At 43.3% G+C, this 288358-nt stretch overlaps 5 protein-coding genes and 1 non-coding gene across 25 annotated transcripts in view; 2 read left to right on the forward strand and 4 right to left on the reverse strand.

Moving 5' to 3' along the window:
* The window catches only part of LOC121571715 (girdin), an 88610-nt gene extending 86496 nt beyond the window's left edge, over positions 1-2114 (forward strand). For all 7 annotated transcript variants that reach the window (XM_041883359.2, XM_041883366.2, XM_041883383.2 and 4 more), the window contains 2 exons: positions 635-731; positions 1270-2114. In XM_041883359.2, the coding sequence (XP_041739293.1) occupies positions 635-696 (62 nt within the window). In that variant the 3' untranslated portion in view covers positions 697-731; positions 1270-2114. The remainder of the gene's footprint in view (positions 1-634; positions 732-1269) is intronic.
* A 12548-nt stretch (positions 2115-14662) lies between these two features.
* Positions 14663-17225, reverse strand: LOC121571755 (ubiquitin-40S ribosomal protein S27a). The gene is made up of 6 exons (XM_041883418.2): positions 17185-17225; positions 17012-17076; positions 16448-16502; positions 16251-16336; positions 15469-15600; positions 14663-14848 (listed from the first exon to the last, which is right to left on the reverse strand). The coding sequence occupies exons 2-6, from the start codon at positions 17057-17059 to the stop codon at positions 14699-14701; spliced, it is 471 nt and encodes a 156-aa protein (XP_041739352.1). The 5' UTR covers positions 17060-17076; positions 17185-17225; the 3' UTR covers positions 14663-14698.
* A 59235-nt stretch (positions 17226-76460) lies between these two features.
* Positions 76461-128708, forward strand: LOC121571763 (reticulon-4). Of its 10 annotated transcripts, XM_041883441.2 has the most exons (10): positions 76463-77166; positions 86211-86264; positions 87045-87233; positions 87498-88847; positions 98548-98755; positions 107515-107653; positions 109201-109270; positions 117023-117069; positions 117237-117295; positions 127741-128708. In XM_041883441.2, the coding sequence occupies exons 1-10, from the start codon at positions 76662-76664 to the stop codon at positions 127784-127786; spliced, it is 2667 nt and encodes an 888-aa protein (XP_041739375.1). In that variant the 5' UTR covers positions 76463-76661; the 3' UTR covers positions 127787-128708. The 10 variants fall into 10 exon arrangements, with proteins under 10 accessions (XP_041739365.1, XP_041739375.1, XP_041739382.1 ...); XM_041883431.2 differs by having other exon boundaries at positions 76461-77166; positions 87045-88847; XM_041883448.2 differs by lacking the exon at positions 87045-87233.
* Positions 128709-132898: 4190 nt separating this feature from the next.
* Positions 132899-132974, reverse strand: trnat-ugu. The gene has a single exon. It is a non-coding gene; the product is annotated as a tRNA-Thr (tRNA).
* LOC121571813 (echinoderm microtubule-associated protein-like 6) lies at positions 132909-221218 on the reverse strand. 5 transcript variants are annotated; one of them, XM_045222263.1, is made up of 43 exons: positions 220741-221218; positions 189000-189159; positions 186933-187031; positions 186699-186767; positions 183881-184066; positions 183439-183574; positions 178995-179196; positions 177873-178010; positions 175233-175489; positions 171670-171882; positions 171321-171491; positions 170953-171059; positions 169546-169664; positions 168424-168610; positions 168174-168279; positions 167934-168027; positions 165852-165952; positions 164895-165097; positions 157955-158066; positions 157477-157604; positions 152565-152706; positions 152247-152399; positions 151548-151679; positions 151354-151442; positions 151031-151207; positions 150678-150882; positions 150339-150465; positions 148406-148420; positions 144692-144770; positions 144397-144526; positions 144182-144280; positions 143807-143827; positions 143351-143524; positions 142966-143174; positions 142634-142791; positions 142174-142288; positions 141295-141483; positions 140894-141066; positions 140078-140240; positions 137998-138101; positions 137034-137187; positions 133612-133712; positions 132909-133456 (listed from the first exon to the last, which is right to left on the reverse strand). In XM_045222263.1, exons 1-43 carry the CDS (start codon positions 220935-220937, stop codon positions 133432-133434), a joined length of 5919 nt encoding a protein of 1972 aa, XP_045078198.1. In that variant the 5' UTR covers positions 220938-221218; the 3' UTR covers positions 132909-133431. The 5 variants fall into 5 exon arrangements, with proteins under 5 accessions (XP_045078198.1, XP_045078205.1, XP_045078211.1 ...); XM_045222270.1 differs by lacking the exon at positions 148406-148420; XM_045222276.1 differs by lacking the exon at positions 143807-143827.
* A 6242-nt stretch (positions 221219-227460) lies between these two features.
* On the reverse strand, positions 227461-283785 carry LOC121571818 (spectrin beta chain, non-erythrocytic 1). Its single transcript, XM_045222295.1, has 32 exons — positions 283617-283785; positions 272888-272979; positions 263558-263754; positions 262663-262775; positions 262286-262473; positions 261488-261605; positions 260920-261078; positions 260286-260588; positions 259915-260068; positions 258779-259649; positions 257757-257894; positions 256887-257643; positions 247728-247930; positions 247252-247342; positions 246828-246974; positions 246034-246297; positions 244256-244480; positions 243451-243540; positions 242991-243275; positions 241916-242046; positions 241062-241266; positions 240593-240967; positions 238621-238865; positions 237301-237439; positions 237028-237112; positions 236667-236863; positions 235920-236020; positions 235622-235676; positions 230465-230667; positions 229221-229394; positions 229058-229100; positions 227461-228872 (listed from the first exon to the last, which is right to left on the reverse strand). The coding sequence occupies exons 1-32, from the start codon at positions 283767-283769 to the stop codon at positions 228669-228671; spliced, it is 6705 nt and encodes a 2234-aa protein (XP_045078230.1). The 5' UTR covers positions 283770-283785; the 3' UTR covers positions 227461-228668.
* Positions 283786-288358: the final 4573 nt, after the last annotated feature.

Here is a 288358-nt window from a genome sequence, read left to right on the forward strand (position 1 = left end):
TGTTGTTTTTCTGTTTTGTGCATATGACAAATTTTTCTGTTCCATTTCTTTGTCTGACCAAATCACTCAATGTGGTGATTCTGAATTGGTGTATGGGTGAATTGGGGATAAGGGATTGTTTTGGAAGAAACGTCATTCACAAAATGATCTGAGAGGAATGTTAAGCGTTTGAGAGAGAATGTTTTAAAGATAGTTGAGTCTTGTGTTTTTGTTGCTCTAATACAGTGTTAGTAGTGGTGAGAGAAATTTGCATGTGAGACAAATATGATGGGCAGATTATTTTGTGAATGAAAGTTCTTCTACTCTTGGTTGTATTGGATCTGGGTAAAGTCTCGAATGCTCATGGCCACAATACAAATTCCAATTGCACAATAACACATTTTAGGTTATGTATTATTGTAGACTGACTGAGTACAACTTGTACAAACATATTTTTAACCATATTAAGTTATATTCAAGGACAGAAAGCACTCCTGTATGCACCAGCAGTAGGAGTAGTAATGTCGTTGTTAGTTAGATTTTTATTTCTGCTTTATGCATTTGCCATTTGAAATTGTTTTATTGTATTTATCTTGTGTATGAACTTAACTTCGGCCTTAATTCTGATGTAATATGACATGCCTTTGTTCTGCAGATGTGGAAGTGTTACAAGAGCGCAGAAAGTCAAAAAGCAGTGGGGAGCAACAAAGCTCCTAAACATTACTCATCGGCTACCATTATGAGCTCAAGTGGTGAGTGCTGCTCTCTGAGACCAGTGGTGGGGGGTCTCCATGGTAACCCAAAGTGGCATAACAGATGTACCATCCTGTTCGTGCTTGCTTATGCTATGCTGGTGTCCCCCCCCCCCCCCAGTCTGGGTGGAACCCAGTAAAGGGCACATGAATTGAGCCTGGTCTGCATGGCGTCTGGTGGAACACACGTTGCCCTTTTTTTATGCCCAACCCCTAATAACAGGAAGTCCTGACCTGCTACCCCCCCGTTCCTCAGTGTAACGTGTCCATAGCTGGCTTTTCTTTTACTTTTCTCTGTTGGAATTCAGGAAGAAACACTGCTGGCTCTATATGAGGTTGTGATCCCTTTGTGAGCTTATCTGCAGTGCTGCATGGATTTTGTCTCACGCAGCTGAAACCCCTCCCCTGTCAATGCATGTAGACTGCTTTCTGGTGCGTCCATATATGTGCATCCTCTTCTCTGATGTCATCTGCCTCTAACCTCTTTTTCTGTCCTCTTCTCCTTCTCTCTTCACTCTTCTGTCTGCCTCCTACTCAGAGAGAAAAGTGACCTTCAAGCTGTCTGGCTGACTCTGAAGCCGTTAAAAGTTGGTCTTCAGTGAGAAAAAAAGATTGTGAAAAGCAAAAATATAAAAATACATTTTTTTAAAAACAAAAAATCAACAATGCTTCAATAAAGAAAGTAAAGGTAATCTTTTTTTGTATCCTTGAATCAAGGAAATAAAACTCTAAGACATACAGTATGTGGCGACAGTAGTTTTTCTATAACTGACTTTCTGGCAAATTGCACTGCTATGGTGTGACAGACTGCTAACATGCACCATACACAGACATACTGTTGGTGCCAATGTTCACGCAAAGCCAAATGGGTGAGCTTAAACTAGACCCTGAAGACTCCTTGTTGTCCTCTGTGTGACTTTGAATCAGCTGGATATTTGCTCTCTGCCAATTGATGCTAATGATACTCTTTGTAAATGAGCATGCACATGCAACGTCTTTCTACTGTGGAACAACAGATGTCTACATTCAACAATCTGCACAGAACAAAAAATCTGCATGTGGGCACAGAACAAGGTCAACCACAATGTGCATGGAGCAATCAACACACTTTTCTTCCAATCAGAATGGACGATGTTTTAAGTTGTTCCTCTGAAATGCCAAAATGACTATCGTGGGAAGCCATGCCAACTGTGATTGACAGAGAATCTAATCAAGACGAAGGTTGTGTGAGCTGAATGGCACAGCTTTGTATATGTGTGTACAGTATGTATGTGCCCACTATCAGATATCTGTCTGTGATGACCTAGTGTTCATTTCCTTTTCCACTTTTACATAAATCCATTTGATGTGATTAAAATTCCAGGTAATCTATTCTTCCTCTGATGAATGATTGATTTGTCTTCATTTACATCATTTATATAATACAAATCTCACCAGCTAAAGTTGTTGGGATATTGGACCAAAGTAATGTCATGATTTCTATGGACAGATTAATGTAAGGCTCTTTTAAGATAATCTCTAAATTAATATTGTATTGCTATTATATAGAGAAAGGATACAAATATTCCAGTCAAAGCTTTTATAGGACACAAGTGATGAATGGGGGTTGTGCAGATTACATCCATTTACTGGATAGACAAAGCTTGAGTTAACTATTAGCCTACATCTAACGTATACTATGGCCACTCTCTCTCAGTGGTGTAGTCTGGGCGATAAGGAGGTATAAGCCAGCATATACCCACTACATTTTTTGGGGAGATAGCGTATACTCCCAGAAGATAGTAGTGGATAATCAATGTTCCATGATCTGCATTATTACACAGCAGTAATAGTGTCAGAACGGTGTAAATTACTAGATCTTGCCGAGGGAGATACGAGGATGCAACCACCATAATTACTACTACATTGTCTATCAACCATGCACATATAACCAACAATCAAGACTGCTCTCTTGCCCATTGAAAATAAGGGCTCTCCAGACCTTATTCCGTACCAAAAGTAAACAGAAAATGTTATGGTAAAAAGGCACAAAGGTAAATAACTTAGAAATAAATCATTGCACCAAGCCAAAACACAGTCTGACAGGATATTATATTAATTTCAAGGTATTTACTAGTCAAAGCTCTGAAGAACTGGTTCATGTCCTTTCTCCTTTAAAAATGTCATGTGATCCTCTGGCTTTAGTGCCATAATGGCAGCATTTGTAATGGGATAGAAGTACACGCTCATGGCCTACGTTGACCAGGTCGCTGTCCAGGACAATTTGATGCTCTGGTCCTTGTCACAGAATAGTGCCAGGGCAGTGGCACAGCCTTGGCCCACCTTTTAGTTTCTCCATCATGGGTGCCTCCTCAGCATAGCGCAGGTTGCCACTGCCCAAGCCTAGATTCTTAGCCAGGCCGTTGAGGTTGACTGGATGATCATCAGGAGGACAGAGACTAGCTACAGGCCCTTCTTGTCTATCAGGAAGAGGTTCCTGGCGACTTCTCCACTCTTGAGGTCTTGCAGGTGAGGCATCATCTCTTTCACGGTGAATACTTAAGGGAGAAAAATAAATTACACCAGGTCAGAGTACATCACGTTACTCTGGTATCTCAAGTCTAAAATGGCTTCATAGCCTTGTCTCATTTCATCTGCACTGAAACATCTGGACATGTAAAATAATATTCCCAGTTGGCATCTATCCTACTGCTTTCACCTAGACCGTTGTGGCGAGTGGCGCAGTGGTCTAAGGCACTGCATCACAGTGCTAGCTGTGCCACTAGAGATCCTGGTTCGAATCCAGGCTCTGTCGTAGCCGGCCGCGACCGGGAGACCCATGGGGCGGCGCACAATTGGCCCAGCGTCGTCTAGGGTATGGGAGGGAATGGCCGGCAGGGATGTAGCTCAGTTGGTAGAGCATGGCGTTTGCAACGCCAGGGTTGTGGGTTTGATTCCCACAGGGAGCCAATATAAAAAATAAAAAAATAATAATAATGTATGCACTCACTAACTGTAAGTCGCTCTGGATAAGAGCGTCTGCTAAATGACGTAAATGTAAAAAATTTAACCGTTTATAGATCAGCACAGGAGAGGCCACTTTAGACTAAAAAAATGTAATGCAACCCTAGCAGAAATCAGAGGGAACAATGAACTGAAGCCTAATATAAGAGATATGAGAGAACATATGATAACTGTATGAAGTTGAAGAGCTGATTCTCTGTCATGCAGGATAATTGTTATATTTTCTACCTTAAACCCAGGGCCGGTTCCAGGCATAAGCAGTCACTTAAGGCCCCCAACCATTTTGTATTTATTTTTAGGGGAACTCAGTCTGGGTCTCAAAATGTGGTTTTGCATCAGCAGTTCTCTCTTGTTATGTCAGTCACTGACAGTCACTCAATTAGCCATGCCAGCTAACAATTGTTTGATTGGTAGTTCGTCTAGCCCAGGGGACCTCCAGGGGGAACCCATTGATTTTGTTAGTTATTCTCATATCATATTAACATGGCATAAGTCACTACAAAATGGGTAGAATTGCAAGAAGTTAGCTGGAAAACTGGCCAAAAAATATCTGTCCCATGGCAAATTGTGTAGAATTGCAGGAAATATACTGGGGGGGAGGGGGGACATGTTTTTTGCCCCGAGGTGGGGGCCCCCCAACCAAATCTTGCTTAGGGCCCCAAAAGGCTGGAGCCGGCCCTGCTGAAAGATTCTACACATTGAAAAAAGCGGTCCTTAGGTACCTCAAGCACTGTGAAAACCTGACAACATGTAATGGTATTCTCTATCGAGTGTCAAAAGATCAAATCTCGAAGAAGAAGAGACACCAGTTTGTCATCCCTAACTCCTTCAAGTCTGAGGTCTTACAAGGCATCCATGACAGTGCAGGTCATCAAGGGCAGTTAAGGAGCTTGAGTCTGGCCCGTCAACGACAGAGATCAAGGACTATGTGCGTCAGTGTCCCCTACGTGTCATCAGTAAAACAGCTGATCCTGAAGGAAGAGCCCCTCTAGAGAGTATCAACACCTCTGCGCCTTTAGAGATTATGTGCATTGACTTCTGGTCTGCAGAAGATTCTAACAACAAGTCAGTTGATGTACTAGTTGTCACAGATAATTTCACCAGGTTAGCCCAAGCATTCCCTTGCTGTGATCAGTCTGCAAAACAAGTGGCAAAGCAACTTTGGGACAAGTACTTCTGCATTTATGGGTTCCCTAAGATAATTCATTCTGACCAAGGCGCTTCGTTTGAGGTTTAGTTGATAAGTCAGCTCTTGAAAGTGGCTGGTGTCAAGAAGTCCCACACAACGCCTTATCACCCCATGGGTAACTGCAGCATCGAGCGTTTTAACAGAACGCTGGGAAACATGATCTGTGCTCTCTGTCTAATGCGAAGCACAACTGGCAACAACACCTTCAGAACTTGACGTTCATGTATAACTGTACAGTACACGAGACCACTGGTTATCCTCCATTTTATTTGATGTATGGTAGGATCCCACGTCTCCCTGTTGATGTGTTGTTCAAAAACATCCTGAATGACCCAGAGATTAGTACTTATGAAAGCTACGTAGTTTTTCTGACCAAAGTCCTTCAGGAGGTCATGGTTGTTGCTGAGGACCATGTCTACAAAGAGCAGAGTCGTCAAGCAAATGTATATAACCGCCGAGTCAAAGGGAAGTCAAATAACTAATTTCCACTACTCCAGGGTCCAATGGCGGCAAGCTTTACACCACTCCAGCCGACGCTTGGCATTGCGCATGGTGATCTTAGGCGTGTGTGCGGCTGCTCGGCCATGGAAACCCATTTCATGAAGCTCCCGACTAAATGTTATTGTGCTGACGTTGCTTCCAGAGGCAATTTGGAACTCTGTAGTGAGTGTTGCAACCGAGGCCTACGATTTTTACGCGCTACAGCAATCAGCGGTCCCATTCTGTGAGCGTGTGAGGCCTACCACTCCGTGGCTGAACAGTTGTTGCTCCTAGACATTTCCACTTCACAATAACTGCACTTACAGTTGACCAGGGCAGCTCTAGCAGAGCAGAAATTTGACGAACTTTTGTTGGAAAAGTGGCATCCTATGACAGTGCCACGTTGAAAGTCACTGAGCTCTTCAGTAAGGCCATTCTACTGCCAATGTTTGTCTATGGAGATTGCATGGCTGTGTGCTCAATTTTATACACCTGTCAGCAGCGGGTGTGGCTGAAATAGCCAAATCCACTAATTTGAAGGGGTGTCCACATACTTGACTTTTGTAAATATATATACATTTACATTTTACATTTGACATTTTAGTCATTTAGCAGACACTCTTATCCAGAGCAACTTACAGTTAGTGAGTGCATTTTTTTTTTTTTATACTGGTCCCCCGTGGGAATCGAACCCACAACCCTGGCGTTGCAAGCGCCATGCTCTACCAACTGAGCTACAGTTGAAGTCGGAAGTTTACATACACCTTAGCCAAATACATTTAAACTCAGTTTTTCACAATTCCTGACATTTAATCCTAGTAAAAATTCCCTGTCTTAGGTCAGTTAGGATCACCACTTTATTTTAAGAATGTGAAATGTCAGAATAATAGTAGAGAGATTTATTTCAGCTTTTATTTATTTCATCACATTCCCAGTGGGTCAGAAGTTTACATACACTCAATTAGTATTTGGTAGCATTGTCTTTAAATTGTTTAACTTGGGTCAAATGTTTCGGGTAGCCTTCCACAAGCTTCCCACAATAAGTTGGGTGAATTGTGGCCCATTCCTCCTGACAGTGCTGGTGTAACTGAGTCAGGTTTGTAGGCCTCCTTGCTCGCACACGCTTTTTCAGTTCTGCCCACAAATGTTCTATAGGATTGAGGTCAGGGCTTTGTGATGGCCACTCCAATACCTTGACTTTGTTGTCCTTAAGCCATTTTGCCACAACTTTGGAAGTATGCTTGGGGTCATTGTCCATTTGGAAGACCCATTTGCGACCAAGCTTTAACTTCCTGACTGATGTCTTGAGATGTTGCTTCAATATATCCACACAATTTTCCTTCCTCATGATGCCATCTATTTTGTGAAGTGCACCAGTCCCTCCTGCAGCAAAGCATCCCAACAGCATGATGCTGCCACCCCCGTGCTTCATGGTTGGGATGGTGTTCTTCGGCTTGCAAGTGACACCCTTTTTCCTCCAAACATAACGATGGTCATTATGGCCAAACAGTTATATTTTTGTTTCAACAGACCAGAGGACATTTCTCCAAAAAGTACGATTTTTGTCCCCATGTGCAGTTGCAAACCGTAGTCTGGCTTTTTTATGGCGGTTTTGGAGCAGTGGCTTCTTCCTTGCTGAGCGGCCTTTCAGGTTATGTCGATATAGGACTTATTTTACTGTGGATATAGATACTTGTGTACCTGTTTCCTCCAGCATCTTCACAAGGTCCTTTGCTGTTCTGGGATTGATTTGCACTTTTCGCACCAAAGTACGTTCATCTCTAGGAGACAGAACGCATCTCCTTCCTGAGCGGTATGGCGGCTGCGTGGTCCCATGGTGTTTATCCTTGCATACTATTGTTTGTACAGATGAACGTGGTACCTTCAGGCGTTTGGAAATTGCTCCCAAGGATGAACCAGACTTGTGGAGGTCTACAATTCTTTTTCTGAGGTCTTGGCTGATGTCTTTTGATTTTCCCATGATGTCAAGTAAAGAGGCACTGCATTTGAAGGTAGGCCTTGAAATACATCCACAGGTACACCTCCAATTGACTCAAATTATGTCAATTAGCCTATCAGAAGCTTCTAAAGCCATAGCATCATTTTCTGGAATTGTCCAAGCTGTTTAAAGATACAGTCAACTTAGTGTATGTGAACTTCTGACCCACTGGAATTGTGATACAGTGAATTATATGTGAAATAATCTGTCTGTAAACAATTGTTGGAAGAATTACTTGTGTCATGCACAAAGTAGATGTCCTAACCGACTTGCCAAAACTATAGTTTGTTAACAAGAAATTTGTGGAGTGGTTGAAAAACGAGTTTTAATGACTCCAACATAAGTGCATGTAAACTTCCGACTTCAAGTGTATATGTATACACACACACACACACACTACAGGGTCAAAAGTTTGGACACACCTACTCATTTCAAGGGTTTTTCTTTTTTTACACAATTTTTTACATGGTAGAATAAAACTATGAAATAACACATGGAATCATGTAGTAACCAAAAAAGTGTTAAACAAATCAAAATAATTTAAAATATAATAAATTAAATTTGAGAATCTTAAAATAGCCACCCTTTCCCTTGATGACAGCTTTGCACACTCTTGGCATTCTCTCAACCAGCTTCATGAGGTAGTCACCTGGAATGCATTTCAATTAACAGGTGTGCCTTCTTAAAAGTTAATTTATGGAATTTATTTAGTTATTAATGTGTTTAAGCCAATCAGTTGTGTTGTGACAAGGTAGGGGGGTATACAGGGGGCGGCGCACAATTGGCCCATCCAGGGTAGGGGAGAGAATGGCCGGCAGGGATGTAGCTCAGTTGGTAGAGCATGGAGTTTGCAACGCCAGGGTTGTGGGTTCGATTCCCAAGGGGGGCCAGTATGAAAAATAAAAATAATGTATGCACTCACTAACTGTAAGTCGCTCTGGATAAGAGCGTCTGCTAAATGACAAAAAAAAAAAAAGGAAAAGCAGCCAACAAGTGCTCCGCATATGTGGGAACTCCTTCAAGACTGTTGGAATAGCATTCCAGGTGAAGCTGGTTGAGAGAATGCCAAGAGTGTGCAAATATATTTTAATTTGTTTAACACTTTGTTCGTTACTACATGATTCTATTTCATAGTTTTGATGTCTTCACTATTATTCTACAATGTAGAAAATAGTAAAAAAATTAAGAAAAATCCTTGAATGAGTAGGTGTGTCCAAACTTTTGACTGGTACTTATATACACTGCTCAAAAAAATAAAGGGAACACTTAAACAACACAATGTAACTCCAAGTCAATCACACTTCTGTGAAATCAAACTGTCCACTTAGGAAGCAACACTGATTGACAATACATTTCACATGCTGTTGTGCAAATGGAATAGACAACAGGTGGAAATTATAGGCAATTAGCAAGACACCCCCAATAAAGGACTGGTTTTGCAGGTGGTGACCACAGACCACTTCTCAGTTCCTATGCTTCCTGGCTGATGTTTTGGTCACTTTTGAATGCTGGCGGTGCTTTCACTCTAGTGGTAGCATGAGACGGAGTCTACAACCCACACAAGTGGCTCAGGTAGTGCAGCTCATCCAGGATGGCACATCAATGCGAGCTGTGGCAAGAAGGTTTGCTGTGTCTGTCAGCGTAGTGTCCAGAGCATGGAGGCGCTACCAGGAGACAGGCCAGTACATCAGGAGACGTGGAGGAGGCCCTAGGAGGGCAACAACCCAGCAGCAGGACTGCTACCTCCGCCTTTGTGCAAGGAGGAGCAGGAGGAGCACTGCCAGAGCCCTGCAAAATGACCTCCAGCAGGCCACAAATGTGCATGTGTCTGCTCAAACGGTCAGAAACAGACTCCATGAGGGTGGTATGTGGGCCCGACGTCCACAGGTGGGGGTTGTGCTTACAGCCCAACACCGTGCAGGACGTTTGGCATTTGCCAGAGAACACCAAGATTGGCAAATTCGCCACTGGCGCCCTGTGCTCTTCACAGATGAAAGCAGGTTCACACTGAGCACGTGACAGATGACAGCATGACCGGTTTGGCGGTGGGTCAGTCATGGTGTGGGGTGGCATTTCTTTGGGGGGCCGCACAGCCCTCCATGTGCTCGCCAGAGGTAGCCTGACTGCCATTAGGTACCGAGATGAGATCCTCAGACCCCTTGTGAGACCATATGCTGGTGCGGTTGGCCCTGGGTTCCTCCTAATGCAAGACAATGCTAGACCTCATGTGGCAGGAGTGTGTCAGCAGTTCCTGCAAGAGGAAGGCATTGATGCTATGGACTGGCCCGCCCGTTCCCCAGACCTGAATCCAATTGAGCACATCTGGGACATCATGTCTCGCTCCATCCACCAACGCCACGTTGCACCACAGACTGTCCAGGAGTTGGCGGAGACATACATACATACATACATACATACATATACACACACACACACTGTATTCGGAAAGTATTCAGACCCCTTGACTTTTTCCACATTTTGTTACGTTACAGCCTTATTCTAAAATTGATTACATTATTTTTTCCCTCATCAATCTACACACAATACCCCATAATGACAAAGAGAAAACAGGTTCGAGACATTTTAGCAAATGTGTTCAAAATAAATAAATATGGAAATATCATATTTACATAAGTATTCAGACCCTTTGCTTAGTACTTTGTTGAAGCACCTTTGGCAGCGATTACAGCCTCGAGTCTTCTTGGGTATGATGCTACAGGCTTGGCACACCTGTATTTGGGGAGTTTCTCCCATTTTTCTCTGAAGATCCTCTCAAGCGCTGTCAGGTTGGATGGGTAGTGTCGCTGCACAGCTATTTTCAGATCTCTCGAGAGATGTTCGATCGGGTCAAGTCCGGGCTCTGGCTGGGCCACTCAAGGACATTCAGAGACTTGTCCCGAAGCCACTCCTACGTTGTCTTGGCTGTGTGCTTAGGGTCGTTGTCCTGTTGGAAGGTGAACCTTCGCCCTAGTCTGAGGCTGTTATAGTATCAAAGGGGGGACCAATTCCATATTAATGCACATGATTTTGTAATGAGATGTTCGATGAGCAGGTGTCCACATACTTTTGGTCATGTAGTGTGTGTGTGATGGGATGTATAGACAATATGGACAGTATATGGAGATTGGGACACACAAGTGATGCTTTCTGATAATCATAAATTAATTTAACGTGAGCATTTTTGCCCAATAAACAAATTACTTGCACAAAATGTTTGTTAGTTGGCAATGTGAAACCAACCCACTAACATATGTAGCTTAAGAAACAAGGATCATGAAAATAATTTGCTAGTAACAGATTACATTCATATGCTGACTATCTCTGAAACTCACTTAGATAATACCTTTGATGATACAGTGGTAGCAATACAAGGATATAACATTTACAGAAAATATAGAAATGCCAATGGTGGAGGTGTTGCTGTTTATATTCAGAACCACATTCCTGTGAAGATTAGAGAGGATCTCATGTTAAATACTGTTGAAGTAAAATGGCTACAGGTTCATCTGCCTCACCTAAAGCCCATTCTGGTGGGAAGCTGCTATAGACCACCAAGTGCTAACAGTCAGTATCTGGATAACGTGTGAAATGCATGATAATGTATGTGATATCAACAGAGAGGTATATTTTCTGAGTGATATAAATATTGACTGGCTTTCAGCAGGCTGCCCACTCAAGAGAAAGCTTCAAACTGTAACCAGTGCCTGCAACCTGGTTCAGGTTATCAGTCAACCTACCAGGGTAGTTACAAACAGTACAGGAATTAAATCATCAACATGTATTGATCATATCTTTACTAATGCTGCAGAGATTTGTTTGAAAGCAGTATCCAAATCCATTGGATGTAGTGATCACAATATTGTAGCCATATCTAGGAAAACCAAAGTTCCTAAGGCTGGGCCTAATATTGTGTATAAGAGGTCATACAATACGTTTTGTAGTGATTCCTATGTTGTTGATGTAAAGAATATATGTTGGTCCGTGTGTGTAATGAGGAGAAAACAGACACTGCACATGAAATTGCTTATTCCAGTTACTAATAAGAATGCACCCATTAAGAAAATGATTGTAAAAACGGTTAAATCCCAGTGGATTGATGAGGAATTTAAAAATGTTATGGTTGAGAGGGATGAGGCAAAAGGAATGGCAAATAAGTCTGGCTGCACAACCGATTGGCAAACATATTGCAAATTGAGAAATCATGTGACTAAACTGAAGAAACTACACTATGAAACAAAGATAAATGACATAAAGAATGATAGTAAAAAGCTTGGAAGCCTCTCCAACATAATCCAGGTAGAATCAGGAATTCCCCAGGGCAGCTGTCTAGGCCCATTTACTTTTTTCAATCTTTACTAATGACATGCTACTGGCTTTGAGTAAAGCCAGTGTGTCTATGTATGCGGATGACTCAACACTATACATGTCAGCTACTACAGCGACTGAAATGCCTGCAACACATAAAGAGTTGCAGTTAGTTTCAGAGTGGGTGTCAAGGAATAAGTTATAAATATTTAGGACTAAAACTAAAAGCATTGTATTTGAGACAAATCATTCACTAAACCCTAAACCTCAACTAAATATTGTACTAAATAATGTGGAAATTGAGCAAGTTGAGGTGACTAAACTGCTTGGAGTAACCCTGGATTGTAAACGGTAAATGTCAAAACATATTGATACAACAGTAGCTAAGATGGGGAGAAGTATGTCCATAATAAAGCGCTGCTCTACCTTCTTAACAGCACTATCAACAATGCAGGTCCTACAGGCCCTAGTTTTGTCACACCTGGACTACTGTTCAGTCGTGTGGTCAGGTGCCACAAAAAAGGACTTAGGAAAATTGCAATTAGCTCAGAACAGGGCAGCACGGCTGGCCCTTGGATGTACACAGAGAGCTAATATTAATAATATGCATGACAATCTCTCCTGGCTCAAAGTGGAGGAGAGATTGACTTCATCACTACTTGTATTTATGAGAGGTATTGACATGTTGAATGCACCGAGCTGTCTGTTTGAACTACTGGCGCACAGCTCGGACACCCATGCATACCCCACAAGACATGCCACCAGAGGTCTCTTCACAGTCCCCAAGTCCAGAACAGACTATGGGAGGCACACAGTACTACATAGAGCCATGACTACATGGAACTCTATTCCACATCAAGTAACTGATGCAAGTAGTACAATTAGATTTAAAAAAAAACAGATTAAAAAAACACCTTATTGAACAGAGGGGACTGTGAAGCAAGACAAACATAGGCACAGACACATGCATACACACAATAACATATGCACTATACACACACGTACACATGGATCTTGTACTATAGATATGTGGTGGTGTAGGGGCCTGAGGGCACACAGCGTGTTGTGAAATCTGTGAATGTATTGTAATGTTTTTAAAATTGTATGAACTGCCTTAATTTTGCTGGACCCCAGGAAGAGTAGTAATGAGCTGGACCTCCTTAACAAATATTATAACCCTTATTGTGCTAGCTAGCTATAGCTAATGGGGATCCATAATAAATACAAATACAACCGGACCAAATGAAAAGAATACAACAAATAGTCTTACTCTGATTCGAACTCTAGCTCAAAACGTCTTATCCCCATCCCTTGATGGGACGATCATCAGGCGACACCTAGTGGTTGTTCAAAACAGCAAACAATACACTCGGTAACATTCTTATTCTAGAAGGGGTCGTGGAGCTATGCACTGGCTCTTCAATCTAGTGCATTGGAGTATTGTCCAATATTAATAAACAACTCAAACGAGCTGGACCTCCTTAACAAATAGTATAACCCTTATTGTGCTAGCTAGCTATAGCTAGATAGCTAAATGGCTAGCGAAGCTGACTATTGCTTCTTACCGGTGGATGGTCCACGCAGACTGTCTGGATATTCAGACTCTCCAAATACTTATCCAACTCAGGCTGGAGCTCAGGTGTTGCAGTCGTTTGTTTTTGGAAAGGAAAGAGGACAAATCGGAACACTTCCACGTAGCATACGCCTCTGTGCATTCCAAAACCGGTGTTTACATGACTGGGCAAGCGCAGTGTAGGAACAAACAAACCAGAGACAGTCCACCAAGGATTCACTTTTTTGGTCTGACAACCCCCTAGTAAACGTGAGTGGGCAAACAATATCTGATGTGTGGGCAAGGTGGAGATTAGAAATACCTAAGCCCTAGGAGTAAAAGCTAGAATGGGGTTGGTCAGTCATGGTGTGTAGACCACATTCTGTAAGTATATTTGTCAACTATTAGTGACTTGCTATAGATGCACATCAATTCTCACATTGCATTAATATAAGGCCGCCCAGGGGTAAATTAATTATTTCCCTGAAGTGATAGACATGAGTGATAATTAGAACAGAATCAATCCAAACCTCCTTAGACGTCTTAATGCCAAAACATACAGTGCATTCAGAAAGTATTCATAACCCTTGACTTATTCCACATTTTGTTGTGTTGCATACAGGCTGGTTTCAAAATGGATAAAATGTTTTTTTCCCCAATGATGGAGACCACTGTACTATTGGAAACTTTCACTCTAGAAATTGTTTTATACCCTTCCCCAGATATGCCTCATCACAGTTCTCTCATATCTACTCCAGAAATTGTTTTATACCCTTCCCCAGATATGCCTCATCACAATTCTCTCAAATCTACACAGTTCCGTCGACTTCATTGTAGTTTCTGCTCTGACATGCACTGTCAACTGTGGGACCTTATATAGACAGGTTTCTTTTTAAATCATGTCAAAACAATTGAATTGGCCACAGATGGACTCCAATCATGTTGTAGCGACATCAAGGACAATTAAATGAAATTGGATGCACCAGAGCTCAATTTGGAATGTCATAGCAAAGGGATGTGAATACTTATGTAAATTGGATCTATTTAATACATTTGCAAACATTTTCACCTTTTCATTATGGGGTACTACAGTGTGTAGATGGGTGAAGAAAAAAACAATCAATTTTGAATTCAGACTAACAAATTGTGGAATAAGTCAAGGGGTATGAATACTTTCTGAAGGCACTGTCAGTATGAGCAGTAGTTTGAAGTGTATTTACTTTCTACCTTACAAGATTCTGTAAAAAACAAAAACAGGACCACACCAAGCCCATTTTTAGAAGACGTTTAAGCCTAAAAAGCCAGAACTACATGTAGCCCTGCTAATAATAATCCTCCGGAAATGTCAGATTGGTAAACCAATCTCATATTGTGTGAAACTATAGGAATCAAGAAATCAGTGATTGGTGAAAACATTTTATTTAGTCCAGTCCATTAGTTTACTTGTCCTCGGGCTTGTTGAAGCAGTAAGTGAGGCAGCACTTGCCACAGTAGTGCCTATCGAAGTGGCTGGCCATGAACACGCCAGCGCCACACTCTTCAGCTGGACACTCACGACGCAGACGGTGGATCTTGCCGTTTTCATCAACCTGAAACAACCCCATGGAAGCCATAAGTATAGCAACGGAACACACACGACAGTGGCTGCATTCAGTAGAGCGAAACAGAAAACAAATTCCCTCTTATGACAGGCCTCATTGACATGGAATTCTTGACACCACAGGAGGTCTCAATATTAATTTAAAATCAGCCAAAAATTAGCTTTGTTTGTGCCTAATAAACATGGCCTATGTACAGCAGATATTTTTGCAACAGTCAGATTTCATGGACTTCTGGATCCAGTAACATGTCTACAAAACAAATGCTGGCTCCATTCACTAGACCGTGGATTTTTAAACAATGGGTCAGGACCCAAAGTGTGCCCTGGGCATGCGAGGTGGGTCGTGAGTTATGAGAATACATATTTTAACATTACTTCTTAATTTAGGTAGTTGAAGGAAAATATGGGTTACGGAAGGCCGGTCAATTTCTATTTTGGGTCTTGAGCTGAAAAAGTTTAAGATCCACTGCACTAGAGCCTAGAGGCAGTAGACAGCAAATTGGCATACTACCAGACATATAATTTTTTTTTTTTTTTTTTTTTACATCTATTAGACTAGCTGTTATCTGCAATCAAGGAATGGGTCAAGTTGTGATCCAGTGCGTTTACCTTGTAGTACTTGAGCACTGCGAGCTTGACCTTCTTCCTCTTGTGCTTGTTCTTTTTGGGAGTGGTGTAGGACTTCTTCTTCCTCTTCTTGGCACCCCCACGCAGTCTCAGCACCAAGTGCAGAGTAGACTCCTGCAGGACAACAATTCAGTTCAACCAGAAAGACCAACAAATGGCTATAGCTTCAGTGGTCAATGCTGCATATGACAGTAAGAATAAATACTTATTTGGGCTGTATGATTGTAGTGAGAAATTCAAATAAAAACCTAAGGATTATTCACAGCTGTCCCAGAATTAACTCAAATACAGAGAAAAATAGCAATACAATGAGTCGGCAGGTAACCTAGTTGTTAAGAGCGGTGGCCCAGTAACCGAAAGGTCGCTGGTTTGAATCACTTAGTCAACTAGGCGAAAAATGTTGATGTGCCCTTGAGTAAGGCACAACCATAATTGCTCCTGTATATCACTCTGGATAAGAGCATCTGCCAAATTTAAATTAATCACTGCTGAGAAACAACGATGGCTTCATTATCTAATCTACCACCAACAATTCCTGATGGCAATAAATGTTACATTAAAACATTCTGAAATGTCATACTTAGAATATTCAGCACGCATTACTATTAGATCTGATACATTTTAACAAAAAAGCAAGGCTGAGAACACCTGGTCTAAGGGAATGTGTTGTGCACTTCAGTGATGTAATGTAATCTACCTCCTGCAACACCTTTACCAAAGTGTAGTATTGTCAATCGTTTACCAAGGTGAAAATGTCAGCTCACCTTCTGAATGTTGTAGTCGGACAGTGTGCGTCCATCCTCCAGCTGCTTACCAGCGAAGATCAACCTCTGCTGATCAGGAGGGATACCTGGAGAGAGACAGGGGGCAATGAGTTCAATCTTTCTGGCAGCCACTTCATGCAACAATGCAATCTTATGCAATTCAAAGGATGACAAGGATTACAAATGTGTGCAATTACCTTCTTTGTCTTGGATTTTGGCCTTGACATTTTCAATGGTATCTGAAGGCTCAACCTGGAAATAACAGAACCTGTCAGTCTTCAAACAGTAGCTAACGTGGCTAGCAAAAAGACTAAACAGTTCCAAGACAACTCATTCCCAAGGTATTGGTTAACTAACTACCAGCCAAAATGGCAATAACAAATATTACTCATAACTTAATCTACATTAAAGCAGAAGGATGTTATTATATAGCTAAGATAAGTAGCCGAGCTGTTCCGGTCATTTACACGTGTATACGCGGGCCATGCTACTAAAATGTAGTTAGCTACTGGTAGCCAACTAGCTAGCAGTTCAGCATTAAAAACCGGTAACGAAGTCGGCAAGTACTGGCAGGCTATTAACAACTACTGTCCAATAAAGATGAGTGAACTTGCAAAAGTGTTTATGGCTGATTAATTGTTATAACGCACTCTATGCTCATTTAACCGTGTTAGCTAGCTAGTTACCTAGCCAGCTAGTTTGCTAAAGAATGCATGCGCCGCTATTAGAGGCAGGAAGCCCTTCAAGTCCGAAGTACCCACCTCGAGGGTTATAGTCTTCCCCGTGAGGGTTTTGACGAAAATCTGCATCTTGGCGTTCAATCCACCTGCACACAAGAACGACAGTGTTGTATGTACAACTATATTAGCTCAAACACGATCTACAATTCGTTATTATGGTAAATAATTGCATAAAATAGAGAGCACGATCTTACCACAGGTCTCCAACTAATGGCGGATCATGAGAAGAGGGCTTTCCAAGCGTGCGACGGGGTTTTCTGGCCTCGTCTGCAGGGAGTAGGCGTCAAATAAAATGCCTGTTCAAAAACACCTCTCTCAGAAGAATTCATAAGACATCATGCTTTGCGAGGTATTTTCCCAAAACCAGATTTGGTTTAGTTTTTTTTCTGAAAATATAAGATATTGTGAGAGAAATTCCACCCCAAAATAAGGGGAGAAACATACGATTTTAAAACTACCCAACGTACCCTTATGTCCATAGCAACCTTCCCGTTTACCTTTTGGGCACATTGGAGACACTTCGCTGCAAAATGTCTCGTGTTGGATTAATTAAACCATGTCCAAGAAAGGAGAGTGAAAAAACATAAGAAAATCATGTTTGGAGCTGGAAACTTCCATCACTCAACAGAAGAATTTGGAAGAAGAACTTTGCCACCTATCAAATCTGCCAGTGACAATAATTTCCTAGAATCTCTTGGTACATGTGAGAAGGAACATCTGATGTGTCCAGATGAGGGACTGATGAGCAACGTTACATCATTTACAGTTCTGCATTTGTGGTCCTCTGTAGCTCAGCTGGTAGAGCACGGCGCTTGTAACGCCAAGGTAGTGGGTTCGATCCCCGGGACCACCCATACACAAAAAAATGTATGCACGCATGACTGTAATAATTGGTCATTTAGCAGACGCTCTTATCCAGAGCGACTTACAGGAGCAATTAGGGTTAAGTGCCTTGCTCAAGGGCACATCGACAGATTTTTCACCTAGTGGGCTCGTGGATTAGAACCAGCGACCTTTCGGTTACTGGCACAACGCTCTTAACCACTAAGCTACCTGCCGCCCTTTGTAAAAACTGTAAGTCGCTTTGGATAAAAGCGTCTGCTAAATGGCATATTATTATTATTATTTATTATTATAAGGTATCAAAATGAAGCACCATACCCTTTCGCCTTGTTTCAGCATCATCACTCAAGCATTTATGTAGGCCTATACACCTGACCTGTTTAGAATGCCTGGGCTTGTTGCATAACTAGCTATGCCTATCTCTTGCTTGTTTGATTTTCTCAGATAATTGAGTATGCAACTGCATACAAAACAGTTCTCACCACCATCAAGAAAGAGTTTGATGAGTTAATCTGTGCCATAAATAAGAGTGACCATGATGCCAAGCTGGCGCATGGGAAACTGAAGGGGGTGGTGGCCCAGCCCACCTCCCTTATGTACTGTCAGAGAAAAGCTGTGCAGCTTCAGGAAATGCAAGCGAGTCACTTCAATCTTCTACCATAGACACAATGTGGCCCCAGAGTACAGGCTTAAACATTGTTTTTTCCCCCCTTCCAGGATTGCCATCATTCAGAGAGACACTGCAGAGCTGCAGGCTGAGCTAAAGAGTACAGGAGTGGAGGAGCAACAAGAGACCCTCGTTGCATCAGAAGACCTTGGAGAGCAAGACACTATGGCCCGTTGGGCAAATTCCAGGCATGTCCCTACATTGCTGAACTAATTTGTGCCTGTTTGTTTTGACTTAACGGTATAATGGCTGTATGTACTGTATACCCAAGTACATATTGTCATGTCAATATGTCATTCATGAGCAGTGCTTACAGTATAGTTTTTCCCAGTTCTGACATTTGATGAGTCGATGAACCCAGCAGTTCTTGCAAAGCATTTGGAGTACCTTGAGTGAAAGCGAGACAACCTGCAGATTAAGAGGAAGAGCCTGTATGTGTCTGTTTCCGTCAAGGCTGACCTGGACAATAAAATGCGGTCTGCCCTGGACCAGAGCGATGAGCTGGCAGTAGAGAATGAGAGACTCCAACTCCGGTGAGACTGTCTCACTTGTCTCAATACTCACTAGCATGAGTGTTAATAGAATACCATTGAAAAGGCCTATGTTGTTATCAGTTCTTCTGGTTTTCTACATACAAACAGAGGAAGTTTCTGAATGACTCCCTCATTAACTGGGAAAAGACAGGAAGAGAAGTCCCTTTGCTGGAGTTCCTCACCTCATAACTGGAGAATATATTTGATCTGAAAAGTATTTTACACTTCCACTTTAGCATACAGTGTATGTTAGTATTAGTGACACTGACAGTGAATACAGTTATTCTACTTATGATATGGGAGGCCTATAAACCTCGAGAGCTTTTGTATGTTTTGTAACTATGAGAAGGATTATGATACAGCAGCAATAAAGTACTATTATTTCCATGCTAGTGAGCGACACTGAAATCCCCTGGCATCAGTGCAGTAGTGTTTGAAGATGATGATCCCAGCAAGGTCAATGAATCGGAGCTCTTGGTGGATTACATTGAAAGGTACTATAGTTTTTTCTGAGTTCTAGTGCTATGCTTTCAACCAATGCATATGTATAGATCAGTGGTCACCAACCGGTTGATCGACTGGTCGATCTTCAAGGCATTCCTAGTCGATCACCAAACATTTATGTAGAAAAGCCTATAATAAAAGTCATAAAGATGCTACTTTATTTAATTTTTCGTGTTGCGCTGTTGGCGGTCGGTGCACTTGATTCAGAAGCCCAGCCCATCGGGTAGGCAAAGTGTTCCCATTTTGAACAATTTCATTTGTCTGAAAATACAAACTCCGCCTACCTGGCAGACCAGGAGATCTGTGGCTAAATAGAGTGACAATCGGATATCTCAAATCACCATGGCTACAGCTTCCACAACGCCGGCTACAGCAAAGTTTGATGCTAGCCTACCTGAGATTTCATAACTTTTAAAACCATGATCAGAGAGAGACACATTGAATACAGCAAAGAGCTGCTGTTTTTATCAGTGAGTTCTTGTTTAAGTTTTTATTCAACACTATTACAAAACATAATGTGCTTCTCCCTACTTCCACTCACGCGGCTGCAATGAATGAAAGTGTATCGATAGCCCTGTGTTCTTCTTCTTATTATTATTATTAGCAGCTCGTGTCTATTTTAATATTGAGGAATATTTCACATTCTCTGGTCATTGGAACAACATTAATTTGTGCACGAGGCAGATGTGGTGCGACTCGAGTTTCGCCATCAGGTGGAAGACGGTGTTGCCTCTCTGGTCAGTCGGAGGAAAGGAGAGAGCATTGACGTCATGATTTGACCTTGTTTTATTTCCAGAGTTCCCAGTTGTATTGACCATCAGATGCAGGTACCATCAGTCCAGTAAAATATTTGCAAATTATTTCAGTTTTTGCTCAGCTGGCCTCGCAAGTGCTACACCAACTGATCTACTGTATATTGTTATCAAAGCTCGAGTTTTGAAATATAAAATGGTCTGAGAAGAACAATCTTGGCAGACAAGGCATATAGCCAATATGCTGTGATAATGTATTAGGCCTATTGCACAAACCACATTCCTACAAAAAAATTCTGAGTGGTAGATCTCGGCTTGCTTTTTGATTGCGAAAGTGATCTTGACTCAGAAAAGGTTGGTGACCACTGGTATAGATAATTGTTCTATGTGTTTTGACTTCCTGCAGGTTCATTGACCTATGACGGGGTGAATATGAGGCAGCTGCTTTCCATGCTGCCAAATCCCATCATAGAGTCTTGGGAAACAGTGACACAAGCCTACCAGACGAGCTAAACCACTTCTATGCTCGCTTCGAGGCAAGCAACACTGAAGCATGCATGAGAGCACCAGCTGTTCCGGACGACTATGTGATCACGCTCTCCGTAGCCGATGTGAGTAAGACTTTTAAGCAGGTCAACATTCACAAGGCCGCAGGGCCAGACGGATTACCAGGACGTGTACTCCGAGCATGTGCTGACCAACTGGCAAGTGTCTTCACTGACATTTTCAACATGTCCCTGACTGAGTCTGTAATACCAACATGTTTCAAGCAGACCACCATAGTCCCCGTGCCCAATAACTCTAAGATAACCTGCCTAAATGACTACCGACCCGTAGCACTGACGTCTGTAGCCATGAAGTGCTTTGAAAGACTGGTCATGGCTCACATCTACAGCATAATCCCAGAAACCCTAGACCCACTCCAATTTGCATACCGCCCCAACAGATCCACAGATGATGCAATCTCTATCGCACTCCACACTGCCCTTTCCCACCTGGACAAGAGGAACACCTACGTGAGAATGCTATTCATTGACTACAGCTCAGCATTCAACACCATAGTGCCCTCTAAGCTCATCACTAAGCTAAGGATCCTGGGACTAAACACCTCCCTCTGCAACTGGATCCTGGACTTCCTGACGGGCCGCCCCCAGGTGGTAAGGGTAGGTAACAACACATCTGCCACACTGATCCTCAACACGGGGGCCCCTCAGGGGTGCGTGCTCAGTCCCCTCCTGTACTCTCTGTTCACCCATGACTGCATGGCCAGGCACGACTCCAACACCATCATTAAGTTTGCCGACGACACAACAGTGGTAGGCCTGATCACCGACAACGATGAGACAGCCTATAGGGAGGAGGTCAGAGATTTGGCCGTGTGGTGCCAGGACAACAACCTCTCCCTCAACGTGACTAAGACAAAGGAGATGATTGTGGACTACAGGAAAAAAAAGAGGACTGAGCACGCCCCCATTCTCATCGACGGGGCTGTAGTGGAACAGGTTGAGAGCTTCAAGTTCCTTGGTGTCCACATCACCAACGAACTATCATGGTCCAAACACACCAAGACAGTCGTGAAGAGGGCACGACAAAGCCTATTCCCCCTCAGGAGACTAAAAAGATTTGGCATTGGTCCTCAGATCCTCAAAAAATTCTACAGCTGCACCATCGAGAGCATCCTGACTGGTTGCATCACCGCCTGGTATGGCAACTGCTTGGCCTCTGACCGCAAGGCACTACAGAGGGTAGTGCGTACGGCCCAGTACATCACTGGGGCAAAGCCCCCTGCCATCCAGGACCTCTATACCAGGCGGTGTCAGAGGAAGGCCCTCAAAATTGTCAAAGACTCCAGCCACCCTAGTCATAGACTGTTCTCTCTGCTACCGCACGGCAAGCGGTACCGGAGTGCCAAGTCTAGGTCCAAAAGACTTCTCAACAGCTTCTACCCCCAAGCCATAAGACTCCTGAACAGCTAATCATGGCTACCCGGACTATTTGCACTGCCCCCCCACCCCATCCTTTTTACGCTGCTGCTACTCTGTTAAGTATTTATGCATAGTCACTTTAACTCTACCCACATGTACATATTACCTCAACTACCTCAACTAGCCGGTGCCCCCGCACATTGACTCTGCAACGGTACCCCCTGTATATATAGCCTCCCTACTGTCACTTTATTTTACTGTATATATAGCCTCCCTACTGTCACTTTATTTTACTTCTGCTCTTTTTTTCTCAACACTTTTTTGTTGTTGTTGTTTTATTCTTACTTTTTTTGTTTAAAATAAATGCACTGTTGGTTAAGGGCTGTAAGTAAGCATTTCACTGCAATGTCTGCACCTGTTGTATTCGGCGCATGTGACCAATAAAATTTGATTTGATTTGATTTTGATTTGACAATGGAAAGGTTAAAAGGTGGATCTCTTTATTGTCTATCTTACACAGAGGTCATATAGTGTTGTGATCCCTATACACACATAATGTGGGTTATTGTGAAGTCTCAACCATAAAGTAACTCTGCATCTTGTACAGGCACACAGCACATATGAGTCTGTATGAACTGTTTGAACTGTTCTCTGTTTCCCCTATAGCAGTCACAGTGTACAGGGGGAGCTGCCCCCTCTGCTCCTTTTCTTCCAGGCCCTCATGATATCAGTGCATGCTGGGAAACATCTGCCCTGGGAGACCCTAGGGGGTCCGGTGTGCCATACAGCACAACTTTGTAGAGCTGGTCACACACTGGGTCACCCAGAAGAGGTTAGCATATAATTGTGTATAATATGAGGGTTAGGGATTATCAGTCTTTTTGGTGTAGGGTTTGAATGGTATAGCTGGGCATTGTTGTAGCAAATATAGAATAATCAAGAGAAATACAGTATTAGTAAACTCTTAGAAAAAAGGTGCTATCTAGAACCTAAAAGTGTTCTCCGACTGTCCCCATAGGACAGGGATCATCAACTAGATTCAGCCGTGGGTCGATATTTTCTTGAGCGGATGGTCGGGGGGCCAGAACATAATTACAAATAATGTGTAGACTGCAAATTGACCACAAGAAGCCCAAACAGATATGTTTGACTAAAACAATCATTTCAAACCTTGCTTACATTTGTATATGATCACGTGTCTCTCTATTATGCGTGGGAATACTTGGGAACAGCTTTCTTAAATTAAAATCACTTGGTGCTGATTTCCTGGTGTTTTTACAGTCTTATATGTACAACAATGAAAATTCAACAACACATAATCAACAATATATATTATTTTTGCTGAGAAAACTTGGGGGGCTTAATAAAACCAGCCCGCGGGCCGCCAGTTGGGGCACCCTGCCATAGGAGAACCCTTTTTGGTTCCAGGTAGAACCCTTTTGGGTTCGACGTTAAACCCTTTCCACAGAGGGTTCTACATGGAACCCAAAAGGGTTCTACCTGGAACCAAAATGATTCTACCTGGAACCCAAAAGGGCTCTCCTATGGGGACAGCCGAAGAACCCTTTTGGAACCCTTTTTTCTAAGAGTGTATGAGAGTATAAGACAAAAGTGTGAGTGTTTAGAGCTCTATGTTATTGAGCTCTATGTTACAGCTTTCTCCATAACCCTCTCAAACATACAGCAAGGCTCTGGGGGATGTGAGCATAGAGACAGGAAGCCGCGAATGGCCAACACATGCCTGGCTCTGGCCGATATAGTCTACAAGGCCTGCGGCGTGCTCAGGAAGGCCACACTGAGCATGTGCAAGAGAGGCATGACCAGCAATGCTATGGAGTTCATCTATCGAAGCAAAGGCTTTACTGCAGGTGGGGAACACACTCTCACTCATTTACAGATACTATTCACACACATCCTATGTAGTGTATGTGTGAGTGAATCAGTGTGTGCAGTGTGTTTTTAAGTAAATGTGTATTGTTCTCTGTGTGTATGTTTGTGTGCAGATTACTGTCTGTTTGGCTGTCCCAGTTTGGCCCTGCTCCAGGCATTGACTCAGGAGTATCAGGGTCAGCCTGGAGTGATTTCTCTGGGCTTTGCCTGCCATGCTCTGCTCAACTCTGATCTGGAGGTCCTGGCACTGCAGATGGTGGGGAAGATATGTAGGCTACACGCACTAATCAGCAGGGCAAGCACATATGTTCGCACACACGGACAAGTTGAACTGACCTGTGCTGCTGTGATTTTCAGGTACTTTGGAGAAGGTGATTCTGGATGATACTAGGTGTTCTGCAGTGGACTGGGGTGAGATAGCGGGTCGCTGTGGCCAGAAGAAAGGGCCCTGCTGGCCCAGGAGATCCTCTTCATCCTGCTGTCTCAGTCAGGGACCATGTACCTCTCCCCTGGCATAGAGAGCTCCAGGCTGATGGCACACGTGTTCATGTAGGGAGACAGCCACCAGAGGGTGCCCATGGGACTGATCTGAACCAATCCAAGAGGCCTCCCAACAAAGCAAGCCCATTTATACCTCTGTGTCATCCTGCTCAGTGCGCACAGAGATATGCACAGTCATCCACACAGGTCCTCCAGAGTCCAGATCATTAAATCATTTGCATGTACAGTACCAGTCAAAAGTTGGACACACATACTCATTCAAGGTTTTTATTTTATTTTTACTATTTTCTACATTGTAGAATAATAGTGAAGACATCAAAACTACGAAATAACACATATGGAATCATGTAGTAATCAAAAAAGTGTTAAACAAATCAAAATATATTTAAATTTGAGATTCTTCAAAGTAGCCACCCTTTGCCTTGATGATAGCTTTGCCCACTCTTGGCATTCTCTCAACCAGCTTCTTGAGGTAGTCACCTGGAATGCATTTCAATTAACAGGTGTGCCTTGTTAAAAGTTAATTTCTGGAATTTCTTTCCTCCTTAATGCGTTTGAGCCAATCAGTTGTGTTGTGACAAGGTAGGGGTGGTATACAGAAGATAGCCTATTTGGTCAAAGACCAAGTCCATATTCTGGCAAGAACAGCTCAAATAAGCAAAGAGAAATGACAGTCCATCATTACTTTAAGACATGAAAGTCAGTCAATATGGAACATTTCAAGAACTTTTAAAGTTTCTTCAAGTGCAGTCGCAAAAACCAAGCGCTATGATGAAACTGGCACTCATGAGGACCGCCACAGGAAAGGAAGACCCAGAGTTACCTCTGCTGCAGAGGATAAGTTCATTAGAGTTACCAGCCTCAGAATTTGCAGCCCAAATAAATGCTTCACAGAGTTCAAGTAACAGACACATCTCAACATCAACTGTTCAGAGGAGACTGCGTGAATCAGGCCTTCATGGTCGAATTGCTGCAAAGAAACCACTACTAAAGGACACCAATAAGAAGAAGAGACTTGCTTGGGCCAAGAAACACGAGCAATGGACATTAAACCGGTGGAAATCTGTCCTTTGGTCCAAATTGGAGATTTTTGGTTCCAACCGCCGTGTCTTTGTGAGACGCAGTGTAGGTGAACGGATGATCTCCGCATGTGTAGTTCCCATCGTGAAGCATGGAGGAGGAGGTGTGATGGTGTGGGGGTGCTTTGCTGGTGACACTGTCTGTGATTTATTTAGAATTCAAGTCACACTTAACCAGCATGGCTACCACAGCATTCTGCAGCGATACGCTATCCCATCTGGTTTGCGCTTATTGGGACTATAATTTGTTATTCAACAGGACAATGACCCAAAACACACCTCCAGGCTGTGTTTTGGGTCATTCTTGCTCTATTTGACCAAGAAGGAGAGTGATGGAGTGCTACATCAGATGACCTGGCCTCCACAATCACCCGACCTCAACCCAATTGAGATGGTTTGGGATGAGTTGGACCGCAAAGTGAAGGAAAAGCAGCCAACAAGTGCTCAGCATATGTGGGAACTCCTTCAAGACTGTTAGAAAAGCATTCCAAGTTCCATCTTTATTAGAAAGCAGTGCCATGTTATTAAATTGACAATACATGAACAGTGTCACCTAATAGTTGGTTTATCAGTTTTAGTTATTCCTCAATATAATTTACTCTTAACTGGACTCAAACAGTAAGATGAAACAACTTAATCTTAGAAAATCATCACTACGTACTATACATTTAGATTTGGATCGATGGGATCTACTACATCCAAAATCATTAATGGTGACAAGCTCTGCAGAATATTGCATTTTCTTTTAATACATTTCCTGTTTACTGTCTCCAGAACACCACTGACCAACCCTTGGTGGTATGAGTCATTGTCCCCACAGAGATGAGAAATGATGGCCAATCCCTGAGTGGCGCACAATTATGTAAACAGAAATACGAAGAGGACACAGTGGCAGATAGCAGGCATCTCAGTGGCCTCCCCCTCACACAGTGGACCCATTGTCCCAGTGCAGGGCCAGTCTCAGTCACCCAGCCATATTAGAGTGAGTGAAGCTTCCACACAGCACAAACAATGCCCACCATCAATAAACACAGTCTCCAGTTTCCTTTGCCTCCGCCTTAGAGACATGAAGCCACACTGAGCTGTGTGTCTATGATCCCCACAGTTAATCAATTCTGCTGATGTTGTTTGGCGCATTGCTTTGTATATCTGTTTGATCCGTTAATGGGTTAGTGAATGGACGTGTGTAGTTGATGGCCTCTAACTGTAAATGACTAAAATGTAAAATATATACCAATTTAAACCTAGAGCGGATCAACTATCAACTAACAAACTGGGCTCTTATATAGACTTTTATTCGTATTTGCTACAAATACCACCCATGCAACATTTCGCATCAGTGTTGTGATTATCAATTGATGCTGGCTGCTCTCCAGGCACCAGAGCAGTTTAGCCCCCACAATATGTGCTGTTAGGTCTTTGAACATCAATACTTGTAGTGTTAGCACAATGACGCTAGCACAGTGTGTTGTCAGACTGCAGATTGTGGGGGCAGCTGGTATCCAAGGGAGGCATTTTGCAGCGGAGATGGAGAGAGGAGAAAAGAGTGGGTTGACAATATGTGAGGCAAAGATGGAGAGAGAGTAAGATCGACATGCTGATATAGCATTTCTATTACAGAGAGTAAGGACCAAAGAGACAGTGTGCTATGAAAAAGAGGAACAAAGAGAGCGAGGGAGACTGTGAAAGGCAGAAATGTTAGCGGGGGAGTGAGAGATGATGCTGAATCAGCGCAGCATGGCTCCACCCCTGCTGCGGTTATTGATCTCCTGCAGTAAGAGGAGCTGGAGCTGGCCTGCTGATGGCCCCAACGCAGCTCCCCAGAGACTCTACCTCCCTGCCCTCTTACTCCACAGCTCAGAGCAGCCCCAGTGCCCTGCCTTGAGGCCTACCTCAGCCCTGGGTATCTGTGTCAAAGGGTGCTGTATAACCTCATGTCTTTGTGTTAATAAAGGGTAAAGGATGAAAAGGGTGTTGAGTTCTGCCTTCTCTCACATCTTTTGTTTCCTATGCTAAAACTATTATCAACAAGAAAAAGCATTGCAATCCATCTTCCCAAAGCGATGCAATCAAGAGTTGTGTTTTGCAAACTGCCTATTAGTCAGTATCCAGTTTATAACAGGATGCATGTAGTGTCCTTGGATAGCACTTTTGGAAGATGTTAAAATATTGATGGTAGTATTTACTAGTACAGAAAAAAACACAAGTGTAGTATCATACTGTCTTGAATGGCCCTTTAAAGAGGAGGTATTTCCCTGCGCCAGCATGCCTGTCAGAACCTGTTTAACAGCTCAGGGTTTTCCCTCTGTATTCCAGCTCCAGCGGGTTTCTCGTCTCCCAGAGTGTGGCACAGATATCGGCCCTCTCCTCAGTCCGGCAGCGTTATGTGAACTGACAGCCGTGTCTAGCACACACAGCCTCTGGTCTAGATAGAGCTCAGTGCAGCAGACCAGCAGAGAAAGAGAGCGAGGGGGGCGTTGGCCCTGACGTCTCACATGCTTTTGTCCAGACAATGTCCACAGAGGTTTGACTTACTTCCAGGCTTTTCTTTGATAGAGCGTTTGACCCTGCTTTAATGCTATCACTTGTGGGATGTGGCTACAGTTTTGGAAGGAACATGGTCCAGAATAAATAGCTTTGTCAAGCCTTCTATTTCTGAGCTGTGAAGCAGATTTATGCACATTTGTACTGGGGTGGGAAGGGGAATCTCTGGATTACACAGCACCTCTCTCGCACTTTGTATTGATGTCTCCTGGTTTGACTGTATATTTAGTCACTGTGGTTGTATCCTGTCCATTTTGTTGAGATTTCCATGGATTAAAGCAGTGCCACATTAGGTTTGCAATGGGAATGGAAAATAGTTCATTGATTTCCAGCATGGCAGATGGGCAGATGGGCAGAGGGAGTGCTTTGTTGTGCAGCTGTCATTATTATATTGGCAGCAAATATCTCCTCTCCAGGGTTAGCTTATGTGACACACTCAGTAAACAGACTGGGGTCGGAGAGGGGACATTCACATAAAAGAAAAACACTGTTTGGCACAGGATCAGGAGGGAATATCTAATTTTGCCGTATCACTGGTGACTCTCTTGGATTGTTAAAAACTGTTGCTAAACCTGATAAACAAACTTTTGTCCGCTGCCAGCTCTGGAACTTTGTGTTCTTTGATCTTCCTCTTAACATAATCTCCTTCTCCCAGTCTGTTTAACAGCTTAAACAATATGGGGGATTTATTATTCTCCTAATTGATGGGATGACTAACTTAGAAAGAATTCATTCTTGACTGGGCTAATGTAGGTTGTGTCACCTGGCAAGCTGTGATTGATGTGAAGAGCTGTTTTAGGGGGTAAAATGAGATAAGGATTTGTGTCTCCAAATGCTAGACTATACTGGTTCTTTGTGATCTGTGAACCATCCTTGGACGTAGGAATGGTGTCTAGGGGAGATGGCTCTTCTCACTATGACAGGTTGTTATGATAAACGTATGCCTGGTAACAGAAGAGGCGGGGAACAGCAGGTGCGCCAACGGATAGGCTGAGTAAGTCTAAACCACGCTCAAGTCTCTACTCTGATTGGCCAGCAGAGAGGTGGGAAACTCTCTCTGTAAGAGTATTTGAAGAACAATCTGAAACAATGGATTTAGTTCTCTGAAGTGCCCTGCGAGGTATTTCAAAGAGCCCGTATATACGAAACATCATATTTACCATTGAAGGTTTTATATTAATTAAAATACTAGTATATCTTAGAAGTCGTGTTGACCTCTTTTGTTCCTAATGCCAGATTTGAATTGACGCAACTTTGACAATTGGTGACTTCCGACGTGATCTGGTAGAAGGGACTTCGCTGGGTATTGTCCGGCCCATTTGGTCACCTCTTTCATTGGACTGTGTGTTTCACAAAAAGTCCGGACTACTTAAAGAAGGTAAGCAGATACCTATTGTTAAATAACTAAAGATCTGCACATTGGCTTTATTCAAATTAATTTTGTGAAACAACTGGTTGATGTAAGTGAACTAAATGATGAAACTATTATGAGTAGATAAGCACAATATTGTGACAAATAAACCTTTGGTAAATGTGATGTTAAACCATGGTACCAGAGAGTATTGGTTCTACCGGCAAGGTCCGTAACTGGGATACGGCTAGGTTCAGGAGACAATACTGACATCTACCGGCAAGGTCCGTAATTGCGACAATACGGCTAAGGTTCGGAGATATAGGGAATAATTGATTTAAGTAATTGCTATCGGCAAGGTTCGTAACTACGACAGTACGACTAGGTTCGAAGAATTACACCGGCAAGGTCCATAACTTTAAGGATATGGCTGGGTTCGGTAAATTTTAGATAATACTGGTGACTGGCAAGGTCCGTAACTAAGGGTTGCGGCTAGGTTCATCAGAGTATTTTGAATAAAATAGACGCGGCTGTGTGCCCAAATAGATTGTGTGTGGAATATAAGTGTGTCATTTATGACTGTGTTACATATTTGACTGTGTGATAGGATTATGACTGTGTATTGTGAGTGAGTGCGATAACTGTGTACTATTTTTGCTGTGTGATAACTGTATACTACGTTTAACTGTGTACCATTTTTGGCTGTGAATACAAAGAATATTTAAAAACAGTAAATAATGAGAATTACAATTAGGAAATAAGGTTTAAATTGTGCAAACGTTAACAAAAGACACCCATAGGAGGTACTATAAAAAGTTAGACAGTGCGAGTGTTGTCGTGTGCATGAGAGTGTGAATGATAAACCTGTATACCTTGATAGAAAACAAATTGGGAATCAAAAGACGTCTGTGGCTGTCCAAACGGTATAATTTGGGAATAAATGTTGGATTTGTGGTTACTCAAACCATATAACCCGTCAGTGACAATCGAAAACATGAAATGAAAAGTGATGAATGAGTGTGACTGAACTAAAACGTTTGAACTGATATATTTGAAATATAACATTTGATGTTTGACATAGCATAATACTGGTTTTAAATAAGTAAATTGAAGTGATATGGTGTGGCGCTTGATTTGATATAACAACCATTGGTTAAATAATTGAAACACTTGGGTTTATTCGTTTGATTTACCATTTGATGTGTAGCGCTTGATTTGAGATAACAACCATTGGTTAAATAATTGAAACACTTGGGTTTATTCGTTTGATTTATCATTTGATGTGTGGCGCTTGATTTGACATAACAACCATTGGTTAAATAATTGAAACACTTTGGTTTATTTGTTTTGATTTACCATTTGATGTGTGGCACTGTAAGAATACTGCTTTCAAACAATTAGACTGAAATAATTCGGTTTATGGTTGAGATATAGATATGCACCGACTTTGACTAATTAGGTGGGAATAATTTGATTTGGATGAATGGACTGGAGTACTTTGAATAACGGCAGAATATTGGAAACGCGCTAAAACGAGAAACAGCTCCTCACAGCTCCTCACAAAGCCTGTTCCCCCTGGACAAGAAAGAGGTAGAGTTGCGAGGGGAGGGGCTGGAGAGAGCGAAAGTGTGGCTTTTGGAGCCAGGAAAGACTGGGAGTTGGCTGGGAACGCCACACAGGGTGATTATTTGAGAGGTGCATGTGGGTTTCTGACGAGAGATGTTCTAAACTTGCTCACCCGAACGTAGACGTACGTCATGGGTGAGAAAGTAGAGAACATTTACATTTGCATTTTTGGTAATTTGGCGGACGCTCTTGTCCAGAGCGATTTATGGGAGCAATTGGGGTTGAGTGCCTTGCTCGAGGGCACATCGGCAGATTTTTCGCCTGGTCGGCTCGGGGATTGGAACCGGCGACCTCTTGGTTGTTGGAGCGGCGCTATTGGTCACTAAGCTGCCTGCCGCCCCATATGAGTTTAAGGTTGTGGCGTTGTTGGATCATGTGATGGTGGAATAAACTGACCATAACTAATGTTGTTTTAGACGTAATGTATAATATAGTACAAAGCAAATAGAGGGTTCAATTGAACTAATTATCATGGTAGAGCTAACGTAGTACAGTGAGGGAACTTCATTTTGTGTCAGAGGGTAAGATGAGAAATCATTAATGGTGCTATTGGTGGAAATCTATTTATCATTTCAAGGCATGGAGTAACAATCTGCATTTATGAGTGTAAATTCCACTGCTGATGTGTTGATTGAATGGGTACGATGGAGTAAACGGTTGGTTAATGCTAAATGGACTATTTGTAGCGTGTTTTGGGGTTAAATAGAAAGACTCACTTATTCAATAGGGAATGGGTAGAGGGAGAGAGAGTTTTTACGTGTATTAAAAGTTGCATAACATAGCTTTAGTAGTATTCTAGATAGGTCTATGAAAATATGTTATAAGTACGAATGACATTATTTCCTAAGAAGGAAGATTGTAGGGACATTTCCCGCGCCTCCCCCATAATGTAGGAAGGAGCAGGAGAGGGGGAGGAGAGGTAAGAGACAGTACATAGTTCAAATGATAGGAACATCATTAAATGTATGCTTATCAACGATAGCAAGTATTTGTTTTATTAATTAGGGCCTAATCAGAGAGAACGGTTAAAGAAATTGAATAGCGAACTGAAATGGGTTAGCGGGAAAATACAAAATTGTTGGTACATTCTAGAACGATAATTTATTTTGGTTACGGGGATGCAAGGATGCATTGGCTGTTGTGCTGGGGGAATAGCGCCAGCCTGTAGTGGGTTATGGATTGGTGAAATTGGGGGGACAGGAACAATAGAAGGGGAGACAGATTTTCCTAGGGGGTTGAACAAATAATTGATAATGGATCATTTGAGATGAGATCACATGTAGCAGAGATAGGGTAATCAATTAAATAATCATTGTATACTCTAGGAATTTTGAGTGGTTTAATGGATTAGTTATGAGGAATTAGATTGATACAAACAATTATTGATGGGTTAAGACTGGGGATATCTGTATCATGTTTTGTGTATCCTACCATCTTTAGATTATAACCAGGAGAAAGAGATTAGCTCATCTCAGTTATTCAGTATTTAGGTCATAAAAGTGAGCTACCAAATTAAGTGAGGCCTGGCTATTTGTGGTTGTTGTTTTTCAAATTGGGTTAAAATGGGTTCACAGAGCCAGAGGCTGTACAGAGAAAGGTGGAGCCCCCATGTTGCCCTAGTGAAAGAACATTCAGAGGAATGGTTATCACTAGGTAAATGGATAAACAGGGGGAAAACATTACTGACTGGCAGAATACACCAAATGGGGATCAGTATGGCCACTCCACTGGGAGATATAGAAGAAAGTTAAATTGGAGAGCAAAAACCCTGCCCGGGGTCCACTTGGAGACAAGTTTTAACGGATGACAGGAAGAGATTTTCTTAACTCAGGAACAGGAGGCTGAGTTAGCAGCAATTCCGTTCAAATTATGGTCACAAGGACCAGCCGATGTAGGACTAATTAAGGGGGTAGCTCCAGTACAAGTGATTCCTCGATCCGATAATAGACCATACCAAAAGCAATACCCTATGAAACCAGAAGCAATAAAAGGGATAACACCTACATTTCAGCATTTACTTAAGGGAGGGGTGATAATTCCTGGAGATGAGGGCACAATGCAACTCTCCAGTATTTCCTGTTAAAAAGGCGGCACATAGCGCAGACTGGAGGATGGTCATGGACTTGCAGGGGGTTAATAGAAATATAATTCCCAGAGCTCCATGTGTACCAGATCCACATACATTGCTGAACCAATTGAAACCAGAGAACTCCTATTTTACAGTGATAGATTTAGCTAATGCTTTCTTTAGTATCCCAGTTCATCCGGATAGTCAGGGGTGGTTTGGCTTTACTTTTCAGGGAAGGAAATGGACTTACGCTAGGATGCCTCAAGGCTACTCGGAAAGTCTTACAATCTTTGCCCAGGCTATAACTAGGAATTTGGGAAAGTTTGAACCTAGGGAAGGAAGCCAAATGTTAGTTTATGTAGATGATATTATATTGTCTAATCCCACTCAGGAGGGATGTAAGAGGGATACAATCCAATTGTTAACCTTCCTGGCAGAACAGGGACACAAAGTGAGCAAAAAGAAACTTCAACTTTGGCAGAGCGAGGTCATTTACCTAGGACACACTATAACTCAGGAGGGGCGAATGTTAAACTCATCCAGGAAAACTGCTATACTTGAAGCGCCAAAACCGTTAAACAAAAAACAAATGATGAGCTTTTTGGTAATGATAAACTGCTGTAAAGCTTGGGTACTCCATTATGTACTGCATACGGGTAAATTAAGTGATCTTAACTATGGGAAGGCAATGGCAGCCCATGGTAAAATAATTTGGAACTCTAAGGAGGCATACATACATCAGGGATGTTATCCAAATGGTAGAGAGTAAAGAGGGATATGACATTGGTCGTGATTTAAAGATGATGAGGTTTTTTGGTGGGCTATTAGATATAACTGGGTTAATCATGAACATAGAGGTTTTTATTATTTGTTGCTAGGCAGAAGACTTAGGTGACCTAAATATGGACTTGTCATGTCCAACAATCAGTCTTCAGGTCAAACCCGGGAGAGCCTGGGTAGAACAGAGTTTGAACTAAACATGAGTGTTTTTACAAGATAAGAGATTGATGATTGGATTACTAATTGATTCTGAACTGGATTAAAGTCGAATTTAGCTGCCATAAAAGACAAAGGAAGTGGGAGGAGCAATAAAGAAGCAAAAGACAATCTCAAAAATGAAAGGCATGGCAATTGGATGATAAATTACCTAAGGGATGGTTTAGGAAGGTGGTAATATTGACACATGGGCAAATCATGTGTCAAAAAGGGGGAGTGATAGGATTAAATAATAAATATATACGAAGGAGAGGACAAAATACAAAAAATTAATAAATAAAAAAATAGAAATTGAGAGCTCAACATGTATGTGTGAAGATAGTTTATTAACCACACCCGTATGTCAGAGGTTTTGTGCCCCACAGGTGAACTAAAGGAGAGTTCAAATATGTTGTTTGTGTACCTTGGACTTCACGTGTCGTTAGTTTATTGTTTTTGTCGTTGTTTATTCGGTGCAAATAAACATGTATGCATATCACGCTGCGCCTTGGTCTGACCCGTTCATCAACGAACGTGACACAGGTATAGCACACCAACAACGTTTTAGAATAAAGATGTGGGGAATTGGCATATATGAGTCATAACAATCTCCAATTAAGGGGGGGTACTCCCAAATAAACACATAGAAGCCTTTGTTTTATGTCCCAGAAGAGGCGGGGTTTTTTTTCTCGGGAACATATTACATAAGTGTTTCCTCTTTTAATTAATGTTGCTGGGAGGTCCAGTGGTCTGCTCCAGTCAAAACAAGAACAGGATGCTTTTAGGACAGCATATCGATGCACATAAATAAATAAAAAATAAAAATCCTCCTGTATAATGAATAAACATATGTAGGGTGTTGTATGTGAGTTCCGTTTGGCAGAATAGGTGTTGCTCACCCACTATGCCTTGGTCGGTCAGTATAATGACACTCATCAACACAATCTTTAGGTTTTTAAGAATGTATTCCCCAGCAAGCACATATGGTTCCTTGGAAGTTGTGGGAAAGTATGTTTTTGGTTTCACATTGGTTGTAGAAATGAAGCTTTCTGACAGGTAAAACGTTTACTGTTTTGAGAACAGAAGCTAACATTTTTCCTGTTCTGGGAACGTTTCTTTTTTAGGTTGCAGGGAGCTTCTGAGAACGTTTTACTCTGGTTCATTGATAGTTTTCCTGGGAGGTTTTATTAAAGTTCTGAGAATGGAAATTATAGGTTATTGGGAGGTTTTGAATAACTTCCTTAAAACTTTAACTGAATGTTTCAATAAGACACTGCTAGCTTATTTTGGGCTAACTTTCTTGAACTCCAAGCACAGATAGGACACATGGAAATTAATTTCCTTAGCAATTAATCATGCAAATAAATTTATTTTTTATTGTGACACGGCATCAGTGAGATTCAAACCCTTAATCTTCTGTTCTCTATCCATGGAATAAGTCCACTGCGCCACCAGATTGGAGCTAGCATACAAAGCTGTTCATTTTAGTCTATTCACACAGACCCCATTTCAAAGGAAACAAGCACTCATTAAGATCAGGTGTGGTCCAGGTAGAAGATAGAGGATAGAGATAATTTTGTTGAGGCTGAGAACGGAATGTGCAGTGCATTCGGAAAGTATTCAGACCCCTTTACTTTTTCCACATTTGTTAGATTACAGCCTTATTCTAAAATTGATTACATTGTTTTTTTCCCCTCGTCAATCTACACACAATACCCCATAATGACAAAGCAAAAACAGGTTTTTAGAAATGTTTGCAAATGTATTAAAAATAAAAAACGGAAATATCAGTATTCAGACCCTTTACTCAGTACTTTGTTGAAGCACCTTTGGCAACGATTACAGCCTCGAGTCTTCTTGGGTATGACGCTACAAGCTTGGCACACATATATTTCTCCCATTTTTCTCTGCAGATCATCTCAAGCTCTGTCAGGTTGGATGGTGAGTGTTGTTGCACAGTTATTTTCACGTCTCTCCAGAGATGTTCGATCGGGTTAGTCTGGGCTCTGGCTGGGCCACTCAAGGACATTCAGAGACTGTGTGCTTAGGGTCGATGTCCTGTTGGAAGGTGAACCTTTACCCCAGTCTGAGGTCCTGAGCGCTCTGGAGTCAGTTTTCATCAAGGATCTCTCTGTACTTTGCTCCGTTCATCTTTGCATCGATTCTGACTAGTCTCCCAGTCCCTGCCGCTGAAAAACATCCCCACAGCATGATGCTGCCACCACCATGCTTCACCTTAGGGATGGTACCAGGATTCCTCCAGACGTGTGTGGCTTCCGTGAGGCCCCTCTACCATAAAGGCCTGATTGGTGGAGTGCTGCAGAGATGGTTGTCCTTCTGGAAGGTTCTCCCATCTCCACAGAGGAACTCTGGAGCTCTGTCAGAGTGACCATCGGGTTCTTGGTCACCTCCCTGACCAAGGCCCTTCTCCCCTGATTACTCAGTTTGGCTGGGCGGCCAGCTCTAGGAAGAGTCTTGGTGGTTCCAATTTCGTCCATTTAAGAATGATGGAGGCCACTGTGTTCTTGGGGACCTTCAATGCTGCAGAAATGTTTTGGTACCCTTCCCCAGATCTGTGCCTCGACACAATCCTGTCGCTGAGCTCTACGGACAATTCCTTCGACCTCATGGCTTGGTTTTTGCTCTGACATGCACTGTCATCTGTGGGGTCTTATATAGACAGCTGTGTTCCTTTCCAAATCATGTCCCATCAGTTGAATTTACCACAGGTGGACTCCAATCAAGTTGTAGAAACATCTCAAAGATGATCAATGGAAACAGGTTGCACCTGAGCTCAATTTCTAGTCTCATAGCAAAGGGTCTGAATACTTATGTAAATAAGGTATTTGTTTTATATTAATAATACATTTGCAAAAAAAATTCAAAACTTGTTTTCGCTGTGTCATTATGGGGTATTATCTGTAGAGTGCTGAGGAAACGTTTTTTTTTTGTAATCAATTTTAGAATAAGGCTGTAATGTAACGAAATATGGAAAAGTCAAGGGGTCTGAATACTTTCCAAAGGCACTGTATATGTTTTTAAATAATGTTCTTAAAACATTACAAACGTTTTCTTGTGTTTTTTATGGAACGTTAAGAAAACGTTTGTAATTAATAGATTAATTTGTATTTTAAGAATAATGACTAAAGGATTTCACCCCAAATACAGTATAAATGTGTGAACGGTGTTAGAGTTATAATGTAGTGGCAACCCACTAACAGAGGGGGACGGGACTAAACATTCCAGGGTGAAGGGGACTGAGAAAACTGGTTTAAAAAAGCCTCCTAAAGGTGGGCGGAGCAACGTGCCTTTGTGTGTCAAGGGGTATAAAGCTGTATGTATGTTTTTTGGCGCCAGAGCTCTCCATGATTAAAAATACAGATCGTTCTTGCTGGTTGTGGACCTTGAATCATTTATGATTATAACCAGAGCCTTACAACCCCTGGTAATGATTCAAGCTTAGGTTGAATTAGAGATAGAAATTCTCATGACAAGTGGTCCTTCGAGCGGATCTCAAAAAGACGTCTTTGTCGTTCTAAGGACACCGAAACCGTGCACGGGCGGATGATAGCATCCGTGAAGAATAGTCCTGTCCTTCAACGTTAAGGTTATAAACAGGCCGGTGATGAATCTTATGAACGATAAAGACGTTAACGAGATTGAAAAAGTATTTAATCCCGACTGCAAGGAGGAGGTCAGTAATTTTTATTCATGGATTTTGGTGAAATTATTTGAACTTGTATGAGAATAATAATTATTGTGAAGGGCAGAGAATAGTTACCAAAAACTCATAAGAGAATTATAAAGGAAGGAAGGGGGGTCCGGAATTGACCCTAGGTGAATAGCTATTACCAAAATAAACTAGTTAATATTGAGATTGTACGAGATACAGTCTTTACAATATAAACAGGAAGGGGGATAATTATCGTCGTGTGAGATAGATACATTAAACAAGTCGAAAGTCAGAAGCAGCTGGGGATTTGCTCTAACTCTGTCTATTTCATAAAACTGGAGCAGTTACGACCTCTAGGTTACGGATAGTGTTAGCAAAAAATCGTATAAGGTTGTATATGTGAGACCTAATGATCCATCGAAATAAGTGATAATTGTTTCAAGGGAGTGACTAAAATAAGTCGCGTGAGAAAAAATGGTTGTCCCATCCGTTTAAAACTGGGGTCTTAAAAAACTCTGGGTTACGAGTTGAATAATTTAAATGGTTGATTACAAAAGCAGATCATACAATTTTTCAAAAGTCGCACTATAAATAAGTCCCAAAGGAAATAATTATTGATTGAATTATTACTAAAGGGGGGGATTTCTTATTTTGCTACCATGGGGAATAAATATTCTAAAGAGGTCCGAGAATTAACGGGGGATGAAAGATATATGTTAGGGAGGGATCGAAGAAATATGTTTTATGGATCCATTTGGGAGAAGAGGTATGGATTTATTGGGCATCTCGATGTGGAGAAATTAGAGGCTAAACTGTGGAACAGATTTGAAGAATAGGGGAGGAGATAAGAGGAAGTGCTTTAACTGTAACAAAGAGGGACATTTTGCCAGGGAGTGTAAGGCCCCGTGTAAATACTGTAACAAAACAGGTCATAACCATCGCGACTGCAGAGCTAAGCGAAAGGGCAATGTCCGGGAAATGACAGTCTATTTTTTGGTTCCATGGGTAAAATGTTTGAAGAAGTAATTTGTGTCGATTAAGAATTGGCTAGAAACACCACAAAGCGATTATTTGAGAGGTACCTATACATTTCTAACGATATATACGTATGAACTTTCTCACCCAAACGTAGACGTACGTCATGGGTGAGAAAGTAGAGAATATTTACATTTGCATTTTTGGTCATTTAGCTGATGCTCTTGTCCGGAGCGACTTGCAGGAGCAATTGGGGTTGGGTGCCTTGTTCGGGGGCACATCGGCAGATTTTTCGCCTGGTCGGCTCGGGGATTAAAACCGTTGACCTCTCGGTTGCTGACACGGTGCTCTTGGTTACTGGGCTACCAGCCGGCCGATATGAGTTTAAGGTTGTGCCGTTGTTTGATTATGTGATAAGGTTATGTGATAAGGTTTAATGGGTAATCGGACCATAACTAATGTGGTTATAGAAGTAATGTATAAATAGTAGAGAGCCAATAGAGGGTTCCATTGAACTATTATGTTTTGTTGGGCATTTGAATGGCATAAGGTGAAATCCGTGTGTATGAGGGAATTCAACGGCTGGTATGAATGGTAACCGGATACTACTTAGTATTGGGTTTGTTGATGTTGAATGGAAGATTTGAAGCGTAGTTTGGGGTTAAATAGAAAGACTCACTTATTCAATAGGGAATGGGTGTAGGGAGAGAGAGTTTTTACGTGTATTAAAAGTTGCATTAGATAGCTTTAGAAGTATTCTAGATAGGTCTATGAAAATATGTTACAAGTACGAATGACATTATTTCCTAAGAAGGAAGATTATTAGGGAAGGTCCCCGAGCCTCCCCCATTATGTAGGAAGGAGCAGGGGGGTGGGGGGGAGGGGTGAGAGACAGTACATAGTTCAGATGATAGGAATATCATTAAATGTATGCTTATCAACGATATCAACTATTTGTTTTATTAATTAGGGCCGAATCAGAGAGAACAGTTAAAGAAATTGAATAGCGAACTGGAATGGCGATAGAGCTGTGAAAATTATTTAAGTTGAGGACAAAGGAAAATAATTTATGATTCTAGTTCCCGGGTAAAAGGGTTGTACTTGCTTGACTAGATCAAGCAGAAGTTTTAATAGTTGAATGAAAAGCATTTCTTTGACGAAGTCTAATGGTTATTACTTTATTGTATAGGTTGGGTAACACCAGTGGTGTATGAAAATAATTGGTCAATTCTAAAACGATAATTTGGTTTCGTTACGTGAACAATGGGATATCGTTTTTGCTATTAGGATGATGGTTTGAATAAACATTGGTTATAAGTATGAAGTTATTAAACAATAGGTTTATATTTTAAAAACATCAATGCAACAGGTTGCAATGATTAAAGTAATAGTACATTGGGAATATACAGTAATAATAATAATATGCCATTTAGCAGACAGGCCATGAACACAGAGGACGTGGCCAGAGCGGTAGAAGGAATGACCCACCCCAAAACAGGAATAGTAAGATTTGGGCTGCCGTTAGAGGGCAATGGGTTTCAGGGGATGCCCAGAGGACACTTTTGCCATGGGCCGATCACGGAGAGTATGTTGGGAAAATAACTGAATAGCCTCAGAGAGACATGCAATCCATCATGAGCAGAATAACAGACAGGACAGAGCCAGGAAAGAAAGAAAAGAGAGAGAAGCCTAACAGACGCGTATTTCCCAGCTTTGAGCGTGAGGAAGATAAGGCGTGACTAGTCCTTGAGGGAGAAAGAGTAGAACCCTTTGATCCAAATTGTGAGGTGTTTGAATTGGCTAGTATTGACTTAGCACTTCAACAGGAACAATAGAAGGGGAGACAGATTTTCCTAGGGGGTTGATCAAATAATTGATAATGGATCATTTGAGATGAGATCACATGTAGCAGATTTAGGGTAATCAATTAAATAATCATTGTATACTCTAGGAATGTTGAGTGGTTTTATGGATTAGTTATGAGGAATTAGATTGATACAAACAATTATTGATGTGTTAGGACTGGGGATATCTGTATCATGTTTTGTGTGTACTACCATCTTTAGATTACTGATGGTAATTGAAGGTTAACAAAATGTATAACCAGGAGAAAGAGATTAGCTTATCTCATTGGAATGTTGCCCAGGGCGAGGGGGAGCAGTAGTGAAGTTAGGCAGTATTTAGGTCATAAAAGTGAGCTACCAAATTAAGTTGAGCCTGGCTATCTTTGATTGTTGTTTTTCAATTGGGTTTTTCAAATAAAAAACAACACACCCAGTATGATGTTTATAAAGGGTTGCTATGTTGAATTTAGGGATTTTTCAACAGTTCATTGGTGGGGTTTACTATGCTGTGGGATGGAACGGTTTGTTGGGTGATATTTGAAATATTAAAATAACAGAAGAGGGAGAGAGCTTTCCCTGAATGAAAGATACCTGTTGCTAGTCAATTGTACTAATCTTGGATTACTTTTACGGGATAGAAGTAAGTTGAGATATTATCAAATGTTGTCATTTACATTTAATTTTTATTAGGCTTTAATAAACAACAAGTTGGTTTTTGAAACTAAATTAATGCAACGAGCTGCAGTAATCAGAGGAAGGCACAATCTAATGCGAAACAGCTATTGCCTAGATCATTGATTTAGTAATAAGATCAGGAAGATAGTAGTAATAGGAAGCTGGATAGGATAATTTAAAAATAGGGACTAGCTGTCCAGAAATAGATGAAGAATGATGAACTTTTTGGGAATGATAGACTGCTGTAAAGCTTGGGTGATCTTATCTATGGGAAGGCAATGGCAGCCCATGGTAAAATCATTTGGAACTCTGAGGAGGAAGAACAATTTATGTTGTTGCGCACTTCCCAAACAGTCTTAGCTTTTCCTACATATATCAGGGATTTTACCCAAATGGTAGAGAGTAAAGAGGGATATGACATTGGTCGTGATTTAAAGATGGTGATGTTTTTTTTTTTTGGTGGGCTATTAGATATAACTGGGTTAATCACGAACATAGAGTTTTTTATTCTTTGTTGCTAGGCAGAAGACTTAGGTGACCTAGGGTCGAAGTGCTTGCTCTTACTTCAATCCATGGCTGTCTTTTGTCTCTCTTCAAACATTGTGAAGGGAGCGGCACCAGGGTTAAGCAGAGTTCAGGCTAAAACCTGTCTCTCCTTTGCTATCTTCTTGATTGATTACAGCATGAAGGGGGGTTTGTGTTAGGTTTGAAAGATTTAAATATGGACCTGTCATGTCCAACCATCAGTCTTCAGGTCAAGCCCGGGAGAGCCGGGGTAGAACAGAGTTTGAACTAAACATAAGTGTTTTTACAAGATTGATTGATTGGATTACTAATTGATTCTGAACTGAATGAAAGTCGAATTTGGCCGCCATAAAAGACAAAGGAAGTGGGAGGAGCAATAAAGAAGCAAGGGACAGTCTCAAAAATAAATAAGGGATGGCAATTGGATGATAAATTACCTAAGTGATTGTTTAGGTAGGTGGTAGGATTGACACATGAGCAGAACTATGTGTCAAGAGGGGGAAAGAGGCTAATGGTAGGATTAAATAATATACGAAGGAGAGGACGAAATACTTTTAAAAAACAACAACATTTTTTTAGATACAGTCTAGAAAGAGAATGCAGTCAGAAATAGAAATTGAGAGCTGAACATGTGTGAAGATAGTTTATTAACCACACCCGTATGTCAGAGGTTTTGTGCCCCACATGTGAACTAAAGGAGAAGGTGACCCACTCTATCTAACCAGGTGACTGGTGAGCATCCAGTCCCTAAAGAAGAAAAACTGGAAGCAGGCCTGTTGGGAAGGGCCCTATCAGGTTATATTGGTCACTGCCTTTGCCATTAGAATAGCTGAGAGAGCCACTTGGGTCAACGTTACCCACTGCAAAAAGGTAGGCCCACATGCCAACACCGTTGAACACACACAGAGTTAAAGAGAATAACTGGAACCAATAGGGTCTGGGGATCACCTCTGTTAACGAAGATCTCCTACCCCGACCTATCATCACTGTAGTGTGTTCTCAGGGTGTGAGTATGGGGTAGTACCAAGCAGAAAGACTGAGGACAGGAGAGGGTTGGCGGTTTTTGGGAATATGGATAACTTGAGTTGCATCATAGTCTCGGTAATGGTCTTGATATGTCAAGATCCACCACCAATTATGCTATGCCCTTACCATTGTTAAGAAGTAAAAGAGAAGAGAAGCAACCCAACATACTGACCATCAAGGACGGGAGGCCTACAAAATGGGAGTCCGAGAAGGGCAGACTGTAGGATTCAAAATAAAGGTTAGGGACGTAGCCAACAGGTGGGGTACATGTCAATAAGCAAGCAACGTGGGATTATAAAATCCCATTGTATTTATGTTCAGCTCCCTCAGCGGATTGTTCCTGGGCTCAGGTGTTTAGACATACTGGGGGACGGAGAGATGAGACGGGGGGGGGCTGGACGTCCAGATGGAGGATAAGAAGGTATAACGACATCCCCACAGAGATGGTAGTAACAATAGTAAAGGTAACTAAAGAGGCCAATTGAACAGGGATTGGGCTAGCAAAGTTGACTTACTCGGCCAACCCACCTAGGTTCACTTTAACTCCTGGCGAATACCAGTGTTACAGACATAGAAATGGCACCCGTAACTTGGGTGATTTTGTAAGGAGATAATTGACCTTACCATCCCTCTGACTGATGTGTGGTGGGCATATACTAGCAAAGGGAGCATTCGACAGACATTACCAGAAGGATGGGTGGGTACTTGTGCCCCAGTATTGTTGGTCCAAACCTGTAAGAATTAGTCATCAAAGACCCGTGACAGGAAGAATAATCAGGAGGAGAAGAAATATAGGTCAGGAAGGAAATAGCCCAATTTGGATAGATGGTATAGGCATCCCCAGGGGTGTTCCAGACGAATACAAAGCTATGAATCAAATATGGGAGGTTTTTACCACAACATTTTTCTGGTGGGTGACAATAAACAAAATTGTGAATTGGATTAATGATATCTATTACGACCAACAACGATTTATTGGCTGGACTAGGGATGCAACAGAAGGGATCTTTTGAACAATTATCCGCCATCTCACTCTTATGACTTAGTAAGAGGTTGGCTCTAGATCAGGCAGAAAGGGCCGGTGTCTATAGAATGATAAGCCATTGTTGCACATTTATCCCTAACAACACCACACTGGGTGGGACAGTCACCAGAGCTCTTGCAGAATTAACTGTACTAAGTGAAGAATGAACTGAGAACTCAGAAGTTAGTACATCGTGGATAGATAGGGTGGTTTGATGAAATGTTTGGTAAATGGAAAACCATAGCAGCCACCATCTTAAAGGGCGGCCAGTATTTGTATGGGTATTCTTGTATTATGTGGTTGTTGTCCTGTTCCCTGTGTCCGAGGATTGGTGAGTCAGGCGTTGGTGAAATGCAGTATCTCAACAATGATGAGAGATGGACCGACTCCGGACTCTGACCAGGGGAATGTGAAAAACGATCCTCCAGGCTTGGTGGATGACGAGGATTTTGACTCTGAAAGACCGCCATTGAATGAAATGTTTATTAGCTCTGACGTAATCTCTGAGATTAATCATGCTTGTAAAATACATTTATCCTGAATGTGAAAACATTTAGTCAAAGGGGTGGATTGATAGATTAATTTGTATTTTAAGAATAATGACTAAAGGATTTCACCCCAAATACAGTATAAATGTGTGAACGGTGTTAGAGTTATAATGTAGTGGCAACCCACTAACAGAGGGGGGCGGGACTAAACATTCCAGGGTGAAGGGGACTGAGAAAACTGGTTAAAAAAAGCCTCCTAAAGGTGGGCGGAGCAAAGTGCCTTTGTGTGTCAAGGGGTATAAAGCTGTATGTATGTTTTTTGGCGCCAGAGCTCTCCATGATTAAAAATACAGATCATTCTTGCTGGTTGTGGACCTTGAATCATTTATGATTATAACCAGAGCCTTACAACCCCTGGTAATGATTCAAGCTTAGGTTGAATTAGAGATAGAAATTCTCATGACATGTTTTAAGAAGGACTTTAAATCGAACCATGAGGAAACCTGTAGGAAACGTTATGCTGAAGTACTGAAATTCCCAAAGAAGAACATTGTTTCTTAACATTCTCTGAACTATATGAGAACATTCCCAATGTCAAACCAGTTGGAGAACGTTCCTAGAACACTTTTAGGAAACGTTCTGTTAAAGTAATGAAATACCAAGAAGATTGTGTTTTTGTTTAGTTCCTTAAATATTCTGAGAATGTTCCAAAGCCAAGCCACTATCCTGCACCATTCCCAGAAAGTTGTGGCAAGGTTATATGCAAAATAACCATAGGACAACCACACTCTCACTAAGCTCTAAGAAACATATGATTCTCAGAAAGTTGTGCTAGCTGGGTATTCTCTATAGGGATTTAAGATAATCAATGAATAATGTAGAAAGTAGGTTGAGATAACCTTTTCAAAACAAGCAAAAAAATTGTCGCAAACCGTTACCCCTACAGCTTTCACTTTCCACTAGCATCAAATATAGTTTATTTTCTTATTCAGTGATAGGGTTGCAAAATTCCAGTAACTTTTCCAAAATTCCCAGGTTTTCCAGAAATCCTGGATTTTTGCAACCCTATCCAGTGATGATAGTCTTTACAGGCCTTATCACTTTCTCACTTTCCTTCCAGATAAATGAAATAAGGAAGCATGTGATCCGTTTGCTACATTTTATCCTCCCATTGCCAACTACACTGCTCAAAAAAATAAAGGGAACACTAAAATAACACATCCTAGATCTGAATGAATGAAATAATCTTATTAAATACTTTTTTCTTTACATAGTTGAATGTGCTGACAACAAAATTACACAAAAATGATCAATGGAAATCAAATGTATCAACCCATGGAGGTCTGGATTTGGAGTCACCATCAAAATTAAAGTGGAAAACCACACTACAGGCTGATCCAACTTTGATGTAATGTCCTTAAAACAAGTCAAAATGAGTCTCAGTAGTGTGTGTGGCCTCCACGTGCCTGTATGACCTCCCTACAACGCCTGGGCATGCTCCTGATGAGGTGGCGGATGGTCTCCTGAGGGATCTCCTCCCAGACCTGGACTAAAGCATCCGCTAACTCCTGGACAGTCTGTGGTGCAACGTGGCGTTGGTGGATGGAGCGAGACATGATGTCCCAGATGTGCTCAATTGGATTCAGGTCTGGGGAACGGGCGGGCCAGTCCATAGCATCAATGCCTTCCTCTTGCAGGAACTGCTGACACACTCCAGCCACATGAGGTCTAGCATTGTCTTGCATTAGGAGGAACCCAGGGCCAACCGCACCAGCATATGGTCTCACAAGGGGTCTGAGGATCTCATCTCGGTAAATCAAATCAAATCAAATTTTATTGGTCACATGCGCCGAATACAACAGGTGCAGACATTACAGTGAAATGCTTACTTACAGCCCTTAACCAACAGTGCATTTATTTTAAACAAAAAAAGTAAGAATAAAACAACAACAAAAAAAGTGTTGAGAAAAAAAGAGCAGAAGTAAAATAAAGTGACAGTAGGGAGGCTATATATACAGGGGGGTACCATTGCAGAGTCAATGTGCGGGGGCACCGGCTAGTTGAGGTAGTTGAGGTAATATGTACATGTGGGTAGAGTTAAAGTGACTATGCATAAATACTTAACAGAGTAGCAGCAGCGTAAAAAGGATGGGGTGGGGGCAGTGCAAATAGTCCGGGTAGCCATGATTAGCTGTTCAGGAGTCTTATGGCTTGGGGGGTAGAAGCTGTTGAGAAGTCTTTTGGACCTAGACTTGGCACTCCGGTACCGCTTGCCGTGCGGTAGCAGAGAGAACAGTCTATGACTAGGGTGGCTGGAGTCTTTGACAATTTTGAGGGCCTTCCTCTGACACCGCCTGGTATAGAGGTCCTGGATGGCAGGAAGCTTTGCCCCAGTGATGTACTGGGCCGTACGCACTACCCTCTGTAGTGCCTTGCGGTCGGAGGCCAAGCAGTTGCCATACCAGGCGGTGATGCAACCAGTCAGGATGCTCTCGATGGTGCAGCTGTAGAATTTTTTGAGGATCTGAGGACCCATGCCAAATCTTTTTAGTCTCCTGAGGGGGAATAGGCTTTGTCGTGCCCTCTTCACGACTGTCTTGGTGTGTTTGGACCATGATAGTTCGTTGGTGATGTGGACACCAAGGAACTTGAAGCTCTCAACCTGTTCCACTACAGCCCCGACTCAGTCATGGTGGGGGGCCCCGACTACCTAATGGCAGTCAGGCTACCTCTGGCGAGCACATGGAGGGCTGTGCGGCCCCCCAAAGAAATGCCACCCCACACCATGACTGACCCACCGCCAAACCGGTCATGCTGGAGGATGTTGCAGGCAGCAGAACGTTCTCCACGGCGTCTCCAGACTCTGTCACGTCTGTCACATGTGCTCAGTGTGAACCTGCTTTCATCTGTGAAGAGCACAGGGCGCCAGTGGCGAATTTGCCAATCTTGGTGTTCTCTGGCAAATGCCAAACGTCCTGCACGGTGTTGGGCTGTAAGCACAACCCCCACCTGTGGACGTCGGGCCCTCATACCACCCTCATGGAGTCTGTTTCTGACCGTTTGAGCAGACACATGCACATTTGTGGCCTGCTGGAGGTCATTTTGCAGGGCTCTGGTAGTGCTCCTCCTGCTCCTCCTTGCACAAAGGCGGAGGTAGCAGTCCTGCTGCTGGGTTGTTGCCCTCCTACGGCCTCCTCCACGTCTTCTGATGTACTGGCCTGTCTCCTGGTAGTGCCTCCATGCTCTGGACACTACGCTGACAGACACAGCAAACCTTCTTGCCACAGCTCGCATTGATGTGCCATCCTGGATGAGCTGCACTACCTGAGCCACTTGTGTGGGTTGTAGACTCCGTCTCATGCTACCACTAGAGTGAAAGCACTGCCAGCATTCAAAAGTGACCAAAACATCAGCCAGGAAGCATAGGAACTGAGAAGTGGTCTGTGGTCACCACCTGCAAAACCAGTCCTTTATTGGGGGTGTCTTGCTTATTGCCTATAATTTCCACCTGTTGTCTATTCCATTTGCACAACAGCATGTGAAATTTATTGTCAATCAGTGTTGCTTCCGAAGTGGACAGTTTGATTTCACAGAAGTGTGATTGACTTGGAGTTACATTGTGTTGTTTAAGCGTTCCCTTTATTTTTTTGAGCAGTGTATTTTTAAAGCTGAATGTGCATGTGAATCAATTACTATGGCTGACATCATACTTGTAACTATACTATAGATGACATTGTCAATGGTTTTGTGTAATGATTAAAGGTTCATGAAAAGTGCTGGTCACTGGTGCTCATACAGGTTGTTATACTGGTAATGTTACTGATGTATAATCACTGGTCTGTGCGGGGTCTGCCCGGTGGTGCCTCAGGTAGTTGGAAGACTATTTATTGCATCCTATCGCAGGTTTCACTTGGCCAGTAGCCTGCTCAATGCAGCAGCCAGAGTTCATGGAATTACGGGTATTCCGCATTTTGCTTGGAGAGACACAAAGTGTAGGCCAAGAAACATCTGAATTATTGATGAGGCAATTCAAGGCATTCACCACTGACCTTCAGTCCCTTGTTCACACACACACACACACACACACACGCACACAATAGTCAGTCACTTCCTCTGTTATGAACATAGCATTCTGTCATATTTGCTGTCTCATGGGCTCAGCCTTTATTTCACACTTCTAGAAGGACTAATACCACTGCCCCTCTTCTTTGTCTTTCTCTCACTCGCTATCACAAACCTACAGGATGAGGCTGTAGAGTCTCAGTCTCATTGCTGAGAACAGAAATGGAAAACTGTCTAACATGAACTGCAACAGAAAACTGGGTCAAATTCTTGAGTGAAACATTATTCAAGCAAAGCTCTCCTCTTATTGTGTTTGCTTTAAATCATATAATCATACCACATATTGACAAACGCAAAATAAAATCCCTTTGAAATTTCAAAAAGACAACTAACTAACAGATTATTCGAAATGATCAGATGCCATTGAAGCAGCTATAATAGGAGAACATTCCTGGCATTTCTGACGCAGTACCAGTGTACTGTAACTGTGTCTTCAGAGTTATTGTGAGAGTAGAACAGTTGGAGTTATTCCTGGTTCTGAACCAAGGAGCCTTACAATGGGGCGATTCCTGTTCTCCCTCCTGTAGCAAAGCCATGTGATAAGAAATTGAGCTATTCTAATCAGGCCTCTTATGTGAGCCACTTCAGCCGACTCATCAATAAAAAAAACATGGTGGTGTTACTATACCGCGCCAGCTGGAGCAGAGACAGACATTAACACCCTCTGTGCCATGATCCTGTACCAGACCAAAACAACAGTGAAAGTGCTGCACAGTGCCCTTCATTAATCTACTCAAACACTAGTGTCATTTACATTTACATTTACATTTTAGTCATTTAGCAGACGCTCTTATCCAGAGCGACTTACAGTTCATGAGTATACATTATGTATTATATTGAGCTGGTGTCTAATCCCTTACAAAAAAACATTGCAGTTTTGAAACTGCAATAAAAGCGCAATAACTGCAGTCAACTGTGGTATTTTGGATGCAGTAATTGCAGAATAACTGCAGTGTACTGCTGTTGAACTGCAGTTACACTGCAAAAGTACTACAGTAAAAAAAAAAAAATGATATTTTGGACACAGTATTTGTAGCGTACTGCAGTTAAACTGCACTCTAACTGCAGTTATACTGCACTCTGACTAGGGCTGTACCGGTGACCATATTACTGCCACATCGGCAGTCACGAGTCATGAAGGCAGTCAAATTCCACATGACCGTTTAGTCATGTTAATTAGACTTCTCCAAGCTCTGATGCTGCTGCTGGTCATTAGTAGCCTACCAAACTTGATAACTGCCTGGTACTCAGCACTCTATTATCCCTCTAATAACTCTGACATCAATGCAAATGTGTTCAAAAATCAAATCAAACACTTCATGAGAGCCCATGAGCACGTGTGGTAACATTTATATGCAATTGCGTGAAAAAATGGAGTGATGGCAGCTAATAAAAAGACGAGGATCCCATCAGCTTTCTATAGGCTAGGCCTACTATATTTATTTGTCTACTTTCCTAATATTAAGCACATTGCTTATATTTACAACAGGAGTATAGCCTACCTGGCTGGCATGAAAATAAACCACGGGGAAAAGCGTCCTCCATTCGCTATTTAAGTGCATGGATGTATTTTATTCCCCGCTGCCCCTGTTTCGATACAGGTGCATGATAATTGTCCATTCTAAATCAAAACAAATGTCACATATATTATTTAGTATATGTAAAGATAAGATTAAATCAAGAATAGTCTGATGGGTGACAATATTAGCCTATCACTTGTGGGCTCCCGAGTGGCGCAGTGGTCTAAGGCACTGCAGCTCAGTGCTTGAGGCGTCACTACAGACTCCCTGGTTCGTTTCCAGGCTGTATCACAACCGGTCGTGATTGGGAGTCCCATAGGGCAGCGCACAATTGGCCCAGCGTCGTCTGGGTTTGGCTGGTGTAGGCCGTCATTGTAAATAAGAAATAGTTCTTAATTGACTTGCCTAGTAAAATATTTATTTTATATATATTATCACTTTTTTTGTAACTTTTTCGAATCATAGTATCACAACAAAAGTGGCCAAGGTATTAACAAGGTCAAGGTTCACTTAAACAATGACAAAGAGTAATAACAAAGAGAGTACATGACACGAAGCTAAACAATCACACACAACATCATAAGGAACAGTCCAGGGCTAAATAGGGGTGGTGATGAGATGATGAGGTGCAGGTGCGCTGGAGGTGATTAGGGTGCGTTGGGTTTCCATTCCGGTGTTGCCGAGGTGGTGTGTTCAGACCGGTGGCTCAGTAGACCGCCGAATCAGAGCGCCGGAGGGGAACAACGGGAGGAGACGTGACAGTAACCCCCCCCACCCCCCGGACGCGCGGCTCCAGCCGCTGGATGTCGCCGGCCAGGAGGACGACCCCGAGGACGAGGAGCGGGCCGGTCAGGGCGGCGACAGTGGAAGTCCCGAATTAGGTTGGGGTCCAGAACGTCCCCAGCCGGAACCCAGCTCCTCTCCTCAGGACCATACCCCTCCCAGTCCACCAGGTAATGGAGCCGTCCCCCACGGAACCTGGAGTCCAGCAGGTCCCTCACCGCATACGCTGGACTCCCATCAATGTCCAGGGGCGGAGGAGGCGTTCCCCGTGGGACGGCATCTGCCAGAGGACCAGGAACCACCGGTCTGAGGAGAGACACATAAAAAGTGGGTGAGACACTGTAGTGAGGGGGAAGGAGCAGCCGGTATGATACCTCATTTAGCCGCCGGAGGACCTTAAATGGCCCCACAAACCGGGGGCTCAGTTTCTTGCAGGGCAGGTGGAGAGGAAGGTTTTTTGTGGACAGCCAGACACGATCCCCAGGCTGGAATACAGGGGCCTCACTGCGGTGGCGGTCGGCTTGGTCCTTCTGCCAATGAATGGCCCTCTGGAGATGGACATGGGCGGCGTCCCAGACCTGTCTGGCCCTGTGGAACCACTCTTCGACAGCGGGCGCATCGGTCAAGCTGGGTGTCCAAGGGGCCAGGGCCGGCTGGTACCCCAGGACGCTCTGGAAGGGAGTGAGCCCAGTGGAGGAATGAACGAGGGAGTTCTGGGCATATTTTGCCCAGGGAAGAAACTTTGCCCACTCACCCTGCCGGTCCTGACAGTGGCAACGAAGAAACCTTCCCAGCTCCTGGTTCATGCGCCCCACCTGCCCATTCGACTGAGGCCTATACCCAGAAGGGAGGCTGGCCGTGGCCCCTATCTTCTCCAGGAAAGCCTTCCACACTCGGGAGGTGAATTGGGGGCCACAGTCCGAGACGATGTCCTCCGGAAGTCCATAATGCCGGAAGACCTGTTGGTGCAGGACCTCAGCGACCTGGAGAACAGAAGGAAGACCAGTTAGTGGAAAAAAACTGCATGATTTGGAGAACCGATCTACGACCACCATGACTGTGGTGAAGCCATCAGAACGTGGAAGGTTGGTGACAAAGTCTATGGACAGGTGTGACCAAGGTCACTAGAAGACTAGTTTGCCTGCCGGGGCGTTCCGAGGTGTCTTTGTTTGGGCACATATGGAACAGGAGTTGACGTAGCGGGAGACATCAGAAGCCAAGGTGGGCCACCAGTATTTTGGGGTTAGAGAATGCAGGGTGCGCGTAATACCAGAGTGACCTGCCGTAAGGGTAGTGTGTGCCCAGATCAGCAGGCGGTCACGGACACTGGTGGGTACATACACGTGCCCCGGAGGGGCGTTGGCAGGTGCTGGGTCCTCCTGAGCCGGCAGGCGGTTGTCTTCGTCCACATCCCAAACGACAGGTGCAACGATGAGAGACGAGGTCAGGATAGGACCCCCCAGATCATTCCTTTCTCCAGTATGGTGCATCCTGGAGAGTGCGTCGGCCTTTACATTCTGGAATCCTGGTCGGTAAGACAGAATGAATTGGAAGTGAGTGAGAAATTGGGCCCACCTGGCTTGACAAGAGTTAATCCGTTTCGCTGCCCGTATGTGCTCCAAATTCTGGTGGTCAGTAAGAAGCCAGGATTGGATGGACTGCGCCCTCCAGCCAGTGTCTCCATTCCTCCAGAGTGAGGATCACTGCCAACAGCTCCCTGTCTCCAACTCCATAGTTCCTCTCTGTGGGGTTAAGCTTTTTAGAGAAAAAGGCACAGGGATACATTTTATCTGGCTTACCGTGCCGCTGGGAGAGGACCGCACCCACACCCTCCTCCGATGCGTCCACCTCCAGGATGAAAGGACGAGATGGATCTGGGTGTTTTAGGATGGGCGCTGTGGTGAACCTCTCCTTCATCCTCTTGAAGGCAGCATCAGCCTCAGGGTTCCAGGCCAGCTTCTGAGGCCCACCCTTAAGGAGAGAGGTGAGCGGGGCGGCGATGGAGCTGAAGGACCTGATGAAACGCCGGTAGAAATTAGCGAAGCTCAGGAAGCTCTGTAGGTCCTTGATGGTGGTGGGAACTGGCCATGACCTGATGGCGTCCGTCTTCACTCCTTCCATGAACAGATGGCCTGTTAGTGGAATTCGCATTTCTCCCCCTTCACCAACAGGCTGTGTTCCCGGAGGCGGAGTAGGACAGCTCGGACGTCCCTGACGTGCTCCTCAAACGTAGCCGAGTAGATCAGGATATCGTCGATGTACACCACCACCTGTCTACTCAGCATGTCCCAGGACCACGTCATTGATGAAGGACTGGAACACAGAAGGTGCGTTGGCGAGGCCGTAGGGCAAGATGCAGGATTCATAGTGGCCTGAGGTAGTGCTGAATGCCGTCTTCCACTCGTCTCCTTCCCGGATTCGGATCAGGTTGTAGGCACTCCTCAGGTCCAACTTGGTAAAGTACCGGGCCCCTCATAGCTGCTCGATGGCCAACGGATCCAGAGGGAGGGGGTACCGGTACTTGGTGGTGACTGAGTTCAGCCCCCTGTAGTCAATGCATGGTCTCAGTCCTCCATCCTTTTTGGCCACGAAGAAGAAGCTGGCGGAGGCAGGAGAGGTAGAGCGTCTGATGAACCCCTGTTTCAGGGTCTCCGCCACATACTTCTCCATGGCCTCAGTCTCCGCCATGGAAAGGAGGTAAATGCGACTCGTCGGGGGGTGTTGTCCCTCCAGCAGGTCAATGGCGCAGTCCCAGGGCCTGTGAGGAGGGAGACATGTAGCCTTTACTGAAGAGAAGACATCGGAGAGATCTGCGTACTCACGTGGAATGTTGGGCTGGAGGGCGGACTCCGGACTCTCCACTGACATGGAACAACAAACCACCGGCAGGCAGGTCTTCCGGCATGAGGTAGACCAGACTGTGATACTGGGGTTGTGTAGTCTGAGCCAGGGCAATCCCAAGACGATCCGGTGAAGGGGTGACGTGACGATGTGGAATGACAGCTCCTCGTGGTGCTCCGGTAGTGTGGGAATGGTGATAGTGATGGGGAGAGTGACGTGCGTAATGGTGCCTGATCCAAGGGGTTTATTGTCCAGTGAGGTGACATGTAGCGGAGATGGCAGTGGCACGGTGGGCAACCCCCATTCAGAGACCAGCTCCCTATCTATAAGGTTCCCCGCTGTTCCGGAATCTATCATAGCAGTAGAAATGGAAGAGAAGGAATAACCAGACACCGTTATGGGAACTAAAAACAATGGTTTTGTGATAGGAGCTGACGTAACACTCACGGAGCGGTGACGGGAGTCATACCGCCTAGATAGGGAGCCGCCAGGAGATCTGTGGTCCGTGGTGGTGTAGGGGGTGCTGCCCACCTCCATGGGTGAGGACTCGGAAGCAGGGCGGCCCTGAACCGAGCGAGGAAGGTGGGGTAGGGTAGTGTCACTGCCTCCTCTCCTTCCCAGACTGCCGTGGCCAATCCAGCCCCTTCCCTTTAAGTTGTGAAATCACCAGCGCTATCCTGGCTTGGTCAGATGGATATGCCCCAGGCTGACGCGCCAGATACAATTAAACCTGTAGCAGGAAGCCGCTACATTTAGTAGTTTTACCGTCAAAGCGCTCCGGTTGGGCGAGGGTTCCCGCAGAAGTGGGTGATAGCCTGGGAACAGGTGGATTGGGGGCACTCGCCGCTCCCTGAGGTGGAACCGGAGCGCTGGGCAGATGATGCAGAGTTTGGAGCACTTCCTGCATGGCGGCGTTCAACTGGGCAAGCTGCTGCAGGTGCTGGTCGAGGCACTGGGATACTCCTGTTGCATCCATTTTCATTTGGTGTGTGATTCTGTGACGAGTACTGAGTACACGAAGAGGCAGGACGCAGACGCAAGAATTAACAAGGTCAATGTTTACTTAAACAATGACAAAGAGTAATAACAAAGATAGAGTACACGAAGCTAAACAATCACACACAACATAATAAGGAACAGTCCATGGCTAAATAGGGGTGGTGATGAGATGCAGGTGCGTTGGATTTCCATTCCGAGGTGGTGCGCTCAGACCGGTGGCTCAGTAGACCGGCGAATCAGAGCGCAGGAGGGGAGCAACGGGAGGAGATGTGACACACATCAGGACCTAACATAAGGACAACGCAGAGTATGCTATTATTTTCTTCTGAAATATACATTTTCTTCATATCATGCTTCTTTAGACCTGTCTAAAATAAATAATGGATTTATTGTGAAGGTGTAGGCTATATTACATGGATTTATTAGACTTTTTAAAATGGCTTGTAGGCTATGTGTGGATGCCAGGAGATGCTACATGTGTTTATGTTAATTAAAGGTCAATTACCGTGAGACCAACAGTTATTTGCTTGACAATCACCGGCTGATTAAATTTCATGACCGCCACAGCCCTAACTCTGACTGCAATCTTTTTTCGTAAGGGATATTCTCTTATATCCGATTGTGTTACTAATATACTTATTTATTCACCTTGAGCTGTTTAAATGCCATATTATTTCCTCTTTCTGTGTTTCATTTCTGTAATCTTCATGGTCAAGCTTCAAGATGGCTATCTCTATATATCAGGGAGGTATGACTAAGCTGTCTGTGAGTCTGCTGATGACTTCACCTCTAAAGCCGCTTCAGGCCATAGTTTATAACAATGAGGTAAAATTCTGTAACAAAGACATTCACAAGAGATGGAGTCCCACCAGATAAAGGTATTTTGCAACCACAATACACATGTCCAACAAGTTAAGTGGTTACCAGGCAACACAACTAAGCAGAGCAACTGCCATCACCCCTGGCGAGTCCAATGAGAATAACAACCGACCTTTCAGTGCCAGGCACTAACAACAACTGTGACACTGTGTTACCTTTTCTATTTACATTACTTGAATACAGCTATGGATTAAACAAACCTTTTAGTTGTAAATTCTCTCTCATTTTGAATGAAAGTTTGCCACCTTAGTCCTGCATATCCCAGAGTTTGTTGGATGGAATGAGGTGCCACATGCCTGTCCCATTTAATACCAAGACTCAAATCTAGCCATGCCAATGGTGCTGGCACCCTTCTCTTGCACACCTGTTCTATTGAGGATTCATCCTCATGCTGCTATACCAGGTCAATGCCCCTCTTCAGCCTCCATGCTTGCCCTGCCATGACTATACACATTACTAGTTTGGCAAATGGCCATATCACAGGGCAGGGTCATATTCAAGACCCACATGAGTAAATTATTTATGTTTGCCCTGTCTTGAGGTATAATTACATATTCCACATACAGTGCCTTCAGAAAGTATTCACACCCCTTGACTGTTTCCACATTTTGTTTTTACAGCCTGAATTTAAAATGGATTAAATTGAGATGGCCTACACACAATACCCCATAATGTCAAAGTGGAATTATGTTTTTTAGATTTTTTTTCACAAATTAATAAAAATTAAAAGCTGAAATGTCTTCAGTCAATGTTCAACCCCTTCGTTATGGCAAGTTCAGGAGTAAAAATGTGCTTAACAAGTCACATAATAAGTTGCATGGACTCATTCTGTGTGCAATAATAATGTTTAACACATTTCAAACACAGATTCAACCACAAAGACCAGGGAGTTTTTCCAATGCCTCGCAAAGAAGGGCACCTATTTAAATCAAATACATTTTATTTGTCACACGCACTGAATACAACAGGTGAAATGCTCACCTACAAGCCCTTAACCAACAATGCAGTTTTAAGAAAAATAAGTGTTAAGTAAAAAGAAATAGATTAGTAACAAATAATTAAAGAGCAACAGTACAATAACAGCAGCGAGGCTATATACAGGGGGTACCGGTACAGAGTCAATGTGTGGGGGCACAGGTTAGTCGAGGTAATTGAGGTAATATGTACATGTAGGTAGAGTTAATGTGACTATGCATAGATAATAAACAGAGTAGCAGCAGTGTAAAAGGGGGGGGGGGGGGGACAATGCAAATAGTCTGGGTAGCCATTTGATTAGCTGTTCAGGAGTCTTATGGCTTGGGGGTAGAAGCTGTTAAGAAGCCTTTTGGACCTAGACTTGGCGCTCCGGTACCGCATTCCGTGCGGTAGCAGAGTGAACAGTCTATGACAAGGGTGGCTGGAGTCTTTGACAATTTTTAGGGCCTTCCTCTAACACCGCCTGGTATAGAGGTCCTGGATAGAGGTGTCTTACAGTCGGAGGCCGAGCAGTTGCCATACCAGGCAGTGATGCAACCGGTCAGGATGCTCTCGATGGTGCAGCTGTATAACTTTTTGAGGAGGAATAGGCTTTGTCAAGCCCTCTTCACGACTGTCTTGGTGTGTTTGGACCATGATAGTTTGTTGGTGATGTGGACACCAAGGAACTTGAAGCTTGAAGTATACTCTGTAGTGTGTCCGTGTAAATAGCCTGTTTGTGTCTTTTTCGTCTATATTTCCCTATCACACTTTTCATCCTTCTACTTTCCTGCAACCCGCCTCACTCAATGTGGAATGGATTCTATTATTTACTTACCTTTTATCTAGAATCTCCAGTTGAAACTAGCTAGCCAGCTAACTAGCTACTTGCTATTAGCCACCGTTAGCGGTTTTTCACCATTGTCCGTGGCCTGCACTACCTACCAGCCAGCTCTAGCCTGGACTATTATCGGCCAGTCTGCACTGTCTGCACAGCGCGTTATCAACCCAGAACATATCGGATTTTCTGCCGGAATCACTGAATCACTGGACCTTTAACACCGGATCATCGCAACTAGCTAGCTGCAACCGAATGGATGTTGTTGTTGGCTAATCAGCCTTGAGCTAGCCTCGAGTCAGGCCTATCTCCCAGCTATCTACCTCTCTGTCAACCGGACGGGACCTCCTAGTGTCGACACGGAGCCCCGCCGATCCATCACGACTGGTCTGCCGACGTAATCGTCTGTGGTTTCAACAGGCTTCCCGTTGCGACGACCACGAAGATCCATCTGCTAGCCCCGGCCCGCTAGCACACGCAATTCAACAGCCGTGCTTCCTGCTCACCTGTGCTGTAGCACCAATTCGAACTGCTCTCGGACTCACATATTGCTGTTCACTGGACCTTATGATCACTCAGCTGCACAGCTGATGCCTGCTGGACTGTTCCTTTACACGGTACCCTGTCCTGTTTATATGCTTAACACCCCGACCATCCTACAATCCAAACTAGATGCCCTCAATCTCACACAAATTATCAAGGAACCTACCAAGTACAACCCTAAATCCGTAAACATGGGCACCCTCATAGATATCATCCTTACCATCCTTATCATCCTTACCCTCTAAATACACCTCCGCTGTCTTCAACCAGGATCTCAGCGATCACTGCCTTATTGCCTGCGTCCGTAAAGGGTCCGCGGTCAAACGACCACCCCTCATCACTGTCAAACGCTCCCTAAAACACTTTAGCGAGCAGGCCTTCCTAATTGACCTGGCCCAGGTATCCTGGATGAATATCAATCTCATTCCGTCAGTAGAGGATGCCTGGTTGTTCTTTAAAAGTGCTTTCCTCTCAATCTTAAATAAGCATGCCCCATTCAAAAAATGCAGAACTAAGAACAGATATAGCCCCTGGTTCTCCTCAGACTTGACTGCCCTTGACCAGCACAAAAACATCCTGTGGTGTACTACATTAGCATCGAATAGCCCCCGCGATATGCAACTTTTCAGGGAAGTTAGGAACCAATATACACAAGCAGTTAGGAAAGCAAAGGCTAGCTTTTTCAAACAGAAATTTGCATCCTGTAGCACTAACTCCAAAATGTTTTGGGACACTGTAAAGTCCATGGAGAATAAGAGCACCTCCTCCCAGCTGCCCACTGCACTGAGGCTAGGAAACACTATCACCACCGATAAATCTACAATAATCGAGAATTTCAACAAGCATTTTGCTACGGCTGGCCATGCTTTCCACCTGGCTACCACTACCCCGGCCACCAGCTCTGCACCCTCCGCTGCAACTTGCCCATGCCTCCCCCGCTTCTCCTTCACACAAATTCCGACAGCTGATGTTCTGAAAGAGCTGCAAAATCTGGACCCCTACAAATCATCTGGGCTAGACAATCTGGACCCTTTCTTTCTAAAATTAGCCGCCGAAATTGTCGCAACCCCTATTACTAGCCTGTTCAACCTCTCTTTCGTAACGTCTGAGATCCCCAGAGATTGGAAAGCTGCCTCGGTCATCCCCCTCTTCAAAGGGGGTGACACTCTAGATCCAAATTGTTACAGACCTATACCCATCCTGCTCTGCCTTTCGAAAGTTTTTGAAAGCTAAGTTAACAAACAGATCACCGACCATTTCCAATCCCACCGTACCTTCTCCGCTATGCAATCTGGTTTCCGAGCTGGTCATGGGTGGACCTCAGCCACGCTCAAGGTCCTAAACGATATTATAACCGCGATCGATAATAGACAGTACTGTGCAGCCGTCTTCATCGACCTGGCCAAGGCTTTCGACTCTGTCAACCACCGCATTCTTATTGGCAGACTAAATAGCCTTGGTTTCTCAAATGACTGCCTCGCCTGGTTCACCAACTACTTCTCAGATAGAGTTCAATGTGTCAAATCGGAGGGCCTGTTGTCTGGACCTATGGCAGTCTCTATGGGGGTGCCACAGGATTCAATTCTCGGGCCGACTCTTTTCTCTGTGTATATCAATGATGTCGCTCTTGCTGCTAGTGACTCTCAGATCCACCTCTACGCAGACGACACCATTTTGTATACATCTGGCCCTTCATTGGACACTGTGTTAACAAATCTCCAAATGAGCTTCAATGCCATACAACACTCCTTCCGTAGCCACCAACTGCTCTTAAACACTAGTAAAACTAAATGCATGGTCTTCAATCGAACGCTGCTGGCACCCGCCCACCCGACTAGAATCACTACTCTCGGCGGGTCTGACCTAGAGTATGTGGACTACAAATACCTAGGTGTCTGGTTAGACTGTAAACTCTCCTTCCAGACTCACATTAAGCATCTCCAATCCAAAGTTAAATCTAGAATCGGCTTCCTATTTCGCAACAAAGCCTCCTTCACTCATGCTGCCAAACATGCCCTCGTAAAACTGAACATCCTACCGATCCTTGACTTCGGCGATGTCATTTACAAAATAGCCTCCAACACTCTACTCAGCAAATTGGATGTAGTCTATCACAGTGCCATCTGTTTTGTCACCAAAGCCCCATATACTACCCACCACTGTGACCTGTACGCTCTTGTTGGCTGGTCCTCACTACATATTAGTCGCCAAATCCACTGGCTCCAGGTCATCTATAAATCACTACTAGGCAAATCCCCGCCTTATCTTAGCTCATTGGTCACCATAGCAACACCCACCCGTAGTATGCGCTCCAGCAGGTATATCTCACTGGTCATCCCCAAAGACAACACCTCCTTTGGCCGCCATTCCTTCCAGTTCTCTGCTGCCAATGACTGGAACGAACTGCAAAAATCTCTGAAGCTGGAGACTCTTAATCTCCCTCACTAACTTTAAGCATCAGTTGTCAGAGCACCTTACCGATCACTGCACCTGTACACAGCCCATCTGAAATTAGCCCACCCAACTACCTCATCCCCATATTGTTATTTATTTTGCTCATTTGCACCCCAGTATCTCTATTTGCACATCATCTCTTGCACATCTATCATTCCAGTGTTAATACTAAATTCTAATTATTTTGCACTATGGCCTATTTATTGCCTTACCTCCATAACTTGCTACATTTGCACACACTGTATATATATTTTCTGTTGTATTTTTGACTTTATGTTTTGTTTACCCCATATATAACTCTGTGTTGTTGTTTTTATCGCATTGCTTTGCTTTATCTTGGCCAGGTCGCAGTTGTAAATGAGAACTTGTTCTCAACTGGCTTACCTGGTTAAATAAAGGTTAAATAAATACATTTAAAAAAAGCTCTCAACCTGCTCCACTACAGCCCCGTCGATGAGAATGGGGGCGTGCTCGGTCCTCTTCTTTTTCCTGTAGTCCACAATCATCTCCTTTGTCTTGATCATGTTGAGGGAGAGGTTGTTATCCTGGCACCACACGGCCAGGTCTCTGACCTCCTCCCTATAGGCTGTCTTATCGTTGTCGGTGATCAGGTCTACCACTGTTGTGTCGTCGGCAAACTTAATGATGGTTTTGGAGTTGTGCCTGGCCATTCAGTCATGGGTGAACAGGGAGTACAGGAGGGAACTGAGCACGCACCCCTGAGGGGCCCCCGTGTTGAGGATCAGCGTGTCAGATGTGTTGTTACCTACCCTTACCACCTGGGGGCGGCCCGTCAGGAAGTCCAGGGTCCAGTTGCAGAGGGAGGTGTTTAGTCCCAGGGTCCTTAGCTTAGTGATGAGCTTTGAGGGCACTATGGTGTTGAATGCTGAGCTGTAGTCAATGAATAGCATTCTCACGTATGTGTTCCTCTTGTCCAGGTGGGAAAGGGCAGTGTGGAGTGCAATAGAGATTGCATCATCTGTGGATCTGTTGGGGCGGTATGCAAATTGAGTGGGTCTAGGGTTTCTGGGATAATGGTGTTGATGTGAGCCATGACCAGCCTTTCAAAGCACTTCATGGCTACAGACGTCAGCGCTAAGGGTCGGTAGTCATTTAGGCAGGTTATCTTAGTGTCCTTGGGCACGGGGACTATGGTGGTCTGCTTGAAACATGTTGGTATTACAGACTCAGTCAGGGACATGTTGAAAATGTCAGTGAAGACACTTGCCAGTTGGTCAGCGCTTGCTCGGAGTACACGTCCTGGTAATCTGTCTGACTTTTGACCTGTTTAAAAGGTCTTACTCATATCGGCTACAGAGAGCGTGATCACACAGTCGTCCGGAACAGCTGATGCTCTCATGCATGCTTCAGTGTTGCTTGCCTCGAAGCGACCATATAAGTAATTTAGCTAATCTGGTCACTGTGGGGACGACGTCATTGATGCACTTATTGATGAAGCCGTGGTCCTCTGTAGCTCAGCTGGTAGAGCACGGCGCTTGTAACGCCAAGGTAGTGGGTTTGATCCCCGGGACCACCCATACACAAAAAAAAATGTATGCACGCATGACTGTAAGTCGCTTTGGATAAAAGCGTCTGCTAAATGGCATATTATTATTATTATTATTATTATTATAAGCCAGTGACTGATGTGGTGTACTCCTCAATGCCATCGTAAGAATCCCGGAACATATTCCAGTCTGTGCTAGCAAAACAGTCCTGTAGCTTAGCATCTCCGTCATCTCACTACTTTATTGACCGAGTCACTGGTGCTTCCTGCTTTAGTTTTTGCTTGTAATTGGGAATCAGGAGGATAGAGTTATGGTCAGATTTGCCAAATGGAGGGCGAGGGAGAGCTTTGTACGCGTCTCAGTGTGTGGAGTAGTTTTTTTCCCTCTGGTTGCACATTTAACATGCTGGTAGAAATTAGGTAAAACGGATTTAAGTTTCCCTGCATTAAAGTCCCCGGCCACTAGGAGCGCTGCCTCTGGATGAGCGTTTTCCTGTTCACTTATGGTCTTATACAGCTCATTCAGTGCAATCTTAATGCCAGCATTGGTTTGTGGTGGTAAATAGACAGCTATGAAAAATATAGATGAAAACTCTCTTGGTAAATAATGTGGTCTACAGTTTATCATAAAATACTCTACCTCAGGCGAGCAAAACCTCAAGACTTCCTTAGTATTTGATTTTGTGCACCAGCTGTTGTTTACAAATAAACACAGACCGCCACCCCTTGTCTTACCGGAGTCAGCCGTTCTATCCTGCCGATGTAGCGTATAGCCCGCTAGCTGTATGTTGTCCATGTCGTCGTTCAGCCACGACTCTGTGAAACATAAGATATTACAGTTTTTAATGTTCTGTTGGTAGGATAACCGTAATCTTAGGTCATCTAATTTATTCTCAAATGATTTAACATAGGCTAATAGGATTGATGGAAGAGGCAGTTTACTCGCTCACCGTCGGATCCTTACAAGGCACATCACTGAGTGCCACTCTTCAGATTTTCAAGCATGATGTTGGCTGCATCATGTTCTGGGTGTGCTTGTCATGGGCAAGGACTAGGGAGTCTTTAGGATAAAAATAAACGAAATAGAGCTAAGCACAGGCAAAGTCCTAGAGGAAAACCTGGTTCAGTCTGTTTTTCAACGACACTGGTAGACAAATTCAACATTAACCTAAAATACAAGGCCAAATATATACTGGACTTGCTTACCAAGAGGACATTGAATGTTCCTGAGTGGCCTAATTACAGTTTTGACTTAAATCAGCGACGGCTTGAAAATCTATGGCAAGACTTGATTATGGCTGTCTAGCAACGATCAACAACCAACTTGACAGAGCTTGAAGAATTGTAAAAAGAATAATGTGCAAATATTGTACAATCCACGTGTGCAAAGCTCTTTGAGACTTACCCAGAAAGACTCACAGCTGTCATCACTGCCAAAGGGGATTCTAACGTGTATTGACTCAGGGGTGTGAATGAGATATTTCTGTATTTAATTTTCAAAACATTTGCATAAATGTCTAAAAACATGTTTTCACTTTGTCATTATGGGGTATTGTGTGTAGATTGATGAGCAAAAACATTAATCCATTTTAGAATAAGGCTGTAACATAACAAAATGTGGAAAAAGGGAAGAGGTCTGAATAGTATCCGAATGCACTGTATTTAATCCATTTTGAATTTAGGCTGTAACAGAACAAAAATGTGGAATAAGTTGAAGGGTATGAATACTTTCTGAAGGCACTGTACATGCCTGAGCCCTGGCATGGACCGCCACCTATTCACTCTCACCGCCAGACTGGAAAGAGAGGGGATTTATTCTGCCATTGGGGGATTTATTCAGCCATTGTGTGCCAAATTACCCATATGACAGGCTATTACTACATTATTATTGCAGTTTGCTTCACAAGATCGTAGTTTATGTCTGTATTTTAGCACCTCTTGTTGTTTGATGGATTGTCTAATGAAGAAGCTACTTCATCACACTCTATGACTGTGCACAATCTTGCTGGGAAAGTTTTGTCGTTTTTGGGATCTGTCACACAATTAAAGAGATGTCAGAACCTTTTTGAAGCCCAGGACTGTTGTAAATTAATAGGAAGTAGTGGGCAGGGTGGTTTAAAATATTGTAGCATGGGCTATGTTACATGGAAGTTAAAAATTTTTTACAAGTGGGAGTCCCTAGCAACGGTCATTGAAACTGTTAAAAGGTTTTAAAAACAATTTTAATAAATGAAAGTTGGACAATGGATGAAGACACTCCAAACTTTTAGAATTGTTATAATCCATCAGAAGTTGACTGAATTATAGCATATAAAACATTTTACTGGCACAGTTCAGGGGTTCTGGTGGGAATTCAGGTATTACAATTGTCAAATTTCACTATTTTTCTTAGAATGCACACATATATACAGTTTCTTATTGTATCAGCGATTTGTTTATATTTTGTGTTAAAATAAAGACAATATACATATGGTGTATTTATGCAAATTAGGCACATATAATTGTGTATTTGCATATATGAATACATTAACATAAAGGGTTGGGACAGGGCTGCAAGTAGGGATAGGCGATATGGCCCAAATATCATATCAAGGTATAAATAAAAAAAATGGCGGTATGACGGTATTTTATGTTTTTGAATAATAAAAAGTTCAAAATGTGCTTAATGAGTAGTGTGTGACCCTAGGGTGGCAACACATACATTAAGTTATTTCAATGGGTCTTTCTCCATTCTGATTGTTTAAAAAAAAACAAAAAAACATTTGAGTTCATTAACACACTGCCACATATGGCTGCACATAGGCTAACAATCTAGGCCTTCTTTTTACCAAATGTTGCAATTGCGATTTGACTTGCAATTTAGAGCAAAACACTTGGGTAAACTGTTGGAATCATGGAAATAGAATGATTATTCAAATTCTATAGTTAGAATATAATATTGGGCACTCTGAATACAGTGTTGTTAGACATGACAACTAATGAAAATGCCAGGGAGGAGTTAGTGTGTTTCCTGGGGGAACCTATAATCTTTGGCTACATTGAATGTTTCTCTTAGCTACTTCATGTAGCTAACATTCTTGCTTCGAGTATTCCTCTTTGATTTAGAAAATACAGTTGCACAAACAACATGCTGTTTTAGGTCCACACCATCACTGGTATTATCAGGCTGTATAGTGAATTACGTTTGCTCTGACTCAGTACATTTATTAGCTAGCTAGCGATTAGCATTAGCGGCTAACAAGATTCAAACCCAAGTTGCTAAGGAAAGACAAACTAGCTGTTTGCAGATGTAAAAAACACAAACTAATAGTGTAATTATAGAACGCTAGTGGATTTATATTACGAAGCACAGTGAAAACAGCATCCTTGTCAACAACATTATTGCATGTTCTGCATTGACCGTGCAGACTGAACGCAAGTGTCTTGTGGTCAACTTGAGTGACAGGGGCTAGGTCTATGTGGAAAGCGGCATGGAGAGAGAGAGCGGATAGAGATGACTCAAGTAGAAAAGTAAACAATAAAAATGGACGTTACACACGGCGTTTCACGTTTAACAAACCAAACATTCAAATACCGTTATAGAAGGTAAAGTAAAAAAAAAAAAAACGGTCCATTCATCAATACCGGTATATTGTCAAATACGGTACACCGCCCAGCCCTAGCTGCAACCACCAAAAACGTAGCCTGGGCGCGTTTGCGAGGTAAGCCGAAAGTAGCCAACTGTAGATGGCAGCAGTGTTGCCAACTCCTCAGTAAGGAAAGGTTCTATTGGCTGTCCTAAAAGTCGCTGAATGACGTCATCACATAATTTGCATAATTGGCCATGCGCATGTAATAGGCCCTTTTCACGATGACGTCATCTAACTTCCGCCTTTCCGCGTAGCAGGTTAACTTCACTTCCGTTCGCCCGTAACCTGAGACTTCTCAACGAAAATACAACTGTTGACCACTAACTAGCAAGCTAGCTACTTGAAGAAATTCCAAAAGGTACGTTTAAGTTAAATTAGTAAAGTTAAGAGTAATAATGTTTACGTATATGCAATGGTTTGTAACTTGCTAACGTTATTGTTAATTCATAATTGTTCACTGCCTTAGTTACTTAAAAGTGGGCTAATGTTAGCTAACAACAACTTAGTACCAGATACCGATAACGTTAAAAGGTAGCGTTACATTGCTGCCTGGCTGTAATGTAACAAGTTTACTTAGCTAGCTATCTAACCCTTTGTTAGGCAGTTAGTTTATTCATGAATGTATAGTAACTCACCTATTCAAATACTGTTGTGCATGATAGCTAGATAAATATTGATTCCTGGTCAAAGCTGAATGTTAATTTAGCTGTTTCTTTTCTCTCGGTGTCTGTATCGCAACAGTATCCCATCCAACACCGAAGCATGGCACAATCTTCGAGAAGATGCTATTGCAGTGTACCATTTTGTTCAAACAACAAACAGAAATTCCCGTATCTGAGTTTTCACGATTTCCCTGTTGATGGAGAAATACGTGCCCGTTGGGTGAGGGCGATCAGGAGAGATGAGGGACCAAGTTTTAAGATTCTTCGTGGGAGCACCTTTGTTTGCAGTCAGCACTTTCCCCCTGAGGATAGATACACATCGGCCAGTGGACGGATCCGTATTAAACAGGGATCAGTGCCGTCTAGATTCCACTGGAATGATTGGGGTAAGGATAGGTAGACAGCGTTAAACGTAATACTACTGTAATCCAATAATATATTACTTGTACAAAATGTTTAATAATTTAATCCTGATGCAATATAGCTGCTACATTTTGTCATTTTAGGGACTGAAAAGTGATTACCAAAATGTATCATGACAAGCATATGGTTAATTTCACACATATAGGAGGCGGCTCACAAGCTCGGGAGTCAGTTTACCAGCGAGCAAGAAAGCGTCTTGGTGTTGCTGTCCTGGATGATTCTGATCATGAGATGCCTGACAGCACAGAGGGTGCTTTGCCTGCAGTGACAAACGATCACGACTATGCCTGCCGTCCTTCTCCTGGTTAGTATTACAAATAAGAGTAACCATGTATCTGTTTGGCAAAAAAAGTAAAAGTATCAAGCTTCGATCTTGAAGTAAGGGACCACTTGTCAGCAAGTCGTTCTACGTCGTTAAGTCGTATTGGTGGCAGATGTGAAAGGGACTGGGTGAACTCCATAATGATGTGCTACTAGCTAAGCGTTCCTAAGCGACACCGGATGTAAACATAACCTGCATCGCGGCAGAACGGAAGTTGTCTGACGTCACGTGAAAAGGGCCTATTGTGATGGATGCTGTAGGAGAGAGGAATAACGTTGTGGGAGAGACAAAAAGTGAGTAAAAAACACCCTACATTTACATCCCGCCTTGAATGTAAGCCAGGGCGGGATCAGTGTGGGGATCTATTCTCTTATACAGTAATTAGATGTGATGCCTAGCTTAAAAATAATACATTAATGATTAAACATAATAGGTTTGTGCTGTACTGATATAGATTGTTTAACATAACAAGCTGTGATTAATGTGAGGAACCGTTAGGGGGTAGGCTGAGATAAACTTGTGACTCACACACACACACTCACTGCCTCTTTGTTAAACTGCTCAAGGACATGTGTACTGCTACAATGAAGAAGTGCTGACTTTCTAGACAAGTTGCAGAAACAACTAACACCTGGCAACAGGGATGCGCCAAGGGGCTGGGACCAGCCTGAGCGCCAACGATAGGTTGGGTAAGTTTAAACCACACCCAGCCTCTACTCTGACAGGCCCAGCCTGGAGCAGGAACTATCACTGTCAGAGTATTAAAGAAGAACCTTGGGCTGAAAAAGTTAGTTCTCTGTCTGCCCTGCGTGGTGTTTCAGTGAGCCCGTATATACGAACATCATATTTACCATTCAAGTGTTTGCATTAATTAAAATACTAGTCTATTTTAGAAGACGTGTATTGACCTCTTTTGTTCCTATACCAGATTCGAATTGACGCAACTTGACATCAGCCAGTGGCGGCTTCCCGCATGCGTGATTAATTTGCAGTCTGGACGCGGAGGGGTGAACCTCCGCCTCCTGCTCTGACTGCAGTTGGGAGGGACTGCTGCACGAGGACTGGACCACCTGTGAGTGCTTTGGGACGGGGGAAACAAAGCACCCGCTGCTCGTTGAGAAGAGTAAGAATGATACGTGCTTTCACGTCAGAGTCTCCAAAAGTCTCCAATAACACTAGAAAAAGTCGCTAGATTTGTCGCTAGTCGCTTTTTTGACAATGTGTCGCTAGACGGATCTGAAAACTCGCTAAATATAGCGATAAAGTCGCTAAGTTGGCAACACTGGATGGCAGTTGAGGAGTAAAGTCGGGGGAGGTACATACAGTACCTTCAGAAAGTATTCATACCCCTTTACTTATTCCACATTTTGTTGTGTAACAGCCTGAACTCAAAATATATTAAATATATTTAGCTCACCCATCTACACAATAACCCACAATGACAAAGTGAAAACATGTTTTTAGAAATGTTTGCAAATGTATTGAAAATGAACTACAGACATTAACATAAGTATTCACACCCCTGAAGCACCGTTGGCAGTGATTACAGCTGTGAGGCTTCCTGGGTAAGTCTCTAAGAGCTTTCCACACCTGGATTGTGCAACATTTGCCCATTATTATTTTCAAAATTCATAAAGATCTGTCAAATTGGATGTTGATCATTGCTAGACAACAATTTTCTGGTCTTGCCATAGTTTAAGTAGATTTACAGTGCATTCAGAAAGTTCAGACCCCTTGACTTTTTCCACCTTCTGTTACGTTACAGCCTTATTCTAAAATTGATTAAATTGTTTTTTTTTCCCCCATCCTCAATCTACACACAATACCCCATAATGACAAAGCGAAAACAGGTTTTTAGAAATGTTAGCAAATTTATAAAAATAAAAATAAAAAAATACCTTATTTACATAAGTATTCAGACCCTTTGCTATGAGACTCGAAATTGAGCTCAGGTGCATCTTGTTTCCAGTGATCATCCTTGAGATGTTTCTACAACTTGGTTGGAGTCCACCTGTGGTAAATTCAATTGATTGGACATGATTTAGTATGAAAATGTATGCACTTACTAACTTTAAGTCGCTCTGGATAAGAGTGTCTGCTAAAATGACTAAAATGTAAAAATGTAAATGATTTGGAAAGGCACACACCTGTCTATATAAGGTCCCACAGTTGACAGTCCATGTCAGAGCAAAAACCAAGCCATGAGGTCGAAGGAATTGTCCGTAGAGCTCCGAGACAAGATTGTGTCAAGGCACAGATCTGGCGAAGGGTACCAAAACATTTCTGCAGCATTGAAGGTCCCCAAGAACACAGTGGCCTCCATCATTTTTAAATGGAAGAATTTTGGAACTCTTCCTAGAGCTGGCCGCCCGGCCAAACTGAGCAATCGGGGGAGAAGGGCCTTGGTCAGGGAGGTGACCATGAACCCGATGGTCACTCTGACAGAGCTCCAGAGTTCCTCTGTGGAGATGGGAGAACCTTCCAGAAGGACAACCATCTCTGCATCACTCCACCAATCAGGCCTCTATGGTGTAGTGGCCAGACGGAAGCCACTCCTCAGTAAAAGGCACATGACAGCACTCTTGGAGTTTCCCAAGCAGATTATCTGGTCTGATGAAACCAAGATTGAACTCTTTGGCCTGAATGCCAAGCGTCACGTCTGGAGGAAACCTGGCACCATCCCTATGGTGAAACATGGTGGTGGCAGCATCATGCTGTGGGGATGTTTGTCAGCGGCAGGGACTGGGAGACTAGTCAGGATCGAGGGAAAGATGAACGGAGCAAAGTACAGAGAGATCCTTGATGAAAACCTGCTCCAGAGTGCTCAGGACCTCAGACTGGGGCGAAGGTTCACCTTCCAACAGGACAACGACCCTAAACACACAGCCAAGACAACGCAGGAGTGGCTTCGGGACAAGTCTCTGAATGTCCTTGAGTTGCCCAGCCAGATCCCGGACTTGAACCCGATAGAACATCTCTGTAGAGACCTGAAAATAGCTGTGCAGTGATGCTCCCCATCCAACGTGACAGAGCTTGAGAGGATCTGAAGAGAAGAATGGGAGAAACTCCCCAAATACAGGTGTGCCAAGCTTGTAGCGTCATACCCAAGAAGACTCAAGGCTGTAATTGCTGCCAAAGGTGCTTCAACAAAGTACTGAGTAAAGGGTCTGAATACTTATGTAAATGTATAATTTTAATACATTTGCAAAATGTATGAAAACCAGTTTTTGTTTTGTCATTATGGGGTGTTGTGTGTAGATTGATGAGGGAAAAAACAATTTAATACATTTTAGAATAAGGCTGTAACGTAACATAATGTGGAAAAAGTCAAGGGGTCTGAAAACTTTCAGAATGCACTGTAGGTCAAAACTGTAAATCGGCCACTCAAGAACATTCACGGCCTTCTTGTTAAGCAACTCCAGTGTCCCGTGTAGCTCAGTTGATAGAGCATGGCGTTTGCAATGCCATAGTTGTGGGTTTGTTTCCCACGGGGGACCAGTATGAAAAAAAAAAAATGTATGCACTCACTGTAAGTTGCTCTGGATAAGAGCGTCTGCTAAATGACTAAAATGTCAAATGTAAATTTGGCCTTGTGTTTTAGGTTATTGTCTAGCTGAAAGGTGAATTCATCTCCCAGTGTCTGGTGGAAAGCTGACTGAACCAGGTTTTCCTCTAGGATTTTTTCCTTTTTCTTTTTACCAATTTTACCAATAGGTGCCCTTCTTTGCAAGGCATTGGAAAACCTCCCTGGTCTTTGAGGTTGAATCTGTGTTTGAAATTCACTGCTCGACTGAGGGATCTTACAGATAATTGTATGTATGGGGTACAGAGATGAGGTAGTCATTCAAAAATCATGTTAAACACTATTATTGCAGACAGTGAGGCCATACAACTTATTGTGAAGGCACTGTAAAGCCGGGTGTACACTACACGACTTTCAAAATCCTAACATCGCTGAACCTCACATTAAAAGTCTGTCTTTCCTGTCGTTTTTTTTAGTCTTGTGGTGAATTATTATTAATGAACTGTAGAGTTTAATGTACTATGAGGCAGAGCATATGAGCGGAGTGGAGCGGTGAGAATCTCAGCTCCTCGCTCACGGAGCTGTTCACCCCTCCGCTCCCCCGCTCAAAGCCACATCAGGCCAGTCCGCTCATTATCGCTCAGCGCTCAACGCAGTTTGCATCGCGCTCCACTCAAATCGCCCCCCGCTCACTCCAAAAAAGGAACAAAATCTGCATGTATTTCACTTTTAGCTTAAACTACAGCCTTACTTTATCTCCCGAATTTGTTGCATACAGACTCATCTCGGATTATCCATTCTGTCTTGAAACGGGGATCTAACACTGACGCTAAAATGAGATGTTAATCAGTATAGTATATTCCATAGCGAATTGACACGTTGTTTGCCAATGTTTCTGCAAAAGCAGCGATGCCCATTGGAAGTGCAGCGTGAGTGTAATCGGTGAGCAGGGATTTGATTTCTGTGACAGCAGGGAGGATCATCCCCAGGTTCCCCAGCTCCTTCTGCATTTTGTCTGTGAGGTCTGCTAGTGGTGTCAGCACACTGACAAGGTGCGTCAGCTGCCGTACTTGATTCAGGGTGATGTTAGCAACATTAGACTTGAGTTTGTTTTACCATAACGGGTCTTTTTGGAACAACCGGATGAATGACTGAATCATCCGCAGCTGGCTGCTCCATCGAATGGCGCAGGCATTTGTGGGGCGGACACCTAATTGGTCGGTTTCCTCTGTGCTCTTGCATACACTTTTCACCAGGTGCCCGACTTTCACTAACAGCCTATTAATGTTGTCGTGCTTGTTAACAGCGTTTTTGATCGCCAGCTGAAGCATGTGAATGGGGCATCTCAGATGTAAATTTGACAAAGTAAAGTACTGATTTATCATAGTTTCTTGGGGGAGTGTAGCCCGGTTGAGCTGCGCTGGCGAAGTGTGGCATCCCTTCGCGTTCTCCTTAACTCAGCGGTTCATAGTCCATGAAAATCATTTCAAAAAATGCTACATCCAGCTCTCTTTTTCTCTCCCTTGTTATGGTTGGGCCTTTGCGTGCAGTGAATAAACTTTTGAATTCCTCAACCCTTTTCTCTTGTTGCTGCTGCTGCTCCTCTCGCTCTATAAAATACAAATTAATGGACGACACAAATTAAATTAAACAGATGGATTCTGGGTCAGGCTTGAGCATGCTTCAGACTCGTGGTGTGAGCGAGCGAAATTGGAGCGGGACATAGGGCGACGCTCCGTCCTTTTAAAAATGCCGCTCTGCGCTCTGTTCAAAATCCGTCCGCTCACGCTCCACGCTCGCTCCCGCTCCACTCCGCTCATATGCTCTGCTATGAGGTAGAACTGGGTTAATCAAGAGCATAAAGTTAGAATTCTTTGTTACTGGGCCAGGAATTGTATTGGGTCATTTAATTTCACTGTGTGGGTGAGTAGAGAGGGAATCTGCCCTAGGGTCAGATTGCTTGCTCTTACTTAGATCCATGGTTGTCTTATCATATCAAAGACTGAAACTGGCTTGGGCCGTTTGTTTTTGTCTTCAAACACAGTGAAAGAGCCAGGGTTGAACAGAGTTTATAATAAACATGAGTGTTTTTGCAAGATAAGGCTTGATTAATTGTAGTACTCTGAACTTAATGAAAGTTGAGTTTAGCCGCTCTCAGAGACAAAGGAAGTGGGCGGAGCAATAAAAGAGCGGGAAAACTTAAGAGGACTATATAAGATGGAGGGAGACCGTAAGGGGGTGTGCCACTCTGCAGACTGGTATCGGCTTTGTTGAAAACTTTAATAAAGTCATTTCTTGATGCAACAAAAACTCTGTAAGACCTCATTTGTAATAAAGTACAGTGGTTATTTTCCACAACAGTCTTGGCAACGTAGTTGTGCACACACTAAATGGGGGGTCACACACTACAAGATTCTTCACTTGGTCTTGAGGATTCTCGATACCACCTTGTCTCGCGAAAACAATGATGTGAATAGAGGAGGTCAAAGACCTGGCCGTGTGGTGCCAGGATAACAACCTCTACCTCAATGTGATCAAGACAAAGGAGACGATTGTGGACTACAGGGAAAAAAGAGGACTGAGCATGCCCCCATTCTCATCGACGGGGCTGTAGTGTATCAGGTTGAGAGCTTCAAGTTCCTTGGTGTCCACATCACCAACAAACTCTAAGGCCTGAGAGGGTGGTACGGCTTGTGACAATACTCCATCCAACTCCTCTGCTGAGAAGTCTTTCAGTCCCAGGAACCGCTCCACCGCATCCATAATGATATTTATTTTCCTGGACTTCCTCTCCACCTTGGCAGTGCCATTAATACTATAGCTATAAAGGCCACAAAGTCCACATCTGATTGCGTCTCTGAACTGCTCACATTAAGCGATCGTCAGGTGATGGCCGCGCGCCCCGAGTAGGCAAGGACATGGGGATTTTGTCTCCGATCTCATATAAAAGAACCCAGAACTTTTCCATACACACAAAAAGCTTATTTCTCTAAAATGTTGTGCATACATTTGTTTTTAATTCCCTGTTAGTGAGCATTTCTCCTTTGACAAGATAATCCATCCACCTGACAGGTGTGGTATATCAAGAAGCTGATTAAACAGCATGATCATTACACAGGTGCACCTTGTGCTGGGGACAATAAAAGGCCACTCTAAAATGTGCAGTTTTGTCACACAACACAATACCACAGATGTCTCAAGTTTTGAGGGAGTGTGCAATTAGCATTCTGACTACAGGAATGTCCACCAGAGCTGTTGCTAGATAATTAAATCCTAGTTTCGATACCATAATGTCGTTTTAGAGAATTTGTCAGTATGTCCAACTGGCCTCACAACCGCAGACCACAGACCACACAATAACCACATTTCCATCCAGTCATACCTTATTTTAAAAAATCTCGACAGCTATAATGGAAACAGGAAGTTTTGGTACAATTTTATAAATGCTGACAGATAATTTGTTCGTTCGACATGGTGGGATCTTTTTTGTGTCTGTAAAATTATTTATGCGATAAATGGCGGTGGAAATGCCTTTATGTGCAAATATTGATATAATAACCATAATATCAAATTAAACATGGAGTCAGGCGATGATATGGTGTGTCCTCCTCCCACTACATTTTAGGAAACCATGCAGTTTATTAGGCTACAGATTAAATAATTTATGATGAACTTCACAGGGTGGTGAAAGTGCAAGGTGATGAGCTTGATGCTACTTTCTAATAAATATTGAGCGTCTTATTCGGGTGACATAATAATCGATGCTTAACTACTGTTTGACAAGTAAAAATATTATCGCTCTTATCCATAATAATCTCATGTAGACTATCTGTTGTTGGCTAGAGCGCATGTGCCAAGACCAGAGTAGGCACATTTGCTATTTAACGCAACAGTTTTTGTGACAAAACTATCGATAGAGTGGAAAATGTGATGGAAACATATTGATCTTTAGATTTTTATTCGGTACATAAAAAACGTACGCGAAAAATTACTTTTTGTCATCACACACTGATTTTTATCAGCACCAACTCCATTTGGTGGAAACAACTACCAACAACAACCACTGGTGGGAAAATGCCCATTTTCTTTATGCGGATTTTAGAATATTTGCATGAAAATCTGTCGCCAATTGGATGGAAACCTAGCTATTGAGGGCACATTTTCAGTCAATGCTGTAAGCAGGATAAGATGCTGAATTATGTTAAAGCTGCAACATGTACATTTTTGGCCGACCAGACCATATTAACATAGACAATAACATAACATTCTATGTGCCTATTTCTATGCATCCCGTTCTTAAGTTTCGTTTTTGTGTCTTTTACTTTGGGTTTTCTGCTTCAAACAGCAGAAAATAGAATATTTGTGGTTATGTAAAATATATTTCACATCGGTTTAGATTATACAATGATTCTCTGCACTATTCTTGCTTATTTTGTCACATAAACTCGGTTTCCATCCAATTTTCCACAGATTTTCATGCGAATATTTTTAAATTTGCATAAAACAATATGTGCATTTTCCCACCAGAGATGTTTGCATCAAACTGACTTTTTGTGGATATAAAACTGTGCGCGATGACATTGTGCACGTAAAAATAACTTGTACTGATAAATTCCCATGTACCTAATGAAAAATACAAGTTAAATGGGTTTCCATCGCATTTTCAACTTTACTGATGGTTTTGTCACAAAAGCTGTTGGGGTATATAGAAAATGTGCCCAGTCTGGTCTTGGCACATATGTTCTAGCCAAGCCAACAGCTCGCAGATACAGTGCTGGTAGGCTACCTACATGATGAGATTATTATGGATAAGAGCGATATTATTTGTATTTGTCAAACGGCAGCCAAGCATCGAGCATCATGTCACCAGAATAAGACCCTCGATATTTATTGAAAGGAGCATCAAAGTCATCATCACCTTGCACATTCACCACCATGTCAAGTGCATAATTTATTTCATCTGTAGCCTAACAAACTGCATCCTTTCCCGAGTCCTAGTGGTAGGACCACACAACATATCATCGCGTGACTCCAAGTTTACTTCGTTCGATATGATGGTTATTATATCAATATTTGAACATAAAGGTGTTTCCACTGCCATTTTTCGCATTATTAATTTTACCAACACAAAAAGATCCCACCATGTCAAACTAACAAATTGTCTGTTGGCATTTATAAAATTGTACAGGCATTCCATGTTTCCATCAGCCCGGTCGTGACTTTTTTTCATGCGTCAGGTAATTCAACCGCTAGAAATAGTTGGATGGAAACATGGTAAGTACCTGAAATTAAGCGAACTATTAGAATTTTTGCAACCAGGAAATGGCGGACCGATTTCTGCATAGTGCATCTTAAAACCACCATCTAAACCATGGCTTAAAGATGCACAATGCACGCACAGCAAGTATGTTATAGTCCCTTATTCTGTTTTTATACAGCTTCCCATGCTTCATCACACCATAGCCTGCGGGAAGAAGGGGTGCTGAGGGTGCTGCAGCGCCCCCTGAAAAATCAGACAATATATATATATTAATTTAAAAAATTAAAACTTTCTCACAGAAGTAGTGCACTGGCATTTACTAGTCCTATATTAACGGACCAATACAGTTTTCATTGGGAAGGCAGATAAAGCGTTTTTTTTAAATATAATTTTTTAACCAATCTCTTTTGCATGTGAAACCCCAGCATTGTACTCATTACTCCACGTGCTTCACGTCACTTTTGTTTTCGCTGTGGGCTTTAAATGGGGCAAAACGAATGCGATCACTTTGCACCCGGTATAAACTCCTCACACACATAACCCGGTCCAGATAATCGAATCCCTTCACTGTGCCAGGTTTGAGAAAGGGGTGTTAACAAATGCAGAGATTCCCCAACACCTTATTGGTCACAGGTGGCATCGCTCAGGGGGTATTCGGTAGTTATTGGTCACTCAACTCTTGCTTCTCTATTTCAACATTTTGGTGAAGGGGCTAGGCGTAGTAAGCGACGCACGCGAGCTATTTGGTTGTTCGGTGGCAGTGGTCGAGTCGCACTTTTCTAAGGGTAGTTTATTCGGACCCAAACAAAGCCTGAGGGGATTTTGTTTGTTGGAGTTTTTTTGTGTGGATTTTTTGAGTGTTGGGAGTTATTTTGTTAACTTGCTCTCAAGGACTAACTTTATCCGCAGACAACCGGCAGTTAGATGGAAGACTGTGAGCAAGTCGTATCATCCACAACCGAAGACGAAATGAGTAGATACAGTCAATACGGGAATCATTATGACAACGAGGCCACAGCTACATTTGACGACGATGATATTGTAGACTTAGTTGGCGGAGCACATGATGCTATTGAGAGGCACAAGGCTTCGTACCCTGAGGATATAATCGAATTTACGAAGGACGAGGAAGCGCCACTGACCACTACAGATGATGCCACGACACAACTGACACACGAGGTGATTCCAGATTCAACTCTATCAGAGGAAGAGGTGGCTGAAATAATTCCAGCACCAGTGATTCTGAATTGTTTGGATGCAGACTCTTTGCCAGAACTCATCAGACCATATCCCCCGGCAAAAACAGCTCCAGAAGAAGCAGGTCCAGTACTAGTAGAAGCGGCCCCAGTATTGGAAGCAGCTCCAGTGGAAGTGCTCCCCGAAGCGGCTCCAGAGAAAGAAGCGATTGCGGCTCCTCCAGCACCATTCCGTGAGTAGTCAATAATTTAGGTATTTTAAAGATCATCATCTGGTTTTAAAATCTGTCTCTTGGTAAAGCATTATTAAAATAGATGTTTCAGTGTTTGCTTGCTAACTTCATCGCCGTTGACTGGCTAGCCAGCGAACTAATGTGTGGTAACGTTAGTTAGCGTATGTGGGATTGATGCGGCAACCTTCATGAACCATTTTTGGAAAACATGACATTGTTGCGCACGGCTCGGCACTGCATTGGTAGCTAGATATAACCAGATACTCCACACAGGCAGGTAGAGGTGGCAGGCTAGCTAACCTTTCTGAAGCGCCCCCCCTAATTAATTTTTTTTATGGATAACTAGATAGCTGGCTTTGTAAAGATGATGCAGCCCACCAGTTTTGACACAAGTCATCAGCAGGAAGCTAGCTAACGTTAGTTAGCTGATACAATGAACTGGCAGAATTGCACCACCTATTTCAACGACTCCATTTAAAAGGATACATCGGTGCTGTTTGAATACATAACATGCAATGGTTAATCATACTAGATTAATTCTGACTGTCATGCTCCGACCTGGTTTGTGGTTGCGCAAACCAAGCTAGCACGCTCTGTTCTGACTCAGTCAAAATGGCTTGGATTAGTCACAACAAAGGAATCTAATCTAAAATCGTCCACTTCCCTGTTTTAGTTGTTTATCCCAAAATAACATAGTTATTTCCATGAACGGTAACGTTAGCTACCTAATGGAAGCAAACTATTTTTATGATAGCTAAAAAAAAAAATATCCCACGAGGAATTGGTTTCTCACCCCTCAAATCTCCCGTTCTGTCAACCATTCACCTTTTTGGATAATGACGTGTTTTTATTATCTCAATTTCGGGTCAAGTCAGACATTATTTGGGAGCAATGTTATTTTGTAACTTGGTTAACGCACGCGAATTTAATCTCAAATGTTCTTTTCTGTTAGAATAGCTAAGCACTTTCCCAGACATGCGAGGCCAGATGGGCAGGGCGGGGTTGGGAGACTATTACAAAGACCTGGTTGAGTGACATTCCATTTAATCTCTTTAGGACCGACTATTGCCTTCGGACTAATATAGACATGCTTCTCATTTTGGAAGGGCAGACATGCTTTATATTCTACTTCGGTTTCCTGCAATAATTTGGGTTACCACCTTACTGCAGGAGAGATGCTAAAAACGTCCAGGAAATGGGCGTACTAGCTCTGACGGTCCTTGTGGGTTTGCTCCCTCTGTTTTTTCTGTGATGTGTATTTTCGCTATCCTAGGAAGGGCTAGATGAGCATGCTTAAGCGTGTATCAATACCATCACAGCTGGATTTAGCTGCTACTAGGGCACTGAATCACTTCTGACTTTGTAGTGGTCTACTTTTTAAATTGGAACACTAACACGCAGTGCTGTAGTTGCTATGGTGTCCGGTTAACTAGACCTCAGTTTCTCAATCATGTGCCACACTGACTATCATTAATGTTAGGCCTACAATACTGTACCCCACTAGTTAATAACTGCACAACTATAATGTCCTATAATGCCCCCTTCTCATGTCTCATATTGACTTGTGACTAGAGTTAACATGGCTTCCTTGCAGTCTGTGTCCGCCATTAGCTTTCTTTGCCTCCTCTCAGACATATGACATTTAATGTGGCAGCTCTTTCATGGTCAGAGTGGAGCAGGTGTTGGCCTACATTTTTAGGTTCCACAAAACAACAGTATTCAAGTCATTGACTATTAGCCTATGCAGAACAGGTGGATAGAAAATTCAAGCAACTTGGATTTCATTATAGCTAATAATGTTAAATATCTATTGGTTCAATTTTAGATGTACTTCAACGCTGGAACCTAGACTAGAGGTAACCGGTCTTAAACTGGTCTAATCTGAATAATCATTAGATTGGAGTAATCAATGCAAAACAAATTAATTTTGTAATGTGATATTTCTGGCTTTTGGTGAATGGATGCGTGATCTCTTTATTTTTATTTTTATGATTGGACAATTGGTATTCAGAGCCATTGTAAATTGATGGCAACTTGTGATTTTCAATTGTTGCATTCATAATCATTGAAAACACATGTTTTGCTTCTGTCCTATTTAAATATTCCAAGACATCTTAATCTACAGGTTATTGAGAAAATTGTTACATTTTGGTGATTTGGCTAAAATGGAGCTCATAGCATTCAAATTACAAAAAGATTTTTGCTATTAAACATTTCACATTTTGATTAAATGGTCTTCATTTGAATTTGTGCTCTTGCTGTGATTTCGACAACCCTCTCCTAATGCTCTGCTTAGGTGTGTCTGTCAAGGATGTTAGGCATATGTCTCAACCAGTTAGGCCCAAAAGATGGACTCAAGGATTGATAGGGGGAAATACTGTTTTCAAATACAGTGGGGAGAACAAGTATTTGATACACTGCCGATTTTGCAGGTTTTCCTACTTACAAAGCATGTAGAGGTCTGTAATTTTTATCATAGGTACACTTCAACTGTGAGAGACGGAATCTAAAACAAAAATCCAGAAAATCACATTGTATGATTTTTAAGTAGTTCATTTGCATTTTATTGCATGACATAAGTATTTGATCACCTACCAACCAGTAAGAATTCCGGCTCTCACAGACCTGTTAGTTTTTCTTTAAGAAGCCCTCCTGTTCTCCACTCATTACCTGTATTAACTGCACCTGTTTGAACTCGTTACCTGTATAAAAGACACCTGTCCACACACTCAATCAAACAGACTCCAACCTCTCTACAATGGCCAAGACCAGAGAGCTGTGTAAGGACATCAGGGATAAAATTGTAGACCTGCACAAGGCTGGGATGGGCTACAGGACAATAGGCAAGCAGCTTGGTGAGAAGGCAACAACTGTTGGCGCAATTATTAGAAAATGGAAGAAGTTCAAGATGACGGTCAATCACCCTCGGTCTGGGGCTCCATGCAAGATCTCACCTCGTGGGGCATCAATGATCATGAGGAAGGTGAGGGATCAGCCCAGAACTACACGGCAGGACCTGGTCAATGACCTGAAGAGAGCTGTGACCACAGTCTCAAAGAAAACCATTAGTAACACACTACGCCGTCATGGATTAAAATCCTGCAGCGCACGCAAGGTCCCCCTGCTCAAGCCAGCGCATGTCCAGGCCCGTCTGAAGTTTGCCAATGACCATCTGGAAGATCCAGAGGAGGAATGGGAGAAGGTCATGTGGTCTGATGAGACAAAAATAGCTTTTTGGTCTAAACTCCACTCGCCATGTTTGGAGGAAGAAGAAGGATGAGTACAACCCCAAGAACACCATCCCAACCGTGAAGCATGGAGGTGGAAACATCAATTCTTTGGGGATGCTTTTCTGCAAAGGGGACAGGACGACTGCACCGTATTGAGGGGAGGATGGATGGGGCCATGTATCGCGAGATCTTGGCCAACAACCTCCTTCCCTCAGTAAGAGCATTGAAGATGGGTCGTGGCTGGGTCTTCCAGCATGACAACGACCCGAAACACACAGCCAGGGCAACTAAGGAGTGGCTCCGTAAGAAGCATCTCAAGGTCCTGGAGTGGCCTATCCAGTCTCCAGACCTGAACCCAATAGAAAATCTTTGGAGGGAGCTGAAAGTCCGTATTGCCCAGCGACAGCCCAGAAACCTGCAGGATCTGGAGAAGGTCTGTATGGAGGAGTGGGCCAAAATCCCTGCTGCAGTGTGTGCAAACCTGGTCAAGACCTACAGGAAACGTATGATCTCTGTAATTGCAAACAAAAGTTTCTGTACCAAATATTAAAAGTTCTGCTTTTCTGATGTATCAAATACTTATGTCATGCAATAAAATGCACATTAATTACTTTTAAAATCATACAATGTGATTTTCTGGATTTTGTTTTAGATTCCGTCTCTCACAGTTGAAGTGTACCTATGATAAAAATTAGACCTCTACATGCTTTGTAAGTAGGAAAACCTGCAAAATCGGCAGTGTATCAAATACTTGTTCTCCCCACTGTATGTTGTCTAAGATATAATAGCCTAGACAAAAGCCTGAACCAAATTTTTGCTGCTTAATTTAGAAATGCAATAAGATTACTAACCACGTTTTTATGTGAGTAAAGTCATATCGTATAAAAGAAAAAAGATCACGGCAGTTGTGATGGAAACAAGAAGTTTGCGTAGTAAAAAAAATGGGCACAGATCATTTGTTCGTTAGACAATTTTCAATTATGTGGGAAATGGCGGCGGAAACTAATAATATTGGTTATTAAATATTGATTTAATAACCATCATAGTGGAATTACATTTGGAGTGATGTGATAGTGTGTGTGGTCCTCCCACTACGACTCGGGAAACCATGCAGCTTATTAGGCTACAGATGAAATAAGTTATAATGAACTTCACAGGGTGGCGAAAATGCACAGTGGTGCGCTTGATGCTGCTTTCCAATAAATAACAAGGGTCTTAATCTGGTGACGTGCTTGAATGCAGTTTGAAAAAAAATCAAAATAGCCAACCTGCACAGCCTACCCGCACTGTATCTGCAAGCTGTTGGCTAAAGCGCAGGTGCCAAGACCACAGTAGGCACATTTTCTATTTAACACAAGTGTTGTTTTTTTTGACAAGACTATCGGTAGAGTTGAAAATGCGATGGAAACATATTGAACTTTAGATTTTTATTGGGTACATGAACACTGAAGCAAAAAATTATATTTTGTGTGCACTACGTCTTCACACACTGATTTTTTTTTTATCTGCAACAATTTTGGTGGGAAAATTCTGATATTTATTTTTAACGATTCTAGAATATTTGCATGAGAACTTGTCGCCAATCGGAATTATGAGTTTATTTTGGGGGTTTTGTAAAAAAAATAATTGTACTTGGATCAGGAAATGACTACTAGGTCTAATTTGTATCTGTTATTTTGCCTAGTTCCTTTTTTAAGGCTGATCTTCATGCTGCTACATTAAAAAGGAAATTCTTCATTCTGACACTAATGACCTTCTTCCCTGAGTTCTTTGTTGCATGCCTGAAAGTTATTCCCATCTTGAATGCTCTAAGCTGTCAGTCTTTACAGAGGGTGTCCGCAATGTGGCACACTGGGTCGATTTACTTTAGTAGAATATGTCTAGTGAGATCAATCTCTCTTCAATATCAGATTTGCAACTTCAGTTTACACTAGCCTTGGATATGGGTGCAGCTATTAGCATACCATAGTATAATGGTCACCAACCTTTTCAGAGTCAAGATCACTTTTGCAGTCAAAAACAAGCAGAGATCTACCGCTCAATTTTGTTGTTGTTGAAACTTGACTTCAATGAAAATTATCATCAATAAAAACAGTTCTGTAGGAATAAGGTTTGTGCAGTAGGCCTAATACATTATCACAGAATATTGGCAATATGCCTGGTCTGCCAATATTGTTATTCTCAGACCGTATTATATTTAAAGTCATGATGTCAGTGATCTTCAGGTCAGAAAATCTGAGCTCGAGTTCCTTGAATTCAGAAGTTGAAGATTTCAGAGTTCCCAGTTGTTTTGAACACTGCGTTAGTCTCAGCCGAGGGAGAGCGCAGCAGACGGTTCAGTCTCTCACGGACCCTGCTCTCCTTCCTTTCCTCTGGTGAGACTGACCAGAGTGAGGCGACGGTCTTCCACCTGATGGCGAAAAACTCGAGTCGCACCGAACCTGCCTCATGCACAAATTCATGTTGTTCCTTTGACCAGAGAAGGTGAAATATTATTTGATATTAAAATAGACACGACTAGGCGCTAATAATAAAAACTCAGGGCTATTGATACACTTAGCTACTCATTAATTGCAGCATGAGTGGAAGTAGGGAGATGCGCTTTTGTAATAGTGTTGAATAAAAACAGACATGAACTCACTCATAAAAACAGCATCTCTTTGCTGTATTCTTTGAGTCTCACTCTGGTCAAGGTTTTAAAAGTGATGAAATCTCAGGTAGGCTGGTATCGAACTTGCTGTGGAAGCTGTAGGCACAATTTTGAGCTATCCGATTGGCCAGCGCAGTAGGCACACATGATTTAGCCCCAGATCTCCCAGTCCGAAGAGTAGGCGTAGTTTGTCTAGATGTAAAGGTGAGCAAAAATGACTAAAATAAATAATTCAAATAGAGCTATGTTGTATGCTGAAATATTTTTGAAATTACTCTATACAATTGCTCAGAGAATGGGATTTTGTTAAACAAGTAATATTTTTTGCTTCTCAAAGATTGGGCTAAAAATGTACACCCCTGTTTTCAATACCTCACCTTGTGAGGATAACGGCACTGAGGCTTTTTCTAAAACGTTTTATGGAGTTGGAGAACACATTGGAAGGGATCTTAGACCATTCCTCCATACAGAATCCTTTCAGATCCTTGCTATCCCTGGTCTACGCTTATGGACTGCCCTCTTAAATTCTACTAAGCTAACATATGGAATTGTTTTAAGATGGTCATACCAAGGATCATTTAGCTATTAGAATTTTAGGACCCCTTTTTAGGTATCAAATACATTATTGAATAAAATATTTATTTTGGCCTTTACTACTGAAGCCCATAGAAACGGATTGAATAATGCATTCATAAATGGCAAAGGACAGTCAAACATAAATCATAAGAAACAAGGTTTTGAACTGGCCTAAATCTAGGAGATATAAAAAAACGCAGGGGGGAAAAAATGTATATTTATTTTTACACATTTAACCACTTTTGGGGGGGGGGTAAGCACAAAACTACCTACATACATCCATTTGTTTTTTTTGTACCGTTACCTTCAGACGAGTCCCGTGACAGTTGTGGGGGTCGTAGAGCAAATCCTCTTTCTACAGTGGGGTCCCATTAGTTTATAGCCCAAACGGTTAGGACACTACCAAACAGAAGTTGGCACATTGACAGTACCGATTTTAGCCGAGTCTCCTGACACTTGTGGGGGTCGTAGAGCAAAACGGAGAACACATCATGTTCATGAGTCTCCCCTTTCCATATAGTTTATCGGTCAAACCGTTCGGAAGCTACAGACGTTTACGCGAGAAGACCAATTTTTTTTTTTTTCGGGATGTCTCATGAGCTGACAAACACCGCTATAGCTCTTTCACCGGAGATGCGGAAGTGCGACACTGGTGGATGTGGTGGCTTGAGATGTAGCCCATGCAACTAAATAACATGTCTAGTTTAAATTGACAGTTTTTTAAAATTTATTTAGATTAAAGCAACGGTGCATCAATCGACTCTAGGGGGTTAACCCACATCCGGCAGTGTCGTACTTCCGCGTCTGTGGTGAAAGGTGGCAGAGCTAGAGCAGTTTTTGTCAGACCGTGAGACATCCTGAAAATCGGTCTTCTCATGAAACGGAAATGTCTGTAGCGTCCGAACGGTTTGGCCTACAAACTATTATGACCCCTCTATGGAAAGAACTCTCACGAACACTATGGTGTTCTCTGTTTTGCTCGTCTGAAGTCGGTACAGCCGATCTGCAAACTTCTGTCTAGCGTCCGAAAAGTTTGGGCTACACACTAATATGACCCCTGTATGGAAAGGTGAGTCTCTCACGAACACGTACATGTCGGTTGTTTTGCTCTAGGACGCCCACAGGTCTAGTCTGAAGGTAGCTGGGTACCCATTTTAAAAAACGAACGTTTGGACGCATCTCATTCCAGGGTTTTTCTTTATTTGTACTATTTTCTACATTGTAGAATAATAGTGAAGACATGAGGTGACTACCTCATGAAGCTGGTTGAGAGAATGCCAAGAGTGTGCAAAGCTGTTATCAAGGCAAAGGGTGGCTGATTTTGAAAAATATATTTTGATTTGTTTAACACTGTTGGTTACTACATATTCCATTTGTGTTATTTCATAGTTTTGATGTCTTCACTATTATTATGTAGAAAACAGTAAAAATAAAGAAACTCTTGAATGAGTACCTGTGTCAAACTTTTGACTGGTACTGTATATAAGCAGAAAATAACCCCATACCTACTGTCAAATATGGTGGTGGATCTTTCATGATATGGGTCTATTTTGCTTCCACTGGTCCTGGGGCATCCAGGTCAACGGCATCATAAACTTCAAATCCCCCCAAAATTGTCACATGCTTCGTAAACGGGTGTTGGCTAACAACGAAATGCTTACGGGCCCTTCCCAACAATGCAGAGAGACAATAGAAAAGTAAAACACATAATAGATAACTGGCCAATATACAAGGGGTACCGAGTCGATGTGTAGGGGTACAAGGTACTTGAGGTAGATATGTACATATAACTAGGAATAAAGTGACGGATGACACATACGCTGCTGTTTACTGAGTCAAAGTTAGAGCAAAAGGGTAAATGCAGATAGGCCGGGTAGCTATTTGGCTGACTATTTAACTAAAACTATTTAGCAGGCTTGGGGGTAGAAATTGTTCAGGGTCCTGTTGGTTCCAGACTTGGTCCATCGGTACCGCTTGCCATGCAATAGCAGAGAGAAGTCTGACTTGGGTGGTTGGAGTACATTTTTAGGGCCTTCCTTGAATTGAAGACGGCAGTCTAAGCGTAGTCTAAGGATCTCGAAGGGTTCTGTATGGAGGAATGGTCTAAGATCCTTCCCAATGTGTTATCCAACTCCATAAAACATTTTAGAAAGGCTCAGTGCCGTTATCCTCGACAGGGAGGTATTTAAAACAAAACCTCTTTCTCTGTATTAGTATACAAATATAATTTCCCCTTTTTTAGCATACAATATAGCTCAGTATTTGAATTATTTATTTTATAGTCATATTTGTTTAGCTTTATCAAAGGTGTCAATTTCAGACCCCACTGTATGTGGTGTAGATGTCCCCCACACTATCTCCGGAGGTCGTGTGACAGAGCTCTTAAAGAGATTTGAATCTAGATCCATCTCTTACACTACACAAGTATCTCTCCTGGACCTAGTTTGTTGTCAAAGTAGTGTAAAGAGGCCCAATGTTAGGGTCTGTTTCACACCATTGTAGTGTTTCTTGTTTTCTACCCTGGTGTTTTCTGTCCTCTCAGCCACTGGCATTGTCCATTTCACCCTGTGCTACTGTCTCTTTTTCAGATGACAATTTTCTTCCTCCTGCTCCGCTTCAACCTCTGATGCAATTCCCAAAAGGCAAGTTATTTTTCCTGGCTGTCTTTGTCCTCCTGCATCTTCTCTTTTCAGTTCATGCCTTTACACCTTAATTACATTTTGACTGTCTGATATGCATGCCAAGTTTGTTAAAGGTCCAAATGCAGCTGTTTTTATAGTAATGTCAATTTCTTGGTATCAATTATGTACCTCACTGTAATAGTTTTCAATTAAAATGGTAAAAAATAAACAAATAGCTTTTTAGCAACATTTACCTAATTTACTGCATGGGGACGTCACCAGGCAAGCCGAAACTCATCCCATGATTAGAAGGTCCTGTGTAAATTGTATTTTCAACCAGCAACTATCAGAAAATAACACTGATCAAATTTGTTCACACTTTTAGTGTTTTATCAGCTATTGTACAATATGGTATAAAACGCAGGAAAACTGCATTTTGAGTGCACTGGGCCTTTAAGAATATTTTACATAGTATTTGCATTTAAGTAACTAACAAATAAATATAGGCTCTAACATTGTTTGTATGATCCTGTAATGTGAATCCCTGTGACCAAAGTCCACTTACAGTAGATAAGACAGAAGACACTAACTTTATAGTTAAACGTTTGTGATGATTCCCCTCATTGATTGCTCCCATGTAAAAATAAAAAAAAGAGACTATTTCGGTATACCTCTGAGATCACTGATGGGAAACACCACCTCACCTCTGCAGACTGCTGGCAGGGCATGCCAGGCATGGCTTGCTAGCGCTGAAGGAATGGCGTGTGTCTTGATGTATTGCATTTTCCCTCTTTACTCAAGAACTTGGGCAGAAGGGTGAGTCCCCTGCTTCCATCTCCCCTCTCTCTCGTCTTCACTCTCCTGACTCTCTGGAAGACCTCTCTTTGTCAGAGAGTCCAAATCCAACATCTGCTCCATTGGGCTTCTCCTCCTGGCCTTCTACTGAGACTCCCAAAATACTGACCAAGGATATGACTTGGGATGAAGAGGGTAACACCAGATTAGGTTTTTGTAAGAGTGATGAGGCTATTGTGAAAGGGTTAGAAACTGCTACCTACACTGAAAGTAAACATGATACAAAAAAATGCCCCGCGAGCGATGTAGGGTCCAAGTCTCTGTGTGGAGACAGTGGTGTGGTCTCTCCTGAAGAGCAGCTTTGTAGCTCAGTCAGGTCTACTACTCCTTCCCAGTCCCCTAATAATCCCCTGATGACCCCTGAATCTGACATTGCACCTGCCTCCTCTAACCCAACAGAGCACTGGGATTCTCCATTCTTAGCTTCTCAAGACCCCAGGGCCTCCATGGATACGTTCTCCAAGGACTCAGCCTCCAGAGGCTCCTCTGGGTATGAGCCAGATATGCTTGGCCAATCAGATGATGGTGACTTACTGTTTGAGGTGAAGAAGAATCCATTCCAGGGCTTTTCCCCTGTAGCAGATGCTGGGTTCTCCCATTATGGGGATATCACCTCTGACAGCCAGGCAGCTAAAATGTCTGAGAGTCCCACCCCAGACCTGGTCCAGTATGGCCAGGCTGGAGACCCACAAGATGGCAGCCCACCATCCTATTATGATGAAACAAAAATGTATGAGTCTGTCAAGATGGCTGCGGAATCGCTCATGGAGCCATTCAATCAGTTCTCAACCACCCCTAAAGAGAGCGAGGACTCGGCACTTCCACCATCTCTTCCAGATATCTTAAAGCCCTTCCCTTTGAACCCTGACAAAGTGGACTCTGGCTCTTCTGAAGGAAGCACTGAGCCGAGCCCTGCTCCTATCCGGAAGATGGTTGAGTCACCCACTGTCCCCGTCACTCTGTCAGCAACAAATCCCTTTGCTTTCGATTCCAAAGCTTTACTGCTGAAGGAGCTGACTGAGGAGACCGAAGCAAGATTAGCTGTGAAGGTGAAGACTGAAGATAAAGGCTTTAGTGCCTTTGACCTTGTAAAGGAGGCAGAGACTACACCCCAGAGCAAACCACCTGTCCAGATAGAACAAAAAGATTGGATGTTTTCCAGTCAAGATTCACCCAAAATGGTGAACAAATTAGAGCCTCTTAATTTCCAGACTAGAAAGACCCCTGAAGATTCTGATTCTGAGAGTCCTTCAGCAGACTCTCTGTCCCCTGTTCTGGAGGCAATGGCCAAGAATCCAGCAAGTTTCCAGGTGGAGTCTGAGAAGAATGACATGAAAGTGGAAGAGCCAGAGGGAGCAGAGGAGATCTCTGAGCCGGAAGTCTCCTCTGAAGAGTTTGAGTTCATCGAGAGGCCCCCCAGGGGTGTGATCGATGAGTTTCTAGAAGCATTAGATAGCTCCAAGTTTGCTAAGGCAACAGCGCTTAGTATGGATGAAGATGACATGAGCTTTGGGCTGAAGGATGTGGCGTCTGCAAATATAGCCCCAGAAGTTAAAGAAGAATCTCTTAGTCAGAGCTCTTACCTCCTACTCACCCAGAAGGGTAAGGCAGACCTAGAGAAGGATGATATCAAAGGTCCCGCCTCAAAGGCCCCTCTCATCCACTCACCTGTTCGCAAACCGGAGATGCTCGCCAAGGACACAGAGGGCCCCAAAATGGCTCCGATGCCCAACCTGCGCACCGAAGCAGGTAATTTCCACATGGAATTTCACCACCAGTTTTTATTTTTTTTTTATTTATTTATTTATTGGTGCATCATTTTACTCTCCTTGGTTGTCATTTCCCTCCATCACTTTTTTTCTCCCATAAAAGTTTCTCCTCTGTATCATCCCTTTTTTTAAATTAACCATTACAATTGGGTGCGTGTGTTGGCATGATGTTGGTTTCATGATCTTGGTTTTCATATTCAGTCGTTTATCTGCCCCCCCATTTAGATTAGTATATTGTCAGTCTCATAATTGTTGTATTTTGCAATCCATTCTCTTGATGTAGTAAGTACTGAAGGAATTTCTCATGACTTCTCTGTGCAGAAACTGAATAAAAATGTGCGGGGGGGGGTTGTTATGTTCCAAAGAGATTGTTAAAATGACATTGACACCACACAATCCATTTTATAGGAAGATATACAGTGCCATCAAAGTATTCACACCCCTTGACTTTCTCCACATTTTGTTACAGCCTGCATTTAAAATTGATTACATTGAGATTTTCTTTTGTCACTGACCTACACACACAATAACCCAGAATGTCAAAGTGGAATTATGCTTTTTGAAATTTGTACATATTAATACAAAATTAGGCTGAAATGTTGTGAGTCAGTAAGTATTCAACCCCTTTATGGCAAGCCTAAAATAAGTTCAGGAGTACTATTTTGCTTAAGTTGCATGTTTAACATGATTTTTGAATGACTACCTTCTCTCTGTACCCCATACATACAATTATCTGTAAGGTCCCTCTGTTGAGCAGTGAATGTCATCACACAGATTCAACCATAAAGACCAGGGAGGTTTTCCAATGCCTCGCAAAGAAGGGTACCTATTGGTAGATGGGTAAAAAAAAAAGCAGACATTGAATATCCCCTGGAGCATGGTGAAGTTATTAATTACACTTTGGATGGAGTATCAATACACCGTCACTACAAAAATACAGGCGTCTTTCCTAACTGTTGTCGGAGAGGAAGGAAACCACTCAGGGATTTTCCCCATCAGGCCAATGGTGACTTTAACAGTTTTAATGGATATGATAAGATGGAACTGAGGATGGATCAACAACATTGTAGTTACTCCACAATACTAACCTAATTGAAAGAGTGAGAAGAAGGAAGCCTGTACAGAATAAAAATATTCAAAAACATGCATCCTGTTTGCAACAAGGCACTAAAGTAATACTGCAGAAAATGTGGCACAGCAATTAACTTTTTGTTGTGAATACAGTGTGTTATTTAGGGCAATTACTATGCATTACTGAGTACCACTACATATTTTCAAGCATAGTGGTGGCTGCATCATGTTATGGGTATGCTTGTAATTTAAGGACTAGAGTTATTTTCAGGATAAAAAAAAAAACTATGGAGTTAAGCACAGGCAAAATCCTAGCGGTAAACCTAGTTCAGTCTGCTTTCCAGCAGACACTTTCAGCAGGACAATAACCTAAAACACAAAGACAAATCTACTTTTGAGTTGCTTACCAAGAAAACAGTGAATGTTCCTGAGTGGCCAAGTTAGTTTTGACTTAAATCTACTTGAAATCTATGGCAAGACCTGAAAATTGTTCTCGTAATGAACAAGAACCAATTTGACAGAGCTTGAAGAATTTTGAAAAGAATAATGGGCAAATGTTGCACAATACAGGTGTGGAAAGGTCTTAGACTTAGACTGCCAAAGGTGCTTCTACAAAGTATTGACTCTGGGTGTGAATACGTACACTACCGGTCAGAACACCTACTCATTCAATGGTTTTTATTTTATTTTTTACTATTTTCTACATTGTAGAATAATAGTGAAGACATCAAAACTATGAAATAACACATATGGAATCATGTAGTAACCAAAACAAATAAAAAGTGTTAAACAAATCAAAATATATTTTAGATTTTTCAAAATAGCCACCCTTTGCCTTTGTGCAAAACTGTCATCCTCTTGGCATTCTCTCAACCAGCTTCATGAGGTAGTCACCTGGAATGCATTTCAATTAACAGGTGCCTTCTTAAAAGTTCATTTGTGGAATTTCTTTCCTCCTTAATGCGTTTGAGCCAATCAGTTGTGTTGTGACAAGGTGGGGGGGGTGGTAATACAGAAGATGACCCTATTTGGTAAAAGACCAAGTCCGTATGGCAAGAACAGCTCAAATAAGCAGAGAAACGACAGTCCATCATTACTTTAAGACATGAAGGTCAGTCAATACATACAATGTCAAGAACTTTGAAGTTTCTTCAGGTGCAGTTGAAAAAACCATAAAGCGCTATGATGAAACTGGCTCTCATGACCACCACAGGAAGGGAAGACCCAGAGTTATCTCTGCTGCAGAGGATAAGTTCATTAGTTACTAGCCTCAGAAATTGCAGCCCAAATAAATGCTTCAGAGTTCAAGTAACAGACACATCAACATCAACTGTTCAGAGGAGACTGTGAATCAGGCCTTCATGGTCAAATTGCTGCAAAGAAACCACTACTAAAGGACACCAATAAGAAGAGACTTGCTTGGGCCAAGAAACACAAGCAATGGACATTAGACCGGTGGAAATTTGTCCTTTGGTCTGCAGTCCAAATTTGAGATTTTTGGTTCCAACCGCCGTGTCTTTGTGAGATGCGGTGTGGGTGAACGGATGATCTCTGCATGTGTATTTCCCACTGTAAAGCATGGAGGTGGCGTTATGGTGTGGAGGTGCTTTGCTGGTGACACTGTCTGTGATTTATTTAGAATTCAAGGCACACTTAACCAGCATGGCTACCACAGCATTCTGCAGCGATACGCCATCCCATCTGGTTTGGACTTAGTCCCACTATCATTTGTTTTTCAACAGGACAATGACCCAACACACCAACTGGCTGTGTAAGGGCTATTATACCAAGAAAGCGAGTGATTGAGTGCTGCATCAGATGACCTGGCCTCCCCCGACCACAACCAAATTTACATTTTAGTAATTTAGCAGACGCTCTTATCCAGAGCGACTTACAGTTAGTGAGTGCATACATTTTCATACTGGCCCCCCGTGGGAATCGAACCCACAACCCTGGCGTCGCAAACACCATGCTCTACCAACTGAGCTACATGGGACTAATTGAGATGGTTTGGGATGAGTTGGACCGCAGAGTAAAGGAAAAGCAGCCAACAAGTGCTCCACAGATGTGGGAACTCCTTCAAGACTGTTGGAAAAGCATTCCAGGTGCAGCTGGTTGAGAGAATGCCAAGAGTGTGCAAAGGGTGGCTATTTTGAAAAATGTAAAATATATATTTTGATTTGTTTAACACTTCTTTTTTTTCTTTTTCTTTTTTGGTTACTACATGATTCCATATGTGTTATTTCATAGTTTTGATGTCTTCACTATTATTCTACAATGTAGAAAATAGTAAAAATAAAGAAAAACCCTTGAATGAGTAGGTGTTCTAAAACATTTGACCGGTAGTGTATGTAAATGAGATTATTTTCAATACATTTGCTAAAATGTCTAAACATGTTTTCATTATGGGGTATTGTGTGTAGATAGGTGAGAGAATCTATTCAATCAATTTTGAATTCTGGCTGTAACAACTAAATGTGGAGTAAGTCAATGGGTTCTGAAGGCACTGTAGCTTACATTTCAGCCATCTAGTAATATTTGAATGCCTGTCATTACATTCATAGACATGCAGTATCTCTTGTGAACACCCGTTGTTCATAATACACCTGGTTAGAAAATGAGCTGATCTACAATTACATTTTTGCTTCTTGCCAAGTGGTTTGAATGGTACTACATAGGGCCTGGTAAGAACTGCCTCCCATGGGAACAGGTTGTGGCAGTTAGCGGTCCTGACTGTCTTGCCCCCACAGTGGTTTTAGTTTGCCCAGAGCGTTTTTCTCTGTGGAATTAGATTAACTCTGTAAACCGTGGATTGCTGTGTATTGGCCAATGAGAGGCTTTGAAGCCACCGGTCGGCCATATTGGCACTCCCCAGAAGAAACAGTCCTCCATAGGAATGAATGGAATTCTAGTGTTTCAAGGACAAAATTACATGTATTTAAGTGGGGGCAGTAACATTAGAACGTTAAAAAAATTATACTTTAAGGAAAATGTTTAAGTATATTTTTTATGTTTAGTTCACATACTATAATTTACAAGTATGCATTAAGGTGTCTGTAATGGAGTAAATGTGGCAAGAACAAGTGTGTGTATACATTTTCTATAGCTTCCCCTCACCGGGTGCAATTTTTTTCTCCTAGCACTACACAGCTGATTGAATTAATCAGCTCATCAAGCTTTTGATTATTTGAATCAGCTGTGTAGCGCTAGGGCAAATAACAAAACGTGCACCCAGGGAGGGCCCCAGGACAAAGTTAGGGAAATCCTGATTGTGTGTGTCATTGATATCAACCTGCTCTACTCTGTCTGGTTTTAGCCCTTGCTGAAAATAACCAGAGATATGAAACTGTACACCACCTTGTAGGCCCCATGGCCTTTGAGCCCACATGTCCTAATAAACCCTACCCAGCTTAGCAAAAAATGTCCATATGTTTAGGAAGGCTTACTGCATTGGGACAGTGGCCTTCTGATTTTAGTTTTAAAAAATTGTTTTATTCATTTTTTTTTTTTGCATGATTGCCGTTAGGCTAAAGACTTTACATATGAATGGCTCAGTCGTACCTTGCTGGTTAAATAATAATAATAATAATATGCCATTTAGCAGACGCTTTTATCCAAAGCGACTTACAGTCATGCGTGCATACATTTTTGTGTATGGGTGGTCCTGGGGATCGAACCCACTACCTTGGCGTTACAAGCGCCGTGCTCTACCAGCTGAGCTACAGAGGACCATGGGGTTATTCACCCTGTGATTCACACCGATATCAGTAGAGTGCAGATATTTTATTTATTTGATTGGGACATTGCTCTGAGCAAGGCTGGCGGACCCCCAGACAATGTGTGAGGAATCGGCCCGTAAAAAAGGCCCTGCCTGCATTGCGACACCAGCCGATGAAGAATAGAGCTTGTCAGCAAGTGTTCCCTTATTTGTTCGACTGGAAATGCAATACCATCTGAAACATCACCCCTGCCCTCTCATTCGCAAAACCCCCTTAGTGAGATTGCGGGTTGTTTGAATCCACAGAGCTGTAGTAAACGACCACACTATAATTAATGAATTAATCAGTCACCCATAGTCTATCTTCAGTATGACTACACCCTTATGCTAGAAAAAGTTACCTCCCATTTATCTAAGTGACTCCTGCTGTAGTGCTGAGTGTGAATATACTTGGAGCTGACCCATTTTGTCAACTCTCTAAGAGACTTGCTGAAAACACAACGTGATTTATAAATTATTTGAAACAAAGATTAGTAAACCTAGGCAGACTTAAGTGAAATGAGTGAGGTGGACTAATACAACAATCACAATTTTCTTATGTGATTTAAGACTGACTACTGATGAGGGTTGATTTGGTGATGACCAAATCATTGTTTGGCTGATTTGATATGGTACACAGTTTTGAAGATGGACTTTGACTCTGATCAACATAATTGAGTAATATTACATTAATTTAAGTGCAGTAATGGTCTGATTGGATGTCAGATGCTTTCTAGAGCATGAGGTTAGATTTTGGAGTATTTTAATTGTTTAATGTAACTTTCAAACTTTTGGAGGCAATTCAGAGGGCATTAAAAATGAACAGTCACAGTACACACTGTAGTGTAGTTTAAAGGTAGTGGGATAGTCTATCTAATCTATGCACTTGTAGTCCCTACAGAGACCGTTGGGTGGAGTCACCTACTCACTGCTTTGTCATCCATGTGGTGATGAGAGGGAGGGAAAAGCACATGTACATTTGCGCAAGGGGAGGGAGAGTATCTGACTGGGAGATAAGGGGGAGTGAGTTAGATGGGGAGTTTATAGTCGCTGCGTCAGTGCGTTAGACGTGCCAGCAGACAGTCAGCTGACCTCAGTCCTACAGCCTGAGAGGAAGAGAAAAGGGGGGAGGGAGAGCGCAGTAGTACTGCAGTCATCTCACAGGAGGAAGGTTTGGTTGTCCCTCATCTTCCACCTCGGTCCCCGCACCCCACCCGCCTCCAGCCCAACACACCACATGCTGTCTGGAATGCCCTGCTGATACCTACACAGCGGCTCTATCATGGAAAACGGAAAAACTGAAAACGGAGACACCCAGCCTCCGCCACAGTGGAAAGATAAGGGTATCCCTCTTACTTATTTTACTGTTGCGGTAACCATTTCTGAATTTTTTTAGTAGTGATGGCAAATATGTTTTTAATTTGTGAAATTAAAAGTAGTCCATTTGTTTTTAAAGGGTGGTTATTAAACAATGCACAGGTATTGTTGACATTCGTAGTATGTTACTGGTAATGACTTTGGTAGTTTTGAGTGGGTTGCTTGTCCCATTCAGCCATGCATGCCATTTTCTCTATGAATGTAGCTCAGTTGGTAGAGCATGGCGCTTGCAACGCCAGGGTTTTGGGTTTGATTCCCACGGGGGGCCAGTTTGAAAAATAAAAAATATGTATGCACTCACTAACTGTAAGTCGCTCTAGATAAGAGCGTCTGCTAAATGACTAAAATGTAAAATGAATGTGTAGCCATCCGTAAATAAATAACAGATTGTTGGTAACCAGTGGGACTGTTAAAGCCACACACAAAAATCTACAATTTTCTCTGGTTTTCTAATGTGTAATACACTATCCTGGCAGATACCCGTCAGCGTTACTCTGACCAAAGGTTGAAAGTCTTTCCAAAGGTGCATGGTGGGAGGAGGGGTGTTGAGCAAAAGCGACAAGTGTAATAGTTGTTTAATGATTCCTGGAGGTGACTCACCACTGCCTGGTCCGGTGCTCCCAGTGCACCAGGGGTCTCTAACCCCTCTGACAAGTGCTGCTGAGTTCAGGACCAGCCTTCAGCCTTAGTCTTCTGACTAGGATTTATGAAGGTGTATTAGTAAATTGTTCAGCATGTGCAACAACAATAAAAAAGTCTGTGTGCCTAGTGGTTAAGAGTGTTGGGCAAGTAACCGAAAGTTCGCTGGGTCGTATCCCAAAGCAGACTAGGTGAAAAATCGTAACCCTAATTGCTCCTGTAAGTCGCTCTGGATATGAGCGTCTGCTAAATGACTAAAATGTATGTATGGATTCACACTTAGCCTATATGGCAAGCACCAGAGGAGCCATGTGGCTTATGGCAGAAAAGGTCTTCTGGTGTTTTCCAGGCCCAGTTGTAGCCATCCTTTAGCTCAGACGGGGACATTGGTTGCCTGAGCCTCACACTGGTGCTGTGGCTGTGCTCACGTCTGCTGATTTGTCATGTGTGCTACTGCCATTGCATCATTCTGGGATGCAGCATGGCAATTCACACATTGCAACAGAAAGGGCATTGTGCTCAAAGGGCCTCTTTCAACTATTTGACTAAATGGTATGTCATCCATTCTACCATCTGGCTGCGCACTATCAGTTGAGCATGAAAGAGGCACTTGGATAGGGTATGAGTGTAGTAGGCTACTACCAGCCTGAGTCACTCAGTGACTAAGCAGTATTGGGCTGAGATAATTAGTTTTAGCGGGTAAGCATATTGTTTGTTTCTTTGAACTGGGCATGATAGGGTGCATGGATTTCCATTGGACATGTGCTCTGATGTAGGAGTTTGAATAGGACTGTTTCTGGCTAGGGCATTATGGCTATGAACTCACTGCCAGACCATTGTAGTGGTTAAATATTGACCCACTGCTGCAAATGGGCTGTATGCAAGATTTTCAATACATTGCAAATTGCCTGTGGTGGGCAGTTTCTACTTTTGTTGGAATTGGTATTTTATTAAAACATGGCTTTGTAATAAACTTCTGATTTGAGATTTGACCAGTTGTCGGTCACAACTATGCACTGTTGCGTTATCTTGATAAAGCTGGTCAACATTTGCAGTTATGATTTATGTAACATTTTCCACACCACCTACTCCCCCTTTTCCAATATTTTCATTCCGTTTCGAAACCAAATGACTATTCATACAAAGCTCTACCACTCTTCCCTAGAATAAAGCTCATTCACATATTTGCATTGGGCACGTATTGAAACTTCAACATAATTAGAAAGGGCTGAGGCGCTGCAGAGCTGCGCATAATGATCGGACCTCACATCGCTAGCTGAACTAGTTAGGTGCTGAATGCTAGGAGGCTCAAAATGGATGCCGAACGGGGTAAGCGCTGTCATTCTCTTGTGTACGATGCTGCCGTTTCATATCACATTTATATTCGATTGTATCGCCATTTGAATTAACCACTTTGCTTGACCAACGCTAGGCGGGAGGCGGATGGGTAGGAATTGAGCTGTGCATGGCATATGCAGAGGCCCAGCTAGGTCAAACTGGACATTTTATCGTGATGGGGCTACGCTGAGATGACACATGGCGTCATGTACGATTCATAGCCATTTCCCTGTTTATCCATCTCCCCCCGTGGAGATGTATACGGAAGGACTTGATTAAAACATGGCGTGTTTATTAGCTATATATATATATATATATGATGAGATCAGCGCGGTTAATATGCCTGGGCTATTTTAGGTTCCCCCACAGATGCTAGTTCATGCTTACCATATGTACGGTAGACACGCGTTGGGACTGAAATAACCGCTTCACGGTTGCACATGAGCTATTATTGCTAGCAACATTCTAGACAAAGGGTCCTGGTGACGTAAATGTTGGCGCTAGTTACTAGTAACTGGCTAATAGGCTAGCTAGCTATATATTAAACGAGATGTAGCCGAGCTATCTAGCTAAGTTAGCAGCTAACATTGGCGTTTGGGAGAAATTAAAAGCTTAGCGTTACTGCCTAAAAACCGACACCCCACGCGTGGTCCATAAAGGGTCTGACTTGCACCTCTGATTTTGATTCCTCTCGAGAAGCATTCTTGTGATTTTGACAGTGAAGTGTGTCCCTAGGCTGGCTAAAACTGCTGATGCTGCGTATGATTCTGCTCCTGCAGTGCATTTAGGCATTTTACTTGTCTATAATTGTCAGCTATATGATCATCAATTCAATCACATTGATGCATCAGACTTAGCTTTGGTATGAATTACATGATATGATTATCTATTTGACAAACTTGTCAAATGTGATTTGGGTTTTCCACTATAAGCTCATTCATTGCTTGTTAAGCCATTTGAAATCTGGTAGCCTGCCAAGTCATTGCACATTGAAGACTCAAGCAATGTCTGAAATGTGTCTGCCATTAGGAAATCGATGTAAAAGAGACATCTAATATTGTATACTGACCTGCTAGGAATTCCTGGTGAAACACAAGCATGAGTCTGTCCTGCCCCCAGCTGTCTGTTAGCCACCCCACCCCACCACCACCCCCTGGTCACTCAATCTTAAAAAAGAAACAGGTCTTAGGTCTATACCATGGCTATGAATGGACCTGGACTAGCTGCATTACCTGCAGTGGAATACTGGTATTCCAACAGTAAACTAAACATGTCAGCTGCAGGGAACACCAGGGATTCCCTTTTAGTGCAGTGAAGTAGTGTGGCTAGTAGCTAATTATCTGCAGACAAATAATTAAGACGCAAATTCAATTGGGTGTTAATTTTTCATAGAATTCCCCCTTTTCATTCCACCTCCACATCACCACCATGATCTAGCTTATCTGAATTGTTTTTTTGTGTCCTGCAGCTTTCAGACACTGTTCCTTCTCTCATGCAGTGGTAGAGCTCCTGTACTGGCGCGATGTCAAGACCTCTGCCGTGGTGTTTGGCGCTGGCCTCTCCCTGCTGCTCTCCCTGACACTTTGCAGCATCGTCAGCGTCTCATCCTACATCGGTCTGGCGCTCCTCTCCGTCACCATCTGCTTCAGGATATACAAGGGGATCCTGCAGGCCATCCAGAAGTCTGATGAAGGGCACCCATTCAAGTGAGTAACCCACTTCTCAATATTAGTGGTTGAAAAACTACCCAATTGTCACACTAATAGAAAATGACTTAAGTGAAAGTCACCCAGTAAAATACTACTTGAGTAAAAGTATTTGGTTTTAAATATACTTAAGTATTAAATGTAATTGCAAAAATATACTTAAGTATCAAAAGTAAAAGTGTAAATCATTTCAAATTACTTCTATTAGGCAATCCAAACGGCACAATTTTATTTTTATTTCTTATTGACGGCTAGTCAAGGTCACACCAACACTCAGACAGCATTTACAAATGAAGCATTTGTTTTTTTGAGTCTGCCAGATCAGAGGCAGTAGGGATGACCAGGGATGTTCTCTTGATAAGTGTGTGAATTTGACCATTTTCCTGTCCTGTTAAGCATTCAAAATGTAACAAGTACTTTTGGGTGTCAGGGAAAATTATTTTCTTTAGGAATGTAGTAAAGTAAAAGTTCTCAAAAATAAAAATGGTAAAGTACAGATACCCCCAAAAACTACTTAAGTAATACTTTAAAGTATTTTTACTTAAGGACTTTACACCACTGCTCAACATACACCATGATGTATTGCAGAAAACATCTATTACATACATCATGCATGCATTTGCCTCCTCACCTGCTCTCTGGAGTATCTTGGCATCTCACATTTCCAATACCCCAGCCATGTGGGCCAGTAGAAGAATGTAAGACCATGGACCAGTAGAATAATGTAAGATCATGGACCAGTGATCATTATACCAAGGCAGTATTCCTGAAGAGTATCCATTTAGTCAATTCAGGAATTGAATTGCAGCTAATTGACTGAATTGAAACACCACATCTGTTTTAGGAATCAGGCAATTTGAACATGAATCCAGCTACTGGTTAATTGATAAAGTTGGAGTACAATTTTGTCCTGATTTAGATGATTGGGTTACAGAAGTAGATGTATTCCCAGCCAAGGAGCGACATGGCTCTTATTTGAGTAAACATTGTGACTCTGTCACACAGAGAGCTTCTACTCTGGTTATCCCCGTTCCTGGCAGTGGCTCAAAGCCTTCTTATGAGTTCTCACCAACCACACGTTAACATTAAATTATCTTGGTTTAAGATTACAGGGAAAGTGACTAGTGCTCAGAAAAGCATAACTAAGCCGGTCAAGTGTGGTTCTTGGCTTTGCGTTCTTAGAAATCAATCTAACGTGCAAACAGAAGGCCAACCACACTCCTCGACAACCTATGTGCTTAAGAGGTTATTGTAGACCCCTCACCCATGTTTTGTGTTGAGGTTGAAATCTAATTTTATTGGTCGCATACACATTTTGCAGATATTGCAGGTATAGCGAAACACTTATGTTCCTAGCTCTAACAGTGCAGTAATACCTAACAACACATGCAAATAAAAAAAGGAATTAAGAAAAATAGAAATATTAGAACGAGCAATGTCAGTCTGGAAAATATATATATACAGTGGGGAGAACAAGTATTTGATACACTGCCGATTTTGCAGGTTTTCCTACTTACAAAGCATGTAGAGGTCTGTAATTTTTATCATAGGTACACCTCAACTGTGAGAGACGGAATCTAAAACAAAAATCCAGAAAATCACATGGTATGATTTTTAAGTAATTAATTTGCATTTTATTGCATGACATAAGTATTTGATCACCTACCAACCAGTAAGAATTCCGGCTCTCACAGACCTGTTAGTTTTTCTTTAAGAAGCCCTCCTGTTCTCCACTCGTTACCTGTATAAAAGACACCTGTCCACACACTCAATCAAACAGACTCCAACCTCTCCACAATGGCCAAGACCAGAGAGCTGTGTAAGGACATCAGGGATAAAATTGTAGACCTGAACAAGGCTGGGATGGGCTACAGGACAATAGGCAAGCAGCTTGGTGAGAAGGCAACAACTGTTGAAACAATTATTAGAAAATGGAAGAAGTTCAAGATGACGGTCAATCACCCACGGTCTGGGGCTCCATGCAAGATCTCACCTCGTGGGGCATCAATGATCATGAGGAAGGTGAGGGATCAGCCCAGAACTACACGGCAGGACCTGGTCAATGACCTGAAGAGAGCTGGGACCACAGTCTCAAAGAAAACCATTAGTAACACACTACGCCGTCATGGATTAAAATCCTGCAGCGCACGCAAGGTCCCCCTGCTCAAGCCAGCGCATGTCCAGGCCCGTCTGAAGTTTGCCAATGACCATCTGGATGATCCAGAGGAGGAATGGGAGAAGGTCATGTGGTCTGATGAGACAAAAATAGAGCTTTTTGGTCTAAACTCCACTCGCCGTGTTTGGAGGAAGAAGGATGAGTACAACCCCAAGAACACCATCCCAACCGTGAAGCATGGAGGTGGAAACATCATTCTTTGGGGATGCTTTTCTGCAAAGGGGACAGGACGACTGCACCGTATTGAGGGGAGGATGGATGGGGCCATGTATCACGAGATCTTGGCCAACAACCTCCTTCCCTCAATAAGAGCATTGAAGATGGGTCGTGGCTGGGTCTTCCAGCATGACAACGACCCGAAAACACACAGCCAGGGCAACTAAGGAGTGGCTCCGTAAGAAGCATCTCAAGGTCCTGGAGTGGCCTAGCCAGTCTCCAGACCTGAACCCAATAGAAAATCTTTGGAGGGAGCTGAAAGTCCGTATTGCCCAGCGACAGCCCTGAAACCTGAAGGATCTGGAGAAGGTCTGTGTGGAGGAGTGGGCCAAAATCCCTGCTGCAGTGTGTGCAAACCTGGTCAAGACCTACAGGAAACATATGATCTCTGTAATTGCAAACAAAGGTTTCTGTACCAAATATTAAGTTCTGCTTTTCTGATGTATCAAATACTTATGTCATGCAATAAAATGCAAATTAATTACTTAAAAATCATACAATGTGATTTTCTGGATTTTTGTTTTAGATTCCGTCTCTCACAGTTGAAGTGTACCTATGATAAAAATGACAGACCTCTATATGCTTTGTAAGTAGGAAAACCTGCAAAATCGGCAGTGTATCAAATACTTGTTCTCCCCACTGTATGTGTATGTATATTTATTTATTTATTTAGTTATTTATTTATTTATATTACCAGTCAAACGTTTGGAAACCTACTAATTTCAAGGTTTTTTTATTTTTACTCTTTTTTTACATTGTAGAATAATGGTGAGGACATCAACTATGAAATAACACACATGGAATCCTGTAGTAACCAAAAAAGTGTTAAACAAAGGCAAATATATTTTATATTTGAGATTCTTCAAATAGCCACCATTTGCCTTGATGACAGCTTTGCACACTCTTGGCGTTCTCTCAATCAGCTGCACCTGGAATGCTTTTCCAACAGTCTTGAAGGAGGTCCCACATATGCTGAGCATTTGTTGGCTTCTTTTCCTTCACTCTGCCGTCCGACTCATCCCAAACAGTCTCAATTGGGTTGAGGTCGGGGGATTGTGGAGGCCAGTTCATATGATGCAGCACTCATCACTCTCCTTTTTAAAATAGCCCTTACACAGCCTGGAGGTGTGTTGGGTCATTGTCCTGTTGAAAAACAAATGATAGTCCCACTAAGCCCAAACCAGATGGGATGGCGTATCGCTGCAGAATGCTGTGGTAGCCATGCTGGTTAAGTGTGCCTTGAATTCTAAATACATTTACATTTACGTCATTTAGCAGACGCTCTTATCCAGAGCGACTTACAAATTGGTGCATTCACCTTATAGCCAGTGGGATAACCACTTTACAATTTTTTTTGGGGGGGAGTGGTGTAAGGGGGTTAGAAGGATTACTTTATCCTATCCCAGGTATTCCTTAAAGAGGTAGGGTTTCAAGTGTCTCCGGAAGGTGGTGAGTGACTCCGCTGTCCTGGCGTCGTGAGGGAGCTTGTTCCACCATTGGGGTGCCAGAGCAGCGAACAGTTTTGACTGGGCTGAGCGGGAACTGTGCTTCCGCAGAGGTAGGGGGGCCAGCAGGCCAGAGGTGGATGAACGCAATGCCCTCGTTTGGGTGTAGGGACTGATCAGAGCCTGAAGGTACGGAGGTGCCGTTCCCCTCACAGCTCCGTAGGCAAGCACCATGGTCTTGTAGCAGATGCGTGCTTCAACTGGAAGCCAGTGGAGTGTGCGGAGGAGCGGGGTGACGTGAGAGAACTTGGGAAGGTTGAACACCAGACGGGCTGCGCCATTCTGGATGAGATGTAGGGGTCTAATGGCACAGGCAGGGAGCCCAGCCAACAGCGAGTTGCAGTAATCCAGACGGGAGATGACAAGTGCCTGGATTAGGACCTGTGCCGCTTCCTGTGTAAGGCAGGGTCGTACTCTCCGAATGTTGTAGAGCATGAACCTACAGGATCTGTGTCACCAGCAAAGCACCCCCATACCACCACCTCCTCCATGCTTTACAGTGGGAACTACACATGCAGAGATCATCCGTTCACCCACACTGCGTCTCACAAAGACATGGCGGTTTAACCAAAAATCTCCAATTTGGACTCTAGACCAAAGGACACATTTCCACTGGTCTAATGTTCATTGCTCGTGTTTCTTGACCCAAGCAGGTCTCTTCTTCTTATTGGTGTCCTTTTGTAGTGGTTTCTTTGCAGCAATTCGACCATGAAGGCCTGATTCACGAAGTCTCCTCTGAACAGTTGATGTTGAGATGTCTGTTACTTGAACCCTAAAGCATTTATTTGGGCTGCAATTTCTGAGGCTGGTAACTCTAATGAACTTATCCTCTGCAGCAGAGGTAACTCTGGGTCTTCCATTCCTGTGGCGGTCCTCATGAGAGCCAGTTTCATCATAGCGCTTGATGGTTTTTGCATCTGCACTTGAAGAAACCTTCAAAGTTCTTAATTTTCCGTATTGACTGACCTTCATGTCTTAAAGCAATGATGGACTGTCGTTTCACTTTGCTTATTTGAGCTGTTCTTGCCATAATATGGACTTGGTCTTTTACCAAATAGGGCTGTCTTCTGTATACCAGCCCTACCTTGTCACAACACAACTGATTGGCTCAAACGCATTAATTTGTGGAATTTCTTTCCTTAACTTTTAACAAGGCACACCTATTAATTGAAATGCATTCCAGGTGAAGCTGGTTGAGAGAATGCCAAGAGTGTGCAAAGCTGTCATCAAGGCAAAGGGTGGCTATTTGAAGAATGTCAAATATAAAATATATTTTGATTTGGTATGTGTTATTTCATAGTTTTGATGTCTTCACTATTATTGTACAATGTAAAAAAATAATAAAAACCCTTGAATGAGTAGGTGTCCAAACTTTTGACTGTATCCATTGCAAATTTTTGTTAAATCTGCATCTCTACATGTATGACTTCCATTCCAGTGTCTGTTGAATTCCAACACAGGCACACCTCATTCTACTGAATTAGGATTCTACTGAATTAGGTGATCACCTGAACCAAATCTTATTTAATGAGGAAAAGTATAAAAACCACTGCTGTGCTCATCACTATCCTCTTGCAATAGGACCAGCTGGATGGCAAAAACAGTGCTAATAGTACCTCAAAAGTAATATTAATCAAAAAAGAACTGTTGACCATGCCAAAAGAGTTGAAAAGGAAAGTTTTGAGTGAGGAAAAGAAGGGTTCAATTCTGGCTTTACTGGCAGAGGGATACAGTGAGCGTCAGGTTGCTTCCATCCTTTAAATGTCTATGACGGCGGTTCATAGCAAGTTCAAGCAGCAGACATTGGGGACAACAAAGCTACAGACCGGCAGAGGGCGAAAACGACTCTCTACTGACCAGGATGACCGCCAACTCATTCGAATGTCACTCAACAACCGTAGGATGACATCAAGTGACCTACAAAAAGAATGGCAAACGGCAGCTGGGGTGAAGTGCACGGCGAGGACGGTTCGAAACAGGCTCCTAGGGGCAGGGCTGAAGTCGTGCAAAGCTAGAAAAAAGCCCTTCATCAATGAGAAGCAAAGAAGAGCCAGGCTGAGGTTTGCAAAAGACCATAAGGATTGGACCGTAGAGGATTGGAGTAAGGTCATCTTCTCTGATGAGTCCAATTTTCAGCTTTGCCTAACACCTGGTCGTCTAATGGTTAGACGGAGACCTGGAGAGGCCTACAAGCCACAGTGTCTCGCACCCACTGTGAAATTTGGTGGAGGATCGGTGATGATCTGGGGGTGCTTCAGCAAGGCTGGAATCGGGCAGATTTGTCTTTGTGAAGGACGCATGAATCAAGCCATGTACAAGGTTGTCCTGGAAGAAAACTTGCTTCCTTTTGCTCTGACATTGTTCCCCAACTCTGAGGATTGGTTTTTCCAGCAGGACAATGTGCCATGCCACACAGCCAGGTCATTCAAGGTGTGGATGGAGGACCACCAGATCAAAACCCTGTCATGGCCAGCCCAATCTCCAGACCTGAACCCCATTGAAAACTTCTGGAATGTGATCAAGAGGAAGATGGATGGTCACAAGCCATCAAACAAAGCCGAGCTGCTTGAATTTTTGCGCCAGGAGTGGCATAAAGTCACCCAACATCAATGTGAAAGACTGGTGGAGAACATGCCAAGACGCATGAAAGCTGTGATTGAAAATCAGGGTTATTCCACCAAATATTGATTTCTGAACTGAAGTTAAAATATTAGTATTGTGGTGTTTAAAAATGAACATGCACTTATTTTCTTTGCATTATTCGAGGTCTGACAACACTGCATTTTTTTTGTTATTTTGACCAGTTGTCATTTTCTGCAAATAAATGCTCTAAATGACATTTTATTTGGGAGAAATGTTGTCAGTAGTTTATAGAATAAAACAAAAATGTTATTTTTACCCAAACACATACCTATAAATAGTAAAAGCAGAGAAACTGATAATTTTGCAGTGGTCTCTGAATTTTTTTCAGAGATCTCTCTCTATATATATATATATACACACACACACACACACACACACACACACACACACACACACACACACACACACACACACACACACACAGTGAGGAGAACAAGTATTTGATACACTGTCGATTATGCAGGTTATCCTACTTACAAAGCATGTAGAGGTCTGTAATTTTTATCATAGGTACACTTCAACTGTGAGAGACGGAATCTAAAACAAAAATCCAGAAAATCACATTGTATGATTTTTAAGTAATTAATTTGCATTTTATTGCATGACATAAGTATTTGATACATCAGAAAAGCAGAACATAATATTTGGTACAGAAACCTTTGTTTGCAATTACAGAGATCATACGTTTCCTGTAGGTCTTGACCAGGTTTGCACACACTGCAGCAGGGATTTTGGCCCACTCCTTCATACAGACCTTCTCCAGATCCTTCAGGTTTCGGGGCTGTCGCTGGGCAATACAGACTTTCAGCTCCCTCCAAAGATTTTCTATTGGGTTCAGGTCTGGAGACTGGCTAGGCCACTCCAGGACCTTGAGATGCTTCTTACGGAGCCACTCCTTAGTTGCCCTGGCTGTGTGTTTCGGGTCGTTGTCATGCTGGAAGACCCAGCCACGACCCATCTTCAATGCTCTTACTGAGGGAAGGAGGTTGTTGGCCAAGATCTCGCGATACATGGCCCCATCCATCCTCCCCTCAATACGGTGCAGTCGTCCTGTCCCCTTTGCAGAAAAGCATCCCCAAAGAATTGATGTTTCCACCTCCATGCTTCACGGTTGGGATGGTGTTCTTGGGGTTGTACTCATCCTTCTTCTTCCTCCAAACACGGCGAGTGGAGTTTAGACCAAAAACCTCTATTTTTGTCTCATCAGACCACATGACCTTCTCCCATTCCTCCTCTGGATCATCCAGATGGTCATTGGCAAACTTCTGACGGGCCTGGACATGCGCTGGCTTGAGCAGGGGGACCTTGCGTGCGCTGCAGGATTTTAATCCATGACGGCGTAGTGTGTTACTAATGGTTTTCTTTGAGACTGTGGTCACAGCTCTCTTCAGGTCATTGACCAGGTCCTGCTGTGTAGTTCTGGGCTGATCCCTCACCTTCCTCATGATCATTGATGCCCCACGAGGTGAGCTCTTGCATGGAGCCCCAGACCGAGGGTGATTGACCGTCATCTTGAACTTCCATTTTCTAATAATTGCGCCAACAGTTGTTGCCTTCTCACCAAGCTGCTTGCCTATTGTCCTGTAGCCCATCCCAGCCTTGTGCATGTCTACAATTTTATCCCTGATATCCTTACACAGCTCTCTGGTCTTGGCCATTGTAGAGAGGTTGGAGTCTGTTTGATTGTGTGGACAGGTGTCTTTTATACAGGTAACGAGTTCAAACAGGTGCAGTTAATACAGGTAATGAGTGGAGAACAGGAGGGCTTCTTAAAGAAAAACTAACAGGTCTGTGAGAGCCGGAATTCTTACTGGTTGGTAGGTGATCAAATACTTATGTCATGCAATAAAATGCAAATTAATTACTTAAAAATCATACAATGTGATTTTCTGGATTTTTGTTTTTGATTCCGTCTCTCACAGTTGAAGTGTACCTATGATAAAAATTACAGACCTCTACATGCTTTGTAAGTAGGAAAACCTGCAAAATCGGCAGTGTATCAAATACTTGTTCTCCCCACTGTATATATATATGAATAATTATGTGTGGACGCTGAATAGAAAAGGTGTGTACAGCAGTAGTTTAGGATGAGCCTTGACTAGATTACAGTATACATATGAAGTGTGTAAACTCATTGAATGTAAAGACGCCATGTTTACATTCAGGATTTGTCTTGCAATATACGTAGGCCCAGCTCATGTTTTGTTGTGGTGTTGCAGGCTGTACCTGGATCAAGATGTGGGTCTGTCAGAGGAAACTGTCCATAAGTACAGCGACTGCGCTCTGGCACGGTTCAACACTACAGTCATAGAGCTGCGTCGCCTCTTCCTAGTTGAAGACCTGGTGGATTCCCTCAAGGTAAGAATGCAAATGCAACTGAATATTTAAGCATGTAGGCCAGCCTCCTGCATGGAAATATGGTGATTGCTACATATTTTGGTATTAATTTTATTTTTCTGGTTGCTATTACTTAGTCAAAGGGGAATTTGATTGTTAACCTTATGGGAATGTTCATGTTCAACCCCCTAATAGCTACTGAAAACATTTTGCCCTTAAATCTATGGTTGCGTTCACATGTAAAATGAGTGAGTTTGAGCTTTTCCTTTCATTTTGTCCATGTAAAGTCAGGCAGAAGTAGGTGACCCTCAGTGTCTTAAGGGGGAAACAGCCTTGTAGAGAAGAGCAGCTGTTGAGAGCTATGAGGTTTCTACATGTCTGTCAACACCTTCCAGTTCAACCCTTGCCCTGTCCACTGCTAAGGCCACTCCAGACCCCTCCTCCCAGCATGCTATGGCTCCTCTCTCTCCCCTCCCTCTGTGGGTGGGGGTAGCTATGGTTCTAGCCCGGCCTCTTTGTTAGAGGGTACAGTAAATTAGACCTCTGTCCATTCAAGAGCCATCAGCTACATTGATTTAGGATTCTTAAGGTTCATCAAGAGTGTCATCTATTTAGTCTGTACCCTGTGGGCAGATTGAAAGTGTGACCTGGTGAACTTCTGCCAAATGTTGTAAATAAACCAAATCCCTTTGGCTACACCACGGCCTTATTTATACATTTGGGACAAGGCTATAAATGCTTGTTGATATTTTGATTCCAGGTCAGATTCTCAGTTTACTAGTTGATCATTTTAAGTGTGTCTGTCCACCTTGAATATCACCGTATAAGGATGCATGTGATCTTGGATTACAACTGCGGAGTGCCTAACATGTAAACATACCTAAGCTCCGTAGGAATGAATATGCAACATTTTGAGTGAATTTGTCATATAATGGCTTTGCTAATCAATATATGGAAAGATGGCCTCTTCATGGTTGCACCTCCGTCACTCGTTCGCGTTGTTGCCATTGTTATCAACGTTCTACAGATGCCACAGCATATTGATGTCTGACGGATGGTTAATGCCTGTTTCGTCAAATCTACGCTATTGGCCTGTAAATACAATGACATTGTTGAAGTAGACTAATAATTTGTAGAAGACGACATCATGATGGCAAAGTTAAGTTTACGTTAGAGATGGCAATGTTGCCATGAGCTAGCAAAGTTTGTCAGAAATGGCTAGCAATGCTAACGTTAGCTAGCTAAAATGTCAGTGCTCTCCCCTCAATCTTAGCTAGCTAAAGTTAAACTGCATCTAAAGTCAATCTGGAGACATCACAATGATTACCAAAGCTTGTCCTACTAATTATTTGCCTCATTTTGAAATGTCATTGTATTTCCAAGCCACAGTAATGCACTTAAGATAATCTTCATTAGCACCAATTGAGACTTTATTGAGTAGAATGGTCAGCTGGTAATCTGTCTTAAAACGAACGTTCAAACAATATTGTGACGAAACATGCAACCAATGAATAGGCCTAGTGTTTTGAACACACTGAAATAAAACCTGTCATTCTTCTCCCATCCAGTTTGCTGTGTTGATGTGGATTCTCACCTATGTTGGTGCCTTGTTCAACGGACTCACACTCCTTATTCTAGGTAGGATACTTTTTTAAAGTTGATCATTGGAAACTTATGCATAAAGGCTTTTTGTGACATTGCTTTGTTACTATGGTGCCTAGTCAGCATAGGGAAGCAGCATCTTGTGATTATCTCTGTAATACTATCAGGAACAGCCCTAAGCTGGCTTTATTTCAGGATACCGTGTGAGAGTCTGAGAGCATTTGAGCGGTTGGAAATCCCGCTCATCGCTCATGGAGCGGTGCTTGCGCACCACTCCGGAGCTCCATGTCCTTACCAACCGCTCCACTAAAAACCTTTCTGAGCTCACAGGGGGAAAAAACTGCTGTTCCAAATTCGCTCCATTCATTAAAATCACAATTTAACCAACACCCATCTATTTTTGTGACTACCTGAACCTACCATTTGGTTTTGAAGTATTGAAACCAAACTATAAGTATTTGAATAAACATGAGAAGGTAAACATTCAAATAGGCTACATGTCATATTAAACATCATATGAAAACTCTAAATAGGTCAGGAGCCAGACAGGGAGCCTAAGAAGGAATGAAAATTATTTATTTAGGTTATTATTTTAAGGCTTAAGCCTACAAAGAAGTACATTGTGAAACATTTGCGAGTGCTACACATTTTCATTGTATTAAATAATTATAGTCAATAAATTGCGCATATAGGCTGTGATTTACTTAAAATTAAATACAAATTAAACGAAAAATGACTTTGTGCCTTTTGAATTAGTTTTTAGGAACACAGGTTTAGCCAGTCTGTGGCTTCAGGCTCATGCGATGGTGCCTGGAGAGCAGACCAGCAGTGGAGAATATCCTCTCCACACTTGCAGAGCCATGGGGATGCTAAACACCCTTTTGGCCACTCTTGCCTGGCTGGGCAGAGATGTTTTTATTATGTTTTTATACATACATACATACATACATACATACATACATACATACATACATACCACCAGTCAACAGTTAAGAACACCTACTCATTCAAGGGTGTTTCTTTTCTTTTTTACTATTTTCTACATTGTAGAATAATAGTGAAGACATCAAAACTATGAAATAACACACATGGAATCATGTAGTAACCGAAAAAAGTGTTAAACAAATCAAAATATATTTTATATTTGAGATTCTTCAAATAGCCACCCTTTGCCTTGATGACAGTTTTGCACACTCTTCAATCAATCAATCAATTTTATTTTATATAGCCCTTCTTACATCAGCTAATATCTCGAAGTGCTGTACAGAAACCCAGCCTAAAACCCCAAACAGCTAGTAATGCAGGTGTAGAAGCACGGTGGCTAGGAAAAACTCCCTAGAAAGGCGAAAACCTAGGAAGAAACCTAGAGAGGAACCAGGCTATGAGGGGTGGCCAGTCCTCTTCTGGCTGTGCCGGGTGAAGATTATAACAGAACCATGCCAAGATGTTCAAAAATGTTCATAAGTGACAAGCATGGTCAAATAATAATCAGGAATAAATCTGTTGGCTTTTCATAGCCGATCATTAAGAGTTGAAAACAGCAGGTCTGGGACAGGTAGGGGTTCCATAACCGCAGGCAGAACAGTTGAAACTGGAATAGCAGCAAGGCCAGGCGGACTGGGGACAGCAAGGAGTCACCACGGCCGGTAGTCCCGACGTATGGTCCTAGGTGCTCAGGTCTCTCAGTTGGCTTTTCATAGCCGATCATTAAGAGTTGAAAACAGCAGGTCTGGGACAGGTAGGGGTTTCGTAACCGCAGGCAGAACAGTTGAAACTGGAATAGCAGCAAGGCCAGGCGGACTGGGGACAGCAAGGTGTCATCATGCCCGGTAGTCCTGACGTATGGTCCTAGGGGCTCAGGTTCTCAGAGAGAAAGAGAGAACGAGAGAATTAGAGAGAGCATACTTAAATTCACACAGGACACTGGATAAGACAGGAGAAGTACTCCAGGTATAACCAACTAACCCCAGCCCCCGACACATAAACTACTGCAGCATAAATACTGGAGGCTGAGACAGGAGCGGTCCGGAGACACTGTGGCCCCATCCGAAGAAACCCCGGACAGGGCCAAACAGGAAGGATATAACCCCACCCACTCTGCCAAAGCACAGCCCCGCACCACTAGAGGGATATCCTCAACCACCAACTTACAATCCTGAGACAAGGCCGAGTATAGCCCACAGAGGTCTCCACCACAGCACAAACCAAGGGGGGGCGCCAACCCAGACAGGAAGATCACGTCAGTAACTCAACCCACTCAAGTGATGCACCCCTCCCAGGGACGGCATGAAAGAGCACCAGCAAGCCAGTGACTCAGCCCCTGCAACAGGGTTAGAGGCAGAGAACCCCAGTGGAGAGGGGAACCGGCCCGGCAGAGACAGCAAGGGCTGTTCGTTGCTCCAGAGCTTTTCCGTTCACCTTCACACTCCTGGGCCAGACTACACTCAATCATATGACCTACTGAAGAGATAAGTCTTCAGTAAAGACTTAAAGGTTGAGACCGAGTCTGCGTCTCTCTCACATGGGTAGGCAGACTGTTCCATAAAAATGGAGATCTATAGGAGAAAGCCCTGCCTCCCGCTGTTTGCTTAGAAATTCTAGGGACAATTAGGAGGCCTGCGTCTTGTGACCGTAGCGTACGTATTGGTATGTACGGCAGGACCAACTCGGAAAGATAGGTAGGAGCAAGCCCATGTAACGCTTTATAGGTTAACAGTAAAACCTTGAAATCAGCCCTTGCCTTAACAGGAAGCCAGTGTAGGGAAGCTAGCACTGGAGTAATATGATCAAATTTCTTGGTTCTAGTCAGGATTCTAGCAGCCGTATTTAGCACTAACTGAAGTTTATTTAGTGCTTTATCCGGGTAGCCGGAAAATAGAGCATTGCAGTAGTCTAACCTAGAAGTAACAAATGCATGGATTAATTTTTCTGCATCATTTTTGGACAGAACATTTCTGATTTTTGCAATGTTACGTAGATGGAAAAAAGCTGTCCTTGAAACAGTCTTGATATGTTCGTCAAAAGAGAGATCAGGGTCAAGAGTAACGCCGAGGTCCTTCACAGTTTTATTTGAGACGACTTTACAACCACTCTTGGCATTATGTCAACCAGCTTCACCTGGAATGCTTTTCCAACAGTCTTGAAGGAGTTCCCACATATGCTGAGCACTTGTTGGCTGCTTTTCCTTTACTCTGTGGTCCGACTCATCCCAAACCATCTCAATAGGGTTGAGGTTGGGGGATTGTGGAGGCCAGGTCATCTGATGCAGCACTCCACCACTCTCCTTCTTGGTCAAATGACCCAACACACCTCCACGCTGTGTAAGGGCTATTGCCCTTTTGAAAAACAAATTATAGTCCCACTAAGCCCAAACCAGATGGGATGGTGTATCAATGCAGAATGCTGTGGTAGCCATGCTGGTTAAGTGTGCCTTGAATTCTAAATAAATCACAGAAAGTGTCACCAGCAAAGCACCCCCACACCATAACTCCACCTCCTCCATGCTTTACGGTGGGAAATGCACATGCAGAGATCCTCCGTTCACCCACACTGCGTCTCACAAAGACACGGCGGATGGAACCAACATTTCCACCGGTCTAATGTTAATTGCTCTTGTTTCTTGGCCCAAGCAAGTTTCTTCTTATTGGTGTCCTTTAGTAGTGGTTTCTTTGCAGCAATTCGACCATGAAGGCCTGATTCACACATTCTCCTCTGAACAGTTGATGTTGAGATGTCTGTTAATTGAACTCTGAAGCTGTTATTTGGACTGCGATTTCTGAGGCTGTTAAGTCTAATAAACTCTCTGGGTCTTCCATTCCTGTGGCGGTCCTCAAGAGAGCCAGTTTCATCATAGCGCTTGATTGTTTTTGCGACTGCACTTGAAGAAACTTTCAAAGTTCTTAATGTTCCGTATTGACTGACCTTCATGTCTTAAAGTAATGATGGACTGTCATTTTTCTTTGCTTATTTGAGCTGTTCTTGCCATAATATGGACTTGGTCTTTTACCAAATAGGGCCATCTTCTGTATACCCCCCTACCTTGTCACAACACAACTGATTGGCTCAAACGCATTAACAAGGAAATAAATTCCACAAATTAACTTTTTGAAATGTATTCCAGGTGACTACCTCATGAAGCTGGTTGAGAGAATGCCAAGAGTATGCAAAGCTGTCATCAAGGAAAAGGGTGGCTATTTGAAGAATCTCAAATATAAAATATTTTGTTTTGTTAAATACTTTTTTTTGGTACTACATGATTCCATACGTGGTATTTCATAGTTTTGATGTCTTCACTATTATTCTATAATGTAGAAAATAGTAAAAATAAAGAAAACCCCTTGAATGAGTAGGTGTTGTAAAACTTTTGACCGTGTGTGTATGCAGTTGAAGTCGGGAGTTTACATACACTTAAAATTCGTTTTTCAACCACTCCACACATTTCTTGTTAACAAACTATAGTTTTGGCAAGTCGGTTAGGACATCTACTTTGTGCATGACACAAGTAATTTTTCCAACAATTGTTTACAAACAGATTATTTCACTGTATCACAATTCCAGTGGGGCAGAAGTTTACATACACTAAGTTGACTGTGCCTTTTAAACAGCTTGGAAAATTCCAGAAAATTATGTCATGGCTTTAGAAGCTTCTGATAGGCTAATTGACATCATTTGTGTCAATTGGAGGTTTACCTGTGGATATATTTCAAGGCCTACCTTCAAACTCAGTGCCTCTTTGCTTGACATCATGGGAAAATCAAAAGAAATCAGCTCAGAAAAAAATGGAGACCTCCACAAGTCTGGTTCATCCTTGGGAGCAATGTCCAAATGCCTGAAGGTACCACGTTCATCTGTACAAACAATAGTACGCAAGTATAAACACCATGGGACCACGCAGCCGTCATACCGCTCAGGATGGAGACGGGTTCTGTCTCCTAGAGATGAACGTACTTTGGTGCAAAAAGTGCATATCAATCCCAGAACAACAGCAAAGGGCCTTGTGAAGATGCTGGAGGAAACAGGTACAAAAGTATCTATCTATATCCACAGTAAAACGAGTCCTATATCGACATAACCTGAAAGGCGGCTCTGCAAGGAAGAAGCCACTGCTCCAAAACCACCATAAAAAAGCCAGACTACGGTTTGCAACTGCACATGGGGACAAAGATCGTACTTTTTGGAGAAATGTCCTCTGGTCTGATGAAACACAAATATAATGACCATCGTTATGTTTGGAGGAAAAAGGGGGTTACTTGCAAGCCGAAGAACACCATCCCAACCGTGAAGCACAGGGTGGCAGCATCATGCTGTGGGGGTGCTTTGCTGCAGGAGGGAATGGTGCACTTTACAAAATAGATGGCATCATGAGGAAGGAAAATTATGTGGATATATTGATGCAACATTTCAAGACATCAGTCAGGAAGTTAAAGCTTGGTCGCAAATGGGTCTTCCAAATGGACAATGGACCCCAAGCATACTTCCAAAGTTGTGGCAAAATGGTTTAAGGACATCAAGGTCAAGGTATTGGAGTTGCCATTACAAAGCCCTGACCTCAATCCTATAGAAAATTTGTGAGCAGGACTGAAAAAGCGTGTGCGAGCAAGGAGGCCTACAAACCTGACTCAGTTACACCAGCTCTGTCAGGAGGAATGGGCCAAAATTCACCCAACTTATTGTGGAAAGCTTGTGGAAGGCTACCCGAAATGTTTGACCCAAGTTAAACAATTTAAAGGCAATGCTACTAAATACTAATTGCGTGTATGTAAACTTCTGACCCACTGGGAATGTGATGAAAGAAATAAAAGCTGAAATAAATCACTCTACTATTATTCTGACATTTCACATTCTTAAAATAAAGTGGTGATCCCAACTGACCTAAGACTGGGAATATTTACTAGGATTAAATGTCAGTAATTGTGAAACTGATTTTAAATGTATTTGGGTAAGGTGTATGTAAACTTCCGACTTCAACTGTGTGTGTTTTAAATAGGTAGGCCTAAAGGTTATTAGGCAAAATAACCCAATCAAAACGGAATGCTCCTTGAATGTGGGAATATGGCAGGCCTATTGGGCCAAAATAATAGAACACAAATGAACAAAACGTTTTTTAAGAGATCTGATTTTTTATTTTTATAAATGCTTCATTGACAGTTATCTACCCACCTCTTTTTCCTTTCTTTTAGCATGTGCACATAGTGCCTTCGGAAAGTATTCAGACCCCTTGACTGTTTCCACATTTTGTTACGTTACTGCCTTATTCTCAAATGGATGAAAAAAGAAATAAAAAAATCCTGAGCAATCTACACACAATACCTGATAATGACATTGAAAACAGGTTTCTATAGATTTTTGTAAATCTATTACACATTTTTAAAAAACTCAATTGTAACCGATGGTCACTCTGGAGCTCCAGAGTTCCTCTGTGGAGATGGGAGAACCTACCAGAAGGATAACGATCTCTGCAGTACTCCAATCAAGCCTTTTATGGTAGAGTGGCCAGACGGAAGCCACTCCTCAGTAAAAGGCACATGACAGCCCGCTTGCTGTTTGCCAAAAGGCACCTAAAGACTGTCAGACCATGAGAAACAAGATTCTCTGGTTTGATGAAACCAAGATTGAACTCTTTGGCCTGAATGCCAAGCTTCACTTCTAGAGGAAACCTGGCACCATCCCTACGGTGAAGCATGGTGGTGGTGGCAGCATCATGCTGTGGGGCAGGGACTGGGAGACTAGTCAGGATCAAGGGAAAGATTAACGGAGCCAAGTACAGAGAGGTCCTTGATGAAAACCTGCTCCAGAGCGCTCAGGACCTCAGACTGGGGTTAAGGTTCACCTTCCAACAGGACAACGACCCTAAGCTCACAGCCAAGACAACGCAGGAGGGGCTTCGGGACAAGTCTCTGAATGTCCTTGAGTGGCCCAGCCAGAGCCTGGACTTGAACCCGATCTAACATCTCTGGAGAGACCTGAAAATAGTTGTGCAGCAACGCTCCCCATCCAACCTGACAGAGCTTGAGATGATCTGCAGAGAAGAATGGGAGAAACTCCCCAAATACAGGTGTGCCAAGCTTTTAGCGTCATACCCAAGAAGACTTGAGGCTGTAATTGTAAAGGGTCTGAATACTTATGTAAATGTTATTTCTTTTATTTTTAATAAATTAGCAAACGTTTCTAAAGTCATGTTTTTGCTTCGTCATTATGGGGTATTGTGTGTAGATTGATGGGGGAAAAAACAATTTTATCAATTTTATTATAAGGCTGTAATCTAACAAAGTGGAAGAAGTCAAGGGGTCTGAATACTTTCCTAAGGCACTGTAGTAAGTGTACAATCATGCTTTCGGGATACGTGTCTTTTCAGATTCCACAATGATTCTTTAGGTGTTGACACTAAATCACTGCACTCCCTCTCTTGCTCTTGGTCCTCATCTTTTGTAAGTCACCTTGATTTAGCACCCATGTGTTTTATCAGGTTATTTTTATGAAAATATTTTGCGAACATGACAATAGCAAAAGCAAGGGGCTACAGCAGCACACAAGTAGACTACAAATGCATGCTGGGCATGCCCTGACCTTATAAAGTGAGCACTACTGGAGTGAAATTGGAGCGGGCGAGAAGGCAGACGCTCCAGCCTTTGGGAATCTCGCTCCATGCTCCAGTCAAATCGGGCACACTCCAGCGCCGCTCTGCTCACATACTTTGGTCTGTATACGAACGTAGTGGCTGACTGACAGAGGTGTCAATCTGAAACCTATTATTAAAGTCTGACACCCTCCCCCTCTCTCTCTCTCCAGGTCTGGTTGGAATGTTCAGCTTCCCCATCATCTATGAGAAGTACCAGGTATGAGCTGTTATTTGCTGATAAATGTATGAAAATATGTTGATCTGACGAAGGTATCATAGAATATTCACACCTCTACTGAAATCATGATCAGTTGACTTCAAAGCCAAGTGTGAGTTTTAATATTGTGCCTAAGTGTTTCACTAGAATGATTTTGTGTATTTTAGGTACAGATTGATCATTATGTGGGGATGGCCAACAAGCAGGTCAAAGACATTATTGCAACGTAAGTAAATACTGGTTGACAACATTTAAATATCTTGGCAGTGTCGTAATGAGAAGATAAAATGTCTTCCAAGTATAGGAAGTAGGTATCCAAAAAACGTTCTTTCAACAACCAGGTATTTGTGTTTATTATGGATCCCCATTCATTCCTGCGAAGGCAGCAGTTACTCTTCCTGGGGTCCAGCAAAAGTAAGGCAGTTATACATTTAAAAAACATTACAATAAATTCATACAGATTTCACAACATATTAAGTGTGTTTCCTCAGGCCTCTAATACCACATATCTATAACACAATCCATGTGTACGTGTGTGTATAGTGCATATGTTATCGTGTGTTTGTCGAGTCCCAATTGTAGAGTCCCAAAAAGGTGTTTGAAAAGTAAGTAAATTGTGGTGGATGAAATTGAAATATCTTGGCGTTGATGTAATGAGCGAAATATGCATCTTCCAAATATTGAAAGTATGTATGGAAGAAGAATGTGACTAGACATTTTGCCTTTTTATATTAAAAGCACACATGACCAAAAGTATGTGGACACCTGCTTGTGGAACATCTCATTCCAAAATCATGGGCATTGATATGGAGTTGGTCCCCCCGTTGCTACTATAACAGCCTCCACTCTTCTGGGAAGGCTTTCCACTAGATGTTGCAACATTGCTGCGGGGACTTGATTCGGGCACTGATGTTGGACGATTAGGCCTGGCTCGCAGTCAGCGTTTCAATTCATCCCAAAGGTGTTTGATGGGGTTGAGGTCAGGGCTCTGTGCAGGCCAGTCATGTTCTTCTGCACTGATCTTGACAAACCATTTCTGTATGGACCTTGCGTTGTGCACGGGGCCATTGTCATGCTGAAACAGGAAAGGGCCTTCCTCAAACTGTTGACAAAGTTGGAAGCACAGAATCATCTAGAATGTCATTGTATGCTGTAACGTTAAGATTTCCCTTCACTGGAAGTAAGGGGCCTAGACTGAACCATGAAAAACAGCCCCAGACCATTATTCCTCCACCAAACTTTACAGTTGGCACTATGCATTTGGGCAGGTAGCGTTCTGGCATCCGCCAAACCCAGATTTGTCTGTCGGACTGCCAGATAGTGAAGAGTGATTCATCACTCCAAAGAACCCGTTTCCACTTGTCCAATGGCAGCGAGCTTTACACCACTCCAGCCGACGCTTGGCATTTCACATGGTGATCTTAGGCTTGTGTGCTGCTGCTTGGCCATCGAAACCCATTTCATGAAGCTCCCTACGAACAGTTATTGTGCTAACATTGCTTCCAGAGGCGGTTTGGAACTTGGTAGTGAGTGTTTCAACTGAGGACAGACGATTTTTACGCACTTCAGCACTTGGCGGTCCCGTTCTGTAAATTTATGAATTTGCTTTGAATAGTTCATGACCCTAGGGTGGCAAATCAAATCAAATCAAATCAAATTTTATTGGTCACATGCGCCGAATACAACCGGTGCAGACATTGCAGTGAAATGCTTACTTACAGCCCTTAACCAACAGTGCATTTATTTTAAACAAAAAAAGTAAGAATAAACAACAACAAAAAAAGTGTTTGAGAAAAAAAGAGCAGAAGTAAAATAAAGTGACAGTAGGGAGGCTATATATACAGTAAAATAAAGTGACAGTAGGGAGGCTATATATACAGGGGGGTACCGTTGCAGAGTCAATGTCAATGTGCGGGGGCACCGGCTAGTTGAGGTAGTTGAGGTAATATGTACATGTGGGTAGAGTTAAAGTGACTATGCATAAATAGGCAACACATACATTCTAAGTGATTTCAATGGTCTTCCTCCATTCTGATTGTTTTATACTGTTCAATTAAACTCCCCCCCGCAGCTTTATTTAAAAAAAAAAGAATTTAGATCAAAACACTTGGGTGAAGTGTTGGAATCACGATATCAGAATTTACTTCGATACTGATACCAGGTTTAGAGTCACTGTACTCGATACCAAAACAAGACCACCGCAAAAAAAGGTGTATTAGCCAAATCACAGAAGGGCACTTGATCCAGACAGGTCTTTTAAAGTTCAATATGATTACATTTTGACGTTTTTGATTTTAATGTATGCATTAATTAATCCATTATACAATCATACAATCAATTTGACTTGTAAAAAACAATCTATATAACAATGATAATTTATTTGAATGGTAAATCTCTATTGATAAACTGGGTAAATCAATGTAGCCTAGGCCTATTCACAATACAGATGAATGTATATTCAATAGGAGGGTGTGCATGCATTGAGTTATTGCGCTTGACTGATTTCATGGGGCTACAGATAAAAAATGTTTCCGTTCCATTTGGGACTTTTATTATACTCATCAACATTTGCGTAGAACATCATTAGTCTTTTATAAAAGTATATGTTGTCTCTTTAAGACCAATGACATCATTTACACACACCGCTCGAGGAAATATCTTGACTATTAGAGATGTGAGGCGGGGTAGACTAAGTGAATTAGTTTTTGGTGACGATCTGCTTTGAAATCGGCAATATGTTGCGTTATGATTTGCATATGATCACAAACAAGGTACTACCGGTATCTTCTTGCATTGTAAAGTGTTCTAACCTGTAATGGACATTATTTTGCGAATAGTAATTTTAAGTTTCAAAATTTCTAAATGCCGTGTTTCATTATTCAAGTGTGTTAACTTCTGTGCAGCATGAGTGGTGTTGCAGCCCAGACTCCTAGTGAGTGCAGTGGTTCGTCAGGACAGGCTAGAGCTAGCAATGAGTAAGTGGAGCAGGCACAGAGAAAGTTTGGGTTATGGCTAGAAGGGACCCAGCTTGTTTAAGAATATACTTTTCATAGCAGGTTTAGGAGAAATTACGCAGCAGGTTGGGAGAATAAACGTGGCAGGTTGGGATGGTAAAGGTTAGCTAAAATGCAAAAATCTACTTTTGATGGAAATTTGACAAGCTGGATGGGCATGGTGTGCTTGCTCTTAGTAAGGGGACATCGGCTGCGCTGATAGACTTGATCCTTTCTCAATCAGTAGACTACCTAAGACACATTTGACAGAAGTACTGAAAGTAACCTTCTAGTACTGAACCACTTTGTTCTAGAATCTAAAAAGTACTCAAGTTTCGGTATACCGTGCAACACTTCTTTGAATAGTGTTTGACAGGACAACGAATTAAAAAGCCAGGGAGAAGTTATTGTGACAGGGTAGGAACCAAAGTGTTGGTCAGTGTTTCCTAGGGGGCCCTAATCTTCAAATTACATTTTATTTGTCACATACACGTGTTTAGCAGATGTTATTGCCGGTGTAGCGAAATGCTTGTGCTTCTCCGACAGTGCAGTGTAATATCTAACAAGTAATATCTAACAATTTCTCAACATACCCAATACACACATCTAAGTAAGGAATGGAATTAAGAATACATATATGGACGAGCAATGACAGAGCGGCATGGACTAAGATACAGTATATACATATGAGATGAGTAATGCAAGATATGTAAACATTATTAAAGTGACTAGTGTTCAATTTCTTAAAGTGGCCAGTGATTTTCAATAGGCAGCAGCAGTCTCTAATGTGCTAGTGATGGCTATTTAACAGTCTGATGGCCTTGAGATAGAAGCTGTTTTTCATTCTCTCGGTCCCAGCTTTGATGCACCTGTACTGACCTCGCCTTCTGGATGATGGCAGGGTGAACAGGCAGTGGCTCGGGTGGTTGATGTCCTTGATGATCTTTTTGGGCTTCCTGTGACATCGAGTGCTGTAGGTGTCCTGGAGGGCGGGTAGTTTGCCCCCGGTAATGTGTTCGGCTGACCGCACCGCCCTCTGTACAGCCCTGCTGTTGCGGGCAGTGCAGTTGCCGTACCAGGCGGTGATACAGCCCGACAGGATGCTCTCAATTGTGCATCTGTAAAAGTTTTAGGTGCCAAGTCAAATTTCTTCAGCCTCCTGAGATTGAAGAGGCTCTGTTCTTCACCACTGTCTGTGTGGGTGGACCATTTCAGTTTCTCAGTGATGTGTACGCCAAGGAACTTCAAGCTTTCCACCTTCTCCACTGCGGTCCCGTCGATGTGGATGGGGGGTGCACCCTCTGCTGTTTCCTGAAGTCCACAATCATCTACTTTTTGTTGACGTTGAGTGAGGTTATTTTCCTGGCACCACACTCCCAGAGCCCTCACCACCTCCCTGTAGGCTGTCTCGTCATTGTTGGTAATTAAGCCTACTACTGTTGTGTCGTCTGGAAACTTGATGATTGAGTTGGAGGCGTGCTTGGCCACGCAGTCATGGGTGAACAGGGAGTACAGGAGGGGGCTGAGCACGCACCCTTGAGGGGCCCCAGTGTTGAGGATCAGCAAAATTGAGATGTTGTTTCCTACCTTCACCACCTGGGGGCGGCCTGTCAGGAAGTACAGGACCAGTTGCACAGGGCGGGTTCAGACACGGGGCCTCAAGCTTAATGATGAGCTTGGAGGGTACTATGGTGTTGAATGCTGAGCTATAGTCAATGAACAGCATTCTTACATAGGTATTCCTCTTGTCCAGATGGGATAGGGCAGTGTGATGGCGATTGCATCTATTGGGGCGGTAAGCAAATTGAAGTGGGTCTAGGGTGACCGGTAAGGTAGAGGCGATATGATCCTTGACTAGTCTCTCAAAGCACTTCATGATGACAGAGGTGAGTGCTATGGGGCGATAGTCATTTAGTTCAGTTACCTTTGCTTTCTTGGGTACAGGAACAATAGTGGCCAACTTGAAGCATGTGGGGACAGCAGACTGGGATAGGGATTGATTTAATATGTCCGTAAACACCAGCCAGCTGGTCTGCGCATGCTCTGAAGACGCGGCTAGGGATGCTTAAATGTCTTACTCACATCGGTGGCACTGTGTTATCCTCAAAGCGGGTGAAGGTGTTTAGCTTGTCTGGAAGCAAGACGTCGGTGTCGGCGACGTGGCTGGTTTTCCATTTGTAGTCGTCGTTTGTCTGTAGACCCTGCCACAAAGGTCTCCTGTCTGAGCAGTTTAATTGCGACTTTCTCTATACTGACGTTTAGCCTGTTTTAATTGCCTTGCGGAGTGCGTAGCTACACTGTTTGTATTCTGCCATATTCCCAGTCACCTTGCCATGGTTAAATGCGGTGGTTCGCGCTTTCAGTTTTGCGCGTATGCTGCCATCTATCCACGGTTTCTGGTTAGGGTGGGTTTTAATAGTCACAGTGAGCACAACATTTCCTATACACTTCCTGATAAACTCAGTCACAGTTTCAGTGTATTTGTCCAAATTATTTTCGCAAGCTACCCTGAACATATCCCAGTCCGCGTGATCAAAACAATCTTGAAGCATGGATTCCGATTGGTCAGACCAGCATTGGATTGTCCTTAGCACGGGTACTTCCTGTTTGAGTTTCTGCCTATAGGAAGGGAGGAGCAAATTGGAGTCGTGGTCAGATTTGCTGAATGTAGGGCGGGGGAGGGCCTTATAACCATCCCGGAAGTTCGAATAGCAATTGTCAAGAATTTTAGCAGCCCATGTACAACAGTCCATATGTTGATAGAACTTCGGCAGCCTAGTCCTCAAATTTGCTTTGTTAAAAATCCCCGGCTTTCCAGTTTGCATAAAGTCCAGTGAAGTTCTTTGAGGGCCGTCGTGGTATCAGCTTGATGGCGGATATACACGGCCGTGACTATAACCAAATAAAATTATCTTGGGAGATAATACGGTCTGCATTTGATTGAGGTATTCTAGGTCGGGTGAGCAAAAGGTTTCTGTATGTTATCACAATCACACCATGAGTAGTTTATCATGAAACACACACCTCTGCCCTTCTGCTTCCCGGAGGGATATTTATTTCTGTCTGCGCGATGAACTGCGAACCCATCTGGCTGGACCGATTTCGACAGAATATCCCGAGAGAGCCATGTTAAATGTTTTCTCTTAGCTAATCCATGTAGCTCGCTAACATATTCATGCTTTGCCTAGTCGTCTTTGGAGATTTAGGCCTACACATTCACTGATATCAGGCTGTATTAGCTAGCTAAATTTGCTAACTACAAACTGCATCGTTGTAGTCAACATCTTGTTGCATGTGCTGCATTGATAAGGCAGGCTGAACGCCTCTAGTGGTCACGCAACAACTGCACTCCTTGAGTGTGATGGGTGCGCGGCTAGGTCTGTGTGGAAAGCGGCATGGAGAGGGGGAAGACTCAAGTCGCTAGAGCGCGATGGGACAAGGACATCCCGGCCGGCCAAACTCTCCCCTAACCTGGACGACGTTGGGCCAATTGTGCGCCGCCTCATGGTTCTCCCAGTCACGGCCGGCTGCGACACAGCCTGGGATCGAACCCGGGTCTGTAGTCACGCTTCAAGTCGCGCCGTTCATCTTTCCCTCGATTCTGACTAGTCTCCCAGTCCCTGCTGCTGAAAAAGAGCCACACAGCATGATGCTGCCAAAGTCATGCTTCAGCGTAGGGATGGTGCCAGGTTTCCTCCAGACGTGACGCTTGGTATTTAGGCCAAAGAGTTGAATTTTGGTTTCATCAGACCAGAGAATCTCATGGTCTGAGAGTCCTTTAGGTTCCTTTTGGCAGACTCTAAGCGGACTGTCATGTGCCTTTTACTGAGGATTGGCTTCCGTCTGGCCACTCTACCATAAAGGCTTGATTGGTGGAGTGCTGCAGGGATGGTTGTGCTTCTGGAAGGTTCTCACATCTCCGCAGAGCAGCTCTGGAGCTCTGTCAGAGTGACCATCGGGTTCTTGGTCACCTCCCTGACCAAGGCCCTTCCGCTGGGCGGCCAGCTCTAGGAAGAGTCTTGGTGGTTCCAAACTTCTTCAATTTAAGAATGATGGAGGCCGACGTGTTCTTGCCCCTTCAATGCTGCAGATGTTTTTTGGTAGTCTTCCCCAGATCTGTGCCTCGACACAATCCTGTCTTGGAGCTCTACGGACAATTCCTTTGACCTCATGGCTTGGTTTTGCTCTGACATGCACTGTCAACTGTGGGACCTTATATAGACAGGTGTGTGCCTTTCTAAATCATGTCCAATCAATTGAATGTACCACAGGTGGACTCCAAGTTGTAGAAACATCTCAAGGATGATCAATAGAAACAGGATGCACTTGAGCTAAATTTCAAGTCTCATGGCAAATCTGAATACTTATGTAAATAAGGTATTTGTTTTTTTAATGATACATTTGAAAAATTTCTAAACCTGTTTTCGCTTTGTCATTATGGGGTATTGTATGTAGATTGAGGAACAACATAAATGTAACAAAATGTGGAAAAGGGGAAGGTCTGAATACCGTCCAAATGCACTGTATAGCCGACTAATCCGACTTGATCGTTTGAAATCCTGTGGCAACAAAACAAGGAAATTATCTAATAGTTGGGAAAAAAGTGAATCTCTAATTTATGACAAATTAATGAAATCCCTCCATGTTATACCACTGATTTAAACATTTTATCCACATTATGTTAATCTGACATATTGCATAATTTTACCATGAAAAGGTTCTGCAAGAATTCAATTGTATTATAGATATTTTACACAAATGAGACATGCGTACAGCAAGTATTCCACCTGACCGAAGTACTCTGAACAGTGTTTACGTGTTAATTATCTCCCCCTTGATTAGTTTATCACAAGGTATAACCCATCCCTTGTATTCAGAATGAATTTTCATTCAGAACCAGAATGTAATTACCTACATTTTAGTCATTTAGCAGATGCTCTTATCCAGAGCGACTTAGTTAGTGAGTGCATAAATTTTTTCATTCTGGTCCCCCATGGGAAACGACCTACCTAAACACTTTATATACAGTGAGGGGAAAAAAAGTATTTGATCCCCTGCTTATTTTGTACGTTTGTGTTACGAACCCCGTGGCTTTGAACGTCTAGGGTGATGGACATGAGACCCGTAACATAATTCATGTAAATTATAAGTGTGGCATGGAACAGTGAGAACAAATATGACACAACAACCATGAACTACCGTCAAACACAAATGGTTTATTTCTGAACACACGGTAACGGTTTGGGAAAAAGGGCTGAGCAGGACCCAAGAAATGAAACAATAGTGTAAAACACCCCTAAACTGATCTTGCCTGCCTCAAGAACCGCTAAACTACTGCTAATCATACAAAAGTACAGGGGGTGGTCCGCTCAGGTCTAACTAGTGTTTATAGACAGTTCTTTCTACGGGAAATGTATGCCCAAGGGCAGCTAGCTCAAACTCCCCTTTTCCCAGAAACACACAATATAGCCAAACAGAGTAATTAGCAAATTAGTGAGTACACAATACACAGGACACCACCGTATCCGTACTCACATACAAAAAGTAGTCAAACAAAGTTACTAAACAGCGGAACCAGCAACTTAGTGAGTAAACAAAAACAGGACACCACAGTGTCCATACTCGCATACGGAAACATTCTCTCTCACAACAAACACAAGTGACTGGTTTTTATATAATGGGATGTGTGATTGAAAAAACGAGTAACAGGTGGTGCAATGCACAGGAATGTTCACTGATTGGTCCAATCAGCAGACACCTCAACGACCACCAATCAGGAACATACAGGACACCTGTGATTAGGGCAGAAGGAGAGAAATACACAGGACACAGGATACCTGTATCCTTAACAGTTTGCCTACTGACAAAGAAATTATCAGTCTATAATTTTAATGGTAGGTTTATTTGAACAGTGAGAGACAGAATAACAACAATAAAATCCAGAAAAACGCATGTCAAAAATGTTATAAATTGATTAGCATTTTAATGAGGGAAATAAGTATTTGACCCCCATTCAATCAGAAAGATTTCTGGTTCCCAGGTGTCTTTTATACAGGTAACGAGCTGAGATTAGGAGCACACTCTTAAAGGGAGTGCTCCTATTCTCAGCTTGTTACCTGTATAAAAGACACCTGTCCACAGAAGCAATCAATCAATCCGATTCCAAACTCTCCACCATGACCAAGACCAAAGAGCACTCCAAGGATATCAGGGACAAGATTGTAGACCTACAAGGCTGGAATGGGCTACAAGACCATCGCCAAGCAGCTTGGTGAGAAGGTGACAACAGTTGGTGCAATTATTCGCAAATGGAAGAAACACAAAATAACTGTCAATCTCCCTCGGCCTGGGGCTCCATGCAAGATCTCACCTCGTGGAGTTGCAATGATCATTCGAACGGTGAGGAATCAGCCCAGAACTACACGGGAGGATTTTGTCAATGATCTCAAGGCAGCTGGGACCATAGTCCCCAAGAAAACAATTGGTAGCACACTACGCCGTGAAGGACTGAAATCCTGCAGCGCCCGCAAGGTCCCCCTGCTCAAGAAAGCACATATACAGGCCCGTCTGAAGTTTGCCAATGAACATCTGAATGATTCAGAGGAGAACTGGGTGAAAGTGTTGTGGTCAGATGAGACCAAAATGGAGCTCTTTGGCATCAACTCAACTTGCCGTGTTTGGAGGAGGAGGAATGCTGCCTATGACCCCAAGAACACCATCCCCACCATCAAACATGGAGGTGGAAACATTATGCTTTGGGGGTGTTTTTCTGCTAAGGGGACAGGACAACTTCACCGTATCAAAGGGACGATGGACAGGGCCATGTACCATCAAATCTTGGATGAGAACCTCCTTCCCTCAGCCAGGGCATTGAAAATGGGTCATGGATGGGTATTCCAGCATGACAATGACCCAAAACACACGGCCAAGGCAACAAAGGAGTGGCTCAAGAAGAAGCACATTAAGGTCCTGGAGTGGCCTAGCCAGTCTCCAGACCTTAATCCCATAGAAAATATGTGGAGGGAGCTGAAGGTTTGAGTTGCCAAACGTCAGCCTCGAAACCTTAATGACTTGGAGAAGATCTGCAAAGAGGAGTGGGACAAAATCCCTCCTGAGATGTGTGCAAACCTGGTGGCCAACTACAAGAAACGTCTGACCTCTGTGATTGCCAACAAGGGTTTTGCCACCAAGTACTAAGTCATGTTTTGCAGAGGGGTCAAATACTTATTTCCCTCATTAAAATGCAAATCAATTAATAACATTTTTGACATGTGTTTTTCTGGATTTTTTTGCTGTTATTTTGTCTCACTGTTCAAATAAACCTACCATTAAAATTATAGACTGATCATGTCTTTGTCAGTTGGCAAACCTACAAAATCAGCAGGGGATCAAATACTTTTTTCTCTCACTGTATGTATTTATGTACTGTTTGTAGTATCTTCTAGGAACATTTGGCTGGATTAGTATTTATGTAATTTTATTTATAGCTGTTGGTGGTGTGATTATCTGCAGTGCTGTCTACACAATTGACCCTTGTATGTTAAAGTAGGCCCTATGTTGAATTGATGTGTTTATACAAGGTCATTTTACTCAATGAGCTCTTTATTTTTTTATTTATATTATTTTGCTTCATATAAACATTGTTTGACTAATGCTCTGTGGCTCTTTCCACTTTCAGGGTCCAGGCCAAAGTCCCTGGACTGAAGCGTGTGAAGGCTGACTGAAGAAAGAAATGCCGGTCAGTCCCTGAAGTCCTTTGAGAGGGTGGGAGGCACTGGGCGGGGGTGTGTGTAAGGTGGTATGCATCACTGTTATTTTCACAATCTCTTCATTTCAGAATTCCTTGTGTTCCCTGAAAAACACCCTGGATTATCAGTATTCTATAGATTTATTTTCACCAGCTCAAGTATTTCCACCTTTTGATGAACTAATTTGACCGTACCATGCGATCTTGATTAAAATGCTAGTTTGTTTGAATATGTACAAAATAAAAACATTATTTTAATCTTGCACTTGGACATGACCAGTGATGGATTTTGAAAGGAAATTGTGTTCCATGGGCTGGTTCATTTGTTCTCTTTGACGCAGTGTTCAGACAATTGGAATTGCATCGTCTTTCTCGCTCTTTTTTATAAGGGGGAGACCTTTGTGGAAACCGGAGTACATGTCGTTTTTTGGTATGATTAAGTTAGTGGTGTTTGTGATTTTACTGTTTTATTGATCGACTGTGTAGTTTCACAAAGCATCTAGCTCTCCAGTGACTCTTGAGTGTGCTTGACACAACATGTCATTGTGCTTGACGATTGTCTCTAATGCCAGCAGGGCGCTACTCCATAGCACTTCTTGCTTCTGAGTATTTCTAGCTAGAAACATTTAGAACTTTAGAATGAGAACATGTAATGATCATTTCACCTCATGCAGCTGCCTAGTTAAACTCTAAACACGTTTACAAACATCAACTTAAGACGAAAAAAATGAAATGCTGTCTGTGGACCCAATATCTAAAGCTGCAAAATTATGTAACTTGGAAATTTCAAACATTGTTTGTTACGCAAGTTATTGTGAATGTTACTTCATACAATTGTAATGAACTCTTCTGTTTGTGGAATGCATTGTGAAATATAAACAATAAAGCTTCTAGATGAATTACTGTATGTTTATTTCTCATTAGGCCAGATGGAGGGTTTAGAAAATTAATAAAGCATACACTTGCAAACTATAGCTCTGCCTAAAAACATCCCCTTGTTCCTCCTACCCAGGGCATGTTTTAAATGCCAGGAGATCACTCTTAACCTTTTTGTTAAATAGGAGTTCACTGTATACTCAATGCTGTTCCAAATAGCATTTAGGAATGTTAGTACGTTGTAAATACTTACAGTACCTGATGAAGTATAAGAATTCTGTCATTGTCTCAAATAACTATTAGTCTGAAATGAAGTTTTGTACATTTGAGAGATTTAGCAGACGCTCTTATTCAGTGACTTAGTCCATGCATTCATCTTAAGGTAAAAGCGTAAGCGAAATGACTGTTGGAAGTCTGAACCACTACAAAGTTCAGCTGTGGAGGGGAAGCTCAATATACCTTTTGAGTAATACCCACACCTTTTTAGTTTACCATTTGAGGTCCAATTATTAAACTTTAATTGTGGACAAATGACTACAATTTGGTATACATTTTCATTTAATCTTTCCATACACGTAACGTTTGTACATATACGTTGTCACACATTAATCACTTACAATAAATTGGTATAAAACAACCATGATTGTCATTCATACAATAATCTTGCCTCACTCCACAAAGATGTAATTTTGATTAAAAAATAAATTCATGCATTTGAGCATATTTTAATTTACAATATACCAATAATATGAAACAATATCTAGACAATCTCAGTCTTGTACAAAAATGAAATGAACAAAGACTTAACTGGGAACAGGAATCCATACTTTGTAAAGAATGCACATAGTAACAATATTGCTGCCACACTACTAGCTAAATGTTAGTGAGATTGACAGGCTAAAGACAGCAAGGCTAAGAGTTCAACAGCAGACGAACACAGAAGAATGGAAATATGACCAGGGCTTGAGTAAGACTGCATAGTCAGCTTTGGTGTGAGATCTCTCTCCTAGACTGTCTAATTTCACTTCACCTTAAAGCCACCCCTTGAAGTACACATGAAATCCCTTACTGGAAGCGAATCTTGATCAAACAAAACAGTATTGCTTCATCAGTCTATTAGATCTACAGTGAGGGGAAAAAAGTATTTGATCCCCTGCTGATTTTGTACGTTTGCCGACTGACAAAGAAATTATCAATCTATAATTTTAATGGTAGGTTTATTTGAACAGTGAGAGACAGAATAACAACAAAAAAATCCAGGAAAATGCATGTCAAAAATGTTATAAATTGATTTGCATTTTAATGAGGGAAATAAGTATTTGACCCCCTCTCAATCAGAAATATTTCTGGCTCCCAGGTGTCTTTTATACAGGTTACGAGCTGAGATTAGGAGCACCCTCTTAAAGGGAGTGCTCCTAATCTCAGTTTGTTACCTGTATAAAAGACACCTGTCCACAGAAGCAAGCAATCAATCAATCAGATTCCAAACTCTCCACCATGGCCAAGAACAAAGAGCTCTCCAAGGATGTCAGGGACAAGATTGTAGACCTACACAAGGCTGGAATGGGCTGCAAGCAGCTTGGTGAGAAGGTGACAACAGTTGGTGCGATTATTCGCAAATGGAAGAAACCCAAAAAATTGTCAATCTCCCTCGGCCTGGGGCTCCATGCAAGATCTCACCTCGTGGAGTTGCAATGATCATGAGAACGGTGAGGAATCAGCCCAGAACTACACGGGAGGATCTTGTCAATGATCTCAAGGCAGCTGGGACCATAGTCACCAAGAAAACAATTGGTAACACACTATGCCGTGAAGGACTGAAATCCTGCAGCGCCCGCAAGGTCCCCCTGCTCAAGAAAGCACATATACAGGCCCGTCTGAAGTTTGCCAATGAACATCTGAATGATTCAGAGGAGAACTGGGTAAAAGTGGTGTGGTCAGATGAGACCAAAATCGAGCTCTTTGGCATCAACTCGCCGTGTTTGGAGGAGGAGGAGGAATGCTGCCTATGACCCCAAGAACACCATCCCCACCGTCAAACATGGAGGTGGAAACATTATGCTTTGGGGGTGTTTTTCTGCTAAGGGGACAGGACAACTTCACTGCATCAAAGGGACGATGGACGGGGCCATGTACCGTCAAATCTTGGGTGAGAACCTCCTTCCCTCAGCCAGGGCATTGAAAATGGGTCGTGGATGGGTATTCCAGCATGACAATGACCCAAAACACACGGCCAAGGCAACAAAGGAGTGGCTCAAGAAGCAGAACATTAAGGTCCTGGAGAGGCCTAGCCAGTCTCCAGACCTTAATCCCATAGAAAATCTGTGGAGGGAGATGAAGGTTCGAGTTGCCAAACGTCAGCCTCGAAACCTTAATGACTTGGAGAAGATCTGCAAAGAGGAGTGGGACAAAATCCCTCCTGAGATGTGTGCAAACCTGGTGGCCAACTACAAGAAACGTCTGACCTCTGATTGCCAACAAGGGTTTTGCCACCAAGTACTAAGTCATGTTTTGCTGAGGGGTCAAATACTTATTTCCCTCATTAAAATGCAAATCAATTTATAACATTTTTGTTGTTATTCTGTCTCTCACTGTTCAAATAAACCTACCATTAAAATTATAGACTGATCATGTCTTTGTCAGTGGGCAAATGTACAAAATCAGCAGGGGATCAAATACTTTTTTCCCTCACTGTATATGAACATATTATTTTCACTATGGTTACATAGAAGGATGTTTCACCAAGATATTCCACAAAATTTAAGTCATTAACATTTTGACACAATAATTTAAGAATTCTCACTATTTTTGTAATGTTCACAAGCTGAAAATTGATCGTCAGATCACTGAGTAACATTTAAATATTTTCATTAGAGCTATTAACTTACTATGTCATGTTACATCATGTCATCATACTTTGGATGTTTTATGCATTAACAAACAGCAGCAAAGCCATTCCCTTTTCTGCATATTGAATGAGTAAAACTTTACAATCTAATAGCACCAGACGTGTACAAAATTATTTCAACTGAAATTGCAAAAAAATATAAGACCAGTAGAAATATTCATAAAGGCACTTAAGTTTGATTATGTTCAACAATGGAAAAGGCTCTTTCAAATGAATTATGTGAAAACAAATTTTTCTGCTCTAAATTGGCTGGGGTTCAATCCTTGGAGCGCTGTCGACAATGCAACATTTAACACAGCCTACAATTTCAGCGCCCCGTGGAAATCTAATTAACATAAAATAATGTCCATAAAAATCCGTCTGTTTAAACTAGATGTGTTTTTGCCTTCGCTGCGTCTCAATCCACCGCATCCGCCGATATTGCCCTTCCGCATCGGCGGTGAAAGGTGGCAGAGCTAGAGCGGTGTTTGTCAGACCATGAGACATCCCGAAAATCAGTCTTCTCTCAAAACGAAAACGTCTGTAGCGTCCGAACGGTTTGGCATACAAACTATTATGATCACTCTATCGAAAGATGAGACTCACACGAACACAATGGTGTTCTCCGTTTTGCTATAGGATAACCTCTTCTGCCAACTTCTGTCTGTAGCGTCCGAACGGTTTGGGCTACACACTAATATGACCCCTCTGTGGAAAGCTGAGACTCTCACGATGGTATTCTCCGTTTTGCTTTAGGATGCTCACAAGACTCGTCTGAAGGACCCGGTACCAGTTTAAAAAGTGAATGGAAGTATATATGGAGATAGTTTAGTCCCTAAAATAAGGAGATAAATACATGTAAAAAATAATATTTCTTATATTGCTCAGATATAGCACAGACACCTCAAAACAAACTTCCTTTAGATTTTTTGGGGGACTATCTATTGTTCCATGTAGTGAATCTGTTATTCAATGCTTTTTCTATTGTCTAATAGCAGTAATGCCAAATTCATCAATGTGTTTCTATTGGCTAATAGCAGTAATGCCAAATTCAATGTTTCATCCAATCAGTTTTTTGATACCTTAAAATTCAATATCAAATAGCTAAATAATCCTTGGTATGACCATATTAAAACAATTCCATATGTTATCTTAGACCCCCCCGGCTTAGACAGGGCTTAGACTCTTGAGGGTTTTAAAGGTAATTTCAGATTGAGCTCTGACATCTGCAGCGGGAACATTGCCTTTACATTTTTTTACATTTTAGTCATTTAGCAGACTAATCCAGAGCGTCTTACAGTTAGTGAGTGCATACATATTTCATACTGGCCCCCCGTGGGAATCGAACCCACAACACTGGCGTTACAAGCGCCAAGCTCTACCAACTGAGCTACAGGAGGCCTTTAAAAGCTGCATTGTCGACAATACGCAATCTTATCGAATCCCGGCCATTATCAATGGTTTAAATATAAATCAATAGCTGGCGTGCAACCTGTTCATGTGTCCTTCATTGAAAGTAGATGAGAATGTAAACACAAATGGTAATTTCTTGTTAGGCCAGAAAATCTACCATTTTCTAGTGGCAGAAAATCTGCTTCAAAGTGATTTCCTGTTAGAAAAGGAGCTACCTGCTCTGCCTTATGCTTAGACTTGAATTAATAGTACAGTGATCAGCGTATTGCACCCCATACTCCCCCACAGGTGGATGGGGAGACATAGTTGCAGCATGTCAGGCAAAAGGTTGACCGTAGCCAGACACTTGAGGCGTTGGGATCCTGGCTGCATTCTTGTCAGAATCCAAGACTTACTGTGTTAGGCTAAGGAGTCTGGATGCATGGTTGTGGAGAAAATACTCTGGTTTATAGGCATTTCCACACAAAGACACTGAAAAAGAGGAAGACAATACAGCAGTCAGTAAAACAGAAAATCAAAACTCTGAATCAGACCTGTCTGAAATCACTTTTTAATGCTTCTACTCATTGTAGAGTATCTATAACGTAATTAATGTGCTTAAGCCTTGTAACACAAGCTCTGCATACCTGCAGTCATCTCCTCCAGTGCTGATCACATATTTATCATCATAGGAGAAGCGAATATTGGTCACGTGTGCCGAGTGCCCAAAGTAACGCTTGTGTTTGGCCTGCAGAGGATCAAAATAAGTATTCAAAACATTTGGAGCAGCCACAGCCAACAATGTCTGTTCTATGGATTCAGTAACTACATAGAGTGGGGGGAAAAAGTATTTAGTCAGCCACCAATTGTGCAAGTTCTCCCACTTAAAAAGATGAGAGAGGCCTGTAATTTTCATCATAGGTACACGTCAACTATGACAGACAAATTGAGAATTTTTTTTCCAGAAAATCACATTGTAGGATTTTTAATGAATTTATTTGCAAATTATGGTGGAAAATAAGTATTTGGTCACCTACAAACAAGCAAGATTTCTGGCTCTCACAGACCTGTAACTTCTTCTTTAAGAGGCTCCCCTGTCCTCCACTCGTTACCTGTATTAATGGCACCTGTTTGAACTTGTTATCAGTATAAAAGACACCGGTCCACAACCTCAAACAGTCACACTCCAAACTCCACTATGGCCAAGACCAAAGAGCTGTCAAAGGACACCAGAAACAAAATTGTAGACCTGCACCAGGCTGGGAAGACTGAATCTGCAATAGGTAAGCAGATTGGTTTGAAGAAATCAACTGTGGGAGCAATTATTAGGAAATGGAAGACATACAAGACCACTGATAATCTCCCTCGATCTGGGGCTCCATGCAAGATCTCACCCCGTGGGGTCAAAATGATCACAAGAACGTTGAGCAAAAATCCCAGAACCACACGGGGGAACCTAGTGAATGACCTGCAGAGAGCTGGGACCAAAGTAACAAAGCCTACCATCAGTAACACACTACGCCGCCAGGGACTCAAATCCTGCAGTGCCAGACGTGTCCCCCTGCTTAAGCCAGTACATGTCCAGGCCCGTCTGAAGTTTGCTAGAGTGCATTTGGATGATCCAGAAGAGGATTGGGAGAATGTCATATGGTCAGATGAAACCAAAATAGAACTTTTTGGTAAAAACTCAACTCGTCGTGTTTGGAGGACAAAGAATGGTGAGTTGCATCCAAAGAACACCATACCTACTGTGAAGCATGGGGGTGGAAACATCATGCTTTGGGGCTGTTTTTCTGCAAAGGGACCAGGACGACTGATCCGTGTAAAGGAAAGAATGAATGGGGCCATGTATCGTGAGATTTGAGTGAAAACCTCCTTCCATCAGCAAGGGCATTGAAGATGAAACGTGGCTGGGTCTTTCAGCATGACAATGATCCCAAACACACCGCCCGGGCAACAAAGAGTGGCTTCATAAGAAGCATTTCAAGGTCCTGGAGTGGCCTAGCCAGTCTCCAGATCTCAACCCCATAGAAAATCTTTGGAGGGAGTTGAAAGTCCGTGTTGCCCAGCGACAGCCCCAAAACATCACTGCTCTAGAGGAGATCTGCATGGAGGAATGGGCCAAAATACCAGCAACAGTGTGTGAAAACCTTGTGAAGACTTACAGAAAACATTTGACCTGTGTCATTGCCAACAAAGGGTATATAACAAAGTATTGAGAAACTTTTGTTATTGACCAAATACTTATTTTCCACCATAATTTGCAAATAAATTCATTAAAAATCCTACAATGTGATTTTCTGGATATTTCTTCTTCTCATTTTGTCTGTCATAGTTGACGTGTACCTATGATGAAAATTACAGGCCTCTCTCATCTTTTTAAGTGGGAGAACTTGCACAATTGGTGGCTGACTAAATACTTTTTTTCCCCACTGTATCTTTAAAATACACTGCTCAAAAAAATTAAGGGAACACTTAAACAACACAATGTAACTCCAAGTCAATCACACTTCTGTGAAATCAAACTGTCCACTTAGGAAGCAACACTGATTGACAATACATTTCACATGCTGTTGTGCAAATGGAATAGACAACAGGTGGAAATTATAGGCAATTAGCAAGACACCCCCAATAAAGGACTGGTTTTGCAGGTGGTGACCAAAGACCACTTCTCAGTTCCTATGCTTCCTGGCTGATGTTTTGGTCACTTTTGAATGCTGGCGGTGCTTTCAGTCTAGTGGTAGCATGAGACGGAGTCTACAACCCACACAAGTGGCTCAGGTAGTGCAGCTCATCCAGGATGGCACATCAATGCGAGCTGTGGCAAGAAGGTTTGCTGTGTCTGTCAGCGTAGTGTCCAGAGCATGGAGGCGCTACCAGGAGACAGGCCAGTACATCAGGAGACGTGGAGGAGGCCGTGAGAGGGCAACAACCCAGCAGCAGGACCGCTACCTCCGCCTTTGTGCAAGGAGGAGCAGGAGGAGCACTGCCAGAGCCCTGCAAAATGACCTCCAGCAGGCCACAAATGTGCATGTGTCTGCTCAAACGGTCAGAAACAGACTCCATGAGGGTGGTATGAGGGCCCGACGTCCACAGGTGGGGGTTGGGCTTACAGCCCAACACCGTGCAGGACGTTTGGCATTTGCCAGAGAACACCAAGATTGGCAAATTCGCCACTGGCGCCCTGTGCTCTTCACAGATGAAAGCAGGTTCACACTGAGCACGTGACAGACGTGACAGAGTCTGGAGACGCTGTGGAGAACGTTCTGCTGCCTGCAACATCCTCCAGCATGACCAGTTTGGCGGTGGGTCAGTCATGGTGTGGGGTGGCATTTCTTTGGGGGGGCCGCACAGCCCTCCATGTGCTCGCCAGAGGTAGCCTGACTGCCATTAGGTACCGAGATGAGATCCTCAGACCCCTTGTGAGACCATATGCTGGTGCTGTTGGCCCTGGGTTCCTCCTAATGCAAGACAATGCTAGACCTCATGTGGCTGGAGTGTGTCAGAAGTTCCTGCAAGAGGAAGGCATTGATGCTATAGACTGGCCCGCCCGTTCCCCAGACCTGAATCCAATTGAGCACATCTGGGACATCATGTCTCGCTCCATCCACCAACGCCACGTTGCACCACAGACTGTCCAGGAGTTGGCGGATGCTTTAGTCCAGGTCTGGGAGGAGATCCCTCAGGAGACCATCCGCCACCTCATCAGGAGCATGCCCAGGCGTTGTAGGGAGGTCATACAGGCACGTGGAGGCCACACACACTACTGAGCCTCATTTTGACTTGTTTTAAGGACATTACATCAAAGTTGGATCAGCCTGTAGTGTGGTTTTCCACTTTAATTTTGAGGGTGACTCCAAATCCAGACCTCCATGGGTTGATACATTTGATTTCCATTGATACTTTTTGTGTGATTTTGTTGTCAGCACATTCAACTATGTAAAGAAAAAAGTATTTAATAAGATTATTTCATTCATTCAGATCTAGGATGTGTTATTTTAGTGTTCCCTTTATTTTTTTGAGCAGTGTATATCACAGTGATATTGTTGAGAGGAAGTGAAGCACTCACAAATTTCTCAGTGCAGGGGAAGTCAAAGAGCTTGACCAGCCCAAAGTCGTCCCCGGTGACCACATTGAGTCCGGCGTGGGAGACACAGGCACAGTTGACGTCAGCCTTATCAGCATTCCGTGGCCAGATACCCAGCACCTCATCTCCCAGGATACTGAGTAGAAATGAGGGAGTGGAGCAAAGGTTAGGATAATTTCCATAAAATGTTAGAATTTACGTAGCATGTTAGGTGAATTGGGTTAAGTTTAGAATAAGGGTTAGGGGAAGGGTTAACTAAAATGCTACAGTTGTCCCCGACGCGACTCGAACGCATAACCTTTGGATTGCTAGACGGTCACGGATTACTCCCACCCATCCTCTCTGACCAACCTCCCTACTTTTGTTTCTGTCTAAAGTAACTAACCCATTAGTAGATATCATACGTCTTGGAAGTGCTCAGAAATAAGTATGTTTCGTATGGCTCTGAGTCCAGGCTGCCTAATAAGTATGCTACTGCCTATATGCAGAATCTGTGTTTTTAACCCATTAACCTTGGGAAGACTGATGTTAGAGGGAGTTTGGGGTCTATTCATGAGAAGTGGACAGTGACAGCTGTGCTGCAGGAAGTATTGATTGACCTCTATTATTCCATTGATCAATAACAGACACCCAAACACAACTACAAAACAACATGTCTGGGTATGCCCACTAAACATCTGTACACAAACGTGCCAAGATGGCTTCAACTAGCCTAAAGCTCAAACAAATTGAACCAGCAATGTATTTGTATTGCTTTGGCTTGCATTGCCATTTTGCAATGTCCTTACCAGAGTGAGCTGTTATGTGTAGCTCCCGTTGTTGACGCAATATCTCAATAGTGTTACCGTGCAGTGCTTGCATTCTTTACTGAATATTGATCTCAGTTTTGATTTTAGAGAGAATGTGGGTTTGATTGAATTCCAGTGACTACAACTAATCATTCTACCTGGTCCAGGTGGCCCAGGTGATCCTGTCAATCACAGTCTGTTCTGTCACAATTTTCCCAGAAGGCATCTCATGCACCTGGCGCTTATAGTTTCCTGAGGACACCTGTAGACACACAGCCAGTGACACGTCAGAACACACAGTCATGCGTATGCACACAACCTCTATCAGAGGTCATCATATTATAACTGTCTAAAATCCATCAGTCATCTATCTACCAGCACTGTCTGCACAGCTCAGTCTGCACAGCTAGGAATGAAAAAAATGAAATGACAATTTTCCATATACAAATTTGTTCAAGACATAGAAGCCTCATTACTATTTCATGCTTTAGATCAACCAAAACATGGATTTAGGCTGTGATTCAATCAGACGTGGTTTGTCGACAATGCGGCTTTTAAAGGCAATTTACGATTGAGCCGATATATGCAGGGTTTACTGTGAATAAAATCGTTCAGGGACACTGCCACATTGTCGAAAACCAATCAAATCGTAATGAGCTTAGTCCATTATATAACTTCAAATGCACTGGAAGGACCTTGGCCAACTATACTGGTCCCTCCCCTTCTGTGTCCTCCCTCTGTCCCTTCAAGCCACAGACACATTTGTAATTGTACGCTGAGGTCAGGTTAAATTTAGAAGGCCAAGTCACCATCTTACCCTGTTTCTGACCATGTGCCAGTCACATCAACATTTCTGAAAAGGTGCAAGGGTCTCCATAACAGCAAGGAATGGGTCTGAGTCTATAGAAATACCTCAGATAGGGTTACTTTGTAGCATACTGAAGCCTGTGAGGTTACTCTAGAGCAGCTCCAGACTACTGTTAGAGGTGCTACTCACAGGTTTTTGTCTTAAAAAAAAAAAAAACGTTTTTCAGAAAATGTCCATAATATATCTGCTGCTAATAGTTGAATGATAGTGTTTCACAGTATTACTTACTCGCCAGTGTTGTGATTGGCTGTGATATTCGCACATTGATTTATCCCGCCGGAGCGGCATCTAGTGTTAAAGTGGGAAAGCGGTTCTGACTTTGTGGCTGTGTTATCTAGTGGAAATAGCTCTTGTCAATTCCTGGTTGCTAAAATTCTACACTGTTCGCTCAATTTCAGTTTGTATGAGAAAACAAGCACTGAATAGTTTAGGGAATCATCGTACAATCTAAATCGCTGTGAAATATATTTTCAATAACAAAAAATATCGTTTTTACAGCTATTAGAAGCTGGTGAACCAAAACAAAAGTTATTTCCGGTTTTGGTCCACCAGCCTCAAACAGCCGTTTTGGTCCATCAGCTTCAAACAGCTGTAAAAACGATATTCTGTTATTGAAAATATATTTCACAGCGATTTAGATGGTACAATGATTCCCTACACTATTCATGTGAGAAAACAGTAGAATTTTTGCAACCAGGAAATTAGTGATTTCATTAGATAACAAAGCCACAAAGTCAGAACAGCTTTCCGTTTGACAACAGATGCTGCTCTGGCAGGAGAAGTCAATAGGTGAATATCACAGCCAATCTCAACACTAGCGGGTAAGTAATACTGTGAAAACACTATCATTCCACTATTTGCGGCAGATATATAATGGATATTTTCAAAAATTACAATCTAAAAATTCTAAAGAATCCTATGTGTAGCACCTTTAACTAGAAGGGGACTTGGCTATAAATGATTATGACCTTCCTGCCATACATGTGTGTGTCTAAATATAGGTTTTTACACTCTCAGCATGCTTTGAAATGGATATATGCGTGTCCATCATGGTGAGAACACACTGTGCAACATGATCAAATGGTTAAGAGTGCTGTATTAAAAACACAAGCACAGATCTACAATAGGGTTGTAGATTTAGCTCAATTGGTGCCCAAAAAGGTTTCCACAATAATCTAATAAAATATTGTTGTTTTTTACCATTCAAACATAATGACCTTGACAGCAAAATAACATTTACCTCATTCCACTATCTATTTTGTGTGGTTTTAGGAAATATGTAGTGTTTATCGTTTATTTAACAACAACAGCTCTAGAATGAATTCTCATATTCAGCCTGTTTTTAAACCATCACGGTCAGTGTGGCATACCTCAATGAACATGCTGTCTGCAGAGAAGTCCATCTGGATAACAAAGCTGGAGATGTCCTTACAGTAGCCCACACGGTTGAGCGAGGGGCCCAAGGTAAGGTCGTACAGGTCAACCGTACTCTCCACTGAGCCCACTGCCAGGAGGTGTTTGTCTGGACTGAACCTGAGAGGGTCACACAATAGACATAATATATATATATATATGACATTGGACCACACAGACATCCTCAGAGTTCAAAGGTCACTGAACCAATGTAATTTCAAATGAGTTTACTTCCCCTTTTTAGTGAAATCAGAGTTTGAAACATCCCTTTCATTTTGCTTAGTTTTTTTCTTGGTTGTAACCAAGGGTTAAATTGGGAATTCGGAGTTGGGGGTCATATTTGGGTTGAGCCAGGGTTAAACATAAGGCTATGGTTCGAGTTATGCCAAGATTAAGCTTAGGGTTATGCCAAATCAGGGTTGTGGCTGATGCTAGGGTTAAGGTTGAACTGGGATGTGGACATGAAGATAGGGTTAATTAATGTTGTGGTTGAGGTTAGGGTTAAGCATGGTCAGGGTTGTGGTTGAGGCTAGGTTTGAACATGGATGTGGACATTAAGCTAGGGTTAGGATGGAAATGGGATGTCGACATGAAACTAGGGTTAGGGTTACAGTAGGTTTGCCGTTGAGGGTTAGGGTTGAACCGGGATGTGGACATGAAGCTAGGGTTAGGGATTTGGTTGAGGGTTAGGGTTGAGCCAGGAAATAGACATGAGTCTAGGCAAAGTGCAAGAGCCTTGCTCCAGGTAGCTCCTATGTCTCCTCAGTTCTTGCCTGATGTCCTGTATGGCAGCACTGCGGTCTCGTTTCTTGCCCCACATCTTTAGTGAGTTGGTGAGGAGGATGATGAACTCCCCATTCTTCATGCCCACAGACACCATCTCCCCATCAGGACTGTAGCTGGCACACTTGGCTGGGTGGCCCAGGCTCACTTTGTTCAGCAGTTTCTATCAGGGAAACAGACAGCAGGGTTGTAGACAACAAAACATGAGACATAGGATGGTATGTGGCCATTCAAAGGCTAACTAAATACAGGTGCAAAGGAAACCAAGAACACAAATAAACTGTAATTTGAGATTCAAAAAAGTTGTTTCTGCAATAAATGATGAAAGACATTGAATGTAAATGCAAATGCAACTTCACTCAGCAGACCATAGTATTTCTCTGTGCTGTACCTTGTCGGCCAGGTCCCATATGCGGATGGTTCCGTCGTCGCTGGCAGAGATGAACAGGTCTTTAGAGGGGTGGGTGGCCAGGCCCCAGATCTCGCCCTGCATGTGACCGTTGATCAGGATGTTGGACGCAGCGTTCTTCTCCCCCACCTCAATGATTTCACCATCCTTTGTGCCTACCAATATCTTACCCTGGTAGACAGGCACACAAGAAGGTTACTGTTTTTGACCAAAACCCTAGTTGAAGCTAAAGACGTAAAATAAGAGCTATGAACTTAAAAACTTCACGTGAAAGACTGGTTCAAACAACATGTCACATCTCCCATACTACTACTTTAGGTGGCTAAAGCTGCTGGGTAGGCTATGAGCTACTGAAGGTTGCTACACTATGGGAAGAATGCCAACAAATCCATTTCCAAACAAATGACTCAGCTATCTATTTTGGATTGAAAAGTGATTTTATTCGCTGCATCATTACCTTCTCTGACCTTGAATATCCCAACTCTGTAACAAAATGTATGTTCTGTTGCAGTGCAGTGAAAATAAACAAGGAGCAAGAGTGTATGAAAGAGCACCAAATAGATTGTGCAGTTATAAAGGCCAAAAAATTCTGACACAAAACCAAGTGTAATCTAATGTCTAATCATCAGTCTATCCAATGAGAAGATATGTGTAGCTGCAGCAGAGAAGGTACCTAAAATGGTTTATATGATATGAAATGAAAATACAATAAAATTCTGTTTTTTTAAATAATATAGTTAGCTACTGTACAGTATATTTACTAAGGGAACTTCCAGGGAGTTATTTTCAGGTTTAAGATTTGCTGTAGGCTTGCTTATAGTCTTCTCCCACTGGGGTGTGTGCTGGCTATGCTGAACTCACCTTGCCTCGACAGACAGATCTCACACACTCAACGGTCTGTCCCGTCTCTAGCTGGAACGCTCGGCAACGTTTCATCTCCTGGTCCCATAGTTTCACTGCACCGCCCTCCTTTGTACTGTACACACACGTACACGTACACACACACACAGTCTTGTTTTACTAACCTTGTGGGGACACACAATTGATTCCCATTCAATCCCTAAACCTTAAACTGGGTCTGTGCCCCACCTTGGCCACCCCATTCAAAATGTTCTGGACACGCCACTGAATGTATCATCATCATCATCATGGACACAAGAGGATATAGAGTGTTAGCCAGTGGAATTCCAGATGTGATTTTGGGGCTATTGTGTGTTGTTATTTTGGTTTGATAACGAATGGTGTTAGTCTCAGGGAGATGAGTGCTATAAGAGGATCATTGAGTGGATCATCAGTGGTCGTGCAGCAGTGCGCTACTCACGGCCTTTCCTTGCCCCCTGTGACGATGAGGCCGTCTCTCAGTGTGGTGTACATAGTGAACACTGGCCCGGTGTGGGCTTTAGCCACGACACGAAGCAGGAAGTGATCTCTCCACACGTACACATCCCCGTTTATGGCACCTGTGAATGTTAGGTTATTCTGGAGGAAGAGAAACCACACAGGTCAGGATCACGAAACTTAAAATCTACTTTTTAATTGACCTCAAATGAATCACAGAATACATGGTTGATTACATTAGCCAATTAGTCTAGGGTAAATCCAATCCATTAGGGTAGATGAAAGAGTTTAGTCAAAAATTCTGTCAATACTCACAGCACCGAAGGCCACAGACAGCATGGTCTGCATCCTGCCGTCCTCCACTGAGCCCACCACTCCCTTCTTATACATGAGAGAGCCTCCAGCCAGCATCCAGAACTTGATGTGTTTGATCCCAACAGACACAAACTGAGAGTCAGAGTCTGGCCGGAACTCCACTACGAAGATCCTGTCTGGATGGCCTCCTTTACTGGTCACTTTAGCACCTGGACAGGGGAACACACACACAAGCACAATTCTAAGACCTGCTATTTACAGTTACTGAGTGATATCTAACAACATTGTTATGATTAGCTATCACACAAATGCACTTATTACGGACCAATCTAACCTGTAGCCTACCACCATCTCAGTGTATATTACCAGGGTCAGAATGTCTCACCTTCCTGCCAGCGCCACACAGTGATGGTGTGTTCAGGCTCCACCCCCACAGAGAGCAGCAGCTTGCCTGTGGCGCTGAAGTTGACGTAGCCAACCCCCTTAGTGTGAGAGCAGCGCAGGATGGACAGTGTCTGTTTACTCATGGCGTCCCACACGTGGATGGATGGGGTGGTGCCTGCAGTACAGAGAAAAACATCATACTCTGATCAAGTATACAGGGATACAGCATGGAGCAATAAAGGGCAAATAATTGGCTGTAGTAGATAGAATGTCTCGGCAGAGTATAGGTTGAATCAATATGGAACAATACAGAGGGATAATTACTGGACAAGCTAAGGACAGAAAACACAGGACAGGCCACTGGGAAAACTGCAGGAGAACAGCAAGAAGAGGGTAAACCTATAGGGTAAAACTGTAGAACACATCAGTACAAGGGGCAATCTGGAAGGCGTTTTACCTGGTAGGTCTGTCACTTCACCTGTGGTGTGTGAGCGATGGGAAATGAGGCAGCAAAATAACAAATGAAATCTAAAGTGAGTGCCTTTTCAGATGCTGCTGAGGACATTATGATATAAAGCACCAATACAACTAATTCTAGCACCAATCAAAATGAAAATGTGGCAATGCAGACTGAACCGGTCACCAAAAATGGCCCAGAAAAATGCAAAGATGATAAAGCATTCAATATCTAGCCCTTTGTCTCATATGCACACACTCAGCCCATGCACGAATGCTATGAATAAGTACATACAAGTACATGCAAAATACATATAAACACAATCACAATCACAATAAAATTAAACACGTTCATTCACTGCAGTAAAGTACATACCAATCTGTCCTGTAGCGATTACATTTTTGTATTTTGGATGTTGATTGACGGTCAAACAGAGAATGTCATCTGTATGTTCCAAGTAGAAACTCTGAGTCCCTGAGGAGAAATAGCATTAAACACAGAGTTAATCTTATCATGTACATTCCTATATATCACAAGCCCTGAAGTTAATGTTGAGTATGGTATCCAAAAGTGTGAACATGTAGCTGTACCGGTGGTAAGGCTGTGCACCATGGCCGTGGCTGCTGTGTGGAAGACAATGTCGGCGCCGTCGTTGAGGTAGTGAAGGTTGTTGCGACAATCAAAGCCCCTGAACCCAAACACGTGGTCCAGCACCAGGTCCTGAAAGTACACACATCACTGACCAATCACATCCCGCAGCGCACAAAACTGAACCAACACTGGTTCATAACAAACAGTGAAAATGTAACATGAACATGTAAAATAGGGTTGAGTATGACATCATCAGAGTTATTCAGTTGACTTTAACACCACTGTGAGACAAACCTCAACAAGCTTCTTCTTTTTGGTGATGTTGTTCTTCTGCAGCTTCTCTGGTTGGGGAGCAGCTCGGCTAACAGGAGGCCTGCAGAGAGTAAATAGGTACTACTGCCTCACACAGCTGATATATTGGACAGTTTAACACAGAACTTCAAAAAACCAAAGTCATGTTTTCTCAGAATAATTTAATTATAGGACACAGCAATGCCACATAAAGGGTAGATTAGGCCAAGTTATAAAGAGTCTGTCTAGTCTGACATGAGGTAGCTAGAAACAAAGAGAGGAAGAAATATAAAAGAGAGCACGTGAGAAAGAATAGACCTATGGAGTAAACTGCAACTTGAGCAACAGCTGCAATCAGTCATATCACTCTGAATAGAAACATTGTCAAGCCTTTCTACAGTATATCATTGCTTGTTCATTCTCATAATAGGCCTTACTGTTTATAAATACACAAACATTCAGATTGCCTTATGACACTGTACGTCTATAGATACTACACAATTCAGTGCTACATATAATGGAATAAATTGCATACATCAAATGAAATTGTCCCATTACATTTTCCACATTTATGAATGTTGGCCAGCCACTGCGCACACACACATACCATCAAGGTGACACATCACATTCACAACGTCAACAAGCGTCAACTTTCACATAAGGATTACACCAATAATGACACATTACACCAGTTGGCTGAGGTTACATTTAACATGTATGGCAATGAGCCACAGAATGAAATTCCACTCACTCAGTCTAGGAGCTCTACACTGCCGCCTGCAGCACATGTACATCTGCCTCTCAGTGAGGCTTTCCCTGTATTTCCCTCTCTCGGTCTCCCCCCTCATCAAAATCTATCACTATAAAATTAAATAAAACTACTAAAAAGGTCCAATGCAGCCATTTCTATCTCAATATCAAATCATTTCTGGGTAACAATTAAGTACCTTACTGTGATTGTTTTCAATAAAATAATTATAAAAGAAACAAAAATCGCTTCTTAGCAAAGACCAATTTCTCAAGTAAGAATTTTGCTAGGACTGTCTGGGAGTGGTCTGAGCGGGGAGGGGAAAACTAGCTGTTACTGGCAGAGAGGTTTGGAACTCTTTCTTATTGGTCTATGAACTAATTTACCAACTGGTGATGTCACCTGGCAGGCCAAAACAACAGGCTAAAAATTCAGGCGGTCTATTCAAACAGCTCCTACACTAAAATGACTGCACTGGGCCTTTAAGGTGAGTGGAATTCCACTGGATGTGTTGTAAAATTAGATTTCCTAGATGGTGTTGGTTACCACAGTGATGTGGCCTTGCTTAGACCTGAGGTCCATGGTCACACTCAGGGTTTAACAGACTGATCTTGTTAAACATCTGACTTATATCAATACTATTGATAGCTGACACAAAAACACAGGGCCATTAGAGGAAGAATATAAGTTATTGCTCATAAACCTAGGCTGTCAAAGGTTCATGGAAATCTGTACATGCTCCCGTGCGCACACACACACAGACAGAGAGAGTCTACAAGTTAACAGAGAAACACATATTAAAGTAGACCTTGAGGTTAAAATCCCACAGGATATTGAACAGTGCAATGACGAAGCAGAAGGATTAGTTATACAGCACTACCACCATGTGCATTTATTTATTTATTAAGGATCCCCATTAGCTGCTGCCAAGAGGTATTGACATGTTTAAACCACCGAGCTGTCTGTTCAAATGACTAGCACACAGCTCAGACACCCATGCATACCCCACAAGACATGCCACCAGGGGTCTCGTCACGCAATTGCCTTGTATAACTACAACCGTGTCATACGGTTGCGCAAGACAAGGTTCCAGGTCACTGGTAAAGCACTATAGCCCAAAGGTGTTAGCTGTGATCACATACATACATACGTAGTTTACACTCCTTACAGCTGACAGACACTACCGTTCTTCTCTGTTTGTCTGAACAGCACTTTATAAGCATTGTCTGGATGATCTTGCATGGCAGGGAGCTAATATTTCCATCATTTACTTTCTCCTGTTTCATTCTGCAATCAGACTCCCTCTTCCCCATATGTTTTAACAATGTTGTTGGTGACGGTGTCTACGTGCTCTGAAATGAGTTCAATCAGCATATCAGAGTGTAGTGTTGCCACACAACACCACAGATTGAATATCTGTACAAGTGTAGTAACTAACTCCTGCGGACTGATAGCAACATTTTTCATGCTGAGGATTGTATGATCCTACAGTGACATGAACTGGGAGTCTGGGACGTTGTCTAAGTCCATGTCTCTGAACAGGAAAAAGCAGATGAAAAGATGATCCGCCCCCATGGATGGTGACAGGGTGTGAAACTCTGAAGTCTGGATGCAAAGATGCAGTTCTGATCAGATGGGAACGAGATGAGCCGACTGTCACCATGCAGGACAAACATACAGAACAACAGAGCATCACAGAGAAACAGAGACACACTTGGACCTGGAGCCACAGTGTACACACAGTGTGATAGACACAAGTAGCTCACTTTACCTGGATCCCCTTGAGAGCAGTGGACAGAACCAAGTGAGAGGTTTAGAGGACACAGGTCGGAGTCCGAGGGGACTCACTATACTACAGTATAGCTATAAGGCTCATGCAACAAGCAACCTGGAGAGCTATTAGCCCATCATTCCTGCCTGCTGCAAACCATGCTCTGACTGTTAGCATACTGTCAGCATGCCAGAAAGAGAGAGACTGCTCAGAGGAGAGGTGTGGAATGAGAGTGTCCCAGTCTAAAGAGCAATAAGGGGAGGGAGTCATACCCTGGGGTCCCTGTGCAAACTGTACAATAGAGCTCCTATGAGAGGGTGGGAGGAGGAGGGGCACAGGGAGAGAGAAATGTGTCAGTGCCTCTATCTCATCACCCAAGGGGTTATGGGAAAACAAGGTCCTGCGATGTCTGGGGCACCACAAGAGGGAGTGAGGAAAAGAGAGGGGGAGAGACAGAAACAGAAAGAAAGAAAGGTCTCCTCCAGCATCACTTGGTAGATCATTACTGTACTCTGAGTGCTCTCTGCACCCAAATAACAAAATACATTATTGTGATACAAATGACACAAAAATGAGAATCCGAAATAAAATGTGTTACTCATGCAATTCCCATAACTTCATGTTGCTCAGAATTTGAGCAGTTTGAGCATGCTGAGTGATATTAAGACGCATAGGAAATGGGAGATTATGCCCATAGTCCAAATAAATAGATGACTAGAAAATACATTTTTCAGACCTGCCTCCTGTAGTACCATTATAGGACATAAATGAATAAATAAACACATTTGGATAAAATTATAGGTACGTAGGTTAAAAAGGAATAATAAACACAGATTTCTTCCCCCATTCTGTTGAAATCCCTGGATTAAAATAACAACACCATACTCTATTGAATATTAGATATTCTATCTTCTGCCCACTCTACTACTATCCTTGTCCTGCACATCTAAAGCCCTGTTTATAAACCTGCTTCTAACCTGCTTCCTTCGTCCTGCTCTTGTCTGATTGCAATCAGATCACAATGCGTCTTTTAATCGTCTACACCAGTCTAAAAATGTGGGCACAATCAGAATGTGGACAAGATCAGGACAAAGGACACTTGATAGCACCAGGTATAAACAGGGCTTAATGTATGGAAATGCCACCCACATCCACATCCCATAGCTAGCGCAGAATGTTTGCATTAGGTCATACTTACTTGACAATGCCCTGCCTCCAAAGGAATGCAAGTTAAAACACAATAGAGATATTAGGTGTTTCTGCAGACAGAAGTGGGCCCCAGAGTCATGGGGATCAGAGATGGTATGGTTGAGGGTACAAATCAGCATGGTACCATGGAGCTGACTAACCCCAGAGTATACAGTCTGTTACTACATTCATCAAGGACTAGGAGCGCAATACTGAACACTCAACTCTAATGGTGTAGCAACGATTGACCCTGTTAGCTATAATATCAAGGTTTGTAGTAACTGCATATCATTATATGCAGTCACTGTTTATTGGTGGCTATAGAGAGGATATCTAGCTACAGTACTGCTTAATGGGGTTAGTACTGTGCAAACATGCAAATTACTAAATGAGGTGGACACAAATTAAAATAATGATACAATTTAATTGTAAATCATGCAAAGTGTATACTGCATTGGATTTTTCACAACAATACTTCTACTTATTGTACATACCACACACCACACACACACACACACACACACACACACACACACACACACACACACACACACACACACACACACACACACACACACACAGTATATATACTCTACACAGTCTCAAAGCAACTGAGATCATACCAATGATACTGTATAAGTATACACCACATATCAGTTTCATAGCAACAGATATCGCACAGAAGCGCCAGAGAGCACACCTGCTATACATGCACATAACATTTTGCAATACTTAACAAGATTCCTCCACAAGCCACAATTACAAGCACATGCAATCTCATACTGTAACACCACATAGATTACGACCCAAACACGTACATCCAACAATCCACAGATAGATGGACCACACATAAAACATGCACACAGCAAACAATATCAACGGGCTACACCCACAACCCAGGACAAACCATCGTATCATAGCAACTGAGCTGACTAATATAGAGAGAGTATTGGAGAAAGAGGACACACATACACTCATACAGTGCAGAAAGACATAACATGGAAATGGTGATAAAGATCTTTATATGAGCATAGAATAATGTCTCTTTTTGTAATGAATTTTTTGGGCAAGTAGTACAGCTAGGTAAAGAGTAGTCTATAATGTATATCAAATGATTAAATCAGGCCTCATACTCCATTTGAAATAGCCTAACATGAAAAAACACCCCAGCAGCCTTCCCTTACTCTGTAAATGTTGTCAGCTAAGCACTAAAAAGTCAACTCACTCTGTATCATAAAAAGCAAGACCAAACTCTATATCCATGTCAACCCTACAATGACCACCTCTGAGGCTTTACAAAAGGATAAATACAGTAGATGTCAATTATCCTCAAACAACAGATGTGTATTGATAGGTAGGAGGTAACTAAAGTGACAAAAAAGACAGGTGCAGTTTCAGTTTCTGACACCAGAGGGCTCTATAAGCATTCCTTTAAGCAATAAGGCCCGAGGAGGTGTGGTATATGGCCAATATATACGACGCAACGCAGAGTGCCTGGACACAGCCCTTAGCTGTGGTATATTGACCATATACCACAAACCCCCGAGGTGCCTTATTGCTATTATAAACTGGTTACCAATGTAATTAGAGCAGTAAAAACACGTTTCATCATACCCATTGTATACAGTCTGATATACCACAGCTGTCAGCCAATCAGCTTTCAGGGCTCGAACAACCCAGTTTATAATTAGAGATAATCATGGTGTTGGCTGCTGATGGCAGCCTGATTAGGATCAAGACGTTAATACAGTCTTTTGAGGCCTAACACAACAGATAAAACTTGCCTGTTTTTTTAAATTGCCACTGCTTCAGACTTTTTTAATTGTTTTAAATCTACACACTCAACACAACGGTCAGGAGCCAAGACACTCTCTAATGTTTAAGCTCTATCACTTTGAGTGACAACAACCAGTCCAAAAACAGAAGCTGGCATGGGTGTGTACCTTTCCTCTGCCGACACCTCCTTCAGTTGCTGGTGGGGTTTGATGCCACACATGTCTCGGATGCTGACAGCATAGATCTTAGTGGTGTAGTCAATGCTCTTCTCCCTCGCCACATCACTGTCATACCCTACAGACACGCCCACAGGAATAGACTCAGCCAATTAGAGCAGTTTGTGAAAAGTAGGATTTGATCAGGATAGCTTTGTATGTGTTTGTTGAGAATGTTGTATGAGAGTTCTGAGAGAAGATTGTGAGAGAATTGTAAGAATGTTTATAGAGTACTACTGTGTACTACTCTACTGTACTGTATGGATCAGTAGTCTAAAGGCTGGCCTTTACCTCCGTCCTCCTCGATGTCATCGTCTGACTCCTCGCTGTCCACAGGGTTCTCCCTGTGACCCTCTCCGGTTCTCTCCAGGGCCCAGATCATCAGTGCTGTGTCAGCTCCGCCGAGCGTCAGTAGCGTGGCATCATCTTGTCCCCATCGCACATTGGTTACATGGGCACTGTGACCCATGTACTTCTTGAAGCGGGCATACTGACCCTGAGGAGGGAGCAGACAGAGCCAAGGAAAAACCAAGAGACAACAGTCAACTTGAATCAACAACAGAGTCATGTACCAGCATTGGGGTCAATTCCATTTCTGTTCAAGAGAGTAAAATTGAACTGAACATCTAGTGCCTGTGTCTCACCCTGGCTGGATAGCTGAAGAGCTTGAGGAAGCCAAAGTCATCTCCGGTGGCGAGCAGCTTCTTGTCTTTGGTGAGCGAGGCGGCATTGACGTCTGTGATGTCACTGTGGGTGGGCCAGATCCCCTCACAGGTGGGACCCAGGACACACGTCCAGGTAGCCCACTCCATCTTCTCTATCTGACAGGCGGAAACATGAACACACACACACACACACACACACAGTGTGTTAAACACTGCCTCATGCTTTATGGAGTGTCCATTTATATTTGATGGCTAGCTGAGAAATATGACAAGAAAATTGCAATCTCAGTTGGGTCTCTTACCTCAGAATTTCGTATGGTTTGTCTCTTCCCTCTTGGGGCTTCGAAGAATAATTGCTCTTTGTCACCTGAATTTACTTGCAGCAATTTACCTACAAAAAAATAATAATCTCTCAACCAAAAGACAAAATAGAACTTGTATCTACAGACTACTAATGGGAATCCAGGCTCCGCTTCCAATTACACCATAAACTCACCACGAGAGTCCCAGTCTATATGAGTGATATAGCTGGAAGCTCCTTTGCAGATTCCCACCCTCTTGCTGGACAGCACATTGTAGATATCCACAAAGTTATCATGAGAGGCCACAGCGAGGTATTTACCAGCATCTGAGGAGGAAACCATAGAACCAATAATTAACACATTACATTTACATTTACATTTTAGTCATTTAGCAGACGCTCTTTTCCAGAGCGACTTACAGTTAGTGAGTGCATACATTATAAATTGTGTTTTTGTTTGTTTTTATTGTTTTATTTTCATACTAGCCCCCCGTGGGAATCGAACCCACAACCCTGGCGTTGCAAACGCCATGCTCTACCAACTGAGCTACATCCCTGCCGGCCATTCCCTCCCCTACCCTGGACGACGCTGGGCCAATTGTGCGCCGCCCCATGGATCTCCCAGTCGCGGCTGGCTACGACAGAGCCTGGATTCGAACCAGGATCTCTAGTGGCACAGATAGCACTGCGATGCAGTGCCTTAGACCACCTCAGCCATGTGGTCGAAAATGCTATTCTGTGAAACCTCACTTCATATATTAGGAAAAGTATAACTCAAATTAATCTTACTAATAAAATAAGTATGCATATTAGAATAGTTATGAAATACAAACAACAATGATTGGACATTTCAATGATAAGAGATCCAGTCAGTTGTCAAAGGTCAAAGGTTACCTTGTGAAAACCTGACGTCAGAGATGGACTCCTTCCTGTGATGGAAGGACACCAGGTCCTCCAGGGTGTCAGAGTTCACCACCAGGAAACTACCATCATTGAGGCCCACCGCTAAGGCTTTCCCATCAGGGGAGAAGGCACAGCATCTTCCACCTGATACACACACAACGCACACACACTTATACACTTCCAAAATGGAGATACAGACAGACTGACAGACACAGAAACAGAAGGTGACACTGGAGTGCCTTATGTTTGTTGATGATCGTTGGAGTTAATGACTCATTAGTTGATGAAGATAATAACATTCAGCAGTACCTTTTTTAAGTTTGCGAACGGCCACCATGCGGTGGTTGGTGGAGAGCTCCCATATCCGCAGGGTTTTGTCGTCACTCACTGTGGCACATATGGGGAGCAGGGGGTGAGCAGCAAGACCCCACACCTCGCCGTCCATGTGACCCTGTAACCATAGCAACAGACAGACACACAGCTGTCAGTCAATCACAGTTTACATGCCTTGACCTACACCTAATCCATTTTACACACCGGTCACCCACAAAATCACTCGCCATTTTTCTCAGGACAATACATTGTGCTCATATTGACGTGGAGTTTGAGTGAGAGACGGTACTTTTGAGACAAAACAAAAGCCCAATCGATCGCATCTCAGATAGCTGCAGTCATTTTACCCAACAACACGTCCATACTGATCCTTCATAACCCATCCCTATCAGCTCTGTTCACCATGGCAACAGAGCACAGGTACCTGCCGCTAGGGAGTCTGGGAGGCTCTGACTCTGAGCTGTAAGGGTTGGGCCATAGGAGGGAACTACCACAGAGATACACTGACAGTCAGAAACACACATGCACGCAAGGAATCATTCACGCACACATACACATACACACACACACACACACACACACACAACATCATACAAACTACTGTAACTGTCATCTACAATGCAGCACTACAGAGCAGGGATGGGAAGTTCGGCTCTTTTTACTGAATCAGATCTTTTCGACTCGTTCAGTCAAAATAACAAATATTTAGACTAATTTCATTCATTTGAGTCAGTAATGCCCAGAGCATGCAGGACCCCCTACCGGCGAACGATGAACTGAAAACTCAAAAGAGTCATGATTCTACAAGCTGTCATTTGTGACTGAGACTTGTAAAAGTGTGCTTTAAACAATATACATTTGTTGATTGCTAGGCATACAAATACGATTATTTCTTGATACATCTGAAACAAAGTCTAGATGTGGCCGCAACTGGACTAGATTGTGAACGAGATCTTGGCGGAATGCATTGCTTGACTGCCGTGAGGGTGATAAGCAGAATGTCGTTCGCGAACTGCAGCACCCAGGCAGCCCCCCAAATGATTTGTTATTGAGTTCGAGTTTGTTGAGCAGAGGCTGTGTGTATGTTTTGCATCTACAAAGCTGTGTCCATCATAACATTTAATAATCAATTGATTGCATTCATTATTGCACCATGTGATCAATTAACAGTTCTAAACATGTATTTTTCTTCTCTACGCTGCCTGCAGACAGTTCAAATCAAATAAAATCTTCTTTGTCACATGCTTCGTAAACAACAGGTGTAGACTAACAGAGAAATGCTTACTTACGGGCCCATCACAACAATGCAGAGAGAGAAAATAGAGAAAAAATAGAAAAGTAAAACACGTAATAATAAATACGCAATGAGTAATGATAACTTGGCTATATACACAGGGTACCAGTACAGAGTTGATGTGCAGGGGTACGAGGTAATTGAGGTAGATATGTACATATAACTAGGAATAAAGTGACAGATAGTAAACAGTAGCAGCAGCGTATGTGATGAGTCAAAAAGGTTTGTGCAAAAAGTTAGTCAATGCAGATAGTCCAGTTAGTTATATGGTTAAGTATTTAACTAACTATTTAGCAGTCTTCTGGTTTGGGGGTAGAAGCTGTTCTGTATTTGTGTTGCTTCCAGACTTGGTGCATCGGTACCACTTGCTGTGCGGTAGCAGAGAGAACAGTCTGTGACTTTGATGGCTGGAGTCTTTTAGGGGCTTCCTCTGACACCGCCTGGTATAGAGGTCCTGGATGGCAGGGAGTTTTGCCCCAGTGATCTACTGGGCCGTACGCACTATCCTCTGTAGCGCCTTGTGGTTGGATCCCAAGCAGTTGCCATACCAAGCGGCGATGCAACCAGTCAAGATGCTCTCAATGGTGCAGCTGTATAACTTTTTGAGGATCTGAGGGCCCATGAGGCGTTGACGTGCCCTCTTCACAACTGTGTTGGTGTGTGTGGACCATGACAGGTCGTAGTGATGTGGACACAGAAGAACTTGAAGTTCTCGACCCACTCCACTACAGCCCCGCGATGTGAATGGGGGCGTGCTCGGCCCTCTATTTCCTGTAGTCCACAATCAGCTCCTTTGTATTTCTGATGTTGAGGGAGAGGTTGTTGTCCTGGCACCTCAATGCCAGGTCTCTAACCTCCTCCCTATAGGCTGTCTCATTGTCATCGGTGATCAGGCGTACCACCGTCATGTCGTCAGCAAACTTAAATGATGGTGTTGGAGTTTTGCGTGGCCATGCAGTCATGGGTGAACAGGGAGTACAGGAGGGGACTAAGCACGCTCCCCTGAGGGGCCACCGTGTTAAGGGTCAGCGTGGCGGATGTGTTGTTGCCTACCCTCACCAACTGGGGGCGGCCTGTCAGGAAGTCCAGGACCAAGTTGCAGAGGGAGGTGTTCAGTCCCAGGGTCCTTAGCTTAGTGATGAGCTTGGACGGCACTATGGTGTTGAACGCTGAACTGTTGTCAATGAACAACATTCTCACATAGGTGTTCCTCTTCTCCAGAATTGGAGTGGGTCCAGGGTGTCTGGGATGATGGTGTTGATGTGAGCTATGACCAGCCTTTCAAAGCATTTCATGGCTACAGATATGAGTGCTACGGGGCGATAGTAATTTAGACCGGTTACCTTCTCGTTTTTGGGCACAGGGACTATGGTAGTCTGCTTGAAACATGTGGGTATTACAGACGGGGTCAGGGAGAGGTTGAAAATGTCAGTGAAGACACTTGCCAGCTGGTCAGTGCATGCATTGTGTATGTGTCCTGGTAATCCGTCTTGCCCTGCGGCCTTGTGAATGTTAACCTGTTTAAAGGTCTTACTCACATCGGCTACGGAGAATGTGATCACACAGTCGTCCGGAACAGCTGGTTCTCTCATGCATGGTTCAGTGTTGCTTGCCTGAAAAGCGAGCATAGAAGGCATTTAGCTCGTCTGGTAGGCTTGTGTCACTTGGCAGCTCGCGGCTAGGTATCCCTTTGTAATCTGTGATAGTTTGCAAGCCCTGCCACATCCGACGAGCGTCAGAGCCGGTTTAGTATGATTCGATCTTAGTCCTGTATTGACGCTTTGCCTGTTTGATGGCTCGTCGGAGGTCATAGCGGGATTTCTTATAAGCATCCAGATTAGTGTCCCGCTCCTTGAAAGTGGCAGCTCTAGCCTTTAGCTCAGTGCGGATGTTGCCTGTAATCCATGGCTTCTGGTTGGGATATGTACAGTACTTACAGTCACTGTGGGGCGACGTCTATGCACTTATTAATGAAGCCGGTGACTGATGTGGCATAGTCCTCAATGCCATTGGATGAACCCAGGAATATATTCCAGTCTGTGATAGCGAAACAGTCCTGTAGCTTAGTATCCGCTTCTTTGGACCACTTCTGTATTGAGTTCGTCACTGGTACTTTCCTGTTTGAGTTTTTGCTTGTAAGCAGAAATCAGGAGGATAGAGTTATGGTCAGATTTTCCAAATGGAGGGTGAAGGAGATCTTTGCATGCGTTTCACTTTCCCTGCATTAAAATCACCAGCCACTAAGAGTGCCGCCTCTGGATGAGCATCTTCTTGTTTGCTTATGGCCCTATACAGCTCGTTGAGTGCGGTCTTAGTGCCAGCATCAGTTTGCGGTGGTAAATAGACAGCTACGAAAAATATAGATGAAAACTATCTTGGTAAATAGTATAGTCTACAGCTTATCATGAGGTATTCTAACTCAGGCGAGCAGAACCTTGAGATGTCCTTAATATTATAGATTGTGCACCAGCTGTCGTTAACAGACTCCCCCCTCCCCCCTAACCTTACCCGACGCTGCCATACAGTCTTGACGATGCATAGAAAAACCAGCTAGATGTATATTATCCATGTCCTTGTTCAGCCACGAAACATAGGATATTACATTTCTTCAGGTCCCGTTGATAGGATAGTCTTGAACGGAGCTCGTCCAGTTTATTCTCCAGTCGTTGTACGTTCGCCAATAGAACGGAAGGTAGAGGCAGATTATTTATTCGCCTCTCTTACACCGTCTTTTCCTTTTCCGAGTCTCTGGGATTAGGGCCTGGTCCTGGTGAGCAGTATGTCCTGCGCCGCTGACTCGTTGAAGTAGAAATATAAATCAAAATCGAGGTTAGTGATCGCTGCTCTGATGTCCAGAAGCTCTATTCGTTCAGTCATAGGAAACAATAGCAGAAACATTATGCACAAAGAAAGTTAAGATCAGTGCAAAAAAACACATAAAATAGCAGGTCAGGAGCCAGTAAAACAGCAGCTATCCATTGCAGCCATTCTTTTGTTGTTGGTCGGAGCAGGTCTCCGGAGACGTTGAGCCAGAGGAACGCGTATTAACCCTGCTGTAGAATTAATTGCGGCCAGCAGGTCAAACGAATGACTAAAATGAACGAGTAACTCCGAAAAAACGAATCATGACTCTCGAGTCAGTAAAACGAATGGTTCGCAAACTGCACATCACTAATACAGAGGCCATACACAAGCCTTGTGCACACAGGCGAGGAAAACCATGACAGGCTTGACAGTAATATAGAAGAAGGTATTGAGATAATAAGCTATGAACTATTCATCAACTGGGCTGGATAATCCAGAGGGAACACAGAGCTTTTCGGAGCCAGCCAAGCGGCAAACTGTTGAAGCCTGCCTCAGATATGCAAAGATTTATTTCCGACTGCAGTCCCTGAGTGGAGAATAGAGGAAGTAAGGAAGAAGCCAACAAATCCAGAAGCCTGAGTAGGTGGAGAACAGACAACACTTGAGGCTGTTTCACTGCAGGATGCTGCAGTAAAAATGTCTCCTCTAAACCAAACTGGGAAAACCAAGTAGAATTGGAAAAATACATGACCCTAGGTATTTCAGCTGTATGCACACACACACACACACCTGGACCAGCAAGGTCATGGGTCCACTCTTGTCGATTTCAAGTATTTCTCCGTTCTTGGTTCCCACCAGGATGTGTCCGTGTCCCAGAGTTATGGCACGAATGGAGGGGTTGTCCTCCAGGAGTAGCCCTGGGGGACACACACAAATAGCACTGTAAAGACTTACTATAGCTGTAGCCGGGAAATCCTCCCAGATCGATAGCAGCAAATAGAAGTAATATCCTATCCATGCGAAATATAACTGCAATTCCACATGAGGCCAAGAGATGGCAACAGTGGTCACTGATGGTTACAGTATCTATTGAATATTTATGGTCAAATTTCAAACACATTATGCTTCCTGATACAAGTATGTGCTTTACATGGTCAGTGTGTGCCTTCAAGAGAGAATTACAGCACTTCTCAGATAGTGTTTCTGTATCTGTCATAGACTTTAGTTGACTCTTTCAGTTACTGTAGGGCAGAGAGTGTTATCCTACCTTTAGATCCCGGGGAGAGGGCTGCTCTCTTGATGGCGTAGGTCTTTAGGCACCTCTCAAACATGTCGTCCCACAGCTCCACCACCCCGTCCTTCCCACCTGTCACAAAGCCCTGGAGGGAACAACAGCAGAGGGACGTCACCCAATGTACTCCAACTCTGACAACCACACTGAGGAACATTTTCAGTGATGAGGGCCAGATGACACAGGGGCTCTGACCTACACTAATCTTCTGCCTGACATCTTCTCAAGAGGTCTGTCTGAACTGCTGAAGTATGCTAGGGGGTCAGTTTGTCTTGAAACTAAGAATGTAGTGTTGGATGATGAAGTGCATGAGGAAAGTATGGATGGAGGGAAGACAAATGAAAAGTACTGTCTTTCACTGACATCTTTCACAACACACAGAAGCAGTTGGGAATTACAATTGCATTTCTATTAGCAGGCAGGGCCTGTCAAGGATTTGTAGCAGCAACAACAACACATCAGGAATTCAGCTGAGGTCTCCCCCAGGAATGCCCTCCCACATCCTCCTTAAGGCTACTTCTCTGATGAAAGGTTTCGGAACTTGTTTTTCAACCACTCCACAAATTTCTTTTTAACAAACTATAGTTTTGGCAAGTCGGTTAAAACACCTACTTTGTGCATGACACAAGTCATTTTTCCAACAATTGTTTACAGACAGATTATTTAACTTATAATTCACTGTATCACAATTCCAGTGGGTCAGAAGTTTACATACACTAAGTTGCCTGTGCCTTTAAACAGCTTGGAAAATTCCAGAAAATGATGTCATGGCTTTAGAAGCTTCTGATAGGCTAATTGACATCATTTGAGTCAATTGGAGGTGTACCTGTGGATGTATTCCAAGGCCTACCTTCAAACTCAGTGCCTCTTTGCTTGACATCATGGGAAAATGAAAAGAAATCAGCCAAGACCTCAGAAAAATAATTGTAGACCTCCACAAGTCTGGTTCATCCTTGGGAGCAATTTCCAAACGCCTGAAGGTAACACGTTCATCTGTACAAACAATAGTACGCAAGTATAAACAGAAATAAATAAAAGCTGAACTAAATCATTCTCTCTACTATTATTCTGACATTTCACATTCTTAAAATAAAGTGGTGATCCTAACTGACCTAAGACTGGGAATTTTTACTAGGATTAAATGTCAGGAATTGTGAAAAACTGACTTTAAATGTATTTGGCTAAGGTGTATGTAAACCTCCGACTTCAACTGTATATGTAACATCTAATGAGAAGGCATCTCTACTTGAACAGATCTCCAACAGGGTGAACAAATAAATAGATCTAAAATGTACAAGAGGGAGAAAGCGCTATAAGACAATGTTTAATTGACAACACTAACATGCACTGATGGCCAGAGATGAGATTGGCTGTTTATATTGCGCCACTCTTCATTAGTAGCAGTAAATAGTGATATAATGATTTTCCACAGAACAGAAGTTCATGGGAGAAAATCCATTTACACTGAACAAATATATAAACGCAAAATGCAACAATTTCAACGATTTTACTGAGTTACATCAGTTCATATAAGGAAATGAATCAATTGAAATAAATGCATTAGGCCCTAATCTATGGATTTCACATGACTGGGAATACAGATATGCATCTGTTGGTCACAGATACCTTTTTTTTTTTTTTAAAGGTAGGGATGTGGATCAGAAAACTAGTCAGTATCTAGTATCTCATGCAGCGCGACACATCTCCTTCGCATTGATCAGGCTGTTGATTGTGGCCTGTGGAATGTTGTCCCACTCATCTTCAATGGCTGTGCGAAGTTGCTGAATATTGGCAGGAACTGGAACATGCTGTCGCACACATCGATCCAGAGCATCCCAAACATGCTCAGTGGGTGACATGTCTGGTGAGTATGCAGGCCATGGAAGAACTAGGAAATGTTCAGCTTCCAGAAATTGTTTGCAGATCCTTGCGACATGGGGCCGTGCATTATCATGCTGAAACATGAGGTGATGGCGGCGGATGAATGGCATGACAATGGTCCTCAGGATCTCATCACAGAATCTCTGTGCGTTCAAATTGTCATCGATAAAATGCAATTGTGTTCGTTGTCCGTTGCTTATGCCTGCCCATACCATAACCCCACCATGGGGAACTCTGTTCACAACGTTGACATCAGCAAACCGCTCGCCCACAAGACGCCATCTACCCGGTACAGTTGAAACCGGGATTCATCCGTGAAGAGCACACTTCTCCAGCATTCCAGTGGCCATCGAAGGTGAGCATTTGCCCACTGAAGTCGGTTACGATGCCAACTGCAGTCAGGTCAAGACCCTGGTGAGGACGACGAGGAAGCAGATGAGCTTCCCTGAGACAGTTTCTGACAGTTTGTGCAAAAATTATTCAGTTGTGCAAACCCACAGTTTCATCAGCTGTCCGGGTGGCTGGTCTCAGATGATCCCTCAGGTGAAGAAGCCGGATGTGGAGGTCCTGGGCTGGTGTGATTACACGTGGTCTGTGGTTGGACATACTGCCAAATTCTCTAAAACGACATTGGAGGCAGCTTATGGCAATGTTTCCATCAGTCATTAAAGTGGAACTGACAGCGTTTTAACTACTTTGCAGATATGAAACAAACGGATAATCATAGTATCAGTCAAAAATATGCAATTACCAGTTTATGCTACAAAACCAACTTTATAAGAGGTTTTAAAAATAGGTTATATTTGATTCAGAATTCCATGATGTGCAGTAAGGCAGTGGCGTGTATTCATGGATGCCAAGGGAAGCCAGGCTCCCCCAAAACATTTACCAATAAAAATAAAACAAAGTGTCAAGGGAAGCCAGCTTGGATTTTGGCATCACTCCTATCAAATCCCATTGACAGCTGTGATGTCACGAGAGGCTGTGTCCTGGAGGGACGTTACATCCCCCTGAGGTGGCTGCAAACCCAGACAGCTATGGCTCCATCTGCTGGTATGGTCGGGAACTCCACCCCTCTATGGCCAATCTTCCCACGCAGCTGAAACAAATGAGGAGCTGATGAGCTGAAGGTTTGGGAAGGGAAGAGGCACACTGAGGGAGTGTGTGGGGGGTGAAGAGACACAGTCTCCAACCTGGGCTCTCTGGAGGACAAGAGTGCTGCACGTCCACTTCCATGAGGAATATAAGGATTTGGAGATACTTACCTTTGGGAAATACTCACCTTTGGATATATGCACCTGTGGAAATACGTGTGGGACATTTGGAAGGACGTTTTGCTGGGTTGGCCACTAGCTGCAACGTGGAAGACAGTAAGACTGGGGAAAAGTTATTTGGGCGAGGGAGAGGTATGATTTTGGATGTGGAAGAGACATCCCTGAACTGTTAGCCCTTAAGAGCCACCAGAGAACAGTATTGTGTTATACTTTCGTTAGTTTCCCAAGACCTTTAATAAAATCCTTGTTTTGGTTGAACCTGGTCTCCTTGCACTACTTGAGCAATCCCGCTGAAAGCTGTGTAGCCTCTCGTGACATCACACAGCATACGTAATTGACAGTTGTGTTGTTGTCCTCTGGTGGCTAGCTAGCTAAAATTGGCCCTTTCCTAAATTAGCCATGGATGGAGATGGGGATTTGGACTTGTGATTTTAATTAATTCTCCATACTGGCCAATGATTATAACGGCGATTCTAATCCAACCATGAATTCATACATTGTTGTGCCCCTGGCCTGAGAGGATGGAAGTTCAATATGTAGCTAGATGTAGAAGGCTAATGTTAACTAGCTAACGTTGTCTATGAATGGAAGTTAGGCTAGCGAGCAAGCATTTTAGCCAGGTAGCCTAGGACAACAAAAAATAAAAGCGTGTACTGTATGACAGAGTGATAGACCGTTTCGTTAACATGAAAGAGAGGAGGATGGCATTGCCGTTTCTCTACAAGTAGGGTGAGTCAACATGTTTTTCTACTTGCACGCACGCACGCACGAACGCACACACACACACACACACACACACACAAGCACACAGGAATCAGAACCATGGACAGCCACATGATATTTAGCTTACGTTGGTTGGACTAAATTGTTTTTTGTATATTTTAGATGTCACTGTATTAGACTAAGCAGAGGTGATTTCATGATGCTGGAATAGAGAAGGCAGCTTCTGTTTTCTTTGTGACTTGCGGTAACTCTGTGGTTCTAAATCAATAGTTATTTAGTGGTCCGGAAATGTCGGAAACATTAACTTTCTTGACCATGCTGTAGGTCATGTAACTGTCTGTTACTGTACATGCAATATGCTTTGTGGACTTCACTGGACAGAGGTTGCTATCTGGTTTTGTGATAAAACAAAGTTGTGGTTGAATTTATTCTGCCACTGAGTCTTCTAATTGTCTTGGCCTTTAGGCCTATATATTACGGTCGTAAGGCATATGAATTAACATGTTATAGAGTAAACAACGCAATTATCATAGGTTGTAATATGTAATACTTGGCTTCCCCAGTGATTTTACCCATGCACAGCTACTGCAGTAAGGCATTGTTGGCAGAATAGATTGATGCAGTTCAATGTACAGTATGATTAATATAATTCACCAATACATTTCTTGGTAGTCCCAAAAATATCAGGTTGTAAATCACAGCTGGTCTGGTACATTGTTTGTGTTTGTTGACTCCACCACAGGAGGTTGGTGGCACCTTAATTGGGGAGAACGGGCTCGTGGTAATGACTGGAGTGGTATCAGTGGAATGGTATCAAATACATCAAACAGATGGTTTCCAGGTGTTTGATGCCATTCCATTTGCTCCGTTCCGGCCATTATTGTGAGCCGTTCTCCCCTCAGCAGCCTCCTCTGGGGCCCATCCACCTATTCGGGATGCACTGTTTTAGTTTCAATGACTCCATATTTTGGACTAAAATGGAGGAATGTAACTAAGGCTGGGAATATCAATACAATCAAACTAGCAAGGGCAATGATCATAAGTCAGTCATACTCATAATGTGGCTAATAGGTTAGCGTTTCTATTTATGTAGCTATTTATTTAGCAAGCTAAAAAGACGGAGCCTAACTAGCTAGCTGCTGGGAGGATGTCATGTCATTGGAGGAGTGGGTGAGTGACCGAACTTTCCCCCTTATTGTTTATTGGTGGCTACAGCTAGAGATGCAGGTGTCATTTGGTTAGCTAGCAAGAAATGAGAATCGCTTTGCTAGCTAGATAGCTATGCTGAACCTGAACCAGTTAGCATATCTCTTGCGCTCGTAAATTCACAATGACTATCTACTCCGATTTCAGAGCTCTCTCCTCTGAGTGTGCCAGAGTGCAGAATAAGGCTGATGAATTTACGAACGCGCAACACCCGCTGAATATGACCGGTGCCAGTAAAAGTTGGCAAAACAAATTATGAAATTGTTGCCAGCAGCACAGTTAGTCGCTACGCTAACGCACTAGATAACATGTAAACAGCCTAACCAGCTCCGCTAGGGCGAGTAAAATGGTCAGAGTGAGGTGTTCAGCCATAGCGTGCAGTGTGCACTCTGAACGCTCCAGGAGCAGAATGCTCTGAATTTATGAACAGACATTAGAGCGTACTCTGACACACTGGAGGCAATTTACAAACACAACCTTAGTTGTCAATTAAATGTATTTGGCATTGATCAAATGGGTGGGCAGGCAAATTCCCATTCAGTTGTCAAAACGTGGGTTGAGACAAGCATGCATTGGCAGGCAAGCAGCAGAAGGACGAGCAGGCTACTATTCCCATCGTTTAACAGTGCAATTTTGATGGCCAACTAGCTGAAAAAGCTTGAGATGTTTAGCTCATCTCGCTCTGGCTAGCATTAGTTGTTGATCTTGTTGTTGTTGTGCATAACCGAGGGGGAGAAAGCCTACCTTTCCATGGTTGTTTGATCAATAGGACTGTAAAAGTCCCAGATGTAAGAGGTATTTACAGGTTTGCAGAAATCCACTCAGGTGTATTTTGTGGCTTTTGGCGAATACGTTCGAATGATCTAATGTCGCGCTGTTTTTACTGCCTGTAAACACACAGTTCAAAGTGAATGATGGCAGGCCCGTGTGGCAAAAGGCTTATTGGCATAAAGGCCTACTGTAAAGCTCTGATTGGCGATGGCGCACGGGTTTGCGTAGACTCCGGTCCTGGACAAGACAGATGTTTTTATTAGGTTTTATTTACTGAAGTGTCTATTAATTGTCCAAATGGACTGCTGCTTTCCCACTCTATATTGCTATATAATTTTCCCAAATGCGTTACTATACATAATTCCCAAACATTCTATGAATTTATGAAAACGTAAAAATGACCATATCTAAGTCTAAGTGTTCGCTTGTCAAAAAATGTAAAATAAAAGGTGTCATATTCTTCCTAGGGGTATATAGGAACAGATTCTAATAAGATTTCATATTGCTAAAACGCTGTCAGTTCCACTTTAAGACAGCATAATAATGCATACAGTCAAATGACAGGCTGCAAATGACCAATTAGGAAAGCAAGTAATCCATGTGTGGTTTAATCATGCTGCCTAATGATGCTGCGTTTGCCCCCAAACTCAAGAACCACCATGACTACACTCACATCTCTCCATAGCTGCTCATCAGAGCTCTACAATATTGATAACTGTCTCATCTACATGCTAATTATAGTTAAATACATCCATAATACATCCATCACTTGGATATTATTGTAGTGAACATGAACAAACTTCATAAAGCAGTTATAGGGCGTTTATGAGTCAATGGGGAGGAAGCCCCAATGTAATATTTACACTAAGTGGGTGTTGGGAAGCCACTGAGTACAATATAGAGCCGTTCTAAATGGTTATTGGTCAAAATGACCATGCAATAAAGATTATGATCTTATTATGATTATTATGATTATTATGAGATTATGATTATAAGATTAGTGGAAACTAGTTGACCAACAGTTTGTTGATAGCAGACAGGGCTGATTTCCAGTACAGAACCTTGTCCAGGGAGTACATGGCGAACACAGGTCCGTCGTGGGCCTTGATGGTCTTCAGCAGCATGGGCTCCTTCCAGACATATATGTCCCCTGTGGCGGCTCCAGAGAATACCAGCTCGTCTGTCCGACCGTAACACACGGACATCATCGTTTCCAGCTTCCCCAGGCTCCCAAAGATGCCACGCTTGAACATAAGGCCCCCACCTTCAGAGACAGCACACCATTAGAAACTCAGGCATACATTAATTGATTTCCATAAACGTACCATGCCTGACAAGCTAGATAGAGTTGTTCATATGTTCATAAGAAAAATTACAGGGTGGATCACTTTCCTAAAGATAAAATAATAAGTGTGAAAACACCTGGAAGGATATACTTGAAAGAAAAGCCGGGACTTGAGACTATAGAGTGAGACTGATGATCAGTGTCAACTAGTAATTTAACTACATTTTGCAGTAGCTTGGTGGTAGTTGACCTAATTTAATATCTAGGTAGTGTATTCAGTAGTTAATTACTTTCCCCCCATGTAGCAGTGTAGTTAACTACTGTAACTACACAATTTTTTTTGCAAAATAAAATAAAATATGGGTGAAGTAGGCAATAATACTTTTTCTTTATCGGCATCAGTGCCTAATTCTCACTTGAAGCATTGCTTTAGGCTACATTACACATTCTGTTTACATATGACCCCAAAAGTGATCTGTTATTGCAGTTTGTAGTCTATGACATTTCAGATTTACATTTGATAATTTTTAGATGAAGTAGTTTGGATGCAGTGAACTACTTTTTCAAAGTAACTTTGGTTTACTAAACTATATTTTTCTTAAGGGTAGCATTAGTGTAGCTTAATTTATTCCAGTGTGAAGTAATTGGTAAACTATATTTTCAGAGTAGCTTCCCCAACCAACACTGCTGATGGTATGAGAGAGACAGAGTCAGGGAGAACAGGAGGGCACACCTGTATGCTGCCAGAACTTGATGTGTTTGATTCCCACTGTGACCAGCTTGTCCATAAGGATAGGATTACACTTCACCACAAACAGCTTGTCTTTGTGTCCCCTGGGAAGAACCGAGACAGAATTTCCACTTCACATTCTGTCAGCTCAAATACATAGAGCCCTGAGTTTTTCCTGGTCAGGTAATGTGGTCAGGAAAAAACTCCTAACTGACTCTACAAATGTGTTATCATTAAGACAACAGACCTGAGTCCAAGTAGTATTTGATTTATTTCAAATACTTTGAGCACTTGATTAAGCCTGCCTGGATTGTCAGACTTTTAGGACTACAGTCGTGGTCAAAAGTTTTGAGAATGACACAAATACTCATTTTCACAAAGTCTGCTGCCTCAGTTTTGATGATGGCAATTTGCATATACTCCAGAATGTCATGAAGAGTGATCAGATGAATTGCAATGAATTGCAAAGTCCCTCTTTGCCATGAAAATGAACTTAATCCCCAAAAAACATTTCCACTGCATTTCAGCCCTGCCACAAAAGGACCAGTTGCCATCATGTCAGTGATTCTCTTGTTAACACAGGTGAGAGTGTTGACGAGGACAAGGCTGGAGATCACTCTGTCATGCTGATTGAGTTAGAATAACAGACTGGAAGCTTTAAAAGGAGGGTGGTGCTTGAAATCATTGTTCTTCCTCTGTTAACCATGGTTACCTGCAAGGAAACACATGCCGTCATCATTGCTTTGCACAAAAACGGCTTCACAGGCAAGGATATTGCTGCTAGTAAGATTGCACCTAAATCAACCATTTTTCGGATCATCAAGAACTTCAAGGAGAGAGGTTCAATTGTTGTGAAGAAGGCGTCAGGGCGCCCAAGAAAGTCCAGCAAGCGCCAGGGCTGTCTCCTAAAGTTGATTCAGCTGCGGGATCGGGGCACCACCAGTGCAGAGCAGGCTCAGGAATGGCAGCAGGCAGGTGTGAGTGCATCTGCACGCACAGTGAGGCAAAGACTTTTGGAGGATGGCCTGGTGTCAAGAAGGGCAGCAAAGAAGCCACTTCTCTCCAGGAAAAACATCAGGGACATACTTATATTTTGCAAAAGGTACAGGGATTGGACTGCTGAGGACTGGGGTAAAGTCATTTTCTCTGATGAATCCCCTTTCCGATTGTTTGGGGCATCCGGAAAACACCTTGTCCGGAGAAGACAAGGTGAGCGCTACCATCAGTCCTGTGTCATGCCAACAGTAAAGCATCCTGAGACCATTCATGTGTGGGGTTGCTTCTCAGCCAAGGGAGTGGGCTCACTCACAATTTTGCCTAAGAACACAGCCATGAATAAAGCATGGTACCAACACATCCTCCGAGAGCAATTTCTCCCAACCATCCAAGAACAGTTTGGTGACGACCAATGCCTTTTCCAGCATGATGGAGCACCTTGCCATAAGGCAAAAGTGATAACTAAGTGGCTCGGGGAACAAAACATCGACATTTTGGGTCCATGGCCAGGAAACTCCCCAGACCTTAATCCCATTGAGAACTTGTGGTCGATCCTCAAGAGGCGGGTGGACAAACAAAAACCCACAAATTCTGACAAACTCCAAGCATTGATTATGCAAGAATGGGCTGCCATCAGTCAGGATGTGGCCCAGAAGTTAATTGACAGCATGCCAGGGCGGATTGCAGATGTCTTGAAAAAGAAGGGTCAACACTGCATATATTGACTCTTTGCATATACTTTATGTAATTGTCAATAAAAGCCTTTGACACTTATGGAATGCTTGTAATTATATTTCAGTATACCATAGTAACATCTGACAAAAATATCTCATAACACTGAAGCAGCGAACTTTGTGTCATTCTCAAAACGTTTGACCACGACTGTATACCATAAGTTCCATTGTGTCAGGTAAGCTCAATCAAGGGCAGCTAAAGCATTTGAAAGAAGAGAAAAACCAGATTTGAACCCAGCTTAGCTGAACTATTCTATAAAACCCTGTTTTTGTAATAACTCTAAATGTCTAAATGCACACCCCCACTGATCACACAAATAGTAGCTTTCAGCTGGTGTGAAAAAGCTTTTAGTACCTTGCGGTGGCCAGCTTCTCCCCCTTCCTCCAATCCCACACAATGATAGAGTGGTGGTCATCAATGCCCACTGAGACCAGACTCTTCCCATCCGCTGCACATAGAGGAACAACATGCTACTCTTAGTTTGACATCATAACAGACATAGGGACAGAACACTCATGGAAAACACAGGCTGGTATTGAAATTAAAATCTGATAATGACATAAGTTACATGCCCAGGAAAATACAGAGCCATACCAGAGAAATCAAGGGCACAAACTCCTCTCTGGTGAAAGCCCTTGAGCAGGGAGAAGCACTTCAGGGTTTGGATGTCCCACACATGGATGGCTGGGTCCCTGCCAACCTGGATTCATTCACAAAGAGGTGATTAAGATCAGTGTGTGAGAGAGAGCGAGCGAGAGAAAGCGAAAGAGAGCGAAAAAGAGGAGGGAGGGAGAGAGAGAGAGAGAGAGAGTGTGTGTGTGTGTGTGTGTGTGTACACGTGTACCTGTCCAGTGGCTGCATAGTCTTTGAGTGGGTGTACGGTCAGGCTGATGATGTCATCATCGTGGCCCAGGTAAAACCTCTGACTGTGTTGCTCTCTGTTGTAGACCACGCCCACCGCCGCTACATGGTACACCACCTCCCCCGCCTGGGTGTAGAACAGGTTGTTTCTGCAGTCGTAGCCGCGGTACCTACACACACACACACACACAGAAATAGGTCACGGAAATGCAAACATAATGGACAAACACAATTCTACTATATTAAGGAAAGTGAAAGTCACTTATACTGATACAAAGGTCAATTCATTCCTTGACTGAGTGCCTGGGTGTTTCTGTAAAGCTGACTAGAGAAGGACATATTCAGATGAGATGGCTATTAATTTGAAACAGTGAAGGTATGATCCCTTTATAATATATATAATAATATGCCATTTAGCAGACGCTTTTATCCAAAGCGACGTACAGTCATGCATGCATACATTTTTGTGTATGGGTGGTCCCGGGGATCGAACCCACTACCTTGGCGTTACAAGCGCCGTGCTCTACCAGCTGAGCTACAGAGGACCACCTTTCTAAGAGGCACTCCAAATAAAATCCCAGTTCATATGCTGTCTCTCCCCTACATGGCCTGATAAACCCTGTGGTGTGTGTGGGGAATTTTAATCAAATATGTGGCATTTATTTATTCGCTCAAACACTGAAAGACTTCTGCCTCCCCCACTGTGAGGTCTTTAAGTTTTACAAAAAGGAAAGGACACTGAGGGAGTATTAGAGCTGCTACGGGGAAGTCTTTAATGGCTGCTTGTGCTGAATCAGTAAAGTTAACTGCTTCACACATCTTGAAAAGGTTTAGCAAAAATAATTTAAATACTACAGCTTTGAAAAGGGATTTGCATATTCCAACAGCTGACACAGACAGGCCTATTTCAGATAGAGAGATTGTTTCATCACGATGGAAACACACCATTTCTTCTCAATTCAATATAAGACATCTGTCCTTTTCACGTCATTTCAAATGGTGGAGTGTCATCTCAACCAATTTGACGTGTGAGTATTTTTCTGATGAACACTCAGTAACACAGTCAAAATGAGAGCCATAAGAACCTTTCATAAGAACCCATTACCCGTGGACAAACTTCAGACGAAGAGCTTCGTCTGGGCCTCTCTGGCGCTTTAGGGAGCCGACCTGCTGCTTCTTCTCTCTGCTCTGCTGCCTCAGCTGCGGAAGGTCCTCCTTATACACCTGTAACAACAGCAGTCCCTCATATTGTACATCATGTCAACCTGCTTTCATCCACTTTCCCCACAATCACAAGCAGCTAAGGTTGACTAAAGTACCTAAATAGTGATCAAGTTTACTTCATGCTCCTACAACACATAATATGCTTTACTGAACCATGATATGAAATACAACAGACAACAAACAATCAAGAAATGCAAAGTGTTGCATGAGGACAATAATTAAGTCTTAAGAGAAGCAGGGAAAATAATATTTTCCCCCCACAGTTAAGCAGTGCGGGCACCGCCGGCCGTGTATCTACAGAGCACACATGGCAGCGCTCCGTGTGGCACCAACCCGCATCGTCACGGCAACAAATGCAGATCCAGCTGCCAGTGGAGATAAGGCATGTGATGGATGCCATGGCAACCCAGGCGTTTTCCGACAAATAGAGTCTCAGTCAGCGCTGATCCCATACAAAGCCGCTGATAGGAGCACTCTGCTATTTGAATATATCATCTCCCCTTCCATCCGCCTCACAGCCTCTCTCTGCTAACATCAATATCAGAATATCTCCACTCGGCGCCTTCATTGACTTTCAGGATGCCTCAGGATCCTCGTACATGGCTGGAGGCATTCTGACTAACACGGGCCATTCCAATTCAGATTACACTGACTAATGTGGGTTGTTCTAACAACTTATTCTCTCTCTGCCTTATCTACTGTAGGGTATTTAAACAGGTTATTGTTTAAGCCTTGAGTAGTGTGTTCTCTTGTCTCTCATGTTTTTTTTCTGACACCATTTTAATTGGGGCATATTCTCCTCTCATCTCATTCAACTGTCATTCTCATTTATAGATAGAGTATCTTAATTTGATTACCCTGTTGTTGCAGATAATTTCCCTGCGCCGCAGGAAATTCAAATTAGCCTTGTGATTTACATAAATTCACTGAATACCTGCAGTTCTCTTTTTCTCACTAGACCTCACAACTAAACTGTAGTCTACTGTAGTCTATCAAAACAAATTTCCCATAAGAAATTATCACTTTTTTAAAAATTATAATCAAATCCTCCTCCTGCAGGATTATTTTACTACTGCGAACAAACTGGCCAAATTAAGATCCCACAACTGTACTGACACTCATTCTATCTCTGCATCAAATGCTGCATCATGTAAGACACTCACCGTTCCTCATATGGAACTTTCTCAGTGTCCCTCACATCGTGTATCATCTTTCAACCTGATTTCACCCACTTTCTGTCTGACGCATATAGGACTCCCCCCAGTGTCTGTAAGCTCCACATACCCACCTGTCGGTCGTAGTTTATCTGTGTCTCCTGCTCGATATCAGAGTCCAGCTCCGGGACATCAGACACATCAGAGTCAGACTCCTCACTGTTGGAATCTGCATGGCCATCTAGCGGGAACCGATACCAGGAGACAGTGACAGCAAGGAAACTGATTTCACTGGTGCAACAATCACTCACATAGTCATTACATTGGCTTTTGACAAGATCATGGATATTGTGTACTGTAGTCACTCTCTTAAGGTAGATTAATAATTTGAAATCATATATCAGAGCACCAGCTCAACATAACCATATGGGCTCTCATTAGAACCATACAATAAATATGTAAACAAATCAAACCCCCAGGTTCCTCTGGCTAAATACTGTACCTTGTGGTATATTGGTCTCCAGTCCTCCGTTCATGATGCCCTCAGGCAGGAACTTCCACTGAAATACAGAGTGGTCGGCCCCGCCGGTGGTCAACACCCACTGCAGGTCGTGAGACCAGTGCACGTTGGTCACGTGGGCAGAGTGGCCAATGTACTTCTTGAATTTTGCCCCTGTTCACAACATCAGGGAAAGAAAAACGAGTGAAAATGAAATGAGAGAAGGGGAGTGTTCAACATAATTCCCTATCTCATCATTCTATATTTGCATGGGTACACATTTTTTTGTTGTTGTAATGAGTGCAAAGTAAAAATGGCATGTTGCATATTCAGAACACAGACATTTACTGACCTTTCTTTAGGCAGGGGAAGCGGAACAGTTTGACCAGGCCAAAGTCGTCTCCAGTAACCAGCACGGCGCTGCTGTAGTTGGCATCCACAGAGTTGACGTCACTGATGTTGGTGTACTTGGGCCATATCCCACTCACCTCTGGACCAATCACACTCGTCCATGAGCTCCAGTGGATCCCTTTTACCTCCTCCTTAGTGGTCAGGTGCTTCCCAACTTCAGGGAAGAAAAACAGGATGGAAGACAAACTTGGGCAGAATGCATGTATCTTGTAAAACCAGCTTGTTGTGCGTAAATAATAGCACCTTTAAATAATGTTGACTATGTTACAGCTCTACTAACCTAGCTGCTAAGGTTCTTAAAAAAAAATATATATATATATTTTTTGATTTTTAATTTTTTTTATTTTATTTTTATTTTGGGGGAATGGATCAGCTTAATATTGCAGATAGATTGTATCTTCTATCAATGTAATTGTCTGCATCACTTCCAATCCCCCATGTTTTTTATATATATATTCCCCTTTATTACTTTTCAACCCCACCATCCTTTCCCTACTTGGAGTAAATTAGTGAACAACAATGCCCAGGCCTCTACTTTCGGTCTATACTTACTATCTACACCTTATGGACAGAGTTAATTTTACAATAATTATATATATATATATATATATATATATATATATATATATATTATTTATTTTTTGCTCCTGAACTTCTTCTACTCTCAACCTCTCCGATCATTTTCATGATGTCCATCCGGTTTGCTTCTATATGCCATATCTTTCTAACTGTGCTCTTTCCCAAAAGCTCCCAACATACAACCTATATACTTATTATGGACACAGTATGCTTACATTATTATCTATCTTTGTTATTATTTGTTGTTATTTGTTATTAGTCCCATCCTTCAACTCTATTCAATACCTCCCATCTATCTCTTAACACCATCCATATAGGATTTCTATTTGCCATATATATTTCAACCGTACTGTGATGTTTTACAAAAGTTCTGAACCTTTCTATTCTCATTGCTTCTACAGATTGTGAATTAAAAATAAACATTTTTGCTAAAAGTATTATTATATTATTGATTGATTGACTATGACTTTTCAGATCACCCAGTAATGCTATCTGCAAGGTTAGTTCCAGGTAAATATTGCAATCCTTTAGCCATTCCTGGACCTGTGTCCAAAAACAAGCTACAAATGGACAGAACCAATACAAATGATCTAATGATTCTGTCTCTTCACAGCAAAATATGCAGAGCTGGGAAGATTGTATCCCCCATATAAATAACATTCTATTGGTAGCAAGAATTTTATATAATAATTTAAATTGAAAGATTCAAATTTTTGAATCCGGTGTCGTTTTGCGTGTCAGTTCATAAACACTATGCCATGGGATCGGTACGTCAAAGATCTCTTCCCAACTATTTTGCAATCTATATGGGACGGCTGTCAATCCTTTGGTCCTTAAGTGAAACTGATATACTTTTCTATTTATCACAGTTTTCCTTAACCAATTATGTTCTTTAATGCAAGGCCGACAGACAAGTTCCTTACTTTCTCCCCCCTTCCACTTTCCTCTTCCACTTTTGCGGGTAAGGCTGCAATTATTTGGTTGTAATTTTGGGTAGAGCAGACATTTCCATATGTTTTTGTTAGCTGCATGTGCAACATAACTCCACCAGTCCTACCGATGATATCATTTACGAAGATTATACCTTTTTAAACATTCTGTCAAAAAATAAAGGTTTTTGTCAATTAGTATATTTGAATTTAACCACAATATTTGTTGCATTATTTGTTCTGTCGTTTCTGGAGGATTAAATTGAAATTGCAACCAACTTTCTATGGCTTGTTTTAGAAATAGTGACATTTGGGAGATTATTTCCTTTTCAAATAACTGAAAGTGAGAGGTTGTAATCTGAATAAAGGGAAAAAGGCCTTTCTTGAACATTGGGTGAGACAATCTTACTAATTTGCTTGAGAACCAGTTCGGATTTAAGTATAACTTTTGGATGACTGAAGATTTTAGTGATAGGTCTAATGCTTTAATATTTAATAATTTCTGTCCTCCGAATTCATATTCATTATATAAATATGCTCTTTTAATTTTGTCTGGCTTGCCGTTCCAAATAAAATTGAATATTTTTTTCTCATATAATTTAAAAAACTGTTTGCTGCTAAGGTTCTTAGCCAGAACTAAAAGACAATACGTTTACTCAATAAGCAGGTAAAGGTTACATAAACATGAGACTGAAGGTGTTAACACACAAATCCCCTGTTCCTGTGTTAATGAGGGGTTTAATTGATGCAAAAAATAAACCAAATAGCATCGTAAACAAAGCCTAGAGCTGGGAGCCCTTTTCTGTCCGAAGCTTGCATCACTTGTGGAGCTCCTTTTTTAATTAGGGCATGAATGTTTGTGTGTGTGCGTGTGGTTTGTTAGTCTAACCCACAGGGAAGAGGGAGCTATCTAGAATCCCTATGGGACAAGTGAAATTAGAAAATCTACCATGTTTCAACACTCGATTTACGTCATTCCATTAACGTAATTAATTGACTTTCTAAGAGAATATTCCCTTGGCTTTTATAATTGCAAAATAATGCAATGTTAAAAAGACGGATATGTGAAGCAGGAAACACAAATAAACAAACACATTGAGATAAAGTGTTTGAGGTAAGTGTAAGAAAGTACCCATTGATGTCAAATATTTTTCCTAATAAATACCAGGAAAATGTAGCAACCAAAATATTTCTTTCCCTCTCTCCTGTCTGCTCTGCAGCATCACCTGTTGCCCTCCTTACTGTCAGTCTAGACAGTCTGTCTGCTGACACTAAACACCCTGGAGCAACGCTGATTCACTCACTCTGACAGGGCTTTTCACACAGCTCTCCAAACACATAGTGTTGGCTGACAGAGAGGTGTGTGTGTTTGTGCTTGTGTGTGTGTGTATGTGTGTGTGCAGACAGAGGTTATGTAGTGACTGGGAGGCTTGTGCAGCTGTCTAGAGTTTCAGACAGTGCCACCTAGAGAGCAGCCTTGCCTGGGAAGAGGAAAGTGGAAACTCTGTGACAGGCAGAAGAGACGAATAAGAAGAAATCACTGCATAACCACATCGATGTTAAAGCCGGATGTGATGTGATGATTGCTGCTGCTGGTGTGTTCTGTAACAAGGGCTTGCTTGGCGTGGCGCTAAGCTAGCTATGATCCACCTTCTATTCATGGGCCTAATTGGTGTTTACTGTCAAGCTGATTGCTGTGTGATGTGTTTACGTGCCTTCTCCCAACAAGGAAACAAGAAACAGCTAAATCAGATTAAATCACTGATTGTGTTCACAGTAAGCTGAGGTAATAGGAGTTATACCATGGTTATCATGGCATAGTTCAGAGAGACACGGGGACAATTTTAAGTTATTATGAAGCGTTGCTTTTTCTGCAAAGTGAGTCACTCTCAAATTGACAGCAGAATCTGTCTAAAGCAAAGCCAAGCTGCCAAAGCACAACATTGTCACAATGTTGCCAAAACGTGGTGGCGGCCGGTGGCGGTGATTCACTCACTTGGCATCCTGTAGAAGAGGCGTTCTCCAGCCCCATCGTTACTCTGGAGGAACTTGCTGTCGATGGACCAGTCCAGGTGGGTGATGAAGCTGGAGGACTTGTTACACTCGCCCACCTTCTTGTAGCGCTGTGCCACGGCGTACACATCCACCAGGCCGTCATTGGAGCCCACAGCCAGGTAGCTGCCATCCGGAGAGAACTTCATCTCATGGATCACCTCCTTTCTGTCTTTAATGTGCACCACCTCTGTCATGTCCCTGGTAGGGAGAGAGGAGGGGGGAAGGAGGGGGGTAGGGGGGAGAGAGGGGGGGGAGAGAGGAGGGAGGGGGGAGGGAGGGAAGAGAGATGGAGGGGGAGAGAGAGAGAGCGAGCGAGAGAGCGAGAGAGAGAAAAGAAGTGTGAATCCCTTGGCTCTACGCAGGAGGCTCGCTGGTAGCTCATCTATCTAACTAACAGTGAGCAGCAGCAGATGGACTGGGCCCATTCATTGTCATAATGACTCTGAGGCCAGCTGAAACACTGAGAGGGAACCTTGCCACTAAACTCATCTTCCTGCTGTCTCTCTCTGCGGAGGAGGCATTACAATGAAACCACCACAGTCTTATCACACCTGCTGCGCCCACCCAAAAGCAATTCCGCCAGCCCAGACTTGATTAACTCATTTTTCATGGGTCATTTTAGATGGGGACATAATTATGTTTTTCTGTCTAAATTGCTCTCTGGTAATGTTTATGTTGGTACGATCACAAAGGGGGGAAAGTATGTAATCACAGGATGTATAGACAGTATGGCTTCGTATTCTTATAATGTGCTGGAATTGTGAATCATAGTGCCAGTGATGTTTGTCCCTTATCCTGACAAACTCCTAATGATTAGATATGGTGAACAGTAATCATAGGGAATAACCTATGGGGAATATCTATGTATACAGTGCAGTATGTGGCTCAAAAATCAGCCAACAGCTAAAACCAACGATGAAGTAGCTAAAAAGTCAAACCCTTTTAAACGCACCGGCTCTCAGTCAAAATCATACAGCACAACACAACACAGCCTCAGGCAACATAAATTCAATACAATCATAAAAAGCTGCTCCTGATGCTGTAAGCCCGTTCATTTCTGATAGACTAAATGCAAATCAGGAGCGCTATTCACTTCACAGTGCAGCGTGGGGATTAGCCACTTCAAAACGTATTGATTAACAGCACTGCGGACCAATTTACTATAACCTAATGGAAAGTGCCAGCATACCCACTGAATCTGCTGGGGAGTAAATTAAACTGGGGCCTTCAGTCAGGCTTTAAGTAATGAATTCAGCATCTCAGTAGAAGGCTGTTAAAACCGGAGGTTTTGGCCCATGGTGGTACTGTAGGCTAGGTTGCATAACTTTATGGCCCTTCTTTACAAGATGTATCTGAAGAGTTTGATGCTGGAAATACTTTTGCCAGCTTTGCTATAATTCAAGTACTTATGAAAGCTAACTAACCATAGTAAAAAACGTTCCTTCATTTTCCTAAATGAAATTATTTTCCTAAATGACCATTTGACCACTCCCTGAGCTTCCACTGGGGAAAAGAGCACTTAAGGTAAATTCACACACTAGGGAGACGGAGCGTAGCACAGTGTTGCAATGTCATTTTTTGCATTGATAACCAAATATAAATAATATCAGCGACTTTTCAAACAGTAATCCAAACAACACAAATCCACCCAAAAAGGTATTTGGTTTATAGGTAATAACTAGGGATTCCAGGCTATTGTGAAATGGTAGAACCTGCTGTAGCCAACTAACGTTACCTAGCCATGTGCTTTTTCTCCATGACCAAAACATGATGTTCTATTTTTAGCTGATATTGTAATGAATACACAAGCAGCATATCAAACTGGGATAATGTTTTAGGTTACACCAGCAAGTATATGAATATTTAGCAGGGCATATCTTTTAATTATACATTTGATTATTTCACATGGAGATGTGGGAAGCTAAAAAAGCTAGCTAGTTTGCTATGTTTTTAGCCAGGCTAAAGCCTGCTAGCCAGGCTGCCAGCTAGCTACTACTGGCAAGGGAAGGTGACTTTCCTTGCTTTCACAAAATGTAAATATCACCCCCTTGTGAATGGGAGTGGGACTGGTGAGGATATTATGTTACTAAAAGGTGTCCACTGCTCCAAAAATCCCACTCCACCCACGCGCACGCACGCACTAGATCAACGGAGTGAAGCTTGTAGTAACCTTTAAGGTGGGTTATAGGAGATGCGTGAACCTGGAGCAGTAAAGGGGGGAGGTGATGGTCCTATACCCGATAGGAGAGTCTATACTAAACACTGAGCTCTAAAGCAGATTGTGAAAGGAGTGCTTGCTGTCCTAAAGATGAGTCTAAGGACTACAGGTGTGGGTAGTGGTGCCTGTATTTGGGAACTAAATGTGCAAGACAGTTCGTGCTGTACTGCACTTGCCTCTAGGGACTAAAGGTAGGTAGTGATATGGAAGGTGGGAGTTTGTTTTACCTGACACTAGGACCTAACAGTGTTCGTTAGTGGATGTTTTCTGTAACTGTGAGCTACAGGTGTGTGAGTGAGTGGGTGTTAGTTTAACTGACTCTAGGGACTAAAGGTAGGTAGTGAAGGTACATTTTAGCAGTACCTGACTCGGAGCACGGTAAAGGAGCCGTCCTTCATGCCCAGAGCGAGCTGAGAGCCATCGTTGCTGAAGGCCACACTGCGGACTGCCTCCTCCATGTTACAGCGAGCTATCAGGGCATGGTCCGCCAGGTTCCACAACCTGAGAACACCACGCACGCACGCACGCACACACACACACACACACACACACACACACACACACACACACACACACACACACACACACACACACACACAGTCGTAACCAATCAGCACAGTTTCAGCTATGGACATTGCTTCTGTAGCCACAGCCATAAGAATGTATTAAGAGAGGAAGATATCAGTAGCAGCTAAGTGACTTAGACAGATGTTTTAATGAGCTAGTTACAGCTGCAGCGTGTGGTCTTGAATTAAGGGTTAAACTTTATTTTAACGGTCCGTAAATAAACCATTTATAAGGCATTTACAAAAAGGTTGCATACCGGTTAGGGTTAGGTTAGGTTAAGGGTTAGGATTAGGGTTAGATAGTGCTCACTTTAGATTAGGCACTGCAAAAATACTTTACTTATGATAAATAGATGGTTTATAAATGTGGGTGTAATGATTAATTAATGGTTTATTATGGACCGTTAAAATACAGTGTTACCGGGCCCACAGAGAGCTCTGTCTCTCCTGGTAGAAAGGGGTTGTGTGGGTCTGTGTGTGTTGTGGAGGGACTGATCCTGTCCGACGGATAGCAGGCATGTGGCCTCATTATCAATTATCTGTCCCCTGCACAGGCTGGCACTGTGACTTTTCTATAGCTAGCTCTGAACTCTGGGCTAGAACTGTCTCGGTTAGAAATGCGTAGAACAGTGTCTTACAAACTAACGGCTGTCTGAAAGAGAGGAGAACCAGTGAACCAAGCAGGACGAGTAGTACTACTGGTCAGGGTTCACTGAGTGGATGTAATTAAGATGAAAAGTCTGGATGAAGTGGTAGATTAAAATAGAATGAACAGGGATGGTGGCCTGGGTAAACTGAGAAGGATAAATTAGAGACGAAAGCTCTGATGATAACTACTGGGTCTATGAAGACGCTAGTGTAAAGATGCTCCTGAGGAAGCTGATGTACGAGCTAAATTGCTGCTGGAATTAAGACTGACCGTACAGATCGGTCATCACTGCCAGTCACCGCAAGCGGTTTCTTGGGGTGGACGTCCAGAGCCCAGAGCTCTCCCTCACAGTGACCCTGCATGATGAGCAGAGGCTTGTCTCTGTCCCGAACCATCACCTCAAAGATCTCACTGTCCTGCGTCCCCGCCAGGATACGGTCTGCCCTCCAACACACACTACGAATAGACAGCCCTGAGAGAGAGGGAGGAGGGAGAGGAAGAAAGAAAGAGGGATAGAGAGATGGATGAGAAAGACACCGCAAATAATGAATGCTCTGTCATGTATAACAAAAGAGGTGGATTGAATGCAATCACACCCGTTCTTCAGCAGGTGATGAAGGGTAGCATCTAATCCACTTCAATGTGTATTACACTTCAATCCAGAGTTAGAAACTATTACATTCAGACAACTTTCTGGTGGCGAGTTTTTCCACAGAGTGATGCGTGACTAATGCAGGTGGACTTTCATTTGAGGAGAGAGAGATGAAGCAGAAAACTCTATAGAGGGAGGAACAGATTGAGCTACTACAGTGAAGGCATTTCAAGCAAGCAAGACATCAGCAAGACATCCCCCAATGCAAGACATCACCCAATGCCCCTCATCAATACTAAATAGTCTCTAACTGAGTCAGGAAAAGCACAGCTACAGATCCTCAGACTCTTCCTAAAACAACATCTCACTAACATTACACGCAAAAATACCTGGCAACCAGAAACCAGCTATAGCCAATGTACAGATGTAGGATCTTCATTTTAGCCAGTTTGCTACAGCAGGAAAATAATCCTGTAGCAACAGGAAATGTGAATTATTATGTGAATTATAATTAATGTACATATTTGTAGGGGTTGATACATTTTTCATTAGGGCAAATCAAGTCTGAAATTTCAAAATGGAAATGACAAACTTTAGAAGCCTTTTTAAAACTCAAATACAATACAAAAGTGATCAAATTAAGATCCTATGTCTGTGTAGGCAAACAGGGGACCTGGCAACCAAAACCAGTCTCATAATCTGTGTGTATGGACAGAATACATAGCAACCGGAGTAACATGAACTAGAGTTAATTGGCTGCACAATACACTTCAGATTTGACACCCTGGGGGAATAACCATTTCAAAAAAGTAATTAATGTGGATTCTTATCTCAGATTTCCTCTCACTAAAACTGATCCGTAGTTGGGAATCAAACCTTCACTGGGACTCAAAACTTTCAAGAACAGATGTAGGAAACCCTTAATACGGAGGGTACAAAAATCATTGGGAGCACTTTCTAATCTAGAGCCACAAGCTGTTATGAAGGTTTATGGCATGTCTACTCATTTGTGTTCGGAAAAGTTGAACATTATACCTTTTGCATAAGATTGATTTAAACCCAATCAAAATTCATGTTACAATATTTATTCCTAAGGTCTTTGACCGGCCACCAAACACCCAACAATGCCATTATCTAATCCCAGGGTGTACCTGTTGTCTGTGGGGCTTTCAGAAAGGCCACAGCCTTCAGATATTAGTATTCCCCACCCCTAGGGCTGGCTGGGGACACAGAACTTTACTCTGCTTTAACCAGCCCCTAGCTACCACAAACAGCCAGGCAGCCACCGCTCAGAACAGAGGATGAGAGGAAGGGAAGAGAAAAGAGACTCATTGATAATACATGAGTGCCACTGATGGTTTCCTCAATTTAACAGGAGGCATAGAGAAAAAGGAATCCACAAAATAAGGCTATGGAAAAGGGGAGTTTACTAAATGCCATCTGTCAAAGGTTTAGAAAAATGTTTTATCTTAACTTCTTTATTCTGTTTTATCCATACAGCACAGTCAAACTCTCTCAGGCCCCTAGAATATAACAATATTTTGTTTCTCTGTCTGATTGGACTAACATGGCCTGCTCTGGCTCATATGAATGGAAATGGATGAGTGGCATATTTGATCTAATCTGTCTCTCTCTATCTGTCGGTCTCTCTCTGTCCTCTGTATCTGTTCCCAGTCAACAGGTGTCAGTGATACATCCACAGGGACAGGCTAATAAATCATCATGGCAGGGCTCTCAATGAGCTAAACACACATCGGTCTCTATTAGGCAGCACACACACACTGACTGAAGTGACCTACACATACTCCCTAGTTACAGTATGTTAACCCATGTACACATACATCAGTGTCTGGATCGACCTGCTCACACACCCCTGCAACAGAAGCGTGACCCTTCTATAGACAACCCTGTGAGCTTAGATGGATCTCCTCATAAGGATGTGCCTCTCATCCTCTCCATCACCCAGCTACCCTAATTACCCATGATACCCCAGGGACAAGCACAAATATGCGGACTATGACATGGTTTGATCAGCCTGTGGCCCCGTGTTACTCTGGCGTCCCCCACGGACCTGTGAAGGGCCTGCCTGCTAATGCACACAGCTTAGACTCTGTGATGTTTAATTGATCAGAGGGCTAACGCTCACCAACCATTTAGCACCATGCTAACTTCACACCTGCTCCTGTCTATCAATTAAAGTATTGAGTACAGAATAGGGCTGGAAATTGCCATTAACCTCACGATGCGACATTATCACGATAATTCGTTTTGCTCAGTCATGGAAATAAAAGTGCTGAAAACATGTTGGCTCACTTTTGAAAAAGAAGATGGAGAACAAGCTATAGGATTAATTATTTATTTTTTGCCGCAGGTACAGCCGACGAGCGCTAGCTAACGCTACCTAGCAACAAACAAAAACACGAAAGTATCAATGTATACTGAACAAAAATATAAAACGCAACATGCAACAATTTCAAAGATTTTACTGAGTTACAGTTCATACTGTATATGGAAATCAGTTAATTGAAATAAATGCATTAGGCCCTAATGTATGGATTTCACATGACTGGGAATACAGATATCTTAGGGGCAAAAAAGGTAGGGGCATGGATCATAAAACCAGTCAGTATCTGGTGTGACCACCATTTGCCTACTGCAGCACGACACATCTCCTTCGCATAGAGTTGATCAGGTTGTTGATTGTGGCCTGTGGAATGTTGTCCCACTTCTTTTCAATGGCTGTGCGTTGCTGGATATTGGCGGGAACTGGAACACGCTGTCGAACACGTCGTTCCAGAGCATTCCAAACATGCTCAATGAGTGACAAGTCTGGTGAGTATGCAGGCCAGAACTGGGACATTTTCAGCTTCCAGGAATTGTGTACAGATCCTTGCGACATGGGGCCGTGTATTATCATACTGAAACATGATGTGATGGTGGCGGATGTCTGTAGCATATGCCTGCCCATACCATAAACCCAGAATGTTGACATCAGTAAACCACTCACCCATACGATGCCATACATGCTGCCTGCCATCTGCCCAGTACAGCTGAAACCGGGATTAATCCGTGAAGAGCACACTTCTCCAGTGTGCCAGTGGCAATTGAAGGTGAGCATTTACCCACTGAAGTTGGCTACGATGCCGAACTGCAGTCAGGTCAAGACCCTGGTGAGGATGACGAGCACGCAGATGAGCTTCCCTGAGACGGTTTCTGACAGTTTGTTCAGAAATTATTTGGTTGTGTAAACCCACAGTTTCATCAGCTGTCCGAGTGGCTGGTCTCAGACCATCCCGCAGATGAAGACGTCGGATGTGGAGATCCTGGGCTGGCGTGGTTACACGTGGTTTTGCGGTTGTGAGGCTGGTTAGATGTACTGCCAAATTCTCTAAAACAACGTTGGAGGCGGCTTATGGTAGAGACATTAACATTAAATTATCTGGCAACAGCTCTGGTGGACATTCCTGCAGTCAGCATGCAACTGCCCGCTCCCTCAAAACTTGAGACATCTGTGGCATTGTGTTGTGTGACAAAACTGCACATTTTAGAGTGGCCTTTTATTGTCTCCAGCACAAGGTGCACCTGTGTAATGATCATGCTGTTTGATAAGCTTATTGATATGCCACACCTGTCAGGTGGATGGATTATCTTGGCAAAAGATAAATAAATGCTCACTAACAAGGATGTCAATTTGTGAATGGAATATTTCTGGGATCTTATAGTTTAACTCATGAAACATGGGACCAACACTTTACATGTTGCGTTTATAGTTTTGTTCAGTATAATATCATCCAAAATAATATCGCAAAATGTTACTGTATCGATTTTTTCCCCCTTCACAGGTAGAGAGAACCAACATGGACGTCCAGTTTTTCTCACATTTCATCTGTATATATTCTGGGTTACAAACGGCATAACCACATTTTGACAAGCATGCAAACAAAGAGGTGAATACCAGAAAGAAATACCCAAAAGAAATTGCAACTTTTCATGAGGCCATTGACTTGTTTGGGATGATCAGAAGTAACTTTAGCATCAATAGCTTATGCAATTGGCTTTTTAATGAGAACCATAATATATTATCACCAAGAGCAGTAGTTACACCAGGTTCATGAGGCATACCTTTATACCCCTGCTCAGCCTCCCGAAGGTCGATCTTGGTGATAGGCTTGAAGTCCACATCCCAGAGCCTGACACAACCGTCACGTCCCCCCGTGGCGAAGCCCTCTTCACAGGCATACATGCTGAAGATCCCAGCCTACACACAGTGCAGTCAACTTTAGTCATAGGCAGGGGGATTATCAAACTGTTCTGTGCATAGAAAAAGGTACTTGGAAAGGAATATGATAGGAATGTGGGTCAAAAAGTCTATTTCTGTATTGGAGACACAAAAAGGGGGCAAAATCATTATTTTCAATGCTTTTTAAAGGCCTTAGAGATTTACAAAGAAGGTTTCAGGGTAGGGATGCAGAGGGAGGGAAGGGGAATTGAGTAAGGAGAATTGAGTTGCTTCAGTGTAGGGGTGTAAGAGATTATAGGCGTTTAGAGTGCGTATTTCACTCACCCCATGAGCGGCCTGCACCGTGCGTAAAAGGTTCAGTCCTTTCCACACGTAGATATCCCCATTCAAAGCCCCAGAGTATGTGACATCATCTTTAGCCGATGCAACACACAAAATGGTCTGTAGATCGCCCGTCTTCCCGAATATCCCCCGTTTGGGCGTCAACGCATTGCCACAGAGAGCCCAGAACTAGAGACATGGAGAAGGGGAAGCGAGTGAAAGATGGAGAAGGAGAGATGAGACAGGAAATGAGAGAGAAGTACAAGTAGGCATAGGTAGGGGAAGGAAAGGCGAAGCAAGATAATTAGAGAGGTGAAGAGAAAGGTGGATAAAACAGGCAATGGGAGGAGAGGTAGAGAGAGGAAAGAAAAAATAACATAAGGTGGATAATGACAGGAAAGGATAGAGGGAAGAGAGAGAGAACATGAGCTCAGAGATCAGCTGCTGTCACAGTGCGTTTGGAGAACCGTTGCTCTAAATCACGACTGTTCATTTGCCAGCCTGATCACCTCAGGGTAGATAGCATGGGGCTTATTTCTAATAAAGCTCACAGCGGTCAGTTAAGAAGATTCCATGTCCATGAAAGCAGTTTTATGGCCAAAGGGCACAATAGGCTCAATGATGTATGTCTCACACCATAACTTGATATATATAAATATATTTACACATATATATATATATATATATATATATATATATATATATATATATAAACAAAACAACAAGAAAAACGATTCTCCATTGCTACTGTTTGTGAGGCATACACTACCAGTCAAAAGTTTGGACACACCTACTCATTTAATGGTTTTTCTGTATTTTTACTATTTTTTACATTGTAGAATAATAGTGAAGATATCAAAACTATAAAATAACACATATGAAATCATGTAGTAATCAAAATATATTTTATCTTTGAGATTCTTCAAATAGCCAGCCTTTGCCTTGATGACAGCTTTGCACACTCTTGGCATTCTCTCAACCAGCTTCATGAGGTAGTCACCTGGAATGCATTTCAATTAACAGGTGTGCCTTGTTAAAAGTTAATTTGTGGAATTTCTTTCCTTCTTAATGCGTTTGAGCCAATCAGTTGTGTTGTGACAAGGTAGGGTTGGTATACAGAAGATAGCCCTATTTGGTAAAAGACCAAGTCCATATTATGGCAAGAACAGCTCAAATAAGCAAAGAGAAAAGACAGTCCATCATTACTTTAAGACATGAAGGTCAGTCAATACGGATAATTTCAAGGACTTTGAAAGTTTCTTCAAGTGCAGTCGCAAAAACCATCAAGGGCTATGATGAAACTGGCTCTCATGAGGACCGCCACAGGAATGGAAGACCCAGAGTTACCTCTGCTGCAGAGGATAAGTTCATTAGAGTTACCAGCCTCAGAAATTGCAGCCCAAATAAATGCTTCACAGAGTTCAAGTAACAGACACATCTCAACATCAACTGTTAAGAGGAGACTGTGTGAATCAGGCCTTCATGGTCGAATTGCTGCAAAGAAACCACTACTAAAGGACACCAATAAGAAGAAGAGACTTGCTTGGGCCAAGAAACACGAGCAATGGACATTAGACCGGTGGAAATTTGTCCTTTGGTCTGGAGTCCAAATTTGAGATTTTTGGTTCCAACTGCCGTGTCTTTGTGAGACGCGGTGTGGGTGAACGGATGATCTCTGCATGTGTATTTCCCACCATAAAGCATGGAGGCGGAGGTGTGATGGTGTGGGGGTGCTTTGATGGTGACACTGTCAGTGATTTATTTAGAATTGAAGGCACACTTAACCAGCATGGCTACCACAGCATTCTGCAGCGATATGCCATCCCATTTGGTTTGGGCTTAGTGGGACTATCATTTGTTTTTCAACAGGACAATGACCCAACACACCTCCAGGCTGTGTAAGGGCTATTTTACCAAGAAGGAGAGTGACGGAGTGCTGCATCAGATGACCTGGCCGGCACAATTCCCCGACCTCAACCCAAATGAGATGGTTTGGGATGAATCGGACGGTAGAGTGAAGGAAAAGCAGCCAACAAGTGCTCAGCATATGTGGGAACTCCTTCAAGACTGTTGGAAAAGCATTCCAGGTGAAGCTGGTTGAGAGAATGCCAAGAGTGTGCAAAGCTGTCATCAAGGCAAAGGGTGGCTATTTGAAGAATCTCAAATATAAAATATATTTTGATTTGTTTAACACTTTTTTGGTTACTACATGATTCCATATGTGTTATAATTTTTTTTTGATGTGTTCACTATTATTCTACAATGTAGAAAATAGTAAAAATAAAGAAAAACCCTTGAATGAGTAGGTGTGTCCAAACTTTTGACTGGTACTGAATGTATTTACATATTTATTGTAAACTGAGGGCTCTTCTGTAAGTTCAGTGTTGTGTGTGTGTGTGTATAGTAGGACACAGCCCTTCCGGAGGGGAATGACAGAACAGATTACTGCTTTTGACTGAATAGAAACTGGCGTCCTCCAACTGCTCTTCACGCGTACCAATTGAAAACAATATGCCCCAGTCCCCCTAACACCACTTTCTCATTCTACTGCTAGAATATCTGATAGCGCCAATTTACTCCTCCACTGACAACATGTCAAACTGTTTATGAGGTTGTTCCAAAAGCAGCTTTTAACAACAACCGTATAAACGTATTACATGTTAAATAACTTGAAAATAGACTGATGCCGGCTGCACTGGGTCAGGGTAACCCATCTCAACATTGATAGCTCCCCATATGTTATTTTTGAACTTGGCTCAAGTGTTATGTATGAACTGACTGGACAGCACGGAGCATACTGTGTTGTTATTGTGAAGCTCACCTTTATGTGCTTTACCCCACAGCTCACCAGCCGGTTCTGCTGAAAGGGATCCCAGGATATATCGAAGATCTGAAAGACAGCCAAGCCATTAACACACATACATTTCCTCTCATTCACACAGAAAGTCATGCCACACACACACTGTGTACTCAAATACACACTCTACAACTGAATCAATACACAACACACACATACACAAATGCCAACATGCACACAGCACACACAAAAGCCTACCCTGTCTGAATGTCCTGTCGCAGTGGCCAGTATCTTTCCTTTCTTCCAGTCCCAAACACACACTGTATTTTTGGCATCCAGCCCCACAGAAGCCAGCCGCTGAAAATGACAAAAAGGGGAAACTATTCATTCATCTGCAAAGAAAGGAGGGAGACTGTTTCTATTCAATGTAGGAAGATGAATACATATTCATTCATGTACTGTAAATGGAGGAAAATAGTCATATTTTCATAATCAATTAAGGAGACATAGAGTTGTTCTATGTGACAGCTATAGAGATGTTATAGAGAGTGCACAGGCAGTGCAGACATGTGCAGATAATACAGTAAGCACTATTGAAAACGCCTTCTGTATTTTATCACACTCGCTGTAGAGAGGAAAGGAATGCAAATTGTTTCCAATTAGTCTGGCGGCAATTACCATTCAGCGAGTTAATTGTTAATTACCCATTTTATGACTCAGACAAAGGAGCAAGGCATTTAGGAACATTTGGACAACCGTCTCCGTGCAATATTTTTAGGGTGAATATTGGGATGACAAAGAAACAGATAGAAAATAAATTAGACCTAAACGTCAGGGATATTTATGATTTGATGCTCCAATATAAAGTAAGTACGGCCATTCTACTGAGTACAAAAGAGAGGAGATGAATGCCAAATGTAATTTGACCTAATGTGCTGATAACTTTACAATGAAATGGTAATGTGTGTTTCCATTAATCAATACATTTCAGTGATAGAGAATACATTCTCTTTTCTTCAGGAAAACATGTTTTGTCATATTTGTGGTTTGCCACAACCATTCGTCCACAAATCCATTTAAATCCCAACCAAACAAGACATCCATCTGTGTTATATGACATCACCCAGAATTGTTTACTCGCTCTGCACACAGGAGTTTCCAAGAAAAAAGCCATCTAATGCATTTCAGAATGGAGCTAATAAAATGATAAGGCCTAAATGTCTTTATGATTGACTATGGGTTTGAGGTAAACCTTGTTTGCTGCCCCTCCCTGGTTGGTCTCCATTACAGTGTAGCAGTAATGTAGACTGGTTGCCAGGGGCAGGAGGTGATACAACATGTTGCCCTACTTCCCTTCCTCCCTTTTCTCTTCATCTAGACACACGGTAGCATTAGCCCTGGCTCTCCTCACCCACCCTTCCTCTCTCTCCCCCTCCCTCTCCTCCCAGACACATTCTTCACCCGCCGCAGCCTCCTCTGACGTGACATTGCATTTGTCAACTCCAAAACCACAATGAAGGCAACAACAACAGCAGCCAGCCCTCCCTCCCTCCCTCCCTCCCTCCCTCCCTCCCTCCCTCCCTCCCTCCCTCCCTCCCTTCCTTCCTTCCTTCCTTCCTTCCTTCCTTCCTTCCTTCCTTCCTTCCTTCCTTCCTTCCTCCCTCCCTTCATCCCCTCCCTTTCCCTCTTCCCTAGGTGTAGCCTACTGGTCTTGTATGGGGGACATCAACAGGCTGCTGCTGCTGTAGGAGACTCTCATGGAGCCCCATACATCAAGCTAAAGGTCATAGGAGAATGGTGCTGTCCCAGCATTCCCCCCAGTAAACATGGGCTAACATGATTAATGGCAGAGCCGTACATCATCCCCAGCCTGCACAGTTACCCAGCAGGCTTCGCTTCTCAGCAACCCACCACCACAATCCCATTCCCATTGCTATAGGCTATGTGAGATATAAGGCACATTTACAGTATTATGTACATTTACATGTGATATAATTGGGAGAAATCTATGAATGCTTCAATCTCACAAATTATGGAGCATTCACATTGCTGTGTGTCAAAGTATTGTTATTTTTCAGTCAAACAGGTTTGCCTTGGTAACAGGGTGATAGCACAGGAACCCATCCACTCAGAGAAAAGGTGGATGAGAGGTGTGCATGCATGCCTGTATGCGTGAGGTGAAGTGTGTGTGTGTGAGAAGTGGTGCGTGCTTGGCTGTGTGTGTGTGTGTGTGTGTGTGTGTGTGTGTGTGTGTGTGTGTATGTCTGCTTGCGTGTGGGCTTGTGGGCATGAGGTGGTGTGTGTGCGGGAGTGTGTGTGTTTCACCTGTCCATCTGCGCTGAAGGCCAGGCAGGCCACCCCATGGGAGTGTCCGTCCTTGAGGATAGAGATGGTCTGTACACTGAAGGTGTCCCACACACAGATGTAGGGCTCCTTCCCCACCTGACCTGTTGCCACCAGTGACCTCTCAGGATGAAGGGCAAGGCTGGAGAAACAGGAGAGGAGACATAACAGGTAATACCCACGCAATACTGTTGAAAGAAACTGATAAAATGTGGATTAAATATATATACATGTATATTCTGTTGCTCTTTCTGGTTAAGCCATGTGCTTGACTCATTGTTGACATTAATAATCATGTCAGTATACACAGTGTTTGTTACTTTGTCATTAACCATTTTCAGCCTTATGTGTACAATCTGAAACTCATAGGTTATAGACGCCACAGTGGGTAATTGTTCGCTCCAGGTGCCAACCTGCCTCCCTTGTTCCCCCTCTCCTCCTCGTTATCTCTCTATCTCCCCTCTCTACTCTCCCCCTTTCTCTCTCTGCCACCCCTTTCTCTTTATCTCTTTATCTCTCTTCCTCTCTCTAGGGAGGGAAGAGTCCTGCTGAAGAGTACCCACAGGTCATTGTGCTCCTTTATGAAAGGTGCCTCGGTGTCCTATAAATACATGAGGTTAATGGCATCATTACTGGGGCCTGCCCGAGTGGCAGACATTAGTGTGTTAGTAGCATCAGCCCCACAGGGTCAGGGATCATTACACCACCAATGGACTGGGGAGAAGACCGTGCTCAGTACCGCTCAACACGGTGAGTCCTCTGTGACCTTGACCATACACACTGTACAGAGGACAAGTGGTAGCCTTACAAACCGAGCCTTGGCATTGAAATGGTCCAATAGTAAAAATGGGTGTAAAATTACAATTTCTATCAGGAGAAATAGCCTGACACTACAAACACTGCACAGCACATTGGCATGTCTTTCTTTCTCTTTCCCTTGCTTTCTCAGTCTGTGAATATCTTTCTCTCTCTCTGTGCTCAGTCTGACTGTCTCAGAATCTTTCATCTCAAAGCCTCTTTCTGCATGAATCGCATGGCTGTAAATCTGGGCTTGGAGCTCTGCCTGGAGCTGAGGCTCAGCAGAGGAGTGAGAGAGGAAGTACTGAGGAAGGGAGAAGAGAGAGATAAAGGCTGTGAGAAAAGGAATGGCGGGAGGGGGAGAAATGGAGAAACCCTCAAGCAATTTGAGTGAGAGAAAGAGAGAGAAAGACAGAATGAGAGAGAGAGAGCTCAGCTCTACTCAGCTGACTGTCGGGAGGTTTCCCACGCAGTATGGAAGCATGCATTCCCAGGCAGTCTACATCCCAGCTGGCCCTAATGTAGCACATGGGGATGAGCAGAAGTGCAGAGCTAGCTAAATAATAATAATATGCCATTTAGCAGACGCTTTTATCCAAAGCGACTTACAGTCATGTGTGCATACATTTTTACGTATGGGTGGTCCCAGGGATCAAACCCACTACCCTGGCGTTACAAGCGTCATGCTCTACAAATTGAGCTACAGAGGACCACAGCTGATGGAGATGGAGAGACTATGACATGAGGGCAGATTTGCTGGCTCATGGGTTTCAATGGGCTGTTGGGTTGCCAGGGCCAGGAGCAGGAGCAGAGGGACTGCACATGAGGACAGCCATCAGAAGATGCTCCATTCATGCAGTGTGTGATGGCAGCCCAGCCAGCCTGAGAGGAACTCACTGTCCTGTGACTGTACTGGGCTGTCACTGATGGATGAACCTGCTGATTTATTGACAGCAACAATCATAATGAATGTGTTTGGATTATTTAATGTTATGCATACAGTCCTGTGTGGTTTTCTATACATTATGTGATAAGTATGTACACTATGCCTTTACATAAAAAACATGAGCCAGAAAGAAAAATACGTATTTTAAAGAGAAACCACCTTGTCTTTTTTTCACTCCATAAAATAACAGATGTAAAATCAGTATGCATACAAATTAGATAATTGATGAGATCATTTATTGTACTAATGCATTATTTCTAGACAAAATGCTAGTGAAGGACACAGAGTCAGTCCCAGTGGGACCGGACTGCAGTAACGGACTCCCGTCACACAACCAAACAGTAATGTGACACTCCTCTCCTCTGCAGACTGGCACAGGGAAATCCCCAGAGGAAGGAAATCAGAGCCAGCCATCACTGCTGCCACCTGGGAAAATCTGCTCTCCTGATGCCCTACCTACCTCAACAGACTGCTGCTGTCTATACAGAATCGGTACTATAGGACGAAGGACACTGTCCATAAATCACTCTAAATGTTCTTCTGACATATTTACTCTGAATAACGCTTCTGAATAAGTTCAAGCTATTTACTCAATATCAGATATGTGCCTTCAGAAAGTATTCATACCCCTTGACTTTTTCCACATTTTGTTGAGATTTTAGGTCACTGACCTACACACAACACCCCATAATGTTAAAGTGGAATTATGTTTTTGAAATGTGTACTAATTAATACAAAATGAAAAGCCGAAATGTCTTGAGTCAATAAGAATTCAGGGAGGTTTTCCAATGCCTTGCAAAGGGCACCTATTGATAGATGGTTAAAATAAAAAAGCAAACATTGAATATCCCTTTGAGCATGATGAAGTTATTCATTACACTTTGGATGGCTGTCACACCAGCCTTCGCTTTAGCTCCCCCTCCTGTCCAGCTCTACACTTGTGACAATGGCGTATCAATACACCCAGTCACTACAAAGATACAAGCGTCCTTCCTAACTAAGTTGCCGGAGAGGAAGGAAATCAGGGAATTCAACATGAGGCCAATGGTGACGTTACAGAGTTTAATGGCTACGATAGGAGAAAAATTACGATGGATCAACAACATTGTAGTTACTCCACAATACTAACCTAATTGACAGAGTGAAAACATCCGTCCTGTTTGCAACAAGGCAATAAAGTGATATATAAAAATAAAAAAACGTTTTGTCCTGAATAAAAAGTGTTATGTTTGGGGCAAATCCAATACAACACATTACTGAGTACCACTCTTCATATTTTCAAGCATAGTGGTGGCTGCATCATGTTATGGGTATGCTTGTAATCATTAAGGACTGGGGAGTTTTTCAGGATAAAAAAGAAACGGAATGGAGCTAAGCACAGGCAAAATTCTAGAGGAAAACATGCTTCAGTCACCTTTCAGCAAGACAATAACTTAAAACACAAGGCCAAATCTACACTGGAGTTGCTTACCAAGAAGACAGTGAATGTCCCTGAGTTGCAGAGTTACTTGAAAATATATGGCAAGACCTGAAAATGGTTGTCTAGCAATGATCAACAATCAATTTGACAGAGCTTGAATAATTTGTTTATGAATAATGGGCAAATGTTGCACAATTCAGGTTTGGAAAGCTCTTAGAAACGTACCCAGAAAGGGGTGTGAATAGTTACAGTGCATTCAGAAAGTATTCAGACTCCTTGACTTTTTCCACATTTTGTTACGTTACAGTCTTATTATAAAATGTATTAAATTGTTTTTTCCCCTCACTAATCTACACACAATATCCCATAACGACAAAGCAAAAACAGGTAAACATTTTTTTGTGCAAATGTATAAAATAAATAATCTGAAATATCACATTTACATAAGTATTCAGACCCTTTACTCAGTACTTTGTTGAAGCACCTTTTGCAGCGATTACAGCCTCGAGTCTTCTTGGGTATGACGCTACAAGCTTGGCACACCTGTATTTGAGGAGTTTTTCCCATTAATCTGTGCAGATCCTCTCAAGCTCTGTCAGGTTGGATGGGGAGTGTTGCTGCACAGCTATTTTCAGGTCTCTCTAGAGATGTTAGATCGGGTTCAAGTCCGGACTCTGGCTGGGCCACTCAAGGACATTCAGAGACTTGTCCCGAAGCCACTCTTGCGTTGTCTTGGCTGTGTGCTTAGGGTCGTTGTCCTGTTAGAATGTGAACCTTCGCCTCCCAGTCTGAGGTCCTGAACGCCCTGGAGCAGATTTTCATCAACGATCTCTCTGTATGTTGCTCCGTTCATCTTTCCCTCGATCCTGACTAGTCTCCCTGCCACTGAAAAACATACCCACAGCATGATGCTGCCACCACCATGCTTCACCATAGGGATGGTGCCAGGTTTCCTCCAGATGTGACACTTGGCATTCAGGCCAAAGAGTTCAATCTTGGTTTCATCAGACCAGAGAATCTTGTTTCTCATGGTCCTTTAGGTGCCCTTTGGCAAACTCCAAGTGGGCTGTCATGTGCCTTTTACTGAGGAGTGGCTTCCGTCTGGCCACTCTAACATAAAGTCGAGTGCTGCAGAGATGACTGTCCTTCTGGAAGGTTCTGCCATCTCCACAGAGGAACTCTGGAGCTCTGTCAGAGTGACCACCGGGTTCTTGGTCACCTCCCTGACCAAGGCCCTTCTCCTTCAATTTCTCAGTGTAGCTCTAGAAAGAGTCTTGGTGGTTCCAAAGTTCTTCCATTTAAAAATTATGGAGGCCATTGTGTTCTTGGGGACCTTCAATGCTGCATACATTTTTTGGTACCTTTCCCCAGATCTGTGCCTCGACACAATCCTGTCTCGGAGCTCTACGGACAATTCCTTCGACCTCATGGCTTGGTTTCTGCTCTGACATGCACTGTCAAGTGTGGGACCTTATATAGACAGGTGTGTGCCTTTTCAAAATCATGTCCAATCAATTTAATTCATCACAGGTGGACTCCAATCAAGTTGTAGAAACATCTCAAGGATAATCAATGGAAACAGGATGCATCTGAGCTCAATTTCGAGTCTCATAGCAAAGGGTCTGAATACTTATGTAAATAAGGTATTTTTTATTTTTTATTTTAATTTGTATAAATAAAATAAATAAATAAACTGTTTTCCCTTCGTTATTATGGGGTATTGTGTGTAGCTTGATGAGGAAACCATTTATTTAATCAATGTCACGACATCGGCCGAGGCTGCCTCCCCTCCTTGTTCGGGCAGGCTTCGGTGTTCGTCGTCACCGGAGTACTAACCACTGCTGCCCCAATCATCATCACACTTGTCTTGTCAATCACACACACCTGGTTCCTATCCCCTAATTAGTCTGTGTATAAGTGTGCCAGGGTAGATTTTCCCCCTGTGCCTATGTATTATTGGATTCCGTTACAGTGTATTGCCAGGGATGTTTGTTTCCCCCGTGCCTGTTTCGTTGATCGCTATTGGAGCGCATGTGTGTGTCAACGAAGGAATAAACTCTGTATTCGGTGATTACCCTCCTGCGCCTGACTCCTTTCACCACACTCAACACAGAATCACCCACCCGCTATGGAGTCAGCGGGAGAAGAGCGCATGCCTGGAGTCGTGGCACGGGTCTAGGAGCATTCCACGATGCTGGCCAGCTTTGGGGAAGCGATGGATCGGGTTCTTCAGGCAGTCCAATGCCTGGAGAGGAGAGGACCCGATCTGTCGAGACCAGCTGGCCAACCGGATCCAGCCATCTACACCCCAGCACACGGAGGGATCCAGATATCCCGACCACGGGCGTTTGTTGGGACGGCGGCGCTATGCCAGGGATTCCTCCTCCAATTGGAGCTTTACTTTGCCAGCATCAGACTGGCGCCATAGGAGCGGGAGAAGGTGTCCGTCCTCGTTTCCTGCCTCTGTGGGAAAGCCCTGGAGTGGGCCAACGCGGTGTGGAACGAGGGAGGAGCCGCGTTGGAGGACTACAGGGAGTTCGCTCGCCTCTTTCGGGCGGTCTTCGATCACTTGCCCGAGGGTCGAGAGGCGGGTGAGCGGCTGGTCCACCTGAGGCAGGGGAAAAGGACCGTGCAGGACATTGTGTTGGAGTTTCGGACGCTGGCAGCGGGGTCCGGGTGGAACGAGCAGGCCCTGATCGACCATTTCCGATGCCATCTGTGGGAGGATGTCCGACGGGAGCTAGCCTGCCGGGACACAATATTGTCCTTCGATAAACTGGTGGACATGGCCATTCGTTTGGACAACCTGCTGACAGCCAGAGAACGTCCTGGTAGGGATCTGCCCGTTTCCATCCCGGACGACTCGGATCCCGAGCCAATGGAGCTGGGTGGGGCCGCCGGCCGAGAGAGCGGAGGAGGACAGAGACAGTGCCACTCTGGTGGCACGAAAGGACAGTACACCACACGTCGTAGTCAACGTTCATCTGGGCCGGGAGGCGGCAGGCAGGGCACTCACGCATCACCCCAGGTATCGAACACCCACACTTGTTCAGAGCCCTCTGTTGTGCACTGTACCCTACCTATCCACTTTCCCGATATCATGGTAGTTCCCCAGTGTAAGGGGCTAGTCGATTCAGGTGCATCTGGGAACTTTATGGACAGGGCATTGGCACGCCGTCAAAGCATTTTATTGTTTCCCCTCTCCATTCCACTCCCCATCAGAGCACTCGATAGTCGACCATTAGGGTCCGGGTTTGTTACGGAAGTCACTATACCGGTCACCATGATCACCCAGGAGACTCATTGTGAGCAGGTAATTTTTTCAATTATTGAATCTCCTGCTTTCCCTGTGGTATTAGGTATCCCTTGGCTAGCACTCCACAACCCCACCTTCTTATGGCTGCAGAGGGCTCTCACGGGGTGGTCGCGTGAATGTCAGGGTAGGTGTCTAGATGTTTCCGTTGGTGCAACCACGGTGGAAAGTCCAGACGGTACCTCCACCATGCGCATTCCCCCCCCCCGAAAACCTCGATCAGGCGCAAGACGCGTGCTACTAAATTACCACCTCATCGGGCGGGGGATTGCGCGATAGACCTTCGGGTAGACGCTGTACCTCCCAGGAGTCATGTGTACCCCCTGTCGCAGGCTGAAACGGAGGCTATGGAAACATACGTCTCCGAGTCCCTGGGCCAGGGGTACATACGTCCCTCCACTTCACCCGCCTCCTCAAGTTTCTTCATTGTGAAGAAGAAAGACGGCGGTCTGCGCCCGTGCATTGATTATCGATCACTGAACAAGGAGACGATTAGATTTAGTTATCCTCTCCCCCTCATTCCTTCAGTGATCGAGTCAATGCATGGGGCGCGCTTCTTCACAAAGCTAGATCTCAGGAGTGCGTACAACCTGGTGCGTGTTCGGGAGGGGGATGAGTGGAAGACGGCATTCAGCACAACCACGGGGCATTATGAATACCTTGTGATGCCCTACGGTTTGATGAATGCTCCATCCACCTTCCAGTCCTTTGTGAACAAGGTGTTTCGGGACATGCTTGGTCGCGGTGTAGTGGTCTACATCGATGACATCCTGGTGTATTCCGCTACTCGCGCCGAGCATGTGTCCCTGGTTCGCAAAGTGCTGGCCAGACTGTTGGAAAATGACCTTTATGCCAAGGCAGAGAAGTGTATGTTTTCAAGCAGTCCGTCTCCTTCCTTGGATACTGCATTACCACCTCAGGTGGGAGATCGCATTTCAGCCATGCGTAATTGGCTGACTCCAACCACGGTTAAGGAGGTGCAGCGATTCCTTGGCTTTGCCAACTACTACCGAAGATTTATCCGGGGCTTTGGCAAGGTCGCAGCTCCCATCACATCCCTGTTGAAGGGTGGGCTGTCCCAGCTCCGCTGGTGTGCTGAGGCGGATCTGGCCTTCAGGAGACTGCAGGGTCTGTTCACCTCAGCTCCGGTACTGGCCCACCCCGATCCATCACTACTGTTCGTAGTGGAGGTGGATGCGTCCGAGGTAGGGATAGGCGCTGTCCTGTCACAACGCTCGGGCAAGCCACCCAAGCTCCGCCCCTGTGCCTTCTTCTCGAAGAAGCTCAGCCCGACGGAGCAGAACTACGATGTTGGTGATCGGGAGCTGTTGGCTGTTGTCCGAGCTTTGACCGTGTGGAGGCATTGGCTCGAAGGGGCGAAACACCCTTTCCTCGTCTGGACGGACCACCGTAACCTGGAGTACATCCGGGCAGCGAGGAGGCTGAATCCTCGCCAGGCCAGGTGGGCCCTATTCTTCACCCGGTTTGATTTTACACTATCATACATTCCGGGTACGAAGAACGTGAAGGCAGACGCACTGTCCCGGCTGTATGACACAGAGGAGAGGCCCAGAGACAACACCCCCATACTCCCGGCCTCCTACATTGTGTCGCCGGTAGTATGGGCGATGGACGCGGATATAGAGCGGGCATTACGCACAGATCCATCTCCACCGCAGTGTCCAGCAGGGCTGCGGTACGTGCCTACTCTTATCCATGATCGTCTGATCTTCTGGGCACACACGTCAACCTCCTCTGGTCACCCAGGTATCGGTCGTACAGTGCGCTGCTTGAGCGGAAAGTACTGGTGGCCTACCTTGGCTAAGGACGTGAGGGTGTCTGTCTCCTCCTGCTCGGTGTGCGCCCAGAGTAAGGCACCTAGGCACCTCCCAGCAGGTAAGCTACAACCGTTACCGTTTCCACAACGACCATGGTCTCACCTTAGCATAGATTTTCTGACTGATCTTCCCCTCTCCCAAGGTAACACCACCATCCTGGTCGTTGTGGACCGCTTCTCCAAGTCCTGCTGCCTCCTTCCTCTGCTCGGTCTCCCCACGGCCCTGCAGACTGCGGAGGCCCTGTTCACTCACGTCTTCCGGCACTACGGGGTGCCAGAGGATATAGTGTCCGACCGAGGTCCCCAGTTCACATCCAAGGTTTGGAAGGCGTTCATGGAACGTCTGGGGGTCTCGGACAGCCTGACCTCTGGGTTCCACGCCGAGTCAAATGGGCAGGTGGAACGAGTAAATCAGGATGTGGGTAGCTTCCTGCGGTCCTACTGCCAGGACCGGCCAGGGAAGTGGTCGGTGTTCTTGCCATGGGCAGAATATGCCCAGAACTCTCTCCGCCACTCCTCTACTAACCTAACACCATTTCAATGTGTTTTAGGTTACCAACCGGTTCTGGCACCGTGGCACCAGAGCCAGACCGAGGCGCCTGCGGTGGAGGACTGGTTTCGGCACGCGGAGGAGATGTGGGATGCTGCCCACGTTCACCTCCAGCGTGCCATGGTTTGTCAGAAGGCCAACGCTGACCGTCACCGCAGTGAGGCCCCGGTCTTCGTACCGGGGGATCGGGTCTGGCTCTCGACCCGGAATCTGCCACTCCGCCTGCCCTGCCGGAAGCTGAGCCCGCGGTTTGTGCCGGAAGCTGAGCCCGCGGTTTGTCACGACTTCGGCCGAGGCTGCCTCCCCTCCTTGTTCGGGCAGGCTTCGGCGTTCGTCGTCACCGGAGTATTAACCACTGCCGCCCCAATCATCATCACACTAGTCTTGTCAATCACACACACCTGGTTCCTATCCCCTAATTAGTCTGTGTATAAGTGTTCCCTCTGCCCCCTTGTCCTTGTGGGTGTTTGTTAATTGTGAGAGTATGTAGCTCGGTGGAGCTACTCATAACATTGTGTTGCCAGGGTAGATTTTCCCCCTGTGCCTATGTATTATTGGATTCCGTTACAGTGTATTGCCAGGGATGTTTGTTTCCCCCGTGCCTGTTTCTTTGATCGCTATTGGAGCGCATGTGTGTGTCAACGAAGGAATAAACTCTGTATTCGGTGATCACCCTCCTGCACTTGACTCCTTTCACCACACTCACCACAATCAATTTTAGAATAAGGCTGTAACGTAAATATTTTTTGGAAAAAGTCAAGGGGTCTGAATACTTTCCGAATGCAATGTATGTAAATGTCATATTTCTGTATTTAATTTTCAATAAATGTGTACAAATAATCAGTCCACTGCCTGCCGGTGCCATATGTGAACAGTATGAGCTAATGTGAGCCAATATGTCTCATCTAACACACAATACACTAACAACCAACCTGCTGACAGCATGGTTGCCTTGACAACTGGACAGCCAAGGACACAGAAATCAAGATTAAGAATAAAAGTCTAACTAGAGGTGAAATATCAGCAGACATACACAACAAACCTCACCTACACAAGAGCAAACCATCGTCAACCAACAAAATGTCCCACAAAATATCTCCTTATGTAGCATACTACTTTCTGTTAAGAACACAATATTGAAATAAATTGAAGAAGTGTAGAGTGCCTTCAGAAAGTATTCATACCCCTTCACTTATTCCACATTTTGTTGTGTTACACCCTGAATTCAAAATGGATGACTTTTTTTCTTCTTCCCCCATCTAAACACAATACCCCAAAATGATGAAGTGAAAACATGTTCATAGACATTTGTGCAAAGTTATTGAAAATGAAATACAGAAATATCTCATATATCTCAATACTTTGTAGAAGCACATTTGGCGGTGATTACAGCTTTGAGTCGTCTTAGGTATGTCTGTATCAGTTTTGCACATCTGCATTTGGGGATTTTCTTCCATTCTTCCTTGCAGATTTTCTCAAGCTCTGTTAAGTTAGATGGGGAGCGGCGGTGAACAAAGTCTTCAAGTTTTTCCACAGATTTTCAATGGGATTCAAATCTGGGCTTTGGCTGTGCCACTCAAGGACTTTCACATTCTTGTTCTGAAGCCATTCCAGCGTTGCTTGGGGTCATTGTCCTGTTCGAATGTAAATCTTCGCCCCGAGCCTAAGGTTGTTCTCATCAAGGATTTGCCTGTATTTGGCTCCATTCATTGTTCCCTCTATCCTTACCAGTCTCCCAGTCCCTGCCGCTGAAAAACATCCCCATAGCATGATGCTGCCACTACCATGCTTCATGGTAGTGATGGTGTTAGATGGGTGATGAGCTGTGCCTGGTTTTCTCCAGACATAGCACTTTGCATTCAGGTCAAAGTGTTAACATTTTGTCTCATCAGACCACAGAATCTTTTGCCTTATGATCTCAGAGTTTTTCACGTGCCTTTTTGCAAACTCCAGGCGTGTTGTCATGTACTTTTTCTCAGGAGTGTCTTCCACCTGGCCACTCTCCCATAAAGCCCAGATTGGTGAAGTGCTGTAGTAGACGGTTGTCCTTCTGGCAGGTTCTCCCATCTCAGCCAAGGAACACTGTAGTTCTGTCAGAGTGGTCATTCGGTTCTTGGTCACCTCCCTGACCAAGGTCCTTCTTACCCGGTTGCACAGTTTGGTCGGATGGCCAGCTCTATGCAGAGTCTGGGCAGTTACATATTTTTTCAATTTCCCAATGATGGAAACTTTCAACACTCTAGAAAAAAATATTTACCCTTCCCAGATATATGCCTTATCACAATTCTATCTCGGAGATCTACGGACAGTTCCTTGGACTTCATGGTATAGTTTCTGCTTGGACATGCACTGTCAACTGTGGACCTTATATAGACAGGTATGTTTTTTGGCCACAGGTGGACTCCAATCAAGTTGTAGTGACATCTCAAGGATGATCAAAGGAAATTGGATGCACTTGAGCTCAATTTGAAGTGTCATAGCAAAGAGTCTGAATACTTTGTAAATAAGGTATTTCTGGGTTGTTTTCTTTTTATAAATAAAAAAATAAAAAAAACTGTTTTCGCTTTGTCATTATGGGTTATTGTATGTAGCTTGATGAGGAAAACATTTATTTAATCCATTTTAGAATAAGGCTGTAACGTAAATATTTTTGGAAAAAGTCAAGGGGTCTGAATACTTTCCGAATGCAATGTATGTAAATGTCATATTTCTGTATTTAATTTTCAATAAATGTGTACAAAAAATCAGTCCACTGCCTGCCGGCGCCATATGTGAACAATATGAGCTAATGTGAGCCAATGTCTGCTCTAACACACACTACACTAACAACCAACCTGCTGACAGCATGGTTGCCTTGACAACTGGACAGTCAAGGACACAGGAATGAAGATTAAGAATAAAAGTCTAACTAGAGGTGAAATATCAGCAGACGTACACAGCAAACCTCACCTACACAAGAGCAAACCATCCTCAACCAACAAAATGTCCCACAAAATATCTCCTTATGTAGCATACTACTTTCTGTTAAGAACACAATATTGAGATAAATTGAAGAAGGGTAGAGTGCCTTCAGAAAGTATTCATACCCCTTCACTTATTCCACCTTTTGTTGTGTTACACCCTGAATTCAAAATGGATGACTTTTTTTTCTTCTTCACCCATCTAAACACAATACCCCAAAATGACGAAGAGAAAACATGTTTATAGAATTTTGTGCAAAATGAAATACAGAAATATCTCATATATCTCAATACTTTGTAGAAGCACCTTTGGCGGTGATTTCAGCTTTGAGTCGTCTTAGGTATGTCTGTATCAGTTTTGCACATCTGCATTTGGGGATTTTCTTCCATTCTTCCTTGCAGATTTTCTCAAGCTCTGTTAAGTTAGATGGGGAGCGGCGGTGAACAAAGTCTTCAAGTTTTTCCACAGATTTTCAATGGGATTCAAATCTGGGCTTTGGCTGTGCCACTCAAGGACTTTCACATTCTTGTTCTGAAGCAATTCCAGCGTTGCTTTGGCTGTATGCTTGGGGTCATTGTCCTGTTCGAATGTAAATCTTCGCCCCGAGCCTAAGGTTGTTCTCATCAAGGATTTGCCTGTATTTGGCTCCATTCATTGTTCCCTCTATCCTTACCAGTCTCTCAGTCCCTGCCGCTGAAAAGCATCCCCATAGCTTGATGCTGCTACCACCATGCTTCATGGTAGTGATGGTGTTAGATGGGTGATGAGCTGTGCCTGGTTTTCTCCAGACATAGCACTTTGCATTCAGGCCGAAGTGTTACATTTTTGTCTCATCAGACCACAGAATCTTTTGCCTTATGATCTCAGAGTTTTTCACGTGCCTTTTTGCAAACTCCAGGTGTGTCGTCATGTGCCTTTTTCTCAGGAGTGCTCACTTTGTCATTATGGGGTATTGTGTGTAGATGGGTGAGAAAAAACGGTATATTTAATCCATTTTGAATTCAGGCAGTAACACAACAAAATGTGGAATAGGTCAAGGGATATGAATACTTTCTGAAGGCACTGTACACCCTGGAAAGATGCAATATGTTGTCTCTTCCCTCCTGCAGAGTGCCTTGAGTCTGGCAAGCAGGACTAGGCTATCTGTAGCCTATAATGTCCTTTAAAATGCATCAATAACCATGAAAGAGAATACATTAGTGAGAAGGATGGTTCTGTCTCTTTCCCCCCATCGACACTGAAAAAATAAAGGCTCTTAAATGGTTCTTCCTTAGCTATTAAAGTTCCTTGGAGAACTCGATAAAGAACCTTTAAGTTAAGTGTGTGGTTCTTGATGTGGCATCTACGGTTCTTCAGAATTCTAAAAGGTTCTTGAAATGTATGAAACCTGCAGATGTGTCCCTTTCATAGCACACAGCAAATTGGCCAGTGTTAACTACTGTTTATTTTTCAGTCTAACATTTCTAGTGTTGATTCAAGAGTTAAATTAACATTGTAAATAGTTAAATTAACACTCAGTGGTGTAAAAGAGACTACACATCACTTTACAAGCCAGCATAATGTGGCTTGCAGGCCTGATGTGGCCTGTAAACTATGAGATTCAGGCCACTGTATTAGGGTAATTCTAGGCCCTCAAAAGAAGACATTATGAAATATATATTGTATTGTCTTAAATAATGTAATTTTAATGATAACATATTCACTAAGGAGCTCACTTGGTGAAGGCAACAGGACTGAAAATGAATGAATGCAACAACCATGTCTCTGTCACTAGCAAACACAGTCATGGGTGGAAATGGTAACTCTAAAATTCACTCGAAAGGCACCCTGGGAAATATGCAAATAAGGCTTAAAAACCCTACAGCAGGGCTATTCAATTCTGGTCCTGGAGGGCGGAAACATTTCTGGTTTTGAATTTTTGTATGGTTCTTCAAAGAACCATTCCATTTATGGTTCTTCAGAGACCCTAAAATGGTTCCCCTATGACATCGCTCTCAAGAACCAACTTGCATCTTTATCTTTAAGGGTTTATAAGAAAAATGCATTCCACTCTCTCACTAAAAGCACTATTTTCATTAGATCTTGGAATTGCAGGTACCCTGAAGGCGTGTGATGTATAGAGCTCAATTGGGCCAATCCATTACCCGCTATGCTGCCACATAGGACCAAGGATTTTTGATAAGGCTGTTATCTTCTCCACAGATCCTTGTGATTTAGAGTCATGGAATGTTGAGATTGAGGCAGAAAACAGTGAGACACCACAACAGAGCCAACCAGTTCTAACAGAGAAATATAAATAAAAAATAACATTTGAAGAGTTTCATTCAAAAACGAGATATATCAATTTTCAGAAATGTTGGTAAATTGACATTAATTAAAAAAAAAACATATTGTGAAAGAGATAGAGCTATTATTTTTTTATCTTACCATGACATGGGCTAGTGAAAAGACAGGCATAATTTAATAGAAATATATTGCAAGATAATTTTATGTTAGAGAGAAAAATAATCGTGTTTTGTGGCAAAATGCTATATATCCACATCAAACAACAGAATTACAATATAAAAAGTATCCCAACTGGGTTTTAAACAGTTACATGTAATAAAGTATCAATAGATAAATAATTATAAAAATAATCAAATTGATCAACAATATTGTGCAAATATCACATAGCCAATGTATTGTAGCCTATGCAGAGGGTGAGCAGCGTATAAAATGTGTTTTATATTTATATTCAATTTTTGGAACAATTTTATGGGGAGTTTACAGGTTTTTTGTTGTAAGATAAATCAAGGGAAGCTTTTTGAGTTAGATTATATACACTTTAGGAAGGATTTAAGGACTAATAAGGACATTGAAAGTCTGTCAGAATTAATTTGCTGGTCAAGGATGGATTGATTCCTATTGTTGGAGTGACACAGCCTGCTGTTTGTTTGCAGCTGGTAGGCTATTAGACTAGGTTGTTTTTGACCTTTTTTTTTTTTTTACATTTTAGTCATTTAGCAGATGCTCTTATCCAGAGCGACTTACAGTTAGTGAGTGCATTTTTATACTGGCCCCCTGTGGGAATCGAACCCACAACCCTGGCGTTGCAAGCGCCATGCTCTACCAACTGAGCTACAGTTGTTTCCCTTCACCTGAGTGTCGCTGGATCGCTCCTTTTCATGAGCTTGTTTAGAAATGTTCCTCTTTTGTCCAACAGGAACAGATATCACAGGCTCCAATAAACTGTCAAAAGGATCCATACTCAAAAGGTCCACGACACGCAAGCGCTCAAAGCCTAACGTGATGCTAGCTAGCCAGCGCAAACAGCTGAGAGTGGCAGCTGTCAATCACCACATCCGGCTAACTAAGCCAGGGGTTAAATTAATAAAATAAGGATCTGATTACATTCCTATGTGTGGAAAAAATTGAACAGCCATAGAATGTTGCAGTGTCATGTAAAGGTATCATAATGCAGAAACCTCAATAGCCCAACTTTCTAAATACATGGCTCTGGATACAGCGCGTTTTAGTATGAAACAAGTGTTGGATATCACTTTTAGCATCAACAAAAAACACACATTTTAAAGCACATCTAAAGTAGAATGTTTTAAAAGTATGACAACAGCCATAATTCATACACATAGAAAGGGACCAATGAGCATTCATTTTGGATGAAAAAATGCACGTGGAAAATGAGCGTATATAGCGTTTTGGAATCAAACTCTTCAATTTTCACTGATGTGATAACCTACAATCTCTTAACGACATAAACAATAACCCTACATCTCACTGCAACCCCTCACCCTCCCTCTAACAGGCACCTAGGTCTACTTAGCATTCACCTTAACATTGTCATTCATCAAACCTACACTGCTATTGCCTCACCCATTCACTCCACAACCGTACCACTTCCTCTTTCCTCTAACCCTTCCCTGACCCCCCACCAGTCTGACACTCCTGTAATCTTGCCCTCTCATAATTAGTGTGAGTTCCTCTCCTGGAAGCCTGTGTCCTCGGGACAACCACCATCTGCTCCACTAAAACGATAGCAATATCACCCCGGCTATTCATAGCTGCCACAAAATCAGCTCAGGCTAAAAACAGCAGAAAGGGACTCTGCCAAGAGGCTGGTTTTCATGGTAAAAAGCAATAACCCCATTTATAAATGATTCAATAGGGTTTGGAGGGCAGAGGGGAGATAAACAGAAGAAAATGAAATGGTGCTTTGTTTGTGTTGCCTCAGAAAATTCAATACATCCCTCTGCTCCTGAGGAAGATGTTTGCCTTACAGTGATAGCTCAGTCAAGAGACAAAAACACTCAAGAAACATAGCTAGACAAACTCATAGTGAAAAGGTATTCATTTAGCTTCATTTGTTGAGCGACGTACTAATGGCTACAGAATACAGAATGCTGCTGCACGGGTACTGACCAAGACCAGACGGAGAGCACACATTACACCGGTTTTAAGGTCTCTGCACTGGCTGCCTGTGAGTTTCTTATTGGTTTTTAAATCAATCCACGATTGTGCACCCCAATACATGTCAGACATGCTTTTAAGTTATGTACCCAGTAGGTCCCTTAGGTCCTCTGGCACTGGCCTTTTAACTATCCAAAAGCCTAGGACCAAGAGGCATGGAGAGGCAGCCTTTAGTTACTATGCCCCCAGCCTCTGGAATAGCCCGCCAGAGAACCTGAGGGGGGCCGAAACTGTGGACATATTTAAAATAGATCTTAAAACACACCTTTTTAGCTTTGCTTTTACTTAGGGTGCTTTTTATTTGTTTAGTTTTTGTCATTCTTTTGTTTTTTATCTTATGTTTGTTGTGTAGAAAATATTTCAGCTTTTATTTTCATTGTTTTGTTCTGTGAAGCACATTGTGTTGCATTCCATGTCTGAAATGTGCTGTAAAAATAAAGCTTGATTTGATTTGATTTGATACAGCATATTTTATATGAGGAGCAGGAAATATAACTGATAAGCAATGGAAATTCTGAAAAGGGCATAATCTAAAACATTCATAGTCTCAGTTCATCTATAAAGAGCGCAATTCCTCCTCCGAACATTTTAAATCACTTAATGAATAATAGAACAACAAGTGTCTGACACCAGACAGTGTTGGAAGGAGTACTGTAATAAAACTGATATTATAGAGCTGTCAAATTAGACAGAGCAAAGGAAAACAGCGGATCAGTCATTCTAACAAGCCTCTCAGAAAACATTCATCTCAATAATGGAACAGACCTTGTACTGTATGTGATTACAGTATCTATAGAAAAAGCCTGGGCTGTTATGACTGGCCTGTTACAGACATTTCTAATGAATGGCTCACACCACCTGCAAAGTGGATAGGATTCCCTATTAGATGTCACACCTAAGGTATCCAGTGAATATTCTCATAGTACTGGAAAATTCCTGATGGAAATACAGTCCTGTATAGCCTATTATTCTGTGCAATTTCAGCACAGCACAGCAAGATAAGCTCTCTGTCAGAGTGCTCAGGAAAGAACAGACACATTAGGATTTTCATGATCAAAGACCTGCTTAGATGGTCTGCACTGTAGTTTCCTGGGAATGTCAACGACAAGATTTTCCAAGTACAAACCAACTGGAACCCAAGCTACTCCTCAGACATTCACTTAGGTATATTCAGCTACTGGGGGGAATTCCGACCTGAGTTAAGCCTGGGTAAATGGAACATAATCCCCTTTTTATGCACTTTCTCTCTCTACACGTATTCTGACCTTGAATTTAAGCATGAGATTAGCATGCTATTCACCCACTATTCGTTTGGGCTGGAGATCAAATAAATGAAGGTGTGGCAGAGGTGTGTCTACAGACATGCCATATTCTGACCTTGACTTAAATTCCTTGTGTCACTATCCTGTGACAGCTAATCACAAGGCTGATCAGACTACATGCTTGAATAGGGCTTTTGAGATCCTGTTACAGTACCTAATGAAATCCTACATACTTCAACACTATTACAAAAAGACCACTTCTGCTATCTCCATGGTTTGACCTAAGAGGCACTTAAGTTAATAAAAAGTTCAGTTTCCTCAACATCCTACAGCTTTTAACCAGTTTCCATGGTTCCTTCTCTCAACCGTGAACATGCATCGAATAAGGTGCCATCTTTCACCTGTGAATGCCTTTAGATAAGCCAGAGCTTCCATATACAGTACATCATTATCTCAGCATGGTCCTTTCTCGTGGTGTGAGAGAACTGAAGTGCACAGGATGTGGTGTTCCGCCTCAGGGTTATGGGCCTCACACACACAGCCTGGAGGAGAGCTGCCAGCAAGGCCATGTCACTAGTAGGATGGGCACTAATATGCCCCCGACAGACCACTGTCTAAAAACCATCCACGGCCTACTGTTCTTATATCTAGGGCCTAGTGGGACTCTGAGATATTCTTGACCTTGTGACCTGCCCAAGAAAAAAATTAATTAGGGCCCTGAGATTTTCCTGGGTCATGTGGTCAGGAAGAATTCCCTTCATATTATCAATATAAAACTGGGCAAACACCATGACATCACTGAGAGATACAGTGCCTTCAGAAGGTATTCATACCCCTTGACTTATTCCACATTTTGTTGTGTAACAGACTGAATTCAAAATGAATTAAATAAATGTTTTCCACCACCCATCTATACACAATACCCCATAATGAAAGTGAAAACATGTTTTTAGAAATGTTTGCAAAGTTATAGAAAATGAAATACAGAAATATCTAATTTACAAAAGTATTCACACCCCTGAGTCAATACTTTGTAGAAGCACCTTTGGCAGCCATTACAGCTGTGTGTCTTTCTGGGTAAGTCTCTAAGAGCTTTCCATACCTGGATGGTGCAACATTTGCCCGTTATTCTTAAAAAAATTATTCAAGCTCTGTCAAATTGGTTGTTGATCATTGCTAGACAACCATTTTCATGTCTTGCCATATATTTTCAAGTAGATTTAAATCAAAGCTGTAACTCTGCCACTCAGGAACATTCACTGTCTTCTTGGTAAGCATCTCCAGTTTAGATTTGGCCTTGTGTTTTAGGTTATTATCCTGCTGAAAGGTGAATTAAATAAAATCATATTTTATTTGCCACATGCGCCAAATAAAACAGGTGTAGACCTTACAGTGAAATAAATGCTTACTTACAAGCCCGTACAAAAATATGCAGTTTTAAGAAAAATAAGTGTCAAGTAAAAAATAGATAAGTAAAAAAATATATAGTAAAAAAGTAAAGAGCAGCACTAAAATAAAATAACAGTAGGGAGGCTATATACAGGGGGTACCGGTACAGAGTCAATGTGCGGGGGCACCAGTTAGTTATGCATAGATAATAAACAGAGAGTAGCAGCAGCGTAAAAGAGATTGAAAAGGATTGAAAATAGTCCGGGTAGCCATGATTAGCTGTTCAGGAGACTTGGGGGTAGAAGCTGTTAAGAAGCCTTTTGGACCTAGACTTGGCTTTGTCGTGCCCTCTTCACGACTGTCTTGGTGTGTTTAGACCATGATAGTTTATTGGTGATGTGGACACCAAGGAACTTGAAGCTCTCAACCTGTTCCACTACAGCCCCGTCGATGAGAATGGGGGTGTGCTCAGTCCTCTTTTTTCCTGTAGTCCACAATCATCTCCTTTGTCTTGATCACGTTGGAGGAGAGGTTGTTATCCTGGCACCACACGGCAAGGTCTCTGACCTCCTCCCTATAGGCTGTCTCATTGTTGTCGGTGATCAGGCCTACCACTGTTGTATCATTGGCAAGCTTAATGATGGTGTTGGAGTCGTGCCTGGCCATGCAATCGTGGGTGAACAGGGAGTACAGGAGGAGACTGAGCATGCACCCCTGAGGGGCCCCCGTGTTGAGGATCAGCGTGGCAGATGTGTTGTTACCTACCCTTACCACCTGGGGGTGGCCCGTCAGGAAGTCCAGGATCCAGTTGCAGAGGGAGGTGTTTAGTCCCAGGATCCTTAGCTTAGTGATGAGATTTGAGGGCCCTATGGTGTTGAACGCTGAACTGTAGTCAATGAATAGCATTCTCACGTAGGTGTTCCTCTTGTCCAGGAGGGAAAGGGCAGTGTGGAGTGCAATAGAGATTGCATAATCTGTGGATCTGTTGGGGCAGTATGCACATTGGAGTGGGTCTAGGGTTTCTGGGATAATGGTGTTAATTAATCTCCCAATGTCTGGTGGAAAACAGAATTTACCAGGTTTCCCTTTAGGATTTTGCCTGTGCTTAACTCATTTCATATTTGTTTTAATCTTGAAACTCCCCAGTCCTTAATGATTACAAGCATACCCATAACATGATGCAGCCACCACTAAGCTTGAAAACATGGAGAGTGGTACTCAGTAATTTGTTGTAATGGATTTGCCCCAAACATAAGACTTTGTATTCAGGACAAAAAGTTAATTGCTTTTCCACATTTTTTGCTGTATTACTTTAGTGTCTTGTTGCAAATAGGATGCATGTTTTGGAATATTTTTTATTCTGTACAGGTTTCCCTCTTTTCACTCTGTAGGTTAGTATTGTGGAGTAACTACAATGTTGTTGATCCATCCTCAGTTTTCTCCTATCATAGCCATTAAACTCTGTAACTGTTTTAAAGTCATCATTGGCCTCATGGTGAAATCCCTGATCGGTTTCCTTCCTTTCCGGCAACTGAGTTAGGAAGGACGCCTGTATCTTTATAGACTGGGTGTATTGATACACCATCCAAAGTGTAAAAATAACTTCACTCAAAGGGATGCTCAAAGGTATATTCAATGTCTGCTTTTGTTTACCCATCTACCAATAGGTGCCCTTCTTTGCAAGGTATTGGAAAACCTCCCTGGTCTTTGTGGTTGGATCTGTGTTTGAAATTCACTGCTGGACTGAGGGACCTTACAGATAATTGTATGTGTGGGGTACAGAGATGAGGTAGTCATTAAAAAATTGCACACAGAGTGAGTCCACGCAAATTATTATGCAACTTTTTAAGCAAATGTTTACTCCTGAATTTATTTAGGCTTGCCATAACAAAGGGATTGAACGCTTATTGACTGAATACACTTCAGCTTTTCGTTTTTAATTAATTTGTAAAAATGTTGGAAAACATAATTGCACTTTGACATTATGGGGTATTGTGTGTAGGCCAGTGACAAAAAAAATCACTATTTAATTCATTTTAAATTCAGGCTGTAACACAACAAAATGTGGAAAAAGTCAATAGGGGTGAATACTTTCTGAAGGCACTGTAAATCATATGCAGAGACATGATCTACAGTAAACCTGCCTGAGATGGTGCATGAGCATGCATGAGATGCAAATTAAGAGTTTCATTCCAAAACGCTATATATCCATTTTCAGAAATGTTGGTAAATGAGCTTTTATTGTTATTTCACTATCTAATCATGGCAAAGGGTTGTTCAATGACAGACATGCATTTGTTTAAAATTATAATATGATGGAGATTAGCATTTTGCAAAACATTCTATGAATAAAAAATCTGAGAACAGTAATATTTTACATACATGAAGTAACCATAAGCAATAATTTCTGATGAAAAAACACAACAGTGAAAAATTGGTGGATATAACTCTTCAAATATTGAACAGGATATGATATGAATGTGTGTCTTAGTGGAGCTGTGTGTCAACAAGACAATCTATGTGTCAACAAAATACATAATCGATGTGTCATCAACGTAATCAATACGTTGTCATAATCACCCATGCATTTACATTGTGTGTTTGTGAGACAGCTGGGCCCAGCTACACAGACAAGCAATGGAATATCACCTTTTATTAAATAATTGTTTAATATACTGTAACATTACCAATCATTATCAAGTTAATTAACATTAAAAAAAACATGCATTACCACTGAGAGAAAATTCTATGACTACACATTTTCTTTCCTTATCCACCCATCTATTTTTCAAAGGACTCCATATTCTAGAGAGGCAGAGAGATGAGCCAGTAAAGGTCAGCGGCTCATTTGAAGTCTTCAGCTCCGTGAAATCAGGAGCACTTAGAGCCCAGCCTGGTGTTAATGGAGCATCATGGGAGCAGATATCTGTCCGCTACTGCTCCAGTCATTAACACTGATTAATTTGACCAGCCAGTAAACACTGTCACATCTTAGATCACACACACACAGTCATCCCCCCACCTCCCCCCCACACACACAGAAATTACACACATACACCATCGGCAATCCGTGCCCATCTCCCGGCCTCAGCATGCTGTTTCTAATAAAGCTGATATTGTGGTGTCCCAGTCAGCCCCAGTAATGTATGCAAAGGTCATGAGGAGGAGACAGCGGGGATAAGCCAAAGCAAGTGTCCTGAAGGCTGAGGCTGACGGGGTCTTTGCATTTTCCTTACTGACCTATTCAATCAATCAGTGATACTACATAAAACAAATATAATAAATAATGTCATTGCACTAGCATAATTGAATGACGTGCTGGTGTAAGATTCCAGCTGGTTGGTAAGTTGTAAAATAGTTGTAATAGCTTGTGACTAGGCTATATAAAGATTTGACAAAAAAATACAAAAAGACAAAAATTATGATTGTCACATACACCGGATAGGTGCAGTGAAATGTGTTGTTTTACAGGTTCAGCCATAGTAGTACAGCACCCCTGGAGCAAATTAGGGTTAAGTGCCTTGCTCAAGGGCACATCGGCAGATTTTTCACCATGTCGGCTCAGGTAGTCGAACCAGCAAATCTTCGGTTACTGGCCCAACACTTTAACCACTAGGCTACCTGCCAACCTTCAAGACTGTAATGAATACTCAGGGAGAAAAAGGTGTAGATTCACGCGCAGAGCGCGGCAGGTGTTTATTACGCATTCGCAGAAGGCAGGAATCGTGGTCACAGGCAGGCAATGGTCATACACAGGTAGGCAAGCAGGCAGGTGAAACAAAACTAGGACTGAAGGCTAAAACTGGTTCTCACAAACGAGCTAGGAAAAGATTAGTAGAGTCAAAACAAACAATACCTCACAAGGCACAAACAGAAATAACTGAACTAAATAAGGAGCTGATGAGACCAGGTGAGTAACTAACACAGGTGAAATCAATGAACAAAAATGAAAGACAGGGCTACGTTCAACAACACAAGGTGAACTAAGAAAACAAATACAGAACCTTGTGGATTGAGACTGGAGGATGAAGAGGACTGTATGTGACCGGTTTTAACAGAGACACATGGAAGGACGAGGAGATTTTATACTGACGGGGTAACTGGAGGCGGTACGTGACAGGGTTGATGCGATGGGTTATCTTGAAGGGACCAATGAAGCGAGGACAGAACATTTTGCAGGGGAGGCGGAGCCGGATGTCTCTGGTAGAGAGCCACACACGCTGTCCGGGGTGAAAGAGTGGCGTAGGTCGGCAGCGTCTGTCAGCAAAGCGTTTCTGGGTATTAGAGGCTTCCTGCAGATGCCGGTCTCCCATGCCCGCTCACTATGCCGAAACCAGTCGTCGACAGCTGGGACAGTACCAGGCTCCGCCTCCCAGGAAAACATGGGGGGTTGGTAACCAAGGACACACTGAAACGGAGTAAGGCGGAGGGATGAATGGTTCAGGCGTTCCGTCTGCCCGTTGATCTGGGGATGGTACCTGGAGGAGAGGCTGAGGGCGACCCCCAGTCGGTCACAGAAGGCTCGCCACACCCGGGAGACAAACTGGGGCCCGCGGTCAGAGACGATGTCCTCCGGAATCTCATACAGACGGAACACCTGTTGGAACATACACTCAGCCAACTCAATGGCGTTAGGTAAATGAGGAAGAGGAACCAGACTACACATTTTTGAAAAATGGTCTACTATGACAAGGATGGTGGGGTTACCAGAGGATTCAGGAAGGTCTGTGATGAAGTCAATAGCTATGTGGGACCAGGGTCTGTGAGGGATTGGCAAAGGTTGAAATTTACCGGAAGGGAGATGACGAGGGCTTTTGGTTTGGGGGCGCAGACTGGACAGGAGAGTACGTAATCCCTGATGTCGGATGCCAGTGAGGACCACCAGAATTTACGGGCTAGAAGTTCGGTGGTTCGTGTAATGCCCGGATGTCCTGACCCCAAAGACGTGTGACACCATTACATCAGTTGGGGTCTAACAGCTGCTGGTACGTAACTCTTCCCAGCTGGTGTCTCAGGAGGAGCCGGGTCTGAGGTTAGGGCTTCTTGTATGGCAGAGTGAACCTCCCACTGTACCGGTCCCATACTGCAAGAGGAAGGAAGAATGGGTGTAGGGTCTGAGTTACTGGTCAGAAGGTCAAACTGGCGGGAGAGAGCATCAGCTTTTACGTTTTTCTTTACAGGGATGTAAATAACATGAAAATGGAAGCATGTGAAGAAGAGAGCCCAGCGAGTTTAACCTCTTGGCCACTCTGATATATTCCAGATTACGATGATCTGTTAGGACGAGAAAGGGATGTTGTGCGCCCTCCAACCAGTGGCTCCACTCCTCGAGGGCCAGCTCGTAATTCCTCTCAGCGGGGGATAACTTCCTGGAGAAGAAGGCACAAGGATGTGATTTTGGAGGTGTTCCCACCCGCTGAGAGAGTATGGCTCCTACTCCTACTTCGGAGGCATCCACCTCCAGGGTGAAAGGAAGGGTCGGATCAGGTTGGCGAAGGACAGGAGCTGAGGTGAAGAGGCATTACAAGGTGTTGAAAGCAGTCAATGCGGGATCAGTCCATTGAAGGGTCCGGGTCTTTTGGCTGGTAAGGGCAGTGAGGGGAGCGGCAGTAGAACTGAAGTTCTGAATGAACCGGCGATAGAAGTTGGAAAACCCAATGAAACGTTGGAGTTCCTTAACTGTGGTGGGTTTGGGCCAGTTACTGACGGCGGTGACTTTGTTCTCATCCATGCTGACCCCTCCAGGTGTCAGTACCAAATCGAGGAAGTTTACTGAGGTTACATGGAAGGTGCTCTTTTCAGTCTTCACATAAATGTTATGGTCAAGGAGCCGTTGAAGAACCCTTTGTACATACTGTATGTGTTCCTTCAGGGAGTGGGAGTAAATGAGGATGTCATCAATGTAGACGATGAAAAAGCGGTTGATCAGATCTTGGAAAACCTCATTCATAAAGGATTGGAAGATGGCGGGGGCGTTAGTAAGGCCGTAGGGCATGACCAGGTATTCATAGTGCCCTCATGCGGTGATAAAGGCCATCTTCCATTCGTCACCTTCACGTATATGGATAAGGTAATATGCACTCCGCAGGTCGAGTTTTGTATAGATGTTGGCGTGGCCCACATGTTCAAGGGTCACTGGGATCAGAGGAAGAGGGAAAAGGTTCTTGACCGTAACGTCATTCAGGGAACGGTAATCAATACATGGACGAAGACCACCGTCCTTTTTTCCAACGAAGAAGAAGCTGGACGCAGCCGGGGAAGAAGAAGGATGAATGAAACTGTTTGAGTGCTTTGTCAATGTAGTTCTCCATTGCCTAATTTTCTGGGATAGATAGGGTTTATCACGGTCCTTCGGTGGGGACACTCCAGGGAGTAAGTCAATGGCACAGTCCCCTGGGCGATGTGGTGGCAGAGTGGAGGCCTTGATTTTGCTGAAGACATTGCTGTACTGGGCGTATTCAGATGGTATGGTGGGTGGCACTGCAGAGGCAGAGTCCTCAATGGTGGTGGCTCTGCAGGGTAGGCTGAGACAACTGGTGAAGCAGGTAGAAGACCAGGACAGTAGTTCACCTTGTCACTACGAGATGGCAGGGTTGTGACGACAAAGCCAGGGGTGTCCGAGGCTGAGTGGCTGTTTGGAGGATGAGAGTTCCATGAGTTGAATGGTTTCGGTGTGGAAGACTCCAATCTGGAGGGTAACGTTCTGTGTCAGGTGCGTAATGAAGCCCATGCCCAATGGCTGCCCGTCCAGGGTGTTAATCCTTAAGGGAGGGGTGACAGGTGTAAGATCAATGTTCAAGCTCTTGTACTAGCTGGTGATCGATAAAACTACCTGCTGCTCCCGAATCTATCAAGCCCTCTACGTACTTCGTAACCCCCTTCACGGTTATCAATACTGGGATGGAGAATTGCTTCTGGGAGATATTTAGAAATACTGACCCACCTACCTGCATGGCAGCAGAGGGACCCTTCTCATCTCTCCGTGGGGGGCGAACTGGGCAATGGCTGAGTAGATGATATTTCCCTCCACAGTATAGGCAGAGCCCTTCTTGGATCCGCCTTTGACGTTCGATACACGGGAGAGGAGTATGACCCAACTGCATGGGCTCTGGAAGACTCGGAAGGGATGACGGAATCATGGAAAGAGAAGGTTTCGGGTTCCTGGGTGGCAGAGTTCTTTGGCGGTCGGCGATGAGGTGGTCGATGGAGATGGACATACGAATGTATTGATTTAAATCCTGAAGGTCCCCTCTACAGGCCAGCTCCGCCTGAAGTTCCCTGTTGAGCCCTCTTCGGTAGACGGTAAGTAAAGCAGCCTCACTCCATCCACTCCCTGCAGCCATGGTGCGGAACTCGAGGGCATACTCGGCAGCTGAATTGCGTCCTTGTTGAAGGTCTATGAGGAGGTCCCCTATAGGACGACCGGAAGGAGAGTGATCGAATACCTCTTTGAAGAGGGTGTGGAAATGGGTCTTGGATCCGAGTTCTGTGCTGTTGGCAGTCCATATGGCGGCGGCCCAATCCAGGGCTTTGCCTGTGAGTAGAGACACAACGAAATCCACCCTGCTCTTGTCGGTGGCGAAGTTAGTGGGGTTGTGCTCAATGTATTTGCTGCATTGCATCAGAAATCCCTGACATTTCCCAGGTGAACCATCATATTTTCCAGGCATGGATATGAATGAAGGAGGGCTATGGGTTACGATACCTGGCATCGGAGGAGGAGGGATAGGCTGGCGGAGAAGATGGCAGATTACCTCCATATGCTCCTCTTGCCGGGTTACGCGCCACTGTAGCTCCACTGAATCCATTCAGTTTTTGGTGAGGTATTCTGTAATGAATACTCAGGGAGAAAAAGGTGTAGATTCATGCAGAGTGCGGCAGGTGTTTATTACGCCTTCGCAGAAGGCAGGAATCGTGGTCACAGGCAGGCAATGGTCATACACAGGTAGACAAACAGGCAGGTGAAACAAAACTAGGACTGAAGGCTAAAACTGGTTCTCACAAACGAGCTAGGAAAAGGCTTAGTAGAGTCAAAACGAACAATACCTCACAAGGCACAAACAGAAATAACTGAACTAAATAAGGAGCTGATGAGACCAGGTGAGTAACTAACACAGGTGAAATCAATGAACAAAAATGAAAGACAGGGCTACGTTCAAGAACACAAAGAAACAGGGCTACGTACAAGAACACAAGGTGAACTAAGAAAACAAATACAGAACCTTACAAAGACTAGACTGTGGAGTGTGTGAACGTGACAGTAGACTGTAAAGGTCTAGTTTTAAGACTTGCTTGTCTGAGCATGAAAGTGTGGTTGTGACCCGGTTCTTCCTACTTCTGCCTGGCTGGCTGGCAGTGACAGATGTATCCGGAGCTGGGTTCTGCCCTGCAGCACTGACGGAAATGGGACAGCAGAGGGAGGACAGAGAACCAGAGCATGAGAGGAAGCAGTGGCACAGCCCGTCCGGGTCCAGGCAGGGGACGCCAGCCAAGGGTACGGCACTGTGAAACACACCAGCCGGGGCCACAAGCACCAGTCACTTCCAGACAGAAAGACACATAAGAACTCACAACTGAACCTGTGAGTTTAGTAAGAGCTTTCTTTCTTCCCTTTTCTGATTGCCCTTTTGTATCTGCCAAGGGCATACATCTCCATACCTTGGTACTACCTTAAGGATACAGCTGTTTAGATGGAGAGCATTCAAGAACCCGTTGACCTTAAAACCACTGTAATTATACATCATTTTGTTAACAAGGCTTCATGGGGGTTGTTAGAAGTGATTATATCTTGTACTGTGCCCATCAATGTATCCAACACTGGGTGCCTTTATGTCACATCATACACAATACCACAGCATTAGGGTAAAGGTAATCTCGGTTAACCCAGAACTAAGATCTGGCGTATTTGGTCAGATATGTTTACGTAGTCTGTCCATGAGAGATTAGGATAAAGGCAACTACAATTGTGACTATTTTGTTGCAAGGGTACATGGGGAAATGGAGATCAGGTCTGAAATAGGACTGAAAGTGGCTGGGTAATTCTAAAGCCTCTCATAGAGGACACTTGAGTGTGTCCTCTTGAAAATAAGAGTCCTGAGGTAGCGGTTAACTTGAGACCACGTAGCCAATCAGAGTGTGAGGACCAGACTTCAATTCAACTTCAATTAGAATACGCAGCAGACAGACAGCAGCGCAGCCCTACGCCAAGAAATAATTACGTTGAGCCCAAATTGGAAAAAGGAAACGACCTTAAAGGCCTGCTGTGTGTGTGTGTGTGTGTGTGTGTGTGGATACGTGCACTGTGATATTGAGTGTGTATGTGACGTGTACATGTTCAGCCATGGAGCGGGCGCTACATGATTGGTATTCCTATAATGACTCCCTAACCATCCCTCTGCAAACACTTATCTGCCTGCATGGACACACACATATGCACATATGTGGAGACACAGGCAGGCATATAGACACCATCTGCATGCACATGCACACACATAGACAATGACACAGGGACACACATACCTGAACCTCATCACCCCTCACCCACAAGCCATCTTTTTAACAGACTGATATAGTTCACTTTCAGATGCACTCAATGCAAACTAGTCAATCAATACATCAAATCTAATTTATAATGTCCTTTTCACATCAGCAGTTGTCACAAAGTGCTATACAGATACCCAGCCTAAAACCCCACAGAGCAAGCAATGCAGATGTAGAAGCACAGTGGCTAGGAAAAAATCCCTAGAAGGCAGGACCCTAGGAAGAAACCTAGAGAGGAACCAGGCACCGAGGGGTGGCCAGTCCTCTTCTGGCTGTACCAGGTGGAGATTTAAAAGGCCATTAAGGCCAGTTTCAAGACGATGGTCCCACAGGATAATAACACTCATTTACCTGTACATGTCAATCATATAAGCTCAATGCTATCTCTTCCTCTTCATATTCATAGTTGAAAGCAATCAAAGTCAGTGGGGAGACTTCTGCCTCTGTTGAGATGATGCCAGAGGAATAACTGCACCATGCCTGTCTTCAAAAAGACAGAGTCAAACTCCAGAAACATGTGACTGCGTAAACCCTTCAGCCTTCATGGAGCTGTGGCACAAAGTAGGTCTGATTTAATGACATCTTAACTCACTCTGGGTCCTCATTCCATGATTCTAAAGAGGATGTTGATCTTGAGGATGTCTTAGAAAAGTAACACCAAGGACAACCTGAAAATGTTTCTTTACCTAACAGTAAAGAAGGTCCAGAGCGCAGAAAATCCATGTAGTAAAAGACCAGAAAAGGGCCATTGACACACCACAGGGCAAGCTCTGATAGGCCCTTGTGACAAAGCCAAGCCAGTCCAGAATAGATCATGCAATATGCTATAAGGCTACATGCTGTAATCACATTACAACTACACACTGCAATTTATTGATGCATGGCGACATTGGGTAAATGGGTAGCTCAACTTGAAGGTAGACTTATTGATGCTAGGTGCTAATTGTGTTGTTGTTTGGACAAATCTGCAATACTTGTATACCACTCACCGATTTTGAGATCAAACTTACAGTATTTTAGGCTACATAGAAATAACACGAAGTAGCATATTTAACATGGTACATGGAAATAGGCTTTCCAGCTCTTTCCGAAACATGAGAAAGGTACCAACACTTCTGTGTAGATGAAGCCGATCTGTATACTGGACGTTATAATTAATCACATCCATTGATCATGCAATGGGGTCTCCCCGAGTTCAGGTTCTGGTTGTTTCCACGGTTTTCCGGAGCACTCAATATTGAGTGACTGACATGTATGACTAGAGAATGTGTGACAAGCATAAACAAGCTTTAATGAACTATTCAATAAAAGTATATCACTAAACAAATCCACTATGTCTAGATCTATATATTTCTGAAAGGGAGTAGGCCCAATTGTGTTACAAATCACATGTTTAATGGTAGTCTTTTTTTTTGTTCAGTCCTGGCTATGAAGACATGTAATAACCGTTCAACAGCAGGGAGTGTCCACTGAAAATGACTTTTTCAGAAATTATAGGCCCAACATGGATTTTATTAATTAATATGACTGGCACAATTACAGACCTAATCCATCAATACAACCACTGTGATAAAAGTGCCTGCAGTAGAATGATTCCCTGACAGAGTGGAGAGAAATAACAGTGCACTATTCAAAAGCCTTTCAACAAGGCTGGTAGCCTAACGGTTAAGAGCGTTGGGCCTGTAACCGAAAGGTCGCTATTTAGAATCCCTGAGCCAACTAGGTGAAAAATATGCCGATGTGCCCTTGAGCAAGGCACTTAACCCTGATTGCTCCTGTATGTCGCCCTGGATAAGAGCGTCTGCTAAATGACTAAATGTAAATGTAACAAAAGTAGATGGGGATGGATTGGTGTCACAATCTCACCAGCACTGTAGGCCTCAACCAGTTTGATTGTGCTCTGTGACCTGAGGAGGACTTTGCATTGACTAGCTATGAACAGTAGCTTTGCAGACAGCCTTGTAGTTTCAAGCATGACTGAGGACAACTACAGGCCAGGTCTTATCGTGTTTGTGTTTGGGTTGTTACTGTGGTTTGCTGGCACCAGCTTGGCTTGCTATCGCTGAACCACAACAAAGATCAGGAACTGAGTCACAAAGCATTCCCAAACAGCACTGTTCTCAATCGCAGCACAGTTGGCCGAGCAACCAGCTCCCCATCTGCACTGCCAGCTCATGCTCTCATAAAAATACTATATTTTCATACAGAACCAAGAACTATACATTTCACACATCCCCCAGCCTCAACCCCTCTTTAGAGTGTGCGTTTACAGGGGGCACTGCTGCCATTGTTGCAGGTATCCAAGGGAGACAAGATCTTTTAAGGGCCTTTTTGGCTCTTGAATAACTATTGACGTGAGAAACTGTGGGCCAGCTCCATGCTTTCAAATCATCATGGTTGCTGACTCAAAAAGCAAGGAGCTGTCCACTGAAATAGCTGTTTTGACATAGGTAGACGTGATGAGAGATCTAAGGAAAGTCATAGTACAAATAGTACGATCTCTGTGAATAGAATTCTTGCAATGACTCTCTCGGGTTATAGGCTCTCTGGACAGGCCAGGCTGCCCATTACGTCTGCACAGTGATGGCTCACATGGCCACTGGGCAGAGCAACATTGGAGTGATGCCATGCATCAATTTACTGCTTTAATTAAGCAATTCATTGAGATCCACAGATTAAATAAAATGTGGATGTGATTTTGATGACTGGCAAAGTTGATTGGCTATGTGAACCTTAGTCACTTAGCAACCACTCTGTACTCTACCCTACACCTTAGAGACTGCTGCCCTATGTACATAGAGTAATTGAACACTTGTTACTTTCATAATGTTTACATACTGTTGATCCACTTTATATGTATATACTGTATTCTAGTCATGGATCCTCCTATATAACTACTGCTGTACACACCTTTTCTATTCATACTGTCTAAACACACCATTATATATATAGGCCTATATTTACATTCTGGACACTGACATTGCTCATTCTGATATTTCTTAATTTCTTTCTTTTTACTTTTTGGATTATGTGTGTATTGTTTTGTATTGCTTGGTATTACTGCACTGTTGGAGCTAGAAGCATTTAGCTGTACCTGCGATAATATCTGCAAATCTGTTTATGCCACCAATACATTTTTATTTGAAATTATACATATTTGTGCGCATTTTGTGGGCATTTTATTCACATACTTGTTGGTTGTTTTGACTGTAGGTAAAGAGATACATTCCAAGTAACACTCACCTTATAATGTCATCGTTGTGGCCCAGGTAAAACTTCTGAGTGTGTTCTCTGGTATTGTAAACCACGCCGACTCCAGCCACGAAATAGACCACTTCTTTTCCAGCGGTGTAGTACAGGTTGTTTCGGCATTGATGCCCCCTGTACCCGTAGATCCATTCTAATCTCAGTTGGCAACGCGGAGCAGTCCGATCCGCCATTATATTTGACAATTTGTTTGTTTTGTAAATTATTCCACTCTAAAGTAGGCTACACGACAACACGGACCGCAGACATGCATGTGCAAAGTTTATGGAAAACTCACTGATACAACTTGAAAAATCCTAACAAATGACATTTTCCTATAGCCTAGGCTATCGATCGTAAAATTAATTCTCGCATTCTACAGCAGATGTGCACATTGCGTTTTGAAGAAACACCAGCAAGGACACGACACCATACACCTCAGATCCATTCATAATTGTTGCTTTTAAAAACTGTGTTGCCTGAGTGGTTACTATGTTAGGCTACTCTTAGAGAGTGTGAATTAATGCATTATTTTCATTTAAAAAAAATCATTTTTCACTCTTACCATTATGTCTTACTAAAGTTAATTTACTCCACTATTTTCTATCCATTTAAAATGGGTTCCTTTTTAAATGACAACGAAAACAGAAGAACTGACCAAATAAACAAACAGCAAATGAACACAACTGCTAGAGGATTCGGCTGCTGCTGAAATATAATCCGGACACTAATCCTCAACCGTAACACCAGCCATAGTTACTACGGTTTTATACAATTCCCAAGACAATAACTAACAACTATACGTTTCAATCAAAGAAACACGTAGAAAATAGGCCGAACATGCACTCTGTCCGACTCAATCCAAGAGTCGAACAATTGTGAGGAATTACGGATTTTCACTGCAAATCACTCCGACAGAGTGCAACCTGTCTGACAGTCACAGCTGGTTCGCCTCTGTCAGAGTGAAGACGCCCTAAAATGCAAATTATATGATAACTTCCGTGCAGGGGCAAACAATCTATGGGTTTCAAAACACAGTCGCTCACCGCACGACTCCGTGGCATCTCCCGCATCTCAAATGAATTGATGAAAGTAGGGATTCCGGGCAGCGAGCGACAGAAGCCTACTACTCATATGGGCGAATGACAGGCGATGCCTATGATAAACCAGGGTGGAAAACTGAGCAGAGGTCTAGCACTGTGTTATTCATTGCATATTAATATGAATGTAGTAACGTATTGGAGACTTTCAACATCAAGTATTTTAGCGTAATAGTTTTCAGAATAGCCCCTCTCTAGTTTCGAAGAGCTATAACCACGTCGCCCTGCGAGCCACCCCTGCCCTGCCGCCGACGTTAAGCGGCCAGCTGCACAGGTTTATGGGTATTGATGTCTTTATGGCTGTGGCATCCCCTCTCTCATTGGTCCAAAACATTGAAAACTACAACTACCAGTCAGCGGTGCTGAAGCGCTGTCCAAGGTTCTGAAGACCTAAAGATGAAAAAAGACATTGGTATGAAAACAGAATGGCAGCTTCTGCGATCAGCAATAATTGAGTAAATTCATATGAGAGAAATGTACTTTGATTTAATCATGAAAATTGTAGGCCCTAATTAAAATAAACACATTACACCAAATAGGAACTGACTGAATTGAATAGCAACTGATAAATGTTTTTTGTAACAAGTTGGATGGTAGATGATATTGTAGTTCAGTCGCGAATAGGAAACTAAATTGAATGTAATAATTTAGCCTGAATAATATTAATATTAGGATTTATCAAATTGGAGAGAGTTGAACCAAAGGGAGTCTTCAACTCACATGTGATACTTCAGATCATACACAGATGCATTCTAGAACTGAATATCTCTTAGATCCATGGATCTCAAATCTGAACACCAGTAGCTATGCTACATTTTCTGTAAAAGGTTTAACAACCATAACCCCTTACTTATTATTAATATGTCCCTCTTTGACTGATCCCTTACTGCCATTATCCTTACATGTTTCTGTATGGAATAAGAGGTATTCTAAATGGAAACTGGACTCTTGGAATGGATGTTATGTAGAACGTTCTCAAAGGCTAAATGCTAAGTAGAGCATGCCATTGCCAGCCCCTTAGACAGCACTGTGAGAGGAGTTGGCTGAATTAATATTCTTCTAGCAATTTAACAGTCATGTTCACAAAGACCTTGACTGACAACTTCCATGGGACTCTAGTAGCCTACCGATTCCTCAACACAGCAACTGCTCGAGGTTTGTATCACTGCTCCACCTAACCCAGCCTGTAGTCAGATCTGCTTGTGCTTAGCCAACTCCTCTGACATTTGTTGCCATGCACGCCATAAAGCATGGATGGTATGAGAATGAATGATAGAGGCATTGGATAAAGCACAAACAGAACTGGCTATACCCTATATACAGTCAGGTCCATTATTGGCACCCTTGATAAAGATGAGCAGAAAATACTATAAAATAAATACAATACAAATACTGAGCTATACTGTTTGCAAAAAAATTGAAAATTATTTTATACTAATACAATTACTATTATTTATTTTATACAGTCTTTTTTTCTCAGCTTTATCAAGGGTGGCAATAATTTGACCTGACTGTATACCATGCTATGCCCCACCCAGCCTAACCATAGCAACAGAATAAGCTTCTATATCACTGCCAAGCCTAATCTAATGATGACAACTGTTCATGTTGTCATGGTGCTGGGAGGGAGACAAAGCACTTGTTATACTTCCTTATGGTTTATAATTTGGTTGATGGCCCAATGTTACATTGTTATAATATACTGCTCAAAAAAATAAAGGGAACACTTAAACAACACAATGTAACTCCAAGTCAATCACACTTCTGTGAAATCAAACTGTCCACTTAGGAAACAACACTGATTGACAATACATTTCACATGCTGTTGTGCAAATGGAATAGACAACAGGTGGAAATTATAGGCAATTAGCAAGACACCCCCAATAAAGGAATGGTTCTGCAGGTGGTGACCACAGACCACTTCTCAGTTCCTATGCTTCCTGGCTGATGTTTTGGTCATTTTTGAATGCTGGCGGTGCTTTCACTCTAGTGGTAGCATGAGACGGAGTCTACAACCCATACAAGTGGCTCAGGTAGTGCAGCTCATCCAGGATGGCACATCAATGCGAGCTGTGGCAAGAAGGTTTGCTGTGTCTGTCAGCGTAGTGCCCAGAGCATGGAGGCGCTACCAGGAGACAGGCCAGTACATCAGGAGACGTGGAGGAGGCCGTAGGAGGGCAACAACCCAGCAGCAGGACCGCTACCTCTGCCTTTGTGCAAGGAGGAGCAGGAGGAGCACTGCCAGAGCCCTGCAAAAATGACCTCCAGCAGGCCACAAATGTGCATGTGTCTGCTCAAACGGTCAGAAACAGACTCCATGAGGGTGGTATGAGGGCCCGACGTCCACAGGTGGGGGTTGTGCTTACAGCCCAACACCGTGCAGGACGTTTGGCATTTGCCAGAGAACACCAAGATTGGCAAATTCGCCACTGGCACCCTGTGCTCTTCACAGATGAAATCAGGTTCACACTGAGCACACGTGACAGACGTGACAGAGTCTGGAGATGCCGTGGAGAACGTTCTGCTGCCTGCAACATCCTCCAGCATGACCAGTTTGGCGGTGGGTCAGTCATGGTGTGGGGTGGCATTTCTTTGGGGGGCTGCACAGCCCTCCATGTGCTCGCCAGAGGTAGCCTGACTGCCATTAGGTACCGAGATGAGATCATCAGACCCCTTGTGAGACCATATGCTGGTGCGGTTGGCCCTGGGTCCTCCTAATGCAAGACAATGCTAGACCTCATGTGGCTGGAGTGTGTCAGCAGTTCCTGCAAGAGGAAGGCATTGATGCTATGGACTGGCCCGCCCGTTCCCCAGACCTGAATCCAATTGAGCACATCTGGGACATCATGTCTCGCTCCATCCACCAATGCCACGTTGCACCACAGACTGTCCAGGAGTTGGCGGATGCTTTAGTCCAGGTCTGGGAGGAGATCCCTCAGGAGACCATCCGCCACTTCATCAGGAGCATGCCCAGGCGTTGTAGGGAGGTCATACAGGCACGTGGAGGCCACACACACTACTGAGCCTCATTTTGACTTGTTTTAAGGACATTACATCAAAGTTGGATCAGCCTGTAGTGTGGTTTTCCACTTTAATTTTGAGGGTGACTCCAAATCCAGACCTCCATGGGTTGATACATTTGATTTCCATTGATAATTTTTGGTGATTTTGTTGTCAGCACATTCAACTATGTAAAGAAAAAAGTATTTAATACGATTATTTCATTCATTCAGATCTAGGATGTGTTATTTTAGTGTTCCCTTTATTTTTTTGAGCAGTGTACATAATCCCCTCCATCACTCCTCTAACCAGGCATGCTGGGTGAAAGTCTGTAAAAAGAAGAGATATTCTATGTTTGTGATTTATTTCATGCATTGTTTGTGTGCAATCAAGTATCTAGTTTTAAGTACTAGACAAGACTACTGTCTTGAATCCTGCCTCATATTCCTTGCGACTAGTAAAATAAAGAAATACTACAGATGCACAAATAATTTCAAGTCACTGTGTAAATTGATTCAAATGTGTATTCTTGCAGTGCAAGAAGAAGGAGGTTTTTGATTGACCGGAGAAACCTGGTTGTCAGGGTTGATAGAATAGACCTATCTACACTCAGTGTACAAAACATTAGGAACACCTTCCTAATATTGCGTTGCACCCCCTTTTGCCCTCAGAACAGCCTCAATTCGTCGGGGCATGGACTTTACAAGGTGTTGAAAGTGTTCCGCAGGGATGCTGGCACATGTTGACTCCATTGCGTCCCACTGTTGTGTCAAGTTGGCTGGATGTCCTTTGGGTGGTGGACCATTCTTGATACACATGGGAAACTGTTGAGTGTGAAAAACCCAGCAGCGTTCCAGTTCTTGACACACTCAAACCGGTGTGCCTGGCACCTACTACCATATCCCGTTCAAAGGCACTACAATCTTTTGTCTTGCACATTGTTATGATGAGTTTCTCGGGTATCAAGTAATTAAGGATGCAAGAATATACTTAGACAACTATGTGGAAAGTTAATACAAATGTTTAATAGTCGGTACCGGGTTCGTTCTAACAAACAGCACGTGCTTCGCCTCTTGCTATTCCGAACTACTAAACAAAGAAAATATCTCAGCTTATATACCTTCTGTTACACGTTTCTTCAACAACATCTGGCAACCCTCAATGGGCACTCCCTTCTTTGATGTTATTACCTTGTACCCCAAGTCAGTATATCATTCTAAGATAAACCTCAGTAATCTCCCTGGACATAATGGAATCCTTGGTATTCGCTTATCTACTAAATTTAACCTGGTTCACAAAACACTATGAAATGACATCATAACACCCATTCACCCTATGAATGGCATACATACACAATCCATATCTCAATTGTCTCAAGGCTTAAAATCCTTCTTTAACCTGTCTCCTCCCCTTCATCTACACTGATTGAAGTGACATTAATAAAGGATCAAAGCTTTCACCTGGATTCACCTGGTCAGTGTCATGGAAAGAGCAGTTCCTAATGTTTTGTACACTCAGTGTATAAATGTCCTTGTGTGAAGGGCAGTCTGAGTTCTCAGTTTACTGGTACTCTTGCGCCCTCTTGTGATAGAAGTCCTGACGGAACATCACTGCTCTCTCCCAATATGAGAGACAGGGAGCATAGTCAGCCTCATAATCTCAATTAAATCTTAAAGGAAAAATATCCCACACTCCTGTCCCCTCAGGTTGGCTGTTAGATTACTCAGAGGTGATATAATACTCTGCCAATGGGGTTACTTTGATGTTTAGTAGGCAAATTATAACCTGTAAACACTTTGAGTCTTCTTTGTGGTCTCCTTTCCTTCATGGTCATTGCTAAAAAAGGATTTCTAAATTAAAGCAACGTGGTTAAACTATGGTCCGATTCTTTTACTCTCAGTTTTCATCATAAGGGATTCTCAAGCCTACAGCCTCACCCTAGATAGTATTGCAAGGTCAAACACGGTATTCTCACATTCGTTTAGAGGCGAAGCTTCACCCTACTCAAATAAATTGACAAACCTAAATCCTGATGTTTCTGGAGGGGCTAGAAGTGGTAAATTCAATTGAAAACAGGCCATCTGTCATCCCTATAATTCATGTCATTTTGAATTTCAACATCCCCGAAAATCAAACTGCACACTAAACCATTTTATCAAACTGTTGCCCATAGTGTTCTTACGTCTCATATTAGAACAAATTAAAATGATATCTTTGTATTCTTCCAGTGATAAATTGTTTAGCTTTCTGCTAATACACTTTCTGCAGAAATATTAAACACTGGCTGCAATATCTCCATAACGCCACTAAATGGTGCACACATTTAGGGGCAGTCAAAAATCTATGTTGCCTAAATGAAGTGAAAGTGAGAGGACTCTTAGGATTTATTCTGCCATTCATTTCAAGGTGTTATCTGATGTAATTCCTCATATTAACATGTTACATAGTAATAGCTTGGTAATAGTGTTGTGTTTTTTGTAATGAATGAGAACATAGTTTGCACTGAATGAGGCATGATTTCATTTCAAATTATTCAATCTTATAGAAGCAGTAATGACATGAGGAATTGTTGCTGATTTGGTGTGAAGCTGTAGTACTGAAAACACAGAGACAGATGTCATCTTAAAAGCAATTTAATAGCTTTGCACATATTTAACAGAGAGGGTAAAAGTCTACGGGTACAGTTCCATCTACCTGTGACAATAGTCCATATTAAACTACATACCTAGAGGCGCCGCTATGGCAAACAAGCTTTCTCCCATCGTGGCATTGTTGATTGTGCAATATGAAGAAATATTTCATTACAATAGTTACAGTGACAGAGAAATGCACACAATTTATCAAATAGCTAGAGAATGTAGCAAAATGATAATATGCAGTGCTATAGCCAACAAGCGAGCAACCATTTTTCCATAACATTACTTATTCCAGTATTTGCTTTAGAATCCACTTTTCCACTTAACAACAATGCTTAAAGTGTTTATTGTTTTGTACATCTAATTTGCATACTTTGTACTAAATATATTTTTAAACATACATTATAATGCAACTCAAATACACAGGAAAACAATGTTTAATAATGTTCTGAAAACTTAATCTGTGTTGTAGTTCGTCATGGATTTCCAACATTCTGACTGTTTTAGTAATTTATTGAGCCCAAGTACATATAGGATTACATCTTACAATATTATGATATTTTCATTCAAATGAATGTGTCATACTAAGTTTTAGGAAAAAAATTAGACTATATTGAAGCTTATAATGTTTGTAGGGCTTATTATTAGTAGATGAAATTAAACTGTTTTTAATAGTTTGTTATACACAAGTTATACACACAGATCAAAGCACCGCTGACTTTGCTTTTCAACCACAGAAGAATGCAAGTCATCTTTCAAAGATAGCCTCACAAAACTGAGGACAGACCCTAGAAACTACATAGAATTACAAAAATAACTGGGAGAAAACAACAAAAGCAACAAGTGAAAAGCAGAGATGAAAGCAGGAAAAGAGAGAAAAATACAAAGAAATCTTAACTGGAAACCCTATCCTGTTTTTCAGCAGCGAATTCTGGATGGTTTACAATGGCAGCTGCCCAAAGCATCATATCTACCTTAACATAATTGTTTGTCTTTTTTTTTGTTCCTTATCTTAAAAAAGAAAACACCATACTGTAGTTGACCTCTGAGCCCGGCTGTTGGATTGTTAGGCACAGAGTGTGGAGTTTTGGCTCTGAGCTTGCATGCTGGAGTCTCGCTTTAAGAGGAAGAGGAGTAGGGGAGAGGGGAGAGAAGAGAGAAGAGGAATGGCAATGAAGGGGCTGGGGATCTACTTTTTTTTGCTGAAAAGGCTGAAGCGCTTTTCTTTGTCCTTCTCGCGCTTGCCTGGGCTGGATTCGGTTGCCAGGGCGACAGAGGCGGGCAAGGTCTGGGCTCGGCTGGAGGTGGGGGTGCTATGGCTGCTGGGGGTAATCTCTGTTTTATCAGAGGACGCAGCGCTGGAGATGGCCTGCATCCACGAGTTCATCTCCTCCTGCGGCCCAGACAAGATTTATCAGGACAGACACACATTACAGATCACACCAATACATCAACACTCAGACACCCACGCTATCCTCATAGAGACAGGGAATAAAGACAGCAATGTATACACAACATTCACAGGAGGAGGATAGTCATTCATACACATTGTACAAATTAAAAGCTAAGCAAACTTACGTCATCTTTGGCTTGGAAGAGATACTCATTCCCATCTGTAGCTCTGTAAAAGGAAAATAAAAACTTGATTAATAAGTCAAGCTAACTACTGACTACTGTATGCAAGATCTCATCTTCTGATAATACAAGACACATAGGGAGCTATACAGTAAATAGTGCTCACTTCAGTTTGAACACATGCTTCTTCTTCTTGTAGTCGAGGGCGATCTCACACGCAGCATCCTTCAGGCTGATGGGGATCTCGTTGTGATAGGGGATGCCCTGGCTGGCACTCTTAATGTCTTTGTAGAAGCCCATTTCCCGGTTGTTGATCACACAATACACATTGTGCCAGGATCTGAAACCATAGGAAACACAGTTATCAGAGTCTGTTCAGCTAAATAATATGTTGGCATTATTGTAAGGGGGAAGTATTTGGCTGTATGCTCCAACTTGCGTGTGTATGTCCAGTAAGCATAATTGTACACTCCCCCATGCATTTATTTGGACAGAGAAGCTAAAACTTTTAATTTGGCTCTATACTCCAGCATTTTGGATTTGAGATCAAATGTTTATGAGGCGACAGTACAGAATGTCACCTTTTATTTAAGGGTGTTTTCATATCTGTTTTACCGTTTAGAAATGAAAGCGCTTTATGTATCTAGTCCCCTCATTTGAAGGTGTCATAAATATTTGGACAAATTCACTTATAGTGTATTACATTTTGTCAAAAGTTCTGTATTTTTACCCATATTCCTAGCACGCAATGACATCAAGCTTGTGACTCTACAAACTTGTTGGATGCATTTGCAGTTTGTTTTGGTTGTATTTCGGATTATGTCATGCCCAATATAATTTTTTTAAAATAATGTATTGCAAATGTTATTGTAAATTAGAATAGTATTTGTTTCTGAACAATTCTACATTAATATGGATGCTACCCTGATTATGGATAATCATGACTGAATCGTGAATAATGATGAGTGAGAAAGTTAGATGCACAAAGATCATGCCCCCATGGTAGGATCCACATTAATGTAGAAGTGCTCAGAAACATATTCTATTCTTATTTACAATAAGTGACTCCAAAATTACACAATACAAAACATCTGAAACACAACTAAAACAAGCTTGATGTAGTCATTGCGTGCTATGAATATGGAACCAAATACTAAACTTTTGACTAAATTAAATACACTATAAGTGAATTTGTCCAAATACTTATGACACCTTCAAATGGGGGGACTAGATACATAAAGTGCTTTCATTTCTAAACAGTAAAACAGATATGAAACTACCCTCAAATAAAAGGTGACATTCTGTACTGTCACCTCTCAAATCCAAAATGCTGGAGTATAGAGCCAAATTAAAAGCTTTAGCTTCACTGTCCAAATAAATACTTAGGGGTGTGTATGTGAATGTGTGTACCTGCTGGATGCCTTCTTGTTGTGACCCTCCCACTCATGTTTGCGGTGCAGGATGCCTTCCAACTGGTTGGCTGGGGTTGAGTCCTGGGACTTGGCCGGGAGCGTGGCAGCCTGGCTGGGCTTGCCCTTGCGTGCTGCACTGGGCGACCCGCCTGGGCTGGATTCCGCCACCCCATTTACAATGTCACTTCCCTCCCCATTGTCCTGGGGTAGACATAAACTGATATTAGAGAAAGCTGGAGCTAGGTAGACAAAACACACAGTGACGCTGGAAATCAGAGAGTTGGCTTCATGCATAGCAGGATCAGAGGCTGTGTAGAAACATTCAGTACTTTCCCTTTGATTGCTATATTCTATCACAATGGCTTTAAGACAAGTAAAGTTAAGTAGAAAGGGGTATGCTCTACGACTAGGCCTACTCTACTCTAAAATAAATATTTTCATCACAATGTCTCCTTATTTCAATTTGATGAGTAAAAGAGCCTCTGGGTAGGTATCTGTATAACTCAAAACAATGCCATTACACCAGCCTCGAATTGTTATATGTGCCTCTATTTCACAATTACAGCCCAGCTTCATCATAAGATTAATGGCACACACTGAACCCCAGAGCTGAGTCACCTCTCAGAGTGTTTGTGCTATTCTTACATCATGACTCTGAATCTCTGCGTCACCCACAGTGTCTCAGCTCTTAAGGTTCAGTGCCTGATGTGAAACTCTGATCAAGTGTTTAACTCCATCTCAAAGTCTCTTTCTGACTCCAATCTCTAACCCACTCACTCGAGCTCTCCAACATTGAGTGCCCTCTATTTGGGACTCTTGATTTTTGTGACTTCTACACTAACTTGACCCTCTGATCAAAGACTCAATCCGACTGATTCATCATGAACCTCTCTGACTCCATCCAACTCTTGAGCCTAACAGCCTCTAAAATGACTCACTTACACTAACTCACAATTTGATTCACTCTCACTTACACTAACTAACTGTTTGACTAACTCAGATTCCGATCCATCTAAGAATGGTTAGAGGGAGACTTTGCAGATGCAGTAAAAATCTATTTATATAGATTCAGAGAAAAGCTGGGACCCTACTGATTTAAAAGAGCATTGGCTTATGGGATTGATTAAAGTGGGACCGGAGTCCAGCTGAGAACATTTCAAAGACATGCACAGATCAGAGGTTAGGACATGCACACCACATTGCCACACCCACACAAAATATTGTTGAAGAGAGAGAGAGAGAAAGCCAGCGAAAGGGAGATGAAGTCCAAAATCCCAAACAATTAACACAATTGCTTGAACTCATTATTCATTTTCGGTATCATTATTATAAAGTGAAGGGGAATGCAAAATTGGCCGGTTAAAAGATTTTACCACAACACACCCACAATTTGTCACTTATTACCCATTACTGAGCTCTTCAAGGCTGGACCAATCGTGGACACTTTTACTGAGAGCTTGCCAGGCGATGGACAAATCCTGGATGCTTATACAGAGATCCTGCCATTGGCTGGACCACCAATACTGGACACGAAGGACTGCATCGCTGCCAGGTTTTGCACCGTTCGATTGGTGCAACGTGGGACTGATATCTCTCACCACCTCTTTGTTAGATGTTTAGGGTAAAAGCTAAAATAGTTTTTGCTTGGGCTAACACTCATATAGGTAATTATATTATTAATGGTCACATCTGCACCCTAATTTTCTCTCAAATATACTCTCCAAGCTTGTAATATGAATACAGTTACCTCTACATAAATACGTAAATAAGTTTGATCACCTCAAAGTTTGATTGCCTTGAAGGAGGATCACTTTGATAGCAGTAACTGTAGTTACCTTAGAAATTACCCTTATGCAGAACTACACACACTAAACTTAGAATTGCTCAAACAGTGACCTCAGTTTGGATGGGTGCCTTTTTACAAAAAAGCTAAATACTGTAGATTTATTATCAGAAGTATACTGGATAAATTATATCTACAAGACAATTAAATAAAAAAAATGGTATGAAAAATCGATAACACTTTACTTGACACCCAGTGTCATAACACATTATGACGCGTTATGACACGGTCATAACCATAACCACAGCTGACATAACTTGTCATAACCTGTCATAATATGGTCATAACACTGTGATTACCCATATATTGACACTTGTTGTGACATACAATATATTGCGTTATTTTATGGCTGATTATGACACCTACATAAGTGTCAAAACCCACATTTATTCAAATTAGTTTTTTCCCTGCCATAAGTTTCCTTTCGTTTGAAAGTTTGTTTCTTAAATCCTTTGTTGTTGTTATGAATTCTTTACAGTCATGTTTATTTCATCATATTTTAAATAACTTGTAGAACATACACTTTATGATACTGTCATGAAGCATTATGACCATCCTGTGTCACTTTACTTGGACTAAGAAAATACACTTTATGACACTGTCAAGAAGCATTATGACTATCATAATGCCAGAAAGGCCAATCACGTACATGCCCTGATATCAGTCATCAAAAAGATGGTGTCTTGTCCTGCTCCTGAAATCTGCTCCTGCATTCATCCCAGTCATCAGCAACAGGGCATTGGGGTAGGTGCATGTCTGACATCAATGTGTGCTCAATTACAATGATAATATGGTACATTTAAAAAACATTTATATCATAAGCATACTGTTGACACATAGGCTATGGTGTAATGGAATGTTTTGCCTTGTGTGGTAGGTTTTGTGGGTTTTGACACTCTTATGTAGGTGTCATAACCAGCCATAAAATAACGTAATATATGTCACAACAGGTCTAAATATATGTGATGACAGTGTTATGACCATATTATAAAAAGTCTATAAGTTATGTCAGCTGTTTTGACATTATGACATGGTTATGACCGTGTCATAACATGCTATGACGCTGGGTGTCAAGTAAAGTGTTACCGAAAAATCTATGAAAAAGTATTGTACATCAATGTGTATAAAAACAACCCCAGGATGAAAACATAGAAAATACACATGGAGAAAAAAACAAAAACAGTGGTCACTGAAAGTGAAAGGTGATTACCAACATGTTAATGACATGCAAAACAATATACCAACATAAGACATGAGGACAAAAACAGGGTTATTTTGTAGACGGCACAAGGACAACAAAAACAGGACATACATGGGGAGTGATTGACTCTAACAAGGTTTTATTGGGGAATGTGCGTTAGTGGGGTGGGGACGCTGAAATGATTCAAGGGTGGACCAACATGCAACATAACCAGGAATAAAATGAAGATCTGATGCACAGAGCTAACATGAAGGCAGATACCATAGAACTACTGAGACCCAATGACCGTAATGAATTGGAATGTGCTTACACCCCTCAACACACACACGCCATGACTGGAACAACCCTACAAACAGAATTACGACGGTGAAGCATAGTGAAATGAATCATACAGTGAAATGGTATTTGAGATGGTACTGTATAATAGTGGTATGACGTGTGGTATGGATGGGCGTGAAGGTAATGTAAATGGATGGACATCTGGAGCAGATAGCTACTTACTCCTTTTGATTTCCTATTCTCTTGAATTTTATTTAACCTTTATTTATTCAGGTAAGTCATTGAGATAAAATCTAGTTTGCAAGATACCTGGATGATTTGATCTGGGGCAATTTGAAACCTGAGAGGACTAAAGAAGACGATTTAATTGCATTACTGAGGCAACGATTAAGCCATGTATTTTGTCTGTCAGTTATTCAGGTTCCACATGGTACGTTTGTAGATAATAACGTACACAAAGAGTAATATCATCAGGGATGGAGATAGGAGGAGAGGAGGAGGAGGAGGAGGAGAGGAGTGTCGAGCTGAGAGGGGGAAGAGAGAAAAAGAAAAACAGGGATAGAAGAGAAAAGAAGGGAGAGAGGCAGAGGGGAAAGGACAAATAGGGAATAAAAGACAAAAACCTGACAGGAAATAAAGACGTTATATAAGAAATAAAGAAAATATATGACTAGAAATCTTCACGGGGGGGGGGGGGGCAAAGAGGGCGTGTTCTTCTTTGTTCCCATGGACACACACGTACATACACACCCACACTCAAACACACTCACGCTGTGCTCATTCTCATTCTAGACTACGTAGTGCTGTAGTGCTTCCGTGTCCCATTATGCCTTTCTTTGAGGCAATTGGTCAATAGATCATGTCAATCTACTATCAATACAACTATATAACTATTTTTTCCCCCCTTTGCTCAATCTCAAAATGTTGATTTTGGAAATGTTGTACTGCTTTTGAAATAGGGTTGCCTAACTCGAAAATGGGTTAATATATTCTTTCCACTTTCTCATTTGATCTCAGCCCTGCTTACATCTTATCAGTTAACACTACAGTATGTAGCTGCAGCAGTAGAGGCTGCTGAGGGGAGAACGGCTCATAATAATGGCCGGAACGGAGCAAATGGAATGGCATCAAACACCTGCAAACAATGTGTTTGATGTATTTGATACCATTACACTGATTCCGCTCCAGTCATTACCATGAGCCCGTTCTCCCCAATTCAGATGCCACCAACCTCCGGTGAGCTGCAGCTAGCATTCATCAGTTACTGCAGAGCAGGTACAGTGCTAAGCAGTCCTCAGTGGAGTGTTCGATTGGTATCAACAAAAGCACCAGTCGGTTAGAAGGAATATGAAGGTAAAAAGATTAAAGCATAAATAACTGTACGATTGTCCAAAAACAACTCATAATATAGTACATAATCTACGTTCAGTCCTGCAACATCCATTGTGATAAAATAAGACTAGGTGAATAAAACCGCCAATAAAGGAAACTGCAATCAGCAAAGCTCATTTCCATTCAAATGCATTATGCAAATAGAAAAGAAAAAGGAATATTCAAGGTAGAATTAGTATAGTGTAACGGAAATAGGATAAGGCTAAATGAGGAATAAGTGTGACTAACTAACTGTCAGAACCACTTGTGGTGGTGGTGGTGGTGGTGGTGGTGGTGGGGGGGGGTATAGTCCTCTCCCTGTGGTGTGGGGCAGGGGGTTCAAAGGGCAAGGGAGGTGTTGTGGGTCACGGTCCAGCCCACCCGCCTTTCTCGCCCCCAGTCCCAGTCCTGCGGGTTTGAAAGCTGGTGTACTTTTGGTAGGCTGGGGATCGGTAACTAACCCGTGGGGAGTCCTGGTCCGATGGCAGTCCGTTCAGAGACACTTTCTCACCCTCCCTGTAGGGGCACACAGAGACAACAGTAAGTCTCAAACATACTGTAGGATAAACACACAGAGAAAACTGTCAGCCCCAAACACCATACTTAAGTCTTTATAAACACACTGTGATAGTCATAACACCAGAATACAGCATGCCTGCTCAGTCTAAACACAGACACAGAGCAGACACACTAAATAAGTCATGACACAAACAGACCAAACACATTATTTCAGTATAGTGCTCCAGGCTGATATCTTACCTCTGCTGTGGCGATGCAGAGTCCGTCTGGGTCTCTGCAGGTGGGGGATTTCTCCTCCTCTCCTCCTCCTCTTGCTGTCTTCTCACTTCCAGTAATTCCATCTGCATCGCGAACAGACGCACATCATTAATGACCAACAAAATTAGTCTGATTGAAATGTATAAATTCAAGGAATTTCATTAAAGGTGCAGTCAAAAACATGATTTTTATGTGTTTTATTTATATTTCCACACTATGAGGTTGGAATAATACTGGGAAATTGTGAACATTATGATAATGCACTTTTTTTTTTGGACTGCCTAGTGACATCACCAGGCTGAATAAGTTCATAGACCAATAACAAAGAGAGTTTGCCCTCATCTCTGACAATAACAGCTAGTTTTCAGGTTGCACATCCCTCTCATTCGGCTCCTCCAATTAGGCCCCTCTCTCAGACCACTCCCAGACAGTCCTAGCAAAATTCTTGCTTGAGAAATTGCAGTTAGCTAAGAAGCTATTTTTGTTTCTTTTTGACCATTTTAACTGAAAACAATCACAGTAAGGTACTTAATTGTTAACAGAAATTATTTGATATTGAGATAAAAACTGCTGCATTGGATCTTTACGTCACGATTTGACTGACAGACAAATGGGATGAGAGCATTGCAGATTGATGTCTAATCTAATTAAAAATAAAATTGATTGAGTTATTGGATGAATGGTTTGACTGACAGCCCAGTGAGTTGTGAACACCCCCTGTCCTCTCACCGTAGTCAGCCGTTCCAGCGCTGAGAACCGCTCTTCCCAGGTGGCAGCTGATTTCTCAAAGGCCTCGTGTCTCTTGATGAGTTTCTCCACCTCGTCCACATTCTGACCCATCTCCCTGCTGGACAGGTACGGCTCCTGTCCCAGCAGCCACGACTCGGCCACACCCGCGTCCCTACCAAACTGGTGCACCTCCAGAACTGGGCAGAGACACAGCTAGTCACACACCAAGGCAGTAGAAAGTAACGGTGACACAGTAGTCCTCTGGAAATACCAAGGGACTGTGGGATAATGCTCTGTGAGCCCCAAGGCACTACTGTAGCTAATACTGTGCAACAGACTGAACATTATTTGATAGAATTACCCAATCTAAGCCACTCCCATCTGTCCTCCCACTTGTCAATCATGTCTTTCCTCTTGTCCGTCAACTGTAGTAACTTCTCTTTGATCTAAAAATGGAAGGAAATTGAGTTTTAACCGTGGCTACAAACACCATACAATTAATGACGCAACACAACAACAGAGGGAGACACATTTCCATCCGGAGAATGGGGGTGAAGACAGAAACAGAGAGCGGAGGAGAGGAGAGAAGGAGGTAAGAATCTGTGAGGGTGTTGTGACATTGTTGGCCCCTGACCTCCTCTAATGCGTAGTGTTTCCGTGCCAACAGGGACTTGCCCAGCTCGATGCAGTTGGTGAAGCTGTCGTTACGGGCGTCGATCTCAGCCTTGATGCCCTGGTGGTTGTTCATCAGGAGCTCCACAGACGACACGTCCCTGAAGACACAATAACCCAGTTAGATATGTGTTACACACGCACACTGAACACACTAAGGTCCTAATGTCCATTGGTTAGGTTACCAGGGGTTTAAATGACCCATGAAATGCTATTTACGTTGCTACTTACGATGCTAGCGTACGTTTTCTAAAACCACATGTACATACAGTCCAGACAGGATGACCTGACACCCAGTGCATTTCAGTGGACTACATCCTCCCACATAATGATGTTCCAGGGTGAGTACCTGGGACCATGCTGTTATCAAACTAAACACTAGTCTACTCTAGTCAGGATAGGGTGTCATTCACTCAGACAGTGGAAACAGAGCAATGCAATTACTGACACAAACCAAGTCTCTCTCTCTCAATTACCCTCTCCTACCCGCTTTTTTCATCCTTCACCCCATTAGCCATACATCTTTCTTCCCCTTTTCTTTTCTCCAGTATCTTTTTTCCTCTTCCCCTGACATCATCATTAGACCCCTATATCTGTGTCTGTCTGTCTGTCTTGCTCTTATCTTTTCTATTTCTGTCTCCTCCTATCTCTCTCCCCCTCTATCTTCCTCTATCTTCCTCTCTCCCTCTTCATCCGTCTCCATGGTAAGCTGCTGGCTGAGATTCAGCTGAGAGGCACAGATAATGAAGGCCTTGTCGACCCTGGTGATTATCACAATTACAGCTGAAACCAGAGCCAGATAAGGGCTTGGTGTGCTGCTGTCTCCCTGAAAGGAGAAGACATTCTGGGACATTCATTGAGTTTTGATACATTGAGTATTCACCATTTTCTGCAGCTGCATCTTCAGTGGCTATTAAAAGGACCATCCGTGGGTGGCAACACATTCAGCTGAGCCTTCTGTTGAAAACCTGAGCTACACTACAGTGCCACAGCTCCAGCATTAACACAGAGGGTTGTTTAGAGTGAGCTAGTGAGGATAACTTTGTAAATCACAACAATCAGAACATTGAGGATTAGATACATAAATCTGGACCTGAAAAAGTGTGATTACAGTGTAAGCTGCCGACCAAAAGCTGCTTACAGAAAACTACAGAGATTACTCGCGCCTTCTTTTCTGGCTTTTGTTGGGAAGTCGGTAGGAGAAAAAACATGTCCGCAATAATGCTAAACTATTAAAAGAACCAGCCTGACGCAAAAACGTTTCCCGTCAGGTTCACGGTACCTGGGCTTCTCCTGAGCCTCAATTAGGCGGATGACGTCCTCCATCCAGAGCATGAGGTCTCGGACCATGCTGAAGAAACGGAACTTGTCGCCGGTGTCAAGCAGTCTGACCCTGCGGCCTTCACAGGCCTCCAGCAGGGTCCTCCAGGCCTCCAACACCTCACCCTCTCTCTTTTGGATGTCATCAGCCTTGTCTCCGGCATAGGCAGACTGCAGGCGCACAGCATCCTCCTGCAACGTCCTCACCTGTGGAGGAAAAGGGAGAAATATGGGTAGGCCAGTGGAGGCTCCTCAGGGGAGGAAGGGGAGGACCATCCTCCTCAGTGAATTTCATAAAATTTAAAATTGTAAAACATTAAAAAAGTTATCATTTTTAGATAAAACTATACCAAATATAATCACATCCCCAAATAACTGATTAAAACACACTATTTTGCAAAGAAGGTCTACAGTAGCCTCAACAGCACTCTGTAGGGTAGCACCATGGTATAGCCGGAGGACAGCTAGCTTCCGTCCTCCTCTGGGTACATTGACTTCAATACAAAACCTAGGAGGCTCATGGTTCTCACCCCCTTTTTTTATTTTTTTTATTTCACCTTTATTTAACCAGGTAAGCCAGTTGAGAACAAGTTCTCATTTACAACTGCGACCTGGCCAAGATAAAGCAAAGCAGTGCGATAAACACAACAACACAGAGTTGTTACACAGTAATTATGACAACTTCCGGAGGAAGTCCTCCAGCCTATCAGAGCTCTTGAAGCATGAACTGACATGTTGTCCACCCAATCAAAGGACCAGAGAATTAATCTAGTAGTGAAATAATAAGCTACAGCTAGCTAGCACTGCAGGGTATAAAATGTGGTGAGTAGTTGACTCAAAGAGAGAGAGAAAGAGAATAGTTGAACAGTTTTGAACCAAAATGAAGGAGAAGCAAGAGAGTTTCACTTACTTAGCTAGCAAATGCAGCTAGCTAGTTTAGCCTACTGAAACACCCTACTCAAACAGAGGGATGCTATGTTAGCTAGCTGGCTATGACTTTCCAACACAACACTGGAACTCTTCCAAGTCAAGGTAAGCTTTTGGTATTACTAATGTATTGCCACCGGGGCCCGCTGGTGTAACTGCTTACTGACTGTACACTAACGTTACTGCATGATTGTAGCGGGTTTATTAACGTGTTAGTTCTATTAGCCATGCTGACTATGACATTTCTTTGGTGACAACGATGTAGGCTGTTTGTAGAGGTTTGGCTTGGAAAGGTTGTTTTGCCTGGTCACATACAGCTGATTTGTTGTGCATTGAAGTCGACAAGCGAAGGGAAGAGAAGGAATACAACGTGACTTATGAGAGTGAACTCTGTTTACGCGTGATCAGGGGTATATTCATTCCGCCGATTCTGTTGAAAAACGTTTCTTAAACGGAACAAAACGGGGATAAACATACCTGAATTTGTCCAATAGAAACTCTTGTTTGCAACTGTTGGACTAATAATTACACCCTATATCAGCTAGATGCAGGCAAGAGTGTGCATCGCGGTATTGAATGTCACTGTCTGTCACCTCAAATTTGCCTCTCGATCTGTGTGCACCTACGTTGTAAACTTTCATTCATAGGCTAGGTTGTAGCAACCTCATGATGGGTATAGGGAAAATTAGAGTATCATGTAGTAGCCTAAACCTATAGCTGTTACATTGAACTGGGTGAATGGAATATGAATGAGAGTCATCCAATATGCTGTAATAGAAATAAGGCCATGCTCATGAAATAAGGCCCTCATCTTAAACGGCACTGACTGCCACTGGGGTAGGCAGACACTAAATGTTGAGAAGTCTTGTCTATGATCTACATTTCAAATAATCTGTGAGAGATTCACCTTATAGGTGCATATTTTCTTAAGGCTGTAGTCTAACCTCTGTTTTAGGTGTTTTGGCTTTCTGGCTGCTGGCTCTGTCTCTCTGGTGTCATTGTCATACCTGTGTCCCCAGGGCCTGGATGTCGTGTTCGAAGGTGGTGTGCATCCTCTGCAGGGTCTCCACTGTGTTCTGGTCTCGGCCCAGCTCCTCAGGCAGCTTCTTGTGTTTGTCCAGGATGCGGTTGAGGATCTCCTTGGCGTCGTGGTAGAACTTGTGCAGCTCGAAGGACGCCGCCAGGATCTGCGTACGTGTGTCGATCAGCTCCAGCAGGTCGGCCCACGCCTCATTCAGCCCGTCTTTCCACTCTGCGATGGTAGCCGCATCAGCGTGGCCCGAGTTGATGAGCTCGTCCGCCAGCTGGTTGACAGTGTCCACACGCTCTTGACCGATGTTGCCCGTGTCACGAGCAAACTCACGGAAACGCTCCTGCAGCATCTGTAGAGGGAGATTATCACAGCAAAGTCAGAATGGACATATTCCGCAAGATACTCTGGCAACAGGGGAACATGGGTGGCATGGCTGCACATACCGTGACATGTTCGTAGTCCTGTCCCAGCTCATGTGACCCAGCCACCACCTCCCTTTCAGCGATCCACTGCTCCAGGTCATCCACCTCCCTGTTGAGCTGAAAAAGACGGAACCTCTCGTCCAGCTTCCCCCTCCTCTCCTCCGACAGGTCCTTGAGCCCTGCATATAGCTTATCCACCTGGGACTGACGCATGCCGATCCGCTCACTACACAGCAGGAGGAGGAAGGAGGAGGTAGGGAGGGGGTTAGGATATAGGATCTACATGAGCCACATTATCCTATCCTCACTCTCTTCTGTGATGCTAAACTGTCAAGTCTTAAAACTCTGGGTGGTTAAATCCTACTTCAACTCAGCAGGTGTGGAGCTTAACCTTACAGTGATCTAATGTTAGTTGTCTGGTACTGACTGACCACTCTGGGCTAGAGTTTAAACCCTTAAAGGGATAGTTAGGGATTTTGGCAATGAAGCCCTTTATCTACTTCCCTAGAGTCAGATTAACTAGTGGGTACCATTTCTATGTCTCAGTGTGCAGTTTGAAGGAAGTTGCTAACTAACATTAGTGCAATTGCTAACTAGCGTTAGTGCAATGACTGGAAGTCAATGGGAACAACTCCTGTAAACTTCCAGTCATTACGCTAATGCAAGTTAGCATCGGCCCACAAAACTACCTCTAACTTCCTTCATACTGGACGGGGAGACATTAAAAATGGCATCCATGAGTTCATTGCCAAAATCCCGAACTATCCCTTTAAAGTTCTTTAGTCTGGAATGGGTGGATATGATCATGGTTTCAACTTCCAATTTTCACTGTAGGGAATTGTTAACCCTGAGGATGAGCCCCTGAGACCCCTCACCTTTCTGGGTGTCCGGCGGCCGTCAGGCCCCTGCTGGTCTTGGAGAGCTGGTGGACAGTCTCAGCGTAGTCCTCCACAGCCTGCTCCAGGATCTGGTGCTTCTTCAGCATGGCCACGGAGCTCTGCTCATCCTACACAGAGAGAGAGAGAGAGTCAAGGAAGACGCAGACAGTGAGTGCACAGACACAGATAGTGAGTGTGAACAGGTACATACAATCAGTGTAGAGGACCCAGTATCGACTAGAAATAGACTAGTCTCACAGAGATCCAGTCCTGTAGAAGGAGAATGTTAAGGTGTCAAGGACACATGAAACCATGGCCTGGAAGACTTATCTCTGCCTACTCACCTTTCACATCCAATATCCCACAATACCACATAGCCCTCGGTGAATCCTAAACCATCCCCTCGCCCCTACCAACTAGCTCAGAGGTCCCTCCGTTGCCACATGTAGCTAACAAAACTCTGAGGGTGACTTCCAGAGAGTGGCGAGTCTTAATTAGCTCCTATACACTCGATATTTTTCACTCCATCAGTTTTGGGACACTTGTGCATATGGCGGAGGCGCAAGTGAATGCGCAAATGGAGGGCAGAGCGTCAAGGAGAAGGGGAAGATTTGGGATGCAGCACTTTTGCCCAAGTCACTGCCCTTGTCTTTCACCCTCCACTGACTTCCTCATTCTCCCCGTGACAAGGACCCACTTCTGCCTGGTAGACCAACAACTTACTGGGCAACAGTCACAGTCCTAACTCTACCAGTGCAGCAATACCCCTGGTACAGTATCAACCAGCCCTTCTCCTATCCAGCAGCTTTGCCCTGTAACAAAAAAGAAGCTTGTCCTTTAACCAAACCCCATTTCCTATTAAACTTTGCCCCTACTAATGATCCATCCCAACAAAATACTGGAGTGCAACCTACCAGTCCTAACCAAAACCCACTTTGTATCTCTACCGGCTTGCCGTAGCCTTCAGCTACTCATCCTATCAGGTCCAATCACCATCCTACTTCACATTCAAACCCCATTCTGATTGCTTATGAATAACAATTTTAGCTTTCTAACCCACTGCACCCCTCACCTTGGCTTTCTCCTCTGACATCATGTAGAGCTCCTGCTCGCTCATCCAGGCCTCGGCCTCGGCAGCATCAAAGTAGTACTGCTGGGCCTTGTGGGCCTCCTCCAGGCGTCCATGGCGTTTGCCCGTCTCCTCCAGGATCTGGGCCCACAGGTGCCGCAGGTCGGCCAGCCGCTGGCGGATCCCCTCGCCGCTGGGGCTGTTGTCGTCATCCTTCAGCACCTGCTGACTCCGCTCAAAGATGTCATCACAGCGCGGCTGGTGGCCCTGGATCTCCTTCTGCAGGGTCTGGTGGGGGACAGGTCAAAAGGCAGCAGGTCAGCTGGTTTAAAAGTACAGCGGTTATCTGGTACAGAAATAGATCCATCACTGGATTCTAATGGTAGTGCTGTAAATGCTAAGAGCTATATTCTACGGATGTAAATATTGTTCAAGGTTCAAACGGATGGAGTTTGTTTCTTACCTGGTTTTTCTTGATGAGTAACTGGACTGTTTGCAGGTTGTTTCCGTGGTCTGTAGATGTTGCCAGTGGCATTCTCTCTTCAACCCAGAGCTAAGAGGAAAACACAGAAATAGGTAGGAATAATTTCGGAAGATTGATACATTGATATAGCAAAAGCAATGACAGCATCTAAACTTAACCACAACTAACCACTTGAAATAAGCATGATTTGGGCAAAGCGTTTTATGTTCTGACTGACTGAAGTAAGCATTTTAAAATGCAGTTGATGGCATACGCAGATGAGACACTTCAGTTCCATTCAGAGACCCAACCCAGTAATTTCAAAACACGTGGCCTGCTCCTGCTTGTCTGTATGAAAGGAGTCAATACAGTCATTACAATAACAAAGAGACCCTCACAGCTATGAAAGCATGCAGCTGCTGCTACTCTCAGTGGGTGCCTTCCCTCAAAAGAGGAGAAAAAAGACTTGAAGAGATGAAAATTGTGATTTTATCTCTTAAATCACTTCAGACACAAGGAAACTGCTCTGCTGTTCAGCTTCTGCTGCCATAGGGCAGGGATTTCAAACAAGCACACAAAACATACTGTAGCCTATATACATTTGCATGAAAATACAATTAAGACTTGCACAAGTAGGCATACATAATCTCTCTCATTCGTTCTCTGAAACACACATGTGCACACCCACACTGACAGACAGACAGACACACAAACAGACAAACACACACACAGAGACACACACACACACACAGCCAGACACAGACACACACACGACTAGGCTAGATTAAAGGTTTAATGTACTTACGATCTCGTCCTCCACGTCTCTGTTGAACTGGTGGATCTCGCGGGAGGCCATGAGGTTTCCCTTCCTCTTCTTCAGTGGGTCCAGCAGCTGCTGGAACTTCTTCTCCACGATGCGGCGCTGGCCGTCCACCTCGTCTGTGTCCTTCCCCTCCAGGCTGAGGACCTGGGCCTGGCTTTGCAGCTCCTCCACCTCCTTCTGACGCACCTCCACCTGGCTCTCCAGCATCTAAGGACGCCACACCAGGAGGAGTGGAGAGGAGTGAGACAGTCATAGCATGCTCTCTCTAGCTCCCTCTCTGGTCAACCCTGTAGCATGCGTTCCAGAGCTCTCCGTCTCGTTTGTGCTCTACGAGTTTCCGGTCTCTCTCTCGCTTGCTCTCCCTCTTCCAGATCGAACAAACAGTGGAATATGGCTTACTCACGACGCATCGCAGAGTGCCTGGACACAGCCCTTAGCCGTGGTATATTGGCCGTATACCACAAACCCCTGAGGTGCCTTATTGCTATTATAAACTGGTTACCAACGTAATTAGAGCAGTAAAAATACATGTTTTGTCATACCCGTGGTATACGGTCTGATACAATCAGCATTCAGGGCTCGAACCACCCAGTTTATAATTGCTAACATACAATCAGCATTCTCTACTGTATTTCTACCAAGTGCTCTCTGTTCTGCTCCATTTCTCTCTCTGTTTTACTCCCTCTGTCTCTCTCACACACTATACACATACACAGTGGGAGCTCATCTCACAGACACCGAGCTGGCTCCTCCACACATCATGGCGAGGGAGAGTTAACATAATGTGGTGGGTGGGGGGAGTGTGTGTATGTGAGAAGCATGAAGAGGCTGTTACATAACGTGGTTCGTCTGCTCACTACAGCGCCACTCGCTAGCAGTGGTGTAAAGTACTTGAGTAAAAATACTTGAAAGTACTACTTAAGTCGTTTTTGGGGTTATCTGTACTTTACTTCTTATATTTTTGACAACTTTTGCTTCACTACATTCCTAAAGAAAATTATGTACTTTTTACTCCCTGACACCCAAAAGTACTCATTACATTTTGAATGCTTAGCAGGACAATAAAATGGTCTAATTCACACAATTATCAAAAGAACATCCCTGGTCATCCCTACAGCCTCTTATCTGGTGGACTCACTAAACACATGCTTTGTTTGTAAATAATGTCTGAGTGTTGGAGCATGCCCCTGGCTATCCATAAATAAATAAAAAACAAGAAAATGATGCCGTCTGGTTTGCTTAATATAAGGACTTTGAAATGATTTATACTTTTACTTTTGATACTTAAGTATATTTAAAACCAAATACTTTGTATTTTACTCAAGTATTAGTTTACTGTGTGACTTTCACTTTTACTTGAGTCATTTTCTATTAAAGGTATCTTTACTTTTACTCAAGTATGACAAATGGGTACTTTTTCCACCACTGCTCGCTAGTATGAATAAACTATCTGCATAATAAACTATGAGCCAACACGGCATACGTGTGCGGTGTACCTTATGCTGCAATTTTCATAATTAAAGTAAAAGTGAAAACCTAATATCAGGCTTAACATTTCATTAATAGTTTGGCTATACAAGTGAATTTATCCTCAGGTCAATTACTGACATTGCACTTCACCTAATATCAAACCATGATCTAAAATGATACAGAAATTGACCATTTACACACCAATCAAAGGGAGAGGAAAAGAGCGCAGTCCAATATAGTGACATAACTGTGGGAGACATACAATATGTCAAGCTCCAGTAGCACAGTACCTGTTGTTTTTTGAGCAGGATGTTGACGCTGGTCAGATCTTTGCCGTAGTCGTCTGATTGGATCTGTCCATCCACTCCCACCAGCCACTTGTCCAGGTCGGCACAGCTCTGGGTGAACAGCTCGGCCTTGTTGGCGTCAAACAGACACTTGGCCTTGGTCTGGGTGGTGGACTCGAGGTCATCCCACATCTTATGGAGTGCTGCCAGCTTTTCCTTCACCATGGCCTCGGTCTCCGGCTTCTCAGCTATCAGCTGCATCCCATCCTGGGATTGGGTGGGAGAAAAACATGTTAGGACATTATGGAGATAAATAGATATACACTATAGGAATATAGGAAGACACTGGAAAATTGGTGATTCTTTCAATCTGACCTGAGCAATGTGACTCTGCCCACAATCACTCATAGAAACAAGCATCAATACTGAACTTTCAAACTACTAGTTCTGATCTGCAGAACTATTGCGCTGATTCTGCTGAAAGCTTGTTTTGAAATTAATTCCACTGAATGTGAGTATAATAATACCCCACGTGGTTGTTATGACTTAATCGCTCTGCATTTAGGACTAAAATATCCACAGGAGAGGGCTGTGCTCATCAGACTGGAGTGTTTTGGGGGCCATAAGCATCAACAACAGTCTATTAACTAAAACAACTTTACACAGGGGAAAAACACACCCACACACAGACGCACACAGAGTTTAAGGGACACGCACACTCACAAAACATAAACAGGGAGAAGACATATGCAACGAAATTGTCAAAAAGATCAGACACCCATCATTTAGTCATTGACCTTCTCGATCTTGTCCAGCCACTCCTTGTTGGACTGCAGCTCGGCCATGAAGGCCTGGTGTTTGAGCCATTTGCTGTGGAGGTTCCTGGCTTCGTCATACGACATGTCCTGAGCCGTGAGCATCTTCTCATTGATCCACAGGGACAGCTGCACACACCAGAGAGCCAATCAGTGAGACAGACGGACACACACAGACTCATCCACACAACCACATCTTGGCACCATCCATAATTACTGATTAATTCCACCTACAGTACTGTACTCTATAGAGGTAGTAGGAGGAATCAGTAGGTGTTCGGGTTTGGTTGTGTGTGAATGAAGTGCTGGGGTAGCCCTAGCTGGCAGATATGGGTGTGTTGCAGTGGGGGTCTGGGGGGAGTGTTGTATGGGTTTGGTAGGGGGCAGGTGGCAGGTGGCAGCTCACCTCTTGGCAGTCCTGAAGGAACTTCTGTAGGTCTCTGTTATCCTTCAGCTTACAGAGGAGCTCACTGGCCGCCAAGCGGTTATTCTTATGTCTACACAAACAGAAGGACAGTGGTTAACGTGATGGATTTAGCACTGAGAGAGGTAACGGCTCAGAAACATATTTTCTTAACAAGTATATTGGTAATTCTAACACCTAGATGATGTTAAGCAAACCTGACAAGTGCTATACATACAATTTATTCTATGCATGTAATTCTTAATTCTATGCATGTCATTTAATTTATTCTATGTATGTAATTCTTAATTCTATGCATGTAATTTAATTTATTCTATGCATGTAATTCAGTTTAATCTATGCACGTAACATCGCTGACATAATCATCACTGGAGTAAACACATTCACAAAATCAGCCTCAGTTCTCCACATACACACTAAATCAAATTGTATAGCGCTTTTAACAAAGCATTCAATACCTCTCATCGATAGAGTCCACTTTCTCCTGGATGCGGTCAAAGTTTATGTTTTTGTCACTGACCAGTCTGCGTCCGGTGTCCACCACGGCGTTGATCTTCTCCTCATTGGCGTCCATGGTGGTCATGAAGTCCTCCTGCTTCTTAATGGCTCCCTCCGCCCCCTCCAGAGTCGTGGGCATCTCAGTATGGGCCAGCACATACTCCTGAGAGAGAGAGGATGGAGAGAAGGTGGTAGGGAAGGAGAGGGTAGTAGAGGTGTTGGTATTAATGTATTTATTTTGTGAGAAAAAAATCAGCTTTTTTTAGGGGGGTAGATCAGCTTTAATATTGCAGATAGATTGTAACTTCCATCAATGTAATTGTCTGCATTCTTCCAATCCCCCATATGTTTTTTTTTCTCACAAATTGGCCCAGAGTCGTCCAGGTTTGGCCGGTGTAGGCCGTCATTGTAAATAAGAATTTGTTCTTAACTGACTTGCCTAGTTAAATAAAGGTAAAATTAAAATAAGTAAATATGTATATATATAATACAGTGAGGGAAAAAAGTATTTGATCCCCTGCTGATTTTGTACGTTTGCCCACTGACGAAGAAATTATCAGTCTATAATTTTAATGGTAGGTTTATTTGAACAGTGAGAGACAGAATAACAACAACAAATTCAGAAAAACGCATGTAAAAAATGTAATAAATTGATTTGCATTTTAATGAGGGAAATAAGTATTTGACCCCTCTGCAAAACATGACTTAGTACTTGGTGGCAAAACCCTTGTTGGCAATCACAGAGGTCAGATGTTTCTTGTAGTTGGCCACCAGGTTTGCACACATCTCAGGAGGGATTTTGTCCCACTCCTCTTTGCAGATCTTCTCCAAGTCATTAAGGTTTCGAGGCTGATGTTTGGCAACTCGAACCTTCAGCTCCCTCCGCAGATTTTCTATGGGATTAAGGTCTGGAGACTGGCTAGGCCACTCCAGGACCTTAATGTGCTTCTTCTTGAGCCACTCTTTTGTTGCCTTGGCCGTGTGTTTTGGGTCATTGTCATGCTGGAATACCCATCCACGACCCATTTTCAATGCCCTGGCTGAGGGAAGGAGGTTCTCACCAAGATTTGACGGTACATGGCCCTGTCCATCGTCCCCTTTGATGCGGTGAAGTTGTCCTGTCCCCTTAGCAGAAAAACACCCCCAAAGCATAATGTTTCCACCTCCATGTTTGACGGTGGGGATGGTGTTCTTGGGGTCATAGGCAGCATTCCTCCTCCTCCAAACACGGCGAGTTGAGTTGATGCCAAAGAGCTCCATTTTGGTCTCATCTGACCACAACACTTTCACCCAGTTCTCCTCTGAATCATTAATTGGCAAACTTCAGACTGACATGTACAGTGGGGAAAAAAAGTATTTAGTCAGCCACCAATTGTGCAAGTTCTCCCACTTAAAAAGATGAGAGAGGCCTGTAATTTTCATCATAGGTATACGTCAACTGTGACAGACAAATTGAGAAAAAAAAATCAAGAAAATCACATTGTAGGATTTTTTATGAATTTATTTGCAAATTATGGTGGAAAATAAGTATTTGGTCACCTACAAACAAGCAAGATTTCTGGCTCTCACAGACCTGTAACTTCTTCTTTAAGAGGCCCTCTGTCCTCCACTCATTACCTGTATTAATGGCACCTGTTTGAACTTGTTATCAGTATAAAAGATACCTGTCCACAACCTCAAACAGTCACACTCCAAACTCCACTGTGGCCAAGACCAAAGAGCTGTCAAAGGACACCAGAAACAAAATTGTAGACCTGCACCAGGCTGGGAAGACTGAATCTGCAATAGGTAAGCAGCTTGGTTTGAAGAAATCAACTGTGGGAGCAATTATTAGGAAATGGAAGACATACAAGACCATGATTAATCTCCCTCGATCTGGGGCTCCACGCAAGATCTCACCCCGTGGGGTCAAAATGATCACAAGAACGGTGAGGAAAAATCCCAGAACCACACGGGGGGACCTAGTGAATGACCTGAAGAGAGCTGGGACCAAAGTAACAAAGCCTACCATCAGTAACACACTACGCCGCCAAGGGACTCAAATCCTGCAGTGCCAGACGTGTCCCCCCTGCTTAAGCCAGTACATGTCCAGGCCCGTCTGAAGTTTGCTAGAGTGCATTTGGATGATCCAGAAGAGGATTGGGAGAATGTCATATGGTCAGATGAAACCAAAATAGAACTTTTTGGTAAAAACTCAACTCGGTCGTGTTTGGAGGACAAAGAATGCTGAGTTGCATCCAAAGAACACCATACCTACTGTGAAGCATGGGGTGGGAAACATCATGCTTTGGGGCTGTTTTTCTGCAAAGGGACCAGGACGACTGATCCTGTAAAGGGAAAGAATGAATGGGGCCATGTATCGTGGAGATTTTGAGTGAAAACCTCCTTCCATCAGCAAGGGCATTGGAAGATGAAACGTCGCTGGGTCTTTCAGCATGACAATGATCCCAAACACACCGCCCGGGCAACGAAGGAGTGGCTTCGGAAGAAGCATTTCAAGGTCCTGGAGTGGCCTAGCCAGTCTCCAGATCTCAACCCCATAGAAAATCTTTGGAGGGAGTTGAAAGTCCGTGTTGCTCAGCGACAGCCCCAAAACATCACTGATCTAGAGGAGATCTGCATGGAGGAATGGGCCAAAATACCAGCAACAGTGTGTGAAAACCTTGTGAAGACTTACAGAAAACGTTTGACCTGTGTCATTGCCAACAAAGGGTATATAACAAAGTATTGAGAAACTTTTGTTATTGACCAAATACTTATTTTCCACCATAATTTGCAAATAAATTCATAAAAAATTCTACAATGTGATTTTCTGGAAAAAAATTCTCATTTTGTCTGTCATAGTTGACGTGTACCTATGATGAAAATTACAGGCCCTCTCATATTTTTAAGTGAGAACTTGCACAATTGGTGGCTGACTAAATACTTTTTTTTCCCCACTGTTTATGTGCTTTCTTAAGCAGGGGGACCTGCGGGCGCTGCAGGATTTAGTCTTCACGGGAGGTGAAATTTTTCTTGGTGACTATGGTCCAGCTGCTTTGAGATCATTGAAAGATCTCCCATTGGGGCGATTCTCATCTTTCATGATCATTGCAACTCCATGAGGTGAGATCTTGCATGGAGCCCCAGGCCGAGGGAGATTGACAGTTATTTTGTGTTTTTCCATTTGCGAATAATCGCACTAACTGTTGTCACCTTCTCACCAAGCTGTTGGCGATGGTCTTGTAGCCCATTCCAGCCTTGTGTAGGTCTACAATCTGTCCCTGAGCATCCTTTGGAGAGCTCTTTGGTCTTGGCCATGGTGGAGAGTTTGGAATCTGATTGATTGATCGCTTCTGTGGACAGGTGTCTTTTATACAGGTAACAAGCTGAGATTAGGAGCACTCCCTTTAAGAGTGTACTCCTAATCTCAGCTCATTACCTGTAGAAAAGAAACCTGGGAGAAAGAAATCTTACTGATTGAGAGGGGGTCAAATACATATTTCCCTCATTAAAATGCAAATCAATTTATAACATTTTTGACATGGGTTTTTCTTGATTTTGTTGTTGTTATTCTGTCTCTCACTGTTCAAATAAACCTACCATTAAAATTATAGACTGATCATTTCTTTGTCAGTGGGCAAACATACAAAATCAGCAGGGGATCAAATACTTTTTTCCCCTCACTGTATTTTGAAGATGAAAAAATAATTTGGTGCATTTCTCCCCATATTCCATCCAGTTAGCTTCATTTTTAATAATATATTACATTTGATTTTTCTTGAATAAGTTCCTCCATTTATTTTTGTTTTTTTCTCTAATTTATTCTGACCCCCTATGTTACAGTTTTTATTGCTATCTATCTGTTCTGTTAGACGTTCTATTTCCTTTGTTAGTATGGAGTCTTTTGACCTAAATTGCTTTCGTTTTTGAGATGAGTACTGAATTGCATGGCCTCTAAAGGCACATTTAAAAGTGTCCCATACAATAAGGGGATTTGCTGTACCTGTCACGATCGTCGGAAGGAGCGGACCAATACGCAGCGCGGTGGAGTGAACATGATGACTTTATTTATAAAGTAACCACGTAAAAAACAACAAAAGACATAGTGAAGTCCTAACGTAACAATACACTGAACTTGGAACAATAACCCACAAACCAAAGGTGAAAACTGATAGTTTAAATATGGCTCCAATCAGAGATAACGAGCCGACAGCTGACACTGTTACTCCGATTGGGAGTCATTGACTACAACATACAACACCTAGAAAAACAACCCACAGACCTGCAAACATAGAAATACACCCGACAGAACTACCAACATAGAAAAACACCCAAATCCCCAACAAAACAACATACACTCAAGCTCACATACAAAAGTCCTAGAGCCAGAGTGTCACAGTACTCCCTCAAAGGTGAAGACTCGGCGCACCAGCATACGCCTAGGGGAGGGTCTGGTGGCGTCTGTCCACGGTGGTGGCTCCGGCCCCGGTCGTGATCCCCACCCCCACCACAGTCACAAACTGCTTAGTAGGCAGTACCGGTCCAAGGGACAGCACCTGACTAAGGGGCAGCACCGACTAAGTGGCAGACCGGACTAAGGGGCAGCACGACAAGGGGCGCACGGCTAAGGGGCAGCACCTGACTAAAGGGCATCACCGGACTGAGGGGCAGATCCTGGCTGGCTGGCTCAGGCGGATCCTGGTGGACGGCTCTGGCGGATCCTGGCTGGCGGGAAGGCTCTGGCTGATCCTGTCTGGCGGAAGGCTCTGGCTGATCCTGTCTGGCGGAAGGCTCTGGCTGATCCTGTCTGGCAGAAGGCTCTGGCTGATCCTGTCTGGCAGAAGGTCTGGCTGATCCTGTCTGGCGGAAGGCTCTGGCTGATCCTGTCTGGGGAAGGCTCTGACGGCGTTGGGCAGACGGGCAGTTCAGGACGGCGTTGGGCAGACGGACAGTTCAGCCCCGCGTTGGGCAGACGGGCAGTTCAGACGGGCGTGGGCAGACGGACATTCAGACGGCGTGGGCAGACGGACAGTTCAGGCCCCGTTGGGAGACGGCAGACTCTGGCGTCTGAGGCGCATCGTAGGCTGGTGGTGGTGCCGGAACAGGAGGTACCGGGCTGAGGACACGATCTCAGGGCTAGTGCGGAGAGAAGCAACAGGGCTTGCTGGACCCTGGGAACGACATGACGCCTAGTGCGGGGAGCCGGAACAGGGCATGCTGGACCCTGGGGACTCCCATAACGCCTAGTGCGGGGAGCCGGAACAGGGCATGCTGGACCCTGGGACTCCCATAACGCCCAGTGCGGGGAGCCGGAACAGGGCATGCTGGACCCTGGGGACTCCCATAACGCCTAGTGCGGAGAGCAGGAACAGGCCGGGCGGGGCTGGCGACACGCACCGTGATGGTGGAGTGGCCGAACAGGCCGGGCCGGGCTGGGCGCACCGTATCCCTGGTGCGTGGAGTAGGAACAGGCCGGGCTGGGTGGCGACAGCGCACCGTATCCCTGGTGCGTGAGGTAGGAACAGGCGGGCTGGCTGGCGACGCGCACCGCATCCCTGGTGCGAGTGGTCGGAACAGGCGGGCGGGTTGGCGAGCGCACCGTATCCCTGGTGCGGGGAGGTAGGAACAGGCCGGGCTGGGCTGGCGACGCGCACCGTATCCCTGGTGCGCAGTGGCCGGAACAGGCCGGGCCGGGTTAGCGGCGCACCGTATCCCTGGTGCGAGGAGTAGGGAACAGGCGGGCTGGGCTGGCGAGCGCACCGATCCTTAGTGCGAGGGACCGGAACAGGCCGTACCGCACGGGAACACACACTACTGGCTGCACCACGGGACTAGGGAACGGGCCGGACCGAACTGGTTACACACCCCAGTACCTCACGCCGTGCCTCAACACTTTCCTTCCCTGCTTTACCCAGTTGGCCCCCTTGACTGGGCAGCCCACTGAATCCGTCCCCTTCTCTGCCTCCGTCAGCCCCCTTAACCTGGCAGCCCTCTGACTCTGCCTTGCGGCAGCCCTCCTGCTTCTCCGCCGCCTAGCCATGTGCCCCCAAAAAATTTCTTGGGTTGCTCTCGTCCTTCCGACGATGATGGCCCTGCTGATGCCGTTGCTCCTCTCGCCGCCCTCCACCGTCTGCTCCATGGTCGGCGCATCCATACCATCTAGGATCTCCTCCCAAGTCCAGGACCCTTTACCTTCCACAGTTCCTTCCATGTCCAGACCCTTTGTTCCTGGACGCGCTGCTTTGTTCCTTTATGGTGGGTTATTCTGTCACGATCGCCGGAAGGAGCGGACCAATACGCAGAGCGGGAGTGAACATGATGACTTTATTTATAAAGCAACCACGTAAAAAACAACAAAAGACGATAGTGAAGTCCTAACGTAACAATACACTGAACTTGGAACAATAACCCACAAACCAAAGGTGAAAACTGACAGTTTAAATATGAGCTTCCCAATCAGAGATAACGAGCCGACAGCTGACACTGTTACCTCCGATTGGGAGTCATTGACTACAACATACAACACCTAGAAAAACAACCCACAGACCTGCAAACATAGAAATACACCCGACAGAACTACCAACATAGAAAAACACCCAAATCCCCAACAAAACAACATACACTCTAGCTCACATACAAAAGTCCTAGAGCCAGAGTGTCACAGTACCTATGTTATGCCGGAAGAATTCAGTTATAAATTCCTCTGTCCTAGTTAAAAACAAGTTATCATCCAATAGGCTTTGATTAAATTTCCAATATCCTCGCCCACATGGAAATTCAGTAAGAGTAATGTACAGTGGGGAGAACAAGTATTTGATACACTGCCGATTTTGCAGGTTTTCCTACTTACAAAGCATGTAGAGGTCTGTAATTTTTTATCATAGGTACACTTCAACTGTGAGAGACTGAATCTAAAACTCAGAAATCTAAAAATCCAGAAAATCACATTGTATGATTTTTAAGTAATTCATTTGCATTTTATTGCATGACGTAAGTATTTGATACATTAGAAAAGCAGAACTTAATATTTGGTACAGAAACCTTTGTTTGCAATTACAGAGATCATATGTTTCCTGTAGGTCTTGACCAGGTTTGCACACACTGCAGCAGGGATTTTGGCCCACTCCTCCATACAGACCTTCTCCAGATCCTTCAGGTTTCGGGGCTGCCGCTGGGCTTTCAGCTCCTTCAAAGATGTTCTATTGGGTTCAGGTCTGGAGATTGGCTAGGCCACTCCAGGACCTTGAGATGCTTCTACGGAGCCACTCCTTAGTTGCCCTGGCTGTGTGTTTCGGGTCGTTGTCATGCTGGAAGAGCCAGCCACGACCCATCTTCAATGCTCTTACTGAGGGAAGGAGGTTGTTGGCCAAGATCTCCCCATCCATCCTCCCCTCAATACGGTGCAGTCGTCCTGTCCCCTTTGCAGAAAAGCATCCCCAAAGAATGATGTTTCCACCTCCATGCTTCACGGTTGGGATGGTGTTCTTGGGGTTGTACTCATCCTTCTTCTTCCTCCAAACACGGCGAGTGGAGTTTAGACCAAAAAGCTCTATTTTTGTCTCATCAGACCACATGACCTTCTCCCATTCCTTCTCTGGATCATCCAGATGGTCATTGGCAAACTTCAGACTGGCCTGGACTTCAGACTGGCCTGGCGTACTGTGTTACTAATGGTTTTCGAGGTGAGATCTTGCATGGAGCCCCAGACCGAGGGTGATTGACCGTCATCTTGAACTTCGTCCATTTTCTAATAATTGTGCCAACAGTTGTTGCCTTCTCACCAAGCTGCTTGCCTATTGTCCTGTAGCCCATCCCAGCCTTGTGCAGGTCTACAATTTTATTCCTGATGTACTTACACAGCTCTCTGGTCTTGGCCATTGTGGAGAGGTTGGCGTCTGTTTGATTGAGTGTGTGGACAGGTAAGAAAAACAAACAGGTCTGTGAGAGCCGGAATTCTTACTGGTTGGTAGGTGATCAAATACTTATGTCATGCAATAAAATGCAAATTAATTACTTTAAAATCATACAATGTGATTTTCTGGATTTTTGTTTTAGATTCCGTCTCTCACAGTTGAAGTGTACCTATGATAAAAATTACAGACCTCTACATGCTTTGTAAGTAGGAAAACCTGCAAAATCGGCAGTGTATCAAATACTTGTTCTCCCCACTGTATATAACGATTAAAAATTCATATCTATTCATATCTTGCATATCTTAATTTCCATCATTATCAATTAATATGCGTAATAATGTCAGCAGTTCATGCAAAGGATTGTTACCTATAACCCGGATTGCCATTGCATTACATTACATTTTTGTCAAGCAATTATTATTTTAGCAAACAATTATTGTGGTTCATCCTATATTCTCCCTAACATCCTTACCCCCTTGCAACAGATGTGGGACACACACACACACACACACACACACAACCCCTTTCCTCCACAATCAACCAAGCACAGATGCTCAACGGTTGTTCCATCCCAGAGCCCAACTCAAGAAAGGACCTGATTTACGAATGCATATACAGTTACAGCTGTTTGAAAAAGCATGCAAGATTGTAGTAGAGGTGTTAGTGAGTGTGGGATTCGACACTTGATCAAGAACAAGCAGGTGACTCTCGTAAACTGTAGCCTACTGTAGCATAGTAACAGCCGACAAGGTGTTTATCTCAGAAATCCTTCCAGAGGACTGAGCCCACAGAGGGTGTGTGTGTGTGCGTCTGATTGGCTCTGATGTGAGTGGTGGTGCAGAACAGGGCAGTGATGTCCAGTCAGTATGGTTCAGCTAAAGCCCCAGACAATGATCTGACTAATAGAGCCGTCTGCCTCTGTTAGCATCACACTAATAATGAGAGCGGGTTCACAGGAATGCACACACACACTGCCACGTGAACACACACACCCACTTTCTTTAACAATTTGCATGAGAAGAAGGCCATTATTTCACCAAAGTTGAGTAAACACCAACAGTGTGATGCATGTGATTCACACGATGCAATCGCTAGTCGCAGTATTAAGAACTCTCCTTGGACACTGTGCCACCCAGTCTATCCTAAATATAATTTTGCTTACTTCTCACCAACATTTGTGTGAGCCAAATGGAGTCTGTACTGTGTAATGTAATGCGATGTTACCTGGTTGTTGAGGAAGGCCTCAGCCTGCTTGGTGTCCCTGAGGAACAGCTGGTGGGCATGGGACTGGGACAGCAGGTTCTGACGGTTCTCCCACATCTTGTGCAGCTCGTTCCAGCCTGTGTCCAGGGCCTGCAGCCTCTGCCTCAGGAACATGTACTGGGCGTCCGTCTGGTCCTGGGTCACCATCTCGCCCATGTCCCTCATCTTCTGGTAGTCCGCCTCATAGTTGCGGATCTCGTTCTTGATGCCCTCGTGCTGCGCCAGCAGCTTCTCGGCCTCGGCCAGTGTGTTGGGCATGTCTTCTGAAGCGATGGCCGTCTGGGTCTTGGACAGCCATGACTGGAAGTCATCCAGCTCCCGGAGGAACTGCTGCAGCTTGCTGGCCTCACCCAGGGACTCCTCGCGGTTCTTCAGGGTGCCCTTCATCTCGTCCCACACCCCTGTGATCTCCCCCAGACGACCCATGATGCCCTGGGCCTGGTCGGGGTGCTCGGCTGCCAGGCGCTCCCCCTCCTTCCCCAGTTCTCCCAGCTTGTCCTCGATGGCGGTCAGGTCGCGCTCCATGCCAGTGAGTTTGCGCTGCAGGGCCATGACCCCGGCCAGGTCGTTGCCCAGCTCCTGGGTGGACTCGATCACCTTGGTCTTCTCACGGATCCACGACTTGGTTTCGTTGCACTCCAGGTGGTAGTTCTGCACACCCAGAGCAGAGTTGAGGGAGTCTTTCTTCAGGTCAACTAGGTCACGGAACTGGCTCCATCTAGAGAGACGTAGAAACACACACACAGTCAGGGAACAGTACTTTTCCACTAGAGGTTATTAACTGAGGATAACTGTAGTTGGTGTTTAGGTTGATGTAGGGCATTACTATACCTGGTGTTGAGTTTGTCCTGTTGGGCTTTGATCTCATTTTCACTGGGGTGACCACTGTGGATGAGTTGCCTAGCAATCTGGTTCACCACAGCAACGCGGGAAGCTTGGTTGTTCATCTCTGGCTCCAGACTCTCAAACCTGCGGGGGAAGTGGGGGTAGAGAAGGGGAAGATGAGGGGGAGGGGTAGAGAAGGGGAAGAGGAGGGGGAGGAATAGAGGGAGATGGGAGGGGGAGGATGATGGTGTAGAGAGGGGTGTTAGAGAGGGAGAGGAGGTGGTAGAGGAGTAGAGGTAGAAACGTGAGAGACGGTAGAGTGTACTGTACATAAACACATGGAAACAATTTTATCTTAATGTAAATCCTGTTAACATGCATTGTTTCCAGCTGAACTATAATGTCATGTTCCAGTTGCCAGTATATCACATAGAAGCAAAGCCAATGAAGCAGGAGTCTGGGAATGATTCCATGCGGTGCACAGTGAGTAAACAGTGTGGAGGGGGAGAGATCATTTCAGACCAGAGACACACGTTGGAGTAAACAAGCCATTGAACCGCTGTCCAAAACACTTAGCTAACTGCGGACAAGTGCCTGTTTCTTCTCAATGTGGGAAGACTTTAGGATGATTGGCTTTAAAACATTGTGGGCTCTGTTGTTAAGTGGAAAGTGAATTATAGGAGTCTAGTTCCCACACATTACACTAGTGGCCCACCCTAGTTTGCATAAAAAGTGTTTGTTTCACACATCCCTCCCACCGTGCTACATTCCAATGGCCAGTCAAACCGCCGGGAGAACATTCATTTAATTCTAGCTGTGACAAACATACAAAGTTATTGCAAACATGATGGGAAATATTCTTACAACTCATTTCCTTTGCACAGTGGTTTCACTGTGGGAGTTCTATGTCTACACAGTCTGCCTCAAGAGAATGGGTTGTCCTGAAATGACAACAGCAAATCTCCAAATTGATCAACTGACATAATGCATCTGGACTGAATAAGCATGGTTAGGCTGGGTGTCTTTACCTGTGCTGAACCACTTCAAGATCCTCCAGTTTCTCTGGTATCTCCATACTGTTGAGCCACTGCTCCTTCTCATCGATCCACACCTCACAGGCGTCCGCCTCGCTGAACATCTTGTAGAGGGCCAGGGCATCCTGCAGGGCCTGCTTCCTCAGCCGGGTCAGCTCAGCCACCTCCCTATAGCGCTCCTCGATGCCCGCCAGGCGCCCCTGCACTTCCTCTGAGCCAGTCTGTTCCCTGGGTAGGGTTTTGGACTGCTCGTGCAGGGCGTCAATGACTGGTCGGTAGCTGGCGATCTCCTCGGCCACGTCCTTGTGCTTCTTGACCAGAGCCTGGGTGGAGAACTCGTCGTGACCCACGTCGGCACTGGACACAATGCGGAGAACATCCAGCATCCAGGCGTCGATGTCATCGGCGTCAGCCTGGAACTGGTGCAGGTTGCAGGCCTCCTCCAGCCGGGCCTTCCTGATGGCAGACACCCTTTCCAAGGCCGCCCACTGCTCCTGGATGTCCTGGATGCGCTCACGGATCTTGTCAGCTCCGAAGTGGTCGGCGGCCACCAGCTCCTCTCCCTGTTTGATGGTCTGCTGCAGGTGGCCAGCACGGCCAATCATCTCATCCTCGAAGGCGCGGTGCTGGCTCAGCAGGCGCACGGTGCCCGTCAGGTCCTTGCCGCAGTCCTCCGAGGACAGGATCTGCTCTTTCTCCCGGATCCAGCCCTCCTCCTCGGCCATCTCCCAGAAGAACTTCCAGAGGCGTCGGGACTCCTCCAGGCGGGCGCGGCGCTCGGCGGCCAGCTGGCTCAGCTCTGCGTAACAGAACTCCATGTGGGCCACTCGGTCCCGGATCACCTGGGGGTCACAGGGCTTGTAGCCTAAAGAGGGGACAGGAACACATCACACTTAGCGCACCTTTATCATTTAAACTGAGAATACATGCTCTACCTGACAAAGATCAATGACTTATTTTGCTGACAGGTGGCAGAATTGGCTTGGATTTTACAATAGGACTATATAGCTATACCCTTTCAGGATACAATTAATCTCAAATCTCTTCTATAGCCTACAGGTATCACCCACAGAGAGAGCATAATCACCTACCACCCAAAACTGACTGTAATCCCAGCACATGTTACTCACCCTCTGCATCAATGGCGAGCTTCTGAGCGTTGTTGTTGACGGCTTTGACGCGGTCGGCCTGGATGGCGATATCAGCCTCCACCAGAGCGTGCTTCTGCAGCAGGTCCTCCACTCCCAGCAGGTGTTTCCCATAGTCCTGGGACAGCAGCAGCATCTGAAGATACAGGACACATCACCAGGGTCAGGAAGGCCACAGGTCACTGGGTAAATAGTGGGTAATGTAACTAAGAAATAGGCAATAGCTCTTACATCACAAATATGTGACTGAGTAAGCTACTGTATCAAGACAATTCTTACCCCACCATCCAACCACAGTGTTGGCTCTATCCATCCATCATCATCATCTTCACCACCAACATCATTTTCCTCACCTTCATCTCGTCCATCCAGTCCATGATGTAAAGCATCTCCTGGAAGACCCTCTGCAGGCCCAGGTTCATCTCCAGCCGGATGCGCCGGGCCTTCAGAAGTTCCAGCAGGTACTCCCACAGACGCAGCACGTTGTCCTTCCTCGCTGTCACGCGCTTGATGTCGTGGTAGTTCTCTGCCTCCAGCTCCTTGGCCACGGAGAGCACAGCCTGCACACGCTCCTCGTAGGCGCCGATGTCCGTCTCGATGGCCTCGTGCTTCTTGGTGGCGGCCTCCACTGCCTGCAGGTCGAAACCAAAGTTGTCCTGAGGGAGGGCGGAAGAGGGGGAGAGAAAGACGGAGTGAGGAGAGTTATGGGTTTGTATCTAACTGCTAAGCAGTGGCATAATCTCCATTCAGTAGTTTTTGTTTTTAGAACTAGTGGGGATATTAAATGGGTCAAGATCATGAGGATGAATCAAGGGAGTAAATTACTTCATTGTACATTACTCTGTATGACCACAAGGGTATGCTATGAACCAATACAGTTCAAGTAGACAATACAGTAGGAGTGGCGTCATTGTTAGTGTGTACCACCAGTGTGTGTGTATCAATGAGCATGTGGTATTAGTGTTTTCATGAGTGTGTGTGTGTTACCTGTGAGACGAGCCGTTGGTTCTCACTCAGCCAGGTCTCTCTCATGGCGGCCTTGCGGTCAAAGCGGCGGGCCAGCTGCTCCAGTTTCTCCTGACGAATCAGCTCCGTCCTCAGCGCCAGCTCCCTCTCATGCTCTGACTTCTCCAGCCTCTCCCAGGCCTGACACACACACACGGTCGAGTAACGGTCACACAGGTGCGCCGTACAGAACTCTACGGACCTAATACATCTACTGTACTAAACCTGTTTTAACTTGACTTATGGTCTTATCACACTTTCAAACAACTAACCCAACCTAGCAACTAAACCAACCTAGCAACTAAATCCACCTAGCACAAAGCAAAGTAAATCTTCCTGTCATCAACTATACCAAACTCACAGAAATCATCATGTCTACCTATTAAATCTACTTTAACCCTCTGTCGATCAGCTTACCGCCCTTAACCTGTCTGTCAATCACCTTAATCCATTCTAACCTAATCGAGGACACCACATAATGGGTTTCTGAGTGTTTGTTTAGACCAGGCCGCTGAGATAAGCCTGTTCTTTAAGGAGCACTAGGTCTCACCTTGTTGATGTCTGAGATGAGTTTGCCGTCCCGTGGGATGTAGACCTTCTGATTGTTGGCCCTCATCTTGCTCTGGATGGTGAAGAGGAGAACCTCCAGGTTGCCCTTCTCAGTGAACCTGACAGAAACAGAAACAATTTTAATGTTGAGTGTAAACCTTACTGAGGGGAGACTGAGTGGAATTTGGCTAATCTCCCCAATGGCTGGTGGCTTTTTTACTTTTGCGTTGAGCCATGCAGCTCCATCTGTCAACATAAAGATAAGCATAATTTTTTCGGCCCTGATCCAAGGCCAGTAGGCCACAGAGGGAGAGGTATTTTGTAAGCAGTAGGGGTGACATTGTTGCCTCAGTGGAAATGGTGTCAGAGTCCATTTCAACAGGCTGAAACATCTGTCTAAGCAAGCTTTGCTTTTAGCCACTTCTCAGAATAAAAAGAAAATATTCTGAAAAAAGCTCTGACGAATGCCAAGCCCAAGAGGCTGACACGAAGCTTGAATAAAAAAAGTGATACTAGCAAGAGCAGTGTGCAGGTTTCTCTTTTCTTTGACGTTACTCAGAACCAAGAGGAAATAGTTCCCACAAATTACAGCTATGAATCAGATACAACTGTTAATGAGTAATAGGGTACACATCTAGAATCCCTGATAGTTTCAGTTTTGTCCTTGGTGAGTCAATTCTGGGAATAGATACTGTAATGTTACAGTAAATTACAAGTAAAGCTGCTGTGTGGGAAATAGGTGGAGGATATGGTGTAAGACTTTTTAATTCTGCCATGTAAGTGTATGTGTGTAACTCACTTGGGCGGCTTTTCGACAGTACGGTAGGTGTTGAAGGCCTGGAGCTGTTGCTGCACTCCCACTAGGGAGTTGGCAAACCTGCGGTTGTTGAGGATGATGATGGTCTGTTCAATCCATTCCAGGAGGTCAGAGGCCAGACTCTCATATTTCTGAATCATGTTATCGGTCTCAATGGCATTGTCCAGCACCTGGGAGATGAAGGTGGTGAATCAGTATAACAGTACATACATTATATACTGATTACAGCTACATCGGTGAGAAAGTTAAAATATAAGGCCATAAAGTAAAGAGAATGAGTGTGCTTGGAGAAGTACAGGACAGGATACTTTGTTCTCTTGTGATCCAGGTTGTTGGAAATGTGAACTCTGAGGCCTCACCTTCCCAATACGTTTGCCCTCCACCTTCAGGGCCTTCATCTTGGAGAAGTAGTGGTAGTAGGTCACAACATAGGTGATGATGGACTTCTCATCAGGGTGGTCCACACTGATATCTGTAGAGGTAACAAACACGCACCCACACACAATAAGAGTCAGACACAAATGGCTTTGACTACCCCATGTTTCCCTAATCTACAGACATCAACAGAGGGCTTGGCTTCCCCGCTGCTCTGCTGAGAAAAATTGAATTTATTTGAGGGGAAATTGATTTAGTAGCCATGTTTAGAGGGAGGCAGTCGGAGTAGAGGGGCTGCTATTTTCCGTCAGAACAATGCTCGGGAGCATTCTCACGCCTTCATCTCTTTGTTCCCCATACTGCAGGCCTTGAGAAAGCATGCTGAGATCTCAGAACCACCACTTACTAAATATTTAACACAGCCATTACTCTGCCACGCTTGAAAAGAAAGAGCTCCAGCGGTGAATGTTGCCTTTCTGTTTGTATCTGTCACCCTCCTATAATGGGGCTGTCGGCCTGTCAAAATACACATGATGTGGTTTCTGTAAGCGTTGTACAGTAGTAACAGTTGTAAGGTTTCCATGTATTCATACTGGGATAATATGGCATACTGTAAGGGCATAACTGGGTGTCAGGTGAAAATGTCTGGGTATAAATGTACTGTCATAATGGCATAAAACACTGCCAGATGGACGAGAGGCAGGGCTAGAGTACAGTATGCTTCAGCAGTGTAAGCACCTCCTCCTCCACCCTCCTACTGTTCTGTACACTGTGTGTGTTGTTTTCACCAGACCATGTGTGTGTGCTTGTGTGTGCATGCATGAATGTATGCGCGTGTGTGTGCTTATGTGTGTTTGCATGTGTGTTCTCTGTACTAACCCTCTACGTCCAGTAGCTTGTGGAGGCCCAGGTGTTGCTCTGCCAGGTTGAAGGCATTCTGCAGGTTGTGGTGGGCATTTGACTTTTTCAGCTTGTCAAAGTCTATCAGGTCAGGTCTGTGTTTGTGGAGGATGGCGTTGAAGGCCATGCCATCCCTCCAACTGGTGCTGAAATTGTGAATGTTTACATTGGGATATCTGGAAAACAGACAGAAAACATAGGTTAGGGAAATAGAGCTTGCCAGCTTGTAGTCGTAAAAAACGGAAATGAGTTACCTCTGGTTCGTTCAGCCATTCCTATGGGGAAAATGAATGGGGAAAGAATAGGGTTTTGGGATAAAAACCGAAAATAAGGTCTGAGGTCTTATACGTTTTGTTCTGTGAGATAATATCAGTCAGTTAACATGACCTTTATGAATTATGAAGCCTTTTATGGGCTTTATGGGCTTTTTAAAATTACATAAATGCTTCAAAATTCACAAAAATGTGCATTAGCTGATCTCATGGAACAAAACATATATACTGAACAAAAAACATAAACGCAACATGTAAAGTGTTGGTCCCATGCTTTATGAGCTGAAATAAAAGATCCCAGAAATTGTCCATATGCACAAAAAGCTTATTTCTCTCAAATGTTTAGCACAAATTTGTTTACATCCCTGTTGGTGAGCACTTCTCATTTGCCAAGATAATCCATCCACCTGACAGGTGTGGCATATCAAAAGCTAATTAAACAGCATGATCATTACACAGGTGCACCTTGTGCTGGGGACAATAAAAGGCCACTCTAAAATGTGCAGTTTCGTCACACAACACCACAGATGTCCCAAGTTTTGAGGGAATGGGCAATTGGCATGCTGACTGCAGGAATGTCCACCAAAGCTGTTGCCAGATAATTGAATGTTTGTTTCTCTACCATAAGCCACCTCCAACATTGTTTTAGAGAATTTGGCAGTATGTTAAACCGGTCTCACAACCACAGACCACGTGTAACCATGCCAGCCCAGGACCTCCACATCCGGCTTCTTCACCTGTGGGATCATCTGAGGGGGTGCTGAGGCATATTTCTGTCTGTAATAAAGCCCTTTTGTGGGGGAAAACTAATTCTGATTGGCTGGGCCTGGCTCCCCAGTGGGTGGGCCTGGCTCCCAAGTGGGGTGGGCCTATGCCCTCCCAGGCACACTCGTGGCTGCACCCTTGCCCAGTCATGTGAAATCCATAGATTAGGGCCTAATGAATTTACTTCAATTGACTAATTTCTATATATGAACTGTAACTCAGTAAAATCTTTGAAATTGTTGCATGTTGCATTCATATTTTTGTTCAGTATAAGATCTCCTAAGCCTGTGTTTATCACAGACCTTATTTTCGCGTTTATCCAAAAAACCCTACAAAAACATTTGCCCATAGGCTTTGCCCAACAAACCATGGTGAAGTTAGTGCCTACAAAAAGACGCCATTACTATTGCTCTCTATGTTGCTTGTGTATGAGCCTACTGTTTACTAAACAAACTCACATTGTCTATCAACAAGTCTTTTGTGGCAATTTGGTGAGACCTTTGAAGAACATCAAACATCTAATAATAATAATATGATCTAATCAAATCTCCTGCCTCCAATTCCCTCATCAATTAAATAGATGGATTTTCAAAATTTGTTCCACTTACTGTATGTTCCAAATATGTTCCACCTGACACCAAACACAGTGCCTCTCTTTATTAAGCATCTGTTTAACTAAAGTGATTTGACCCTGATGTGTCATGTTCTATTTGAAGCTGGGCATTAGCAGTGTTAGCTTTGTTAATGAGTGAATTGACTTATTCAGCATGTAGCCCAGGGCTGTTAGTGCTGCTGATGTTCTAAACAGCCTGACATTTAGGCCGTGATGTCTGATGTGACACCCTCGCTGTGATTTCAGAGTCGTTCCATGTCATTTCAGCAAGCCGGGACACCCACCATCTCAGATTGTTCTGAAATAGTTTCTGTAGTTAGAAACAGATAAGACTGGCATTCCTGAAACATTATTTTGTTCTCTGAGAAATTAAGCTAATTGATTGCACCCAAATTGGCCATTTTAATTTATAGGATTCAGATAATATTCAGTAAATATAGTACCCAACATCCGATTTGGACCAAACTTCTTCCTACCAATGAGTAAGACATGTTGCCTGGCTGCACAGACTCCTTGCCCAGACTCCTGCCAAATGCTACGCCACACCCACGGACGTTAGTTTCTTCTCCGCAATGGGTCTGGATTCGAGTACCTCAACAACCCTTCACAGAATGCGAACACATTCGGGGCCGTCTGATTGGTCCAGAAACCGATGGGTTGGGCCAGAACACATGTGGGTAAAGCGGCGGTTTGAAAATGTGTCATCGGGTTTGATACTCTGATTGGTTAGAGACCGATCCAAACTTTGTTTTGTATAACACCCTCGTGCCCTCATCACCACAAACAACTTCTATGATGGCAGTCTCAGACTAAAGTATGTGCTAACGACCGAGCAGCGGAAGAATTGAGTGTGAGTCGCAGTCTATAAGACATGAGGAATCCCCAAAATTGTCAAAATCCACCTACGGACCACCCACACCCCATGCCAATCCCACCCCAACAACTAGTATACTGTATCAGTTCTCTATGTTTGACAAGTAGTATGAAGCTGCGGCTTGGAGTATTGCTTCTCCATACTATGTAATGTATTACCTGGGAATCTGGTGATATTTTTTTTATCCCTGTTCAGAGAAATTCGTAGTTGAGGTCACTTGCATTATTTACCGTAAAGTAGTGTGAAAGTACCAGGTTTTGACCACGAGATGCCGCTGGTCTTGCTATACCACCAAACTATTTTATCAATTTTGCTGCTCTCATGTCACAACATTTCCTTTGCAATTTTTGGTAGAAAACCAATAGATTTGGCTCATGATGAAAATAAATGGTGTGGTCTTCCTAACAATTCAAGACAGTCCTCCATGAAAGCAAATCAGTTTGTCTTTCTTTTACTCTTAATCTGTGTCAAGGAAATGGCCCCTTTGTGTGTGGTTTATTCCCTTAAAAAAAGGTCTATATTAGTTACTATTGGACCATTCCTGGTCAACAAGCAAACCAATAGGCTACAGCAGTTCTAATGGTTTCAATGTTATGGTCTCTAATGGTCTTCAATGGTAAAAACCAGAGTTGTGGACTCTAGTCACGTGACAAATTTTGCGACTTGAGACATCACTTGGTAAAAGGAAAAAACACTTGCCACTCGACTTCAGCATCTATGACTTATATTGGACTTGAACTGTATGACTAGAGACTTGATTTGTCATCTCGCGCACTATGTAAGCTTATCTGTGTGTGAAGGTTCTGGTCATTCTGTTCTGTGTCTTGACCAATCAGATTCACGGAAATCACATGTCGCGCAGGCAGGCACAAAGCATGTCATCTACCAAAGCGCGTGCTGCTCCACTGAACTCCGGTATTTATTTAGCAAATTGATAACACATCACTCCCGACATACACATGCAAGAACTCTTCACAGAAATGTTGCAGCTGCCTACACCTATACTGTATGGGAGGAAAACGAGACGATTTCTCAGTCTGATCAACTAGGCTACTGATAACTACTGCAGCTGCATAGGGTACAACCAATGCGCCCTGTGCCGTCTTGCCCTCTGGCCAGGGTAAACAAAATGGTAATGTTATGTAGCCTATTTATAGTCCATATACAGTGGGGGAAAAAAGTATTTAGTCAGCCACCAATTGTGCAAGTTCTCCCACTTAAAAAGATGAGAGGGCCTGTAATTTTCATCATAGGTACCGTCAACTATGACAGACAAAATGAGAAAATAATTTCCAGAAAATCACATTGTAGGATTTTTTTATGAATTTATTTGCAAATTATGGTGGAAAATAAGTATTTGGTCAATAACAAAAGTTTCTCAATACTTTGTTATATACCCTTTGTTGGCAATGACACAGGTCAAACGTTTTCTGTAAGTCTTCACAAGGTTTTCACACACTGTTGCTGGTATTTTGGCCCATTCCTCCATGCAGATCTCCTCTAGAGCAGTGATGTTTTGGGGCTGTCGCTGGGCAACACGGACTTTCAACTCCCTCCAAAGATTTTCTATGGGTTGAGATCTGGAGACTGGCTAGGCCACTCCAGGACCTTGAAATGCTTCTTACGAAGCCACTCCTTTGTTGCCCGGGCGGTGTGTTTGGGATCATTGTCATGCTGAAAGACCCAGCCACGTTTCATCTTCAATGCCCTTGCTGATGGAAGGAGGTTTTCACTCAAAATCTCACGATACATGGCCCCATTCATTCTTTCCTTTACGGATCAGTCGTCCTGGTCCCTTTGCAGAAAAACAGCCCCAAAGCATGATGTTTCCACCCTCATGCTTCACAGTAGGTATGGTGTTCTTTGGATGCAACTCAGCATTCTTTGTCCTCCAAACACGACGAGTTTAGTTTTACCAAAAGTTCTATTTTGGTTTCATCTGACCATATGACATTCTCCCAATCCTCTTCTGCATCATCCAAATGAACTCTAGCAAACTTCAGACGGGCCTGGACATGTACTGGCTTAAGCAGGGGGACACGTCTGGCACTGCAGGATTTGGGTCCCTGGCGGCGTAGTGTGTTACTGATGGTAGGCTTTGTTACTTTGGTCCCAGCTCTCTGCAGGTCATTCACTAGGTCCCCCGTGTGGTTCTGGGGATTTTTGCTCACCGTTCTTGTGATCATTTTGACCCTCACGGGGTGAGATTTTACGTGGAGCCCCAGATCGAGGGAGATTATCAGTGGTCTTGTATGTCTTCCATTTCCTAATAATTGCTCCCACAGTTGATTTCTTCAAACCAAGCTGCTTACCTATTGCAGATTCAGTCTTCCCAGCCTGGTGCAGGTCTACAATTTTGTTTCTGGTGTCCTTTGACAGCTCTTTGGTCTTGGCCATAGTGGAGTTTGGAGTGTGACTGTTTGAGGTTCTGGACAGGTGTCTTTTATACTGATAACAAGTTCAAACAGGTGCCATTAATACAGGTGACGAGTGGAGGACAGAGGAGCCTCTTAAAGAAGAAGTTACAGGTCTGTGAGAGCCAGAAATCGTGCTTGTTTGTAGGTGACCAAATACTTATTTTCCACCATAATTTGCAAATAAATTCATAAAAAATCCTACAATGTGATTTTCTTGATTTTTTTCCTCAATTTGTCTGTCATAGTTGACGTGTACCTATGATGAAAATTACAGGCCTCTCTCATCTTTTTAAGTGGGAGAACTTGCACAATTGGTGGCTGACTAAATACTTTTTTTCCCCACTGTATTTGTGTTAGGAGAAAATGTGAATGTGATCAATTTTGGTTTAGGCTATATTCAAACTTGGGCTGGCTGGCTAGGCTACTTTGACCTTTATAATCAAAAATTATTAACTGAAATTAATCAAACAACACAATACTGATTACATAAATAGACTGAGTTACTTTTTATTTGCAGTTACATAGGCTTATATGATGCAAACCTGCATAAAGCAAGCTCAGCCCTGTGAGTTCATTGTCCAATTGCAGTGGTTGTGTCTGTGTAAAGGAAAGTCTAATTTTAAAATATAATTCATATTAACAAGTACAAGGTTGCTGCAGTTTGACAGGGTTTTCATCCTCCCTAGGGCCAGGAGTTTTTCTAGAATTTCTTTAAAATCATGTGACCTGTTTAGAACATATCTGTATACCTAGGCGGCAGGTAGCCTAGTGGTTAAGAGCATTGGGCCATTAACTGAAAGGTCAATGGTTGAATCCTAAAGCTGACTAGGTGAAAAACCTGCAGATGTGCCCTTGAGCAAGGCACTTAACCCTAATTGCTCTGGATAAGAACGTCTGCTAAATGACTAAAATGTCAATCTGGTCCCACTCCCATCATTGCCCTTATAAATACATTTTTACAACTACTAATGAATCACTGTCAGACCATATAGGGTCCTGATTTATACCTGGTTAGGTTACCAGATTAGGAAAGGCTCCAGGCACCAGGGAAAACAATTTGCCCCACCACTCTGGGACCTGTGGTGCCACCTCTGTATTAGGGCATCATCGGTCCCAAAAATCGTTGCATTCGGTTTCAAAGACTATGTGGTAGAGGGGGAAACAAGGGATGCAGTTAAGTGAAACATATGGGTCCAAAATCACTGATGCATTGAAATTGCCTTGAGGGACTTGACTCAACCTGAGCTGTGGAACTTGGGACTTTACTTGAGACTTGCCCATTATTACTTGTGACTTGACTCAAGACTCAAAGGTTAAGACTTGAGACTTGGTTAGGAATAAATAACACACACTGCATAGTGTCTTACAATTGGTATTGGGTTGTGTTGGGTTTAATGGTAAATAGCACTAATCACAACACATATAGAGCTGTTTCCTGATACTTTTATTTAAAAAACATAAGACTGCCATGCAATTATTTATTTTATTAGGGTTGTCACAACATTTTAGCCCCTAGTGATAGTCCCTAGGGATAGACCTTTTAGAAAGCGGCCACTTGGACTATTCAGGGTGAGTTGGGTTGATGCATTAGGTTGCTAAGAGAAGGACAAACTGAATTGTTTTCATGGATGACTGGCTTTTTATTTTCATAATGAGCCAAATCTATTGGTTTAGAACCCAAAGTTGCAAAGGAAATGTTGTGATCCATTTAATAAACACAAGAGACCAGCAAAATGGATAAAACTGTGTGAACATAGCAAGAACAGCAGCATATAGTGGTCAAAACCTGGTACTTTCACACTACTTTATGGTAAATAATGCAAGCGACTACAAAACCATCACCAGATTCACAGGGAATACATTACATAGCATGGAGAAGCAATACTGCAAGCCACAGCTTCATACTACTTGTCAAACACTGATACTGTATACTGGTTGTTGGGGTGGGATTGGCATGGGGTGTGGGGGGTCCGTGGGTGGCTTTTGACCATGTCGTACACATTGGTAGGAAGAAGTTTGGTCCAAATCAGATGTTGGGTACTAATTTATTGAATATTATCTGAATCCTATAAATTAAAAAATGGCCAATTTGGGTGCAATCAATTAGCTTAATTTCTCAGAGATCAAATTATATTTAAACAAAATAATGTTTCACGAATGCTAATCATATCTGTTACAAATTACAGAAACATTTTCAGAACAATCTCTGATGGTGGGTGTTGAAATCCTCTTTCTTATGTTTTTTTGAGGTGGAACAACCCTTTATCTGTTCTGCTGTCCTCCCTGTGCTCCTCTACAGATCCTCTTCAGTTTCAATGAATGAAATGAATTCAAATGAATCAAATCAATTGTGCTAAACACAGCATTGATTGTGAAATATCTCTGATGCTTTTCTTTCAAGGCCATGTGATGCCTGAGACGGCTGTGACTCACCCGTAAATACATGGGATAGGCCAAATTGTTCTATATACACTACATGACCAAAGGTATGTGGACACCTGCTCATCAAACATCTCATTCCACAATCATGGGCATTAATATGGAGTTGGTCCCCCCTTTACTGCTATAACAGCCTCCACTCTTCTGGGAAGGCTTTCCTCTAGATGTTGGAACATTGCTGCAGGGACTTGCTTCCATTCAGTTAGTTAGGTCGGGCACTGATGTTTGGCGATTAGGCGTGGCTCTCAGTGTGCGTTCCAATTCATCCCAAATATGTTCGATGGGATTGAGGTCAGGGCTCTGTGCAGGCCAGTCATGTTCTTCCACACCGATCTCGACAAACCATTTCTGTACGGATCTCGCTTTGTGCACGGGGGCATTGTCATGCTAAAACAGGAAAGGGCCTTCCCCAAACTGTTGCCACAAAGTTGGAAGCACAGAATCGTCTAGAATGTCATTGTATGCTGTAGCGTTAAGATTTCCCTTCACTGGAACTAAGGGGCCTAGCCCGAACCATGAAAAACAGCCCCAGACCATTATTCCTTGTCCACCAAACTTTACAGTTGGCACTATGCATTGGGGCAGGTAGAGTTCTCCTGGCATCCGACAAACGCAGATTCGTCCATCGGACTGCCAGATGGTGAAGTGTGATTCATCACTCCAGAGAACGCACTTCCACTGCTCCAGAGTCCAATGGCGGCGAGCTTTACAATCCTCCAGTCAACACTTGGCGGCTGCGGGGCCATGAAGCCCCCGACGAACAGTTTGTGTGCTGACGTTGCTTCCAGAGGCAGTTTGGAACTCGGTAGTGGGTGTTGCAACCGAGGGCAGACAATTTTAACGCGCTTCAGCACTCAGCGGTCCCGTTCTGTGAGCTTGTATGGCCTACCACTTCACGGCTGAGCCGTTGTTGCACCTAGACGTTTCCACTTCACAATAACAGCACTTACAGTTGACCGGGGCAGCTCTAGCAGGGCAGAAATTTGACGAACTGACTTGTTGGAAAGGTGGCATCCTCTGACGGTGCCATGTTGAAAGTCACTGAGCTCTTCAGTAAGGCCATTCTACTGCCAATGTTTGTCAATGGAGATTGCATGGCTGTGTGCTCAATTTGATACACCCGTCAGCAACGGGTGTGGCTGAAATAGCCGAATCCACTAATTTGAAGGGGTGTCCACATACACTATATTTACAAAAATATGTTCCTCACATATACCCTTGATGCTGTTGATATTTTAGATCACAAACTGTAGACCATAATCTGTTGACCAGAGGGATATTCCAGAAAGCCATATTAGTGAGTTTGCCAGATCTGTCAAATCAGAATTTGAGCAACCTCAGAATTTCCGGTTCCAGAAAGAGAGCTTGACATATAGCCTGATCAGACACCATGGCAATGAATGCTCTGAAGCAAACTTGCTACTTACTAGGTTAACTTGATTTTAGCCTATCCTGGTGAATAAAGACGGGGCTTCTCCGCCAATCAGATTCTTGTCCGTCACTATGACTGGTCCCTTCACAGAAACGGAAAATCCAATTGACATCGGAGCCTGCATTGTTCGCTGTGCATTACAAAGGGAACTAATTACTGGACCTCGAATAGATCCTTTAGATCATTCAGAAGATCTTATTTTGGAACGTTATAGTTTTTCTGCACAATAAATCATATCTGTCCAACTTCAACCATAGCAATGTAACCCAACGCGGTTTCGATTTGACTGCTATACAAACTCTGTGTATTGCTTTGAGATTTTTTGCCACTGGAAGAAATCCTGGACTCCCTTATCTGTTTAAGAGAAGCCGGATATGTTCAGGGAATCCTGAATTTGTTAAACCATCTTTCTGGAATACCCCCAAGGATTATTCTGCAAACTGTGCACTATAATAGAATACAGTAGGCTTCAGGCTGGTGGTGGTGTAGTCACTCACCCTGCGGTCTTCATCTGGCACCAGAGCAGCAGGGCATCTTTAGCCGACTTCTTCTCCTTGTTATCCTCCGTCTCCACTCTGATGTCCTGGATCTGTCAAGCACATACCCAAGAATAACAACGGTCACAACGGCAGCCATCAGCAGGACCCAAAGAGTGATACAAACACTATACACACAAGCTGGCACACACACACGCACAGAACAAATACGTACACACACACACTGGAATGCACCCACCTGCATTGAGTAACACGGACATAAACACCACTTAGCACTTTCTTGATATACAAAATGTAACCCTCTGGTTACTTCGTTTTTTTAGCACGGACTGTATTATTTATTGTGTGCTGACATTGTTGCATGTGGGTCATATTTGGGAGACTGACCGGTTGCTAGGCAACAGTGTGACACGCGAGAGAGAAGACTCACGAAAACGACAAGCTATCAACGTTTGCTAACTAGTTGTTTCAAGCAGTTTATAGTTGTGTAACTCGCTCACCAGTGCAAATACAGTAAATGTAGTATATATGATGAACATTTAGTTGAGGATCCCCGATCACCATGAGGACAGCGAGGGATTTGTTGCTTGTACTTGTAGAAAGCCCTCGCTAAATAGTAGAAAGCAGATTATTCAGTCGATGTTCCTATCGGTCCTAGACTATGGCTACATCATGTATATGAACACAGCTGCCACTTCATTAAAGCCGTTAGATGCCGTTTATCATAGCGGACTGCGCTTTATTACTGGTGACAATTTTTTACTCATCACTGCATTCTCTACCAGAAAGTTGGTTGGCCCTCTAATGTCACGAGGTTGATGCATTGCTATGTTTTCATTTATAAAGCCTTTTACAAAAGTCCTACTGTACCTAACATCTTTAGACATACGAGTTACCACACCCGGTCTCAGGGATGGCTAACTCTGGAAATTCCTTTGCTCTACTGAGTTAGGTAAATCAGCTTTTAATTTTCATGCACCCAATTTGTGGAACAATCTTAAATGTGATTTTCTGGTGCCTCTAGGGTAATTCAGAAAGCTGATTGAGGACCTTATTACTGATTAATGTGTTTGTTTTATGACTGTGTTTTTCTATCTGCTTGCATTTTGATATGTGTATTTTCTGTAATTTATGTCATTCAGGGCTCATCTGTGAAAGAGACCTTGGTCTCAGTATTACTCCCTGATAAAATAAAGGTTAAATAAAATAAATAAAAAATACAAACTTTCTCTGACTGAGAGGATCAACGGTCATCAACAGGCTGCTCTTTCTGCCTCTCGACCACCATGCTAACATGCTGACTACACCGTCCGCGGTATTGAAAATGAAATACATCTCACTTACATAAGTATTCACACCCCTGAGTCAATACATGTTAGAATCACATCTGGCAGCGAATACAGCTGTGAGTCTTTCTGAGAAAGTCTCTAAGAGCTTTGCACACCTGGATTGTACAACATTTACACTTTTTCAAGACGATTTATGTCAAAACTGTAACTACAGTTGAAGTCGGAAGTTAACATACACCTTCGCCAAATATACAGTGGGGAGAACAAGTATTTGATACACTGCCGATTTTCCTACGTACAAAGCATGTAGAGGTCTGTAATTTTTATCATAGGTACACTTCAACTGTGAGAGACGGAATCTAAAACAAAAATCCAGAAAATCACATTGTATGATTTTTAAGTAATTAATTTGCATTTTATTGCATGACATAAGTATTTGATACATCAGAAAAGCAGAACTTAATATTTGGTAAAGAAACCTTTGTTTGCAATTACAGAGATCATACGTTTCTGTACGTCTTGACCAGGTTTGCACACACTGCAGCAGGGATTTTTGGCCCACTCCTCCATACAGACCTTCTCCAGATCCTTCAGGTTTCGGGGCTGTCGCTGGGCAATACGGACTTTCAGCTCCCTCCAAAGATTTTCTATTGGGTTCAGGTCTGGAGACTGGCTAGGCAACTCCAGGACCTTGAGATGCTTCTACGGAGCCACTCCTTAGTTGCCCTGGCTGTGTGTTTCGGGGTCGTTGTCATGCTGGAAGACCCAGCCACGACCCATCTTCAATGCTCTTACTGAGGGAAGGAGGTTGTTGGCCAAGATCTCGCGATACATGGCCCCATCCATCCTCCCCTCAATACGGTGCAGTCGTCCTGTCCCCTTTGCAGAAAAGCATCCCCAAAGAATGATGTTTCCACCTCCATGCTTCACGGTTGGGATAGTGTTCTTGGGGTTGTACTCATCCTTCTTCTTCCTCCAAACACGGCGAGTGGAGTTTAGACCAAAAAGCTCTATTTTTGTCTCATCAGACCACATGACCTTCTCCAATTCCTCCTCTGGATCATCCAGATGGTCATTGGCAAACTTCAGACGGGCCTGGACATGCGCTGGCTTGAGAAGGGGGACCTTGCGTGCGCTGCAGGATTTTAATCCATGACGGCGTAGTGTGTAACTAATGGTTTGCTTTGAGACTGTGGTCCCACCTCTCTTCAGGTCATTGACCAGGTCCTGCCGTGTAGTTCTGGGCTGATCCCTCACCTTCCTCATGATCATTGATGCCAGGTGAGATCTTGCATGGAGCCCCAGACCAAGGGTGATTGACCGTCATCTTGAACTTCTTCCATTTTCTAATAATTGCGCCAACAGTTGTTGCCTTCTCACCAAGCTGCTTGCCTATTGTCCTGTAGCCCATCCCAGCCTTGTGCAGGTCTACAATTTTATCCCTGATGTCCTTACACAGCTCTTTGGTCTTGGCCATTGTGGAGAGGTTGGAGTCTGTTTGATTGAGTGTGTGGACAGGTGTCTTTTATACAGGTAACGAGTTCAAACAGGTGCAGTTAATACAGGTAATGAGTGGAGAACAGGAGGGCTTCTTAAAGAAAAACTAACAGGTCTGTGAGAGCCGGAATTCTTACTGGTTGGTAGGTGATCAAATACTTATGTCATGCAATAAAATGCAAATGGATTACTTAAAAATCATACAATGTGATTTTCTGGATTTTTGTTTTAGATTCACTCTCACAGTTGAAGTGTACCTATGATAAAAATTACAGACCTCTACATGCTTTGTAAGTAGGAAAACCTGCAAAATCGGCAGTGTATCAAATACTTGTTCTCCCCACTGTATTTCAATTCAGTTTTTCACAATTCCTGACATTTAATCCTAGTAAAAATGCCCTGTCTTAGGTCAGTTAGGATCACCACATTATTTTAAGAATGTGAAATGTCAGAATAATAGTAGAGAGAATGATTTATTTCAGCTTTTATTTATTTCATCACATTCCTAGTGGGTCAGAAGTTTACATACACTCAATTAGTATTTGGTAGCATTGCCTTTACATTGTCTAACTTGGGTCAAACGTTTCGGGTAACCTTCCACAAGCTTCCCACAATAAGTTAGGTGAATTTTGGCCCATTCCACCTGACAGAGCTGGTGTAACTGAGTCAGGTTTGTAGGCCTCCTTGCTCGCACATGCTTTTTCAGTTCTGCCCACACATTTTCTGTAGGATTGAGGTCAGGGCTTTGTGATGGCCACTCCAATACCTTGACTTTGTTGTCCTTAAGCCATTTTGCCACAACTTTGGAAGTATGCTTGGGGTCATTGTCCATTTGGAAGACCCATTTGCGACCAAGCTTTAACTTCCTGACTGATGTCTTGAGATGTTGCTTCAATATATCCACATAATTTTACTTCCTCATGATGCCATCTATTTTGTGAAGTGCACCAGTCCCTCCTGCAGCAAAGCACCCCCACAGCATGATGCTGCCAACCCCGTGCTTCACGGTTGGGATGGTGTTCTTTGGCTTGCAAGCCACCCCCCTTTTTCTTCAAACATAACGATGGTCATTATGGCCAAACAGTTCTATTTTCGTTTCATCAGACCAGAGGACATTTCTCCAAAAAGTAAGATCTTTGTCCCCATGTGCAGTTGCAAACCGTAGTCTGGCTTTTTTATGGCGGTTTTGGAGCAGTGGCTTTTTCCTTGCTGAGCGGCCTTTCAGGTTATGTCGATATAGGACTCGTTTTACTGTGGTTATAGATACTTTTGTACCTGTTTCCTCCAGCATCTTCACAAGGTCCTTTGCTGTTGTTCTGGGATTGATTTGCACTTTTCGCACCACAGTACGTTCATCTCTAGGAGACAGAACGCGTCTTCTTCCTGAGTGGTATGACGGCTGCGTGGTCCCATGGTGTTTATACTTGGATACTATTGTTTATACAGATGAACGTGGTACCTTCAGGCGTTTGGAAATTGCTCCCAAGGATGAACCAGACTTGTGGAGGTCTACAATTTTTTTTCTGAGGTCTTGGCTGATTTCTTTTGATTTTCCCATGATGTCAAGCAAAGAGGCACTGAGTTTGAAGGTAGGCCTTGAAATACATCCACAGGTATACCTCCAATTGACTCAAATGATGTCAATTAGCCTATCAGAAGCTTCTAAAGCCATGACATCATTTTCTGGAATTGTCCAAGCTGTTTAAAGGCAGTCAACTTAATGTATGTAAACTTCTGACCCACTGGAATTGTGATACAGTGAATTATAAGTGAAATAATCTGTCTGTAAACAATTGTTGGAAAAATTACTTGTGTCATGCACAAAGTAGATGTCCTAACCGACTTGCCAAAACTATAGTTTGTTAACAAGAAATTTGTGTAGGGGTTGAAAAACAAGTTTTAATGACTCCAACATACATGAAAATATGAAGAGTGATAACTCAGTGATGTATTGTGTTGGATTTGCCCCAAATATAATGCTTTGTATTCAGGACATAAAGTTAATTTGTTTGCAGTTTTACTTTAGTGCCTTATTGCAAACAGGATGCATGTTTAGGAACAGGCATTGGAAAACCTCCCTGGTCTGTGTGGTTGAATCTGTTTTTGAAATTCACTGCTTGACTGAGGGACCTTACACATAATTGTATGTCTGGGGCACAGAGATGAGGTAGTCATTCAGAAATCCTGTTAAACACTATTATTGCACACAACTTATTTAGGCTTGCCATAACAAAGAGGGTGAATACTTATTGACTCAAAACATTTAAGCTTTTAATTTTTAATTAATTTGTCAAAAATTCTAAAAACATCATTCCACTTTGACATTATGGGGTATTGTGTGTAGGACAGTGTCACAAAATCTAAATTTAATCAATTTTAAATTCAAGCTGTAACACAACAAAATGTGGGAAAAGTCAAGGGTTGTGAATACTTTCTGAAGGCACTGTATTATATTTCCTAGTGGGTAAACGATACAGTACATTTGGAAAGTATTCAGACCCTTTGACTTTTTCCAAATTTTGTTACGTTGCAGCCTTATTCTAAAATTGATTAAATCGTTTTTTTTCTTCATCAATCTACACACAATACCCCATAATGACAAAACAAAAACAGGTTTTTGGAAATGTTTGCACATTTATAAAATATCACATTTACATAAGTATTTAGACCCTTTACTCAGTACTTTGTTGAAGCACCTTTGGCAGTGATTACAGCCTCGAGTCTTCTTGGGTATGACGCTACAAGCTTGGCACACCTGTATTTGGGGAGTTTCTCCCATTCACCTCTGCAGATCCTCTCAAGCTCTATCAGGTTGGATGGGGAGCGTCGCTGCACAGCTATTTTCAGGTCTCTCCAGAGATGTTCGATCGGTTTCAAATCTGGGCTCTGGCTGGGTCACTCAAGATCATTCAGAGACTTGTCTCGAAGCCACTCCTGTGTTGTCTTGGCTGTGTGCTTAGGGTCGTTGTCCTGTTGGAAGGTGAACCTTCGCCCCAATCTGAGGTCCTGAGCACTCTGGAGTAGGTTTTCATGAAGGATCTCTCTGTACTTTGCTCTGTTCATCTTTCCCTCGATCCTGACTAGTCTCCCAGTCCCTGCCACTGAAAATCATCCCCTAAGCATGATGCAGACACCACCATGCTTCACCATAGGGATGGTGCCAGGTTTCCTCCAGACATGACACTTGGCATTCAGACCAAAGTGTTCAATCTGGGTTTCATTAGACCAGAGAATCTTGTTTCTCATGGTCTGAGAGCCTTTAGGTGCCTTTTGGCAAACTCCAAGCGGGCTGTCATGTGCCTTTTACTGAGGAGTGGCTTCCGTCTGGCTACTCTACCATAAAGGCCTGATTGGTGGAGTGCTGCAGAGATGGTTATCCTTCTGGAAGACTCTCCCATCTCCACAGAGGAACTCTGGATCTCTGTCAGAGTGACCATTGGGTTCTTGGTCACCTCCCTGACCAAGGCCCTTCTCCCCCGATTGCTCAGTTTGGCCGGGCGGCAAGCTCTAGGAAGAGTCTTGATGGATCTAAACTTCTTCCATTTAAGAATGATGGAGGCCACTGTGTTCTTGGGGACCTTCAATGTTGCAGAAATGTTTTGGTACCCTTCCCCAGATCTGTGCCTCGACACAATCATGTCTCGGAACTCTACGGACAACTCCTTCGACCTCATGCCTTGGTTTTTGCTCTGACATTCACTGTCAACTGTGGGACCTTATATAGACAGGTGTGTGCCTTTCCAAATCATTGACATTTTTAGTCATTTAGCAGACACTCTTATCCAGAGCGACTTACAGTTAGTGAGTGCATAATTATAATTTTTTTCATACTGGTCCCTCGTGGGAAATTAACCCACAATCAAGTTGTAGAAACATCTCAAGGATGGTCAATGGAAACAGGATGCACCTGAGCTCAATTTCGAGTCTCATAGCAAAGGGTCTGAATACTTATTTGATAATGTATTTCTGGTATTTGTTGCAAACATTTCTAAAAACCTGTTTTCGTTTTGTCATTATGGGGTATTGTGTGTAGATTGATGAGAAAAAATAATAATTTAATCTTAATTTTAGAATAAGTCACCAGTAAAGAAGAAACCCTCGACCCTGACCTCCTTGACTTCGGCAACTCTCCCGTTCCCCTACAATGGAAAGAACGGTTGCAAAGGAGACTGAAGGAATGGGCCAAAGTGTTTTCTTTACACAAAAAGGATGTGGGCTGTGCAAGTGGAGTGGAACACATGCTCAGACTCACCATGAATGACCATTCAGAGAGAGGTCTAGAAGAATGGTGCCTATGGATGTAGAAGATGTCCGGAAACACTTGAGAGCTGATGGCAGCGGGAATCATCTCTGAGTCACGAAGCCCATATGCTTCCCCCATCATCATCGTCGTCCACAAGAAAAATTGTCAGGTCAGACTGTGCGTTGACTATTGCACTCTGAACAGAAGAACCGTTCAAGACCAGTACACTGTGCCAAGGGTGGACGACGCTTTGGACTGTCAGGGAGCAAGTGGTTCTCTGTCATCGACCTTTGCAGTGGCTATTACCAGATCCCCATGCGCAAGGTCGACAAGGAGAAGACATGTTTATCTGCCCTCTTGGTTTCTACCAATTAGAGAGGATGCCTCAAGGAGTCACTGGAGCCTCAGCTACTTTCCAATGCTTAATGGAGAAGGCTGTCAGCGACATGAACCTCCTTGAAGTGCTGGTCTACCTGGACGACCTCATCGTGTTTGGGAAAACCTTGGAGGAACATGAGGAGATGCTGATGAAGGTCCTGGACCGTCTGGAGGCCTGCCGGCTGAAGCTTTCAAGTGACAAGTGCCAGTTCTGTCAGACCTGAAAACCTCAAGGCCCTCCAGTCATTCCTTGGGTTCTGCGGATGCTACCGGAGGTGCATGAAAGGATACGCTTCTGTCGTGAGACCCCTCCATCGGCTGTCCAGAGGTTAGGCCCTAAGAGGAAAAATGGCAAGCCCACCAATCCTCCCCCTGGAGTTACCTACCTAAAGGAGAAGGAGCCGTTTGGAGAACTATGGATAGCAGAGTGTGAGAGAGCCTTCCAGAACATCATCAAACGCCTCACCAGCTCACCTGTGCTCGCATTCGCTGACCCTGAGAAGCCCTACGTCTTGCACAATTGACGCCAGTCTGAGTGGCCTGGGTGGAGTGCTGTACCAGGAGTAACCTGAGGGATGGAGACCAGTGGATTATGCAAGCCGGAGCTCCAGGACAGAGAATAACTATTCAGCTCACAAGCTTGAGGTGCTGCGGTTAAAGTGGGCCATGTCGGACAAGTTTCATGATTATCTGTATGGAGCAAAGCTCATGGTGCTGAAGAGGATGGAGACTGGGTTGAAATCCCCTCATCAGGGACCGAACGGGACCGTCGAGTGCTGAAGCCCGTAGCACGTAAAAATCGTATGTCCTCGGTTGCAACACTCACTACCGAGTTCCAAACTGCCTCTGGGAGCAACGTCTGCACAATAACTGTTCATCAGGAACTTAATGAAATGGGTTTCCATGTCCGAGCAGCCGCACACAAGCCTAAGATCACCATGCGCAATGCCAAGGGTCAGCTGGAGTTGTGTAAAGCTCGCCTCCATTGGACTCTGGAGCAGTGTAAACGCATTCTCTGGAGTGATGAATCACGCTTCACCATCTGGACGAATCTGGGTTTTCCGGATGCCAGGAGAACGCTACCTGCTCCAATGAATAGTGCAACTGTAAAGTTTGGTGGAGAAATAATAATGATCTGGGGCTGTTTTTCATGGTTCAGGCTCCTTAGTTCCAGTGAAGGGAAATCTTAACGCTACAGCATACAATGACATTCTAGAAAATTCTGTGCTTCCAACTTTGTTGCAACAGTTTGGGGAAGGTCCTTTCCTGTTTCAGCATGACAATGACCCCATGCACAAAGCGAGGTCCATACAGAAATGGTTTGTCGAGATCGGTGTGGAAGAACTTGACTGGCCTGCACAGAGTCCTGACCTCAACCCCATCGGACACCTTTGGGATGAAGGATGAATTGGACCGCCGACTGCGAGCCAGGCCTAATCGCCCAACATCAGTGCCCGACCACACTAATGCTCGTAGCTGAATAGAAGAAAGTCACCGTAGCAATGTTCCAACATCTAGTGGAAAGCCTTTCCAGAAGAGTATATAGCAAAGGGGGGACCAACTCCATATTAATGCCCATGATTTTGGAATGAGATGTTCGACGTGCAGGTGTCCACATACATATGATGGACATTTAGTTGAGGATCCCCGATCACCATGAGGACAGCGAGGGATTTGTTGCTTGTACTTTCTCGGACTGAGAGGATCAACTGTCATCAACAGGCTGCTCTTTCTGCCTCTCGACCACTATGCTGAGAGACTGCGTTACAACGGTTGTGAGTAGCCACTGGTTGTGGTAAAAGAGATAGGAGTAAATAGTTTGATTGGTCCCGTTTTAATTGAAGAGGACTCACAAAAGGAAATGTGTCGAGCCGTTTCAGTGTGTTTCATTGGGACAACCACAGGTCCGTTGACTAGTGGTTTCCAATTGTACGCTGCACCTCGGTCACGTGTTAGTAAAGCGTGGAACGGATTCTTGGACACAGGACCATGAGTTTATCTGGGACTGAGCATTTTTTATTGTGTTGAAGGTGATCCCCATTTAAAGTATGAGCACTCAGAGTTGTTAAACCCTGGTCCCAGGTCTTTACTAATTAGTGTGTATATATTTGTGATTGATTTAGTGATTCAAAGGGGTTGATAATAATTGTTAGTGTATATAACATGTTTTCAACTTGCGTTGTTTATTGAAACTGAATTGACATGTTTTCCTTTTACCACAACCAGTGGCTACTCACGACTGTTGTAAAGCAGTCTCTCAGCATAGTGGTCGAGAGGCAGAAAGAGCAGCCTGTTGATGACAGTTGATCCTCTCAGTCCGTGAAAGTACAAGCAACAAATCCCTCGCTTTCCTCACGGTGATCGGGGATCCTCAACTAAATGTTGGTTGTTTGTGATTATTCTTTAGCATAGTTCAAGGGATATCTAATTGGTGTGTATTTCAATACTGTGTGGGCATAATTATATTTCCTAGTGAGTAAACTATATATTCTTTAGGGGTACATTTAAGTAATAAGGCCCGAGGAGGTGTGGTATATGGCCAATATCCCACGGCTAAGGGCTGTGTCCAGCCACGACGCAACGTGGAGTGCCTGGACACAGCCCTTAACCATGGTATATTGGCCATATACCACAAACCCCTAAGGTGCCTTATTGTTATTATAAACTGGTTACCAACGTAATTAGAGCAGTAAAGATAAATGTTTTGTCATACCCATGGTTTACGGTTTGATATACCACAGCTGTCAGCCAATCGGCATTCAAGGCTTGAACCACCCAGTTTATAATACCTACTAGGTGGAGGCACTGCACTATTTTATTTATGGATAGGCCCACCCAGTCCACACTCCTTTTCAGATGCTGCCTGCTTACAGACCACAGTTTATTATTGCCACACACCTTTTGGATACTAGGTCCAAACTGATATGAACTCAGGTCCCTCAGAAGAGAGGGCTACACAAATAAACAACTAAAGCCACCTACTCTCACACCCACCCACATTCCTTGCCATCTACTGTACATTTCACCCACATCTGTGGATTTAAGTAGACAAAAACATTGTTTTAATTCACACAGTTTATAAAATGAAATCCCTTTACCAACGGTGCGCTCTCACATTATATTGGTTTTTTCAAATAACCATTCAAATACTCAAATAAAAGCACTTGTTGAAAAAAGTATTTTATATAGCAGATATTCAAATACACATGTATTTGAACCCAGGTATGATCAGCACATGCATAATACTTTATTGAGAGGGAGAGGGAGAGAGAGAAAGCGTGCGTGCAAGAAAAGAGAGAGGAGTACTGGGTGGTCAGCTGACCTGGAAGCGGAGGATGATGGTCCAGATGAGGCCGAGGGTGAGACGGTGGTTTCCGTCGACGATGTCGTGGGAGCCCATGTTCTCTAGGTGGACCCTCTGCTCCTTGAGGAACTGCAGGGCCTTGTCCACGTTCTCCAGGCAGTGGATACGCATGCGCCCCTTAGTGGGCTTGGGCTGCAGAGGGGAAAGAAAGAGTGGTATAGATGGTATTAACACAGTCGAATTACATTAGTGTCACTCAAACTCTTCATGTAACTGACATTCTACTGCCAACAATCTAAACGGTTTGGTTTTGTGTATTGTGACTTGAGGCAGGACTCCCTGGGCTGATGACCTATTAGCAGACTTCTTTAATCCTTGAGGTAGGCAGATTTAGGATTTGCCTGTGTCTATTACACAACAAGAATAAAATAATGTACATTACATACGAGGACATATCTATGGGACATCAGTGAATGGTGTGGCTTTTGAGGAGACTAAATTACTTGGTGTTACCTTAGATTCCTTAGATTGTAAACTGTCATGGTGAAAACATATAGATTCAATGGTTGTAAAGATGGGGAGAAGTCTGTCCATAGTAAAGAGATGCTCTGCTTTTATGACACCACACTACGCAAAGCAAGTCCTGCAGGCTCTAGTTTGATCTTATCTTGATTATGATCAAAAGAAAGACCTAGTTAAGCTGCAGCTGGCCCAGAACAGAGCGGCACGTCTTACTCGTCATTGTAATCAGAGGGCTGATATTAACACTATGCATGCCAGTCTCTATTGGCTAAGAGTTGAGGAGACACTTCATGTTTTTATAAGAAACAATGTGTTGGAAAATCCTAATTGTTTGCATAGTCAACTTACACAGCACTGACACACACACTTACCCCACCAGCCATGCCACGAGGGGTCTTTTCACAGTCAGAACAAATTAAAGGAAACGTACAGTATTATACAAAGCCATGAGTGCCCATCTCATATAGCGCAAGTTTACAGCAAACCTGGTTTCAAAAAACAAATAAAGCAACACCTCAAGGCACAACGCCTCTCCTCCATGTGACCTACTTGTGGTGTGAATGTACTGACATGTACAGTGCATTCGGAAAGTATTCAGACACCTTGACTTTTTCCACATTTTGTTACTTTACAGCCTTATTTTAAAATGGATTAAATCGTTTTTCCCCTCCTCAATCTACATACAATACCCCATAATGACAAAGCAAACTGTTTTTTTGAAAGTTTTGCAAATGTATTAAAAACTGAAATATCACATTTACATTATTATTCAGTTACTTTACTCAGTACTTTGTTGAAACACCTTTGGCAGCGATTACAGCCTCGAATCTTCTTAGGTATGACGCTACAAGCTTGGCACACCTGTATTTGGGGAGTTTCTCCCATTCTTCTCTGCAGATCCGCTCAAGCTCTGTCAGGTTGGATGGGGAGCGTCGTTGCACACCTATTTTCAGGTCTCTCCAGAGATGTGCGATCAAGTTCAAGTCCGGGCTCTGGCTGGGGCACTCAAGGACATTCAGAGCCTTGTCCCGAAGCCACTTCTGCGTTGTTTTGGCTGTGTGCTTAGGGTCTCATAGCAAAGGGTCTGAATACTTATGTAAATAAGGTACAAAAATGTTTTCACTTTGTCATTATGGGGTATTGTGTGTAGATTGATGAGGATTTTTTTTTAAATCCATTTTTGAATAAGGCTGTAACGTAACAAAATCTGGAAAAAGGGGTCTGAATACTTTCCAAATGAACTGTATGTGTAACTGATAGATGTACACACACACGCACAATACATGTTAATGTTTTTAAATGTATGTAAATTGTAAAGTCTTTTGTCTGTAATGTATTTTTTGTTATGTGTCGGACCCCAGAAAGACTAGCCATCGTCGGCTAATGGGGATCCAAATAAATCAAATACCCCATAATGTAAAAGGTGGAATTATGTTTTTTTTAATTTTTACAAATTAATTACAAATGAAAAGCTGAAATGTCTTTGAGTCAATAAGTATTCATCCCCTTTGTTATGGCAAGCCTAAATAAGTCCAGGAGTAAAAATGGGCTTTTAAGTCACATAATAAGTTGCATGGACTCTGTGTGCAATAATAGTGTTTAACATAATTTTTTAATGACTATCTCATCTCTGTACCCCACACATACAATTATATTTAAGGTCCCTCAGTCAAGCAATGCATTTCAAACACAGATTCAACCACAAAGTCCAGGGAGGTTTTCCAATACCTCGCAAAGAAGGGCAAATATTGGTAGATTGGTTAAAAAAAACTGGAAAAACCCCAGACATTGAATATCCCTTTGAGCATGGTGAAGTTACTAATCACACTTTGGATGGTGTACACCCAGTCTCTACAAAGATCTTCCTAACTCAGTTGCCGGAGAGGAAGGAAACCACTCAGGGACTTCACCATGAGGCCGATGGTGACTTTAAAACAGTTACAGAGTTTAATGGCTGTGATAGGAGAAAGCTGAGGATGGATCAACAACATTGTAGTTACTCCACGATACTAACCTAATTGACAGACTGAAAAGAAGGAAGACTGTACAGAATAAAAATATTCCAAAACATGCATCCTGTTTGCAACAAGGCACTACTATTAAAAAACAAAACATGTAGCGAGCTACTCATTTTATTATTTTTCAAATAGGCACATTTTTCTCTTCTTCTCTCCCATGCAACTCTTTCCCAGGTCCTTAGTGTACAAGAAAATATAGTGCACCATGTTTTCCATCAATATACTTGGTAAAATAATGGTTAATAAACAACTCTAAGGGGGGGGGGTCCTATAAAATCTGTGATTTTCTACCCCAAAATTATGTTTAATATTTTCCCAAAATATGTTCAATCAATTAGTTTCCCTGGTTTGAGATTTTTTAGTTTGTTTTCTCTCTCAAAATTAAAATTGTTCATAGAGAAACAATGAAATTGGATGTTCTGAGTCCATGTCAATGCTTAAATCACATCAGAAGACAATTGTTTTTAGGTCTGGAAGAATATGAAACATTTTATATTTAATGTAATTCCCCTTTAATTGCGCATCTGACCCTTTAATTGCGCATCTAGCAATTGAGGAATGTGCAGTCTAACGTGCCGGTCTAGCGATGGTTCTGTACTGCTGCTGCTCATTTCATGGCAAAGTAAGCAAATAACAAATTATAGATACAAATTATATACTTACTCATGATATAGGCTAATCTGCCAGGTAAGCTGGCAGATAAGGTTTTGGGGAAAGTATTTCTGTCAACCCACAAGATGGTTATCACATCAACTGGCTACACATGGAGTGATAGACAAACATGCACCACACAGACAAACAGACGGGCAATATTGCTGGAAATTAATTGGAAGATATTGTGTTAGGCTTGGCTTTTTAAGCCAATAGTGGCTAACCAGGGGTGGGATAATGTCAATGTGGCGTTGATTATGTCACGGTTTACTAGGCCAGAACCCAGAAGCAGACCAGGACAAGGTACGTTGAGACAAAGGTGAGTGTTTATTTAATAGATTCCCGAGTGAGGCTGAATAATCCAGGGAACAGAGCGGGTGGCGTGGATGGGTTGTTGAGGGTGCAGTGGTAGGTCCAGTATGGCTCGGCAGCCGCCGACCATCAGGCAGAGGTTGGGTGAAGGTTCCGGGTGAGAGACTGCAGACAGAACAAAACGGAGGTGAGTACACAGCAAGTCAACAAGGTGCAAAACAACAAAACTAACGCTAGATGTTCCAAGGCTGATACACGGACAAACATACTGTTCATGGCTAACGATCCGGCAGGAACTGGATGTTAGGCCAGAGCCTAAGAAGGGTGATGATCAGGACCAGGTGTGCAGATTGCTGATGGGATGCAGGTGCGGAAATCAAGAGAGCTCCCCGGAGCGTTCCCGAACCCTCGGGAAACTGGAGCTCACGAACAGAAAACTAGTCACCAGACAGGACCCGACTCAGACTGCCGGGATCGTTACAGTACCCCCCTCCGACGAACGCCACCGGGCGGACTCCCGGAGCGCCAGGATGGAGGCGGTAGAAGTCACTGATGAGGTCAGCATCTAGGACCTGTCGCCGCGGAATCCAACTCCTCTCTTCAGGACCATACCCCTCCCAGTCCACGAGATACTGGAAACCCCGGCCCCGGCCGTCTGGAATCCATGATGCGACGCACCGTGTAGGCAGGACCACCTCCGATCATCCGAGGAGGAGGAGGAGGAGGCGGAGGAGGCAACAGAGGACTGAGGAAGACAGGCTTGAGGCAGGAGACATGAAAGGTGGGATGGACTCTGAGCGTCCTCGGTAGTTTGAGTCGAACTGCCACTGGATTGATCACCTTCTCCACCACAAACGGACCAATGAACTTCGGTAACAACTTCCTAGACTCAGTCCGTAACGGAAGATCCCGTGTGGCCAACCAAACCCCTATCTCCGATGGTATAGGTGGGAGCGGGGATCCGAGCGACGATTCGCCTGGAGCTGATACCGGTCCGAAACTCTAAGGAGTGCCTTTCTGGCCCGATGCCAGGTCCCGTGGCAACGGCGAATATGGGCCTGAACAGAAGGCACTGAGAGCTCCCTCTCCTGAGAAGGGAACAGGGAGGTTGGTAGCCATACAGGCACTGGAAGGGAGACATCCCAGTGGCAGATGTAGGGGAGAGTATTGTGGGCATACTCAACCCCAAGGCAACTGAGAGACCCAGGAGGTGGGGTTGGAAGAGACCAGACAGCGTAGCGTGGATTCCATCTTCTG

Source organism: Coregonus clupeaformis, chromosome 1, assembly GCF_020615455.1.
Source record: "Coregonus clupeaformis isolate EN_2021a chromosome 1, ASM2061545v1, whole genome shotgun sequence".
In the NCBI taxonomy this organism is placed as follows: domain Eukaryota; kingdom Metazoa; phylum Chordata; class Actinopteri; order Salmoniformes; family Salmonidae; genus Coregonus; species Coregonus clupeaformis.

Bases quoted from the DNA above. Each gene is read 5' to 3' on its own strand.
- LOC121571755 (XM_041883418.2), bottom strand. From the start codon at position 17,059: ATGCAGATTTTCGTCAAAACCCTCACGGGGAAGACTATAACCCTCGAG. The intron at 16,337-16,447 runs GTAATTGCACAC...GTCTCTCTCCAG, and splicing joins CAAAATCCAAGACAAAGAAG to GTATCCCTCCTGATCAGCAG. The intron at 15,601-16,250 runs GTGAGCTGACAT...GTTGTCCTGCAG, and splicing joins CCGACTACAACATTCAGAAG to GAGTCTACTCTGCACTTGGT.
- LOC121571763 (XM_041883431.2), top strand. From the start codon at position 76,662: ATGGAAGACTGTGAGCAAGTCGTATCATCCACAACCGAAGACGAAATG. The intron at 98,756-107,514 runs GTGAGTAACCCA...GTGGTGTTGCAG, and splicing joins GATGAAGGGCACCCATTCAA to GCTGTACCTGGATCAAGATG. The intron at 117,070-117,236 runs GTATGAGCTGTT...TGTGTATTTTAG, and splicing joins TCATCTATGAGAAGTACCAG to GTACAGATTGATCATTATGT.
- LOC121571813 (XM_045222263.1), bottom strand. From the start codon at position 220,937: ATGGCGGATCGGACTGCTCCGCGTTGCCAACTGAGATTAGAATGGATC. The intron at 150,466-150,677 runs GTAAAGGCCAGC...GCGTGTCTGTAG, and splicing joins TGACATCGAGGAGGACGGAG to GGTATGACAGTGATGTGGCG. The intron at 143,175-143,350 runs GTGAGACATTCT...TCCCCTGTCCAG, and splicing joins TGTGTGGCGCTGGCAGGAAG to GTGCTAAAGTGACCAGTAAA.
- LOC121571818 (XM_045222295.1), bottom strand. From the start codon at position 283,769: ATGCGTATCCACTGCCTGGAGAACGTGGACAAGGCCCTGCAGTTCCTC. The intron at 260,589-260,919 runs GTAACACACACA...GCCCTCCCTCAG, and splicing joins ACCAACGGCTCGTCTCACAG to GACAACTTTGGTTTCGACCT. The intron at 236,864-237,027 runs GTAATTCTATCA...GTCTCTGCCCAG, and splicing joins ATGGGAGTGGCTTAGATTGG to TTCTGGAGGTGCACCAGTTT.